This window comes from Pipistrellus kuhlii, unplaced genomic scaffold (genome assembly GCF_014108245.1).
Source record: "Pipistrellus kuhlii isolate mPipKuh1 unplaced genomic scaffold, mPipKuh1.p scaffold_m20_p_2, whole genome shotgun sequence".
NCBI lineage: Eukaryota > Metazoa > Chordata > Mammalia > Chiroptera > Vespertilionidae > Pipistrellus > Pipistrellus kuhlii.
The window spans coordinates 150,475,081-150,735,293 of NW_023425515.1; the positions used below are offsets into that span (position 1 = coordinate 150,475,081).

A 260,213-nucleotide genomic window follows, 5' to 3' on the forward strand; every position below is an offset into this window, starting at 1 on the left:
CCAGAACCAATAGAACTGAACATGATTTGGAAAACACTGGTATGTAGGTGGATGTAGTAGAAGTATCTTTTACTTATTTTCTTTTAGACATTTAGGAACACATAAAAATATATTTGCTTTTCACTGAAAACATCTTTTCTTTTAAGGTTACATAGACAATGTATCCAGAACAGGCAATGCATTACCCTAGGTCCTAGGGATAGAAGGAGGTGATCAGAAATACTAGAGATCAAAGGAAAATACCCTTGGAAGGTAAACCCATGGTGAATGTCAACAAGGAGGTGCTTTTCTCTTATAGAATACTCAATTAAGGTAGAAATCAGGCATTAAACATAAGGGTCAGTCAAGAGGTCTGTCCACAGGTACTAAATTTTGACATTCCTTCCAGAATTTTGGTTAGATTTCAATTAGATATTAAAAATGCAACTCTAGCCTACAGAAGACAGAACATCAAAGGAATGACAAAAGAGAGAAGCTGGTGGGCTTTTTGTTTTGTTTTTAATATTTGGAGACTTAAGACATTATATTCCTCTCTCATTCTTCCTCCATCTATTTCATGCACCAAAAGTAATGTAATGGTATCCATGTTCAATTCCTGAGAGACTGTCATCTAAATGTTATTTGCCAAATGGAAAAAAAAAAGGGAGCAGGAAAATACAATAAAGCTTCAAGAGAGAAAGGCACACAGTAAAAGAGGGTGGGGTGGGTCATAGGAAGTCTCTTTATTCAGTGTAACATGAATTGATTTGTTCATTCATATCAACAGTTTAATTTGACTTATCCAAGGAAACATGTTTACTTTTGTAATATTAACTTTTAAAGCAATATCTAGAAATCACCCTCATTTTGATATTAAAAAATTATGCTTCTGTTTTTTAAAAAATTGCTAATCAGAAAACCATGTACAAAATGAAAGCATTTGGACCGAATGTGATTTTGCTCAAATGCATAATTTTTTTTGGAAAAATGAAACTTAATAGAAACAAACCTATAACTCATTCCTTAGTCAATATCTGCATATTGAAAGTGCTGTCATTCAATTTTCCTTGATAGCCTATGATTATTTTAAAGGAAAATAAAAAGGATTGGTACAACTCTTTTGGAGGGATAGTCTATGTTTATAAAGCATCCAATTCAAAGGCCTAAGACAAATGAGTCAACTTCCGAGTTGTTAGATGTCTGAGTTTCCTTTGCAAGGAGGGGGACATTCATTCAGACTGTGTGTTAGATAAGAGGAACAACAGCTTTCAACCTCCCTACTGCTTCCTTCAAACTTTCAAGACTTTGAAGAAAAGTACAGAAACATGAAAATGAGAGAACGCATTTCAGGCCACTTGGAGGCTGAAATAACATAACAGGAAAGTGCTAAGGAAAAGAAGGATTTTCTTAGAAAAATCCACTTTCTCTTTCTCTTTTTTAACATTAGAGAAAATGAGATGAATGAAAAAAAAATTCACTAGAAAAAGTGGTGTTCAACTTATAATTTAATATTTAAAGTTCGGTATAATGTCAGAACTAAGAACCTAAGAGATCTATTAGGGCAGTGATCCTCAAATTTTGGGTGCTTGTCAAAACACATATTTCTTTTTAAAAATGTATTTTATTGATGTCAGAGAAGGGAGAGAAAGATAGAAGCATCAATGATGAGAAAGAATCACGGATTGGCTGCCACCTGCTGGGGACTGAGCCCACAACCCGGCATGTACCTTTGACCAGAATGGAACCCGGGACCCTTCAGTCAGCAGGCCAATGCTCTAGCTACTGAGCCAAACTGGCTAGGGCTTAAAAACACTTATTTTTAAACCCCATTTCTAGAGAGTTATTTAATATACATTTTTTTGGCACCTATTATCTCTTAGGCTCTGGGGATATAGTTGTGACTAAGCCAAAAGCATTGTCCCTTTAAAATAAATAATACAAGTGGTCCACATATCATATTTTGAGAAACACATTTTTCCTAACAAGTTTGCTACTGGAATTATCCTGATTTTGATACTAATTTTTTTACTTTGGCATTCAAATAGAGTATGTGTAACAAAATCAAACAGAGGAGTTTATGTTCCAGAATGAGCAAGGTCAGGGCTCCTTAGTCAAGATAGCTGGGCTACTTCCAGTTGCTGTGTCTCTTTGCACAAATTCATGAATCTGTCTAGGCCTCAATGTCAGCATTTGTAAAAGTAGGAATTCAAAAGAGTATCTACAATTTGGGGATTGATATAAGGATTAAATGAGCTAATAGGTATAGTGACTAGTACATGGTAAGTGCTTAAGTAAATATCAATTTTTATTGTATGTCGGTTAATTACTATAATTGTACAAGTGTCCTTGTAAAGTCCCCAAAGGTGGATCTACAATATTTGAGTCAAGTAGAATCATGGGATTTCAGAGGTGGAAGAAACTGCATAGATCATTGAGGTGTTATTATGCTGGGGGGCACAGGGCAGGGAAACTAGATTTAAACTGCTGGAGGAACTCCTGCATTGTCTTGAGCTGTTTTGCTTCACTGAATTCCATGCAAAATTCTAGTAGAAAAAGTCCTGCTGTTAAGAAAAGCTTGGAGTGGAATCCAAGATGACGGCATAAGGTAAACACCTAAATGTAGCCTACCACAATAATTTTAAAACTACAACTGGAGAACTGAGCAGACATCATCCAGAATCACTGGAAAGCTGGCTGAGTGGAAGATCTACAACTAGAAAAAAAGAAAAGGATGCTGAGCCTCAGGAGCTGTGGATATGTAGAGATCTGTGAATGTGGAAAGGGCAGGTGGCTGAAGACGTGGCTAGCTTTCTCATTCGGGAGGAAAACAAAACCTCCCGATTGCACCAAAATTCAGCTCCGATCAGGGAAAAATTGGACTGTCAGGCAAGAAACTCGAGAGCAGTCTTCTCTCAAAAGTGTGCTTGGTCAGCAGCCATTGCCATGGGACTCAGAGAACAGGGTCCTTTTAGGGTGGGGCTGACAGGAAACCAAAGCTTGTCTGTGCCACCCTGAGACTCCGCCCCATCCAAACTGAGCACAGAAGTCCTCCTAGCGGAGACACTGCTGATCCTCACAGCCAATTGGCTTGGAGATGAACTCTCCCTAGTGATACCAACAACAAGCAAGGCTTAACTACAATAAGACTGCACACACAGCCCACAAAGGGCTGCACCAAGAAGTTCCACCACAGGTAACTGGGGAGGCTGAGCTACTGGGTCTTGCTAGGACACCTAGCATGCAAAACCACTCCATCAACTCAGGGAAGCAGCTAAAATGCAGAGACAAAGAGGCAGGCCTCAATTGAAGGAAATGGGGGAAAGCAAAAGACTGGATATAGAGTGAAAAACCACAGTTATAAGGTTTTTCAAGAATTTCCTAGAAAAGGTCGATAAATTAAATGAGACCCTCAAAGATATGAAAAGGGATCAACTAGAAATTAAGCATACACTGACTTAAATAAAAAATATGATACAGACACCTAAAAGCAGACTAGAGGATTGCAAGAATCAAGTCAAATATTTGGAATACCAAGAAGCAAAAAACACTCCTCTGGAAAAGCAAAAAGCAAATAGAATACAAAAAGCTGAAGATAGTGTAAGAAGCCTCTGGGACAACTTCAAGCGTATCAACATAAGAATTATGGGGGTCCCAGAAGAAGAGAGAGAGCAAGATACTGAAAATCTATTTGAAGAAATAGTGACAGAAAACTTCCCCTACTTGGTGAAAGAAATAGACTTACAAGTCCAGGAAGCACACAGAACCCCAAACAAAAGGAATCCAAAGAGGACCACACCAAGATACATCATAATTAAAATGCCAAAAGCAAAAGACAGGGAATATTAAAAGCAGCAAGAGAAGAACAGTTAGTTACCTAAAAGGGAGCACCTATATGATTGTCAGCTGATTTCTCAACAGAAACTATGCAGGCCAGATGGGCATGGCAAGAAATATTCAAAGTGATGAATAGCAAGAACCTACAACCAAGATTACTCTACCCAGCAAAGCTATCATTCAGAATTGAAGGCCAGATAAAGAGCTTCACAAATAAAAAAAAGCTAAAGAAGTTCATCATCACCAAACCAGGATTACATGAAATAATGAAGGGTATGTATTTTTTAAGAAAAGAAGAAGAAAAAGGTAAAGGTAAAAACTATAAACAACAAATATGTAACTATCCACAAGTGAATCTAAAAACCAAGGGAATAAAAAAACTGATGAGCAGCATTAATTGGTGAATACAATAGAATCAGGGGCATAGAAAGGGAGTCGACTGACAATTCTCGGGGGAAAAGGGGAGTAAGGGATGCAGGAAGAGACTGAACAAAAATCATACACCTATGGATGACAGTGGGGAGGGGGTAAGGGCAGTGGGTGGGGTAGGAACCTGGTAGAGGGGAGTTATGGAGGGAAAAAAGAAGTACAATTGTAATAATCTGAACAATAAAGATTTATTAAGTTAAAAAAAGAAGAAAAAGAAAAGAGAAAAGCTTGGAAACCACTAGCAATCCAAATCCCTCACCGCAGAGGAGAAACTGGAAAGAGCAGTACTTGTCTAGGGTTGCACAGATGGTGTCAGTATAATGCAGTTACGTTTCTAGAATTGTGCAGGTTTCTTTGAAAAGAAGAAATTGAAATATGTTTAATTATGGTCTCAATCTCTCTGTAGATAAAGATGGAGTAAAAATACACAAAACATTTGGCATTCTGATCTGTTATCTATTCACTTGAAACAAGTGGAATGTGGACATTCTTCCTTTATAGGTTAAATAGATTCCCAAATATCATGCAGTGAATTCTCATTTTGGCTGTAGATGTAGAGAAGAATAGAGCTTTAAAAAGAATTAAAAATTTAATCTTTAGGAATTATAAATTCTAATTATGATAAAATTCTAATTATGATAAAATTCATAATGAGAATTTATTTTTTAAAAATATCATGAAAATATGGAATTTATTTGAAAAGAAAAACATACTTTCCATTTTTCCAAAATAAAGCAGTATCATTCATACTTTCTATCTTGTTAGAGCAGAACCTTTTTAACCATATTGCTGAGAACATGGTGTTCTGGCAAACAAAATCCTTTCTTTTCATTTTAACCCATAGTATTGAAAAATATTAATATGTACTAGCCATGTTGTTCTGCTTTAGGGATTGATAATGAACCTGGCTTAATGTTTCTTTTATAACAGAGACTCTTGCATTGTCTTGGATAATTTTTTCTAACATTAATTTTCATTGCACAGTACTATGGGTACAGGTGTAACAGGAGAATATAAACTATAAGAGTAAAAGAAAAACACCCAAATCTCCCTCATATGAGTTCGTTATTACTTAACTTATTTTATGAACTAGAAGGGATATATTCTCTATTGAGATTCTGATTATTCAAGGTTTAATAACTCTGAAATCACCGACTTTTTCCTTCTGTTTTACAAAGACTAATGAAGGGATCATAGAATATCTTCATTGTTTCAAATTTTAGTTCCTGGAAGCATTTGAATAATGTAGGGATTACTGTAATCTATGTTTTAAATTACATTTTAAAAATATCAACAAAATCATTCTTTTATTGACAAAAAGTCCTGTGTTTAACGACCAATTCACTCCAGAACACCAAATAAAATATAAAGAGCAAGACATGAGAACAGTAATATTTACACATTTAATATGTTTTGTGCTAATTTTCAATATGTTTTTTCACAAACTGATGACTTTAAACACATTTTTATATTTATATGATGGATAATTCTCAGTTTTCTTCAGTTTATTTTCCATTGGTTTTAGTGTTCGAAATTTTTCTACATTTCATAGGATTTAAAAATTTGCATTTTCTCTTTTGGTTTCAAAATCAAATAGAATATCTTTACATAACATGAGTATATTAGTTATTTGTTTACAAAACTTCAACATAAGACTTGAGAAGCCAATTGAGAATATCCTTCTAATGCAAGGCAGATCACTTTGAACATCCTCTGGGTAGCTAGCACTGACTGACTGAGAAGTACAAATACCAATTTAGAAAGTTCCACTGTAAACAACTGCCAGTCACAATCTCATTTTAAGAGTAAGATTCTAAAATTTAAAGGGGCTTTGTCTAATACGAGTAAATGTAAAGTAAAATTTAGCAACTAATGATAAATAAATCAACTTATAACCACAGTTATTTAACAGTATAACCTAGAACACGAAATTGCCCATGTTTAAAATAAGTTCTATGTCTTGAAGGAAGACTTGTGTTTTCAGATCGGAACGAAGGAAGGTTTTGTAACTGGGATCCCTGAAGAAGTGCTTCTCTATTCTGAATTCCCACATGGTGAGGCCCAACGGAGTGCTTGTTTATACCTTGCAACAATAAAATAATAATACATTTTTTATAACTCTTTTTGATTCCCCCCAGAATGGCAAAGATTTATAGTTTCATACAATGAATTTTATCTAAAAGCACTTTATTACACAGTTATGTGGAACCTCTTTGATAAAGCTTATTTTTTTTTCCTTCCCAAATATTACAAACAATCGTAATTAAAATTCTCCTTCTGAATTTAAATAGGGGTCAAACACTTTTTTTTTAAATGAGATTTTTGGTCTCAACATTTTGATTCCCATGGGTAAAGAGGAAGATATGTGGAACCGTTCTCCATGCTTGGTGGGAGAAACTCTGTTTAGAGTAACTGTGCAAAAGTTGCAAACCAGCTCAACTTTGGAGAGTCTTGAAGTTTTAAAATCACAACTTTGGTTTTAGTCTGACTGGATTATTCAACAATCTCTACATTTGTTAAGCTGCAGACAGAGGGGAAGTAGTTAAGATGTCAATATCTCCTTTACTCTTGATTATAATTTCATATACTTAAACTTTAAATATGAATTGCTTTCCCTTTTTACACAAGTTATAAAAATAAGAGGCCCTGTTTACACAGTTTGCATTTTTATGAAATTTGCAGTTTGAAAAAAAAGCTTTTTTAAAAAGTGTTAATTAATGCTTTTCTTTGAATATGCTGTAACCTTAGAATTTTTTTCTGAAATAGTTTCTGAATTTAACCCACTAAACATTTGAAGATAGAATTTTTTATTTAGCACTAGAATAAAACATACTAAGAACTGAAAGAAAAAAAGTTTTTTTTCTGGTTCCACTTGATTTCCCTTGTATGTGGCACCCCCTTTGTGATAGCTATCAATATTATATTTAAATTTTATATATTGACAAAATTCAACCTACCTCTGTAAGCACTGTGCCATTCAACAGTACTACTATTAAATTTACATACCACAGTTTAAATTACATCCATTTCAGGAGTGGTAAAATACTAAAACTCAAGTGTCTAACTGCTTTACTAGAATGAGTACAATTTACAAATACAATAATTACATTTTAAAACCATAACAATATTACACCTAGAAGTAAATACTGTAGGACTGGTCATCATGGTATTGTGTGAGGGAAATCACTGCTGAAAAGTCATGGGCATTTCCAGCAGATTTATCCCAAGTGAAGATTTTGATTTGTTTTCATCAAATCAAAATTGAAACCTGTTTCTCATAAACAGTTCTCCATTATAGGAATCTTCCAAATCCTTGCACAAGATTTATTAGTTGTCTGCCAAGTATTTTCCTGTAAAACAAAATACATACCAACAGGTTACCTACTATATAATAATCAATAATGTGATTATTAAATGGCTAACATTTCTATTCTTCCTACCTTAACCCTAGGAGCCAAATAATGCATACTTGATGGCTGTAATACTAATTATAAGACATAACACACTTTTTGGGCTCTTAATTTTCCAGACCAGCTAGTTGCCTTTTCACATTTCCATATATAAACATTTTTTCACAAATTTTGTTTTGCTCAGAATAGGTTGGGAGATTTGTTCCTGGATGTGAGAATCCATCTTATTGCAGAAAGAGTGGCCATATAATTACTTTCCAATCTGGGTCATTTCTGAGAGTGAAAGGAGTGTAATTAGTAATTATGTCATTATAGCAGGCACAAAACCCAGAATTTATCTCAACAAATCACTGACAGGTACAGTCACCCCAGTGCTGGGGAATCCCCTGCCAACAAATGACCTTGTGTGCCCAAAACCCATCTCATGGTCACATCAGCTCATGGGCAACAAGGTCGGATCTCTGAGGTAGATTCTTTAAGATTGCTGTTAAAGAGGGAAATAGAGCCACTAAAATCTCAGCTAAGCCTGGCTAGTCTAAAATCTATGAAGATTGGAGAAGAAAAGTTTTCAGGTAAGAAATACAAGGCAAATAACATTTACCTTGCTTGTTGTCAATGTAACAAAAGTAGGATTTACTTCATTAACCTCAGTGTGCACATCTATATAATGGGAATGATTAATTAGTTCCACCTCAGAAACAGAACCAGAGCCAGGGCCATAAGTATCCAGGGCTTTCCTAATTTCTAATTCCAGTCCACTGTCATAGTTTTTCTTCATTCAACAATTGGTTTGCTTTCTACTGAGATCGGAATTGGGAGTTGGGAGTGGGAAAGAGGAGTAGAGAAAAGATGAGGAAATCACAGACCTTTTCTTCGGAAGGAAGAGTTGCTGAGGCAACATTATTTTTGCAAACGAAACTCACAAGATACACACTTACCTGCAGCAAACCTTTTTTTGATGAGTGAGAATCGATAGCCTGCTCCAACAAGTTCAATGTCACAGCCAGAAAGGGTGCTTCCTTCACTTGTAAACTGCACAACCAATGGGGAAGGTTTGCTTGGGCCTTCAGATAACTGAAATCTTGCCAATAAAGAACCCACACCTATGAAAAGAGTATTATATAATTGCAAGACAACAGTCAACACCACATTCTGGATATGATTTTAGAAACTGTATTCAAAATTAAATACACAAAATCTAACTTGTTAGAAAATAGTATATGTTTCAGGGACAAAATGGTGATGAATAAGATTTATCATTACATATGATGACTGACTCCTACAGCATGCAGATTTAAGTGTAATTCAGCCAAACAGTATTAAAAAATTTGGAAGTTTGCTACTCGGAAGGCAACGTATTCTCCAACCTATGATTGATATCAGAGGAAAGTAAAACATATCTAAACTATCAGGGAGTGTGAGAGTTGATACAGAGTGGAAATATGCCTAATTAAAAGCTCTCTTTTTTGTGTGTGCTGAAAATATGGTCTGTTTGATGTGGGGTTTGGATCAAAAAAGGGGAAACAGAAGATTCATTGAAGAATTACTTGCTTTTATTGGTTGAAACACATATATACCAAAATGCAGTGACATATTTTGCTTGCTTCTAGAATAAAGTGTATTTTGGTTAAGTTACCTGATACCTGCAAGTTATTTCAGCCTCAGAAATTAAATAAAGTAAGCATGTGATGACATTACCTCCATTTTCTGACTTCTGAGAAATATCAGGAATTTTCCACAATATTCTTTGTTGTTCAGCATTCCTAAAAATAAAATTGGTAAAAGACTTTTGCATAAGCAAGGTTTTTTGTTTAATAGATGCCTTATTTTTTTTTCCAGATAGTGTTAAATTAAAAAAAAAAAAAGGATTTTGAAGATTCTAGCTATAATTTAAACATTATCTGTTTATCTCTCTATCCACATATAAATTCTCTCCTTTCCTGTTCCTTATTGTAACCGACCACAACACTATCGGATAGATATTTATAGGCCAATACAGTTAAGTTTTCAAAACACATCTACTGAAAAGATAGATGAGAAGGGCTAGTTCATCTGTTCAGGTCATTGACATTGGAGCTGTTATATGACTGACATTCATTTTTAAAAAATGTTCCATTTTCTGCCTTTGACAATCACATGGAAAACCCAGAACATTTTTTCTAGGAGCTGCCATTGCTACTCAGCGCCTATTCAGTCTCTGTTCCTGGAGGCTATAAAGCGAAACGCTCCACTGCTCAGACTCCCTTGTGTTTAGGGCCATGGGTGCAGGTTAGACTCCACCATCCACATGCACTGCCCGAGATCAGAACAGAAGGGAGAGAGGCCTTTCTCCCGCTGCTTTCTTGGCTGTTTTCTGCTGCCAGCCACCTGAGATGTGGGGATGTGACCACAGTGCCCCAGTCCAGCCTGCAGTTTGTGGGTGTTGAAAGGCAGTTAAGGTAGAGCTGGTAGGAGCTTCCTCGTCCTTCACCTGAGAGACAGTGGGGTTCTGAAATTCAGTGGCTGCCCTGGCAGGCTCCTGATGTTCCTTCTTGGTTATGGCTGAGGTGAGCTGCTTCTCTGGCCAGCGGATGCTATGTCTTCCAGGAAACATTCCTGGAGATCAGCCTAAAGCTTGTTTTTCTAGTACTTCCACCATGTATGTGTGGGCATCTAAATCCCTGTGCTAAGCCGTTTGTTTAAAATAGCTGCGGTGGTTTCTGTTTCTTTCCCTGAGCCTGACACTCAGGCCTGCTGTGGTCTGCAGGAGGAAACAGATGCTGAGGAGTCAGGGGCCCGTCTGTCCAGAGGAGCTCTTTGGGGAGGCAGAAGGGGGTTGGGCCTCCTTACCAGACTGCCGGGGGGAGCACGGCCTGGAGCTTGGTTACCCCTCCGTCGATGGGGACCAGGAACTGCACATTGTTGAGGGCCACTGCGGTTGTCATTGCATCCGTATTGTATTTGTAATCTATGCGCAGGTCGGTGCTGGTGGGCTCACACCGCCAGCTCACTGCCAGGTTCAGAGGTGTGGACTGAATGCCCTGGGCGGACACCTTGCCAAATGACAGGATAGAGAAGAGTTAAGCCTCCACCATTAATCGGAAACAAGCCAGAAGCTAGGATTATCTCCCATAGGAATGTTCTTAGATATGAAAACGTCATCATGCTGTTTGTGCTGCTCACAGATAGATGAGCGCTCAGTGAAAATTGCCATGAAGGGTGCCATGTGAGGGAGAGCTGGTGCTTTGGGGAAGTTGTTACAGATTAAAAAAATAAAACCAAGGACTAAACTCTCCAGCACTGTGGAGTTTAGAATACAATTTATGTCAGTTAAGGAAGTTAGGGGCTGAGGCCTAGGAGTTAGGCAGGCTAGGATGTGAGTTCTCATTGTCAGGTACAAGCTGAGTGATCTTGGACTAGTTACTAAACTTCTCTATGCCTCAGTTATATCCTCATCTGCCAAATGGGAATGATAACAACAATGACAATGACAATTACCCATAGATTTCCCGTGAAGATGTTCATGGGAAACACTCAGCAAAGGGCCTGGCACAGAGTCTGTGACCAGTGTTTTAATTAATGTTACCTATTAATATTCTTATCATATTTGCCCTTCACAACAAACCAGTGAATTAGACAAAGCAAACCTGTTACTCTTCGGATTTGTCAAAATAAAAACTTGGTCCTCTAACTGGAAGTGCAGCATTCAGTTGTCTATGTCAATTCTAGTTAGAATCAACTGTGAGTCTGACCAAGGGAAAACCAGGTTTGAAGAATCAACTAAAATATATTTTATCTAAAGCCAATAATATCAACTCGAGTTTTAAAGGTCCACAATGAAAAAAATCACAATGTTATTATTCCTTGATTGTTCAATGTGACAATGAATAGCTCTAGGAAATTGTCCTTTTCTAAGTACGCCACACTGCAGGAGCGAGTGGGTGGTGTCTATGCCCTTGCAGTTTGAGTGATGGAGTATGAGTTTTGCTGATTTTGAAAACTATAAACAGCTCATTATTGACTTTGCAATGTCTGCACATACGGACACCATGGTGAAGTGGCCTGAGGCAGAACCAAGCCCAGAAATGGGTCATTGCTGTTTTTTAAATAAAATGACTGGTATGGCTTTTGAAGACAATTTCAGTTAGATAATCATTATTATTTTTTAAACTTTAAATATTTTTAACAAGACAATCCTCTGCAAATGAACTTTTACTTAAAAATTTATCAGTTAAGATGGATCAAAAGCGGTGTTTCTGTACTCGGTCCTCAGCAGTTCCAGCTTCAGAGTGGTTCTGTTCAGCCAGGTGCTTGCGGCTAAGTGAGGGTGTGTTTTCATTGTCCTTATTATTGGGGGATGATACTGGTGACCAGAAACTAAACATGCTGCAATTTGAGGGCAATCCCACAAGAAACACTAGTTGTGCCTCCCACCCAATTCCTTGCATAATTGAAAACAACACAATTCAACAAGAGATTTTTCAGAGCACACTTTAACACAGAACAACAGGCCTAGGGCCACTTATCTTTTCCAAAGTACTTTGAAATACAATGAGCTCCTCATACAACCTATAAAATATCTAGGTAGGAATCATTATTATCTTTAATTACAGAGGAGGAAACTGAGGCCCAGGGAGATCAAGTGCCCAAGGTCAGTAGCCAGTAGGAAGGGGACTTAATTCCAGAATTCAGTTTCTTGCCAATGTTAATATTTACACTCTAAACTCATATTGCAATAGGTGATTCTATCTATTTTCTAAGTTCACTTAATGATAAATATGAAGAATGTGGCTGGCCTGCAAACCACCACAGGCCCCTACCCTAGCCCAGGCTGCCCCTTGCCCCAAGGGAACACCCACCCTGATCCGGACACCTTTCAGGGAAAACCAGCTGGCCCCCACCCATGCACCAGGCCTCTATCCTATCTAATAAAAGAGTAATATGCAGATTGACCATCACTCCAACACACAAGATGGCTGCCCCCATGTGATCAAAGATCCTGCCCCCATGTGGACACAACCTGGCCACCACAAGATGGCCAGCAGGGAGAGGAGTTGGAGGCACCAGGCCTGCAAGGGAGGGCAGTTGGGGGCGATCAAACTTGCAGGGAGGGCAGTTAAGAATGACCAGGCTGGCAGAGGAGGGACGTTGGGGGCAAACAGGCTGGCAAGGGAGCAGTTAGACATCAATCAGGCTGGCATGGGAGTGGTTAGGGGGTGGTCAGGCTGGCAGGCAAATGTGGTTAGGGACAATCAGGAAGACAGGCAGATGAGCAGTTGGGAGCCAGAAGTCCTGGATTGTGAGAGGGATGTCCAGCTGCCTGTTTAGGCCTGATCCCACTGGACATCCCTTGAGGGGTCCAAGATTGGAAAGGGTACAGGCTGGGCTGAGGGATACCCCTTCTCCCCCCCGTGCACAAATTTTATGTACTGGGCCTCTAGTCTATCTATATAAAAGCCAAGCAACCGGCCAACTGGCCGACCATTCAGCTGGCCAGTAGCTTTGATGAACACTGACCATCAAAGGGGGCAGATGCTCAACCCAGGAGCAAAAGCCACAGGTATGGAAACATGGAACAGGCCGATGAATCTCAGAGAGACGGGAGAAGGGGGAGGGCGGGAAGAGATTAAGCCAAAAGCTTGTACGCATGTTAGAGGCTTGGTGCATGGATTGGTGCACTAGTGGGGGTCCCTCGGCCTGGCCTGTGGGGATGGGGCCAAACCTGGCTCTTTGACATCCCCTGAGGGGTCCTGGACTGCAAGAGGGCACAGGCCAGGCCAAGGGACCCACCAGTGCACGAATCCATGCACTGGACCTCTAGTTGATAATAAGCTTAGACAATCCAATTCTTACAGAAAAAACAAATCCATTTGCGTTTTTGTAAAAATCATATATATATACTTCACTTTCAATGGTTTCCTTATGATATTATGAGTGCTTTTCAGTCCATAGGGTGTATTATAAATACTTGGAGAACTTGAGACAAATACAGATATATGAGTTATATCCTGAACCAATAAAGTCAAAATCTCCACAAGTTTCAGGGTCCAGTAGACGTCTATGTCTGTATCTGTGTCTGTGTCCACATCTCTTTATCTAGTTCACATGTGTCAAACACAAGGCCCGCGGGCCAAATCCGTCCCGCCAGGCCTTGCAATGTGGCCCGCACCGCGCTGTCATCACTGCACTCCGCTGCGTTTCCATCACAATGACAGTTTATGACTGTTCAGTAAACCATTCGGCCCGCAATTTAGGCTGGATTTTAGATTTTGGCCCCTTCTCTGATTGAGTTTGACACCCCTAATCTAATTCTATATTTACAAATAGGTTTTACTGTAGATATCTATGTATATTCTATATAATAAAAGCCTAATATAAGTGTCCAGTTATCTGGTTGTCCATTCAACCAACCCAAGTGAAATATGCTACTGATATGCTAAGACCGCTCAACCACTTGCTATGACATGTGCTGACCACCAGGGGGCAGATAGTCGACTGGTTGACCAGTTGCTATGACATGCACTGACCACCAGGGGGTAGATGCTCAACACCCCTGGTGGGTCATTGTGCTCCCACAGGGGGAGCACTGCTCAGCCAGAAGCCCTGAGCCAGCTCATGGCTGATGAGTGCAGCGGCAGTGCCAGGAGCCTCTCCCACCTCCACAGCAGTGCTAAGGATGTCCCAGACTGTGAAAGGGCTCAAGCTGGGCTGAGGGACTCCCCCGCTCCCCCCCCTCCCCCCCACCACCACTACCACACACACACACAACTTTCTTGCACTGGGCCTAAAGTCAATATATAATTAGCACAAGTTCAGAACCAGTATTCATTTACAAGCTCTCTGGTGATTATTGAGTTAGGTTTAAGTTGCACTAATTTCTAGTAAAATACAACTTTAAAAATAATGTTTTTTCCTTATCTTAAGAAAAATAATTTGAACATATTTAATAACAAAAATTGTAATACATTAAAGATAACCTAGGTGATAAAGTGACTGGGAATTGATAGGTACTCAGGCTATATAGAATCCTGGCTTGAAAGCTTATTTACTAAGCCAGTAATAATTTGGGAGGAGGGCAATCCTGGACACAAGAAGAAAATTATTTTATACTATATTGTATTGTACCAACCTGTCTTTTAACATCAAATTATTTCTTACCATGAATTTTAATAGAATTTATTTCACAGGACTACCACATTAGAAAAAAACACCAGAGTACTTACATTTAACAATTTAAAATAAGACATTTTAAAATAGTAATAGTCTTAACAAAATACAGTGAACAAGCTTATCAATACTTATAATCTTAACTGATGTAATTTCCTGCAACTTCATTTTGTGGCATGTTTTTCTAATATTTAAATAAAATGTTTTACTTGTAAGTTTAAAGTAAGAATATGTATTAATATTCTTGTCACTAAATCTGCAAGTAATCTTTTAAAATTTCTATTTTCTTATAATTTTAGCTTTTAAATAATATTAAAAGGAATGTTATTTTATTTACTTTTATTTAATGCTAGGTATGTTAGAATATACATTTTTAATGTAAAAACCACACCTTGGCCATATAAATAGGCTTACCTGATATTTAAGCATGTCCACATTATAATATGTAGCCTGGGGTTTTTGTTCAGACACTTTCTTTAGGTGAGTCATCAAATTTGGCATGTTTACCCAGAATTCCTTGCTATTGGCATCACTTTGGGTATTATCGCTATTCAATTGGGAAGAAAAAAATTATTATCATCCTGACACAAAGAATCATCTTAGCAAATTGCAGTCTGATTTCTACATCCATCTTCGACAATTTGTAGATTATATTATTAACAATAATATGGTTTCAAGTCAATAGTAATTCTGAATGGTATTAAGTTAATAGATTAATACCCACAGAAAGGCATTATTGCAGTTTTATAAATCTCAGTGAGTACCCGGTAGTATTAACCAATCATAATGATAATTGGTTGCTTTAAAGAGTGAATTATTTATTAATCCAAACTTAATAGCTCTTTCTACTTCACCAGTTTCCTCTGACTTAGTTAGTTAATGCAATCAAATAGCTGAATCCATTGATTTTTTTTTTTTTTGTATTGACTTGAACAGTAGTATCTCAGAAATTACTGAGTTAAATATTTGGTCATATGTCTTTGTTGCCAACTGTGGCAAAAAATGATGATAGTAAAATTACCAAGCTATCTTTTCAGCATTCACAATATATCACCTAAGAGCATCTAAGTCATAAAAAAGTCACTTTTCTTACAAGATGACCCTGTAATTTAAATGATAATTACCATGGTAGTTACACTAGACAAGCACAGTCTTGATGAACTGAGGAGTTTTGTATTCTTATGAGAAGCATTAGCTTTGCTCAGGTGCCTGCCCACAGGTGACCCACCTACAATAATATAGCAATATCTTGAAAATGCTCTTATCAATGACAAAAGTCACATAAGCATGTGAAAAGCATTCTCTCACTTCCCACATAATGAGGAAACTGAAAACCCAAGTGATTCAGAAACTGGACATACAACTCAAGTTTAATGACATTTCACTTTCAGGATATTCTCTGTCAAACAGTAGTTATCATTTTTTGAGCACCTATTATGTGCTAGGCACTCTGTTGGACACCTTAGAAACATTTCATTAAAATCTATCTGTAAAGGGAGAATTATCTTCCTTTTGAAGGATGAGCAAATGTTATAAAAAGAGAAAATTAGAGACTAGGAAAACAGAAGAGTGGCGGTGATAATGTTATAAAAGCAGGTCACAAGTAAGCTGTCGGAAGTCTAACAAATCAGAACAGCTCCACCAAAAAAAAAAAAAAAAATCAGAGCCTTGAAACTGCTACTGTTCTGTTCAGAGGGAGTAGTTTGGGTAGGGAGGGTAGCCAAGTCTCAGCACGATCTATGTGGTTCTGCGGGGCCCTGGTCTAGGCAGTTGAGGACACAATAAAGCTATGTAACTCAGGGCATGTAGGAAGAGAATCCTGGCCTCCGAGACTTTGCCTCTAATCAATCTGAGGTAAAAATGCTGATTCAGGCTGTTTAAAGTTTTATTATCTAAAAACACCCAAGCTACCCAGAGCTTCCAGAGCTGTAGCTACACAGCAAGGCAGCAGATAGTAATGGAGAGTCAGTGAAATGTAGTAATTTTGCTTAAACTGGAATAGCTAATAGGAATGGGAGTCAGGATTCCAGTCCAGGTCAGTGTTACTGTAGGTCATACTTTCACACTATACTAAACAGAGGCACTCATGTCAATGTAATTATGTTTCACAGAAAAGATTTTCATGTTCATGTGAAGAGTAACGCACAATTCAAATATCATTTGACTTTAAAGATTCTAATACAATAACATTTTATTCCTTTTATTGGATTCATTTTCCACTATCCTTATCCATTGTCTACTGATGATAAGTAAAACGGACAATAAATAAGTTGTCACTAATAGATATTTTATTGCTCTAAATCTCTTCCCAGCCACTTGAGATAATGGGCCATTAAAACGCATATGTGCACAGATGCACAGTCAATCACAAAACACTTGGGCAGCTGTAAAAGTTCTGAGTTTGAATCTACACACATATCTGAGCAGCAGTAATTGCTAAGGTTTATCCCTCCCGTATCTGAGAATGAAGTGCTAAGCTACACACATCTCTAAAAAATTGTGCAAAATATATTTACCAGCAGAGAAGTTGGGGATTTGGCAGGACGTGTTCTAACCTGCTGAAATTTATCACTCGGAAAGTCAGGGCAGCTGGTGATGGGTTGTTGGCAAAGTGTCTGGTGATGCCAGCAGGGAAGGACAACACCATTTCTCCAGTAATCTTCACAATACATCTGGCACATCAAAACACATGAGAGGAAAGAGAGGAAGCACAGATCAGTATGCTGTGAATTAAAACAGTTGTGAAAAAGAACTGACTTATGCAACAGATGAAAGGTAAGCTCTTGTAATTCCACTCTCAATATAAATCATTTTTAAGACTCAGTGGTTTGTTTTAAAATTATCCAAAAAAGTGAGTGGCTATTCCACTGAATGTCTTTTAAAACTGAAAGAAGAAAAGTGCAGCTTTTCTTTTGTAGAAGAATCTACATGTTCCCATTACAAATAGCATCATCTATTTTGATGGTTCGTTCTCTCTCTCTTTGATTTCTGAAGTTTTGACAGCATATTCAAAGATATTAAATTGCACAATGCTATCACATTATTCACTGGGTCTTATTTTAGTTCTCTGAGGGACATGATTGATGCATTGAGCATGTTCTTTCATGTACCCTTGAGGTAAACTTAAGCTTCTGACTTAACAAATCTGCATTCCATTAACTTATCTACTTGGTTGAAATTGTTATATCAGTTAACATATAAGTTCACATAGTAGGATGATAATTTTCAAGGAAGAATAATTCTTTTTTAAAGGCCTTTATTGAGATATAATTGACATATTATATATAAACTACTGGCCCAGTGCATGAAATTTGTACATGGGGGAGGGGGTGTTCTCTCAGCCTAGCTTGCACTCTCTCCAACTGGACATCCCTCTTATAATCAAGGAACCACTGGCTCCTAACTGCTCACCTGCCTGCCTGCTTGATTGCCCCTAACCTCTCTGCCTGTCTGCCTGTTAGCCCCTAACTGCCTCTGCCTGCCTGATTGCCCCTAACTGCCTCCCCTGCCAACCTGATCTCGCCCCCAACTACCCTCCCTGCTGGCCTGATCACCACTAACTGCTTCTGCCTCGGCCCCCACCACCATGACTTTGTCTGGAAGGAAGTCAGATGTTTGGAAGGTAATCAGTTGACCTGGTCTAATTAGCATATTACCCTTTTATTAGTATAGACTAGAGGCTCGGTGCACAAAATTTGTGCATGGGGGGGGGGGGGTCCTTCAACCCAGGGTGCACCCTCTCCAATATGGGACATCTTGAGGGATGTCCAACTTTTGGGATCGGGCCTAAATGGGCCGTCGGACATCCCTGTCACAATCTAGGACTGCAGGCTCCCAACTGCCCTCCTGCAGGCCTGGTCCCCCCCAAAATGCTCTTCCCTGCAGGCCTGGCTCCCCCAACTGCCCTCCCCTGCAGGCCTGATTCCTCCCCTTCTCCCCAACTTCCCTCCCCTGTATGCCTGGTCCCCTCCAACTGCCTTCCCTTTCAGTCCTGGTCTCGGCAAACTGCCCTCTCCTGCTGACCTGGCCTCCACCAACTGCCCTCCTCTGCTGGCCTGGTCACCCCTGCTTGCCTGATTGCCCACAACTGCCCTCCCCTACAGGCCCAATCAGCCCCAACTGTCCTCCCCTGCAGGCCTGGTCACCCCCAACTGCTCTTCCCTTCCAGCTATCTTGTGACAATGTGGTGGCAGCCATCTTGTGACATGAGGGTGTGAGGGTCAATTTGCATATTACCTCTTTATTATATATTTCAGTCAATTTTTGTATAATATGTGAGGTATGGATTCAGATTCACTGTTTGTTTTTTTAACACTTAAAATGTTTTATTGACTTTAGGTCAGCAGGAATAATTACCTGCATTTATACTTTTTAAGGTATTTCGCCTCATTGAAAACCAAGACAAATATTACATTATAGATGTGGGATTTTCATGTGTTTGCTGCTATGGATTGAGAAAATGTCCAGCTCTTTCCTACAATGTTTCAGGTTTATAACTCATCAACAAAAGGTGCATGCCCCAAATTTCCACTTGCTACCATTGACTTCTGGCCAGAAATAAACTTCTTTGTAGTATTTATAACGTGTCAGCTATTGAGTCAATCTGTTGAAGGACTATGAATGGTGGCACGTACAAGCCAGCAATGAGAGCCCGAGACCTGACTTCATCCAGGAAACCTTCAAAATACTCCACTGACATTAGGTACCCAGCTTTCAGCCTGTTCTGTGCAGCCTGGACATCTGTACTGGAAAGGTTTCCTTGAACAATTGCTTTGACTTGGTTGTAGGCGGCCTTGATAACATCTTCAGCAGCTGCAGCCTGCGAGATAGTATAAATCCCAAAGAGTCCAGAATCCAAGTAACTGGCATTAAAAGCAGAAATATCAAATGGCTGGTGTATCCCCTTGGCAACAGCTTGGCACAGAGGGCTGGTGGCATTGCTGCCTTGCATGACATGAGGACATGCTGGAGAACACTAAATGCATTTGCTTCTGGACTTCCTATGGCAGCAATTTCTACTACAAAGGCAGCATGAACAAGACTGTCTCCTTTCTGCTCTTGAATCTCACCTCCATGTATCTGTCCTTTGCGCCTGATAAACCAAGCCCACCCCTCATGCTCAGAAACCATTCAGCAATTTGCTTCAGAACAGATGACTCACACCAAGTCCAACCAAAGCCATTCTTGCACTTGTAAAATGGTTCTGAACATAGTGATGCAACTCATCTGGTGTCACCTTTCCAATCCTATAATCTAGACAACACAAGAAATTAGCCAAGGCATTTTGGTAAGCTGCAGCATGCAGATTTTCAATATAAGCCTGTGTGTTCTGAAGAGCCACAGCTTTGTCAATCCTCAGCTGAGACTGAAGGGCAGCTACCTCCCTTCAGTACAAAATTCAGGTGCTTTGGTGACATTGAGCAGGAACTCCATTAGAATTTCCATGTCATCCTGCAGGCATTCCACAGTTAGGCCATGTTTTCCCTTGTTAAAGTCACACTTCATTTACCACCAATTGTTTCAGTTCCAGGGGTTATCTGAAAAGATGATGCTCCTTTTGTAGTCAGACTGGACTACACGACGAAGCAAATGAGAAGTCCTCGTACCTACTGCCTGTTTAATGAACAAACCAATTCTTGATGCAGGAGCATAATTTTCCAGAGATGCAATCACTAAACCATTTGGTAATTTGGTAAAGTCGAGGTCCTGGGGATGTATAGGCCCTCATGCAGGGGCAGTTATGGCCTTTACTTTGGGAACAACTCTGAGGGAATAAAATCTCTTGAAGGACTTGGCTCTGCTTAGCAGTTTCATGGCCCCAAATTCCTCTGACCAACTGTCACTGCGGCTGAAAGGCGAGGAACATGGTGGCCGACCCAGGTTCACGTTTAGTATGTGGCTGTGGATATCTAGCTGTTCTAGCACCACCTGCTCAGAAAAGATAGTTCTTTCTTCACTCAATTTCTCCAGTTGGCAGTTTTGTTGACATTCAGTTGTGCCTATATGTGTAGACCTATTTCTGGATTCTCTGTTCTGTTCCATTGATCTATTTTGTTTGCCTTTATATCAATACTACACTGTCTTTATACTATGGTTTTATTATAGACATCAAGTAGTGTTAGTCCACCAAATTTATGCTTCTTTTTCAGAGTTTGTTTGGCTATTGTAGGTCCTTTGCATTTCCATATGAAATTTAGAATTACTGTGTCAACTTCCACATAAAATCAATGTAGCTCCAATTCACCTTTTACTGCTGATCTAAAAAAAAGTTATAATGGGCCCTTTATAAGTTTTTTCTCTGCCAACAGGCTTTGTCATTAGAGGGCGCTGGAAAGACATTGCAGGAAGATGGGATTTTCCTCCTGGTTCCAGCATGCTTGCTAGGCGGGCTCCTGCAGTATACAGGGCCTATCTAGTGCCAGGTGCCGGCAGTGAATGTGTTTCCCTCCAAGCATGGGTATCGCAGCCCATGTGGCTTTGCTAGTGCCTCATAGCACAGAAGCTTACTTAGCATCTGACCCTGTAGTGCATGTAGCTGGGCTGCCCCAGTGCCCAGGTCCTGCAATGCAGTGGGTCTTTCAGCTCCAGGCTCCTGCCATGTATGCCCCTTCTCCACAGCTAGCTCCTGCAGTGCACAGTGGCAATATCTACTGGCCATTAGCTTCTGCTGACACATGCTCAGTCAGCTCTGCAGTGGAGTGTGCCTCAGTGACACACTTCCCCGTGAACAGTGGGAATCAGCAGGGCTCTCCCCAGGCCGTGGCCTGGACACCCTAGAGAAGTAAGCTAGGCAATCACATGGCACCCCTACCTTCTCCAGGGTAATTGTCCTTGCAAATCAACGTTTCACATATTTTGTGTGCTTTCAAGGTATTTTGGAGGTATTTTCGAGTAGAAGGGTAAATCAGTTACCCACCTTGGCCAGAAGCACAAATCTCAAAAGAATTATTCTTCTTTGGGAAAGAGTCAATATTTACCGTATTTTTCGTACCATAAGACACACTTTTTCCCCCCCAGAAGTGGGGGGAAAAAGTCCCTGCGTCTTATGGTCCAAATATAGCCTACACATATCCTTTAAAAAAAAAGTTTTTTTACTTGCCCGGCTCGGTGTGGTCTCTGTGTGCTTGCCCGGCTCTAAAATGGTTCTAAATGCTGCTGTTTACTTTACAGGGTTGATTACATGTGTTTATGACTGTGATGTTGGGTTTTCATGCACATAAAATATTTTAGGACACTTTGTTTCAGAATCTCTTTTTCTTCATTTCCCTTCTCTAAAAACTGGTGCGTCTTATGGTCCGGAGCGTCTTATGGTCCGAAAAATATGGTAAAATGGGTGAACTTGCTGAAACCGGTTTGGCTCAGTGGATAGAGCATTGGCCTGCGGACTTAAAGGTCCCGGGTTTGATTCCGGTCAAGGGCATGTACCTTGGTTGCGGGCACATCCCTAGTAGAGGGTGTGCAAGAGGCAGCTGATCGATGACTCTCTCTCATTGATGTTTCTAACTCTCTATCCCTCTCTTTTCCTCTCTGTAAAAAATCAAAATATATTTAAAATAAATAAAATAAAATAAAATAAAATGAGTGAACTTTTTTATGACTTCCCCATACATCTGGACAACTGAACCTTGTAGCAGTTCTACAATTTTAAGTTCAGGAATATACTTTCTAGGAAAATTGAGGTTAACAAATGAAAATGTTGCTCACGTTTGAGTCTAGGAAACCTATTTGTCCCATAATCATCCTGTGTACTGTATAACTGTGCTTGAGGAGACACATGGAGCTCAGCTGGGACAGTCCTGGATCCACATTCAAAATAGCTTATGTGAAAAAGTGCTATAGGCTTGTATGCATAAGGCAGGTGAGCTCTCTTGGTTTCCATATGCTACCCTCTCCCCTCAGATACTGTCACATATCACTCTGCACTTCTCTGAATGAGAATTTTGTCCCTCCATCCATCTTTTCTGAAGAATATTGCTGAGCACAAGTTTGGGTGCCCACTCTGCTGCCTCCCCTCTCCATCTCTTAGATCCATTAGCTTTGCTTAATTTAATGGTTCTAAACTGGTGCTGAGCCTGCATTTCCTTTCAAGCTGTCTCCCCTTGATGTCTTACAATATGCAAACAGGCAGAATATCATTTGATAAATCTAGGAGAAAAGAATAATTAGAGCCAAAACTGGTTTGGCTCAGTGGATAGAGTGTCAGCCTGTGGACTGAAAGGTCTCAGGTTTGATCCCAGTCAAAGGCATGTGCCTTGGTTGGGGGCACATCCCCAGTAGGGGGTGTGCAGGAGGCAGCTGATCGATGTCTCTCTCTCATCTAAAAAAAAAAAAAATCAATAAAAATATATTTAAAAAAAAAAAGAATAATTAGAGCACTTGGTAAATTAGACTCCGATGCATACCATCACTCAGCATATTGTTGTTAGCAGTGGTGGTTCCAATGTTTTTTAATTGGTAGGAAAACTGCTCAGTTTCTTTTCCAGGTTGCTCAAAAGGAGATCTAAGTGGTGGCTTGGTGGGGGATAAAGTTGCTCTTGGAAACAAGTCAGCAAGAGAGGAGGTGGTGTTTTGTAAGTTAGTAAACATCTATTGATTCCTCACTGTGTAAGTTTATTTTTTTGAGTGGGGAGGCAATTAAAATGTGAGCAAAACAGCCTCTGCCTTCAAAGGGGCTTACAGTGTACAGTGAGCAATGACAGTCTTCAATACAAGGCGATATAAGGACACCAAATCTCCTCACTAACATTTCTGAATTGCATCTCAAGTGTCAGTCAGATTTTTGCTGACTTAATAATCTATCCAATGTCAAAGTTGATCTGAAAATTTCTATGTAAAAATTAATATTCTCAATATTCACCAAAAGAAAATCTTTAACTTGAATGATTATTCCTATCAGCATACAACGTGACTATATTTCATGTGAATGTGAATTATGGAAATCTATAATTATAGATTTCAGTCTATAGCATTCTGGTTTATCCCAGGTCCTTTCTTTTTCATCTTCAAAGCAGGAAGTTCATCTGTTACATCCTCATATCAATAGAAAATAGAAATTAAAAGCTACTTCATGCAGAGGTCTGAGTTTGAACTGTTGGAGCAAGGAAGTACCCTGAGTTTAAGTTTTATATATACTACATGGGATAAACCTGGGTGCTAACTGAATGTTTACATTCCCCTAGAATTATATTTCTATATGGAAATATTAGCAAACTTACTTTATGAATACACTTTGAAATCATGTGAGTCCTTATAAAGGAAACATTTGAGAAGAATGGCACAAGTTCAGTCTACTGGCCAAGTGACTTATAAACTAGGTCCTCCCATAGAAAGCACCGTGTTAGCTGGTCAACAGAAACACTGGCCAGTTTTGGCCAGTGAATGTGTGGATTTGATTTATGTGAGATCATCAGAAATGCTTCCTCATTAAATTTGCCTTCTTTGCACTGTCCCGATAACTAAGCCCATGGCCTTCTTTTCAAACGAACATAAGCAGTTTCTCTTCCTTATAATCCCCTTCCATTGGCTTAGGTACTAGGCCAGTGGTCGGCAAACTGTGGTTCGTGAGCCACATGTGGCTCTTTGGCCCCTTGAGTGTGGCTCTTCCACAAAATACCACGTGGGTGTGCGCACCTACAGTGTGAGCCCACGTACATGGGCTCACTTTGTGGCCCATGCGCAGAAGTTGGTTTTCGGCTCTCAAAAGAAATTTCAATTGTTGTACTGTTGATATTTGGCTCTGTTGACTAATGAGTTTGCTGACCACTGTACTAGGCCAACTCCTTTTCACATTTCAAGACTCAGTTCAAAAGCAGGCCCTTCTGAAGCCTTCCTTAATATCTTCTCCATTTAACCTTCCTTAAATTTCCCTTTCTCTAGTTTCCATGGACATATGTACATATTTTTTGGAAAATTTCGTTGTTTCTTGCACATACCTACTATTGTGAAGGCAAGTAGTATGTCTTAGGTTCTGGGAAGGCAAAGGTACATAACAAAGAACCTACCTAGTGCAACTATACACACGGTGCACATTCAACATCCCCACATAATGTAATGCACTAGAATGAACAGTAAAAAACAGAACAAATGTGGTCCTTTCCCCAGGCCTCCAGGTTAAACAGGGAGACAAACACTTGAATAAATAACTGAAGTATGATAAGGAATGGTCCGAATATAGCTGAGAAACCCGTTTTTGTTTTTTTCTAGGGGATTAGAGAATTAATCCCTAGTACCAGGCTTGTTCAAATAGGAGGTAATAATGGGATTTCATGTGGAAGTTGACACAGCCAAGCAGCAAAAATCAAGGAGTTCTGTGCCTATCAGCTATTGAGAAAGACACAGATGGCAGAATACCTGTCACATGTGTTCTGAATACGCAGGGAAAAATGTAACTATATTTGAATAGACTGTATATCATAATGGATTGTAAAAAATAAAGTAACAGATTTCTGTTTCCAATGTACAGTCTGAACACATGGAAAAGGCTCTGATTCAGGATGAGAGGGAACCACAGGCAAAAAGCAAATCCACATTTTTTTTCTGCATCATTCCCTATGTGGTGCTGTGTTTGGCTTTATCCTCCTCCTTCCTTCCTTACCCCATGATCAAAGTTTTGAACTTGAGTTGCTTCCTTGAAAGTGAATAACACAGGGAAAGCAATGAAAATGATTTACTACATGGAGAAGAAATTAAATTTAAAAGAACACTACTTCATGATCTGTTCATAAATTTTAGATCTCATAATTTTAATGAAATGATCCATATCTCCTATCTACCAATATATAGTATATTCTGCAACTATATATGGCAATATAATTAAAAACAGTTCAATTCGTGCAGTCATCCACAAGTCAATGGCTCAGTTCATATCAAAGGCATAGGAAAAGCACTAAATATTAATTTGGCTCGACTGCTTTTATGGGTTTCAATATATGAATTGGGGCATGGAGGCAGGGGAATGTAAACATTCAGTTAGCACCCAGGTTTATCCCATGCAGTATATATAAAACTTAAACTCAGGGTACTTCCTTGCTCCAACAGTTCAAACTCAGACCTCTGCATGAAGTAGCTTTTAATTTCTATTTTCTATTGATATGAGGATGTAACAGATGAACTTCCTGCTTTGAAGATGAAAAAGAAAGGACCTGGGATAAACCAGAGTGCTATAGACTGAAATCTAATCCCCAATGTGATGGCATTGGAGGTGGTCCTTTGGGAGGAAATTAGGACATGAGGGTAGAGCCCTCATAAATGAGGTTAGTGCCCTTATGAAAGAAAGAGAGCCCACAGAGCTCCCTTGTTCCTGCCACAATGTGAGGCTACATGGGAAAAGGTTGTCTATGAACCTGGAAGCCAGATCTCATTGGACACTCAAATCTGCCAGCTCCTTGACCTTTGACTTCCTCCCCTCCAGAACTGAGAAATAAACTACCTGCTCTATTGTATTCTGTTTTAGCAGCCAAATTGGACTAAGATACCACAGTGTTTGCTTCTCTACAATACTCTGGTCTTAGAATAAAACCTAGATATTTAAAAAGACTTGACACTTCAGAGTGGTTGATAGATCCCAGAGATTGGGTAGGACACCAAAAGGTGGAATTACTAATTATATTACTTTCCCAGTGTAATAGTCTTATACCTAGACTTATAAAAACCAGTGTTTCTGAAGTGTAAAGAGAATTCATGATTAGTCATACAGATTCCTACTTAAAATACATGTGGGAAGCAAAGTTCTAATTATTGTTAATTATCACTGTTTTCAAAAATTTAAAAAAATAGCCTATTGTTCTATATGCACATTGACTTTTTTCTCTCACTGTTATTTCCATAGATACCAAGGTTTTCTCAGCCCTTATCCTCACAAGTGGAAAATAAAAAGCAATATTGCCCTCACTTAGGTTTGCACTGTTTATCCATCAAATTCAGATCTGAATTATACTAGTGACATAGTATGAAATCTAGTTTGACTTAAGTATTTAGTTTTTAGTATAGAACAATAATCACTATTAACTCTGTGTATGTGTGTGTGTGTGTGTGTGTGTGTGTGTGTGGTTCATGAACCCCCTTGTGAAAGTAATTAATGTTGTAGACCCTCTTCTACGGACAAATGCATATATGCACACACGGAAGTTAAGTAATATATCAGGTCTAGTAATAATGTTGTTTTTAAACATTCGTTTAAAATCTTGCTTGGCGTTGACTTGTATTGACATAACCTTCAAACACGTGGTATCTACAGAAGTGTGAAGTACAATTAACAAGTTTTGCTTGAAAAAGTTTATGTTTGGTTTGGTTTTTGTTGCAAAACTAGGGCTAAGAAGATGGCGGATGAAGAGCATATTCGGCACTGCATGCTTTACGAGTTCCAATTAGGAAGAAAAGCAAGTGAGGCTGCAGAAAACATCTGTAGTGCTCTTGGTCAAGATGCAGTTAGCGCCAGAAAATGCCAGCGTTGGTTTGAGAAATTTCGCGAGGGAAATTTTTCGTTAGATGACAAGAGTGGTCGAGGCCGTGTGTCCAATTTTGATCAAGAAGCTCTTCAAGCTCTTTTGGTGCAAAATCCTCAAATGACCCAACAAGAGCTTGCGACAACTTTAAATTGTTCACAAAAAACAATTTCCAATCAATTGCGTGCACTTGGCAAAGTCCAAAAGTTTGGAAAATGGGTTCCTCATGAGTTGACCAACAACAACCGTAATCAAAGAGTCACAATTTGCAGTTCGCTCCTCTCTTGTCAAAACCGTTTGCCGTTTTTAGAGCAAATTGTTACCGGAGATGAAGAATGGGTGCTGTATGTTAATTTGAAAAGGCGGCCTTAATGGTTGGACAAAAATGAGGCTCTGCAGCCCACGCCAAAACCTGACTTGCATGCGAAAAAAGTGATGTTGTGTGTTTGGTGGAATTTTAAAGGAATTCTTCATTATGAACTTTTACTATCTAACCAAACCATTACAAGTGCAGTGTAGAGTGCCCAATTGGAAAGGTTAGCCCAAGCTTTAAGAGAAAAAGAACCCGCGCTGATTAATCGGAAGGGCATAATTCTTCACCACGATAACGCACGACCACATACTGCAAGAATCACTGCTGAAAAACTGTGCCAGTTGGAATGGGAAGTTCTCCCTCAACCTGCATATTCTCCTGATATTGCCCCTTCCGATTACCATTTGTTTCTTTCTTTGCAAAACTTTCTTCTTGGAAAAAAATTTAATAATGAAGAATGCCTCAAAAATGCATTGACCGAATTTTTTGCATCAAAATCACAAGAATTTTACAACAGAGGGATTAAAATGCTTCCTGATCGTTGGGCACAAGTAGTAGAAAACAACGGCAACTATATTGTTGATTAAATTTTGTTGTATTGTTTAAATAAATTCGATTTTAAAAAGTATTAGAAAACGACATTAATTATTACTAGACCTAATAATCTCAGGAAATCCACAGACTTCCTCAACTCTTCTTGTGAAACTCCTTATATAGAGACAAAACATTTAGTTATGTTACATATACATTCTGGTCAAGTCACTTATCAATTATGCACTGATATAAGTGAAATAAGGTTCTTGTAAATAGAGAGTAATATATTTTTCCCTAGAAGTTTTATTTTGCTGTGATTACAATTTATTCACTTATTTATTTCTGGCCAGTTTTTCCTTACTTAGAGTAAGAGTCACATATAACTTTCCCTCTTACATATCCAGGTGTTATGGGAAGTTTAACCGCCCCCCACCCACTGTCCCACCCCCACACGCACTTTCTCATTCCAATGCACCATTGTTTTAGTTTGTATGCAGGAGATTCCTGTCCAGGAAAGATGAAGGCAACAGAAGACATGATCTGGACATTTACATTTGTGACATAATAGATTTTTTCATTGCTGACAGAGTTGAGTTAGGGTACTCCATTACTTGCAATCAACACTAAGTCAGAGATTTCTGGATAGTAAGATATTAGATTGGATCTTTTAATACATTCTTTAAAAAAAATCAGTGAATTAATATCCCTAATTAAATCTTCTTTTCCATTGTTCATGTTTGCTGAACTTCTTTTGGTTCTAGGACAGGCATTAAGTAGGTGTATTTAAGATAGCCTCCACTGAATAAGGCAGAGTGTGGAGAATGCAGGGGACTAAGTCCCAGGCTTACTTGCTGGGATCTGCTCCTTTGAAGTAGGCGTTGACCGTTTCTGTAAATGCTGCTGCAACAGGGAGGGTGTCCTGGGCCCCCATGGTCAGGGGGCTGGGTCCCCTGGAGGAACCTGTATAAAATGAAAAGTTTTCATTAATATGGGCATAACAGACATTTTATATATGTGGAACTATATTAAAGGATTGAAGAATGTAATCTATTACTAAAAAAAGTAATGTGCTAAGAACCATAACTCTCTATATTCAACACAGAGCTCAAATATTTAAAAAGAGATATTTGGCTGGTTTACAGACAAACACACTTGAAATTAATTCAGTATGTATTTTACTACAGAAAAAAAATCCAAGCAGAAGAATAAAGTCCTAGGTGTTTCAATGTTTTGCATAAAGCACAAGGCAGTATTTGCATGACAGTTTGTACACCAGGTAGTTAATACAGAAAATTAATAGCTTCTTATTTGAGCATTCACCCTACATAATGGCCCATAACACTTTTAGCATTTATTCATGTTAAAGACACAAACAGTAACAGATTACAATGCTACACTTTGTCCTTTCCTGGATTCTTCCCATTTAAAAAAATCTGGGATTATTTCCCAATTATTCTCAGATCAACTAGGCTCAAGCTTACAAGTCCAAAAATTGGACAACCAAAATGTACACCTTGGCTTGGAACAAACGCATAAATGCATCAATTCATACTATCCTATATAATAAAAGGATAATATGCAAATTGCCCCCTCAACTCAGGAGTTCGACTGGGAGTTCAACCAGGGGGCAGGGCCAGCTGGCCAACTGCCCATAGCCCCTCTCTCTACCTCCCCCCCCCCCCCCCCCCCGCCTGGCCTGATCAGCCCCTATTGGGGCAGGTCTGCCAGATAGCCCCTCCCAATGCACGAATTCCAGATAGCCCCTCCCAATGCACGAATTCTTGCACCAGTCCTCTAGTTAAAAATAACAACAATACACATGTTATTGAACGCCTGTTACACACCAGGCACTGCACTGGATACCTCACAAGAATATCATGCAACCCCACATCAGCCCCGTGGGGCAAACATTAGAGTTCCTATTTTACAGAAGAGAAAACTGAAGCTCAAAGAGGTAAGCGACTTGCCCAAAACAATAAAGTTAGTTAAGTGGCAAAGCTAAAATTCAAACCTAGATTTGCCGCCCTATAAAGCTCATGCTTTTCTTATTATGTCATACAGTTTGTTTAAATGAGACATTTTCTTGTATGGTTTTGACATAATGTGAGGCTTCCAAAGGGAGCAAGGCTTGGGATTATTATCTTTGTTGTTAATATGTAGGTCTGGTGCTGAACAGTAAAGTGTTAGTAATTACAAAGTATTTAATTATTCCCCCACTAATGCTTCAAAGGAAGACATTTACTCTTCCCCGCCCCATCACAGACTGCATGTTATGCTTCTTTAATCTTCAGTAACTGAGTCACTTCTGTTTTGTTCTCTGGCAATGAAAAAAATATATCCTTTGAGTATCTCTGTCTCCAATAAAGTTTTTCTTAATAATTCTAGCTCATGCTAGTCTCTTTCTATTTCCCTTGGCTGTTAACATCTAGTAGTTGGCAACTGATTATACTAGTAAGAAACAGCTGCTTACTCTCTGCTATGTATCAGGTACTATGGTGCTGGGATTCAAATATAAATTAAAGAAAATCCTTGTCTTTAAGGAGTTGCAGTTCAATGTGCTAACGTCACTATCAGCATTACCACCACCAGGGGTCCTCAAACTTTTTAAAGTGGGGGCCAGATCACGGTCCCTCAGAGAGCTGGAGGGCCGGACTATATGAACTAATTCCTACTGTAACACCTCGGCTGCGCTCACTGCCCAAAAAACCTGGCGGGCCGGATCAGGCTCCTCTGCGGGCCGCATGTGGCCCGCGGGCCGTAGTTTGAAGATGCCTGAGTCCATTCACTACCATCACCATTACTTGCTGCATAGTTACCAGGTGTGGTACATATATCATCTTTGTAAAAATATGAAGGAAACATTACCTTCATTCTGTAGTTGATATAGCCAAGGCTCAGAATTTATACAACTTGGTCAGTCTTGCACTGCTGGTACACAGAATATTTAAGATTGGTACTCAGATATATTTAAGTGCAAAGTTTAGGCTCTGAGGGCTATATCATTTTACAGACTAAGTATTCCTACTTAGCATCATTTGAGGGCAAGTAAACTAGTAAAGTACCAATAGTGAGTCTTATACATGTCTAAGTCTTTGCTGCCCACAAGACTGTAAACATTTAGAGAGAAGTATGACATGAACTTCTTTTATGAGACCTCCATATTCCATTAAACAGAACCTGAATTATATTGACTTTTTAATAAATAAATTATCCATTGCTGGGTCCCAAAAAGGTAAAGTTTATGCACATCTATAAATAAAAAAGGCACATGTAAACCAAGTCCATTATTTTGTTACAGCGTTGCTCATTTTACTTGTTCACACATTAGTTCAGATATTTATTGAATGAATCCTAGGTTATTCTCCTGAAATAGCATGGTCTCCCTAGCTGTTGGTTAAAACTTGGCAAGGGGGCTGGATTCTCACTATTATATCAGAATCATAGCCGCCTTATGATTGTGAATTGGGGTTTTGTGAAGGGATAGATCTTCAATAAAATTACTAGAGCAATTTAATAAATGCTTTAAGAATGGTACGAGCAAAGCTCTATGAAAGCACTTCATGCGTGGCTAGGTCAGGGAAGGTTTCATTAAGGTGTTAAGATGGCTGAGGTTTGAGGATGACTGGAATCTCAGGATGGGGAGAAGGAAGATGGTCCAGCATGTACATAGGAGGACATATGTTTGCTCTGTTCACATGATTATTTTGAGAAGCCATGGGAAGTTTGACATTACTATTATTATGTGTATGTGTGTGTTTTTGTGCATGCATATATATGAATGTGGTGGTTATTGAAGGCTGAGACAAAGAAGGAGATGAGACTTAGGGATTTAGACATTAGGTCATGAAAAGGTTTATATAAATATTTAGGAAAATTTGTCTTTATTTTATATGTGATATATAGGCATTAAAATCATAGTTACTTTGTGATAATCTAATACAAATCTATGATGCTTTTCAGAGTATCAGAATTATAAAATTTGAAACAGAATTATAAAATTCTTAAAGTCCTTGGGAGTCCTGGAACTGAAGTTAAGAATACCCTCTATGGAAAATGAGAGTGCTTTGAAGTATTTGAAATAGGACAGTTAAAAGAGGGCTTGAGTTTAGATCACTCTAACTATAGTGTGGTGAAGAATTTAGTGAGGGAGACAATAATGCAGGCAAGGCGACCTCTTAGAAAGAAGATAAAATTGTTGATAAATGCTGATATTAGTAGATAAAGAGAATATCATGTATAATATTTTTCAGTTCTTCAAAGCCTTTAATAATCTCCCATGATATTCTTGTGAATAAAATAGTGAAACTGGGTGGATAATAGTTCTTATCAAGTGAACTGATAAGATGAATCACAATATTCAATGACAAGTATATATTATTCTACACATATTCTACAAATGTTGTGCCATTTCTAAGTAGCGATTATTCTAAATCCATTTTAAAGCAAATTCTTCTTCTTTTTCTTTTTAACTATTTCCTTAAGATAAAGTTTTATTTTATTTTTTTATTTTTATTTTTTAAAATATATGTTATTGATTTTTTACAGAGAGGAAGAGAGAGGGATAGAGAGCTAGAAACGTCGATGAGAGAGAAACATTGACCAGCTGCCTCTTGCACACCCCGCAACCAATGTACATGCCCTTGATCGGAATCGAACCTGGGACCTTCCAGTCCGCAGACTGGCGCTCTACCACTGATCCAAACCAGTTTCGGCAAGATATAGTTTTATTACTACAAAGTGAGATGACCAAACTATAAGGCAAATACATTTTTAACTAATAATAATGAAAGATTAGTTTATATAAAGATTATACTTAGTTAAAGTGCTATTAGTAATAAATGAATGCTTCTGTTCCCTTGCAGTATCTTAAGAGAGTCTGTTAATATTATCATTAAAAAATTGGTTTGAAATCAGAAGATTATCTAAGGTGGTGAAAAATTCAAACCTTATTGCCTAAGAGGACTAAGAGGAGCTTGTCAACTATTTTCAAATATGTGAAATAATATTACCAGACATTGACCCAAGGGACCACAGTTCATGGCCATGGAGGTGCAAGTTAATAGCTTCATGATCCTGGGCAATTCAATTAACTTTAGATTTTCTCAGCCATAGAACAAAGGCAACTGAATACACATACTGTGCTTTAGAATTCTATGATTTTTAAGTTGTTAACAGTACTTATAAAATTTGATCAGTAGGAACAACTTTCAAAGAGGGAAATAACCTGCTTTGAAAATAGTATCTCTTCAATGGAAGTTGAAGGGGGTGTTTGTCAAACATTTACTGAACCTCAACTGCGTGCAAAATAATGGTGGGGACACAAATATGTAAACTCTCAAGAAACAAGACATAAACATATGAAAAACATAATAATTAACATAAGCAAACAAAAGCTTAAGACAATAAAGTGATAGCACAAAGTTTTTTTCACCCAAGATTAATTGTCAAATAAGCTGGATGAGGGCGCTGTTCTGAGATTGAACAAAAGGAAGCTTGGGCTCTGGTCATACAGATTTAGCTCTGAATCCTGGCTCCTCCGTTTACAATCTGGATGACCAGGAGAAAGCTATTTAATGTCCATGATTCAGTTTCCTTACCTTTAAAATAGATCAGATAATAATAATATCTGTGCTAAAGGCTTGTGGTGAACATGAAATGGGTTATTTGTGAAGTCCTTAGCACAGTATGTACTCAAAAGACATAATTAGTGCCATTTGTGTTATGTCTTTGACAAACTGACAAAGCTGTTACTTTGTCAGGGCAAGCTTTAGTCAGGTTGTTGAAACAGTAGGTTCTTTGAAGTTAAGTAGGAAACAAAGGGAAATGATACCACAAATGGTATTTTTCATTGAGCATAAAGTAAATTAGAATTGTCAGGTTTCTTTCATCACTTAAATTCTATCATTGTAAGACCTTTGTTATCTGTGTGGTTATCATATCTGTTTAAGTTGCTTGATATAATGCTTGGACCAACAGAAGGTAAATGTTTGTTGAATGCATGTTTGTCTTTTGATTTATTAAAGTGTGAGTTCTTGCAATAATTAGATATTGTACTAGGTGCTGAAGGATACACAGAAAAATATAAGATATGCCCTAATTTTCATGGGGCTTAAGGTACGGAAAGGAACTATAATATTAGATAAAAATAAAAGGTAAAGCATTATGTAAAGTTGAAAAATAATTTGATATTATAACATATTACTATCAATAATCATTTTTAAAGAATTCAAGGTAGAAACAGTGTTTATTATGTAGGTCCTTCCATAAAATAAAAGAACAAACAAACACTACTATGGCTTTATGTTCTTTATACATTGAAGGGATAATCAATTTCAGTACAATTATCTCAATTTCACTAGCTCAAGGTTATTCTGCTAGTAAGTGATGGTGAAAATCAATCCTAAGTCTCCTGACTCTTAACAAAAACAATAGTAGCAATCACAAAACCTTCTGTAGTTTTCACTGTTTACCAAGAATTATTCTGGGAACTTTAGTTATATTAACTCTTAATCCTGGTAATTGCCTACAGGACTAAGTTATCTTTATTATCCTTGCTTTACAGATGAGCAAAAAGGTTTCACAATATACATAGCTTTGCCCCACAGCCACTCAGTTAGTGTATAGTTAAGGACAGAATTGGGATGAAAATTCTAAATAGGAATGCCTGACTCTGGATCCCACTCTCTAGCCTCCTCTGCTCTAGGAGCACAGAGTTAGAACAAAATTTTGTTAGGTATCTGAAAATACCGAACATTTGTAGTAGCCCAGAAGGATGAGTTGCTGCCATCAGGTTGTAGAATTCTGACAAAATAACAATTTCATGTACACTTAGGGGTTCTGAGAAATGGAAAATGACACAGAGTCTGAGGATATTTTCTGAAAGGCAGTTTTCTGTGACTCTCATCATCAAGCAAAATTATACACACACACACACACACACACACACACCTCACACACACCTTAAGGTAAAAAAAATTTAATAGTATGGAATATTTAAAAGATAAGATCCTTGATTCGTGGAATATAGAATATAGACTGTATATATCATACAACACTAAAGGAAAAAAGGGAACGGAGAGAAATTTTAAAAGAGAAAGATCTCCCCCCACAAAAGGAACCCCACTGGAGTAACTCAGTGGTTGAGTATTGACCCAGGAACCAAGAGGTGACTGGTTCAATTCCCAGTCAAGGCACATGACCAGGTTGCAAACTTGATCCCCAGTAGGGGGCATGCAGGAGGCAGCTAATCGATGATATTTTTCTTTCATTGATGTTTCCATCTCTCTCCCCCTTTCTCATACTTAAAAATAGAATGAATTTAAAAATATATATATTTTATTGATTTTTTTACAGATAGGAAGGGAAAGAAATAGAGTTAGAAACATCAATGAGAATCATCGATGGGGATGTGCCCACAACCACGGTACATGCCCTTGACAGGAATCGAACCGGGGACCCTTCAGTCCACACGATGACACTCTATCCACTGAGCCAAACCGGTTTCAGCTGAAAAAAAAAATTTCTTTTTAAATAAAAGGAGGAAAGGAAGCAAAATACTCCTTTTCTCCTTTTATTTAAAGGTACAGAAATTGGGTAAAAGTACAAGAAAGTTTACAAATAAGTGAAAGTTTGCATCCTGAGTTTAACAAAGATGCATCATCTCACAACCTTGCTGGTCACTGCATTAAAGTGAAGTATGTAGTCAAGGTGGGCAAATGGCCTTGACATCCAGAAATGAGGGTGACAGAGATGGAACAAACACATGTAAGCAACATAAAATCTCAGAATGCATAAAAGAAGAAAGAAGAAATTTCAGAAATTGTATGAAGCAGCAGAGAAAATTTGGGTTTTATTTTTTTTTTAAAGCAGTTCATATTAATAAAAAAATTATATTAAATTCTATAATTTATGGAGTACATTCTGTATAATTCAGTGATAGACAAAGAAATTACATTGAATTTAATTTGAATCCTAACTTTATCACTTATTGTGTGACCTTGAGCAAATTACTTAACTTCTCTGAAGTTTAGATTCATCATTTTGTAAACTATAGTATCTTCTACAGATGTTGTAAAGATTATATACAATATAGGATATTCTTGTTATCTAAGAATAGTTATTATAAAAAAGTTATCCCAAAATAAATGTATTTAAATAATTCCTATAATTTCAAAGTATCTACACTAATAATATATATATGAATAACATAATATATATATATGAAAATTAGGTCATGACACTGTAATGGGTCACGACCAAACAGGAGGTAGTTTTGTGTGCAGGTGAGGCCCGGAGTGAACACGGACAGGGATGGGGAAGGGGGCGGCCTCAGCCTCCACAGCCAAGTGCAAGCCTGGAGAGGAGACAGCAGGCCCACTTCCCGCGGAAGCAGCACAGCTCCCTCCCACCTCCCATGGAATTGGTGTAGGTCCCTCCATGCTTCTGCAGAAGCAGCATGGCTCCCAGCAGTGGCAGAAGCTGCAGGTGGCCTACTGTGTGCAATATTGCGCAATGGATTACTAGTAGAGTAATATGCAAATTGGTGGGATGCTGTCACAGTAATGACCAATCAGCAGTCTGAGTGCGCAGCAGGCACAGGTGGGAGAGGACTAGGATGGGGGTGGGGCCGCAGTGGAGAGGCCTCTCTGTGTGTCTGCGCTAGAGGTCCACAGGTGTGTGGACAAGCCTCTCTCTCTGCCAGGGCCCTGGGAAAGGGTTCATAGGAATGCAGAAGTCTGAAGACCTCCCCCAGCTCCAGCCTACCTCTTTGGGGCAATCCATCAAGAAGCCCCAAATGGGTGGGTGGGGCCTACCTCTTTGGGGCGATGGATCACGGGGCTCCCACACTGTGACAGGGCACAAGCCAGGCACGAATTTCATGCACTGGGCCACTGGTATAGTGACAAAAGGCTTGGTTGGGGCTCTAAATTATCACAAACTATATTTGTGTGAAAAATTTTTATTAACACATGAGCAAATAATTAATGGGTTCTTAGAATGAACAAAAATGATTTGTGTTGCTATTTTGAGGAAGGGTATATTTTCCTGATAAAAAATTGTATTATAGCTCTACACATCAATCTGGGTTCAAATTTGGCTTTGAATCATGATTAAGCAGGCTGTTATTGCAGAATTAATTGAGAGTTTTATAAATTTTCCTAAGGGCCTCTCAATTTTCTTTTGAAGTGGCTATGATGGAAGTGTCTTTTTTTTTTCTTTCTTATTCAGGTATTAATAGTTTTATTAATTGTCAATTGACAATGACTTTACACCATCACTTTCACAGACTTCATGGAGCTTGCTTTCTAAATATTTACAGATCAAGAAACAAGATCTGAAAGAAGATAGTTATTTGCCCACATTTTTACAGATAGTAAGTGGTGGAGTCAGGATTCAAATATAGGTCTATGCTCTTTCCATATAAGGAGCCACATAGTTTCATCTTGACCCACAATGGCATTGACTGAGTTATACCCGTTACATGTTTTTTTGGTGTGCAAGGCATTCACCTTCATAAGTTCCTGCTTACCTGTTCTGAATATATGTTTCATGTGCATATATTTCTTTTTTAAAAATATTCTTATTGATTTCAGAGAGGGAGGGAGAGAAACATCAATGATGAGAGAGAATCACTGATCATTGCCTCCTGCACACCCTCTACTGGGGATTGAGTGTGCAATCCCAGCATGTGTACCATGACTGGAAATTGAATCCTGGCCTCCTGGTTTATGGGTTGATGCTCAACTACTGATCCACACCAGCTGGGCTGCATATATTTCTTAATTTTCAAATTCTACTCTGTCTAGAAACATATGATCAGCTGACATTTTTGTCATATTTTACAGAAAATTTTCTTCAAACTGCACTAATTAGTTAACATTCTAAAATAATGTATGACTCAGAAAATAGAAAAGTTATACTTTGTTTTCTTCCTCAACATCACATCAAACATAATCAACACAACAACTATTGTTAAAAATAGACATAAGGGAGAATGCAAGCCATAATGAAATGTCTTCAGTATGAGAATTAACACAACTAAATCCTAGCCAGTTCCATACAGAATGTACTTGATCAGACATTTAAACCTGAGCCAGGTAGAACATGACTCAAAGAGTATAAATAATGATATCAACAGCTGATTTATGTAGAGCACTTATATGTAATGACCACTGTGTTAAATATTTTACATGTGTTATGTCTTCTATTCTCAAAACATATTTTTGAGGTACAAACTATTATTATGTATACTAGTATGTTACCAGTAAGGAAATTGAAACCTAGTGATTAAAGTTTGCCCAAGGTAACTTGCTCTACAGTGAGTGATGTGTTGGGAATGAAAACCAAATCTAACTTCAATTGCATTAGTAAACCCTACCCTGTATTATCAATGTTAGCCCATTCATGTTAGTACACTTTGTTCCAAGGTAAAGCTAGATGCACAGCAAGAATTCTCAGTGCAGCATATCACCCCAAAGGAGGTGAAAAGTGGTTGGGGGGAGGGGGGGAGGAGGGGAAAGGAGCACAGAAAAAAGAGAAAAAGTGGTTCTTGGGAAAATTAAAAGCAATCTTACTTTTTAACATACAAAGCATGCAGATATACAAACAATACCTAACCAGATGTACAGAACTCTACTGGGAAGCAATTGTGGAAAAACAAAGGTCTAAAAGGCTCCCTGAGTAAGGGAGAGGGGATAAAGAAAGAAAAGTTTGAGAAGCACTGGTCTGTAGTTTAAAAGAGCCATGGATGCTCATGACCTCGTACACCTCATCAACTCTTTTGGGAAAAAAGTCTAAGGCACTGAATTTACTGAAGAATAATTGTTTATTCTAAAAACTATTATTTATTCAAGTTTCCACTGAGTGAATAATATCTGTGGTGCCATAATTATGGGTGATATAATCAAGATATGGGGAGAATACCTAGTAAGGACCTTACACAGGAACAGAGTACAGGAAAGGGAGATGTGAGAGTTTGGCCAATCCAGAGCAGTTCTCCCATGGACGTGGGTAGTCCCTGCACTAGAGCAGGAAAGGGGAAAATCTAGTCAGGGAATATGATCAGAGAAGCTGGGTGAGCCTGGTTTAGGCTTTGAACCAAACAGGAGCAAGGCCAGAACACAATGGCCTATAGGGGACAGTGACATGAGCACCAAGAAAAAAAATCCAAGGAGTCTTTTTAAGGAATGGGCAGAATTAGAAGTTCTGAAATAGACATCCAAGCATGTTGGGTAGGAGGACTATACTTTTCTGTGAAAAGTCTGGTGTGTAGTTTCAGAAAGGTGGTGGCTACTTATAACCAAAGAAATGCAACAGGTACAAAGAATGTTTTACCTTTTCAGATTAGAAAATACCTGAAAAAAATACTTTATGCATGTGAGAATATAATGAAGTAGGCACGGTGATAGAATGATGGGAGTTAAAATTGGTATAATCTTCCTAGAAAACTGCTTTGGCAATGTGTAGCATTAACTTCTCAAAGTTTCATAATTTTAGCCCCAAATTCCCATTTTAAGAATCTATTCTAAGAACATATCTTAAGGCCAAAGAATTATGTGCAAGATGTTCATTGCATGTGTGGCAACTTGAAGCAATTTATATACCTAACAACTGCAGTGAAATAAATCATGGTTCATGACAGAATGAAAAGTGATGCAGATATTTAAAAGTTCACAGTAATTAAAAACGGAGCTAAAAATAATCATGTATCACATTTTCCCTATTAGATTGGAAAAGATGAAAAAAATAACCACCCTGAAAATAACTCCATGTTGATGAGGGCATAGAAAAATTGTTAATCATAATCCTGGTATGAACTTCGTGTAGGAACATTTGATAGAACATAGTAATATTCAAACTGTGCATCTCCTTTAACATAGCAACTCCATGTTACAGTATTTCTTTCAGACAAATTCAGACACAGATAGAGGATATGTACCTTTGACATAAGAGCAAAAAAATAAATAAATAAAAAATAAAATAAAAAAAAATAAAAACCCAAATATCCATTAATAAAAGAAAAGTACATTCATAAAATATAATACTATGGAATCATTAACATCCTATATAATAAAAGCCTAATATGCTAAGTGTCCAGTCATCCAGTCATCTGTTCAACCAATCAAAGCGTAATACACTCATGATAAGTTAAGGTGGCTCAATTGCTCACTATGATGTGCACTGACCACCAGGGGGGAGATGCTCTGACAAGCAGATGAGCTTACTGCTGGGGTCTGACCTATAAGGACTGAGTGAGATGGGCTGGACACACCCTAGAGCCCTCCCGCATTCCCTCCCTGGCTGGCCAACCTCCCTCATCCCTCCCTGTCTCCCATCATGCACCTTGGCATGGCATGTGCCCTCTCGCAATCTGGGACCCCTTGGAGGATGTCAGAGAATTGGTTTCGGCCCGATCCCACAGGCCAAGCCAAAGGACCCTACTGGTGCATGAATTCGTGCACGGGGCCTCTAATGGTTAAATAATGCATACCTGGTGTATATATGTACACATTACATAGATGCATATATATATATGCGCATATGTATATACACATGTAGTAAATTTAAATAGCTACTACTGACAGTTATGGAGCTGATTATACATTCTATTTACATAAAATTATACATAACCTATTTCCTGAATCATAAGAAACATACTTTTGAAAACATGAACATTTCTATAGACACTTATGCATACAATGGGTTGAGAAGCATCTTGTAATCAATGTCAAAAGAAAGCTGGCAGTTGCTAATAGAGCAGATTCCACTGTTGGCTCTGCCTGTACTCGTGGGAGTGTAACCATGGATAGCAAAATCAGCTCATCTCATGGTCTCCTCAGTTGAGTTGAAGTACTTGATAGCCTGTCATGTGATTGAATTTCAATTTGGACCGCTATTTTCCTTCAAAAGTGTTTAAGATTCCATCTGATGCAGTTATAGGGCATTATGTAAAAGTGAGTAAAGAAATTACTTGTACATAGAAGAAAAACTGTCACATGCAATATCAGGCAGAAAAAAAATGCCACATTGTTTGAAATCTAAACCACAGCATTTGGAAAGATGAGACAAGTAAGTTATGAATGCTCTATACTAGGGATGTCGAACTCAATCAGAGAAGGGGCCAAAATCTAAAATCCAGCCTAAATCATGGGCCGAATGGTTTACTGAACAGTCATAAACTGTCATTGTGATGGAAACGCAGTGGAGTGCAGTGATGACAGCGCGGTGGGGGCCACATTGCAAGGCCTGGCGGGACGCGGGCCTTGTGTTTGACACATGTGCTCTATACTAATAAAAGGGTAATATGCAAATTGGCCAGGACACCCTCATAGTAAGAACTAACAGCAGGCTGCGTGGGGTGACCAGGTCAGCCAGGAGGGTTAGTGAGGGACGACCAAACGATTGAATAGCAGGCTACATGGGTCGACCAGGCCAGCAGGGGGGTGAGCAGTTAGAAGCCAGCAGTCCTGGATTGTGAGGGGGATGTCAGACTGCCCGTTTAGGCCCAATCCCAGGGATGTCAGACTGTCCGTATAGTCTGACATCCCCTAAGTGGTCCTGGATTGGAGAGGGTGCATTATAAAAGAACTAGAGGCCTGATGCACAAAATTTGTGCAAGAGTAGGCCTTTCTTCCCTAGGCTACTGGCACGGGCTTCCCTCTGGCACCCGGGACCGGGACTTTCCTCTGGCTGCTGACAGGCACCCAGGACCCGGGCTTCCCTCACAGCCCTTGCTTCATCTGGAACATTGTCCAGAAGGACTTCTGGTCTAATTAGCATTTTATGCTTTTATTATTATAGATATGTAACTCAGGTACTAAAACTGTGTTGTCAAAAAACTTCTAAGTGACTTTCAAAATCAAACTATAAGCGTCAAAGAGAATAAAGAAGTCATGAACATGTGGAATATCACTAATATTAACTTAACTGCTGATGGCCAGAAGTAATTTAGATGTCTCTAAGTCTGAATATAATACAGGTTTAGACTCAATTTCTGATTGTTATACTGAAGATAGTGATATGCATTTTGTCTGCTATTTTTTATTAGAAAACAATGCTTTTCTACATTTAATCAAGTTTATTATGTACCTGAAAAGTTGTTATTAAACCAATGGGACATATTACAATGCATGAGTTCTTGGATTCAAATAAATGCAGTGTGTATGTGTGTTTCGCCAAACATTAAAAATGTTATCTCTATTAATGTCTCAACATTGTGCTTTCAGGATTGTATTTATTTATTTAAGTTCCAGAATCTCCCCCCCCCCAGCTTTATTGAGGTATAACTGAGAAATAAACTGTAAGATATTTAAAGTGTGTATGAATGATTATTTGATTTACATAAACATCGTGAAAGGGTTCCTCCTATTTAGTTAAGTAACACATCTAAAGCCTCTCATATTTTTTTGTGAGAACATTCAAGTTCTGTTCTCTTAGAAAATTTCAATTTTACAAGATAGTATTGCCAACTATAGTTACCATGTTTTACATTAGCTCCTCAGACCTTACTCATCTTACAGTTGAAAGTCTACCCTTTACCAACCTCTTTCTATTTCCCAACCTCCTTCAGCCGCTGGAAGCCACTTGTCTTCTCTCCATTTCTATGAGGTTGCTATTTTTTAATGACTCTAAATAAGGGATACCATGCAGTATCTGTCTTTTTCCTTCAGGCTAATGTTACTTAGCATAATGCCCTCAAGAGCCATCCATGTTTTTGCAGATGGCAGGATTTCCCTCTTTACCTGTGTTTATCTATACTTTCCCATACTGTTTGAATTTTCAAAAGTAATGTGCTTAAGTCAATGGCATAATTAGGACAAAGCAAACTAAGGGCTATTTTAAAATATGTCTTAATGGCATGGGGGACATTACTCTATGTTAAAAGGATACATAATTCTATACTGTATGAAAATATAACACAGTCACATACATATGAAAAATCTCAGACATGAAATACACTGTGGTTTTATGGTTAGTAGATGATAGATGATCTCATCTTCTTTAAACTTTTCTGTTTTTCCAATTTTAAAAATAATGAGCATGCATCCTTTGATATTGTAACAAAACTATTATAACTAGAGATTTCTTCTTTATTTCTTGAATGATTCACATTCTTACAGTTAAAAAGTGGATGCCACAATTTTGAACACTATTGCAAGTATTTCCCTCAGGGCTGAGACTTTGAATGGAGAGGCATAACAATGCTGCCTGTAACCATTGGACTGCTGAAAATTTGCTATTTGAGCCTTGACATCACCTGTTTGAATCATCGCTTCATTCATTATATCAGTTCTCCTCTCTGAAGGGAGAAGTCAGAGCCAAGAGTATAGTGGGGTGGGCAGCCTCAATCCCTGACAGCTTTTCTTAGAAGACACAATAAAAAGCTATTGCGTGATGATGGCTAACAACCACACAAAGGTAAAATAGTCCCCCCTGGTGATTCTTGGCTCACCGTTCTTTTCTCAGGAAGTTTGTCAAATCTGCTGAAATGCCGTAATTTATAAATCCTTTAATAAAACAACTGGTAACATTTTCTTCTACATTTCCCATCAGCATTAACACAGCATCACAACCCCCTTCCCCACTGCCACCACCCTTCCATCGCACCCAGGAGTGTATCACGTGGTAAATCTTTCATCTCAACAAGTCAGCTTTAATGACAGGCTCTGGAGGGGGGCAGTACAGCAGGGAGGAGGCATTCTGCTCCCAAATGATTCTCCTGAGCCATAAACAGCAAAGAAAATATTGCTCAGTGTCTCTGAAGGAGGCAGGGAGGCCGTGTAGCAACTCACAGATCAAGTTGTCAGATGTTTTATGTGGAAGACTAGAATGCTACAACCCAACCTTTTCCAAAGCTGGCAAGACCTAAATGAAACACAGCCATATTACAAGCAGGGGATGTGTGAAGCTGGCCCATAGGGGTCCTCGCTGGTCATAATTGGGCTCTTTGCATGCACTGACATCAGTACTTTTCCCCTTGACTACAACCCTGTGAAATAGGCGCTGCCACTATTCCAATTTGAGAGAAGGAAATTGACTATGATGGCTGCACAGCAAAATGTTAAGGTTCTCCATTAATTTCCATAAAGTGGTAAGGTTTTTACTAATTCCACAATTGATATATATATGATAAGAAAAACAATTAATAAATTCATAAAATAAGACCTTGATAATACTGCTGTGAGAACAGATATTGTTATGACTGTATTCATTTATTCAGCAAATGTTTATTAAGTGCCTACTATGTGAATGGTATTACGCAGGATATTTTGGTTACACGAGTGAAGAAGAAAGACATGTTCCTGTCTCCACGGAGCATGGAAGCCAGACATTAAACAAGCACTTATAATAATGTGTAGGGAATGTGATAATTCAGAAAACAGGGTGCTTTGGAGGCACCCAACAGGGAGACCTAACCTGTTGTAAAAATTAGGAATAGCTTCCAAAGAAAGAAATACAAGTGACATTTAAACCTATGCTTTGAAAATACTTAAAATGTTGCTATGTTAGAGTCCTAATATAAACACTTTCATAATGTTAAATGTTATCCTAAGTATATTGAGCATTATTCTAGATATTTGTACTAGAGAATCACCAACCGGTTTGCGCTAAATACACATACACATACATGCATATAGATAGAGAAAATAATATGGAATATATACGTACAGGAGGAATGAGGAAAAAGTGTGTGTGTGTGTGTGCGTGCGTGTGTGTGCGTGTGTGTGCGTGTGTGTGCGTGTGTGTATGTGTGTATGCACACATTGTCTCTGGAATTAGCTTTCTGCATCTGAATTACAGCCTCAGCATAATGTATCTGCAATCACAGCTCTGGAAAAGCTGTTATTTTTCTTCTAAGCTTGTTGTCTGCAATTTTCCTATCTGGTACAGAGGGTAAGAAGTCTAAGAGGCCCTGGGGCCAGACCTACAGAACGGAAGAACTTTCCGGGGAGAGTTTTGCAAGGAAGGGATGGTCCCCGGAAAGAGCAGGGATTCAGTAAGGAAACAGGTGGGCGATTTTGGCAGAAAGCCCTAGAATGCAGAGAAGGGTGCTGCGAAGAGGTGACATTCCCGAAGGCGTGATGAGAGTAAAAGCAGTAGAGAGAAGCACAGAGCAGCCAGGGATGAGTGTGGGGGAGGCTGGGTGTGCAGAGGATAGAGATGCTACTCAGAGACAAGGACACTTAAGAATATATGGTTGTAGGGTTGTTTGTTTTCATTACCAGATACAAGATGATTTTGTAGTGAAATAAGCTAACAGCACTCTTCTGAGAACATCTTGATGTTAAAATGCTCTAGAAAACTGCTCAGATATCTAACAGTCACATTTTCTACTTGTCACGGAAATATCTTTTCCTTCCTCCCATCTCACAAGAATACTTGACAGCTTCAATGTGATATACTCTTGGATGAATGAATTTAAAAAGTTATTTTTTTATTAACCCAATTTACATAGGTTAAATTTCAGTGAAGTTGTTTATAGAAGTGAAACTTCAGGAAAAGCTCTGACTTTTAGTTGTGAACTAGAACCACTGTCTAATACTCTCCTATCTCTAGTTAAATTAAATTTGAAAGTGTGAAGCATCTCACGTTATCTCCAAAGAAACTCACAAGGCAATGTTCACTAGATAGTTGGTCAGTCAGTGATTCAAACCCTTACTAAGTGACTAGGCTGCCTAAAGCATTAGAAGAACAAAGCAATGAGTAAGACAGGGTAAAGTTTTGAACACTATAAATAATATGCCAATAAATAATACTTTAAAATAATTTAGAAAAAGTGATTTTTTTTGAGCATGAGAATCTTTCTTCCTTTTTTATATTTCCTGAGTAGAAAATTAAAGATAATGATAATATTAATAATAAATGTGGGTAAAAGCAGAGTGCCCAAGAAGAATATGCTAGAAGTATATTCAATAAAATATGTTGAATGATAGGTTTTTTGGAGTACAAAAATTTGGGTAGGGGCACTATGCTTAAGGCAACTTAACATGTCACCATTTCTATGTCATTTTATTATCATAGCAGAAAAAATTTAAAAAACCTTTTAGGTTGCACTAGCTAAAAATATCTGAAACTAATGTATAAAAATGATAAGAAACCTTCTCTATTCTTTAAACATAGCTATCCTTGCCCGACTGGCATGGCTCAGTGGTTAAGCATGACCTATGAACCAGGAGGTTGTGGTTCGATTCCTAGTCAGGGCAGGCTCAATACCCAGCGTGGGGCTTGCAGGAGGCAGCCGATCAATGATTCTCTCTCTCTCTCTTGCTCTATAAAATCAATATTAAAAAAACTAAACAGTGTCCTTCAAAAACAAACAAATAAAAAACCCACATAGCTATCCCTGCCTGGCCAGTATAGCCCAGGTGAGGCATCATCCCATACACTGAAAGGTGTTCAATTCCCATCAGGGCACATACCTAGATTGCAGGTTCAATTCCAGTTGGGATGCGTAAGGGAGGTAACCAATAGATGTTTCTCTCTCTTCCTCTCTTTCTAAAATCAATAAAAATATATTCATCTTTCGTTTTTCTTTTTTTAAGTTTTCCCTTAAAGTTTATTTTAATGCACTTTATCTGCATAAGCATTTCTTGATAAGGAGGGATGCACCTTCATGATATGGGTGCTCCTCTAATCTCTTGGGAAGCTTTGTTTATATTTCCAAGACTTGAGCAAAGACACAGTACTAGCAGTTCCAAGTAATTTCTATTAAAACTTTCTTACGTGACTTCTCTTGGCCCAAATTGAGATGCTTATGGAATTTGGATCTTTAACAAGAATGGCAATGTTACCAAATTTAGATCTTCAAAAATCTATGAACAAATATATTTTCCTAAAATATAAAAAAGTGTGGTTCACATTATGTTAGTCCACATACTTATTAATACTTACATTTGATTGATAAAACAGACCAACCAAAAATTGTCTTTAGATCAGTATCTTTAAAGAGAGACTTTCTCTCTCTGTTAAAAGAAACCCCAAATAAAACACAAGCAAACAGTCAATGGATACTCCAAAGCCAAAGAAAACTGCAACATCAAAAAGCCTGCCAACTTACTGCTTTGGAACCTCAGACAGTTATTGAGGATCCCCAGGGTTGTGCTGTTTAATTTCCTGGTTAAAGCAGGGTACTCTACAGCCTCCACTGAGGCCAGGCTGAACCAGAGACAAGGCTTTTCCATATGCACCAACCTATTCAGCCGCAGCTTCTCTTTTTGGGATGTGCTGATCAGTCAGAAGACACCTGGGCACTTTTTAATTCTGTCTGATTCAAAGAGGAAGTGTAAAGGTCATAAGTTTGTAGACTCTGCATCTTGTTTATTAAAAAATCAATGACCTGAGACTATCAAGTTTTCGATGTGCTGTGGACTGCCTAGCCTCCTGTCCTCCACCTGAGCCAGGACAAGAAATCAGGTATTGGGAAAGTTTTAAATCAGACCCTATTTTCTGCTGCTAGACAAACTACTCCAAGCTAAGGACTTCCATCTCTAGCACCATCTTACAAGGAAAATTCACCGTGGAGAGAAAAAAGGCCACACCACAAGTACTACTTAAGAATCTATAAATCATTTCCTTGTTTAAAATTGCATTAAAACACATACTCAAGTTAGAAAAGTTTTTTTGTTGTCACAAAACATAAGTTAAATATTTAGATTCAATTCTAGAGTTGAATATTTTTTGGCTGACTTTCTTTTTTAATTTAAAAAAATATATATTTTATTGATTTTCCAGAGAGAGGAATGGAGAGGGATAGAGAGCTAGAAACATCAATTAGAGGGAAACATCGACCAGCTGTCTCCTGCACACCCCCTACTGGGGATGTGCCCACAACCAATGTATATGCCCTTGACCAGAATCGAACCTAGGACCTTTCAGTCTGCAGACCGACGCTCTATCCACTGAGCCAAACGGGTTTCGGCTTGGCTGACTTTTGATGTATGATACATTCAGCTATTTAAATGGTAGAAAACAGGGGATTAAGTGATAAATATTTACGTGTAAGATGACCTGCTAATTAAGTTAAATTACTTCTTTTTCCCTCCACCATTAGTTGAAATGGGCCATTTTATCAAATGCCTGGCCTGTGAAAATGATTGAGAACTTAAACATAAAACAGAAGAATGTTAATCCTTAATACAGAACATAAATTATTCAGGACTGAGGTTACACATCTGACATATTTATGTATATTTTCCTTCATCTTATAAAAAACGGCAAGTCCAATGATAGTTGCCCATTTTACTATGGTCATTCCAGTTGCAATTTTCGGAGACAACAGACCTTAACTGTTTATAGAAAATACCTCCCCCTTTTTCCTCTTCATTTTTCTGGTCTTCTGTGCAGCTTCCTTGTCATACGACATATATACATATTTACATTTTACAATAGTGGATGTTGTATCTGAAATATTAATTATCTAAAACAGAATGAAATGCCAATTTCAACAAAAAATGTCCTTATATTTGTTGCATCGCATTTGCAAGAGTTAGGAAGGAGCCCTGGTTGACAGAGTTAAGTTCCTTGGACAAGAAAGATGTTTTGTTTTGTTTTGTTTTCAATTTCACACGGTTAATTAAGTAACCAATATTAACTTCAAATTCATTTTAATTTTTTAATATAATAAATTGAAGTTCCCCTACACACCAAATTAATGTAGTATTTCTTTAGTAGTGAATATTTTCTAAGTAGCCATAGCATTTTATATAGAGAGTAAGAACAGGTCTTTTGAGGGGAACTGGGATTTGGAAATGCAGATGGGGAGAAAGGATGCGGGGAGTATAATTAGAATCTGGTATGCTATGTACTACTTACCTTCAAAAGTCAAATAAAACTTTCCTCTGTCAAACCAAACGAGGGAAGGCTGTTCATTCTCTGTATGGCCAGGAGTTGAAGCGGGATGGGAAAGGTTAAGGAGAGGGAGAGAGAAGGACACAGTATGAGTTACAGAGCAGGTCATTAATCTCACTATGGGGGAGGGCGGAGGCACTGCATGCCATTAGCGTGCAGGGAAAAGGGAAGGCTGGCAATCTATGGGTGTTTATTTATTTATTTTTCTTTTTAGTTCAGGAATCAGAAAGCAAAGCAAAGCTATGGAGGCCTAAAGGGATGGGCACGTGTAGTCGGTAGCTTGACATTCGGCGCTTGTACGCATGGAGCGGAAGTCTTCCTGGCCATGCAGGGGAGTCAGCATATTTTAACTGCACTAGTTTGGGCAAACTGTCTTTCAGCAATTGCTGTATCCATTTCATCTTCAATGTCATCCCCTTCTATGTTTTAAAAAAGATAAACTTGGAGTTATGGGTCATATAAACTTAGCTTAGGTTTTAAATGACAACAGCATTGCATATCAATTTAATGTTCCTGGAAGATGTCATATATCTTCCATCCCCTTCCCTGGAATCACCTTAGGCATCCAGACACAAAACACCCTTTACCTATGTACCAAAGAGAAAACAAGATTACTAACGGTGCGCTATAATTTTTTTTTTTTAATTAAAAAGCAGTCACTGGACATGTAATTCTGAGCAGTTAAATTATTCCTTCCTTTGTAAATTCACAAAGCAATAGCATCTCACCTTTTTCAGACCTGTTCGCTGAGAAACTGTCATGCAACCTGCTGCTTTGTAAAATATGTTCACTTAACAAATCCAATGGCATGAGTTCCACAATGAACAACAAACAGACAGGGTGCATCTGAGAGGCACTGGACACTCATGAGGTGAGTAGCATGTCCATGACGTTTATAGCATTCAGATGGCATAATGGCTTGGATTTTTAACGTCTAGATATCTAGACATCACTCGGCTAGCACCATACCTGCCGGGGTTTCACAGCGCCTTTCAAATGAGGGCAGTTTGTCATAAAAAACATCATCTTCTGACACTACAGACCAAAGAAATATAAAGGGATGGAAAACAAAAAACACAAATACAAATCCCAAATGAAATCAAGGTCATACATTACTAACTGAAACACAGGGATGATTTTAATGGAAAAAGAAAACAAAACCTAGGACACTGAGATTATGATTAAGATATAAAAAAGCGATGTGCTTATTTCATGATGATGCTATAAGAAGAAACTATAATTTTAAAAATGACAGGTTTTAGCATCTGAATTGGCTGAACTCAGCTCCATAGAAGAAATCACATCGCCACCTTTAGGGAGCTGTTAAAGGTAGTATCATTAATAATTGACTTGTGCAAGTGTATTTCACTCAGACACAATTCTCAAGTGGCCAGACATATGTCCATCAACAGAACCTTAGCTCAACAGAATTACCCAGCATGCACTCTCCTCATGGGGAAAGAGGAAGCTTTTAACAAGTCCATAAAAAAGCAACAGTATAAATCTGAGGTCACTGAATGACACATTCTATTTCACCTTCATCAATATTCAAATTCAATTTGCCTTGTACCTGTCTTCGGTAGTTATGGACTGTTCATTTTGAACAGCATTATTGTAATTCCATCTTTGTCTATAGTGTGCAATTATGACCAAATGTCTATAAATTTGTTTCAACAGTTGCTCTGGACTCCGAGTGTTCTAGATCTTTGCCCATAGTCCCCCTTCTCACCAACTAACAAATGCAGATCAATTAGAGTATTATTCTATCTGATGAAAAAATAAACAAATGCAAGCCAATTGGAATATTATTCTATCTGATTAAAAAATAAACAAATGCAGGTCAACTAGAGTATTATTCTATCTGATTTAAAAATAATACCCATAGATCCTAAGGGTATTATCACAACTTCAATGAAAAGTTGAATAAAACCAGTATAAAGACCAGTAAGGGAGAATCCTCCCGACATGTAGCGAAGGTAAGGAAATGAATGAGGGTAGTAACACTACTCCATAAACAAGGTTTCTGGGAAAATATCCTACTAGCTTGTCTCTTAGACTTAGGGAGTAAGGCAGGGAAACTTTCTTTGTCAATTCCTAAGGTTCTAGGATATCACCTGTTTATCAGTTTTTATTATACATGTGTCTTTCTTGGAGGCTAGAACAAGTTAATGCAACTCCTGTAAAGTCTCTAGAAGAGGAACAGGACAAATGGAACTGGCACTAAGGAACACACTCCATAGTCTCTAGAAAAAATAGGAAGCAAAACAGTTACATTGGCAGTAACTGAATATAACAACAGTGCCTTTTCATACCCAGTAGTGGGAAATGACAGAGGATATTACTTTCTTTTGAAGAACTAATTTCCTTTTTACAATCTTGTTAAAATGAGGAGCCTCCAATACTGCCATTTGTTTTTTGCGCTGAAGTTACAAAATAATATTTCATAAGGGTTGATTAGTGTGCTGATGCTTTTTTTTTTATGCTGGTTGTAGACATCGAAGGCTTAGAATAAAACATCCTAAAAAAATCAGAGAACTCAAAAAGGAGTCATTGAATAGCTCTGTGCTTGGTTTAAATAAGGGCAATACTCAAATTAAATACAGAAGAAAACATTTCCTTAAGGACAAACCATGGAGATAGCCTCAACTTCATTTAGGAGGCGGACGCCAGTATTGGAAACAAGCTTTTCCAAAAAAATAGAAGAAAAAAGAAGAAGGTTAAAATTAAAGGTGGGAATTTTTAATTGAAATCAAGAATATCCAACTCCAAATGCCTGTTTTTCTTTTTGTGCAGGATAATTGCGGTTAATACAAGTATTTTTAAAAGAAAGCTTATCCAATTCAGAATTGGCCTCCACCTTGGAGAGACAAAGGCTTGGAGGAAATGGTTTAAGTTTTAGGTGCTATAATTAACACCCAGCACTGAATACAAAGTTCTACATCTATACCTAAGGAAGCATCAACATGCTTCCTTTGTTTCCCATAAGTGATTACTTCTCATTCATTCCAGGTTCCTGGGATATTAAAGAGGCAGATAAAAATGCATAATTAACAGTGAAGGAATATAATGAACAGTATTTAACAATGAAGAAAAATTATATTTACTCTGTTTTTTTATTGCACTGGAGTCTGAAACGAAGATATTGTAAGTATCTAAAAACAGTGACTATCATCTACAGAAATAAAAATGGATATTTACAATTAGAGATAATTCCCTGTTTATTTCTACCTCAAATATCTAGGAGTTTCTTATAATAGAATAATAACTTTATATATTTTCTATATTTCCATTAGATTTCTCTCAAAATCATAGAGTGAAAGTCCTGTGAGATTTTTCTGAGTGCAAAGAGTCTACTATATTGTCAGGTGTGACATCAGATTTACTGATTTATAATATTAAATAGGGGCATATTCTTACATGAACTGTCATGTAGGAAGACTAAACCTGCTCCTAAAATTTTATTCCTTAAATTACATTAAACTTTGATTATTGGTTCTCACCACATTTGCCCCAGTTTTGGCTCAAGTGTGACAGGACATGTAAAAAAGGTATCGTGGTGGTGGGAGGGACTTTGCTGCTATAATATCTCCCCTGAGCCATTTTACTTCATTAGGTTGACATTCCAAGACAGTCAGGAATAGTCAGTCCTTTGGTTCTGAACAGCCAAAGCATATCCTTTCCAAAAAGAGAGAATCACCAAGACTCAACAAGTTGCTGGGTGGCCAGTCATTTGACCATGTATTTACTTCAGTGAGAAGAGGCTGTCAGATGACCCACAGCAGCAGGGAATAAAGAACAGGAGAGTGAGGAATGTAGTGAGAAGATGAAAATGAAATTTAAAACAATAAAACCAAGCGGATTAAATCAAATGCTCCTCAGCAATGTGACTATCTTCTTAGATAGCTTTTTTTATAACCCCCTATGTGGTTCATTTTGAAAGAGTGTATACTAGATGTGTTCAGAACTAAAGTCACTGGCCAGAATTTGAGATTTCAGCAGCAGGGAGTATAAAAACACATTGTAGAAAGCATAGACACAGTTCAAATTTCCTGAGTGTGCAATTGAAAGAATACAGTAGACAGTCATCTGAGGTCACTTGAGGTTTGCTTTCTGAGTGACAGCTTATTTTTATTTTCCTCTTTGATCAACCAAGAACATCACATGGAGTGGGAAGGACAAATGATCTTGAGAAAAACAAGCAAACAACAAAAAACTAGAGCAGGAGTGGGGAAAATGAGTGTAACAGTCAAGAGTACAACGAGAGTTCAAAAATAATGTTGGGCTGTTACAGAAAAAAACAAACAAACCAAAAGTTAGAAATAAATGAACTAATAGGCATATAAAAATAGGAAGCCCCAATGTGCCCCAATCAATGATGCAGATAAAGAATACAGTTGGCTATATATACCCATAATAGTAAATATCTGTCTTGTTACTGCACCAAATGAAATTGGACATCTGACTATATTTTCACCAAATTTGAAGGATTATTTTAGACTGGTCTATATAGAGTATGTGATATAGTTGGACTTCTCTTTGGGGCCCCTAAAAGGCACACCTTAACTTATTCCACTGGAAAAGTAGGGATTCCCCCCCTCCCCCCACCCCAAAAAAAGAGCTTCAGGCTTTGATCAAGCTACTACTCACACGGCCAACTCTGTAGGGGGCTCTTGGTAAGTAGCAGGGATTTATTGAGCTTTGGTTAATGATTCTCCCAAGCAATGCAGAGAATTGGAGCTGGCTTATAATATGGGAGACTCGGAGGGGAGTTCTGACAATAAAGGAAGACAATGGGAAAACATGGAATGGGAAAGCCCCAGGTAAGAGATACCATGCAAACAGAAGAGGCAGCAGGAGCCTACAGACAAACCGTGAAGACCTTGAGAGGGAGACCAGCCTTGGGAAAAGGGAAGACACTCCTGGCAATGTGAGGCATTTAAACCTGGGAAAACCATCCAGCTGAGCAGCCATTCTCAACTCTTCACTTTCACCACACCATAAGGAGAGGCTCAAAGGCATTTACTGAAAATGCCAGCAATGATTTATTTCTCAGGGAACATTGACCACATATCACTGAAAAGCACTAGAAAAACATGTCAGAAACTTTGCTCAAATTCCACAACGCCAATGTGTATAGCTTCTGTCAACATAAGAACAACCAAAACTGATGTAGAAATGAAAGCTCCAAGAAAATAAAAATTCTAAATTTTGTGGTTTCTGAGGTGGTGCACAGTTGGAATTTAAATGAACAATTCCCCCTCAAAGGAGATAATTTAGATAATAAGAAATAGTACCTAAATTACAGAACCTTATGTGAAGATTTCTTCCTTTCTTTTATGAATAGTTAGGTATGGAATAGCATAAGATAATTCCTGTAATACACAGGTGTTAATTTCCTTTTATGTATATGCCTAGTTGAAGCACTTTGCCTCCTTTGCTGGGAAGGTGCTTTTAAAAGAAGAGTCAGATGACAGTAGCAAAACACACAGCAAAACAATTCTGACCAGAAAAATAGGCCTCAGGATTTCCAGGTCATAAATATAGCCAGTCAAAACCACCAATGGATTAAAAGAGAGGAGATAACGTTTACCAACTGTGGGAGTGGTGGCTGCGCTCAGGGAATTGGTGGACGATATTGAAGAAGTGCTTTCAGCCCGCGCTAGGGGTGCTATTGGAGGAGGGCTGGAGGAATGGATGGGAGGGCTAAAAGGTCTGGGCTGCAGAGAGAAGAAAAGAGATGGAAAATTAGATACACAGGTCATAGTACTTTCATTCCATATTTTTCATGACTCCAAGTCCCAGCTATAACAACCCAGGTTCTTAAAAGTACAGGAGACACCATTTTTACACTGAAATTGATTATATCGACACCAGAGCTTGTAGAGGGAGCTAGAGGAACCATAAACCACAAAGTGCTCCACTCAATAGGTGAGGCCGAGAGGAGCTGAGACCTGTGATGAGGTCAGCGGTGTTTCAGGACTGTGAACTCACATGCTCTCAGGGACTACGCAGGTAATACAATCTGAGAGCTTAAACCCACGGAAAGACATCCGAATATAAAATGCTGTAGTGTGCTAGCTAAACCAAATATTATGAACATCACCAGTTTATGGCTCCTGTGCATAGATTCCAAAGCAATTTACCTCCACTAGAAGTCTCCTTATTGTTCACACAGAATCTGTTCCACCCCTTAGCCTGAAATAGGATGTAAGAAACTTCTAGAATAAACTCATTGGACCACCAACTGCTTTATAGCTACATAGGGTGCCTATCATCAATAACTTCTCTGCAGTATAGAGACAGAAATCAGGACTTGCCCTCTCTTGGGGTCTTTGAAAAGCAAACAGATATGGTGAAAAGAAACACCTCCCTTTCTAAAGATTTAGCATAATTGAGCATGACTGTCTTGATTTGCATCAAACCCACTCTAGCAAAACTGATGGCCTAGCGTTCCTTTTCCTCCCATTTTAGACCCTGCCTTGCAGATGGTAGTGTTTGAGGAAGCTTGAGATGTACAACCATACTGTAGCGACTGCCCTTCAGATGCCACCTGTCAGGGCCATTTGTACAAGTGACCTGAGGCTTGGACCGGAAGCGGAGATGGCCTGTGGGAAGGTTTTTCACTCCTATTTGTCACTCTCACCATGAGTTTCTGAGCAAGCAGGGCAGAAGGGAACATACCACATCTCCAACTCCAGGTTTTCCTGGGGGGAGCTTTGGCCGAGATGGAGGCCGGGGAGGCGGTGGAGGAGGGGTGGTGCTGCTGCAAGGAACCAAGGGAGTGGCTGGCCGAGCAGGGGACGATGCACCTGAAAAACAAGCTGGTGTTAAAAGGGGATGGAAATAGGTGGCCAAAGTGCTGTCATCACTGAATCTCTCCTTCCCCATCCCCACAGAGCAATGCCAGTCCCAGACACTTTGTTTTCACTTCAGCCATTACTATATTCAACACTATAGCAGGTGGTATTTTTTTTTTTTAATACAGAAAAAAAAATCACTCAGTTGAATTGTGGTTGATGGCAGAAGCTGAAGCTCATTGCCTTTTGTTGTCATGTGACACCCAGTGAAAGGTAAATCTTTTACTTAATGACAGCAAATACATATTTTAAAACTCGTTTGGATCGGTGGAGGGTAGCTTTCATTCTGACCACATACCCACCAAATATTCTTTTTGCTTTTTGCATATTTGGCATTTACTTATGTCCTAGATGCAAATGAAAGTTAGAACTTGAAGGAAAATGAATGATTTTTCCACATTATTTAAACATGTATAAGATAATTACCCTGTTAACTATGCTTCAAGATATGAGTGCTAACTTTAGAAATGTAAGCAAACACTTGTTGGTAAGCAAAGGAAAAATGTAGTAAGGTACATTAGCTGTTGTATGAGCATTTTGTGTTTAGAAGCTTGACAGAAACACATTGAATTGAAAGGATTTTCCGTTTTGAAGGAGGCTGCTTAGGAATCTGATCCACATAGACTTTGTCCAGAATGATTTTTGGGATGATTTTTAAAAGAGTCTCTTGGATTTACTTTTCTGGCTGTCAATGACAAACATGTGAAACACAGACGACACACAGAGGCGGGCATGCACACCAATCAGCACACCAGCAGGGTCTCAGACTCAGGGGCCTATCTCTCATCACATCTGTGTCCTGGATTCGTGGGTAAACTGCTTGGCTAAAACCCTTAAGTAAGTCAAACCAACATCCCAAAGAACTCTTGTTCAAAAACGTTGCAACTACTCCAGATGTCTTGTCACTTTGCTTAGTAGTACAGGTGTCAAATCATTTAAAGAAAATTCTAAGAAATCCTGCCCCAGGAAAATACCCACCTCCCTCCCCACCTCCTTCCAATAAGCCACAAAACTGCTCCCTGGAGAATCCCAGACCAGCAACTCCTTCTCCAGATTTTCAGATTCTCAAAGAAGTTGAACAAACTCATCATCTCAGCATCTGCTCTCATCTTAGGAGAGTCCCTGGGGGCCGACTTTGCTCCTCTTGTTTGGACAGCCTGAAATCTTGAGCATGTTGTGTTTCTCTGTGCTGTTTATTCTAAGTAGAATTTCCGTAGTGGGAAATCCAAAAATAATTTCAACATCCCCATCCCTGCACCCACCTCCTCTCTATCACTACCACCTTTTTACTATATTCTTTTATTTTATCGGGTCAGAATCTCTGTTAGCCATTATCTTATTTTTATCTCCGCAGTAAGCATTAGAGGAAGGTCTTGTTACTGTTTCAATGGAAAGTAAAGCTCAGAGATATTCAGTAACTTGCTGAAGCTCACACAGCTCAAATGATTGATTTAACTCCAAAACTCAAGCTCAAATGCAATGTCTTGTAGCATTGAGTTCAACACCTTGCATAAATTAGCCTAGTCCTATTTTTGCATGGGCAACTTGCACACATACATCTCTCAATATGAATATTATTAGTCTTTTTGCTAATCTTCTCTTGAACAACAACAAAAAGGGGGGGGGGTTATGTTTTGACAAGTCTCACTATAAGGATTTCTTTCAAGTTAATAAATTTACACCGAGGATGGTTGCAGAAAACAGAAGTGACAGCAAAGAGATGGGAAATAAGCTTTTAAACAGCCAGCTTTGTCAGGAAGTCCCCTGGGGCTTTTGGGGAGTTCTATTTTGCTGGAAAACCATGCACAGGAATGGCTCAAAATGTCTATTCATGGGTCTACTTCCAAAAAATAATGTTCTGAATCAGTCTCAGAAAAGGTCAGCTACTTGTCCTTTTCCTACATGTTCCAGAAGGGAAATTTTAAAGACTACTTTCAATAATGCTTGGGGAAGTGTAAAAGGATTATCATCAAGGCGTATAGAATACTGAAAAAACTGGATGAAAAGACAGATTATCCGAATTGGCCCTGCCTGCCTCTTATCAACCAGGGAATCTTAACCTCTCTGAATCTCAGCTTCCTGTTTTAAAAAATGAGACATCCTTCTCCCTTATAAGGTAGTTGCAACAATCAAAATGGAAAATGCTTATGAAACTATAAAATGCTATAAAAATGGAAGGCAATAGATGATGATGAGGGTAAAGATGTGTCTTTTGATAAAGATAATACTAAAGCAAGGAAAGAAGAGGCTATTAGCTGTTTTTCTTTATGGACACTTTATTTAACTCACTTCTTTTCCCTCATTGGATTGACTTAATTACTTTGTTATGAAGTTAGAGGACACTGAGGGAGTGTTTAAGAACCCAACCTTTTTTGACAGAACCCTTTGTGACTAGGGCCAAACCCTGAGGACCAAGAGAGGATATTCAGGCCTCAGGGGGTATTTCACAACTAAACTAAGGCTTCCCAGGCTTTTGTGAGGTTACATGATTATTTAGTATTATAAGAGCTAGAGATTATCATTTATATGTGTCTATCATTCTCAGTTCTTCAATTATACTTTCATTTCCCCTTCTAGCAGTGTTTATTCCCAAGAACCATGCTGGAAAATAATGAGACAACATCTCCAGTTAAGGCTTAACTTTAAAAAAAATCACATGTATATTATCTGAGTCTTGTGAGTTCAACAATGTTGGCAATCATTGACATATTCTCAACACATATGCTGTTCTTAACCTGAAGTTCCATCATAGTTTCTCTGGTAACTCTTGAAAACAATACAATTATAGCTTCAACTTTCATCTCTCTTTGTGTGTCTAAGTGGGTGGGTGAGAATGGCAGTGGGAGCACTGGGGGAAACATGGTAACTGGAATCCAAGAGTCCTGGGGTCAGATCCTGGCTCTGTTACTTATTAGCTTTGTGACTATGGCCAAGTTCCATCTTTGAGCTTCTGTTTCCTTTCTGTAAAATGAGGCGAATGCACCCCAATGCTGTGGGAAGAATCAAGTGAAATAAAATATATGCATTTTAAAATATGTAAGAATCTAAACAGCCTTTTTCAATTGTGTTTCTTAGAACACAATTCCATCATGCATTTGAAGCAAGTATTAAGTATGTGTGGGAATGGTTACAAACTATGTTTCTTTTTCAGTGTCCAGCACATTACAAGTCCTAAAACAGCCCTGTCCCATGGAGCTTTCTGCAGTGATGGAAACTGTTCTAGAATGAGTGCTGTCCAATTGGATAGACACTAGTCACATGTGCCCATTGAGCACTTGAATTGTGCCTACTGCATCTAAAAAACTATTTTTCATTTTAATTAATTATAATTAAGATTAAAGTAGCCACATGTGGCTAGTGGCTTCCATATGGAACATTGCTGCTCTAAAAAGACGTGTAATTAGGAAATATATTTGACTAATTCAAACCCAGGTACCCCAAACTCATTTGCTTATGGATGTGTGTGTGTGTGTATGTATCTGTGTCTAACATCTTTTAGTATTGCTTTAGTATCCCAAGTTGGAGAATGTTGCACAGAAGAACATTCCATCTTTACTAACATCTCTCTTTCCCTGGCCTCCATATTTGCTGCAGGCCAATAAGACTCTTTCTCCTCCCCATCCCCTGGCAGACAACCACACAGAAGAGAGAGCCTTTGCCAAAATCAGAGTTTGCATTCCAGAAAAGCCATGTTCAGGCCAAGCTAGGTATTTTTAATTTTTGCCACAAGGAAATTAAACATCTTCAAGTAAATTCTTAACTTCCAACTGTTTTTCAACAGCTTTTGATTGACAGCTGCCTTGTGAGAATTGCCTATAATTGGTTGGTGACAGTTACCTTGCTTTGAATGAGATTTTTTAAAGTGAGCATAATGGTATTCAATGAAACAAAGCAAGACCTAAGTGTTATAAAGAGCAGGGAGTTAAAAGCATTGCTACTTTTTAAAACATGAGGCCATATCCTATTGTTGTAATCCTAAATTCACATTTCTGCCAGTCTGTGTAGATTCCATCAGTAAAACCTTAAGCAGCAAATAAACTGGGATTTAATTGAAGAGATAATGGTGCAAAGTTTCATTTATTCATGAGCTTCACTGGCTCGGTCCAATCTGTCACTTAGAAATTCAATCCTTTAATACCAGCAAAGTATAGTGTTTTTTTTCCAGCTCAATTATTAAGAATCAACAGATTTTACTAGCAGCATGTTCAAGTAATTAAAATAAGGGTATGGAAGCTAAACATTAAAACAACAACAAAACTCCCAAAGGTTCCAGAAAGAAAGACAAAGCTCCTCTCTCCACTGATTACACCAGTGGTCTATTCACTTACAGACATCTTCCAGAGCTTGTGGAAGGCAGAGGAGGAAACAGATGAGAAACAAAGCTTCCCTGTCCTCTCCTCTCCCCACAAGAGCTTAGTGGCCTGCTACTGGAGAGAGGACATTATTTCTAGAAAAAACCCTTTCAGAAGACTGAGAGCCTGGCCCAGGAAAGAGCCCCACGAAAGACAACAGAAATGTGCCCTTCTTCCACAACAGACCATAGTCTCTGGATTTTGGTCTAAACTAACGGCTTTACCTAGGGATCCTTTACTATCTTTACAGAGAAGATGGGAGCTTATATCCCAGAAAAAGACTTAAAAAAAGCAACAGAGGATGACGGTGGATGCTTTAACCTTTTAGAATTATAGAGATGAGCACTGAGGGGTATGTTTTGAGAGAATATTGGTGATCTTATTGATACAGTGCAGGTGGGTGTCAATTATCAAATAAGTTTGGGGTACTTTGTAACTAAACCTTAGAAGAGTGCCTGTAGACAACAGTGGTTACAAATTCTAGTTATGGATTCTACAGACCTGAGTATGAACCCCAAGACTATCATCTCTAGCTGAGGAAATGTGGGAAAATTACTGGATACCTCTGAGCCTCAGTTTTCCCATCTGTAAAGTGGGGGAAATAAGAGTAACTTCCACATGGTGTTGTTGTGAGTATAAAATAATATGCCCTTAGCATGGTGCCAGGACAAGAAATTATAGCTGTTGCAATTACTGGCAAAATAAAGACTCTCAAAGGTCCTATGGTAAAAAAAATTAACAAAATCTAATTTTGTTTTAACACATGCTTTTCAGACTTTTTTGAGTATTGAATAGTTTTCATTTTTTATACTTACAGAGGAACTTGCACACACAGAGCAAGCACTGAAAGGTACTCCAATGGAAGAGGCAGAAATGAGGACTATTAGAATAGATACAAATGTCTTAACTAACTTAGACTTGGTGTCCTCTTTCAAAGCAAATAAAAAACAAATAGCACATGGCACCCCAGGAAGGTGCCTGAACCAAACCCTCAGGCATGGGAGGGTCTTGCCAGGCAAAGGTGTACACCAGTGGGATAAACAGCATGGAAGAAGATGCTGGTCTTTCTTTGGTATGCATGGCAGGTTTTCCCCATCTTTTCATAGTGATAGATCACAAGAATGAAGCTTCAAATAAGGAAAAAAACAAAAACTCAGATTCAGTGTCAACATATGTTTCGGATGGCCTTTCCCATCATCTGTCACCACACTTAGAGATGACAGGATAGGCTGATGAGCACATCAAAATGAAACCAGAGACCAATTTGTCTTTAGTGGCATCTTAATTAGGTTGGGGATATAGTGAGATATCTTCTTTTTGCTGTCCCCTATAAGCTCATTTTCTAACTTTGTTTTTCTGAAATAAATTAGAGAGGCTAACATGGTTCTCCTCTCACACAAAAAGAAAGAAAAAGAGAAAAAGAGAGAAAAAAACAAACAAAACCACACCCCACATTGGCTTACAAAAACTAGAACTCTTGAGAAAAAGAAATTAATTAACTTGATCTGGGGAATCCTTTTACAATATATATGTATAATATATCGAATCATCATGTGTATACTTTTAATAGTTTACAATTTTATTTGTCAATTATACCTCAATAAAGCTGAAAACAAAACAAATTAAAAATAAAACAAAATAAAACTAGGGTCATTGTGGAGACATCTGACGAAGAAATCAGACATTTTACATAAAACTTACCGACTATGAAATCTGTTTTTCTAGAACTTTCCTGAATTCCAAACAATGACTTCATAGCTTTGCTTAAAAACATACACTCCCTAACTGCAGGGTGGGAGGCTGGGCAGAACACATCCACAGACTTGCACTATGACTGCGAGCATTCAATGGACTAGGACATGCCATGGGGCCACAGGGCACCTGAACCACAGGAGGGATGACAGAAGCGCTATAGGCAACTGCCAGGAAGGAGGGTGTTGCTCAGACTACAGCAGCCATGGCCATTCCCAGTCACATGAAGCACACTCAAACAGTAAGACGTACCACTGGTGGTCCCCGTACCACTGCCAGAGCCAGGTCCGGGGGATGATACCACAGTTCTGTAGGTGGGTGGTGGTGGGGGAGGCGGAGTTGCTCTCTGGCCCAACCCAAAATCTTTAGGAGATGAGATTGTTTCTAAGTAATCATCTTTAATGAAGCTCTGCTCAGCGACTTTCTTCTGGACTTCTTCTAAATTGAGCGGCGATGGTACGTTTCGCAGAGGGCCAGGGGGCTCAGGAGGGCCTGGGGGGGCTGGAGGACTTGGGGAGCCCAGAACTGGGGAGTCATCTGGTTTATCTGATGCAGCTGGTGGGGATACCACCTTTTCCCTTGGAGTCAACTCTGGAGTAACATGTTCCGGGGATGTATCAGAAAAATGGACCCACTTTTCTTCAGCATTAACAGCAACAGACTTGGGGGACAACACTGGGCCAAAAATGCTGTCCAGGTCATTGATTGATGGTAGTTTTTCAACTTTGACCTCTGTGGCTGACTGGTCATTTCCTGTGGTTAAAGTAGTTGATTTTAAATTTTAATTGAGTTTAATATTATTTTTAAGGAAGGTGGAGTGGGAGGGGTGAGGCCAAGCTTGGTAAATACGTAGATGGCCTTCCTAGGTGCCTCACTGGGCATATTTCATGATGTAAAAGTATCTTGATTGGAGCTGAAGGGGAGAGGAGGATTCCCTGCCTCCAGAATGTGAGCATCATCTTTCTTTGTGATTATCTACCCTGCCACAGGGTGACCCCCGTTAGCTACTTTTACCATCATGGAAAGTGCTGAGAATGCTGTGCTCTCAGGGGCTGCTCCCAAGAGTGCAGAGTGTGATCATTCTGAGGATGCAGTGCTAGAGTCACTGAAAATAAGATTTGGGGACTACAAATGCCCAAAAGGCAGTCCCTTGTGAAAATCTGGCCCACTGGAATGCATGTAATACAGTAAAAAAAGGGTAGCTGAAAAATCACCCTCACATTTGATGATCTACTCTAGCATATTAAATAAAAATGTTTGGTGAAACTAATTATAATATCTGTTAGTTTAAAAGAATAGCACATAATTAGCTGTATATCTTCTGCCTTAAATATACTAGAAACACAGTACAAAGATTATTTAAAGGATAGCTCCACATTTATATTATACACATATATACACACACAACACATACATAGGTTATTGAGAAGACATTCACTGCTTATTAGAATTGTTACATACAGATATACCTGTTTCCCATGGAAGGAAATTATAAAAACATCTGTATAATTTCTTTTTTCATAAAATCTAACTGGTTAACATCAAAAGCATGACTGTGAGATAAAAAAGAATAGCTGATATTAATATTTATCAAAACATAATTTTCTGTCTTGGGACTTCAGATATATATTTATATATCCCGAGACAGAAAATTATGTTTTGATAAATATTAATATCAGCTATTATTTTTTATTCTTATCAGTCATATGAAAAAAACCCTCAAAACTACCTTCTAGACCTTGGTAGGAAAGATTTGATAACAACTGTAGTGTGAGGAAGTGTACTTTTTAAAAACTGAGGCTGTTCAAATTAAAAATTGTTACCTAAATAATTGCAAGGCCTGAGCAGAAGCAACCAGCTTAATGCTTCCATATTTCACATTTGAAAGGAGTTCACATTCAAGGTTCCAAGGCTATAGATAAATGAGGCAGCAGTTTCCATAGCCCACAATATCTATAATTTCAGGTAAATTTATTTATATGTAACATATTTATGGAGATAACAAGAGGCCAAAATGCTTTGAACTTGCAAACACCTTTCCTGATGACACTCTGGATTTGGATTTGAGTCAATATAAATTTCATAAATGACTGTGTTTTGCATTTGCTCTTGTTGATAAATATCCCACTCTGTACCTATCAAACTCACCAGGCTGCATAAATAGCAAAGGATGATGCATGGAGCTGCAATAGCATTCCAAAGGTGATAAAGAAACATTCTGAAGGCCCAGACACATAAAATAGCCATTACTGCTTTTGTCTTGCTAGCCAAAAAGACTAGGTAGATTATAAATTGGATATGTAGCATTGACTTTAATAGAAGAACAAGATGTGCCTTAGAAATTATCTAACGGCATGCAGCACTTGCTTATTATATGTCATCATCTTTGCACATCTTTTTGCCATGGGAAAATAGGTACTTTTATGATTACTAAGAAAAAAATTCCCCACCGTCTGAGCTTACCAGTATGCTGCACATCCTGGAAACTATTTCATGTCTTTATAGACTAAACAGTTTTTAATTCTGGCAAAAATGTTTTCCATTCTTGGAAAATTAACAGTTGTGTCTTGAGACTATTAATTTGCATATCATGAAAATGAGATTCAACGTAGTGACATGCCAATTAAACAATGACTTTCGACATTGAGATTTTTTTTCTTTCATTTTACAAGTAAATGTGACCCTCATTCAGCAATAATATACAGAGGAAAAATTAGTTGAGAGAGTGAATATTTTTGTGAAACTTGAGAGTGACTCTTTAAAATAAGCCTTCGTGATAGAGTGTAATAGAAAAGTAAACGCAAACATTTTCATGGTTAGTCTAGTCTATAGCTTACAACATATGATGGGTACATCAAGGCCCGGGGATACCGTTCTGATTGCACATCATCCTGGAGCAGAAAGGCTTACCTGGTCCAACTGTGAGAGGGGAGCCAGTTCGGGGTGGGGTGGCTGGTACATTTTTTGGAGGCAGTGGAGGAGGTGCTGCAAAGAGATGAGAAGCCAAGCATTATTGATTACTTTCTCCCTGAGTTACACAATATTCTGTAGAGAAGCAGGACTTAAGTTTTCATTTGTATTCTTGCTCTCAGAAACGGAACAGCCATTAATGGTCTAAATATTTTTTTAAATTCAAAGCTAAGGGACTGATGCAGGACCCACTCAGATTCTTCCACTTTATGATAATAAAAATTTGCCAAAAGAATGTCAGATAGTAACCATAGTATTATCATTTTAATAGTTCATTACTATATGACAAACCTCTTATATCCTGTACTCGGAACTAGGTACATAGGGTTGAATAAAAGGAGCCTCTGCCCTCAAGGAATTTCTAACTTAATTAGGTATTTTGTTAACACAATACCTAATTGAGTTCTCATTTCAATAAAGGTATCATAGCAGATGTGCATGGGGAAAGCACTCCTTAAAAATCCTATGGGAGAAAGACTATTTGGGGATGGTGGGGGTTGCCGAGGGTATTTTAGCATCCAGGGTGTGACTAAGGAAAAGAGAACAGCTTGGCTGGGGACTCAGGTGAGAATTCTTAAATTATCATAGTTGGGATATTATATCCAGTCTTTGGAAATACTAGATCACATGGCTTTATATGGATTGAGTCTAGAAAGATTTCTCTAAGTTATATGTCTTAAATTTTAGTATATTTTTGAAAGTCTGAAGCAAAATGATTTGAATCAAAGAAGAATGAACATTTTACCTTGGTAAAACTTACAACAAAAAATACTCCTGAAGATAAAAAGGTATTGTGTTATGGCCCTAATCCTTCTGAACTAGACTTGTCATTTTGTAGGCAAAATTAGGAATTACTACTTCAACAGTACTTTTGTTTTTATCCTTTCTTTAAAATAATGTTTTCTTGTTACTGGTCATATTTGTTATATCCAAAATGTTCATCCCACTGCGGTTCTAATCCTTTGGAAATACATCTTTGAAAGTTCAAGATTAAAAAGTGTTGATTTTTTTCCTGCTTTATAAAGGAAATATTCTCAGAAGGAATGGATCACATGGCTTTACAGCAACATTTCCAACAAACAGCCTCTTGGGCTGTTGATTAGGAATCCCTTGGTTAATCCCAATGATTATTTTTAGGCATCAAAAAGCAGAGCCCTGGGGATGCTGACTGGAAAAAGTATTAATTGGTCTCTATGCGAACCTCACAGAGTAAAAATACCCTCGGCATCCCCCCACCATCCCCAAACACCTTTCTCTAAGATCCAGTCTTCCTCCCATAGGATTTTTAAGGAATGTTTCCCCTTGCATATCTGCTATGATACCTCTACTGAAATGAGAACTCAATAAATCCACCTGACAGGTGGTTTGACCTAATGAGCAATCCATTCAGCCCCCAAAGCCTAATTCATTGCAGGCGAAGGGCTCTAAAGATATTCAGGATCTGGAATGGGGAGGGGCATGCTGGAATAAGGTGGGCTGATGGCCCAGCGTTGAGATAAATTTGTACAGATCTCTGTCTCGGCTTCTCTCTACCATATAGCATCATTTCTCTTGCTCTCCATTCATCACTCTCTCCTCTCAATGTGGTCTTTCTATGCTATGCAGCCTCAGTTGTTCTGTAGGACTAACAGAAACCACACCTGACCTGGTGCTATGTGGTACCTCTGTGTTATGTTATAGCCCATGCCTGGAGCATGGTAGGTTTTTTTGCTCACTTTCTTTACACTCTTACATAATAAGCACACTGAATGCATGACTAAATGAACGAATGAATAAGTGAGTCTATGGAATATCAGAAGAGACTATGATCCAAAGTTACTGATTTTACTTTATTTATGTTATTCCTGCCTTGACAACCTGCCTTGGCCCCTTTAACTCTAAAGCCTGTTAGAACAACATCTTTTCTGAATACTATACAGTCCAAATGCTGCTTACGTAGACTTTCTAAAAGTTGCCTAATTTCACTATGCAGACAGACAGTAAAATGAGTCACTTATTTTTCCAGACAGAACAGGCACATAACTTACTTCCAGTGGGAAAAGGCCTTGTTAACTTTGGCGACTCCATGCTTGGAATAACTGGTTGGCCTGAACCCCATATCTCTGGCTGATCTAAAAGAACTGGAAACATTAAAAAAAAAAAAAAATTCCAGACTGAGTTTACAAAAGAAATACCCCTATATTTTAGAACTTAACATTTCAATTTAAAGTTGAACTTCCCAAAATTACTTCCCTCCTGCCTCAGAATTAGCAAATTAATCTAGGAACATGCTGCTCCTCATCCTTTACAAGCAGAAAATGGAAATAGGAGTGGGGTGTGTGTTTTTGTATGCGTACAGGAGAGTGTGTGTTTACATACAGCTAAATAAAAACTGCATTTTCTTTCTGGTTGATCACTCAAGCACATTCTGAATACACTAACACAGCTTCTGGTACCTATTTGAAAATCCAGCCACTTATCCCATGGAAAGTTGCTTTAAGTTGGTTTAAAATTTGCTAGGAATATGTTTCAAAAATTAAAATGCCTGGCCGAAACCGGTTTGGCTCAATGGATAGAGCGTTAGTCTGTGGACTGAAAGGTCCCAGGTTTGATTCCGGTGAAGGGCATGTACATTGGTTGTGGGCACATCCCCAGTGGGGAGTGTGCATGAGGCAGCTGGTCGATGTTTCTCTCTCATCAATGTTTCTAGCTCTCTATCTCTCTCCTTTCTTCTCTGTAAAAAATCAATAAAATATATTTAAAAAAAAATTAAAATGCCTGGGTTCTTTCTATATAATGGCTTGTATCTTTAAAGGATCTTCTAGGGTCTTTAAATAAACCTTTCATAGCATCAGAGAAAGAAATTAAATGATCAAAAATTGTTTGGTAAATACTTAAAAAAAAACAGAAAAATAAACAAGTGCTTAGACACTTAAGTAAATCAGAGCAATTAGATATTGAACCTAAGGACATTGAATTTAAGATTTCTTCTACTTGTTTTATCTTCTCCTTTTGATTTTTTTTATTGCTATGGTAACAATGAAAATAACCAGCTCTTTCCAGCACGTATCATGTATCAGGGGCAATATAAGTACTGGTTGTAATTCATTATGTTGTGAAACACAAGCTGGAAAGTTAGTTGAATGTGGATTTGAATGCAGCCTCCATACTTATTATATACCCTGGGCAAGTCATTTAACCTCTGAGCTTCCCTTCCTTTAGTGTAGACATAAAAGCAATCTCAAAGATTTACTAAATTATTTGAAAAGTATAAGTATAATGTATACAAAATGTATGTAAATCACTTACCAAAAGGCCCATAGCTATTACTATATATATTTAATTCTCAAAATCTCACCATGTGAAAAAAAATACCAGCATGTGGTTGGTATTAGTACCATTTTCAGCAGAAGAAACCAAAGATTAGAGTGATTAAATAACTTGCCTAAGAACATACATGGTGAACACAAAGGAGCTAAGATCTGATCCCAGGCATGCATTCCTGACTCCAAAATACATGTACTTTCCCAGGCTTTTAAAACTAGTGATAGAAAAATCAATAAAAAAAAGTGAGAGTGTGTAGATATGACAGGTAAATGTGGGTATTGGAAGAGCAAATGTGCTTGGTGCAAATGTTGGAAATTCACTGAATTTCTGGGGCCAAAACTTACTAAAGAGCAATCAAGCCAGGCTCACTGACAAGTCCAGGGGTGTATCTCCCCTCCATCATAAACCTCATAAATGGTTTTAGCTCTGTTTTCTTCTAACATAAAAGTAAACATTGTTTAAGGATGTAAAGCAGCAATTTCTTTGTATGAATTCAATGTTGAATACCACCTTGGATTTTAAGAACTGTTTTCTATTTTGTATATCAGGTTTCCATATAGTTATGAAATTCCTTTAATAGGTAAGATTCAAATAATACAAATCCAATCCCACTTTCAGTTACTACGTGATTATGTCCTTAAGAATAGATGATCACAGATAGAGACCTAAGTTGTGGACAAATCACTGAAGGAATATTTAGGGATGCTTATGATACATTTTCCTAACCAAATCATTGAAAACTGTTCAGATGTGGCTGACTGCAAGCTGCCTTCCAGCATTCTCACCATTTCTTCATAGTTAAAGAGTTTTAGCTGGCACTGTGGCATAGGATCTGTTATGGGCTCTGGTTGAAAGTGATGTATGTCTCTTCCAGATTTTGCTCTTACAAGAATTGGCAGTGAGGTCCTTTGGCCTTCCCAACCTTACTCCCCCTTCTTCTTATTGGGAGATGATGGGAGCTGAAGCAGCCCCCTCAGACCCAGAGATGAATAGCAGAGCCAACCTACAGTCCTAAATTGTTTACTTTGAGACTGTTAACATGAAAGGGAAATAAAATTATATCTTGTTGAAGTCACTATATTTTGGCACCTCTTTGTTACAGTAGCTTAGCTTATTTATTATGGTTTTTAAGTCTTGACCTTAACACTTAAATTTAATTTCCCTCACTAATGGATCCTAGAAAAATAATACTTTTTAATATATGTGCCATAGTGTTCTTAAATTATTTTTATAAGAGCATTTTATATTACCAAACACAGCTACTGGAGATCTGATGATACATTAAAAATATGCTTCAAAACATATATATTTACTTTAAGTTAATGAAAAGAAAAAAAATACAGATATATACATTTTTCCTACCTTCTGTCTTCTGTTCATCAAAAGCTGATTCTAATGGTGGGCCAAAGAGGGGAGCTAAGGCCATAGTGTCATCTGGAGGTTTTTTGCTAAATCATACACATTAAAGCAAAACATAAAGAGAATATTAATGGTGAAAAACACATACATGTTTTCACAATAAGGCAGATGTACGTGTGCACTTGTGTATGTATGTATGTATGATAGCATGCATGTATTTAAATTCCCATAGGTCTAGAAAATATATGTAAGGATGTCAAATGTATTATGGACAAGAGAGTTGGTAGGAGATGAGATCCCTCAATGGGAGACCAAGGTGTTTTTTCAGTAACTTGAAGGAGTGAACCTCTACCTAGAAGAGATACGTTTATTGCAAAGGACCTTACTCTCTCTCAAGATCCCCAAAACTACCCCAGCTGGTTTGGCTCAGTGGATAGAGTCTCGGCTGGCAGACAGAAGCGCCCCGGATTCGATTCCAGTCAAGGGCACATGCCCGGGTTGTGGGTTTGATCCCCAGTATGGGGTGTGCAGGAGGCAGCCAATCAATGATTCTCTCTCATCATTGATGTTTCCTATCTCTCTCTCCCTCTCCTTTCCTCTTTGAAATCAATAAAAATATATTAAAAAACAAAACAATTAAATGTTCCCAAAACACACAGCTCTAAATGTAGAATATAGGACTCTTCTAATTTAAAAAAGAACAAAAAATCTCCACCCACTGATATTTGTCTTCACCACACCCCTGTGTATAGTTAATGCAGTTTATAATTAGTGAGAGATAGGTCAGGGAGGCTAAGTGATAAGCCACCCAGGAAGTTTGTATTAAAAGAAACTGGGTCTACCAGCTTCTAATTGCATGTATCCCTGCCTCCTACCCAATAGACTAGTTATGATCTCTTAATACCGTAAGATAGCACATCTCGGAAAGAGAAAAAGAGTACTGAGAAATCAGGGAGGAAAAGAGGGTAATAAGTTAAACTCTTTCCCTTTTCCCAATGATTATTTAAACTCATTATTAATGAGAAGTTGCATAATCTTCACCATTTCTTCCCCAGATTAATCCTAATTAGTTCTCTGTGTGGGTGGTGGGAGGTAAGAGGTGAAGGGGAGAAGGGAAGGGTTGGAGAAGCAGAGAAACCAAAAAAGATTCATCTTTTAAATAGGAGTCTTTTTGGGAAACAATGTCCATTTTGTATATTTGCTTAATCCAATAAATACACAGTATAAAATACAATGTTTTGCCCCAAACAAAAACAAAACAGAAGATTCCTTTGATGTGTGGCAGGTAGAATGTATCATGAAATTGTATCCAACTAAACAGGCTACTCTTTGTAGGAAAATATAAACATATTTCAGCTTGGCATCCAGACCCCAAAGGACCTCTTCATACAGATTTTCAGTCTTGCCATTAGCGAGGGTCTGCTCATTCTGATATTATAGTTACTGAGGGTGACTACAGAGTCCTTTCCTAAAGGTGTCTCTCAGGCTGCACTTATGAGAAACGATAACATAAATGAATCACACTATGAACTTACACACAATGGCAGGTCCTGTTGTAAGAGGAGCTGTATTTAGTCCAAATGAGAGGCTGAATTGTTAACAGTGGTGATGCCTTATCTGAAACACAGCCAGAGTCTCTCACACTCACCTTACGAGTTCTGGTGTCGGTGTGGAACGCCTGGGTCTGGCCACTTCCTCACCTGATACACAGGACAAAGGAATTTTTAGGCATATTTTTCTTGCCATTCCTTACTTATCTGTCTTATGAGCTATGTTTGGAAACACTTAGAGAGTTAGGTCCCATCAATAAGAAACTCAACATGAAAGCTTTGCAAAACAAACCCAGAAAACAAACCTTCTCCCCTGTCAAGGCAACATGTAGTAGCATTTCCTCTGGCATTTGTAAAGCCTAATTAACCAAGGAATTACCACGATAAGCCATCAAATAGAAGATTTGTATACTGCAGAGCTGGTGGAGTAGCATAACATTCTTCGAATGTCTGATGCCTCCTTGATCAGGTCTGCTTCCCAATTACCAGAAGAGAACAGTAAGCCAGGCCGTATGTACATAGGACATGAATCGAGCATTCTCTGCTGGTTCTTTTCTTGAAATGCCAAGAAAATGTTATACCTTGAACCAGGAACCATGAATTTAGAATTCCCTAGAATGTGTTGTATGCAGCAAAGGAAGATCATGCCCTATGTATATTATAACCTATTCCATGTCACCTTAGGTGACTAAAATTTTTATACCAAATAACACAAGAATAGGTAAATTGTATTTATCTTCAGTTCCTTCTGCCCCCTCTTCCCACCCCCCATCATCAAGCACACACTTGATGAACTTCATTTTTAAAGTCAAATGACACAAGAGTTGAAAAATACAGGAAGAAAATAAGCAAAGTTTCCCCCCAAACATTAATTTAATTTCAGAATTTAAACATTAATCATCAGAACCCACTAAACCCCTTTATCCTTATATTTCTTTGCTACAAAAGGCATTTGTAAGTCTTAAAAATCAAGCCCAAAAGTATATAAGTCAAATGTATATATGCTTCAAGATTCAAGGAACTTATTCCTTCTTTTAAATTGTACTCTATTTTTGGTAGCTAAGATATACTTACTGGATAAGTTCCTTTTAATTGCACCCTAGAATTAGAAATAGACACTATAAGGTTTAAGACCACATATATGTTATGTACAATATGTATATTTCTGTTATTGCAATTAAACTGAACTCAAAGAAATCGATGTGGAAAATGAAAATTTTCTCAGAATCACATTCAAGTTGGAAATTGTAGACACATTCATATAAATCAGTTTTCATTTTACTTAGGATTATAGAGGGAAAGGAAGGGTAAATTATAAGTCTCCCAAACTAGAAAAATCCCTTTCCTGGGTAGATCTGGTAAATTTTAAAGTAAATATAAAATAAAGTAAAAATTAAAGTAAATTATTAAACAGCCTATTAAAAAACAACCCTGAAGTCTAGTAGACAAGAAAGTAAGTCCAAGTTTAAGTTACATTTGATGTTTGAAAATCATAGACTATATTAGGAGTACTGCCTGCTCTTATCATAAACTAGTAGAAACAGTTATTAGCTTATTAATGCATATAACTGGATATAAGTGGCAAATGCTGTAGAGAAGGAAACCTTTGAAGCATTGCCACTGAATGGGCTGTTTTACGCAGGGAGCCAGGGAATTCCATCCTTCCCACCAGATTGCCCCACCCCAATTTCTTCTACTTGCCTGCTAGCTGGCCCACCAATCTACCATTGGGGGTTATTCCTTTAGTTCAAGGCATGGGATACTACTGAAATACAAACAGGCCTGACAAGAAGACTAGTAATAGGCCCTAGCAGGAACTTACTTTGATAACAGAAGGACTGATTAGATACAAAGATTTGATTCAAAACCACTAGGAAAGGGTCTTAGCATGAGGTGCTTCCAGAAAAACAGACCACTGAAAGGGTGGCATTGTGGGTGGGGTGTGGCTTGGCAGGTCTGCCTGAGGAGAATGATGGGGCAGACAGAGCTGCATAAGAAAAGTGGAAGTATAGGAAAGTATTTCAAAAGGTGTGACCATTAATTTGGTGGATGGTCAACAAACAGTTTTTCTATTTCCCTACATTGGTGAAGTGTCAATCTAGTAGTAATATATAATTTCTGGTCTCAAATGATAACATCAATAAATAAGGACGAGATATAGCACTATACAAAGCTTCTTCCTCTATTTTGTAAAGATTTTTCAGAATTGGGGTTTGTCTCATTTTCAACTCATTTATTATAGAAGAGCAGTTTCCATCTGAACAGGATCCATTAGATGTTTTGTACTGGGTGGCCCAATCTCTCAAACTAGTTTCTGTCTTGTTCTGACTAATAACATAATCTGTGTGTGTATGCCATGTAGAGAATTATTATTTTGGTAGTTAAGAACTTTAAAAATAAATATTTTATGTTTAAAATATTAATTTGTTTAAATAAATCTAATTATATACAATTACTTATTTTAATAAATGAATATATTTTATTAAATTAACATATTTATTAAAATTCATAAATAAACATTTAAATACATGTGAAAGTTTAAATCAGCAATAGTTTGGATACAAATTGGCTTTTAAAAAATAAGACTGTATAGACAAAAATAACAAGAGAACAAATTGTTTAAATCAAAATGTTTTCCTAGGTTATGAAACCTCAGCTGGTCATATTTTTATTAATAAGGTCTGAAGGAAGAGACCCATAGGCTCTAGGTTCTAAGGAATAAGACCCCTATAGTATTGTGAGACCTGAAATCCAGCAATTAGGGGGCCCTGAGGCTATACTGAAAACCTTTCAGTTTACCTTACCCTTTTAACAAAAAATGTAATACTTATGAAAACAAGAAAGGTTCCGTGCCTCTTTTGTATTCATCGATTCCTGGTGTATCAATTCATTCAACAGATAGTTACTGTTGGAAGACCCTGAATGAGAAGCCCCTGCAATGTTTTTATTAAATACTCCACACGAATAAACAATTGTCCACTAAATGCAGGCAAGGCATGGCAGAAATATGCAAGAAAATGCTTGTTTAGAAATTAGAAAAGATAAAGTAAGATCAACTTAGAAAGGAACAGATACTTGAGCTGCAAGTGAACAGCAACAGAAAAGGAAGTCCCATTGTCAGCTGGATGTGGCATACAGATTTTTATGACCTTGGTGTTGCAGAATGATAAATCCAGAGCTGGGTTATAGTGATGTTGACTACACAAACCACATTCAGGAAGAAATCCCTTTGAATTAAAAAAAAACCTCACCAAATGACCACATTTTCAATGATTGCCCTTATATGTAGGTTGTGATAGAATTTCCTTCATTTTGAATTAGTTAGTTCACTTTTTTTTCTTTAAAGAAAAAGAGTAACTTGTCATAATCTGAGATGTCACTTAAGATCATCCATACTTGCAGGTGTTGCTTTCTTTGATACTCAGCCAAGTGGCTTTACCAGCAAACCACCAGTTTCTCAGCTGGGGCACAGTATTTGCCTTAAATAATAATTGATTAATTGAATTGGCACAGACCTAGGGATACTTCAGATGGCATTGTTTTCAATTCCATTTCCTGTCTCAAGGGACTGGCCAGACAGAAGAGGGTATTTAAAACATAACAAAGACCCATTTTTGTTGTTTTGAATACATCACTCTTCAATTTGAGGAAAATGATTGAGATTTTACTTTGAACAATGTAAACGAAATTGATTTTGTCTTCAGTGATGGCATATAGAATTATGTGATAGCCTAGGCATATCGACTTGAAAGCATGTCTTCTCCTCTAAGATGGAAACTGTGATTATGCATTATGATGTATCAATGTACACTGAACAGTGTAATTTATTACAAATTCAGTCTTAAAAAAACCATGTGGCTTAAAAATGGTTTCCTTATTGTCCTTACAGTTTTCTTTTTCTTCAAACTTATAAACTTCTGTGATGCTTTCTGGCCAATCTCCAGGTCTTACTTGCATGAGCATGCACGTGGACACACACACACACACACACACACACACACACACACACCACATTAGGAGTTGGGATACCTATGTATTAATTTAGTTTAATGTATTAATGGAAAAGTGTTCTTATAATCCTAAAATATGTATTAACACTTACAGGACGAGATACTTCCAACCAGTAAACTGAATTCATCTGCCTCATTCGATAAATTTGATGAGAAGCCAACCTGGCCACCTGGCCTTGGCAGCAATTTTCTCTATGCAGGTTTAAGATAAAAATGTTAAAAGTTCTTACCGGGCTGCGCCTCTGTGATCAGCAAAAAGGAAGAGAGAACAGACACCTAGTCAGAGAATGATGGATCAGTCAACAGGCTTGGGTAATAGAAGGTTTCATAAATAGCTAACGAAACATGCACTCCAAATAATCAGGTCAAAGGAATATAGACAGTCATGGTGCTTGGGGCTCATTTAAAACATAAGGAAGTTTGGGAGAACTCTAAAGAGAATCCATCGATTGAATAATATAGCTTTGCTCCTGGGGATGTAATACTTTCAAGTTACTGGTACACAGAACAAGGTGGAAACATACAAGAAATTGTGTTAAATTGGCATAGGGAGTTTTTCTCCAGATTATTTGGGGAGAGGGGTTTTAGAGAACAGGCAATTCAGGGAAAGATGATTCCCCACACAATAGGGTGTTAACAAGCATTATAAGCAATGCATTTCCTACATAATTAGGGCATGAATTGGAGACTCCAAAAATCAGAGACCAGGATTAGAGATACTGCTTCTTAACCTGGTTCTTTTCTTAGTGTTCTGTGGGATGTATGCCAATTAGGACCTTATTTTGCAAGTAGCAATTTTTGGCTTAGTGGTTTGGGCAGCCTCTATCAATGAGTAAGAATGTGGTGGGAAAGATGAGGTACCCCTGCCAAGCGCCAATGGAAAAATGAAATTGTTTAGCCCCACCCAATAGAATACTAGTAGACCAGATGATGTCCAGAAAACACAAGCAGGCATACTATTCCTTTCTTTCATTCCTCAAACTTTCACTAATGCTATCAATCTACCCCAACAATCTCTGATAGTGTCCACTCTTTAAAATCTTTCTGTAGTAACGAAGATGACTGTGATGTGTGTGAGGGAAGAGATGATGCTCAGAGTTTCACTTTCAGGATATGAGAACCTATGAATTTACCAGAGGCCACCTGGGACCCCCTATTGGCCAAATCTCCAAATGTGGGCCAGGAGTACAAATATAAAAATAACTAAGAAGGTTGTTCAAATGAACAGGATGGTTCTACTCTCCAGAACACATAAGGGAAATAAAACCTATAATCTTTTAAATGTGGGAGGCTTCTCTGGCTATCTAGTTCAGCTGCCTTTATGCTATAAAGGAGAAAGTGAGGCTGAGACTCACAGCTAGCAAATAAGTAGAATCAGAGACAGAATTTCAGCTTATAAACTCTCATCTTGCTCTTTCTAGGATACCAAGTGTGACATTGTTGGAGAACTCCTAAAAAGCAAAGAGGCCTTGTGGCTAATGTCTAGGAATAGTTACTTCTCAGATGAATTTTTTAAATAGCCAGGAATTTAGATATATTTACTCTAGTCAGTTTCATTTGTAAGAGTTTAGACTTTATTTTTTGCCTTACTTTACAGGTACTAATCCAAATTGATTCCATCTCTCTTATAAATCTGTCTATGGGCACGGATGAAATTTAAATAAAATTAGAAAAAAGGACGCTGATGAATATGCATTTCTGGGCTTAAATTCTTTTACTAATTCATACTATGTTTTGAGAAAAGTTCAAATACTCTTCTATATAAAGATTTAGCATGTATGATTCTTTTTTAAAAAAATGTATTTTTTATTGATTTTAGAGAGGGAGAGGGAGAAATATAGAAACATTAATGATGAGAGAGAATCATTGATCAGATGCCTCCTACACACCCCCCACAGGGGATCAAGCCCACAATCAAGCCCTTGACCATAACTCACCAGTCCATAGGCTGACATTCTATCCACTGAGCTAAACTGGCTAGGGCGAGCTTTATAATTCTTTAACAACCAAACTAACAATCTCCTTGAAAGAAAGACATGTGGGAATTTATGATTTCAGCTTCAATTTCATGGCAAAAAAATCATTCTTTTGTTTTATTAATACTCATCCGAGGATATTATTTTTCCATTGACTTTTAGAGAGAGTGGAAGGGAGGGAGGGGAGAAAGAGAAGGAGAGAGAGGAAAAGAAAGAGAGGGGAGAGAGAAAGAGAGAAAGACAGACAGACAGACAGACACTGATGTGAGAGAAACATATCAATTGGTTGCCTCTCATATGTACTCTATCAGGGCAGGGATCAAACCTGCAGCCCAGGTATATGTCCTTGACTGGGAATTGAACCCAAGACCCTTCAATATATAGACCAGTGGTTGGCAAATTGCGGCTCATGAGCCACATGCAGCTCTTTGGCCCCTTGAATGTGGCTCTTCCATAAAATACATTTTGGCGCACACGTACAGTGTGATTGAAACTTCATGGCCCATGCGCAGAAGTCAGTTTTCAGCTCTCAAAAGAAATTTCAATTGTTGTATTGTTGATACTTGGCTCTGTTGACTAATGAGTTTGCCAACATAGGCCGATGCTCTAAACACTTAGTCACACCAGCCAGGACAACAATTCATTCTTAAAAGTAATATAAAATACAGCAATGGGGGAATTAAAAATGACACAAGTTCCCCCAAAATAAAATTATGAGAAAAATGCAAAATAAAATGCAAATTTTAGACACCCAGAAGGAGAAACTTAAATTCAAGAATTTTTAGTGATATAAGATTACAAAGAACAGTACTTTACTAAATAATTTCAGCATGTTAATCCACCCAAAGTAAATCATATTTTAATTTCCAATGAGTTAAAAACCTAAATTTTAATCAATTGTTCTTGCATTTTTTTCTAGTAAAAGACACCTCATAAGATAGCATTTTGGAAAAATATTTGCAGAATGCCTTCATCAAGGAACAGCTGTTCAAATTCATATAGTCACAAGTTCATTAACCAGAATCCAGAAGACCCTGTAGAAGCTGTGGAAAGGTCAGACCCAGAAAGCCTCAGGTTCATAATTAAGAGCTATCTGAAACCTTAAAACACACACACATACACACACACACACACACACAAAACTCCAGAATTAAAATTGAAGGGCTTTATATATGTTAATTATCACCGTTAAGGAACTATAGGCATTGCTGAAGGACATGGTCAAATCATTATCAGCCAAGAGGGGAGGGGTTTGCCTATTAAAAGTTTTATTTTACTGTTTCTTCTGATATTTCCCATGGCCTTTAAGCCGTTAGCATTCTTTGTGCTACCAATAGATTTGTTTCAGTGGTGGAAAGAAACTCATTCTGTATCTGGGCTTATATTCTACTAGAGGCCCAGAGCATGAAATTCGTGTGTGGGAGGGGTGACCCTCGGCCTGCCCTGCATCCCCTCGTAATCTGGGACTGCTGGCTCCTAACTTCTGGCCTGCCTTCCTGACTGATCACCCCTAACCACTCGCCTGCTTGTCTGGTTGCCCCTAACCACCTCTGCCTGATCACCCCTAACCACTCACTTGCCTGCCTGCCTGATCACCCCTAACCACTCGCCTGCTTGCCTGATTGCCCCTAACTGCCTCGGCCCCTGCAAATGCGACTTCGTTTAAAAGGACATCCGGAATGACATTTGGAAGATCATTCAGCTGTCTGGTCTAATTAGCATATTATGCTTTTATTATTATAGATGAGCTGAACACTCTAATTATATTGTTGAAAACTCAAATGTGTACAGGGCAAAGAGCTGGGTGTAAGGGCACGTGTGTAAGGGCACGTGTGTTTCACAAAGTTTTGGTTAACTGCCCACACTTAGGTATACTAGTGCCTGCTGTTCCGGAATGTGGGCCTAATACTGCCAGATCTTCAGAGTTGTTGAATGGAAATGCACAATTTAAATTATTTTTAAAAATTCAAATGTTCTAATTTTTAAATGCAGACTAAAATTGTTTTTAACTACACTATATAACACTAATCCAATGCTCAGAAGCTGCAGGTGGCCAATTGTCTGATTGTATGCATCTGTATCACAGAAAATAAGCCCTCAGTAAATTTCATCTGCTGTTTTTATTATTTCACCTGATTACTCAAACAGGGACTCTGCAATGGCCTATTTATTTTTCTGAACAAATTTCTTGCATTCCTAATTAAACATTAATTGTTCAATTCCGAGATTTATCTAGATCTGTTGATAAATTTTGGAGGTTTTGAAAAACATTTTATTTTCCCCTCTACTTTTATTTTGGTGTTCACTTCAGAGATAGATAACTCCGTATTTTGAGGCTGTTTTCAAAGTGGGTAAATACTACTAACTTATGATTTGATTTCTAGAATAAGGCTATTTATTTGTATTTGTACATGCTATATTTGTAAAATGTATATAATGTGAAACGTATATTTTCCCCTATAGAATATACTTGAGAATATGTCCTTGCAGTCCCCACAGTGTCCTTACTCCACATAAGGTTGTTGTTTTTTCTTTTGCACAAAATAACATAAATTATGTTAACTGCGATCACTTAGTCTTAGCCAAAGTAGGTTAGTGTTTTAAGATATTTATATAAAAAAGCAACCAAACATAATGTCTTGCTCATCCAAAGCACTAAATAACTAGCCTCAGGTTTTGAAGCTTTATGACATTTTATAACATCCTCATGTGCTAAATTCAGTGTCATGGGGAAACAGAAAAATGAGTGAAAAGCTATAAAGCACCAAATGAATATTATTTTTATATAATCTAGTCATAGCAAATTCAGTAATCCATGTTAGAGAATTTCCTAGGAAAAAAATTGGTATATATGATTATTATGTTTATTGTTTTAATTCTACCCAGTATTACTAATTGTTTTTAAAGCTTTAGGATGAAGACAAACTATCTGGCAATGCAGTATGAGTACTCACCACCTTAAGTCAAGTCTCTTCCAGCCACCATTTATCCCCTCTTTGCCCTCTTCTATTTCTCTCATCCCCTTTCCCACTGGCAATCATCATATGGAGATATTTTTCAGATTAACTGAAAAAGAAAGTAACTTCCCTTTTCTAGGCCAGCTTCACAAACATTCATTCAGGATGGATATTAACATGTTGTATATTTTAAAAAATTAACTTAAAAATATTTGGCTAGTCATAGTATGTACATGTAACTTGACTAATTCAAGTGGAAGTTGCAATAAACAAAATTCAATACCTAAAATATTTGGTCATATGCCTGTGATTGAGGCAGATGTGAATCTTTGCAAAATTACCCTGTAGCCCTTTATAACTGGTAAAATTACTCTGTGGCCCTTTATAGCTGGTAAAATCACTTAGCAACCAACTTCCTCTTCCCCCCGCCCCCTATTCAAAATCTTGTTTAGGTGTAAAACACAATCCATCATTCAATATACAGATGGTAAGCAAATGGAAAAAAAAGTTTGGCCAAAATGTAGAAATAAATTGTTATGTCTTACCGGACTTTTCCTCTAAAAGCGTAAGCATGGGAAGGAAAAAGGAGAACATAAAAGAGGTGAAATGCATTTTCAAGAAGCAGTAGTTCAAGGCTCAGAATAACCATGCTTAAAGCAGTTCTCCAAGGTATTGCTCTAATAATTCCTATGAGTGTCTGTTACGGTCATTCCTAGGCTGCAGGCTTAAATTGCAGGGCAGCAGCATAGACCACCCCAAAACATGCCATTTTGGCATATTGGTTATTTTGAGCTGTAGGCACTTGAAAACAACAAATGCCTAAAAAAAAATACTCTCAAGGAAACTCAATTGTCATTAATCCCCCTCCTTCTGGGAATTTCATCAACCAGAGAGCATTAACTCATCACAAGAGAGAAAACCAGAAGGCAACACCATACTCAGACAAACTGTCACAAACCATGATACCTCCCATCTATTCTTCTAAAGGTCCATTCATCTTTCCTGAAAATTATTTTCTTTCCCCTAAGAGGGGTATATCCCCTGCCCTTTCCCTATAAAAATGATATTTAATTCTAAATGTCATTTATTTTATTTACTTATTTTTCCTGGGTGTCTTTCATGCATACATGAAGTTTGCAAACTAATAAATTTCTGTGTGGGTTTTCTCTTGTTAGTTTTTCTTTTTGTTAGAGGTCCAGCTAAACACCTAAATAAGATGGGTAAGAGGTAAAGTGTTCAAGCTATAGAGGGCATAGAAATGAGCTTCATTGAAAACATTCTAAGCTCACTTTTGAACTGTTTATTTTTATCAAATAGATTTGTACCTTGGAAGTAGAAAAGCATGCTTTGTAATACTAAAAGGAGCTGAAAAATGTCATTTATGTTTTAAAGCCAGGCATGATTATGAGCATGAGGTTTTCCAGAAATTGCAGTCTTGTCAGGGAACCCAGTACCTGTCATCTCCCAAGATACCTTAGCTACAACCATCATTCGGTCATTCCATCTTTTAGTTTTCCCCACTCCCCATGGACAATTAAAATTAGTTTCCTGGCGAGTAGTCTCTGATTCCTTGGAATGCTCTTTTATTTCCTCATCAGCTGTCCAAAGTGAAGCCTTCATTTCTTGACATACTCCATGAACTTTCTTTCTTTTTTTCTTTTTTTTTTTTTATAAATCTTTATTGTTTATATTATTACAAAAGTTCATTTTTCCCCCTCCACCAGGTTCCCACCCCACCCTCTGCCCTTTCCCCACCCCCCCATTGTCCTCATCCATAGGTGCACAGTTTATGTTCAGTCTCTTCCTATACCCCCTTCTCCCCCTTTCCCTAAGAATCGTCAGTCCACTCCCCTTCTATACCTCTGATTCTATTATATTCACCAGTTAATATTGTTCATAAGATTTTTTTTTAATTCCCTTGGTTTTTAGATTCACGTGTTGATAGTTACATATTTGTTGTTCATGGTTTTTATCTTTATTTACTTTCTCTTCTAAAAGATCCCCCTTCAGCAATTCATATAATTCTGGTTTGGTGGTGATGAACTCCTTTAGCTTTTTTTTTTATTAGTGAAGCTCTTTATCTGGCCTTCGATTCTGAGTGATAGCTTTGCTGGGTAGATTATTTTTGGCTGTAGGTTCTTGCTATTCATTAACTTGAATATTTCTTGCCATTCTCGTCTGGCCTGCATGGTTTCTGTTGAGAAATCAGCTGACAATCGTATGGGTGCTCCTTTATAGGTAACTACCTGCTTTGCTCTTGCTGCTTTTAATATTCTCTCTTTGTCTTTTGCTCTTGGAATTTTAATTATGATGTGTCTTGGTGTGGTCTTCTTTGGATTCCTTTTGTTTGGAGTTCTGTGCACTTCCTGGACTTGTAAGTCTAATTCTTTCACCAGGTGGGGGAAGTTTTCTGTCACTATTTCTTTCAGTATGTTTTCGATATCTTGCTCTCTCTCATCTTCTGGGACCCTCATGTTGGTTCGCTTGAAGTTATCCCAGGGGTTTCTTAAATCATCTTCAACTTTCTGGATTCTCTTGACTTCTTGCTTCTGTGGAGGAGTATCTTCTGGCTCTTTATGTTCCAAATCTTTGACTTGATTCTTGCGATCTTCCATTTTGTTTTTAGGACTCTGTATAATATTTTTTAATTCAGAAAATGTATTCTTTATTTCTTGTTGATCCCTTATTAGTTCTTGTTGATCCCTTATTAGTTCTTGTTGATCCCTTTTCATCTCCTCATAGGTCTTATCGACCTTTTCTAGGAAATTCTTAAAAAACCTTATAAGCATGGTTTTGAACTCTATATCCAGTATCTTCTTTTCCTCCATTTCTTTTGTTTGTGATCTAATTCCTTGTCTTGGCATTTTCACAGCTTCTCTGAGTTGGTAGGGTGGCTTTGTGTGCTAAGGTGTCCTATATGGTTCAGTGAGTCAGCCTCCCAGTTACCTGAGGTGGACAGTCTTGGTGTAGCCCTTTGTGGGATGGGTGGGCAGTCTTGTTGTTAAGCCTTGCTTGTTGTTGGTATCACTGGGAAGCGTTGATCTCCAAGCCAATTGGCTATGAGGATCAGAAGTGTCTCAGCTAGGAGGGTTTCTGTATTCTGTTTGGATGGGTGGAGTCTCGGGGTGGCACAGACAAGCTTTGTTGAATCCCGCACAATGCACAATTGGTTGTAGGTGAGCACACCTCTTTGGTATAGGCGCAGACCAGCTTTAGATTCCTGTATGCCCCTCCCTAGGAGAGTCCTATTGGCAGGGAACGAGGAAGCTAGTCACTGGAAGGGCCTCTATGCTCTGTTTGGATGGGGTGTAGTCTCGGGTGGTGCAGACAAGCTTTATTCAGCCCCTCCCTATGAGGGCCTGGTTTCTGAGTCCCGCAGTAATGGCCGCTGGCTTCACACACCTCCGAGAGATCTCTGCCCCCTGCCTGACAGACTGGCCTCTGTCAGCGCAATAGGGTGGTTTTGTTTTCCTCCAGAACAAGAAAGCCAGCCACGCATTAGCTGTCCGCCCTCTCTGCGCGCAGGGAGTAAGCTGGTAGCGAACTCGGCCCGCCCTCTCCACGCTCTGCAAGCCAGCCGGCAGCGAACTCTGTGGCCGCTTTTTCGCACGCACAGTTTTCTGTACCTTCACAGTTCCTGAGGTTCAGCGCGCCTTCTCTCTCCTTCCCAGATGGTAGAGCCCCCCTTCAGCCAGCCGTCCGGCGCTTCAGGGTGATGTTTCCCCCGTTTTTCAGTTCTAAATTCAAACTTGTTGTGGTAGGCTGCATTCGGGTGTCTGCCCTATGCCGCCATTTTGGTTGTCTCTCTCCATGAACTTTCTATGTGTGGTTCTTAGGCTATGGACTCTAGTCCAGTTTCATTTCCTAAATCCATCCTTTTACACTATCCTCAGAATTATTTCCAAAAATAGTGAGGTGAATATATTACTCCATTCTTCATAAAACTCTCTATTATTCAGAAAATAGAATGTAAGCTTCATTCTGTCATTTACTGCCTTCACGATAGGCTCCAGCTCACCTTCATGCCCCAGTCTTCTATTGTGTTTTGTATGAACCTACACTTAGCTGCAGACTCGGCTGAATCTCCTCACGGCGCAGTGCCTCTACTCTTCCTCTGCTCAGGCTGCTGCTTCAGCTTTCCATGCATTCTCCTGTCTCCTTCAGTTACAGCTTACTCATCTTTCAAGGAGTAACACTCTTTCCTACGGCCTTCCCTCAAAGTATCCAGGTCAGAATAAATTGTTTCCATCTCTTATTAGATAACACATTCCTTTTGTTCAAAATAATAAGGCCATATTTAAAGCCTTTTTATTTGCCTGGCATTTAATTGCCTCAAGGGAAAAAAAGGTACATGTTGCAAGTACAATATATAATTTGCAGTTCATATTTTGTTCTGAATTATTTAGGTATTTCCACTCAATAATTCACAGTAATTGTTATGAATGGACTCTCTCTAGCCCCAAACGTTGTGCTAGATACATTTTCAAATTACCTTAGCCTCCCATTTTTTAAATGCCTTGAAAAAGTTCTACTATGCCTCAATTTCATAATTTGTAAAGCAGTGATGACTGCTACTTTGAATTGTAGGATTAAAAGAGAGGGTGATATTGACAACTAACATTTATTGAGGCCTTATTATTATTGTTTTACTATGATAGGTGGTTGGTGTCATTACTATCACTAACTTACCAGTGAGGAAAAGGAGGCAAAGATATGTTCCTAAATCACATGGTTACAATGGAGTAGAGCTGGGACTCAATCCAGGTTGTCTAATTCTAGAGAGCCTGGTCAAGGGTGGGTTCCTGGCACAACTCAAGTTCCCTAAACAGATTAAACTTACTTTCAGGGACTTTTCAGCATTGGGATCTAAAAACTCACAGATCAGAGAGCTTGGAAAATAATCTTGGATCTTTCCAATGGAAAGAGTTAGGTCATGCCTGTCTATCATAGCAGGTCTCAAAGAATGAGCTTTTCAGAGAGTGAGGGCTTTTCAGATTGTGTTTCTCAGCCTGCTTTCAGATATTCAAATTAAACTCTGATTTTAAGGTAAATTTCTCAGCCTTTTTTCTAGAATTAAATGTATGTTCTTTAATTAGAATCAGAGCTATAAGCTTGAATACCCAAATGATATGGCACTTCTCTTTCCTCCTCACACCTTTCCATTCTAGGCTATGTGATGATTAAATGATCTTTATTTAAAATGTTGTTTTGCTTTAATTGTTAACAGCTACCAATCTTGGCTTAAGGGTTTCTTCAGAATGTTAAACAAACAAAAAGACATGGCAAGATAATTTTCCTTTTTAAAATGAGCTTATTGCATCAGAATTGATTTTTAATTATGGGAAAGATAATAATAGCACTGGAAAAAGATGTATACCCCCACATGCACTAGTACTTAGAAATAGAGTAAGTGAATTTTTGGATTGAACAAACATATACCTAAAATATAACCATTCAATCTTCTCTAAGTGCAAGGATTTCCCCATTCCATGGTCTGAGAAAATATAAATTCTCTAATTTGCAAACCTTGTTGAAAGGCAGCTCATCCTTATGATCAATAGCTTTCCAAGGAGCCCACAGACCCCTGCTTTCTGCAGCTGGAGAATCTCTCTGGCTGCATTTGCCCAAATCCCTTTCTACTGCAACTAGTCATTCTAGTTAGGTCTTGCTGAAGGCTACATTTCTGTATGAGGGGTTAGAAATTGGCAACATTTAAAACTGAATTTTGTTTATTCATTTATTAAACCATTAACAGATAATTTGAGTATTTAATAAAGAACAGAAACTATTCTAGGCATGTTAGTGAACAAAACATAGGAACAATAGATAATAAACACACACACACACACACACACACACACACACAACCAACCAAACAAAAAAAATCCACCCACCCCCCAATTTTGGGAGTAGGAGGAGACAGATAATAAATAAAATAAATATGGAAAGTATTTAGTATTTGAGATAATAAATGCAATTTTTAAAAGCAGAGCAAGTAAAGAGGTTTGGGTATGCCAAGACAGAGAGTTTTGTCATTTTAAATACAGTGATCAGAGTAGGCCTCACTGAGAAAGTGACTGGAGCGAACTCCTGAAGCTGAGAGGGAAGCCACAGTGCAGCTCTGAGAGGAAGAGGGCACAAACAGGGGGCCCGGGAGGAGTAGAATGAGAGGGAAGAGTGGCAGGTATGAGTCTTGGGGTAGGGGTCTCCCCACCATGAGGGCCTTGGAGGCCACTGTAAAGACTTTGGCTCCACTCAGTTCCAATGCAGCTATGGCTGTTATTTATTAGTTCTCAACTGTGAATTCTCAGCACTGAGAAAAGGCATCGATGAAACAGATAAAACAGCAGACAATGCCTGGATATAACATATGCTATCATTTGTCATTACTCTCTGGCAGCATATTTTGAATCCCTATGAACCATGTCAACAAAATAAAATAAAACAAGCTTCAAATAAGTTAGGAGGTGGAAAGGAAACTTCAATTTGGCAAAACAGAATGAGATCAGCCCATCTTGCCTTCCCTGTCTGTTGGCCACTTTAGGACAAGAGGCTCAGACTGGTATGCTAGGCTCATATAATTATAAACTGCTTAGCATAAAAATAAATATATTAGTATAAGAAAGAGAATAAAGTACTATCCTTTACCCTCAGGGTCAAGTGACTGAAATATGAAACTTTAGATGAAAAAAACAGACTTCTCACTGGGAAGAGAATTATGACAGAAAACTATTACCCATAGAAAAAAACACATTAATAAACTTTAAAAATTACCCTGTAAAGTGTAAGAGAAGAAATGGAGCCATTGTTCACATTTTTTTATCAATCCAAAAATGGAGAAAAGCTTGACTGAATTGCAGGGGAAAAGATCAAATAAGTGCAGAGCCATACATTTGCTCTCTCTATAAAATAATGCGAGGGATATAAGCTGCATTATATCACAGTGAAACACCAAATTCCATATAATTTCTCACAGCAAAGTACATCCATTTGCCCAACCAACCAACAGGTATTTCCTAAGGACCTACTACAAGCCACTCAATGTTGTAGGCTCTCGAGCAAAGCCTCCATTAAGGAAGAAGTAAGAACCCACAACTTCTAGGTACAGGATTAGTTATCATAAATTCGAATTTCCTTAATTGCTCATAAATGATGCTTCTGTTACAAACTTATTTTCCCGATTGATTGCTTCTCTACAGAGCCTATTCTACCCTGAATATGGCCATTAGCTAATAAAAGTTTTAAATTCTAAACTCTGCGCCAGTAGGACTAAGCCAAGGAGAAGACCATAAAGATATAAAAAAGAAAAATTAGTCTTTCTGATTGTAATTGGCATTGTAATTAAAAGCATATAATTCTTGAATTTGGTACGTCTGGTTGAGGATAGTCTAACACGTTATGTTTCAATACTGTGGATGCATAGTCTCATTCAAGTGGATTTTAAATTGGTAACAGAAATTAAGAGTTTACAGTCTCTAATCCTAGTAATCATGTTTCTGGAAACCCCTAACCATGGCAGGTTGTCTGAACATGATTAAAGTATTTGGGCTTATGCAAGGAAATTCTCTTACACATCACAAAGGGAAACAAAATACCATATACTCAGAGGATACAGCTAATATCAATTAGAGAAATAATGGAAAAGGCAATCAGATTAAATTCATATTCTGCCATTTTCAAGGAGATGAAAACACAACAACTCAGCGATTTCTTCTTAATAGAGAAGGGTGGGCGTAGAGGGTTTGGGGGGGGGGGGAAGAAGGGATGAAAGCAGCAGAGAATCAGAATGCTCGCCATCTTCAGCCTCCCCTTGCACTGTACAGCACTTCTACCAGGAACAACTGCCAGTGTGTAGGAGGCTGGAGCTCTCCTCCCCCACAAAGACTTCTAGTTTTCACTGAACTCGATGGGGTGCTGAACCTTCTGCCAGAGTGAGGACAGGAAAGGGAGTGGTGTTACCAAGCAGCAGCAGATTCTGGGGTTTACTCTCCCGCAGGCTAATTTGGGGGTGGGAGGGTGGGTGGGCCACCTGGAATAGGCAAGAAGCACCAGAATATCTGCCTTTCAAAGCTGTCTCCCCCTGCCCCATATTTTTTCATTAAATAACTCCATTATGGATTGCAAATCTCCAGGAATAAGATCAAACTAATTGCTCTTTCATAACTCCATGTCAAATTCATTCCTTGTATCACTGAATTTTACAGGGGATAGGAGGAAGCACTAGCATATATGCTAGGAGAGATTGACACCTTACCCTCATATCATTTCTATCAGCCCCTTTCTCTTTGACTTTGCACAAGACCTCTCTCCCTATTTTTATCTTTCTGCCTCCCACAAGTCTCTTAAGGACAAGGAAAGCAGAGCTGAAAAGGGAAATACTTATAGGGCCTGAACTGGGCATTTTGCAACATACACTCATGTCATTTTACATCCATCCTGAGAAGGTAGAAATTTTTATTCTCATACAGATTTAGGATCTGAGGCTCTAAGTTAAGAAATGTTGGATAATTGACATACAGATAAGATACAGACTCAAAAGCTGTGTTTTTCCTGTTACACAATGTGCTTCAAGGAAATGTTATCTTCTTTGGTCCCCTTGCTGTATCCCCAACCTGTCCATAAACCAGAGAGCCTCCCACGGAGACTCTTAGGCTAGAAAACACAGCACAGTATTAAAGCTCAGAGAGATCTTACAGGTAAATGAATCGGATCCTTACTTTGGTGATGAGAAAACACATTGTTTTTAATTGGCAGAAAGGAGGCTGATGCTGGAGGCCTGGCCCTTGAACCTTCAGCAGCCTCTTGATCTTTCTGAGTTAGTTTCTTCTTTAAAATGGGTGATCCCCATCTCTCTGCCTGTTTAATAGTGTGAATGCTCATTCCATCTTTCTGATCATGATGGCATTTACAAAATGTAAACCATTATTAAAATGAATCATTGATATAAAAATGCTTGCTGATCGACCAGGGGAACTGAAATATATGAGCCATATAAAGACAAGGTGTTATTCCTTAACACTTTAAGGTTCATGGAGTCTTACTATAAAACAAAAGCATTTTCATAAACTAGACATCATATGTGACACAGGAGCAATTAGTCCTGGCTGACTGGTCAGCTCAGCCTTGCTGTCGTCACATGGAACAACAGATGACATACCACAGAAAGTCGTGTCTGTGGACTGACTTGGAAGAAAGCTTGGGAGGTGGGCTCTGAGATGGGATCATGGGCCCTTTAGGCACCATTGGAGCGACAACCTACAAAGGATTGTGAATAGTCAGAAATTATGTGTAAGATGTTTTAGATGAACTAATGAGATGTTTACTTTCCCTCTGGGAAAAGAGCCAATAGCTTTTATCAAAAGTAGTGTTACATAATGGTTAAGATTTCTGAGTTAGAAACTGGACCTTCTGAGTTTAAATCTCTCAGCAACTTCACTAACTAGCTATGACACCTTGGGTGAGCTAATTCATCCTATGCCTCAATTTTCTCAACTGTAAAATGAGGATAACATATAGTCCCTATCTCACAGGGTTGTGGTGAAGATAAATGAGTTACTGTATGTGAAGCATCAGACATTCAGTCAGCACACTAATTTTCACAGCTGCTTATAGTTATGGACAACTTACTTTTTTTTAATGGGCATTTTTATTTTATCTTATTTATGGACGACTTCGTAAGGTGAGTGAGCAGTGATTCTTGGCTCACCGAATAACAAAAGTAATTCAATCAATGGCAGCACATGAGAAAAGGATCTTGCAACAAGAATTAAGCCATAGCATTTATCTTCTCATATCCACAAAAGCTACTGGAGCCACAGGTTTTAATGGACTTGATAAGCAAAACATATGGCCAAAGATGTGGCAGAGATAGGACTCCCTGGGGTTCTAGGAGAAATGGAGATGTCCATATTGGACAGCCAGGGAGGCCTGAGAAAGCCAGGAGACTGAAATGGAAGCCAGAGGTGAAGCTGACCACAGAAACCACATTTTCAGTCAGGAAATTGAAGTGAAGGCAGGCAGGGGTTTGGACCGCCAGGGGGATGTCAGTTTCTCTGTGTTGCAAGCAACATTGTTATGTTGTTTTCTGATAAATTTCTACAGAATTTAACAAGAAGGTTGGATAAAGTCTATCTAATTTCTGATGTTAGTTCTCAGTGCTTGCCACATGGAAGGTGCTTCGGAAATATTTGGTGAATTGATTTGAAGGAAGGAGGTTGAGAAATGATGTCAATTCTCCATGAAATAAATTTAGGGGGATGGGGGGGGGGGGAGAGACACAATAGAGGATCCGATTGTGAATGTTAGCCTTCAATAGAGTCTCCATGTTTGTTTAGGAGATTTTGATTTTACTCAAACAATTTAGGAGCAATTCTGGAATTACCTCCCAGTCCAGTTCCAAGGCATTACAAAAAAAGTTCTTTTATTATTTTCCCAGTTTCATGCTCAGAGTAATTACTTGGCTCTAAATGACTTTTGGCTATTTGGTTTTCCTGACTTATTAATGATATTCTTTCAAATGTGCCCTTAGGCTTTGCAGATAATTCTAACAACAATAAAATAATCTGTTATGAGATCTATATATATTCATTCAATCTTTACAATAGCCCTATGAAGTAGGTATGACAATTATCTGATTTATAAACAAAAAAACAAAGGCATCGGTTTTATAAGGTGCCCAAGGCAAACCATTTAAGCGGCAGAGCCTAGTTGTTTGAGTAATTGTGTCATTATTGAAATAAGTGTCTATTTCCATCTCCTTCATATTACCTTAAATGGAATTGCATTCAATTCTATGTTGAATTCTCATTTTGTTTTTATAAGGGCATATTTCTTATAGTTCAATCTTATGTGATTATATTATTTAGTCCCTTTCAGAAACCACTTTTACTTTTTAAGAACAAAGCCATTCTTGACAAGTGTAACAGAGATCTGCTTCTACCCCGAATGTAGGGAGAGTGGTACAAAGAGAAGCAGAAAGCATTACTCATCTCATAGCTGTTTCTATTTCCTTCTTTAGGGGGAATGAATGTCCTTTACGTTGCACTCATAAAAAGACTTGGACATCCCCACAACCATCTTGTAGGGCAGGTAGGTGTTTATTACTCCCAGTTTATTTTTAAATATATTTTATTGATTTTTTACAGAGAGGAAGAGTAAAGGATAGAGAGTTAGAAACATCGATGAGAGAGAATCATTGACCAGCTGCCTCTTGCACACCCCCTACTGGGGATGTACCGGCAACCAAAGTATATGCCCTTGACTGGAATCGAACCCGGGACCCTTCAGTCCACAGGCCGATGCTCTATCCACTGAGCCAAACCGGTTTCGGCAATAATTCCCAGTTTAGACATGAAGATTCTGAGACTCAAATAGGTTTAAGAAACGTTTCTAAGCAGTACTGTTGGCAAGAAGCCGAGTTCAGGTCTATCAGATTCCAGCATCTTTCCCACGGTATGCCAGTTTTTCAGCAGATAAATACAAAGCTTCTATTTGTGTTTAAAGAAATATCAATCCCAAATGTCCAGTGTGCAAAACAAATAAAACCAAACCAAAAAAGCTGGCATAAATGTAATTCATCAAAAGGTCAATCAGATTTGGCTCAGACAAGTCCAAGATGGGCAGGAGAGCCAAATGTCTTTAACTGTATTCAAGCTTTGACATGAGTATTATAATCCAGATAGGAAACCAGACTTTTAGGACAGGAGATGGGAAATGTGGAAGCAAAGCTGTAACTATCAATAAAGGCAAAAGTTAAATAAAATAAATATGTATATATGTATACACACACACACACATATATATTAGTGTGATGGTTAATGTTATTTGTAAACTTGACTAACCATGAGGTACTCAGACTGAACATCATTTCTGTGTGCCTCTCTGAGCCTATTTTCTAATGAGATTAGCATTTGAATTAGTATACACCCAATATGGGTGAGCATTATCCAATCTATTGAGGGCCTGAATACTAGTAGAACAAAGGGCAGAGAGAAAGGAGGGATTCACCTCATTTCCTATCTCACTATCTGAGATGGGCCATCTCATCTTCTATCCTCAGACTGGGATTTACACCACTAGTCCCCTGGTTCTCAGGCTTTTTGACTCAGATTGAATTACACCACCAGCCTTCCTGGGTCTCTTGTTTACAGACAGCATATTGTGGTACTGCTCAGCCTCCATATCTTTGTGGGCCAATTTCCGACAACAAATCTCTCGATATACGTACACATAAATGCATAGATGCAGTTTGTTCTGTTTCTCTGAAAAACCATAACCTAACCAGTAATGACGAAATGAACAATTTCAAAGCACCAATTATGGATAAGTACTGTTGCTAGGATTTGCTGTTTGCTCTGCTCATTCAGCCATTTACTCAGTAACTATCTGAATGCCTAGTGTATGCCATGAAGTGTGCTAAGCTAAGCTCGGGGACAAAAAGTCAATAAGATCTGACCCTGCCAGAGACTGAAAGTAATCTGCACAAAAATTCCATAAGGATTGTTATTGCTCTCACTTCCTGGAAAAGGAATAGAGGCTCAGAGCAATTCTGGGGCTTATCTAAGGTTACACAGATAGAACATGGCAAACCCGGATCTGAATCTATGTGTCATGCTCTTTCTTTACTATACTGCTGCTTTCTATTAACCCCAAATTCTAGAACAAATTATTTTAGCAGATGGCCATATCACACTTTTAAAAGAAGGTGGTAATCTTAGGTGCCAGTGCAAAGAAGTAGTCAAACAAAATGGCAAAGCTAAACCCATCACTCTCTCTTCTGGTCTGGCAAAGCTGTAGAAATTCTATGTATCTGAGTTTTGTTCATCACTGGTCTGAACAAAATGGGAATATGTGGCCAGGATGAGGGCACAGTTGGGTGAAACATCGTATGGTGAATAAGAGAGGCTGGAGTGTGTTATCAATAGATAGCTATAAAACTAGATGGTAGTAACATGTCACAGTGCTCTGTCTTTGGCCTGGTCCCATTCATATATTTGTTCACTCATTCACACACACACACACACACACACACACACACACACACACACACGCATTTATTGAATGGTGATAAAATATAAAGGCTCTATGCCAGATACAGGGAGTTTGTGGGGGAACCCAAAATGTGCCATGTAGATTTTTCTTCAGAAGGGCTTCTCATACTAGCTGTTGAGAGTGCTACTGTATGACAGCTTTCAACTGTTCACACTTCAGGCTCTGCCTCAGCTGCAGAGAGCGACCTGGCTCAAGGCTACGCCCCTTTCTACCCTTCCCATATCAAAGTACTGATGGATGTGAGAGTATGAAGGTTATTCATCTCAGCCAACTCAGGTCTTACCTGAAGGGTCATTCCACCTCTGGAGCTAATCATGTGCTCAGCTCAGCTTAACTTCTCCTTACGCCCATAAGTCTTATAAACAAGTTCACTCCTTAATAAACATCCTGCACATTAAATTTAAACTTGGGAGTTGGAATCAGTATGTTTCATGGAAAGCCCATTGATAAAATAAGGTGCTTTGTACTTTGCTTATCCTCTAACGAGCACAACCACAACCAAAGACAAAAAGTTACATGGAGACAGCATTTTGGACTTAATAATTGTTAGTTTTTAAAACATAATTTTCTCTCAAGAGTGAAACAGCCGAAACTGGTTTGGCTCAGTGGTAGAGCATCGGTCTGCGGACTGAAAGGTCCCTGGTTCGATTCTGGTCAAGGGCATTTACCCTGATTGCGGGCACATCCCCAGTAGGGGGTGTGCAAGAGGCAACTGGTCGATGTTTCTCTCTATCTCTCTCCCTTCCTCTCTGTAAAAAATCAATAAGCCTGCCTCAAAAAAACACTAAACTCTGGAGGACAGAGGGAATACTATTACTCTTGGAAGAGTCTATATCAACCAAAACATTGGTATTTTAATTAAATTTGTTTTTGTTCATCCTGCTGCTGGCTATCATATAGCGCCCAGCACTGGTATTTAAATATTAGTGATTAGAAATTTATAAAAGAAAACTTCCTAGATTCTGGGAATAATATGAAGGTAAATAGGAAAGTAATTCCATTTCCTCAAGAATTTCAAAAGCAATATGAAGTTATTTAACACATAATGGCAGAAACTGTCATTGTCTACACCAGTATCCAATATCTAAAAGCTCACTTGTCTTTTAAAAATTTGTCAATTTTAGCTTGTTACATGGCTATCTAGCCAAAGACTACATTTCCCAGACTCCCTTCCAGCTAATGTGGCCATGTGACTAAAATATGTACAATGAGATCTAAGTGGTTGTGATGGGTGCAACTTCTGGTTGAAGGCTTAAAGGAAACCACTTGCCTTTTATTTTCTATTTCCTCCATCCCAAGGTTGGAACATGGAGGTGACTGATGGTGGTAAGGCAGCTGCACCCTAGAAAAGTGGAGCAATAATACAAAAAGTCCCTGGGTTCTTGAATGATTCCTGGAGTAGGACTTTATTACCTATCTGGACTATCTGCCAACTTTGATTTTTATATGGGAGAGAAATAAATCAAATATGTTGTTTAAGTTATTACCATTTTGGTCTCTGTTAAAACAATTCTACCAATATTCTAACTTATACAGAAGCCAAATCAACAACTAAAACCTGGGTGATGTTCAGTCTTTGCCCTAGCAGCATGCTATTTTACCAGGAAACTGCAACACAAGAATAGAAATTAACTTTCTTTATCTATGAGTTTATCTTAAAATTCCTCAAAAGAAATAGAAATCAGAAATCCAACATAAGCCATTGTTATGAATAGCTTACCATTAGAAAATTCTTCTATTTCTAATAGTGTAATGATGGATGCTTTTATAGCAAAAGAACCATAGACTAAATTAAATATTCTGATGAATCATTAACTAGGATAGGTTTTCTTTTTATCATTAACTGGTATAGGTTCTCTTTTTACACCAGAATTAAGTGTAGATATATAAATATTCTGATTGTTTTGGTGGAAACATTTCAAATTGTACAAATTAATTGCCATTTTTATCATGGTACTAAGTGAATTACAGAAGGTTACCTAACTGTTTTTGGAGATAATGTACTGGCCATGTGAAATATAGGTACATATGGATTATCTAGATGTGAATAAGGATTCTAAAGCCAAGAAAATGTTTCAGTTACAATGTCCCTTTATACTTACGTATATCCAGAAACATCTTTAACTTTTCCTAAGGCAGCAATAACAGCCCACTCTCCTATACTAAATATACAGATATTTGCAAATCATAGTAGAGGCAGAGCCAGGTTCTCACATTAGAGGGAACCTGCTGGGGGTGCAGGGATGGTGGTGGTAGGGGGACCTGGTAAAGGTCTTTTGACTTGTGATGTTGCTGCTATGCAGAATCAGTCTACCTCTGTGATTACTTTTTTTCAGTGTCTCCATTTATTTTCACACTGTTTTTCCTAACATCTTTTCATCAGAGTCCTAACCACATCCTGCCAATATATCACCTTTAAAATAGTGTTGGGAGAACTCAGAGGAAGCAGCCCCTCTTCTTGCTGAATCCTCAACAGCATTTCTGGTTGGAGAAATAACCAGCAGATGACTGGGGAATACATATTCTTCCTGGTAAAGGGCATTTCTTCTTTCATAGATTCAACTAGCTTTCAGCAAATATCTACCATGTGTCTGGCTATGCTAATAAGTTTTCTTTCATGTAAATTTGTTCACTTAATCCTGTGAACTTATCTTTTGCACTTATCTCAGGAAGCCTCCAAATACCCAGTAAGTTTATTACAACCCACAGAGAAGAGGAAATAAACAGGTTTCAGGAAATAAATTTTTATAACTAATAAAAAAAAAGAGATTCAGTAAGAAATGATTTGAAAGATGTCAACTGAAAAGTGAAAACATGTGCATTAAAAATGCTCCCATTACTAGAAATCACTAGTATTACAGACCAATATGTAAGTTAAAATCTGCATCTTCCATGCAAAAGGGAGAAAAAGCTAATATATTGTACTTCATGCCTCCTTTTTTTAACATATGAGTATATGATTAAAAATGATCTGAAACATCATTTGCTGTGGTTGATTACTATTAGTCATCATTTTAGCTGTCACTAACAGTAGTGAAAATGTACATTATAAGCACTAAGCACTGAAGAAGGTGTCATTAGAGATTTTATTCATCCCATGCAGGCATCTATCAAATGACAACTCCTTTGAAAAGGTTAGCTGAGATAACTTCCAGAAGCATCTCAAAAGTTGTTCAACATTTATTCATGGTCAGGGGAAATGCTGTAGGGAGATTACATCTTGCTGAAGAAGATGCCAAGAACATATTAGCTGCTAGTTTGAGAGCCTTCAGAGGCTCTTCACAGCTATTTTTAGAAAACAATTGTATCACTTACCAAACACCACAGAGAAAATACTGTAAATGTTGGAACTTAAGAATTCAACAACTAAAGATATTTAATAGATGGGAACTGGAGGAAGTATAAATTGTAGGGAAAAAATACCAATTAGAACAATACAAATAAGACATACTTGTATTTGATGTGTCTAAAAGATATGAGTACTGAAGACAATTTGTAATAAAGATTTTGAGATTTAAAATAATTTTAGACAGTATTAGACTAATATATTTTTGGAGCATAACAATAAGATGTTTTTAAAGAAAATTAATTTTCTTGGTTTCCTTCCCAGGGGTTTCAATGTGCTCTATCATAAAAATAGATAGTAAGATATGTTTTGAATAAATATCATTATTAGTAAGTATGTAAAATGTATATAGTTTTCAATTGCTGCAGAAGTAAGTTTGGATAATGTTTTTTTTTTCTCTTCTTTTGAAAAATGCTGCAAGAACATATTTAAAATGGAAATGTGGCCCTGTGCATTTTTACTATCTTGAAAAGCACAAGAAATGCAATATAAAATGAGCACAACTTTCAAAAGCCAGAATGAGCTGTTTAAGGTTTCAGAGTTCATAAAATGGTGACCATAGGCATTAAGAAGTTTCTGCTCTACTCAATGCTCATGGGCAGAACACAGCTCTCTGTCCAACCTCACCCAAGTTTGACATAAAAACCACTCACCACTGGTGATGGGGAAAGTGCAATGTTGCCTATTGATGCCTTCAGTTCATCTACGGTTGCAGCATTCTTAAGAATGTCTTTAGATTGCAATGGCTTAATCTTAATATTAAATTTCTTATGTGATTCTTCTTCCTCTTCTGATTCACTTGAAGAATAAAAGTGCTTTCCTTTGGTAGGTAGGACACAGTTAAAGATACATAACTCTTTACTGGGAGGCAATGATGAGTATAAGACAAGAGTGACTGCACATAATGGTGGCAAAAGTATCCTTAAGATGATAGAACATCGAAGCAAAACAATCAAATAAAAGAATAAATCAGGCTCTGGCTGGTTTTGCTCAGTGGATAGAGTGTCTCCCTAAAAACTGAAGGGTCCCGGGTTTGAAGGGTTGCGTGCTCCTGATTATCACTGAGGGCGCATGTAGGAGGCAACCAATCGATGTCTCTCTCACATTGATGTTTCTCTCTCTCTCTCTCTCTCCCTCCTTTCCACTCTTTCTGAAAATCAATGGAAAAATGTCCTCATATGAGGATTAACAAAAATAAATAAATAAAAATAAAAAGAGTAAATCAGGAAAGCGTTAGAATCTATTCATCTTTCCTTGGAACAAGATTAAAAATGATGAAATTTCAAAGAGCAATAGTTATAATGTTCTATATTTTTGCTGCAGTTGGCCATTTGGTGTGCCACTCTCAGTACACACACTGCTGAACCTTCAACGGAGAGAGGAAATCATTTTAATGGACAATTTGTGATGTTTTAAGTGTTTCAGAGTGTGACCTGTTCTGACCAGAGGTGATTTGTGGGAAAAGCACAAGTAACAGATATTTGCCAGTCATGATAAATGACATTGTCAAAACATTGTCAGCAGACAACCCAGTATCCATAATGTGCACAACTGTTTCTCAGCACATTTCTCTCTTCCTCCTGTCTCTCTTCTATGAATAGACTGAGGCAAAATGCCTACTTGTTAGTGATCAGGATGTTCTCTGTGCTGTTTATTCATCTCTAATATTGTGGACAACAGGGCTTGGGAAGCTGGTGTTATTTCAACACCTTTTCAAAACCTGAATTTATAATACTGCTTTATGAGACAAAAAAAATAAATAAATAAAATAAAAAATAAAGGATATAGCCAGGTTCCTCGGGTCTGATGCTGTAGCCTTCTTCATCCAGCTCGGGTGAGTTCTATAAAATACAAGTGAACATGATGCAATTACTATCCTGACAATAATCAAGAAATTATTCATTTTCCTTCTAAAGCATTCTATTTAAGGATATAAACATGTCTCTTATTTTTGGAGGTCAGGATTTTAACTTTTGAAAGTGAATGCTGGGTAATATATATATAGATAGATATTTACTCAAGGAAAAGTGGGGAGTCTTTCTATTGGGAAAACAAACTAGGAGTCAACAACTGTCAATTGAAAAGAAACATTCAGAAAGGATTTACCATGAATTGTCTGTAAGCCAAGGACTTTGTTAAGCAACATGAAGGGATATAAAATGAAAATTATTTGTTCTTTGGAAAATTGAAATGTATTTGGTAGGCAGAAAATAAAAATAAATATACAAAATACAAAACATAAGACATCAGTGATAGGAGTTTGAAAGAAGAGGAAATTAGTGAGGTTTGAAGGAAGAGGAAATTAGTGAGAAAAGATAATTTGCATGTGCCTTTTGGGATAGAAGGGATCTGCATGTGCCTTTTGGGATAAAAGGGGGTATAGAAGGAACTCACTGGTGAGGAAGAGTCTGTATTGAGACCTCCAAGGCAGAAATAGACAACCTTATTCAGATGACATGACTGGAAAGGAAGCTGTACAGTGAGAGGCAATAGGAAATAGGACCATGAGTGGCCAACATGCTGCGGGAAGAGTTCATATTTGAAATAGTTTCTGTAGCTTCTCATTTAGGGGAGGGCATGCTGGAAACAGCATCTTAAGGTATTTCGGAAGCACAGTTCAGGATAGACTTGGCACAGAAGGAAATTGAGGGGGGGAAAACACACTAATTCAAAATACTTGCATCATGCCCATAAGTTGTGTGGATAATATAGACAAAGTTGGGGTGGTGGGAAGGGATGAATCAAGGACATTTGGAAGGACAAACTGCTAGTCTTACTAACAGATTTATCAGAGGAGAAAAAGGAGAGGGGAGGTTCAGGAAAACTCCAGGATTTTTATCCTGGTAATCCTGGCTGAACTAATTGTAACAGCAGACAACTATTATTTTTAGGAAAAAGACAGGAAAGATAAAAGACAGTCTGCATAATTAGAATTAGTTATCATATTTTAGTTCCTATTATAAGGTAAGTATTATGACCTACACTTTATTTCATTGAACCTTCATAACAATCATATGTGGAATTATTCTATTTACCACGAAGGAAACTAAGAGAAATCAGATGCCATTACTCAAGGAACCCACACAGCAAATGGCAGAACCACTCCTTGATCCCAGGTATTTGAGACTATATCCTACGCTGTAGAGAGGAAGAAGGTAAAGAAAAGTTCAATAATGACCCTTTTGAAGTTGAGGTAATAGGCCTGGAAGTCAGGGAGATTTTGGAGTCACTGAAACAATTTACTAAGCTTACTTTCCTTTTTTTATTTCTTTTTAAATAAAAGAATATTAAGATCACTTACCTGCTAAAAATGTGTCTGTGGCTTCTCACTGCATTCAGAATAAAAGCCCATGTCCAGCTGTTGTGACTCAGTGGTTGAGCATTGACCCATGAACCAAGAAGTTACCAGCTCAATTCCCAGTCAGGCACATACCCAAGTTATGGACTCAATCTCCAGTAGGGGACTTGCAGGAGGCAGCCGATCAATGTTTATGCTTCTCTCTCATCATTGATGTTTCTATCTCTCTCCCTCTCCCTTCCTCTCTCTCTAATATCAATACAAGCATACATACATTTTTAAAAAGCACATTGCCTTGTAGCCCAAAAGCCCCAGCAGGACCTGGCTCGGAATCTTCTCTCTAGCCTCAGGTTTGAGATTCTTTTCTGATCCCCCTCAGCCACAAAGCCTTCCTCCTATTATATGGTAAGTACCATGATTCATTATTAACTTATGATTTGAATGCTGCAAGTTTTTTCCCCCCTTCATTTCAGGGACCTTATAAATTATCTGCCTGAAATTATCTTTTAAAAAAATATATTTTTATTGACTTCAAAAAGGAAGGGAGAGGGAGAGAGAAATAGAAACATAAATCATGAGAGGGAATCATTGATCGGCTGCCTCCTGCATGCCCCACACTGAGGATCAAGCCCAAAACCCAGGAACCATGACCTCCTGGTTCATAGGTCCATGCTCAACCACTGAGCCATGATGGCCAGGTTGCCTGGAATTATCTTTCCTCAAATGTTCATCCAGTTAGCCTCAATTTATACGTCAGTGTAGGAGTAGGACTTTTTTTCTGCCAAGGGCCATTGGTTATTTATTACATCATTTGAGGGCTATACAAAATTATCAACTTAAAAATTAGCCTGCTATATTTGGTCAAACATTTAATTAACTCACCCCTAATGCCTTGGCAGGGCCAGACCAAATCATTTGGTGGGCCTTAGAGGGCCTGCAGGCTGCATGTTCCCATCCCTGCTTGAGGGCTTCCCTTTATTAAAGGTCAAATCCTCCCTAAGGCTCTCTCTGCTCTTAACCTCTCCTTGCCAAAAGCAAGATGATATAATGTATTAAAAATAAAACCCTTCTCATTACTTAGAGAAAGTTGTATCTAATGTGTAATTATAATAGCAATTCCTGTGTGGTCTTATTAGTTTTTATGACTAACAACATTTGAAGCAAATTATGCTTCAATTAAGCACTTGCATATTGACCAGGGACAACACTGGAGATTAGGGTTTATGTGCTGGATGTGAGGGGATAGTGCTTGATGAGTAATTTGGTATTTTAATTATCATACTTGTTTATTTAGAGCACGTGTCAAACACAAGGCCCGCGGGCCAAATCCGTCCTGCCAGGCCTTGCAATGTGGCCCGCACCGCGCTGTCATCACTGCACTCCACTGCGTTTCCATCACAATGACAGTTTATGACTGTTCAGTAAACCATTCGGCCCTCGATTTAGGCTGGATTTTAGATTTTGGCCCCTTCTCTGATTGAGTTTGACACTCCTAATTTAGAGCATCACATTCATGCATATTTAAGAATCCTAGAAAATATACTAAGTCTTTCTAGGTAAAAAGAATTTTTCAAAATCACCCTTTCTTAATATCTCACATCTTCCCTTAAAACACTATTTTGAGCAAATAGTTTATTGAATCTTTGCAATAATGTTGTAAAGTAGATACTGACTTCATTTTTGCTGGACAGCAAATTGCTATCCCACAGCCACACACAGCTGACTCGTGGAGAGGCTAGTTAGGTCTTGAACCCATTATCTAAGCCTTTCCTGCTCTTAGCCTGTCTACCATGTTAATCGTGCTAGGTACTTTCTGATGAGGTGGCATGCTTCACTTATTTCTCTGTCATATTTTAAATACAAGAATGCCTCAACTCCTTTTCAGGTTCTGAAATACTTAGTAAAGAAAAAAACATTTTCTGATACTCACGTATCTTTCCCAATCAATTTCTGCATAAAATCCATTTGGCGCCCCATTGCTTTTCTTCTGTAATAAATGAGAAAATAAACTTAGAAGAGAAACATTTGAATGAAACAAAAAAAGGAATAAAGAATACTTACTCTCATCTTTATTTAACAAGAGCTATCAATACCCAGGACTGGAAAGACAAATCAGAGCAGCCTATGAAGCAGCCACATTAGCATAACCAAATGGTAAACTGAGTTGCCGTGACACTGCCTAATAGAGCTTCCATACTTATTGTACAAGACTGTAGAATACCTAACCATAGAATATTCACTACTAACTGTTCAAATTTTATTCAATTACTAAAAAATTAGAATCATCTACATTATAATTTAATTCTCTATAACTTCAGGGGATAAAAACAGATATATGTATTTAAATGGAAACATTTTGACTTCCATGTTTCTTTCATATACAATCAGTTCCAATCATATCCAAAGAGTATTCCTCCAAGTCGTTAACTAATTTTTTAGCTTTTCTAATACTAACTTATTTTTTTCCTAACCATCCCCTTGATAGACTATAAAGGAAATCAACTTCAAATTAGTTAATTCAGCTCTTATGTATTAAAAATGGTGTTGATATTCTTTACAAGTGGCTTTTTAAAAAAATATTAAAATGGAATAATAGGATTCATCATGGATTTTTCTGTCATCCATGTGTCCTATGCCTCCAGGAACACACATCATTGCAAGATGAATGGAGATCAGTGTTACTCTCTCTAGATTATTTGTAAGTTCTATTTTGACTGTTAGTACAACCATGATATATGGCTACCAGCACTTGAGCAAGGATGTGGCCTTATCCAAAGAGAAATTACTAGGATTCCCTACTTTTTATGAGAAGACAAAAACACAAATCAAACTGGGGAAGGAGGGTTCAATTCAACAGCACTCAGGTATTTAGCACATAGAGCAATGGTCTATCACTGGGCACAAGCAGATCTCAGAACAACACAAATTAAACGGTGACATGTGAGGCTTGAAGACAGAACCTCTAATTTTGCAATCACAAATGAAGGCGAGTTGGACCACAATATGAACAGTTAACCCTCAATTTGACAAACAGGCGGGAGAAGTAAGCTTTTCATGTTTGCATGTTTGCATGTAGGACCACTAGAAAACCAAATTAGAGGTAACCATCATTATTGATTAATACTTACTGAATGTTGCCTGGGCACTCTAAGAACCCACAATAGCTTAGTAAGGGTGAACATGAGTAAGGAATAGATAATATGTCCAAGTCCTCTCTCTTCCTTAGGTACTGCACTGCACTAGAATTTACAAATGCAAGAACTATGCCAATGTTTTCACTGACCAGAACCCAAGAACATAGGCCCTGTGCCCCTCTTCCTTTTTTCTGCTCCTAAAAAATATATTCTTGACTACATCATTTCAACTTTTTCACAAAACTGCCTTCATTGAATAAGTGATATCCTTTCTACTTTGAGCAAAAGTTGTTGTAAAAACCTGTCACATCAACTCTGCACCTGTATAAGCTATAAAACTATTGTTGATGACATGGTTCATTAAATTATGTGCCAGCTAATAATAAAAAAAATCTCTTCCATGGGGAAATGGGCACTGTTCTTCTTTTCTTTTTGTCATGTTTTCTTTCTTTTTTAATTCGTTCTTTACCAATCTGTTTGCATATGCCTTCTTTGCAAAATTCTCCAAATCCTTCTTAGAAAGCACATATAATAAATTTAATATACAAATTTAACTTTTGTGATAATGGTAATAAAATGATCAAAGTTGACCCAAAAAAACTAAACTGATGAATTTTATAATCAGCATAATACTACCATTGATAGACCTTTTAGTCATTAAACAATTCTTCAATTCATAGGATTGTTACCTAAAAATTGATGAGATTAGTTAAATTACTGAGTTCAAAATTTTCAGTTCTATAGTTTGCCTCTATGATAATTTCATTTCTATTACCAATGCTTTTCTATCACCAATCCCAGTTTCTATGGAAACCAATGGAAGATTGAGATGAAAAGAAAGCAAAACCTATAAAATGTTTTTCTTTTAAAATAGGAACATTTTAATCACAAATACTATACATAAACAAAAAATCATAACAATACATTCTTTTGGGAAGATGTTCAAACACACACACACACACACACACACACACACACACACACACACAGAGCTTTATTAGAGGAATTTGGCCTCATTCATGCTAGTGAATTCTTACAAATATATTTGGTTTCACAAATGGAAATTATCAAGTTACTGGTAAAGATTCTTCTGGTAAACCCCAAGAAAGAAACAATTCTCATGGTTTAACCACTTGAGCAAGTGCAGCTCATAGTGGTTATAAATGAAGGTAATGGCTCTATTGATTTTCAATTGGAAAACGTTGTAGAAGCAAGGAAGAAGATAAGTGGGGAAATATCATTTAAAAACTGTTTTTAATACAAGCAACAATGGCTATTCAGCAATATATAAAGTCATTTTTTCCTTCGAGTTAAAGTTATACATTATTTACTTTTTTCTTTTGTGTATTTTCCAAACTTCTACACTTTGCATAAGTAACTTTTATACTTGAGTATATAACTATTATTTAAAGATAATTGAGGCTCGTAGCAATGTTACTCTTATCTTAATAGGCATTTTACTTTGGTCAGGCTTATTATCTGTTCTCAGGTAATATGATGGACTAAATAAATAAATGTGGCAACAATTGTGTTTAATTATATCGATACATTCATCAAAGTTCTCAGTATCCACCAAGAGTGCTCTTGTTTTCCTAGGTCGGCTCATGACCACATAGTAGTCCTCAGGTGACAAATATTAAAGACACAGTTTGTGCTGCCTACTAGGTGTACTGGTTAATAATGCGGATATTTTCAATATATGGAGTTATACATATGTTGACATATGTGCGATTTGATATGTATGCTATTTTGTTGTATTGCTCCTTCAGATTACTACTTGTTTCAATCGATGGCACATGCACTTTCTGAGCAGCACTTCAAAACGTACAAAGTGGAAAATTGCGTCTCTGAATGGTCTGCCTCAAAACAAGAAAAGTTCTATTGGGATGGTATCCACAAATTACCTGAAAGATGGAAGAAATGTGTAGCTAGAGATGGACATTACTTTGAATAAAGCACTTTTGATGTTTCTCTTGAAATTATTGTGTTTTTTCTTTGATTACAAAATCCGCATTATTACGGTTAATAATGCAGATTAATTATTAACCAGTTTATAATACAGATTATATGTGTAACTCCATATATATCTGTAACTCCATCAACATATGTGTAACTCCATCTATTGAAAAAATCTGCATTATTAACCAGTACACCTAGTAAATATTATCTTTTTACCACTGAGATGGACTTGACTCATTTTTCAAATAATTCCGTAGGACAGCACTGTCCAATAGAACTGTCTGCGAAGATGGAAAGGTTCTAGATGTGTGCTGTCCAATATCGTAGCCACCAGCCACAAGTGGCTCTGGAATACTGGAGATGTGGCAATGTGATTGAGAAACTGGAATTGTAAATAGGCTACCATATTGAACAACACTGCTGTAGTTGTTCCCTCACCTGGGCCAAGATCAGCGTCCCTGACTCAACAACATCCTTTGCTCAAGGACAGTGTTCGGACAAGCCAAAGTCCTGCCAAATTCCTAATGTTACTGAGATAATGCTTTTCCTAAAAAAGTATTACTAGATTTGTATGTCATGCTTATACTGGAGCCAAAGATTTTTTATAAATAATTTTTTTAAAAAATCTGAATATCTTTCCTTTGTCTCAGATAAAGGAAACACATTTTTTTTGCCTTGTCACTCTTAAAAAAATATGCTTTTATTGATTTTTAGAGAGAGAGGGGGGAGAAGATAGAGAAACATGGATCAGCTGCCTCTCGTGTGCATCCCCACAGGGGATCAAGTCCGCATGTTCCCTGACCAGAAATGGAACTGGCAACCTTTTGGTGCACAGGACCATGCTCGACTGACAAACTGAGCCACACCAGCCAGGGCAGCCTGTTCACTCTTTAAAAGTATGTCCAGACATCAGCATATAGAGTCTATGTGGTTGATTTAAACATTGGCCCCACATTTTCAAAAAAATAATTTGGAAATAACTAAAAAAACTCTTCTTAATTGGAGTAGTAAATAAATACTACTCCTTTTTTTCAAGTTTCAGACTGGGATTTTTACTTACTGTTTCTACAACCCCTTGGAAATTTTAAACTAAAATCTGTTTCCTTACCGAAACTTTTTTTCCTCCTTCACGCGCGCACTCTGCTTTGTTATTGTAGGGTGGTTCATGTGGGCTGGGCTGCTGGAATTGATTGTTTTCATGTAGAAAAAGTTGTTAAAGGATCTGTTTGTTCTTTAAGACACATATAAAGAATCACATGGAGTCAGCAAACATACCATAGAAGAAACAATTTCTAGGCCAAATTGTAGGGCCTGCCAATCTTGGCAGGGTTCCTTAAACAACGAGAGGACTTTGGGGCCCATAATGAGGCTCTATTCAGCAGGCCAGTGTAGTTAGGTCAGGAGAAGCGAGGAGAGGAAGAAAGATCTCAGGCAGGAGAGACTGTGTGGATCTAATCCTCATTCAGCCAGTAAGTACTTCATTTACAGGTAGAGAACAGACACCAGGACACACTAACACTGAACAGAAATGGATGTATATCTACTTAAAGAATGAAAATCTAGCTGCATTATACTTTACCCTGGGCCTAAGCCTTCCTGAGGGTCATCAATACACATAGCACACACAGCTGACAGCTCCAAATCTGGGCCTTTCCTGTACACTTGCTCGGGATGAGCAGAGATGATGCCCTCAGGCCCTGTGTAGGTGGAAATCTGAACTGTTTAGGAAAAAGTTGAAGTGCAGCTTGCATGGTTAGAGTTTGTCTCTGCGTTAGAATGCATTGTAACACACAGATGCCGGAAATCTCAGACACCGGGACAGACAGTTCTGCAAGGGACAGGTACATCTGGCCACATGGAGAGCAAGACAAGCCCACCTTCCTACATGAAACCTTGCCACGAAGCCTATGAATATTAGACTGCAAAAGCACTGTCACTAGAGATGGGCTTTACTGGATTTTTGAGGAACTGAAATAAGCTCAAATACATTAAGCCTATTGTGTAACCCTGTGTTGACAAGCCATTTATAAGCAGGCACCATCACCTATAGTTTATAGAACTACACCAGTAAAACCATAAATTTCCACTTCAGATGCCCAAAGACAATAATTTGGAAGCTAATTTAGCCATGTAAAAGTGGACTGGGTCCACAGATGAAAGGTCTTACCGTATTTTTCGGACCATAAGACGCACTTTTTTCCCCCCAGAAGTGGGGGGGAAAAGTCCCTGCGACTTATGGTCCAAATATAGCCTACACATATACTTTTTAAAAAAAGTTTTTTTACTTGCCCGGCTCTGTGTGGTCTCTGTGTGCTTGCCCGGCTCTAAAATGGTTCTAAATGCTGCTGTTTACTTTACAGGGTTGATTACATGTGTTTATGACTGTGATGTTGGGTTTTAATGCACATAAAATATTTTAGGACACTATTTGTTTCAGAATCTTTTTTTCTTCATTTCCCTTCTCTAAAAACGGGTGCGTCTTATGGTCCGGAGCGTCTTATGGTCCGAAAAATACGGTAATCAATCTGGCTTTGAAAGAAAATCAAGTTGAGGCCTCTAAGGACCAGAAGCAAACAGAAACTTGGATCCCTAAGGTCCTGGTATGATAAGGAGTTTTCAAATTCGGTGACCACAGTTAGTGGGGAAACTTGGGTAATGTTTCCTTCATAGGTTGTACAACTAGCAGCTTGTACAACCTATGAAGCTCCGCATCCTGTTTCAGAGAACATGTATTTATTTAGAATGTAGCCTTTTTTTTCAAGTGGGTCTGCATTATTTCCGGAGAAATCAAAATTAAGTAATTTCCCTTTCCTAATAATCATGACGACTTAGGGTATTTCCAGTGAAGAAACAAAGAGGGTACAGGCACTAATAAGTAACTTTATATGACTTGGAATGGTGGTGGTACAGGAGGACTCGGAATTCCACTACAAAGCTCTGAGCTGGAGTGGACAAGTTCACAGAATCACGGCCAGGCTCGTTAACGCAGCCTGACTCATAGTTGCCCATGCCATGCCAATGCCAGGCACCTGGGTGCATATTCCACCAGAGATTTAAACTGGTGGTCCCTGGGAGAGCGGAGAACACTGAGGTAGCCATGGGGCCTCACAGACAATGAGCGGGTGGGTGGTAGGGACTTTAGAAAAAGGAAAAAGGACAAGACTGAGGGTGGCAGAGGGAAAAAAGCAAGAAACAGCAATCCAGCCTGGGAGCAGGAGGGAGAGAAAGCAGAGAACAGCTAACAGAGCTTTGCAGGGGCCAGAATGGAGAGGAGGGGACAAGAGAACCCAGGGAGAGGACTCAGACAGCAGCAAAGAGAAGACACAGTAGCAGAGAGAGAGAGTACCTGAGAGAAAGTTAACGAGAGGGCTCTGAGCCAGAAGCAAGAGGTGAGGAGAAGCTGAGTCTTCTGGGTCTTTTTTTTCCCCTGCTGAATAGAGCCTTGATTATAGTGTTACCCAATGTCTGGTAAATTTCAGCCTATTCCCTTAACATTTCATGGCAAGAACTACATGAATGCAAAAGGCACCCCAAAGCTAAGAACCTTGAGTCAAATGTGGGCGAAAAACTCCTGCTATAGCTGCAATTAACATCCTAATGTAGGTATATTATAAAGGGTGATTTTTAAAAAAAATTATTTTTAACCACCAGGTTTATTTTTGTTCCCACTCCAGCCCAATGAGCCTAATGTGAGTCAATTCGCCCCTCCCCCCAGTAACAGCTGTTCTTTTGTACATTATGAATAGGCATCTGATTTAGATTTGAAAGAAATCATTTTAGAAGTGGGTGCAGACTCCCATAAGCACAACTCAGATAAATCCAAGCCAAGGCACCAGAGATTTCTTTAAAAATCAAGAAATCTGGTGACCAGCATGGAGTCAGAGTTTCTGTTAAATCTAAACCCAGTGGATGCATTTTCCTCCTTCAGGCTGTAAATTCAGGCATAAGCGGGGTTTTTTTCCCCCCCTACTTGTGAAATTAATATAGAAAATGTATCTGCAGCCGAACTACAAAAGGGGAAGTTTCTTTCAATTTTATTGGATCTCAGCTCCATTATGATTTTGTGGCCTCTGTTAGAGAAAAACATTCTCACATAATGAGCTTTTATATCATTAAGTTGGAAATGAGTAACAGTTGATGGTAGCAGCCCCTGCAGGAACTGTCTGGTTTGTGACCCACCATATTGATGACTAGTTTGCTGGCCTAATCTGGGGCAGGGTTTAAGGTGAATACAATAAATAAGTTAACTTGACTAAGTCTGCATGGCTGTCCCATGCAATTCCTATAGAATATTATAACAGTGAGAAGACATTTAAGCTACTTTTTTCCTATAGAAAAAAAAAGAAAAGAAAAGAAATGGGGCTTTAAGAAATTTAAACATAGCATATATTGAAGTGCAAACCTACTAAAAAATTATCATTTAAATACTTACAATTCCATCTCTATCAGGTGAACCTCTGTAACAAAAAGAAATTTGTAGCTATTAGGAAGAATTAATCATTCTTGTTACATAGACTATAACAAGAAACATTAACCACCTCTCCCCCCTCTCCCCAGTTCTCACCCCAGTAAATCCGTATAATGCAAACTATATCATAGCAAGTCAGTCCAGTGGTATTTGAGTGTGGGGAGTGTGTATGCCCATGTGGGAGCGAGATTCTCATTAAAAGCAGAAGTCCAAAAGACACCAAGTTGCGGCAGCAGTTTTGGTCCCCTTTGAAGAGGAGAGTTCATTAAGTGTCTGTCCCAGTCTGTGGCTCCATTTAACACTAGCACAGGGAATGTAAGCCAACTGGCTCTCTCTCATCTTCTCTCTGGGAATGGTCTTCAATTCTCCCTATAAGAAGAAACTACTATGGTATTGTTCAACCTATTTTGAGAATCTGTATTTTCTTCCATATTTCTCTATTTACTGCTCCAGTGATTATAGGAAAGCAGGAAAGGGAGGGCCATGTTTCCTCAGGGCTCACTCTGATAACTCAGGGGAGTTCACCATGGTGGCACTGTGTGTGCCACCGTGCTCAGGAGTAAGGGCTGTAGAATAGGATGACTCTGAGTGCCCAGACTCCACCACTTGTTAGTTCTGTAACTTCTGTAAGCTAGCTTAGATCAAATAATGTATACAAAGAATTTATAACAGTCCCTGATACATAGCAAGTATTCAAAACTGTGGGCTATATTTTTTTCCTCTTACATAATGCCTCTTTACTAGGAACACAAGACTGTCCACAGAAGCCACATTAGACTTTGTAGCGATAGAGGAAGTGCAAATGGTTGTGCAAAATCATATTGTTATTTTGAAAAACTAAACTCGAGAAGCCAGAGGAAGAAGCAAAAGGGTGGTCACTGCATCTCTTCCTCTTTTAATTCACTCTGCAAGGAACTGAATTATGCTTAGAGGGGGACCTGCATTATTTGGAAGAAAACCTTAGATACTTGAGGTGGACTGTGAAACCTTGAGGAGTGTGGTGTGGTTGGAACTGTTCTTTAGGAGGTGGGACAAGGTAATGAAATTATTTATTGCTTCGTAGGGTAGGGCAGAGAGAGAAATGCAAAGAGTTGGTGGGACATCTCCTGAGCTCCAAGATGAGACTCCCCTTCTCCACCAACACTTCCTTTTAAATAGCAGAATATTTTTACTTGGATTGCAAAACACTTGGTAGAGGTTCATCGTTTTTCATAACCAGTTCTGTGCCCATGTGGATATAAGGGCTAGAAGCAGAGAGGATGCTGATATTGTAAGACTATGGGAGTTGACAGAAATCTTAGGGTCCTTGGATATTCCTTGGCTATGGGAATTAGTTGGTTTAAAGAAATTTCTTCTAAATTAGAAGGACAGAAAGAGTCTTAGCTCATTAAACTCATAATTCATTGAACCAATAGTGAGTGCTTACAATCGGCCAGACACTAGGCTAGGATCTGGAGATAAAAACATGAAGCCATGCTCATCACAGGAAGAATGAGACAGGCAAGTAAACCCAATGAGATATCATGGCCATAATCAGCTCAGGCGCACAAGAAAGTACAGAGAAAAACTACCAACTTATACTCATCAAAACCAGGTTTTCTTTTTAGAACAATATAATGCAAAAAATAAAAATGAAAAGAGCATTTCTTAATATAATTTTAGCTTCTGCTAAAGGAATTGAGAAAGAGGTGATTGTATCAACTCTTCCACAGGATATATCCACAGGCACTGATCCTTGTGTGGATGTCTCTAGGGCAGGAAGTAATAGATATAAAGAAAACAATCTCTGGAGATAGATCTGTAGTGCTGCCCATGATTGGTATAGATACATGGCATCCTATAAAGCATCTTACAAGAGGCCACTTGACGATCTGCTTATTGCAGCTATGTACTTTATGGAGTAATTGTATATATGTATGCAGTAATTGTATACAGCAGCATTGGTGTCCTCTTCTGATCCTTTGGTCTTATCCAGTGATGGAAATGGGGCTGGTGCTTCTTAGGGAGGACACAGTAAGCATGGTGGTTAAGAGCACTGGCTGTAGAGCCAGACTGCTTGGGTTTAATCAATCTATATTTCCTGCGTAATCCTCGGGAAGTCACTTCATCCCTTTGTGTCTCAGTTTTCATCTACAAAATGGCCATGATAATAGCATATACATATACCCCACAGGATAATTAGAGGATTCCATAAGTTTATAGAAGTGAAGAGCCCAAAATAGTGTTCAAAACATAGTAAATACTCATTAAATGTCATCTAGAATACATTTACTATATAATATGTCCTCAGACGGGAGCAGAGAGATTAACAGCCTCAGACTCTTAAAGTTCTCAGTTTGCTTCCTAACCCTTCTTATGAAATTTAATAATTTAGTTTAAGTGATTTAAAAAAAATTTAATAGCAGACCCATTATATTTACTGAGTTCTACTTTAAAACTAATCATTTACCATAGACCAATTGCCTCTGGTTTAAAAAGTGCCAGTTACCACTGCCTTTTTTCTGTTATCCTTCTATTGATCTTGATTATAATTTTGCCCATCTATTCTTTTTTTTCTGGGTGATAAAAACCCAGGTGCTTGATTCTGGATAAGAATACTAGTTTCAAGTCTTATTTTCTGGGTAACCTGCAACTTAGTTCCTTTTGGCATTGACTTCTCATTACTAAAATTGAGATATGATTTCTAACCTTACTGAATTACTGTGAGGATTAAAAGGGATATCAATGCATACAATAGACCCTGCACAGGGCCAGCCACTTAGCACAGGCTCGTTCCTTTCCTCTCTCTACCAGGCACTGTAATGATGATTAAATCAGGAAGCTCTGGTCCTAACCCCACTCTATAACTAACGAGGTTCAATCAACTGAAGTTGGGGCTGGTGGTACACCCTGAGGGAACTGCAACAGTTGTGATGACAGCTGGCATCAACGAAGTTTCAATGATGGCAGATTAACATAAGCATTACCTATAGCTGAAGGGACAGCAAGTTCCCAAAGCATTTGGCCAACCTTATGAGCTGATTAGAGACAAGGGCTCATGAAGAGCAAAGGCTGACACTGAAGTGTTGGTCTTTTGACCAACACTGCCACTGGGACCAATTTATGGCTAATTTGCTATCACATAAGTATTATTTTAACTCCAGTGATAAGTTAAAGAGACATGCTTGGGATTCTATAAGCACAAGTCTCATCAAAGTATCTCAGATAGATATTGAGCAACTATCAAAGCCATGAGGAAAAATTCCTTACTTTCATACCTTTAGAAATGGTGATGAAGAGCAGAGCATGCAAATTAGTTCTGCCTGCTCTGGGAAGGCTATTTGATCTCTTTTCCCTTTTGAGGGAAATTTTTCCTTTTTAATTTTCTTCACAAACCCAGAGATTATGTGCAGTCAGTTGCAGACACTGTCTTCAAAGAAAAACGGATTTGATTTCTGCTAATTATGTTCTCCTGATACCTGTGTGTCTAATGATGCCCCATGGCACATTATAGATGACAAGAGATGTTGCTGACAGGCTGACTGGTACAGTGTCTGGCTCTTTTGGGAACTTAAGATTCCACCTATTGTAAACTGAGGCCAAGGAAAGAAAAAGCATATTCCTGAGGCTGTGGGAATGCTGGTAACACTGGAAGCAGAGCCCAGGTCTGTAGGCTCCAGTGACAGAACCATCATGTTTTGGAGGTTGTTTGGAAAAGGGCAGTTTCTTAAGAAACAAGAGTAATTATGTGGTCCTCAAAAAATATTCCTGGGGAGAGATCAACCAAAGGACTTGAATGCATGCATATAAGCATAACCAAAGGACACAGGCACCAGGGGGTGAGAACCAGGGGGTGAGGGCATGTGCTGGGGGGGGGGGGCGCTAAGGGGGGATAAGGACACATATATAAGGACACATATGTAATACCTTAATCAATAGAAAAACATATTTCTAATTCAATCATTTTGAACAGGGGTGAGGAATGTCTGGTGCTCGGACCGCGTAAGGCCCACAAAATCATTTAGTCTGGCCCTGCCAAGGCAACTGTAGGCAGGACTAAAAATTCAATAAACCTGGGAGCTTTTTTCATAGCAACATAAATTTATATTAAGTGAATTATACTAAGCAAATGATGTTTCGATATACATATCCACATGACCCCTGGCAGAGAAAAGTCTCCCTACCCCTAATATAGAACAAGACTAGAGTAAAGGTAATTTTTCCATGAAATAATTATTTACCAAAAGAAAAAGCATTAAGAAAATGTAAGAACGGGTGACTTCATATTTGCTATCTATATTAAAAAATAGCTTTTATTTCCCCCTAATCCTTTATACTCTCTGGCTTAAAAACATGCAAGGCTTCAAGGTTACCCACTGCTTACAAAAGGAAGCCCAGGCTCCATAGGCTGTCACTTCCTATCTGGTCTTGATGTCCTTTCTAGTCTTGCCTCCAGTGATCAAGTAGGTAGGCCAGGTAGGCCAACTGCCTTATTTGTCTTGTCCTGCATACCAACTGACTTTTCCACCTTGCTGCTTTGGCTGCTGTTCCTTTAGCATGAAATGCCTGTCTTCAACTTGAAGGTCAAACTCAAAGTTCCTCCCTCCATGAAGCTTCAGTGATCATCTGTCCAAACATGAGCTTTTCTGCCCTCAAATTCCCATGAATTCCATTTATTTGCTCACAAGGAACTTACCACATATTAATTTGTATTAGTAATAATGAGTAATGTTGCTGCCATTTACTGAGCATTTTACTAAGTACTAGGTCCCAAACTAGTCATTTCAAATGTTATTTCATTTTGTTATGTGAAAGCTATTTCAGTTTGTGTGCTAGATTTTTTTTTATCCCATTTATAATAATAAAAGGGTAATATGCTAATCAGACCGTACATCCTTCTGGGCGTCATTCAGACGTCCTTCCAGATGAAGCCGGGGCTGAAGGGAAGCAGCCCAGGTCCCGGGTGCCTGCCAGTGGCTGGAGGAGAGAAGCCCGAGACCCAGGTGCTAGAGGGAAGCCAGTGTCAGCAGCCAGGGTAAGGAAAGTCTATTATTACACAAATTTTCATGCATCGGGCCTCTAGTGAATTATAAAATCTTGGAGGACAAGGACACAGGCAATGCTCAGCAGCCTGTGATAAAATGTATGCACGATAAAAGTATAAAGGAAGAAAAGCTAAAGATGATAAATAAGTGTAACCTTCTCCATTTTTACCTGTGCCCAAATAACTATCGATTTTCACATTTTCTAACTTTCTTTCATGGATTCCAGACAAATGAAGGGTTTAATGGGCTCATTATTCTGATTTAAGCGGACCACACAAGGTCTTCAGTTTTACATGGCCACAACCAGCTGTAGGGTGTAATGGTGCAGTCCTTACATTGGGCTTCGCTGGAATGCCGAGTTCCCGGCCATCTTATATTCCATGCGTAAGTTATCTGCCTGGCTTTTAGAGACACCTGAGATTTTTGTGTCCCAGCTAAATACTCTGCAGGGCTATTTAAGATGGTCAAATAAATGCAACAGAATTGTTACATCATTGGACATATTCAAGATGGGTTTATTAGAGTCTGTGGGCAATTGATTATCTTGGTTGTGATCATTTAAACATGTAAAAGTATTCACAGGATTGTTTCTGGCACTGGTTTCTTATTTAAAGCCAAATAGCCTATCCTGTGAGTTCTGTTGGTTGATTTACAGTTTTGCTTGTACAAAATCTTGGCATCAAGCAAAAGCTTTGGAATGTTATCAGAAAAATGTTATCTGGCTAGGCCTAATCTACCTAAACAGGTGTTTTTGCTTCTTCATTTCACTCAGGGCAAACCTAGAGGTAGTAATAAATACTCTCAGTCCCCACAGAAGCAACAGTAATACTTCCTGCCTCCCATATTTCTGGGAAGCGTGGTTATCAAGTTGTAAAATAACATGTGATGAAAAATTGAACACATGATCTAAAGTCTTTATCTCTGTAGCATAAACCTAAGAACCATTTATATACCTAACTGTTACAATTTAATCAGAAACAGAATAGTGCACAATATCCAAGAAAACTCCATATCCTCTAAACGACAATGACAACAGCATCTCTTTGAGGAGGCAAACTTTTAAAGGACTTACGTAGAATCAGTGTCCTTTTCTTTCTTCCGTATTCCAAAGGCCTTTCTTGTACGTTTTTTCAATCCTGTGGGAAAACAACAAAGGGTCAAAGCAATCTATTTTTCATTTGAATGTTCCTGGCAACATTCATATAAACATTTTTTAAAGTTGCAACATATCTCTTAAATTCGAATGTTCAAACAGCAGGGAAAGTTTCATCAATTGGGTGGATATATATAAGTGTTTATGTGCATATAATTCACTATTTTACATATATATATATTTAAAATATACTTTGATTGATTTTAGAGAGGAAGGGAGAGGGAGAGAGAGATAGAAACATCAATGATGAGAGAGAGTCATTGATCAGCTGCCTCCTGCACACCGCACACTGGGGATGAAGCCCACAATCCAGCCCACAATCCAGGCCACAATCCAGGCATGTGTCCTGACAGGGAATCAGACTGTGACCTCCTGGTTCATAGGTTGACGGTCAACCACTGAGCTATGCCAGCAGGACCACTATTATATTTCCAATAGATGTCTTGCAAAGATTCAGCATTGCAAGTTCTTAATATCATAAGAAACATAAGAATGTAAAAGAATGAAAAGGAGAGATTAGGGCATGGTATTGCACAAGCTTTTCTTAGATTATTGTTATTCATACTCAAATTGGCCTTGCCAAGAAACCAAGATACAGATTTAGAAGAATAGCAATTTCCAGGTTAGCCATATTCTTGAGGCTTGGATAATTCCAAGACACAGAATATAAAAAAAACATGCCAGGAGAGCTACACTGGCCTGATACATCTTTATATCCCATATTCCCACCTCACCTTTTTCCATTTCTTCAATTCTGTGGCTAACTGGATTGTTAGCCATTCTTTGAATATACCCTAACATTTGTAGTCAGTATCTGTTTCTTCCTTATGTGGTCCTTACCTCTGGTTAAAATACCTTTCCTATTTTGTTGATATTTAGAATGTTAATTCATCCTTTACATCCTAGCCAAATGTCAGTCCCAATGGTGTAAGAAACTGACTATCCTGTGCTTCCCTCCAAATGTTGCTCTTATATCAACCTGTTTCACTTAATATTTCCTGTGTCTGTTTCCCTGCTAAGCTGTCAGTCTTTCTATGACAGAGGCCAAGGTCCCTACATTTGTATGTTCCTTATACCAAGTGCAGTCTTCCTGTCTCCATTCTTACCCTGCCAAGCTTTTCTTGAGATTCACATTTCCTATATGTTCCACAGTTACATGTGTGACTTGTGTTTCTTAGGTTAGTTTTATTCAAACATGCTAAATCCCTACATATTCAAAACCTTAGGTATTTTCCTGGTGGTTTGGAAAGTCTTCTTGACAAATTGGAGTGGAAAAGTCACTGACTTCAGAGTTTGTTTGGCACTACCAGGTGGAACAAAGGGAAAATCATGACAGAATCAGTGATTTGATGACACCTTCTTCCAAAACATGTGAGTCAGCCCAAATTTCTCACATTATCTGAGTCACTCATTATTTGGCTTTTAGGGTACTACTCAAGTCTAATCTCCAAAGAGCATCTGTTCAGTATAATTTTGCATTTTCATAGTCATTTCATATAAACCATTTAGGCCTTTAAAATGTCAATGTTTGTTTTAAAAAATATGTGCCACATAAATGTATTCTTCCTTTCTCTTCACAGGAGAAATTTTAGGAAAACAGTTATTGACATTTAAAAAGCTAGTCACCTACAACATTTAAGAACACTTTGGCTCCATTCATTTTTAATTTTGTTAAAAACTTTCTTCCTTCTCACCTCTGCTTTACCTACTTACAGAGACAAAATATCAATTACCATCATCATTTCCTCCTTTAATTTTCCTTGGGCTTCTGAGTCTCTTAATTGGTTCCTCCATGCTTCTAATTTAGCTTTGGATAAAAAATGAATATATTCATTTTATATATATAAACCAATCACTAGTGGTTTTTATAGGACCATAAAACAAATGTTATTATTATATTATGTTTTATTTTCTACAACTTTAACATGATTAAGAAATAACATGCTCTTCCAAATAGATCAGAAAATACATACAAATTCCAGTAATTCTTGTATTAAATTAGTAACAGAGCAGGCAATAGTAGTTTTCCACAGACTGTCCTGTTTTTTTGACCACCAATTTGGACAACAGCCAATATGAACTAGGTTATGAATGTCACGAGTTGTCCATTTTTCAGTGAAAAGTACACTGGATCAGTATTCAGAAGACACAGAGTCCATTCCTAGGATCATTTTTAATTGTGGAGTTGAATACAAGTTACATTCCTTTTAGATTTTGATCTCTCAAGCCTATAACAAATCAGCCAATAATATTAAACAATAAAAGAATTTGCACATATTCACAAAATGCTATGTAAATTTGTAGCTTTAGTTTCATTGAAAGTCACATTTCCCATATGTAGGATACAACTATATATAGAATGTATGCAGGGGTCCTCAAACTTTTTAAAGTGGGGGCCAGATCACGGTCCCTCAGAGAGCTGGAGGGCTGGACTATATGAACTACTAATTCCTACTGTAACACCTCGGCTGCGCTCACTGCCCAAAAAACCTGGTGGGCCGGATCAGACTCCTCTGCGGGCCGCATGTGGCCCGAGGGCCGTAGTTTGAAGACGCCTGATAGGAATGCATCAAAGATGTGACATTCCAGGAAATCAAAACAAATCCAACTGGTGAACTAACTAACTAACTAAATAAATAATCATTAAAAACTTTTCTCCCCTTAAAAAGTGGAAAAGATTTAGGAATTTTAGGAAAGTATGAAGAAAACTCTGAACAAAGTTATAAAATGTTAAAGTCATTCATATCTTAGCAGCTCTTTGAGGAGATTCAGGAAAAAACAATTGCACAGTGTTAAAAGTTAGTAGACCAGAGGGAAGGGGGATGGGCAAAGACGAGCAGGGGGGTAAGGGAGAAGGGATAGAGACAGCTGCAAAAGTATAAACAATAAAAAAAAAAAGTGAGTGGAGAGGTGTGGGTATGTTTTTTAGAGTTTATTTTAAAATTTCAAAAAAATTCCTTGAAAAAATGATGGTCAAGGACCTTACAGGGATAACAAAAATGCTAATTAGACTGGACAGCCAAATGACCTTCCAGATGTCCTTCCGGACATCCTTCTGGGCGACCTCTGGGACATCCTTCTGGACGAAGCTGGGGCTGCGAGGGCCGAGCCCCTTGCACAAATTCGTGCATCGGGCCACCAGCATATGATAATCTGATAAACTTAACAAAACACTAAGTCTAATGATTCTTCATTTATGACCCTAGAACTCCATGAACATTTAAAAGTAATTTTCTACAGTGTAGTTTTTTCTGGGCTGGGACATGAATTTTTTGGTCAACTATTCTTTACCAAAATGGGAGGAAAAAATAATGTTTTTGAGAAATGAAGTGAGTTTTCTCTTGCCAATATCAAAACAGCTCTAAAGGGGGGGGGGAAATGTTATTCTAATGATCAGGGACTAGAAGGGTTTTCTCTCTCCCAAGCTGTGGAACTGAGAACATCTTCCAGTGTGTATCCAGAACTGCCTTCTTAGATCAGCCACACAGGAAGTTTGGCCTCTAGATTCTCTCTACCCAATTTAGATTCTTTTAGCTTCCTTTGGGATTATGGGAGAAGCTAGTCAAGTCTGGAAACAACACCACAATTAAAAATAAACTAATTTTTAAGAGGTCAGGAACACTTATTTCAAAATAGGTAGTTCTGGATATGACATTATAATGGAATAAAAGCAACAAATGTAGCAACTGACAACAGAGATGCGACACATGCACAGTACAAAGAAATTCCATTATTGTAACACTGCTAGCTGCCCTTACTGAGGTCCTAACTATTGGCCAGGAACCAGTTGCTTTTCATATACTGTCCTATTTAATTCTCTTACAAACCCTATTAAAAAAATAGAAGGTGTTTTCATCTCAAGTGATGGCCCTAACAGTTTGACTAATTTGATCGTATCATCATCTCCAGGGAGGAAACTGAAGGCTCCTCTTATACCACTGCTCCCCCAAATGTTGAAGTTCTTTCAGACTTAGTCCTAGCTTCCTCTGTACCCTCTCCCTGAGACAAGTCTTTCCACTCACAAGGTTTCATTTGCCATCTGTATGTAGATGAATTGTGAATCTGTAGGTGAGCTTCTGAATATGCAGTATTTTTTCTTAGAGTCAGGCTTTTATAAAACGACATTAGATTTCTTCAAATGCCTCAAGGCTCCATTTACTATACATATAATTAAACCTATGAAGATATGCTCAATCATTTAGTTTAAAATTATTTTCTAAATATAATTCCCCTGGAAAGAAAATTATTCTCTGTCAACTGATGGGTGAATAAACAAATGTCCAATACCCACACCATGGAATACCATTCATTCATAAAAAGGCAATGAAGAATTGATACATGTGATGACATGAATGAACCTTGCACACATTATGCTAAGTGAAAGAAGCCAGATATAAAAAAAGTTATATCTAGTATGATTTTATTTATATAAAATATCCAAAGTGGGATGTTTCATTAATACAGAAAGCAGATTAGAGGTTGCCAGGGGCAGATAGAGGGGGACCCAGGGATTGATACAAAGTTCCAGAATGAGATTATGGTGATGGTTGCACAACATTGAGAATAGATTAAATACCAGTGAATCGCATAATTTAAAATGCCAAAATGGGAAATTTTATAGTATCTGTATTTTAACACACACACACACACACACACACAGAGAGAGAGAGAGAGAGAGAGAGAGAGAGAGAGAGAGAGAGAGAGAGAGAGAGAGAGAATGAGAATAGTTTAGGAGGAAAAGATGGAAGATGGAAGGGAGTAGGGAAGGAAAAGAAGAAATACTATCAGATGACACAACCTGGAAGGGAGCAGAATCCAGGCCTTCTTTGTAATCTAAACATATGGGATCAAGTCCCAATTTGTCCTTTTGCTGGTTGTCATTAGGAGCACAATGTATAGAGAATCCAAGAGGTACTGTGTTACTTTCTATATAAAATTTAGGTCCTCACAGGGTATGAGGTTTGGAGGAACAGCCTCAGTTTCTCTCTGTGTAATTACTAAGAGTAAGAAGTCAGTGATTGTTCCCTGAGTACCTTATATGTGCCAGGCACTATGCTAAGCATTTTACACTTGTTCTTTCAACAAGTGTGGAAGGTATTATGAACCCCTATTTTGTGGATTAAGAAACAGACCCAAAGTGATTAAGTTCCTCTTCCAAGGTCACTAAACAAACAAGTGATAAGAGCAAGATTTGGAGGCAAGCTCAGCTACTTCTTACATGTGTTCTTGAAGGTTCTCGTAGTCCCCCCAGGGCAATGCCTGGTACACAGTGAGCATACCATCAGTGTTTATTTAACACATTTTTAAAAAGCCACGCAAAGTTTGTATAATAATTAAAACAAAAATGAACGACTTTTCCTAATGTTTGCAATCTACATTCCATTGATGTTCAGTTTTTTTATTTTTATATTCAGTGTGTATACAGAATTATTAAAGAAGGAAAAGGATCCCAACTGCACAGGATGGACCTACCTGAATGCCCAGACACTAGGCTAGGGACCCAGGGAGAGGAATGAGCTATGACCCCACCATATTTTTAGGTAAAGAATGTGCACAATGGCACATTGAAAAGCTCAATTTAGCCCAAAACATATATTATAAATATAAATGAATAGATGTCAATTTGTTAAGAACTACTTACAATGTTTTAAAAGTATCTCAGGAACTTCCTTATCTTAGCCCTACACAATCTTATAAGGTGAGAGCTATTATTGTATTGATTATATACCTACCATGGAGCATGAGGAGTAAGTGGTGCCCATCACACAGGAAGTAACTGGTAAGCCACATTTCAAAGTCCTTCTGCCTAACTCCAGAATCCATGCCCTTCATGTCTTTGTCATATCTTTTTGTTAGTCATCACAGTTCATTTGCCCTCTTGTTAGAAAGCAACCAACAAACATACATGCAAAACAACAATAACAAACCTTGATTTTTATTGAAAAGGCTACTTTTAGCTCAGCAGTTGTGGCTCAGTGATTTGAGTGTCCACCCATGAACCAGTAGGTCACAGTTCCATTCCCAGTCAGGGTGCATGCCCTGGTTGTAGGCTTGATTCCCAGTGGAGGGTGTGCAAGAGACAGTCAATCAATGATTCTCTCTCATCATTGATGTTTCTCTCTCTCTCTCTCTCCCTCTCCTTTCCTCTCTGAAATCAATAAAAAAATATTTTTTAAAAAGAAAAAAACATTTTTAGGAAAATTGGGCTGCATGTTTCTTAAAAACAAAGAATGAATTTTGCGTATTTAAATCATTTTATGCTGCCCAGCAAACATAAAGGAGACCCAATAAATGTTTGCTAAAAACATCATTTCTGTATTAAATATAAATTTTTTAGTTTGAATCTTCATCAGTTTGGAGGGTCACTCAAAGGTGAATCACATGTAATAGAATTACTTATTTTCTGCAAGAACCCAAGCCAAACATTTGGCCTCAGTAATAAAAAAACAGGCTAATTTAATTGTGCTGGGCATAATGCACATACTGATAGCAGCTCTAGACTGACAATATCCATTCATTATGATGTTCAATGCATTTCTGTCAGGAAAGATTATGATGCTCTGCATATCAGCTCTTCTTCTAAGTTTTAAATATAGGCATGGTAATCCAACTCAGATTCCTTATTTTACAGAAAGAGGTAAGACCAGTTAAGATGAAGGCCAGGCCCTCCCATGATTTTGAAATGATATGATTTCCAGTGCCTAGACTTCTGCCTAAGTAAGACATGGAAGGTACTTAATAAAGGTGAGTCCCAGGAAATATGAAAAGTTGAGTTCAGTGTCTAGCTGAACGGGTTGTCATTCAACAAATGTTTGTTGGTTTCTCTACATATTTGCAATTCTAACCAAAATTGTTTAAAATTGGTGGGTGTGAAAAAAAATGGTGGTTGTGTGCTACTTGGTTTGAATACTTTACTTCACTTTTATGTGACTCAGGATATCTCAGGGATCATCGTACTTAGCAAGAACAAGGCCTCTTTACAAGATAGTACTCCAACATTCTGAGCTAAGCCTATTGGAAGAAATGTGCATCTTCGTAATACATTAGAAGTTCAACATTTATTATATAGAAGTTCATGTTAGTGCACTAAAATGGAGATGGTTAGAAGGCAATTATGACCTTTAAAGCCTAAAAATAGTAGTGACTTAAAAAAAAAATTTAACCTCTAGTGACATGGAAGAAAATGATTCTGGGACAGGTTCAAATCTCATCTTCACCACCTCCTAGGCCAAATTACTTAACTCTCAAAATCTGTTTTCTCAGTTATGTATCATGAAAGGTTTTAAAACTTTAAATCACACCTAAAAATACCTAGAATATATTACACATTACTTTATACCAATTTCTTTTGCTTTTCTTGCAGGTTTGATGTATAAAGCAACTGGAAATCAACTATTTTAACTAATTGCATAAGGGTAACTAAATGTCTGGTTTCAGCACTGATAGTATCACTATATATCTATTATTTTAGAAATACAACATCAAAATTAAAAAATAATCACATTTTCAAAATCCCAAGCTTTACTGGTTACAGCTATAGCAATAACAAAACCAAACTTGGTCTCGATAAATGTAATTTACTAACTTCTATTCTACAAGATAAGTGGGGATTAAAAGATTTAATAAGTAATACAACTATCTCTAGGACAGAAGATGTACAAGTTTATTACAAATTTTAATCAGCTGGTCTTTCCCACATGATCTGAAAGTAAATCAATATTACTTCTACTTAGGTTAGTGATGTATAGAATTTGGAGCTTCCAGGTCCCACTCTGGTGGGAAGACACATCACCTTACTTGGAAAACAACACTCCCAAAACCAGTGAAATTAATTTGATCTGATCTATGAGGACACTGCTATGTAGAGTGGTTTCTCTCTTATTCTTTCTTTCTCTGTCATTTCTCTTCCCACATTGATTCTCTTCTCTCCTTCCATCTCCAGAACCTCCTCAGCCTGACAGTGACATATAGACAGAAACAAAGCTAATGGTCCTGCTTAGATGGACTCTGGTTTTCAGACATAAACAGAAATATTCAATTGAATCTTAATTCATCAAATCTCATTTTCAAAACATTCAATTTCAACTAGAAACTAAATCTAAAAGAAAGCAAACTGGAGTATAACACAAGTACCTTTCACATGCCCTTGCCTTTTCCTGTATTATCCAGAGAGAAAGGAGCAAGTCCATTGGTAAAATCTCTAAATTGTCACTATGTGTACCCTTTAGAGCTGTCAGTTAAATTCTTCAAAGATGAATTAAACAGAAAAGCTGGGACATGTTCTATATAGAATTGTTTTCGTTTAATTCTGACTGACTACATGGAAGGAGAGAAGTGGACAGAGGAAAGGAGATTGGTACAGCACTGCTGATCCAACATACCACAGGCTATTAGCCAACTTCATTTAGTAAGAATCCATGAAATCTTTTTCTAAAATGAAATGGTAATAAAGTTAAAAATATATAGGCATGGAGTTATAGTTTTAAAAAAATCAGCTTTCAGATAAACATACACAAAATAAAGATCTAAAAGGAAACTAAATACAGAATTTAGCTCTTAGTTCTTTTGAGAGGCCATAAAGGTCTCTGGGATGCATGTGGGTTGATTCTGTTTGCAAAATTTATAGTAATAATAATGACCATGCATCTATTTACTCACTTGCCCTCTATCCATCTATTGTTCCATTTGTCCACTTACTCATCCATCCACCTACCCATCTATCCTTTGGCTATAAGTTTCAATAGGCAACAACGTTGATTGTCATGAAATTACTCTGGGTAGATCATATAAATCAATCAAGTTGCAATGAAAATCTGCTCTTCTTTAACCTATTCTCATTGGAGAAAGAAAATATCAAGTCAACCCTCTTGGAAAAAATCATTGGTAGGCTTGTAGATTTATTAAGCTATCCCCTCAAGCATCTTCTTAGGCTAAATGGTCATATTATTATTCCCTTTATTTACAGATCTTATATTTTAAACATTTAAATTTATGTTTGTTCCTCTACTAATGATTCTCTAATTCCAAGTCCTCATGTTTTTCTAGCAAGCTCAAATGGCAACATTTTCCCATCAGTGGTCAGTATTCTCTTCATCAGCCTCCCAGTATTGGATAGGGATATAATTCCAGCCTTTCGTGCAGTGTGTAGAGTCACGAAAGTTCCTGAGTATTTGGGATCACTGTTAGAAGATCTTATCATCTTCTCATTCAGTGGTTGAAAAAATAGGAACCTGTTGAATAGCTATTATGTACCAGGGACTCTTCTGGGATAGAGATATAGTATCTAATATGACCCCTGAATTATGTGAGATGAGTTATGAAAATCCTAAAATACTTCCCTTCAATTAAGTAGCTGTCTCCCACTTTATCTTTTTCTTATCTACTTATGAATGGGTCATATATGCATAACTGTGTGATATCTGAGATGATGAGTGACATGAGAACATCAGGGGCCAGTTCTTGAAGATCAATTAAAGGACTTTAGATTTTAAGTGCACCGAAAAGTCACTGAAAATAATGTATCAGAAAAGGAACATTATCTAAATACTTTCCCCCCACCAGCAGGTTTATTACCTAGTACTAGAAAGCTCTAATAGTAATTAATTTGTGTAATGGTTACTATGATGTGCTAAATAAATAACTTGCCTTTCTAAATAATCAAAAGATAAATTAATATTGGATAATATAGGCCCAATGCACATATTTGTTCATGGGTAGAGTTCCTCCACCTGGCTGGAGATTGAGGCCTATGGGGGGGAGGGGGGCAGCTGGGGTTGATGGGGGAGGCCAAACATCATGGGGAGGGGCCACGAGAGGTTGGCTGTTGACACCTGGGGGCAGCTCCTGCAGTAAGCATCTTCCCCCTGGTGGTCAGTATGCATCATAGCAACTGGTCGACCAGTCCTTTCCATCTTTCAGTTGTAATAGTCGCTTAGATTTTTATATATATAGATTGTTTTAATGTTATAAGTATTATGTTGTAGTAATTATTTGAAAACTACCATTGACTTAGGTTCTATATAGAAAGTCTCTCTAACTAAAATATTTAATTTACTAAAACAGCTGAATACTGGTCTTTCTTACCACTTAAGAATGTACCATTTGTGATAGTATGTAAATACATCAATTTTGAGAATCTTTGAGATTCAAATTAAACTCCCATAACTCTTGAACTCAAACTCCTCACAGAATTCTTTATATATACAGTTTTTTTTATTAAGGTATTATATGTATACATATCTTTCCATTGCCTCTCCCCCACGCCATCCATGCCCTCCCCCTCCCAGAGTTTTTCGTCCATTGGTTTTGCTTATATGCATGCATACAAGTCCTTCGGTTGACCTCTTATCTCCCCCATATCTCCTTATCCTCTCCGCTGTAATTTGACAATCTGTTTGTTGCTTTACTGTCTTTGTATCTATCTTTTTGTTCATCAGTTTATAATGTTTATTAACAGCCTAGGTGCCCGTCAGCAGATGATTGGATAAAAAAATATGGTACATCTACACAATGCAATACTATGCAGCCATAAAAAGAAGGAATTCTTATTATTTGCAGCAATCTGGATGGAACTGGAGAACATCATGCTGAGTGAAATAAGCCAGTCAATGAAAGAGAGATGCCACATGACCTCCTCATAGAATTCCATTACATTTGCCATCAGCCCCAAATCTATATTCTAACCAACTGCATGATGTTGAAAACAATCAGTTACTCTCTCAAAATTTCAGCTTTCTCAACTGTAAAATACCTGCTTCACATAATGATTATACGTTTTAAACGAGAAAATAAATTTGGATATGTAAATGAAATGCTATCCAAGCAAAGAGTAATATTACTTATTTGTATGATTATTACTGTCATTTTAATTGAGGGTTGAAAAACAGTAAGTTGTAGCAGTATAATAGAAAAACAAAGTATCCAACCCAGAACAAATAGTAAGATTCATTTCTTCCCTGATTAATATGAAAAAGGGAGAAAAACCCATTTTCCTTTGTAAACTATCTAAGAGTATATTTCTCAATATCTTCTGTTGGATAATATTACTTATAAAATTTGATGAAATCTTGTTTAATTTTCAATAATCTGTAAAGATAATGAAAGAGTTCAGTTGAGGAATGGATAATCTGAAACTGAACTTGCTCCTAAGCCAGTTCCTTTGCCAAAGATTCCACCTCCATGTAAAATAGTGCCATCATCACCCAAAATGCTCCATCTAAGAACCTAAAAAGCACCTTTGACTCCTCCTTTTCCTCTGTCTCCACAGCCAATCCTCAAGGAGTGGTGTTAGAAGTCTTTCTGGCCACTCCCATCTCAAGAAGGCTGTCAATTTCAAGATATGGCCTTGAAGATTGCCATAGAGGGGCAAAAAAAGCACAAGGAAGTGACCTTGAATACTTTACCACCTCAGTTAGGAAGAAACAAGTTTTATATACTATTAACCAGAAGGAATTTGACTTATATAGCATGTGGCCTTACCTAGATCTAAGAGATGCTGGAAAATAAAGTCCCCGGCTGTGAAGTCATTTCCCAGCAATAGCTCTGCACCATGGAAAGAGAACTTGGCTTTGGGGAAGTCAACTAGCTATAGCTTCCAATCCTACATGGAGAAGCCATATTTCTCATTATCATTTCCCTGTAGCCAGGAACTCTAACTTGTCTGCCACTTGCTGCTTGTGCTACTATGGATAAATTTATATTTCTCTCAGCCTCAGTATTCTCTTCCATCAAATGGATTGCTATGAAAACTAAAGAAATTATGTGTGAAATGTGCTTAGCAAAATTGTGACAATCAGTATTTTCTATAAATTAAATTGGAATATAGTGTTCACCCAGGATAAATTCTTAAAATTGTTGAATTAGAAAAAATCTATACTGGCCCTGGCTGGGTGGCCCAGTTGGTTGGAGCACTGTCCCATACACCAAAAGGTTGTGGGTTCGATTCCCGGTCAGGGCACATATTAGATTGCGGGTTCGATCGCAGGTTGAGGTGCGTATGGAGGCAGCAGATCAATGTTTCTCTCACATCAATGTTCTCTTTCCCTCTCTCCTCTCTCTAAAAATCAGTAAAAGAATATCCTTGGTGAGAATTTAAAAAAGAATCTATACTATGGTTTACTGAATTACCTTTTTCTTCTAAAGTTTAAAGATGACTTGGGAAATTTTTGGTTTCTTCTTCCTCCTAAAATCACAGTTTAAGCAAAAAATTATTGTCCTTAAAAGAAGGTTTTATAGAAGCATGGAACAGACAGTAGAATCTCAGAGGGAAGGAGGGGGTGGGTGGAGAGAGATTACTGGGAGCTTTATGCATATATGCATAGCCCCTGGACACAGACAATAGTGTGGTGAAGGCCTAGGAAGGGTGGCTGTGGGGTGGAGAGGGTCAATGGGAAAAAAAGAAAAAGGGGCTATTTTCAAGAATAAAGATAAATTTAAAAAAATAATGATTCATCATCTGAGCCTGGCTTCACTGTCTCAGCCCAGGCAGTGTTCTACTTCCCAGGGCTATTGTCTGGCCTGGCAAAGGATAAAAATTTGAATTCTGAGAGCAGACAAAAATAAATAAATAAATAAATAAATAAATAAATAAATAAACGATTCATAGTAAATTAGTATAATAAAAAGGGGGATTAATCAGCCTCCATTACAAACTAAAAAGAAGAAATGACATGGCACAACTGATAGGGAGCTAAATCACAGAATATAGTGTAGAGATCAGCATCAGGATTGGTAACAGATGAGCAAAACTGAAGTGCAGGGAGATTAAAGTAATAGGCTCACAGCCACACAGAAAATTATAGAGGAGGCTGGACTCAAACTTTCATTCCTTTACTTCAATCCAGTATACTGTACCTACTGCTTCATTAAATACAAGTGGTCTCTCATAAACTACATACCTATGTCTGGAATACCAAGTAGCTTTATGATTGAGTATGGTTTTTGGTTCTACTTCTTAGCCGAATATATCTCATGACTTTCTAAATGTCTAGAACAGTGTCATGAACCCCTATTTAGCTGAACAGCATTACCTCAACAATCTGAATCACATTTCCAACAACCTTAATATGTTTTAAAGTTAAATTTGGCTCAGCATTTGATTAAATTTTCTAAATACTCTAAAAATATTTTCAATTTATGAAACTATAACCTCAAAAGCAGAATAAAAGTAAAAGGTGACTTTAATAATGATAAAAAATAAAACAAAGCAGAGAAAAAGTAATTTGAAATGGGGTCTGTGAATCACCAAGATCTAAATTAAGCTAATTGTATGGTACTTTCCACAAATGTATTTTATTCTTCCTGGGAAGTCACATTTACATGAAAAATTGGATGCTTAATTCAATAGTCTGCTAGCATCCTAGCCTGGCGGCCCCAGATATTTCTTCTCTAAAACTCCTTTGAAAACTAGCGCTAGTTCCTCCTTTTTTAGAGCCATCTGAATACAGACACATACCTTGATCACCTTTGTCATTTGGTTTAAGTAGAGGCCCTCTTAGTGATTTCAACAGAATTCAATCTGCTTTGGTGTTGCCAGAAAACAGAACTCCTTAGTTAGCATGACATAGGACCTGATCTATCATATTTCTCTAATTTTATCTGTCACTGTTACTCTTTGAACATTCTGCTTTGCAACTAAAACAAAAATTCTCCTCATTCCCTAAACAAGCATGCATGTTTGTGGTCTACGTATTAGCTTCTTGACATAGCTTATCAAATTTTGCCTCCTATTACAATTTACAGTGTCTTGTTTCTTGTAGCTTTTAAGCTGCTTGAGGACAGGAACCACTTATTCATCTTGTGTCCCATCAATGAGTCTCAGTGCCCAAAATTAAACATAGGTGGTAACCACAGATAATCAGTTAACATTCACTGAATTGAGAAAAAGGTTGTAAGTCAAGCAGAGGTGCAAGTGTCAAAAATGGCATTCTCCATCCTTGTTTGGTATAAATGACCAAACAGGAAGCTTTCAAGTTAAGACTTCTTCCATCACTGAGAAAAGAACCTCCATTAAATACTTGCTAATCTTCACTTCTACAAGAATATGAATCTTACATTCAGCCAAGACCTTAAAAAGATAGCAAAGTAAATGAAGAAGTGAAAGAAAAGGTATCACTTGCATAAAGGTGTGTACACACAGTAAGGTGTACTAACATTGTGTATGCAACACAGAAGAGATCTCACACTCCCTCAGTGTCTGTTCCCTCTTGTCTTAGGGGCAGAGATAAAAACTTATTAACCTCCTTTCCCGACCAAAAGGGCAGGAACCAATTAGAACAGGTCAAAGAGGCAAAGTTAAACATAGGTGGTAATCACAGCTGCCAGAGAGGAAATGACACATCACTCTCTTCAGAAAATAAGGGCTTTTATCTTGCAGCTACCAGGCCAATGCTTAATAACAGCGCCTGATAGCTTTATTGAGTTACAGCATAAGGCAATAACTGGTATTCTAAACAATAATAAATATAAAAAGCCCTTTTGAATTTGTTTTACATAGTTAAAAAAATATTACTTTCCTGCTGAAACCCGTTTGGCTCAGTGGTAGAGCATCAGTCTGCGGACTGAAAGGTCCCAGGTTCGATTCTGGTCAGGGGCATTTACGTTGGTTGTGGGCACATCCCCGGTGGGGGGTATGCAGGAGGCGGCTGTCAGTGTTTCTCTCTCATCGACGTTTCTAGCTCTCTATCTCTCTCCCTTCCTCTCTGTAAAAAATCAATAAAAATATATTTAAAATATATATATATATTACTTTCCCTATAAAAATGGGTTAAATTACGATTGATGTTCTTTGCTTAAGAATGTAAGAGTATTGATATATCAGAATATATATTACATGTATTAAATGTATGTAGTGAATATATGTTGATATGTTACTATAATATATAAACATTATATATTAAAACCTTACTTTTTACATTTTTAAAATCTAATATTACAGTTTATGTACATTTATATGTTAAAACTATAACTTTTTCTCAGAAAATTAAATTCTGCAGAAGAAGACAAGCAGCTTTAAGCTAGCATTTATTCAATGCCTGCCATGGGCTTTCCCTGCATTATCTCATTAATACTCACAGCACCACTCTGTGAGGTAGGTACAATCATCTCTGCTTCATAGATGAGGAAGGCCTCTCAGTGAAGGTCCATAATTTGACAGCACAGAGCGGAGAGTGAGTGATGAGCCAGGGGTCATATTCACATTTGCCTATGCTCTTGACCCATTGTGTGTTTGGTGGTTGGCTGGGGGGTGGGATATGGGTGTGCACACAGCACCCTGACCAGGTACTTGCTGACTCCCTCATGAGAACTCCAGTCAATTCTGCTCAGGGTTCCTTAGTCTCCTCTCCCAGCACTTCTGGGATTATCTCTTATACGTGGCCTACTCGATTATCTTGCTAGCATTATTATAGAAAAAAAGGAAGTTTAAACTTAGGAAAATAGAAAGCAAAAGCAAGAACTAAGATAGTGGCTGGTGTGGAGGAACAGAGTATTTTTCTTTGCCACTAAATCCTAATCTGTTGAGTATATTTCACCTCTGAAGGAACTGAAGAGATTGATCAGGCATCTTGTGATAGGGTGCCCCCTAGGAGAGGGGGTGCATTCCTCTAGGCCTTTCAGGACTCCCCTATTCTACAGCAGATTCAGCCACACAATCAGAAGCCAAGGGAAAAAGATACCATTTCTATCTCTGAATACCAGTTTTAATTTTAGCAATTGTGGTGGTATTCACTTTCTTTATTTTAAATACTCTCAGCCATTATTTGCCAGCAAAACCCACCCCACAATTATGGTACACCCTAAACCACTCAGCTATAGCCAATGGTGGGCCTTCTTGAAACAGTCAGCTTGCTGTTCCACATCTGCGTAAAAGTATTCTCTAGCACTGAGCAGGTTTTCTTTATAAGTAATACATATCAAGGATGCTAGGCCACCTGGCCCCTGTGTGTGATAAAACGCCAAGACTTGGAGCATCATTCTAAAGAAATTTGTCATTTGAGATAGGCAGATAGTATTTTATTTATGAAATCTAAGAGAGTGATGGGGAAAGTTCATGGTTAGAAAAGTATTATAAATTTAAGCATGTTTTACAAACAAAATAAAACTTGGAATATCTGTTTGAATTCTATTGTAGTAAAAACCCCATTACAAGATAATACAGTTAACAGAAACAATACATGGCTCCAATCCTGTTTTCATCAGGATGTATATTTTAGAAATCCAGGGGAAAAAGCTCATGAAAATGGTGTCTCTGGCTGTAACAAATAAGGTCTTTTATTAGGTAGCACTGGCTTTTCCTTTTGGTCACAGCCTCCATTAAAATCTAATAAAGCTATGGATCCTCTCCCCATGACATTTACATCTATACTAATAAAAGCCTAGGTGGCCCTCACACCCTCTTGCAATGCCCTCACATCATCACAAGATGGCCACCATAAGATGGCCAGCACAAGACGGCCAGCAGGGGAGGGCAGTTGTGAGCAATCAGGCCTGCAGGGGACGGCAGTTGGGGGCAATGGGGGAGGGTAGTTGGAGACAACCGGGCTGGCAGGGGAGGGCAGTTGAGGGCCATCAGGCTGGTATGGGAGGGCAGTTGGGGGCAATCAGGCCGGCAGGGGAGTAGTTAGGAGTCAATTAGGCTGGCAGGGGAGTGGTTAGGGGGTGATTAGGCTGGCAGGCAGAAGTGGTTAAGGGCAATCAGGCAGGTAGACAGGTGAGTGGTTAGGAGCCAGCAGTCTCGGATTGTGAGAGGGATGTCCCAGATTGGAGAGGGTGCAGGTTGGGCTGAGGGACCCCCCCCCCCGCCCCAGTGCATGAATTTCTTGCACTGAGCCTCTAGTCCACATGTGTCAAACACAAGGCCCGCGGGCCAAATCCGTCCCGCCAGGCCTTGCAATGTGGCCCGCACCGCGCTGTCATCACTGCACTCCGCTGCGTTTCCATCACAATGACAGTTTATGACTGTTCAGTAAACCATTCGGCCCGCGATTTAGGCTGGATTTTAGATTTTGGCCCCTTCTCTGATTGAGTTCGACACCCCTACTCTAGTCCTATATAATAAAAGGATAATAGGCAAATTAATCATCACTCCATCACAAAGTTGGTGGCATCCATAGCCACAAGATGGTGGCACCCAGTCCTCTTAGCCCCGCCAGAGTCCCCCAGTCCTGGTGGGGAGTGGGAGGGTGGCCACTGAGAGCAGGCAGCATGAGCGGCCTGGCAGAATGCTAGCTTCATCACCGTGGCAACAAGGCAAGCCTTCTGTGCCTGGCTGCAGAGGGCCTCTGGGACATGGAGAGCCTCTGGGCAGTGTGCATGGAGCAGCCAGGCCCCACAGAGAGCTACTGGCACAGAGATTCATGCACAGAGCTACTAGTATATCTATAAGCCTGTATGTATTATTCCTAGGAGTTTATACATTGCTTAAATCTATCATAGACCCCAAGGTCTCTGTAGGAACTCATTTTTTTATTTTTTGGGGGGCATTATTAGGTAACAATATTGTATAACAAATGATCTTGGCAGAGACAACACAGCTATGCCAAACATTATGGCGAATCTTCACCAGAAAAATAGAGCTCCTTAAAACCTCAGAAGGAATCAGGCTTTGAATTCACAGTATCTGTTCCTGGACCCATGATGATGGATGTTCCTCATTACAGTCAATCAGCTGAGTCCTCTGTCTTGTCTTGCTCATGGAGCCTCCCTATTTTTCTTCTGACTGGTCTAGTCATCCATCTGTTTCAATTACAAACAGCTCCAGTGTTTTGCTAGAAATGTAGCTTTTAAAACTGAGTTGAAGGAAGTGGGGGAGGGAGGAAACCTAGTTATTTCAAAAGCAATAACAGAAACTAAAAATCTTGGTCAGAGCAATGATAATGCAAGGCAAAATAAACATAATTCCCACATGTGTTCATTATATTCTTAGGCCCTCTTACATATCTGATCTCACTTAATCCATAATCAACCTTGCTGGGTAACTATCATCCACCCACATTTTATATTAGGGTAGTTAGAGGCTCTAAATATTAGTTAATAAGTTGCATTAATATTTAAATACTAGAGGTCCGGTGCATGAAATTCATGCATGGGTGAGGGGGAAGGGCCTCTGGGCCACAGAGAGCCTCTGGATAGGAGTCCCTTCAGTCCAGCCTACACCCTCTCCAATCTGGGGCCCCTCAGGGGATGTCCAACTGCCAATTTAAGCCTAATCGCTGGGATCAGGCCTAAACCGGAAGTTGGACATCCCTCTCACAATCCGGGACCACTGGCTCCTAACTGCTCACCTGCCTGCCTGCCTAATCGCCCCAAATGCCCCTCCTGCTGGCCTGGTTGCCCCATGCAGCCTGATGTCCAGTCGTTTGGTCGTCCCTCACTAACCCTCCTGCCAGCCTTGTCACCCCACACAGCAAGTGTTCAGTGACAGCCCCTGGCTTTTTATATATATTAGAATATTTGTGACTCTAAGTCCAGTATTTTCCTATTATATAATGCTTTTTAATATACTTTTCTAAAAAAAAGTAAATCTGAGATCAAACTCCATGCTTCCAATATATTGCAATTATCTAGGTCTGAGAGATCTCAACGTTTTCTCAGATAAAAAGATACGCATGGAGAAAAAAGGTGACCTGTATCTCTAGAATACTCAGGTGAATTCCAACTCTAAGGTCACATGGTTTTGGCTGAGTGAGAAAGCAACTGAAACCTCCATCCAAGAACATTCAGACTCAAACATCAGTACCCCTTTACCCACCCCTAATGGATGCCTGAAACTACAAATAGTACTGAATCCTATATATGCTGTTTTTTCCTGTATATACATACCTATGATAAAGTTCATTTTATAAATTAAGCAAAGTAAGAGATTAACAACTATAATACTAAAATGAAACAATTATAATATACTGTAGTAAAAATTATGCAAATGTGGTCTATCTCTAATAACCAATCTGATAACTTAGAACACTAAAAATAGACTAGTGGGCAGGTAGGGGGTAGCATATACAGTGTGGATATGCTGGACAAAGGGAGGGAGGGAGCCAGATGGTGCAAAATTTCATCACACTACTCAGAGTGGTACAAAATTTAAAATTTATAAATTATTTCTGGAATTTTCCATTTAATATTTTTGGACCACAGTTGACTGGAGGTAACTTGAAACTATAGAAAGTGAAACTGAAGTCAAGGGAGATCACTGTCTTTTCTCTAAAGATATGGCTAACTAAACTGCAGAGACAATCAGTAGTATTAGGCAGTAATGATGAAATGTCATGTCCTCTTACCATTCATTCTCAGACACCAAATTAGTCTTCACCTGTATTTCCTTCTAGATCAAAAGTAAAGGCCTTTATGAACTGTCATGGCAGGAATATAAGCTTATCTGGGGCTATGATGGGGTCATGAGTCATCATTTTGCTACATTTCTTAAGAGCTGTGGACACACAAGGTAACACAGTAGCTTTGTGAAAACCTACACTGAGGGCCTTCTCCCACATCCCATTAAAACATAGTCTGGTATAATGACCATGGCACCAGTCTTAAATTCTTAAAAGTACATTCTTAAAAGAGTCTCCAGGTTGAAATTCCACGTTACAGTTCTTTAGAAGTGTTACATCTCTTTAGCCTTCTTTGACAGCTTCCATTTCTCCATCTCTTTTCATTTCTTTACCTTTTAGACAATGCAACTGAGATGAGGTAAACAGCCAACCTGGAGCCTTTGTGTCCAGAGAACCCCACCATGGAGCTCCACCTGGGGAACTACTGTCGTAGAGAAATTGTGCAGTCAGATAAGAGAGCTTTTAATATCTGCCCAGATGATGTCTTCCAAAGTCATGCTTTGGTTTCTCCCTTGGTAACTGCCTCCTGTAAACTCTGGCAAATGCTGAACATTATTCTAGGTAGTGGACTACAGAGAAAAATAAGGTAGAGCTTCTGTCTTTGAGGAGCACTGCTGAGCTGGGAAGAGAGATTTATAAATGTAAATTTAAAATAGAGCATGCTATTAGTGTATACTTATATGAAGTAGTTAGAGTCTATGAGCAGAGAGGAAAGGCACCCACCCCAACCTAGGGACTCAGGGAAGAGTCCCATCTGACATGCATAATATGAGTCCCAATGGATGAGTAAAAGTTAGTCTGATGGGAACAGAAATGTGGGCTGAGCATTCTAGACAGAGAAAACCACACAAACATAGGCACAGAAGGATGAAATAGATGACATGCATGAACAACTATTTGTAACTAAAACTAAGGAGGCAGTGACAGGAGATGGGGCTAAAAAGGTTGGAAGTCATGCCTTAAAAGTGACTAAAACTTCCTTCCTTAGGTTATTATGTGTATGCAGCAGGGAAGATGGATTGAGAAGTGAGGGATAGAAGCACAGAGACCAGTTTAGAGACCACTGCAACAATCTTGTCCAGAGATATGATGTGGGCCTGAAACTGGGCAGTGTTACAGGAATGAAAACAAAAAGAATGGAATAAGGGAATAGTTAGGAGATAACACGAGAAAAATTTATGAGGTGGGAAGACACAAGATGACTCAGAGACAGAAATAAGAGGCTAAAGGTTGTTTCAAAGTCTCAGACTATTCATCTAGCTAATTATGGCTGGTTGAACACAATAATTCAAACCTAGTCACATAGTAGTGATCATTTATGAATTAGATATTCATCACAATCACATATTTTGATCCTCCCAATAGTCCTATGGGGGGCTGGAGGGGTAAAAACATTATTTTGTCACAGAGGGGGAAATGGGCTCAGGGAAAATTAAATGGACTTGGTCAAGATCATATAACCAAGCAGTGGTAAAGATTCTGGTTCAGCTTTACACCAGAAACAGAAAATTGTCTTTCTTTTTAAGTTGCATTATATAAAATTGTTCACATTTGACCATTTTGGCTATTCTGTTAATTTCATATAGTTTGAACTAACACTATGTTACATTCTTCAATGGTTGAATTTCATTGTCTGAGATTTCAATGACAGAAATGGAGACCTTCATTCAACGTGTCAGAATCTTTCTGTTTCTGTATTCTAGTAGTTTTCTTGGACAGACTATTCTGCTATGTTGTAAGATGAAATTCAGAATACGGCGAATAAAGCCAAGGAGTAAGTTAGAGTCTCAATAACTTCTTTGATTATAGAAAAAGCAGCTTCTTTCGCAGCAACTTGCCTTTCTTATACATCTCACCTTGTTTAGCTCACCTTTGAGATGGTTTTCCAGCAACAGATTCTAGCTATCTCACCAGGTTCTCATGAAGGTTAGGTAAGATACTTAATACATGTGAAGGGGGTTTACAAAGTATTGCCCAAAAACACAGTACTGTATTACTCTCTAGTCAGTCATTGAGTAAAAGAGAGGAAAAGAAACTTGAGTCAATATCCTTTAGACTCCTTTCTGATTCTGAGTGTACATTCTCCACATCAGCATTCCAATGTTCATCTGAGGTTGAAGCAGCGAGGTGTGAATTATATCTAACTGTAGAAAAAATTTTAAATAGTCCTTAGCCATTTCTCTTACAAAGATACTAGAGGCCTGGTGCACGAATCTGTGTACTAGTGGGGTCCCTAGCCTTCTTGCAATCCAGAACTCCTCGGGGGATGTCAGATAGCCAGTTTCATCCCAATCTCCGCAGGCTCAATCCAGATAGGAGGGATCCCGATCCCGAAAGGTGTGGGCCATCATGATAGAGGAGAGCCAATCCTGAAATGAGCACCTCTTAGTCTACCTCAACCATATGAGATAGGCCATATTACTCTTATTCAAAATAAAAATACTGAGGCCCAAAGAGGTTAAATAATTTGCCCAAGTTTTCCCACTTAGTGGCAGAGGAGCGACAGAGAGTCATACCAATCTCCAATCTAAGTCTAACTGCCAATCTTTAACTCTTCACTATGCTATGATGCTTCTTGAAAAGAAAGTTAGGGAAAGATCTGAACCCTCAGGGCCCTTTATATTTGAAAGGTGGACATAGGAGGAAAAGCTATTTGCTCTGTCACATTAAAAGACTGTCCATGCTTCTGAAGCCTCATAAAGGAGAATGCTGCAAAGAGAATGTTGCAAATGTGGTAATAGCCATCTGGATTTTGTAATATAACAGGCATTATCCTCTATAGAAGATTAAATAATCTCAGATAATCCTCACCACTCTATAAAATATGGTTAGTTATTATTTGCCTTTTATGGACAAGAATACCAAACCTTAGGAGAGTTACAAAGCTGACTGGAAATAAAAAAAAGACAAAGGTAGTTGGTGTTCCAGCTCATGACTGTGAGACTCTTATGACCATGCACTTTCCGTAGCTGTGTTCTTCCAGGTGAGGCATTAGTGAAGGCACTAGATCCAGTCATGTAGAGTGGTCATCAAGTCTAAATGAGACAAAGCCTTCAGCAAGTTCAAACTGGTGAAGTTGGTCTATAATACTATTTAAAAAACAGTAGTACTTTTAATATTTAAATTCTTCTCACAGATTTATCCTAAATTTCCAGTAAAGCCGGAGTATAAATCTAGCCCAGTTATTTGTGTCTTTTTCAGTGACAAGTGGTAATAATAGGTATCCCCATGAGAGGCAGCAAGACCTTGGAGTAGGTCTTCCTGGTTTGGATTTCTTACCTATTCCAAGCTATTCTCTATACCACTGGCAGAGTGGTTTATTCAAATCTGCAAATCTGATCCTGCCATGCCCCTGACCAAAATCCATACCCTTGACTGGTGTACAAAACCATTCATCATGACAATCATCTACTCACAGACTTTATCTCCTGCTGCCTTCCCTGTGCCACTCCACAGCCCAAGAATACTCAACTACTAGCATCCTCCCCAATAGCCCAACATTTCAGCCTCTAGTTTCTGAGCATACTCTTCTTTCTGCTTTGAATTCTTCCTCTTCTCAACATGTCCACCCAGAAAAACTCCTACTTGAGCTTCAGGATAAAAACATAATCACAGCCTCCTTTGTAAGGGTTGCATCATCCACATAGAACTGGTTCCTCTTTCAACCATTAGAATTTATGAATGACATTATTATTATTATTACTAGGGGCCTGGTGCATGAAATTCGTGCACTGGGGGTGGAGGGTTCCTCAACACAACCTGCCCCCTCTCACATACTGGGAGCCCTCAGTGGGTATCCTACTGTCGGCTTAGGCCCGTGCCCTATGGGGAGTGGGCTTAAGCCGCAGTCTGGCATCCCTTTGTGGGAGGCAACCTGGCTGATCAGGGGAAGGCACCAGCCCCATCACCCCACTGCTGCAACCACTGCCAGTCACCACAGCCACTAAGGTGTTTTCATTAACACGGAACCCAGTCCCTTCATCAAGAAAAAATGACAACTTTCTTTAGGCATTTTCAAGATGTATCTTTCATAGGATATGCACTTCTTTCTTTCTTTCTTTCTTTCTTTCTTTCTTTCTTTCTTTCTTTCTTTCTTTCTTTCTTTCTTTCTTTCTTTTTCTCTCCCTCCCTCCCTCTCTCTCTCTCTCTCTCTCTCTCTCTCTCTCTCTCTCTCTCTCTCTCTCTCTCTCTAATTCTCACCTGAGGATATGTTTCCATTGACTTTTAGAGAATGTGGAAGAGAGAGGGAAAGACACAGAGAAACATCAAAGTGAAAGGAACAATTTGATTGGTTGCCTCCTGCATGAACCCAGACTTGGGCCGGGGCCAGGGAGGAGCCTGCAACCTAGGTCCACGCCCTTGATCAGAATAGAACCCAGACCCTGCGGTGGGCAGGCCAAGGCATTATCCACTAAGCCCAACCAGCTAGGGCAGGATATGACATTTCTTAGTCCTACAACAGCAGACCTTTGTTTTTTTCTCCAGAAGTGTGGTGGAAAAACCCTAGCTCTTATTACCCAAGTTAGTAAGACTATTACCAGTGGTATACAGGAAACTTAGCCAATATGCAGTCAGAAAAGGTGTTTCCTCTATAGTTCAAACCAATCCCAGGCTGGGCTCTGCCCAGGCCTAAAGCATCTGGCCAAAGCTTTAGGCCTAAGCAGGGGCCCTCCAGTTCCCCTCTGGTCACTGGCTCTGCCCCTGCCCAGGCTGAAAGCCTCTTGGGCAGGAGCAGAGCCCCAGCTCCCTGCAATCGATCACTGGGGGTCCGCTCCTGCTCCTGCAGAGGCTTTCGGCCTTGAGCAGAAGCGGAGCCCAAGCTCCCTGCCACTGATTGCAGGGGGTCCGCTCCTGCTCCCTGCGATTGATCGCTGGGGATTCGCTCCCGCTCAAGGACGAAAGCCGCTGGCGGAGGTCCAGGAGAAGCAGGAGAATAGGGTTCACTCCTGCTCCCTGTGATTGATCACAGGGGGTCCACTCCTGCCCAGGCCTTACCTCACAATGACCTAGGTGCCTATATTCCTGGGACACATGCAATGGGCACCTATGTATGCAAATTAACCACCATCTTGTTTATTTGCATAGTCACTCTGAATGGCTATAGGTATAGCGAAGGTATGGTCAATTTACATGTTTGTCTATTAGTAGGTAAGACTAGGCACCTGTTGCAGGAATAATCCTGCAAGACTTCCGGTGGGCTTCCCTCCCACCACTCTCACCTTGCCTGCCTGTCCCACGGCACCCATGGCTACCTCCGCCACCATCTCCATGGCAGCGTGCCCTGCCCTGCCCCACCACCCGACCCACTGTGCCTGCTGCCCCCACTGCCTCTCAATACTGCCACCTCTGTGGTCACATGCATGGCCCCACATGGGCTGCCAGTGCTTTCCCCTCAGTAGCCTCAGCCACCTTCCTTTCCACTTTCCCTCCCTCCTCCTTCTATGCTGTCTTCAGTTTTCACTCCTCCCTCTGTATATGCAAATTAATCACAATCTTTAGGGAGGGCTAATTTGCATACTTGGCTGGTGGGCGTGGCTGATGGGTGTGGCTTGTGTAGCAGAGTGATGGTTAATTTGCATATTACTCTATTATTAGGTTAGACTGCCTTATAATTAATGCCTCCTTATTACAACTACTTCATGTGTATAACTTTTCACTTTTATGACTTCCATTTAGGAGAGGGCCTCTCTGCTTACTCCCCATTTGCATCTCCAGTATCTAACACACATGTGTCAAACACAAGGCCCGCGGGCCAAATCCATCCCGCCAGGCCTTGCAATGTGGCCCGCACCGCGCTGTCATCACTGCACTCCACTGCGTTTCCATCACAATGACAGTTTATGACTGTTCAGTAAACCATTCGGTCCGTGATTTAGGCTGGATTTTAGATTTTGGCCCCTTCTGATTGAGTTCGACACCCCTAATCTAACAGAATGTTTGGTAAATGATATATGTTTAATAAATATCTGAACAAGTGAAAGCTATTAAAATCAAAGAAAGATTAAATCTTTGAAACTAGTTTTTGTCTAGATGTGAATCATAATCACACAGCTTTGTAATGAATCTTTTATAAAAAATTAAATTTCTCTATATTGAAATGAATCCAAAGAACAAAGACTGACTGACTGTCTGGCATGCTGTTCATTAGACCGCATGTTAAATGCCACTGAACAAAGGCAAAGCAAAAACTCACTAAAGCTCTGGGAAAGCTGTGTTTTAAATACCCATTACAATAGAGGCCAATATGTCAAATCTTGTAAAAATTCTATCAGCATTCATTGGACTTGGATTTAAATATCGCCTGCCCCTCTGGGCTAAAAAGAAGGTTTCTGGGATCATCCCTCTGAGGGCTGATGGGGAAAATCCAGATTCTCTTCAGTGTTAAACTGGAGCTCACCAGGTTGAAAATAGATCCCGTGTCCAATTCCCTGAAAGACAGGATCAGCCATTTAACTACAGGAAACTCGAGGAGAGGCAATGTCCTCTGAAAGACCTCAGGGTCTCCTTGGTTACAGAAGCTGAGAGTTTTCATATTGCGTCAGTGTTTATTAAGAGTGAACACAAATCATCACACCATAATTTTGTGTACATTTTCCTCACATACTCAAAATCAAGAGGGGCATCAATTAAATCAGGACAAATATTCTTGTAGTTAAATAAGATATGAAGAATGGAAGTTCATCTATTTATATTGTAAATTTGAACTTGGAAGAAGACAAATGAGGATTTGGAGAGAAGCGTGGCTTTGTAAAAGGCATCCTGTAGAGGCATCAAGATGCCAGGGTTTTGTTTCAGTTCTGCCTCTGATTTGCTATGAATTTTTAGGCAATTGACTTAACCTCTAAAGCTTCAGTCAAGTAGATTTTGACAAATCACTAAAATGCTGAGAGTCCCAATTTCTTCAGGTTTATAATTAGGCTGATCATACCTACTTTATGAGATTTCATAAAATATATATTGAAAATAACATGAAGTATATTCCCCAATGATCTAGGACAGAAGTTCTCAAACCCATTTGTTATCCAAGTAATATTTTCATAAAATAGAAATACTTTACAGTTCCATTTGTTAAGTAGTCATGTTCAAATAATTTGAGTATTCTTTTGTCATTACCAACTTAGTAAGTGCATGAAAAATGACACACTTAAATTGGGAGGAAAAATGAATAATTTCATTGTATTTGTAAATAAGCACAATTACTAATGCAATGTGTGTGCTTGTTGGGCCCTACACAGAACACTGCTTCCTTCATTTCCTGTCCCACAGTGATTTTCATGCTATACTTAATTTTCATCAGAGTAACCATCTAAAACCCAGCTTTGCAAATATATGAATCATCTGAAGAAACATAGCATGGTGTAAGATTAAAAGTGTGAAGTAGTTGAGCTCATTTGGTATCTGAGATATTAATGTTTCCCTTGAAAACTGAAAGTATTCCATAGTATCCGTGGTAGCCTGGGGTGCCGTGGCACACAGTTTAGGAATCATGGCCCTAGAACATAGTAGGTTTTCATGAGAGAAATGAACTATTGGAATGATCTTTTTCAAGTAAATAATTCTATAATTTGTTAGTTTTTATTGCTTTTCTTATAGTAGTCTGGATAGAGTTCATATAAAGAAAATAAATTTAAATCACCCATTTCCCCTTTCTTTTTGGATTAAAAGGCACCTTTATCATAAAAACAAGTCATTGGTGTTAGCATCTATTACTAATAATCTTTTATACTGAAGGTTGCTGGTATGTATTGATTATTGCAAAAGGAGGAAATATTTTTTAAAATATATACATGTCTAAGAGAACTTGCTTTTCCCTACAAGTGGGACCTCTTTCGGTTTGAACTATAAAAGAATTAAAATCTGTTCACAATTTACCAGTTGCATCTGGCACTACTTTTTAAGGAATGTTGTATTTAAATGCAAAAATACTCAATTGGGAGAATTTTTATTTATGAAAGATAAAAGCATTTCGGCAAGCATATGAATCATACTTGCATGAGGTGAAGTTTGGGCAGGAAGCAAAATGTTAATGTATAAAATCCTTTTTATTTGCCATGAACAGGGTATAGAGGACCCTGAGAACCCTAAATGCTGACTCTGGGGCTCCATCTTGTGTCAATGGCAATTTACTGTTAATGGTTATCTGAAGTAGTATGTTGAGAAGAATTCTGAGGAAAATTTAGGATCTCTAAAAACTTAAGTGTAATAATTGTCATGAACTTTGGAACAGAGGCTAGTAGCACACTTGCCACATGTTTGCCATATATATTAATGTATTAATATTCAGAACCCTTAAACACTCTCTTCCACTTTTAAGGGGGAAAAAGCCAAATCTCATTTTACCTAGTTAGTTTACTGTTTTATATCAGAAATCCATGTTATTTCTATTTTTGGAAGTTGTTTCAGTGTCTAGAAATTCTGACTAAAACAAGAGGGGAACATTTAAAATAAAAAAAAATTTTTAATTAGAAAAATAGGAAATACTATAAAGCAACTCTCTCAAGTTTTAAACAGTTTTCAGTCTAATAGAATGTTGGATTAACGGCTTTCTGTTATAGTATAGTTGACTCTGTTATAGTATAGTATAGTATAGTATAGTATAGTATAGTATAGTATAAAATGAGGGAGCAAATACATCTTTGGGAACAGTCCTCAAAGTAAAACTGTTAGGTAATATTATGAACATAGCCAAGATAGGTTTGAAAACATCATTTTCTCTTACTATTCTGAAGGAATAATTTCCTTATTGGACACTTAATTGCTATAAGATGTAATTGCAATCCCAAATGCTCATTGTAGATCTTTAAAAAAAATTTTTTGGAGATAATTGTACATTCACAAACATTTGTGAGAAATAGAGACACTGTATATATAGCCTTCAGTCAAGTTTCCTATTTCAATGGTAAATCTTTCATGACTACGGTACAATATCACAAGGAAATTGGCACTGACACAGTCCACCCAACTACTCAGATTTTACCAATTTTATTATATTCACACATGTACATATTTTTTTAATAGTTTTATAACGTCGTCTTTTGTGACAGCCACCACTGTCAAGCTACAACACAGTTCTATTACAAGGATCCTTTCAGTAGCGCTTTAATAGCTATAACCACCTTCCTCCTCTCGTCTTCCTAACCTCTGGAAACCACTAATCTCTTTTCCATCCCTATAATTTTGTCATTTTAAGAATATCATACAAATGGGATCATTTATTATGTAACCTTTTGAGACTAGCTTTTCAACACAGCATAGTTCCCCTGAGACACATTCAGTTTGTGTGTATCTTGGGCAGCCCATTTTTTTTTGTCACTGGGTAGTATTCTAGAATATGCTAAAGAATGGTTTAACTATTTTCCCTTATTGTAAATTTCATAGGGAGGTTAGGAAAGCAGCAAGTGGAAATGTCAAAAGTGCAAACTCTTCTATTTAAAACCTGACTGTGGAACTCAGATGATCAGCAATATAAAGTTTATCTTTATCCTCACATATTTTGCATAGTTGGGAGAAGTTACTTGCAGAGGGAGATATCCTCAGATCCCTTAGCAGCATGAAAATCTGATGAATGAAAGCAGCACACAGTGATGAGAAATAATGTGTTGAAAAATAAGTGCAGGGACTGCTGACTTCCTTGAGGCCTACTTCCAGAACTGCAAATACACTTCACTTCCAGTAAAAATTATGAGCTATTGGTAGTGACTGCCTGGAGGGCAGTGATGAGAAGTCATAGGCTGAGCCCAGGCTCAGCAGGAGCAGAACCTAGCTGCTCAAGATCACTACCTTGTCACATCTGTGCCAGTTGTTTGTCACCAGTTGTTAAAGCTGAAGAAGGCCCACATCACCAGAAAGGTCAATGACCAACAAAAGTATTATATATAAAAACAATGGTTAGAAAAAGGAATCAGATAAGGGTGGAGCTCCAGGCAAGCAGGGTGTCATTGGAAAATTTATCTTTATAATGGGAAAAGATAGTTCAAGCCAACAGCACCTTCATTACTATCTCTTAATTCCTTTTTATCCCAACCCTGACCAAAACAAGAGGAGAGCATTTAAAATTTAAAAAAAAATTAAATAAATAAAAACAAAATAAAATAGCTGTAAAGTAACTCTCAATTTTCTCGGTCATTTTGAGAGAGAAAGGCCAAAGGAGCTAAATTGTTTTCCTTTCCTTAATATTTGAGTGTTTAGTAAGTGATAAGCAGGGTGCTAATGTATTTAATATAAATTAATTTCATTAATTCTCACACAATCCTGGGAATTTTGATCCTATTATTATTCTCATTTACAGATGAGGGTTGAGATTTAGAGAAGTTTGGTAACCCACCCAAACTAGGAAAAAAGGCTTTCATGTATGTCTCCACTGCCTTTCTTTCCCCAGACCTCACCCTTCCCATCTTATTACAAGTTAACAAATTGGAATTATGCTTAACAGACCAAATCTATGGTGAGTCTGGTCTACGTGAAGTTCCCACATTCCTGGAGCCTGCTTACCTCTGGGTATTGACAAAATCAAAGTGCTTGGATCCCCTGTAGGTGCATGGTATTAAAATATCTCTATTGTCTTAAAAAGATTTCAGCAAATTTGACAATGCTTCATAATGTAGAAGCATTAGTGAGAGTGGAGTTTTGGGTCGGAACAATTTAAAAAGGAAGGCAGTGGGCTGTTACCATCTGGACTTCAGAAATAGAATGTCTTCATTATTTTTTAAAAATAAGACCTACAGAACACATTTAAAATCAATAATTCAGATGAAAATTACTTTCTAATGTGTCCTCCAATTTTTCAGAGATTTATGAAAGGACTCTTAAACTAGACAAACGTTGATGGAATCCAATTATTTTTAGGACTACACAAGGAAGTTAATGTTTATTTTTTAATCTTCAGATTAGAATTACCCAAAAAGCCATCTATGCATTTTCTTAGGGCACTAAAAAATGGGAACATTTTTTTTTTTTAAAAAAAGAATGCCATTTCCCAAAACAACTATAAATTTTTTTGAAATTTGCTGTTTTCTTATCCTTTTTTGACTGAATAACATCATTTTTATTTCAATTTAGATGTGGTGTTAGAGAGAATGGCAAAAAATTTTTTGTACCTAGGGTCTCTTGAGGTCCTAATCTATTTTCTGTCTCTAAGGAATTTTAAAACTTGATGGGGAGGTAAAAAATACACAGAACAAAAAGAGATTACACAGCATTCTATCATCACGTGGCAAACTGTGTGCCTCTGTCTATAAACACAATAGGAATTTTATGAAACATTGGACAATAGTGTTATGGAAGAGATGAGACTAAGTGAGGCCAGAAAGACTGAGCAGGACCTTCTATTCAGAAGGAGATGTGGAATTTTTATACAGCTATGGAGAGTTTAAATAGCCAGCTATTCCCCTGACTTCTGAAGATGAGTCCTATAAAGTCTTTACTTAGAGATAGTGTTTTAAGAGTTTGCTGTCAAACACTCTGAATTGCTGAGTCTTCATGGCTTACGATCATAAGACTAGGAATTATAATATCAGAAGAGTGTTTTTCATGGGCATTTGGGTTTTCACCAGAGGCATCCTTTGGAACCTGGATGATGAGGAGACATAAAGTCCCATCACAAGCTCAAGAGCTCCTGGGAAAACCCATCTTCAGGGAATTCATGGCCTGGAAAGACAGTTTGGATTTGCTTTAAGGACTTTTGACCTTCTAGTTTAGGGAATTTGTTTTATTTTTGTTTTAAGAAAGAAAAAAAAATTTGGGTTAATGACAAGAGAAAATTTGCCCAAAAGCCTTATGAAAACAAAGTCTAAAATAGGCAGTTCTTAGCCTCTTCAGCAAACATTAAATTAATTCATTCTATTTCCTTCCAGTCATGAGAAATCCCTGAACCCTTCCCCTCTCTTTACCCTCACTCCTATTAAAAAAAAAAAAAAAAAAAAAAAAAAAAAGTTACCATGTATGAATTAGGAATCTAAGTGAAGAAAAGTAATAATGACATTTAGATGCTAAACAGAACATAAGATGTTATTTCAAATGGTTTAAAACAGGCCTTTGTTTTCTTGCTGCGGGTAAAATTAAGATGGTAAAAGAGTTCTGCTTCTGTTTCTTGTGTTAGGCAGAAGATCTTTTTTCTTATCACATTTCTACCAAATTTTACTCTTTTTCTTATCACATTTCTACCAAATTTTACTCTTTTTCTTATCACATTTCTACCAAATTTTACTCTTTAGGCAGAAGATTTTTTTTTCTTATCACATTTCTACCAAATTTTACTCTTTTAAGTGCCTGACCAAAGAAGCAGTATATGCCCCTTATTTTAAACCATAAAGGACACTTAATAAGGATAGTGTTTTGGTTACTTCTAAGAAAATGTTCAACAGGGAGAGGCCAGACTGTCAGGCAGCGGGCAGAGATCTCTTGGAGGTGTGTGAAGCCAGAGGCCATTACTGCGGGACTTGGGGAGGAGCCGAAGGGAAAACAAAGTTTGTCTGCACCAACCTGAGACTCCGCCTCATCTCTGGCTGAGTACAGAAGCTCTCCCAGAGGCTGGCTTTCTCTAAGGAGGGACTTGCAGGAATCCAAAGCTTGTCTGCGCCTTTACCAAAGAGGTGCGGGTGCGCCTGCAACCAATCTTCCAAAACTCTCCAGGAACAGGACTTTTCTAAGAGGAGACTGACAGGGAACCAAAGATTGTCTGCGTCACCCCGAGACCCCGCCCTATCCAAGCGGAGTACAGAAGCCCTCCTAACTGAGACACTGCTGATCCTCACAGCCAATTGGATCAACGCTTCTTGGTGATACCAACAATAAACAAGGCTTAACAACAAGACTGCACACACAGCCCACAAAGGGCTACACCAAGACTGTCCACCGCAGGTAACTGGGAAGGCTGTGCTACTGGGCTCTACCAGAACACCTAGCACACAAAGCTATTCCATCAAATCAGGGAAACAACTAAAATGCAGACAAGAAGAAGGACACAAAGGAAGGAGATGGAGGAAAAGAAAAGATTGGACATTGAGTTCAAAACTACAGTTATAAGGTTATTATGAAAGGGTATTCAGGCTCAGAGGATTGTGTTTATACTAGAGGCCCTGTGCATGAAATTCATACATGGGGGGTGGGAGAGTTTGCTCAGTCCAGGCTGCACCCTCTCCAATCTGAAACCCCTCAAGGGATGTCTGAAAACCAGCAGTCGGACATCCCTCTCACAATCCGGGACTGCTGGCTCCTAACAGCTCACCTGCCTACCGGCCTGATCTCCCTAACTGCTCTTCCCTGCTGGCCTGACCACACCTAACCACCTCTGCCTTGGCCCATGACCACAGCTTTGTCCCGCAGGATGTCTGGAAGGTTATCCAGAAGATGTTCAGTCTAATTAGCATATTACCCTTTTATTAGTATAGATTGGTATAAATGTATTTAATCACAAACTGAGGAACTTAGGTTTTCACTTATTAAAATACAAATGAGGATCACTGATTTCCACAAAGGTGAAACCAAGCCTCTAAGCGAAGAGTCAGTCCCAGTCGTTGCCATATTTTAGGGTACATAAGAACAAACTAAGAAACTCATTCAATGCAGTTATTAGAGCCCATTCCCTGCAATTCAGTAGAATAGTGTTAATATGAATTTATAATAAGCACTTTAGGGCAGTGGTCACCAACCTTTCGGATCTCACAGTCCACAGTGGTCCACGGACCACCGGTTAGCGATTGCTGCTCCAAAGGTTTCCTTAAACCAGTGGTCACCAACCTTTCAAATCTCATGAACCATCAGTGGTCTACAGATCACCTGTTGGCAACTGCTGCTTTAGGGGATTCCACTGCAAGTAGTTCATGAACCACACTTTGAGAATATACTCCTAACTTTCCTACAACTTACTAGAGCTGATGACTCATCTTACACAAATCCATCTTCAGGTCAAAACTGTTCAGACATTTTGGCATGCCATTATACCTGGGTATTTTATTTGAGAAACCATATATAATTTGGGGTACTTACGGCATATCTGTCTCATCTCCAAATATTGAAATAACTTTTAGACAGCAAGTATAAGCCATGTATAATTCAGATATTTATGAATTTATAATTATGTCAAACACATTAGACACAATGTATTGAAGAATTTAATGACTATATGTAAAATGAGATTGCTCCCTAATATATTTTTTCATAAATCTGAATTTAAATTGGATTTGCTTTAAAGTAACATGTACCTAGCTATATATATAAAAGCCTAAGTAACTGTTCAACTCTTTGACTGGTAGCTATGACCACAAGGGGGCAGAAGCTCAATGCACAGGAATGGGAACATGAAACAGACTGATGAATCTCAGTAGGAAAGGGGAGAGGGGAGGTCGGGAAGAGGCTAACCAAAATTCTTATATGCATACTAGAGACTCAGTGCATAGATTCGTGCACCAGTGGGGTCCCTCTGCCTGGCCTGTGGGGATCAGGCCAAAACTGGCAGTCTGACATCCCCTGAGGGGTCCCAGATTGCGAGAGAGTGCAGGCCAGGCCCAAAGATCCCACTGGTGCATGAATCCATGTATGTTAATAATCTTTTTCTAGCATAGTGCAACTGGTTATCACTCTGTTCAAGTAAACAAAGGCCTGAAGATTTAAAGAATGAAATATGGGACTACTTTAAGATAATCTTGTATTATTTAAGGCAGATAATCTTTTCAGCTAATTTTATACAACTCTATTTACTTTCTAAGTTTTTGGAAAGAGATAAAGCTCTTCCACTGGCATAAACTGGCAAAACATGTTCAGTCTATGAAGTGTGTTTTCTTCTCATTTAATCCAAAACTTAAAAGTAAATGCCTTTCCCCAGGTCTCCAAGAGAACAAAGACTCTCCATTCAGATCAGTAGGCCTGGGACCTGACTCATTTTGTACAAAGTATTATTGGAAGGGATGCTGAACAGTAAAGTCCTTCTGTCTTCACTTGCCAGTTCATCTGGCCATTTCCCCTGAGAAAAAATGCCTCAGAGTAAAGCCATTCATTTTCAAAGCCAACATTTCACAATAAACAATGATTTATATTATCTATCCCATCATATTCTAGTCCATTTATTCTCATTCCGAATTTATGAGCCCTTTTAAAATCAAGATGACCTCTTCCCAGAAGTCTAAATAACCTACCACCTCCTTTACCAGCATGGCACTGTAGAAGGAGGCACTGGAAGACACAGATTTCAATTCTGTAGTCACTACTAACTAGGCAGTCCCTTCTTCTGTGAGGTGAGAGATTTAGGATCCATCTATGACCTATGGTTCAATATTTATCCCTTTTTTTCTGTATAATTCTCCCGATGCCAAAGTAGCATCTAATAAGATGCCAATTAGTGGAAATGCTGTAGCTCCTCAAGGTACGTATTGGTCACCAGGTCCACGTCATCTGTGACAAGGACTCCACATGCAGAATGAGAACTCAGTTGCTCAGCTGGTGTGTGAGCAACTGATGCTTTATGAGGCAGATTAGTTCACAATACAAAAGGATTAACCCAATTATACTCTACTTACTTGTGTCTAATTAATGTCCTATGTCATTACTTGCTAAAGTATAATTTGATAAAAAGTATCTGGCCTTACCTTTTTAATAATAAAGTGTTAACAATGTTAGGGACAAACTTACATTTGATGTTATGTATTACTAAGACAACCATTCTTCAGTTTCCAGCAGGGAACACAAAATAAAGCTTCAATAATTTAGAGTTTTCTAATGAATGTGTATATAATAACTTAGCTTGGGCAAAGTATTTTAAATTTAAGAGAATATATGAACCTTAATAGGTTTCTATTTTCAGAATAATTTTAGAATACATTTTATAAAATGTATGTTAAATCATAAATAGTTTTTGATTTATGTTTTGAGTCAAGACTGACAGGACCTACTAGGAAATACCTAGTTGAATTCAATGTGAAATTAAAAGTAATAAAATTATATTCTATAATAACAATAACAGTAGCTAAAATTAAGCTTTTACTATTTACATGGCACTACTTTAATTAAATGTGCAGTAGTTGGCAAACTCATTAGTTAAAAGAGTTTATGAATATAAATATCAACAGTACAATGATTAAAATTTCTTTTGAAAGCCAAATTTTTTAAACTTAAATTTCTTCTAACACCACTTCTTCAAAATAGACTCGCCCTGGGTGTGGTATTTTGTGGAAGAGCCACACTCAAGGGGCCAAAGAGCCGCATGTGGCTTGCGAGCTGCAGTTTGCCAACCACGAAATTACCCTGCTTCCCCGAAAATAAGACAGTGTCTTATATTAATTTTTTCTCCCAAAGTTGTGCTAGGTCTTATTTTCAGGGGATGTCTTATCTTGCCATGCGCTAGGTCTTATTTTCGGAGGATGTCTTATTTTCGGGGAAACACTGTAGTGCAAAGAGCAAAGATAGTAAGAACTTTTCCAAGATCACACAACCAATAACTGTTAAAGGTAGACTTTTAAAACACACCTTCTGATTCCAGAGCCTTGATTCTTAAATCACTATAGTATATTGCCTGAAATGAATAAATTGGCAATTTAAGCAGATCAGGCTTTATTATTTTACAGCAGTGAGGCTTCATCATTTATTTTATGTTTCAGTACAGTGAGAAGGTATTGAGTTTTCGCTCACTACTAAAACAAGTAATCATGCATGAAAAAAGTTACAGAATAAAAGTTATTCAATTTTTTCCATAGTTAACAAAAAACCAAAACCTTATGGTATGTATATGGCTTTTCTGCAGGTCAGAGCTGGTAGATCACAAGAAATGTACCAAGTTCTATAATGAATATTGAAAACACAGTATCAAAATTCTTGCTGTATATGAGCAGATAGACAATGAACAAAAAATAGTATGTCCTGTGTCAGGTGGAGAGAATTCTATGGATAGGAAAAGTCATTCAGGTGGTGGGGAGTTTTGAGGTAGTGCTTGCTATAATATTTTATGTGGTATGCTCAAGAAAGGCTTCTCTGAAAAGGTGATTCACGCAAAGACCTAAAAAAAATAAGGAAATATATCATATAGTGACCATGAGAAGTGGATGCTAGGGAGGCTAAAGAGCAAGTGCAAAGATCCTGATGCAGAAACAGTCTTGAAGAAAAAGGAAACATCAGGGAAACTAATGTGGCAGAGAAAGGTAGAAGGAGACAAAAAGATAGTATGACTTCAGGTTACAAAAGGGCCTATTAGGCAATTTTAAAGAGTTTGGCTCTTTTTTTCCAGGTGAGATGGAAAACGATTCAAGTGTATTAAAGAGCTGTGACATGATCTACCTTACATTTTTTTTTTTTTTTACATTCATGGAAAATCTTTTTTTTTTAATTGATTATGGTCTCACATAATTGTCCTTATTCCCCCATTCTCATCCCAAACCCGTCCCTAGATATGCCACCCCCCAACCCCCGTTGTCCATGGCCGCTGGCTAGACCCATATGTGTGCACACAAGTCCTTTGGTTGATCTCTTCCCCTTACCCCCATCCTCCCTTACTTTCCCTCTGAGGTTTGAGAGTCTGATCACTGGTTCTCCTTCTCTGGGTCTGTTTATGTTGTTCATTATTTCCTCTAGATGTGTGAGATCATGTGATCCAAGAAATACCCTTGTAAGAACCTAAACTGCAACAAGCCATAATGGTTATGCTGAGAGGCAAATGAATCAGTCTGTAGTGAGTTCCTTTCTGGGCCAACAGTTCTTCTGAGTCCCAATTTCAATGCCAGATAGTTCCTTATGTGTACATGCCAGCCATGATATTTCAGATCTGGTTGGTGGACAAATGGTGGTAATGCAGGTCCGCCTGTCTCTGGTTTGGTCCTGGGCATCCTTCAGCAAACCACAGCTGCTGTCTCAAGGAGACAGAACTAAACCTAACATAACCCTGCCTGGCCCCGGAGGATGGCTGGTTAGCCAAAGATGGGTAAGATTCCTCAAGGAAGGAACAACCTCAGATTGTGCAAAGAGCAAAGATATTAAGAACTTTCCCAAGATGACACAACTAATAACTGTTAAAGGTAGACTTTTAAAATACATCTTCTGACTCCAGAGCCTTGTTTCTTAAACCACTAAGTATACTGCTTGAAATGAACTAATTGGCAATTTAAGCAGATTAGACTTTATTATTCACAAACCTGGCTAATCCTACCTATAAATATATACATGATTTTAGGAATCCCAAAATTAACAGCAGTGAAACCACTCTCTGTGTGTACTTACAAAGGAAGAGAGAAAAGTCCTCTTCCTTTTTTCCATCATTAGATTGTCATCCAGATAGCCTGGAAAACACATGGTTATAGATGTCTCTGGATCAGCACTGTCATTTGTCTTGTAAATGTACCCACAACTCTCTCTATTCGTTGTTCTAGATATCCATTTCACCATGAACAAATTCCCAGTGAGTCAGTTTGTTAAGTAAAGAGCATGGGATTTGCAGTATTTGTATCTGGGCTCCATCAGGACTTTTGGTTTCTAGGTCTTTGCTTCAATTCCCATAAAACAAATAAATAATAAAAACAGCTTGCTTTAGCTATCTCACAGGAGGAATGAAGTACATGAAAGTATTTTATAAAATGCTTCAAAAATGATAAAGCACTTTAAACATGTAAATTACATATTTAATAATATGATTAAAGTTTGTGCATTTTTTCTTACTTCTAATCTTCCTGAGCAATTTATAAATTCCTAATGCAGTGGTCAGCAAACTCATTAGTCAACAGAACCAAATATCCTAAAACCTCCACATCCCTCCACCCCAAGCTCTCTTCAGTGATGACAAATACTTATCTGAAACAAGCAAATAGTTTTATTTTTGGCACAAAAAACAACAAAACAGAATGTACAGTATTATGGAAAGCAAATGTTAAAAAATGAAGCCCCTTTGTGGACACACAGGTCAACTGTGCCCATGACCCAGGTCACACGTGACACAAAAGGGCTCAGGGTCCAATGCAAAGGGCTTGCCCAGGTGGTCCGACTCCAACCCCCGACTCCAGTTTCCCAGGACAGAGAGCATCCTGCACCACAGAATAGAATGGCCAACACCAGCCCCAAGTCCCGCAGCCTAAAGCAAGGCGATGCTTGTGGTGCTTCCAGAGAAAGAAATACTCCTGAGATGCTGGGACAGGGCGTCAGCATCCAGATCACTGTCTCTAACTCCCACCTGGAGTCTGTGGTGCTCCCAGCTCTACCCCTCCCTTCCTCTCCCACGATGGTCCTTCCTATCCTTCGCCCTCCTCAGTCCGAATGGCAGGTAGGGAGGGTGGGGGGTCACGCAGGGAATCTGAGGGACTCAAGGAAATGCTGCTTGAAGAGCCAGAGACAGTATCTGTCCACCTGCATCCCTGGCTGAACTGATTAACACAGAAGTCTCATGAATGCATTTTTAGAACTAGTCCCCCTCCCCCAACCTCCACTCAGCCACTATATAACTTGGCTATTTTGGGCAAGTCGACCTCTGAAATGTTAATTCTCTCCTTTAAAATGAGAAGAAGAGCCTGGTGGGTGTGGCTCAGTGGTTTAATGTCAACCTGTGACTCAGGAGGTCAAAGTTTGACTCCCTTTGGGGGTACATGCCCAGGTTGTGGTCTTGATCCCCAGTGTAGGGTGTGCAGGAGGCAGCTGATGCATGATTCTCTCTCATCATTGATATTTCTATTTCTCTCTCCTTCTCCCTTCCTCTCTGAAATCAATAGAAGATATCCTATATAATAAAAGCCTAATATGCAAATTGTCCCTTTGACTGGGAGTTTGATCACTTGCTATGATGTGTACTGACCACCAGGGGGCAGCATGGAACTTGGCGGGGTTGTCGACAAGGTGCTGGCAGTGGGTGGCAGTGGAGGTGCTGCCAGCCCCAATGGGCTTTTGGGTGAGCTGGACCGTAGTGGCTGGGACTGCGGGGGCCAGTAGGGCTCCCCTTGGGTTCAATCAGGAATCGGGCTGCGAGGCCAGCCAGGAGAGAGCACGCTGTCTGCCCAGCTTCCATGCAGCGCCACTGGGAGGAGCAGAGGCCCACACTGCACCCTGGCCTATGGCATCTAGCTGCATTCACTGCATCTCCACGTGGGGACTCAAATGCTGTGACTCGGGCGGAGGAGGGCCTGTGGGTGGCCAGGGGGCCCAGGTGCTGCCCAGGGCCCAGAGGTCAGCTGGGACCTGCCCTTCCACGTCAGACGCTCACGCTTCCATCTCCAGCCAGGCCTAGGGACCGCACCCATGCATGAATTTCATGCACCAGGACTCTAGTATTTAATAATGGAGAAAAATTAAGATATGAATGTATCTGCAAGTCACATTAATTTATAAAGACAATGTAATATTTTAGAGACCAGTCTTAAAGCTAAAGCTGATCATCTGGTCTTCAAACTGACTTCATATAGTAAATAAAATTGCAAAAGAATAAAGAAAAATTAAAAAACTAACCTAGGATTTGAGGATTGTGCCTGTTGCCACTGTGTCCTTCTTAGTTCCTTCTTTTATACCTCTGAATATGCAACACACACACACATACACATACACACACACACACATGAACACGTACCCGTATGCACACCCGCACATTTGGATTAGTATCACTTTTCTATATTGCTAAGTAAATCAGCTCACAGATTCAAGTTATTAATCATCTGAGCACCTGACATGTTTAAGGTCCCATTTTATGTGGAAAAAAAGTCCCTAGAATCTTGTTTACAAGAGAGAAATAAGACAAGGACACATGTCACTTTAATACAAATGAATAAAGTTAACACCCACCAGTTAAAATAGCCCCCTGCTCTCTCTCCTTTATGTACTTCCCTTTTGACCAGCCTCCCGTGTGGTCAAAATCAGAAGCCAGGAAGATAAAATTAGTTAATTTAAAAATCAGGATTAAAGTGAATAAAGGTTAAAGAATGGTTAGCACAAGATACAAATAGATGAAAAGAAACTGTTCAGGGTTAGTCTATGAATGACAAACATTCTTTAAGAAGTTCTTCTAATTGCTGGAATACAGCAGCAATTAATCAAGGAAATTTAATGATACAAGTCTCTGCCATAGCATAGGCTATGAACTAAAAGAGTAAGGCTGTCTGTCCAGAAGAAAGACCAAGAAAGGACTTGGAGGAATTGATATTTGCAGTGGACTCTGAAGAATGGGAAAAACATTTAGGCAGAGATGGGAGGAGGGCAGTCCAGTGGCAGCTTGAGCTTCATCTGGGAGAAAACATACCCTGCTAGTCTATAGCGGTTCGGCAATTAAGACAGTGGTCACTAACCTTTCGGACCTCACGGACCACCAGTGGTCCTTGAACTGACGGTTGGTGACGGCTGCTTTAAGATACTTGAGTGTGCCCCAATCCACCGTCAGTGCTCTTCTCAAAGATAAAACGGGGCTTTCTCAGCTCTGGCTGCTGCAGCTGCACTCAGAGCACCAGGCGTGACCCCACTGATACTGCAGCTCTGCCTGGGGAGGAGGCAGGAGGGGAACTAAGACAATCAGTCTCCTTGTTCAGTTTGTAATCACTGAAGGGTAATTTCCAGACCCTAAACTTCAGATCCCAAACACATGGCTAATGTGAAGGTATCCTTTTTCAAGAAGAGTTTGGCATGAGGCCACTACCCATTCCAACTGACTCTGAGAAGAGATGAGAGGGGGGAAAAAGGAGAGGAAGAGGAGAAAAAGAAGAAACAAAACAAATCCACAAATAGTTTCAGAAAACTTAAATAGATGTATTTTTGAGCACAAAATAGTAAAAGGGGCTGCAGTGTCCAGGAGGTCTTGGATTAGTGTTAACAGTTATCAGTTCATTGAGTGCTTACCATAAGCATTGGGTTCAATTCACATCTCTTTAAATCCTTTCCATGTCCCTAAACTCCTATCATTTTACAGATGAGGCTTTTGAGAATAAAAAACTTATAAGTTTTTAAGTGGCTGAGCCAGACTAAACCCAGGTTATGGAACATACATTCCTTACTCCACATTATAACTGGATAAACCATGAGGTTCACTGATTGGCCGCTACTTGGTTACATATACTTGAGGTCAGGTAACGAAGACATGCCTTCTCATTCTTCCTCATCTTCAGTGATTCAGAATATATATATATATATATATATATATATATATATATATATATATATACATATTGATATATATATATGTATGTATATGTGTATATATATATATATATATATGCACCTCCTTTTCATTGTGAATGCTAGCACAATACCTCCTTCCCTAACAACAATTCTCTTCCCTTTCTCCCTCCCTCCTCACCTGAGAATATTTTTTCCTTTGATTTTTAGAGAGAGTGGGAGAGGGAAAGGTAGAGAGAAATATTGATGTGAAAGAAACACATCAATTGGTTGTTTCCTGCACAAGCCTTGACCAGCAGGCCCAAGATGGGGAGGAGCATGCAACCGAGGTACGTGCCCTTGACCAGAATAGAACTCAAGGACCCTTCAGTCCACAGGCCAGTGATCTATCCACTGAGCAAAACCGGCTAGGGCAGTGGTCAACAAACTCATTAGTCAACAGAGCCAAATATCAACAGTACAATTGAAATTTCTTTTGAGAGCCAAATTTTTTAAACTTAAACTTCTTCTAATGCTATTTCTTCAAAAGAGACTCGCCCAGGCCACGGTATATTGTGGAAGAGTCACACTGAAGGGGCCAAAGAGCTGCATGTGGCTCGAGAGCCGCAGTTTGCCAACCACGGGGCTAGGGCAACAACAACATTTATTTTTATGACTCCAGAAAGACCCAACTCATATCCCATCTCCATGTTGTTACTGTAAACTCTCATTTTTTACCTCTTGCTGCAGTATATAAACAAATATTGGTCCACTTTGGATCTCTGCACCTTCATTCCCAGCTCCAGCGCCCACACGTCCTTAGGAAGAAAAGTCCTGGACACTAAAGAAGTTGCACATTGCTCCTGGTATAATAATAAAATTGCCACAGCAGGGAAGCTTGGATCTGTTTGGGGCATGAGTAATTGATGACAAAGGCAAATTCTGTCTCCAGTTATCTTTCCAAGACACCCAGGTGGTTTCTATTTAAGCTTTCAACACACAACACATATTTTATTTACCTTGAAATTTGTCAGACTCTAACCACGGGCAGAAAATAAAGCCATTGATTTGATTTTTACCATATTTTTACCACAAAGTACATATGCATCAGGCACAAATAATTCCGTTTACACAGTGTTAAAAATGAGGAGACAGCCGGGACCGGTTTGGCTCAATGGATAGAGCGTCGGCTTGGGGACTGAAGGGTCCCGGGTTCCATTCCAGTCAAGGGCACGTACCTTGGTTGGGGCATATCCCTGGTAGGGGGTGTGCAAGAGGCAGCTGATCGATGACTCTCTCTCATCAATGTTTTTAACTCTCTATCTCTCTCCCTTCCTCTCTGTACAAAATCAATAAAATAAAATAATTTTTTAAAAAATAAGGAGACATTAACGTGCACTCTTTCATTTTTTACTGATGAAAACTGAGCCCAAAGGGCTGGCATGACTTGCATCAGGACCCATGTTGAGCCGTGTGCAGGAGGTCAACATACAAGGGTTTGACACATGAAACGTTAACTTCATTTGCCCTATGGCTACTTTTGAGGTTTGGGGCTGCTATTTTTAAGTGGCTCATTTCTAAAACAATAGGAAGTAGAGAAAATTTTGGGGTGTGTCTGCAAGTACATGTAAGACCAACTTGAATCTAAGAATGAGAAAGCTGCCCAAATGAAATGGGTGTTTCAAATGCACATTTATAGGCCTGAAGGGGTTCAGACCATGCTGCCCTCAAATATGCTGCTGTGGCACATCGATGATTTTGACTGAAGGCACAGCAGATGCAGAAAAGGGCTTCTGACTTTCCCCTTTCTACTTAAAGTAGGTCATAAATTTCCTAGGAGAAACATGCTCTCCCTGTACTGAGAAGAACATTCTTATCATCAGAGACTGGGAATTGACACCAAAATGGACCTGTATAACAAAGCTACTAAAATAATGACCCTGATCTTCCACTAGTTTCTCCCATGTATTTTCTAGTCATCATCCCACAGTTTACTGCCCCAAATTGCTTTGTCTTGTCACATCCCCACAATTTATTATTCTTTGTGTAAAAAAGCATATAAGCTTTTGGGCCTATTGTCTGCTTTGGTCATTTTCCTTCTGAAGACTACCGTGCATACATAAAGATATTAAATATAATCAGATGCTTTTCTCTATTTCCTGTCTCATCTCAATTTAATTTTTAGGCCACCCACAGAATGTTAGAGGGTAGAATAAAGTTTTTCCTCATCTACAGACTATAGTTAAGACCCCGGGCTGCTCTTCCATCACTAACAATCTCACAGGAAAATGATACATGACCCAGTTCTCTCATCCTCTTCACAATACTCCCTAAATTCCTGGGAGATCCTTCACTCTTACCCCCATCAAACATATATAGACACAAGCCTTCTGAGCAGAAGGACAAAACTATACATCATGTGATCAGAACGAGGGAATGGTATTCCAAGTGTTCCGGGAGTGGCAACTCTTTAAACTTTTCCCTCAAAAGATATATTCTTTAAAAGTTCTATGGCTCTCAAAACCTACATTTTGACAAAGTAAAAGGTTAAGTCTATTCTATAATAAAAGAACTTTTAAAAATAATCAACTAATACCATGGCTTCATAAAAGAAAATATTATTTTAATACTTCCCAAAATCAGAAGGATATGATCTCCAAATAAATTTCTTGAGCAAGGACAGTTGGAAATCTTAAATCACACACACACACACAAACTACATTCTTAATTTTGATCACTTCACTATGGACAAGTACCAGTCTAATGACTGGCACTTGAAAAACATAGCTATAAGCAACGGAAGCCACTATATGTTCTAAGAAAATAATTAATAAGAATATATTTGTTGCCGGGACCGGTTTGGCTCAATGGATAGAGCGTCGGCTTGGGGACTGAAGGGACCCGGGTTCGATTCCGGTCAAGGGCATGTACCTTGGTTGCGGGCGCATCCCCGGTAGGGGGTGTGCAAGAGGCAGCTGATCGATGACTCTCTCTCATCGATGTTTCTAACTCTCTATCTCTCTCCCTTCCTCTCTGTACAAAATCAATAAAATATATTTAAAAAAAAAAAGAATAGATTTGTTAAAGAAATACATGTCTAATGACAAAGACAATGGACCAAGGAGTGAAAGAACAGTTTGATCACTACTCCCTGTGCTTCAGATAAAGCAAACTATATTCTGTCCCTTAGAATTAAAAACAATGTAATTTTCCTCATAGATGCATACTCTATGTACCTAATTAAAAACGGAGAATAGATATTCTACAGAATTATATTAGGTGGTAAATAAAACATGGCAAAACAACTAGTGATAAGCACAGATCAGTTGGGGAGATGGGAGAAGGGCAAAAGGATGGAAAGAACTGGAAAATGTAGGAACATTACTACAGTGACTAGAGAGCCATTTGCTAAACCAGTTTCCTCTTCTTCCTGGATATGCATCTAAGTTACATATCCAGAATCTCTTGCAATTAGTTGTGTTATGGGATACAACAGAACTCAAAGAGAAGCAATAGTGAGTACTTCTGGCTGCAAGGGCAGGGAAATGGATGTGCTTCTTTCCATTTCCTCATCTGCTAGCTGAATGCAGGTCCTAGAGATGGGCAGAGATATAAGAAAGAAAATACCTGAGTCTCTGAATGAATGCATGGGAGACACCTGCCTACCAGGGATACCTATTACATATATGAGAAAACAAATATAATATTTAAAGCAATTATAATGTTTATGTTTGCCAGCATTACTCTAAAAATAATGTATCCAATTCTCACGCTTAAGTTTTAAAAACAAATAACAGTGTTATTGAGATGTAATTTATATAAGCTTGAAATTCAATGGTTTTTAGTTTGTTGAAAGAGTTATGCTAATTCCAGAACATTTTAATCAATTCACAATGAAACACTATACCCATTAGCAGTCTCTCCCCATTTTCCTTCAATTCTTCCAGCCCTAGACAATCACTCATCTTTCTGACTTGCCTATTCTGGACATGTTCTTATAAATAGAATATTACTATTGTATATACTGTCTTTTTTGATCAGCTGATTTTACTTAGCACAGTATTTTCAAGGTTTATCTATGTAGCATGTATCAGTATTTCATTTCTTTCTATCGCCAAATAACATTCCATTGTATGGACAGACAATATTGTACTTATGCATTCATTAGTTGATGATTCATGGTCAAACATTTCCTATTTTTGCTGTAGGTTCTTTAAAATCTCCTATCATCATACCAAAGAAAAATTCATTTATCTTGAGGATGCACACACTCATTCAAAATCCTGTGGGTTAAAACCATAAAAAATTTTACCAAAAAATAGTTTATTTGACTGAAAACCACTCACCAGACTCAAAACTCCTATTAGAGTAATAACATAAAAAGTCCTCAAGAGTGGAATAAAACCAACAAACAAGAGGAAAGCACATAGTTTCATACCTTTTAATTCAAGAATTATCAAGAAAAAATAATACCAGTCTGGCTCAGCCTCCACAAGGATGTACTTTGAGGAGGAACCCAAGAAAGTAAACCTAATATCAACACAAAGCAATTAAGTAGAAATTAGATATTGCTGGGTCAGGAGAAAAAGTTCATTAAAGGAATCAAGTCTCAGTGTTTTTCTAAAGATAAATCCCATCTAGTCTAAAAATCATTAAATCTTAATGACAGAGCCAATTTGTTGGTAGTGTTTACAAATGAAATATTAACATATTTCTGTAGCCTGGAAGTTTAGAATTGAGATTTCCTTACATGTTAAGAGAAATTGAATTTCTGAGATTTACAAGATAGGGGGAAAATGCTAAAAGACAGAAAAATGCCGCTTCTGTCTTCACTCTCTTTAGGTCATCAGGAGGACAGTCACTGAGAAAGTACTGACTCTGCATGCATTACATTCATCAAGCACCCCTTGTTTCCCAGACACTATGGTGGTTTCAGGAATATCCTACCTAATAAAGAGGGAATATGCTAATTGACACTCACGCTGTCACAAAGATGGCAGCACCCACAGCCAATAAGGAGGGAATATGCTAATTGACTGCTCTGCCCTCAAAGGTGGCAGCACCCACAGCCAATAAGGAGGGAATATGCTAATTAACTGGCACACCCTCAAAGATGACGGCACCCACAGCCACAAGATAGTGGTGCCCAGAACTCTCAGCCCCACCAGGGCAGCAGGCACGGTAAGGCCGCTGCCTCTGGAGTCTCCCAGTCTCCTCAGCCCCTTAGCCTCCCAGGGCTGGCCCAAGGCACAGGCAAGCCTTGGATAGAGGTTGCTCACCCGCTTAGGGCTGGCCTGAGGTGCAGGCAAGCCTTGGATTGTGGCTGCCCAGCTGCCCAGGACCACCCAAGACTCAGATAACCAGGGCTGGCCAAGGCTTGTGCTGCCAGCATGGCAGCAGCAGAGGTGTGATGGGACTGTGGGAGGGGGCAAGCCGGGCTCAGGGACCCCGTTCCTGTGCATGAATTTTTATGCACTGGGACTCTAGTCTATATATATAAAGCTTAAGCAACTGTCCAACCTTTTGAGTAGTAGCTATGACACGCAATGACCACCAGGGGGCAGACGTTCAATGCACAGATATGGAAACATGGAACAGACTGATGAATCTCAGAGGGAAGTGGGGGAGGGCAGGAAGAGATTAACCAAAAATCTTATATGCATACTAGAGGCCTGGTCCCTCCGCCTAGTCTGCAGGGATTGGGCTGAAACTGGCTCTTCAACATCCCCTGAGGGGTCCTGGATTGTGGGAGGTAAGGCTGAGGGACTCTATAGGTGCAAAAATTCGTGCACTGGGCCTCTAGTAGAGATATAAACACAGAAATTACTAAGAACTTCAAGAGATTCATGAGTAAAGGGGAAACTTGGAGAGAATAACTAATTCTGACTGAGCTCCTTGTCTAAATGGAAAATGTACTGAGTCTATATGGATGAGTGCATTTGCTATGTGAGAAGGAGAACAAGGAAATTTTGGGTAGTAAGAGTGGGAAACACAAAGATTTTGAGCCATGAAAAACCAGGCAGGATTAGGAAAAATGGTTATGTAAGGTAAAACTACAGTGAATGCAGAAGTAGGCTGAACACTAATTTGGGTTCAATCTATGAAAGGACTTGTATGGCAAACTTATGAGTTTAGATATCATTCTTTAGCTAGCACAGAATTAGCAATTTTTTTTGAAAAGCAGTTACATGGTTGGATTATTTTTAAAATTTTACTACGAAACCATACACACACAAAAAAATAAAAATATAAACATCAACCACTTAGTAATTAAGATTTTTCTAATACTTTTGCTTTATTTTATTTAAATACTAGAAGTGGTGCATGAATTTGTGCATGGGCAGGGTCCCTTGGCCTGGCCTGCTATTGAGGCCTATCAGGGCCAGCTGGCTAGGGAAAGGGATCATGAGCGATTGGTCAGCTGGTTGGGGGGACCACAGGAGGTTGGCCGGCTTGGGGGAGGTCCCATGGGAGGTTGGCTGGCAGGGTGGGAGAGGGGTCAGGGGAGGTTGGCTGTGGGAGTGCACCAACCACAAGGGGGCAGCTCCTGCATTGAGCATCTGCCCCCTGGTGGTCAGTGTATGTCACAGCAACTGGTATACCAGACATTTCAGTTGTATAGTCATAGCGATCAATTAGGCTTTTATATATACATAATATAAATATATATATATATAATATAGATATATAACATGTGTTTATATAATATATATTTTATACATATATGTGATATATACATAAAATATATTATATATATATTTTATATATATAAAAGATTTTAAAGCATACCTTCCACCTGATTTCATTTCACCCCTATATATGTATATGTTCGTATCTAACCACAACCTATTTCACATCTAACTGAATTGATAATATTAGCTTCATTTAACCATTTTTGAACTGAAATTTCCTAAGTTATCTCATAATTATCTGTATTATAGTAGGTTGTTCAGTTGAGGACCTCAATTAATTTCCCATGTTGCAATAATTAGAAATGATTCTGAAATATCTTAATTTAGAGCACTTCCTCTTTGTCCCACCCTCTCATAAAAATCCCCATGCCATTAATTTACTGAAGAAAACTGGCATAATGCCCTAGAGTCTGTCCCACATATTTCACTTATCTGTTTGCTTCCTTATTGGTATAATTTAACTTTTTTCTTGTATTTTTCCTGTTTACTATTACTGGTAGTTTACTCTCAAAGACCCAATTATATTTAGATTTTTTTAAAGGCAAGAATGCTTTATAAGTGGTATTATATAATTTATATTGCACCCCATTGAGAGGCACCTTAATATCTGGCGCCTGCTCAAAGTGACGCTAAGATTGGTGAACAGATTTTCTTAGAAGAAGATGACTTTACTAGTACTGTGGAGGAGATGGACCATGGTGAGGCCACTTTGGTAGCAGGGAGATGAGGCATTAGAGTATTACCAAAGAAATGAAGTGGATGTGACCCTAAGGCAGGAATCTATAATAATAAAAGCGTAATATGCTAATTGGACCAGATGGTCTTCCAGACAACCTTCTGGACAAAGTCGGGGCTCCGAGGGAAGCCCGGATCCTAGGTGCCTACTGGTGACCGGAGGGAAACCTGGATCCTGGGTACCTGCCAGCAGCCAGAGAGAAGCCCAGGTCCTGGGTGCCAGCCAGCAGCTGGAGGAAAACCCAGTTGGCAGCCAGAGGGAAGCCCAGGTCCCTGGTACCAGAGGGAAGCCAGTGACAGCAGCTGAAGGAAGGCAGGCCTACTCTTATACAAATTTCATGCATTGGGCCTCTTGTCTATATATATAAAAGCCTAAGCGACCAAATGACTGGTCTCTATGACACACACTGACCACCATGGGGCAGATGTTCAAAGCAGGAGCTCCCCCTTGGTAGTCAGTGAGCTCCCATAGTGGGAGTGCCGCTCAACTGACTGACCCATCCTGGTGGCCCACCAGCCCAGCAGCAGCCACTCACTCCTTCAGTAGTCCTGCAGGTCCAATCTCCGGAGAATGGGCCAGGCACCAACGGACCTGCCTCGCCAGCAAGATCCCAGCAGACAGCTGTCCTCCTGAAAGTTGGCCTTAGGCACCATGGCCGCTTCCCCTCCCTAGAGGCTCCACAAGGAAGAAATGACATAAAAGCAGCCACCAGGCAGCTCCCGACAACCGGCATGAACATCAGCAGGAAAGATCCAGATCTTGGTCTGGCAAGGGCATCCCACCACCCACCCAGAGGGTATATCGCATCCTGGCCTCCTCCATCCCCCTCGGAAAGGCGCCAGATACAGGTCTCATGGCTGGCCTCTCCCAATCAGAACTGCATGGGCATGAGCTGGGATGAGCGGCACTGGACTCCTGGTTTCAGCCCAATTCCCACAGGCCACACTGAGGGACCCTATTCCTGCATGAATTTGTGTACCGAGCCTCTAGTAATAGATAAGCACGGAGAATGCTGTACTCAAAAAAAGTACTAGAGTAGAATTATTAAAAGATTGGAAATTTACTACAAGTTTGAATAGGGAATGGGAATTGGGGTAGGTGAGCAAGTGGTGAGGACAAGGGAATAAAAGCCCATGACAGTGGAGAGCTATGTGTTTGTTACTCAATAATGAACCCTTAATTGTTAGCAGTATGCTTACCATGCAATAAGTATTCAATAAATATTTGTTAAATGCATCTATGATCATGTGTATGGTTGGATAGATGAATAGATGGGGCTGAAACATCTAAAATAGAAAACTAGTTGGATGTTCACAATTAAAAGAGCTGGGGAGAGAACGTGAAACATCCTTCAAATTTGACTTGCTTTCAGGATATTTGTCTATGAATTATTAATACATCAGAAAAATGTTTAACATTGTAAAGTACATTCAAATAGTACAGCCCATGTGAATCTAAATTATTCCTTGGAATGCACATCTGCATTATAGAAATGTGGGAATAAAATCTGTATCTTTTTTTGCCTCCAATCACACAGAAGTTTCAGAAGTCTCTAAAATGATAATATGTGAGAATTTATACATGTCTAACTAAGTGTCATTTCATATGGTAATGTCAAAAACATTAAAAATAATAACAGATCAAGGAAATCAAAATCTGGTTGCTGGAAAAGATAAAAATCAATATACCAATAGCCAGGTTTCTATTAACTAATAGAAAAATGTTATTTGAAGAAAGTAAAGAGGAAAACACCACTTTGATTGGAGACCAAAGTCTCTGCCTTATAAGTCCTTTAAGTTTTGTTTTTGTAAGCATCATTTTCATTATCTATTGTTTTTAATCAACTTTCTATCTCATAGATCACTTATCTCTTCTGTTCTGAATGTTTTTAAAAATCTGGTGGCATTCTTGTTAGTAAGGTCAGAATGTTTGTATCATTATATTTCTTCCTTACCACCAAACTAACAGCATTAATTGCCATTACTAAAAGTGAAAGAAAGGTTTATACGTTTTACCAATGCTTTTTTTTTTTTTCCCTCTCTCCATTTTTCCTAATTACAAAATCTGATTCAAACTGATTGTTGAAAATTGGGTATTTATCAGTTGACATAAGTGAAAATTCAGGAATAAGTTTATCCTTTTAATACCCCCTACAACCTAACACAGATCTCAAATACTTAAGTATGAATTTCCACTTGATTCTGATAACCTGGACAGTTTTCATAAAGACTAAAGAGAAATACAGGATGATGTTTAAATAAAAAATGAATAAATAAAAGCCAGGCCACAAAAAATAAGATTCCATGTAAACAGAAGGAAGGTATACATTCATTCACCCTATATAATAAAAGCCTAATATGCTAAGTTTTCGGTTGTCCAGTCGACCATTCAACCAATCAAAGTGTAATATGCTAATGATATGCTAAGGCCGCTCATCTGCTTGCTATGACATGCACTGACCACCATGGGGCAGACCAATAGGTTAGCTTGCTTCTTGAGTCCAGACTATCAGGATTGAGCAAGACGGGCTGGACATGCCCTCCCCCCCCCCCCCCCCCCCCGCGGTCCTTCCCCAGCTGGACAACCTCCCACATCCATTCCTGGCCCAGTTATGCACCAGTGGGGTCCCTCGGCCTGGCCTTATACTCTCACAACTTGGGACCTCTTGAGGGATATTGTAGAGTCCCTTTTGGCCTGATCCTGCTCAATGCAGTAGCTGCCTCCTGGTGATTAGTGCGCTCCCACAGAGGGAACGCTACTCCACCAGAAGCCAGGCTCATAGCTGGTAAGTGCAGCGGTGGTGACAGGAGCCTCTCTGGCCTCCACAGCAGCACTAAGGATGTCTGACTGATGGCTTGTTAGTAAAGTCAGAATGTTTGTCTTATATCAGTTGGACATCCTTCAAAGGCTCCTGGACTGCAACAGGGTGCAGGTCAGGTTGAGGGACCCCCCACAACTGCACAAATTTCGTGCACTGGGCCTCTAGTAATTAGATAATTACACTTGGGGAATAAATTGGTTCCAAATTTTCTAGCACAGAAACAAAAAGGAAGACACTCAAAGTACATATTGGAAGACTATGCATTGGCAGAAACATTGTTACCCCTGAAATTAAACCAAAGTAGAAATTTGCCAGGGGTCATTGTAGTAGAATGCAAATGAGCATTGGAATCAGGTGGCCCTGATTTTATATCCCATTTTTTCCCCCACCTCTTTCCTAATTATGTGACTTTGGGCAAGACATTTAAACACTCCAGATCTCAGTGTCTTCATTTGTAAAATAAGGACTTTGATAACTATAGACGCCTAAAGTTTATAGTAAGCAGTGTTACTATTAAGCTCCTTAAATCATCACCATCATCATCACCATCACCACCACCATCATCATCATCATTATCATCATCAATATTGCATGCATGCTTACTATAATTGTGCTGAGGGCTCTATGCATAATAGCTCATTTCCCTCTCATTCCCTCCTTAAAGGGAGGCAACTGAAGAAGTGGGATGAAGTAACTGGCCTTAGGATGAAGCAAGCTGAACAACTGTGTGACTGACAGGGGGCACTGAATTAAAATTAATTCCCTTTTCCTTATGTGGCCTGGTGACTATCATCCATGTTTACAAAAAGAATAACTAGTGCAGCGTGATTTCATACATGCATCATTTCCTCAGGTCTACAGGGTATCCTTGGGCCATATTTGTAGTATAAAAGAGGAAATGGCAGATGACACAGAAATCTCTCAAGAATTACAAAAAATATTTTCTGTGTGTCTTCTTTGCATGCTTGTATGCATTAGTTTAGATCAGTCAGGTAAAACCACAGCTTTCTCTGACTTACCCACACCGATTTTTCCCTTGTTACTGAACACAGTAACATATTGCTGCCAGCCTCACTCCATCACTCTCTGCCTCCAAAGAGATCTTAGTTCCAAGTAAGGGAGAGGTCAAAAGAGCATTTACCTCTTAGTGAACTATAGGAGAGTCAATGGATCAAGATTGAAAAGATGTCAGTTCAAGTTCAGACATGCCACTCTTTAGGTATAGGACCTTGGAAAGGTCATTCTAAAATGACTGTCACTATTGATAGATAGAATAAGCTAGGCAAGCCTAGTAATTATCTGATTGCTTCTTTAGGGGCCTATCTCAGGGACTGCTACTCAAGGGTAAGAAGATTAAGATGTCCTCAAACTCTAGCTTAATCCTTGGCAGCTATTTATTGATTTTTTTTAATTTACTGAGTGTTGACTTTGGTTTAAAAAGGGCCTCTGACCCACTGAACTAGATGACTGATAATAGTTCTGGTTTAAAAATCTGAGTGCACACCCACTGCGGGGCCATACTGACTGCCCTACGTGGGAACTCTGTGCTACATTTGCCACTAGTAATAGGTGTAGCAGGTTTACTAAAGAAGAGGTAAGGAAGAGATTTTCTTCCTTTTCTTTGCTAACTTCTGAGAATAAATCAAATATTTCATTTTTTTTTCCTCTGAAACTAGCAAAGAGATGGCCAAAGCAAGACAGAGTTACAAGTGAGACCAGGTAAACTGGGAAATCATTTGCTGCTTCCAACAAATTTGGGGGGCGGGGGGGGCAGGGAGGGAGAACTCTTTCTCCCTGTAAGCACTGTGGGTAGGAAGTAAACAAAACATTCCATCCGATGTGATTCAGAATTTCCCAGATGCTAAGCCAATCAGCTGCTGGAGAGCTCTAAATTGCTAGGACTTTCCCAAAGCCTCCAACAGGGCACAGAATCAATCATCCCTTGTGAAAGGCAGGGGCAGAGTAGGCCATCTGGTCATGTTCTTTCCCCTGCCTTTCCTTATTTGGAATTGGGCAAGTCACTTTCTGCTCTGGTTTGGTTACCAAATCTGTTAAAGGAAGATTCTGGACTAGGTGTGTGTTACCAAAGTCCCTTCTTGCTACAACATAGTGTGTCCCTCCAAAGAATCTACAAGTCAGCCAAGTGGATAGCCCCAACTCCTCTGGCTTACATTATACTTCTCAATATTGAAGTAGAAATGCCTCAAGCACCAACTCTGTAGACCAGCGATTTTCAACTGGTGTGTCATGGCCAGTGTGCCACAAAGTTTTAAAAGATGTAAAACCTAACTATTTAGTCAGAGGTACTGACCCCTTTTCTGTTAGACTGTCAAATTAAAAAGTGACAACCTGCCCAGCTGGTGTGGCTCAGTGGTTGAGCAATGACCTATGAACCAGGAGGTCACAATTCAATTCCCAGCCAGGGCACATACCTAGGTTGTGGGCTCCATCTCCACTGGGGGATGTGCAGCAAATTGATGATTCATATTCTCTCTCTCTCTCTCTCTCTCTCTCTCTCTCTCTCTCTCTCCCTCCCTCCCTCCCTCCCTCCCTCCCTCCCTCCCTCCCTTCTTCTCTGAAATCAATAAAAACATTAATTAAAACAATGACAATAGCCAACACAACAATAGCTGGCCAGTATGAATGCCCTGTCTCGAACCATAAATATACAGGTCACATAACTGAGTCACATTTTATTGCTCACATCGCATAAAAAGGTTGGATCTGATTGGTTCTTTGTACCAGAAATCCTATATACAGGTATAGGCACCTGATTTTTTTAAAAGTCACTTTTGAACAAAAAGGGTAGGTAATTACTCTTATTATTATTATTATAAGTCAATCAAAATTATACCTATTGTTTGGTGTGTCATAGAATTTTAGTAATTATGTGTGCCATTACATGAAAAAGGTTGAAAATTATTGCTATAGACTATGATACACTCACTCTCCACTCAATGACTCCAAGGTTTACTGGGTGGGTTATATTCCTCTTAGGCATACCTTGTTCAGATGACCTACACTAAATTCTTGATATTGTGTTTTTTCTTTCATAGCTGATTTTTATTTTTCTCTGCACTTTATGCTAATATTTCAGGCCATGCTTTCTTTTTTCTCCCCAACTTCCCTTAAATATCACACATTAAAGAGCAGTGGATAATAAATGTTAACAATAACAACAAATAGGGAATAACAATTCTTTGCTATAAAGAATTACGTTATAACAAAGCAGGTTACTTAAGATCAAATTGTAAATATTGCTATTCTTAAAAACTGCAGGTTATTATTATCACAGAGATCTGCCAATTTTTTTATTGCCTCTCAGCCCTCAACTCTGCTACAGATTCTTGCTCACTTCCCTCCTTTCTAAGCCTGGGAAATTCCTGGATACTTAAAATGATTCTAACTTCACTTTATAGAGTACTTCAGTTCTCTTTTCCTTTTCATAATTTATATTCCTTCACCATGCCCTGAGATTAGCTTTTGACAACTAAAAAGGCTAAAGTATTTTTTCTAATGATCTCTCTGTTCTTTAGTTTATCTGAAATGGGGAAACCATATTTCTGTGGGTTATTATGAGGTTTCAATGAGATGATCCTGTTTTGTACCCAAATAGTGCTTGATATATAGTCATAGTAGGTGCTCAGTTTAATGTTAGCTATTATTTGCTAGTGGTATTTGCAATATCAGATACTCTTTTAGGAGTGTTTTGAGGATTACAGACAAAGTGTGTAATACAGGGCCTGCCATGGAGAAGGCAAATAAAAATATGTAAACGTGTTAATATTTACAGAGGTTTTACTCAATATCAAGCACTGTTCTCTTTATCCACGCATAATATTTACAACAGCTGAGAAAAATAAGTACTATTCTTATCCTCATTTGACAGATGAGGAAACCGAAACAAAACCAAGTTAAGTAACTTGCCTAAGGTGACACAGCTAGTCAATGACATAACTCAGATTTTAACTCAGGCACTGGACTTCAGTGTGTGAATGAATGTACTGACCAAGTGACCAGATGACCAGATGATTAGCCGGTAGCTATGATGCACATTGACCACCAGGGGCCAGACACTCAATGCAGGAGCTGCCTCCTGGTGGTCAGTGTGCTCCCAAGGTGGGAGTGCCGCTCAGCCAACAGACACTGCTGGCCAGGAGAGCTGTGGCAGCTTGAAGCTTTCCCGCGGACACTCCCCCTGCGCACCTGAGTGGCGGCAGCGGCAGGCACAGTGGGCCAGGATGAATGGGAGTGGCGTGGTGCCCAGCCCAGGCTTGGGCTTCTCCCCAGCCACCTACTGCTTCCTGCCCTACTTTGTGCTGTACGGAATCAATGTGGACAGCAGGCTGGAGCCTGACGAGCTGGTGGGTAAAGCCGAGCTGTGGAGGCGCAGAGATCCACTGATTGCCGCAGGCCAGGCCAAGGCACCCCATTGGTGCACAAATCCATGCACTGGGCCTCTAGTTCATAAATAAATGAAAACAGAAGTTTCATTCAGTGCATATTCTAGCTATACAACTTTTACCAAGAACAAATTTTCTTAACATACTTTTAAAAGTATTTTTGGAAGTTCCCTAGGTCTTCCAGGAATGTTATCAAGAAGTCTGGTTTTTAAAAAGTTGTTTACTGTAAAATTCATCTAGTGTCTAAACAGAACCAGGCTGCAAATGCTAAATCATGGGATTTCAACAACAGGACCAGGAAAGTGTTGGATTTAAGTTCCCTCTATTTGTCTAGATGCATTTGCTATGAAGATGACATTACTAATGGAACTCAAACCATCAAGTAAAGCCAACAGCAAAACCAATCTGGTATTTATTTTGCAGTCACACAACTGTTTTTGTCCGGCAGTGTAATTAAGTATCCATGATCAGCTGCCCAGGAAAAAGTTGTAATTAATTTTTCTAAAATAAAGCCAAACATTTTAGAGGTCATTTTCAAGGATGATTAATGTAGTGAAGAAAAAAAAGAGGAGTTGGATCTCCAGGGTCCCTGCTGCAAATCTGGATGCAGTGGTGTATTGCCCCTCCTGAAAGGAAGGCCCTTTGTTGGGGAGTGTGTGTGAGCAGACACTGGGTCCGTTGCCAAGCCAGTACCCTTTCCTTCTCTCCCCAATCATAACACATTTCCTCTTTCCAACATAACCTGGACTTTTTTTCAGATATCCACTCCTCCTCACATCCATGTGTTTCAAGGAATGCTAAGCTTCTTCTCCCTGCCTCCAGCAAGTGGAACCTGATTATCCTGGCTAAGACATCAGTCACCTTGTTCCCCTGGGTAAATTTATGAGTTAGAAATGGACGCCTGAATGGAAATGTGAGACGTTTGATTGGGGCTCCTGGAGAACATATCTGGGTTCGAAACAGAAACATCCAGAGAAAGCTCCTTTCTGCATCTGGACGCTGTTGTATGTGAAGGAAATGCCTGTAACAGTCATAGCCACTTTGCAATGCCGAGGACTGCAGAATAGAGAGGAAAAAGCCTGGATCTTTGATGAAACTATGAAGTCATGTGCACTTCTGCGCCTAGAGCCTGCTTTCGGCAATCTCTGCTTTTCAATTGTGTAAGATAATATATCTCATTGTTCAAGGCATTTTGAGACAGACTTTTATTTGAAACTCATCACATTCTAAGTCATAGCATGCATGCATGCATGCACTTGTGCTGGCTTCTGCCAGCATGTGTATTAGAAAGAAAGGGTAAACCAGACTGCTTTTAGGGAAAGAAGGTAGCTCGAACATAAGCCAGGATGAAAAGAGAAATTTAGGATCTGCCCAAACCTAAAACATGGCAATTCTGTCAGCTTGCTACCTAAAGTATGGTCTGTGGATCAGCAGCTTCTCAGAAATGCAGAAATCTCAACCCCACCTCCTACCTACTGCATCAGAACATGCATTTTAACAAGATTGGTAGATGTTTCCTGTACACATTAAAATCAGAAAAGCATTTACCTATCATAGGATACTTGAGTCCTAGGAAAGAAGCAGGAGAAAGGGGTCCAAAACATGGTTCCCCAGAGATCTCTTGAGGAGCTTTTGGGGCTCAGATTCCTTCTCCTTTCTCCTGTCCTCAGCTGGAGGAAAGGGCCTGGAAGTCATTTATATTTGGTAGCCCCTCCCCAGGTCCCTATCTCTAAAGATTCTGCTCACTGACACTTTATAACCAAATTACAATGCCTGCATGGTAAGGTTCGGGACTAGTCGTCTGAACCCTAGGTGACAAGGGATGCCTCTCCCTGATATGATGGCTGCTGTGGAGTGCTCTTATTAAACCAATCACACACCCAGCCATTACTTATGAATTCAACTTGGGACAAGAAAAGCCAAATTGGAAGGGCAGGCTAATCCACAGCTGCCAGGCTAGCACACCATGTATACAACAGGCGCTCAAGCAGGACCTGGTGCATAATTTGTGGAGCGAGGTGTAAAATAAAAATGCTGGCCCCCTTGTTCAAAAATTATTAAGAATTCTAAGAAAGCAACAGAGCACTAAAACCAAATGCAGGGCCCTTCTAAGCCTTACCCTACTGCACAGGTTGCACACCCAGGAAGCCAGCCTTGCTCTCAGGATAAAATGAGCAGGAAAGAAAGGAATGCAGCTGTCCCTGCTTTCAGAAAACTTTTCGCAATGAAGAGAAACTGTCATTGGAACAGGTCTATGATTGGTTCATGGTATATGAGAGACTGTGATAAAATTGTTCCTACTAAATATACAGATTTTTATTTCTTCATTCAAACTTACCACATGCAAAGTAAACGGCTAGTTTCTTGGGTACAAATAATTTTATAAAGCCATTCTCCCATACTCAGGGGACTCACACTCCAGTGGGCAAATTAAGATTAAAAATAGACCTATAATCTGAGACAGATTATTATAATGGAAAAATCCAAAAAATATTAAGAATTTGAAAATGAATCACAAATGCTCCAAATCTTACTGTCCTCCATAAGTTAGTAATGTTCCTTTCCTAACAAAAGTTCATGGGCAAACTTTTTATGATTTATTTTTTATGTAAGTATAGCTGGTATAAAACTTACTACCGTATATTAGTTTCAGTTACACAATGTAATGATTCAGCATTTTTATATCTTTTCCAGTGTGATCACCCCACCAATTCTAATAATCACCTGTCACCATGTAAACCTACAACATTACTGACTATATTCACCTTCTGTTTCTTACCCATCTCCCCCCTCTCTCCTTTCTGGCAACCATACCTTTGGTCTCTGTTTCAATTAGTCTACTTTGTTGTTGTTGTTCGCTTGCTTTGTTTTTAGATTCCACATATAAGTGAAACTATAGGGTATGTGTCTTTCTCTGTCTGACTGACTTCTCTTATTTATTTTAGCATAATACCATGTTGTCCCAAAACATCTATCCCAATCCCACTGCCAGAGGTGGGCAGACCAGATGAAGTGACCTATTTTCCTGATGTGTTTGGAGAACGCTTGGCAAAGGCTATGATACCCAAACACGTGTAGGAGAGAACGGAGAAATCTGCATTGGCTGTCACGCTCAAATAAGAGGAAGAAAAAAAAAAGACGCAGTTTATTTTAGACCTTCTAAAACCCAGAAATAGTTTTTACATTTTCAAACACAAAATCCAATTAGCCTTTTGTGAAGAGTCGGATGCAGGCTGCATTCGGGCAGCTGAATGATTAGCCACGATGTCCATCGGTGTGGAGTGGGAAATTCACGCTTTATGTACAAAAAATCTAGAGCTATTTCACTGAATCAGATGGAGACTTTACTCTTGACATGTGGACAAAAAAACAACAACACCCTGCATCACTACTGCTCCAGAGAACAGCAGAGCATGTTATGATGTGGTTGCTGGACACTCCGGGCACTCCGCTAGGTGTGCTCTATACTTGACCCCTCGGAAACCCCTGCCTCCCTAAGCGGGCAGCTCATTCTCCCGCCAAAGGACACACCACACACACACACACACACACACACACACACACACACACACACACGTTCCTCCCTGCGCGCCCACCACGTGCTTTATAAACACCAGGAACCTGACTGTTAAACTTGTTTCACGTCAAGATACGGTCACTGCCACAAATCTAGCGCGGACTCCGAAACATAACGTAACCAAGCTGACGTTTGCTTAAACCGCTGTAACACGCACACGATCGAGGCCGAGGCTTTTCGGAGGAACAGCTTTTCCGGAACCAATATGAAGCTTGAAAAGCCCAGGGGAAGCTAGCGTATGGCACCTGGCGTCACAGATCGGGTTTTTTTTGTTTTGTTTTGTTTTGTTTTGTTTTGTTTTAGCCGCAACAGATGCACTCACCCTTTAAAAAACCACTCTCTGGGGAGAAGACTTGCGCGGCCAGAAGTCGTTGGGGCCGGAAGTCGAGAAGAGAACTCGCCGTTCCCGGCATTCCTCGTGGGCGGGGCTTCCCTTTGACCCCGCGCTGACGTGCGGCACATCCGGGCCTCTGTTACTAAGGCGGGGAAGATGGAGGCGGCGGCGGCAGCGGCGGCGTTGGTCCGGGCAGAGTGGCTAAAGAACTGGGAGAAATCAGGGAAGGGCGACTTTTTGGACTTGTGTTGGCTTCTCAGTGAAAACAGAAGCCCCGGCAGTCCGACTTACAGAGATTTCCAGCGAGCTCTCTATGAGTTATCGCACCATGTCATTAGAGGAAATCTGAAGCCCGAACAAGCGTCCAATGTTTTAAATGACATCAGCGAATTTCGTGAGGATATGCCCTCCGTTCTTGCTGATGTCTTTTGCATTTTAGATATTGAGACAACCTGCTTAGAAGAGAAGAGCAAGAGAGACTGTTTTACGCAATTGGTATTAGCGTGTTTGTATTTCGTTTCAGACACGATTCTAAAGGAACGCCTGGATCCAGAAACATTGGAATCATTAGGACTTATCAAACAATCACAGCAATTCAATCAAAGGTCAGTTAAAATCAAGACAAAACTCTTTTATAAGCAGCAAAAGTTCAATTTGTTAAGAGAAGAGAATGAAGGGTATGCTAAGCTGATTGCTGAGTTGGGGCAAGATTTATCGGGAAATATTACTAGTGATTTAATCTTAGAAAATATCAAATCTTTAATAGGATGCTTTAATCTAGATCCCAGTAGAGTTTTGGATGTCATTTTAGAAGTGTTTGAATGCAGACCAGAACATAATGACTTCTTTATATCCTTATTAGAATCTTACATGAGTATGTGTGAACCGCAAATACTTTGTCATATGCTTGGGTTCAAATTCAAGTTTTACCAGGAGCCAAATGGAGAGACTCCTTCATCTTTATACAGAGTGGCAGCAGTGCTCCTACAAGTGAATCTTATTGATTTAAATGACCTTTATGTACATCTTCTTCCAGCTGATAATTGCATTATGGATGAATATAAACGAGAAATGGTGGAAGCTAAGGAAATTGTTAGAAAGCTCACGATGGTTGTGTTGTCTTCTGAAAAAATTGATAAGCCAGAGAAGGAAAAGGAAAAAGAGGAGGAGAAAGTAGAAAAGCCACCTGACAACCAAAAACTTGGTTTGTTAGAAGCCTTATTAAAGATTGGCGATTGGCAGCATGCACAGAACATAATGGATCAGATGCCTCCATACTATGCTGCTTCACATAAGCTAATAGCTCTTGCTATTTGCAAGCTTATTCACATAACTATTGAGCCACTCTACCGAAGAGTTGGTATTCCTAAAGGTGCTAAAGGCTCACCTGTTAATGCTTTGCAAAATAAGAGAGCACCAAAACAAGCAGAGAGCTTTGAGGATTTGAGGACAGATGTCTTCAATATGTTCTGTTACCTTGGTCCCCACCTTTCTCGTGATCCCATTTTATTTGCAAAAGTGGTGCGCATAGGCAAATCATTTATGAAGGAGTTTCAGTCTGATGGAAGCAAACAAGAAAATAAAGAGAAAATGGAAGTTATTCTTAGCTGTTTACTTAGCATTACTGACCAGGTACTACTTCCATCTCTTTCTCTGATGGACTGCAATGCTTGTATGTCTGAGGAACTATGGGGAATGTTTAAAACATTTCCATATCAGCATAGATATCGTCTGTATGGCCAGTGGAAGAATGAAACTTATAATAGTCATCCACTTCTGGTAAAAGTTAAGGCTCAAACAATAGACAAAGTTAAATATATCATGAAACGTCTAACCAAGGAAAATGTGAAGCCTTCTGGAAGACAAATTGGGAAATTGAGCCACAGCAATCCAACTATTTTGTTTGATTATATCTTGTCACAAATACAGAAGTATGATAACTTAATAACACCTGTAGTAGATTCATTGAAATACCTCACTTCATTGAATTATGATATCTTGGCCTATTGTATCATTGAAGCTTTAGCTAATCCAGAAAAAGAAAGAATGAAACATGATGACACAACCATTTCAGGCTGGCTTCAGAGTCTTGCTAGTTTCTGTGGTGCAGTTTTTCGTAAATATCCAATTGATCTTGCTGGTCTTCTGCAATATGTGGCTAATCAGCTAAAAGCGGGCAGAAGTTTTGACCTGCTTATATTGAAAGAAGTGGTACAAAAAATGGCAGGAATAGAAATTACTGAGGAAATGACAATGGAGCAACTAGAGGCCATGACTGGTGGAGAACAACTAAAAGCTGAAGGAGGTTATTTTGGCCAGATCAGAAACACTAAAAAATCCTCCCAGAGATTAAAGGATGCTCTATTGGACTATGATCTTGCTCTTCCCCTTTGTTTGATTATAGCTCAGCAGAGGAATGGGGTGATCTTTCAGGAAGGTGGAGAGAAACATTTGAAACTTGTGGGAAAGCTCTATGATCAGTGTCATGATACCCTTGTACAGTTTGGTGGGTTTTTAGCATCTAATCTAAGCACAGAAGATTATATAAAAAGAGTACCTTCAATTGATGTGCTCTGTAACGAATTTCATATACCCCATGATGCAGCATTTTTCTTGTCTAGACCAATGTATGCACACCATATTTCTTCCAAATATGAGGAACTTAAAAAATCAGACAAAGGAAGTAAACAGCAGCATAAAGTCCACAAGTACATTACATCATGTGAAATGGTGATGGCCCCTGTCCATGAAGCAGTAGTCTCATTACACATTTCCAAAGTCTGGGATGACATCAGTCCTCGATTCTACGCCACATTCTGGTCATTGACAATGTATGACCTTGCAGTTCCACACATCAGCTATGAACGGGAAGTCAATAAACTTAAAGTCCAGATGAAAGCAGTTGATGACAATCAAGAAATGCCACCAAATAAAAAGAAAAAAGAGAAGGAACGCTGTAGTGCTCTTCAGGACAAGCTTCTTGAAGAAGAAAAGAAACAGATGGAACATGTACAGCGAGTTCTACAAAGACTGAAACTGGAAAAGGACAACTGGCTTTTAGCAAAATCTACCAAAAATGAGACCATCACAAAATTTTTACAGCTGTGTATATTCCCTCGGTGTATTTTTTCCGCAATTGATGCTGTTTACTGTGCTCGTTTTGTTGAATTGGTACATCAACAGAAAACTCCAAATTTTTCCACACTTCTTTGCTATGATCGAGTTTTCTCTGACATAATTTTCACAGTTGCAAGCTGTACTGAAAATGAAGCCAGTCGATATGGGAGATTTCTATGCTGCATGTTAGAGACTGTGACCAGGTGGCACAGTGATAGAGCCACATATGAAAAGGAATGTGGAAATTATCCAGGATTTCTTACTATATTACGGGCAACTGGATTCGATGGTGGAAATAAAGCTGATCAACTAGACTACGAAAATTTTCGACATGTTGTACATAAGTGGCATTACAAACTAACTAAAGCATCAGTACATTGCCTTGAAACAGGTGAATATATTCACATTAGGAATATCTTGATTGTGCTAACAAAAATACTTCCTTGTTACCCAAAAATTTTAAATCTGGGTCAGGCTTTGGAGAGAAGAGTACATAAAATCTGCCAAGAAGAAAAAGAGAAAAGGCCTGATCTATATGCATTAGCTATGGGCTACTCTGGGCAGTTGAAATGTAGGAAGTCCTACATGATACCTGAAAATGAGTTTCATCACAAAGACCCCACTCCGAGGAATGCAGTTGCCAGTGTACAAAATGGGCCCAGTGGTGGGTCTTCTTCATCTTCCATAGGAAATACATCTAAATCTCATGAAAGTAGTGCTGAAGAAAATGATAAATCAAGGGAGAGATCTCAGTGTAGCATGAAACCTATAAGTAAAGCTTCTAGTGCCACACTGAAAGTCAATTCAAGCAACGGCAATAGTGGCTTTAATAGCAGCAAAAACAGTAAAGAAAATGACAAAGAGAAAGGGAAAGAAAAAGAAAAAAGAGAAAAGACACCAGCTACTACTCCAGAGGCCAGGGTACTTGGTAAAGATGTTAAAGAAAAACCAAAGGAAGAACGGCCAAATAAAGATGAAAAAACAAGAGAGACGAAAGAAAGAACACCTAAGACTAACAAAGAGAAAGAAAAATTCAAGAAGGAAGAAAAAGCTAAAGATGAGAAATTCAAGACCACTGTCCCCAACATAGATTCAAAATTGACTCAAGAAAAGGAAATAGAGAAGGAGTCATTTAGAGAAAGAGATATAGCAAAGGAAATAAAATCAAAAGAAAATGTTAGAGGAGGAGAAAAAAGACCGATTTCTGGGCCCTTGAAGTCACCTGTTTCCCGATCAGATATCATTGAGCCTGAAAGGGAACAAAAACGTCGTAAAATTGATATACATCCTTCTCCATCACATACCTCAACAATAAAGGACAATCTCATCGAACTCAAGGAGTCTTCAGCAAAGCTCTACCTTAATCATACTCCTTCACCACTAATCAAGAATAAGGAGAGAGAAACAGACAAAAAAGATTTGGACAAGTCAAGGGAACGATCCAGAGAAAGAGAGAAAAAAGATGAAAAGGACAGAAAAGAACGGAAAAGGCATCACTCAAACAATGACCGGGAAGTGCTACCGGACTTAACCAAGAGGCGAAAAGAAGAAAACGGAACAATGGTTTCAAAACACAAAAGTGAAAGTCCATGTGATTCTTCCTATCCTAATGAGAAAGACAAGGAAAAAAATAAGTCAAAATCTTCAGGCAAAGAAAAAGGCAGCGATTCATTTAAATCTGAAAAGATGGATAAAATCTCCTCCAGTGGCAAAAAGGGTATATACAGACCCCTCAGTTGAAGGTCTAGAGGAGGATTCCAAAGCTCTATGCATCACTCTCAGAACAGTATCTCCCATAATTAAGAGCTCCTGGTGTTGTCCATTTAAGAGGAAATCTGCTTTAAGTCAGAAGATGAATATAACCTACCTTCCTCTAGACAAAACATTCCCAAGTCGCCAGTTGTCAGGACATTATTTTCACCTCTAGACAGTTCCTTGCAGCAAGGTTCCTGTGTATACAATTTTTATTTGAAATTCGCCATCCAGAAGCAGCATCTGATGAAAATTTCATCCTTCTCAGAAAAGAGGGGAAATCACCTCCAGGGACTAGTTCCTTAATGATGTAAATAGACTGCATTTATGTGCAAACTCCTATACGTTTGACAATATTGAAATGATTGATTGTATTACTTGAGGATTTGGGCTTCTTGTAAAAAATTTAACTTTAGTTCCTGGGAAAGATCATTTTTACATGTTGTAACAGCAGTAGCAGTTTTATCCTTTCAATGCCCTTAAATATGTCACCAAATTTTCCCTTGCTCGGTCATTCTCCTGTTGTGACATCTTCATGATTGAGAACCCATTTCTTATTTTAGTTATGGCCATACTGACTATGATACTCTTGATTGGAACATTGACTTTGCCATTTAAAAAATTGAGATAAAATTTACAAAACACAAAACTTGCCATTTTAAAATGTTTTAGTATATTCAGTATGTTGTAGAACCATCACCACTGATTCCAGAACAGTCCCATCACCCCAAAGAACCCCCCACACCTGTTAGCAATCATCCCTAATTCTTCCCTTTCCTCAGTCCCTGGAAACAATTAATGTACTTTCTATTTCTATAGATTTATCTGTTTTGAACATTTTATAAACATGGAATCATGCAATATGTTACCTTTTGTGTCTGGCTTCTTTCATATAATATTGTGTTTTCAAGGTTCACCCATGGTATAGCATGTATCAGAACTTCATTTCTTTTTAAAACTGAATAATATTCCATTGCATAAATGTGTACCATATTTTATTTATCCATTCATCCATTATGGACAGAAACAATGATTTTTTTTAAGTATTAAAATTTTAAGTTAAACAGAGTATCTGCAATTATGATATCAAGATTATACATGGTATGAACAGAATGCTGTATAGGAATAATATGTAAATTATTTGTCAGCATTTCATTCAAGTGTGGTTATTTTCCAAGACTCTTCTAGCTTTTATTTTATGAAATATATGAATATTATTAGTATTTTCATCTATAAAGTTTAATGCCTTAAGCATTATTTTTAAAATGAATGAGAAAAATGGTAGGCAGAGAAGAAGTTTTTTTTGTCAAATGTTGTAATCATCATATTTTTAATTTATTTCAGTATGCAGTATTTGAAAAATGTCAATACATAAAGGAAAATGAGTATGATGAAATCAATATATTTTTAAGCAATTTTTATAATTTAGGAGACATTGCATCTTACTATAAGTCACTATTAAAATAATACCCTTGTGAAAAAATAATAATAAACACTTTCTGATCTGCATGCTCATTTGAACAAGGTCCAGTTGGCAGATGAAGTAGGGCATCTTGCACAAATCATCCTGTGACTGGTGGGGGAGGGGAAATTCTGGAGCCTTGGCTTTAAAGGGTACCACTAACACATATCCAATGCATGCTTTACAAGGAAGCTGGGCACAAAGTCTGCCTTCCTCCATCTCCATTGCAAACCTGGAAGCAAGCCTGTCTGTGTTTTTGTGAATCTGAACCTACATCAGGTTGAGCCAACTCAATCAATGGGGAAATACAAATGCCCACTTCATTTTTATTCAGCTGCTCAGGGGCTTGCAGTACCGAGTTTCCTAGGACAGCATGCCAGAGAAGCTCCAGGAAGTAGAGCTTCCTTAAAGAAGGCACAGTCTGCCCTTAGCCATGTGGCCTTTCAGAGGGCTAGCAAAGAAAACAACAGCTCCAACTATGGCAAAGTTGTTATAATTTAAAGCCAAAACAAAGAGTACAGCTAGGAGAGCATCCTTCTGGGGGTTATAAACAAACAAGAGTTGAGTCTAAAGGACTGTCTTTTCTAATAAGAATCTATTATGTTCCACTGACTGTGTATGGTCTGACTTAGGAGTTTTTTGTTTTGTTTTCATTCTGGGGTTAGTTTGGTGATATATTAAATATTTTCCTGTTTTACAGTGGTGTGAGAGGTAGCATAATATAATGCTGATGACTGCACATTCCATAACCAGAATGTCTGGGTCCTGATTTAACCATGTTATGTATAACCTTTTTTATCTTGGGCAAGTTACTTAAACTTTCTTAATCTCAGTTTTTATATCAGTAAAATGAGGATAATATAGCAGCTACTTCACAATGTTATTGTACTGTAATGAGTAAGTATTGATAGAGCGCTCAGTACAGAGCCTGACATACAGGAAGAGCTTTCTCCTCCTCCTGTCTATAAGAGAATAGGGCTTTGATTTGGACAATTTAAAACTCTTCTTTGAATTCAGTGGTCTTACTCTTCCTTAAGTGTATAAAAATAAAACAACTCACTGAAACTATAAATTGCTGTCACTGGGGTTTAAAGAATATCTGCATGTATGATGAAGTAGTCAAAAATACATTTGTTGGAGTTAGTAAAATTCAACAAATTTTTACTAAGTGCTCCTATGTGTTTGGCATTTTGCTCATGTTCAACATATTTGCTTCTTGATGAAAAAAAAAAAAGGGACAAGGCTCCTTTTTGTGCATGGAATGGACCTTGAAGGACTTGGAAGAGTCTTATGAAGAGAGTTGAAAAAAACAACCTTAGCAAAGGTTAAGAGATAAGATAAAGGTGTGGACAGAGGAGAACAGAAAGTTTAATTTAGGGATTTCTATCGTGGAAGCCTGAAGAATGATACCACAAGCATTAGAGAAAAAAATAATTGAGGTTTTGGACAAGAGCAAGAAGTGAGAAAATTACATAGTACTAGAGGCCTGGTGCACAAAATTCATACAAGAATAGGCCTGCCTTCTCCCAGCTGCTGGCACCGGCTTCCTCTGGCACACAGGACCAGGCTTCCGTCACAGCCCGGCGTTGTCTGGAAGGAGGTCTGATCTAATTAGTATATTATACTTATTATGATAGACTAGAGGCCTGGTACATGGACTTATGCACTGGGGAGTCCCTCGGCCTGGCCTGAGCCCTCTCACAATCCAGGACCCCTCGGGGGATATCAGACTGCTGGTTTCAGCCCGATCCCGGCAGGCCAGGCCAAGGGACCCCACTGGTACACAAATTCGTGCACCAGGCCTCTTGTATGCATATAAGATTTTTGGTTAACCTCTTCCCGACCTCCACACTCCCCCTTTCCTACTGAGATTCATCAGTCTGTTCCATGTTTCCATGCCTGTGCGTTGAGCATCTGCCCCCTAGTGGTCACTGCAGATCATAGCTATCAGTCAAACAGTCGCTTAGGCTTTTATATATATTCAGGCGTCTTCAAACTACGGCCCGCGGGCCACATGCGGCCCGCAGAGGAGTCTGATCCGGCCCGCCAGGTTTTTTGGGCAGTGAGCGCAGCCGAGGTGTTACAGTAGGAATTAGTAGTTCATATAGTCCGGCCCTCCAGCTCTCTGAGGGACTGTGATCTGGCCCCCACTTTAAAAAGTTTGAGGACGCCTGATGTAGATAATACTGAGAGGCAAATTGGGTAGATCCTAGCAGTATGGACAGTTTGCAGTTTATTTCAAGATTACAGGATTGAAATAAGATAAATGGTGGATGACAAAAAGAAGATCTGACTCCAAAACTTATGTTGTAAATCATGCAGTAATATTGTCTCTCCATTTTCACCTTTGAGAAATTATATATATTTTTTTATGTATGACTTTTTGTGAGACAAGTGAACAGAAAGCCATTGTACCCCCAGCTTTCTATCCAGTCCCCTAGGACCACAAGACTCAGATCAACTATAACCCAAACATGAAGCTATTGCCAACTCTCTCTTGCAGGATGGCAGGGATTTGGTGAGACAGGAATAGCAAGAGTTAAGAGAAAAACAAAACTTGGCTGATGTTTTGCTCTCTGAGGTCCCAGTGGCAGTCAGCCAACATGCTTTGTAGTGGCCAGGGGGAACTAAAGGAATAGGAAGCACCTTAAAGGGAGAGCTTGTTTTGTTTTCTTCCTGGGGAAGGGTTTTCCTTGTAGTGTTTGAAGTAATTTCTGTCTCCATCAAATAGTGGGATTTTCTGATGTAAATTACCTGCCATCAGGCAAATGTAAGAACAAAATTGATTAAGTGAGCAATTACTCTGTGCCAGGCACTAAGCTAAGCACTTTCATGTGGGTTAGCTCATTTATTCCTCATAATAATTCTATGATATAGGAATTAGTATAGTAACATTGATTTTAGAGCTGAGAAGCAGATTTTTAAAACAGAAAACAGCGGCACCGAGACGAGAAGTACCGTATTTTTCGGACCATAAGACGCTCCGGACCATAAGACGCACCAGTTTTTAGAGAAGGGAAATGAAAAAAAGATTCTGAAACAAATAGTGTCCTAAAATATTTTATGTGCATTAAAACCCAACATCACAGTCATAAACACATGTAATCAACCCTGTAAAGTAAACAGCAGCATTTAGAACCATTTTAGAGCCGGGCAAGCACACACAGACCACACAGAGCCGGGCAAGTAAAAAAACTTTTTTTTTAAAGTATATGTGTAGGCTATATTTGGACCATAAGACGCAGGGACTTTCCCCCCCCACTTCTGGGGGGAAAAAAGTGCGTCTTATGGTCCGAAAAATACGGTAAATTAGTTAAGATTGTACAGCTAGTAAGTGAAGGGGTCAGGATTTGATCCAAGTGGCCTAGCTCCTTACTCCTTTTGGTGAAGCTGCTTTACAGCCATCTACACCTGACTGCACAGGGATGGCAGGAAGGGCAGAGACTGAACAAGAACACAGGAAACACCTGCACAATGCAAACCAGGTAAGTGAACATGAGAAGAAACGAAGAGAGAGAAAGGAGCAGTGTAACAGTGGAAAACATTACACAGTGCTTCAAAGAAGGAAGTGGAGGAACCATCCCTAGGACAACCTGGAAGTTGTGCTGTCAAATGAAAGTCAGTAAAGACTCTTTAAAATGCATAGTCAGTAAAACAACCATAGTCAAAAGAGCTCAGTCGGGGTGATGAGTGGGGATAAAGAGGTCCAATATGAACTCTTTGACTGTTCTTGACAATGGACAAGAGCCTCACCATCCTAGCTTCCTCAGACAAGCCCACAAGGGTGGTTGGCAGTCATTAAACACAGTGATTCAGAGAGCACAGATTTAGGGACTCAGTAGTCCCTTCCTGTTCTGCCACTTCCTAGCTGTGCATGAGATCTTGGGCCTTTTCCCCATTTATATAGTCCCTCACAGCCTAGAACACTGATAAATTCTATACAATAGAATGATGGCAATAATTACTACAAACCTTGGGTGACTGTGGCCCAGCTTTCAATGAATCAATTACACGTTCAGAGAATGTACAGAGTCTTGGACTTTTGCACATTTTGGGGGCATGTGCCTTCTATGCAGAGGTCATCTTATATTGCTATTTTCCTTGTTCTGAATAAAGAACTTGCGTTGAGAAAAAGAAATAGGTTAAAAAAAAAAGCAAAAAAAAAAAAGCAATACCTAAGGGCTGTATTTTTTTTTACTGCAAAGTAAATAACATAAATGTTCTATCTTGGGTTTATAAATAAACTTGGAGAGGAGCTGCATATTTTTACACATTTCTAAAATACACATTTTTATTATAGTTATTAAGGTCTGCGCATTTGGTAAAGATATTAAAATTAAAAACAGTGTTAAGCCGTACCTATAATGAAGCTATTAATATGGAATTGGGAACTATAACCCTTGCTAGACCAGACAGAATAACTTTATTTTTCACATTAAACAAAAGTCAACTGATGATTGAATTATCTCTGAAATGCTATAAAATAAAATTTCTATTATTACTGAAACTAGGAGATGTGTTCAATATATTGTTGAGTAAAAGTGGGAAATACATTTCTCAATCTACCATAAAAGACATTGCAAATTTCTCAGAGAGGGAGGCACTCTTTTGTTCTTTTAGGAAATTTCCTTGAAACATCCAAGATAGTTTATTAAACATCCAAGATAGTTTCAACATAGAGTGCCCATAGAAACCTCTAAAGTAAAATGCTAATTAAAAACAATCAAACAAAGACATCCTGGAGAATAGTTTTGTTAACCTCTACTCATTTTGTTACATCTACTCATTTTTCTATGTGAGGTATTATAGATATTTCATGGACAGGAATCATCTCAAATTTAATTTTTATCTGGTAAGAATAGGCAAGCATGCTATAAAAATATTATCAAATGTTGTGGTACAAATGATATCACTGTGTTTGCCCTTATGTGGGAATATATTAAATATAATTTCTCAAAGGTGAAAATGGAGAGACAATATTACTGCATGATTTACAACATAAGTTTTGGAGTCAGATCAAGTTCAAGTTTAAATATCTGGGCAAGTCATAAACTCTGTGACCTCAGTTTTCTTATCTCTAAAAGGGTGATAATTATAGTGTCAACCTCATAGACTTGTTGTGTATGTTAAATGAGATAAAAGCTCATAGAAAATTTAAGAATAGTTTCTGGCACAAAGCAGGGACTCAGGTAGCTATTTGTATGTTAATAAATCTAAACTCTACTTCCTTTCTCCTCTTGATGGGGAGGGGGAGAGATGGTTATAGCTGCACCTACTGATTAAAAGAAAATATGGAGCATTTCAACGATAATGCTATTCTTAGACTTTCTTATGCAATATCTTGAGATCTAGGATTGATCTGGGGCAGCTTTCTTTTAGTAAGTTATGGGGCAGCTATCTTTTAGTAAGGTTTAACGAGAGAATAGGAAGAAAAAGGAAGGAAGAGCTAAAGTGAGTTATGAGCAGCTTTAAGTACTGACTTAAAGAAGAGATGACTCAGAGGTACTGGCCATAAAGCAGTGTCCCTTTTACAAATCAGCTGCATAGATGTATGAACCACACATGTACTTACAGTACCATATTTAAAAATCATATCTTCACAGGCTTTGATATACAGAAATGGAAAAGTCTGAGGATTAGATTTATGGTCTCGGCTTAGGTCAGTGGTGAATAAGAAAAACTTTCTGGTAAACAATGGATAGAAATATCCCTCAGGTTTGTAACACAGATGCTTACAGTGCAGAGTCACAGAGTAGGTGCAGCAATAGGCTCTTCAAAAGGGCTTAAATAGAGAAGAGGCATTCTTTTGTTCTTTCAGAAAATTTCCTAAAAGATTCCTCCTTCCTTCTTGAGCAGCATAGCAACAAGGCAGTTATCATGTTGAGGTTTGGTTAGCATTCATTTAGGAGGTAGAGCAACAAGATCAGAAGCCTCCCAAGGCATCTGCGAGAGTAAAGGCATGGATAGAACCCAAAATATGAGTGGCTGGCCTTGGAAACTGCTCAGATACTAGGTCAGAAACTAGGTAAGCTGGCAGCAGTCGGGGAACACAGATGCAGAGCAGCTCTAGGCAAATAACCAAGAACACAGTAGACATTTGTGTCCTGGAAAGCTCACTGAAGCAAGGCTACATACAGGCATGAGGTGTGTGTAATATTAACAATGACAACAGCAAGATAATAACAATGACGATAGCTATAATCAATTGAATGCGATGAACACAGGAAATTATGTTAAAAGCAGTGTCCTGTAATACTTGGAACAATTTTGATTCACACCTACCTTATTAGATTAGATCCCATATTTTCAAAAAGCTCTTTGAGAATCTCATTCAGTGCTTCCTTCGCAGCACTTTGTTCACTTATAGTCTTTTAGTTATCTGTATTAATTTAATGTCTTTGTCATTTTACTGCAAGCTCCACAAGGCCTGTGCTCACGATGTTTGCTCATCATATACACCTAGTACCTGGTACAATGTTTGCAACCTCAATACATACTTGCTGATAATTTGTGAATTTGTGATGGGTTAAAAAGCTAAGAAAACACACACATACAAACAAACAAATCATAAAACCTTGAAGCTCAGGCCTGCCCAAAGGCACACAGCCAGTAAGTTGCAGAGGCAGGATTTGAACTATGTTTGTTTTGACTTTCAAGCGTGAGCACTTACCTTCTATATCAAAAAAGCAATTAGAAAAAAAAAAACACACAAAAACCAGAGCTCTTAGTATAAAGAAGACTGGAACAGGAACAAGTCCCACCTCCAGAAGGCCTATATATTTTTCTACTCTGCTACTCTGCACTATAAGCATCTGTGTTGCCTGAGTTACGAACCTGAGGGATATTTCTTTCCAATGAACAAATACATTTTGGAGCAGAGTTTCAGCACCTGCAGGTAGGAAAATAGCTACATAGTTGGAGAATTGACTACATAGGTAAATCTTGTTGAAGGAGACAGTAGGGATCTCTGTCAATGAAATTCAGGCATAACACGAGGGTTTAATGGAAACATTTGGGGAGAAAAACAGAACATAGAGAGGTCGACCTCTGTCAACAGCAAGATCTCTTAAGTGCTTCTATCTTTCTGATGAGGACTAGAGAGAAAGAGCCTCAGTGATAAGAGCCAACCTAATGAACGGATTCAGTATCAAAATGAACATCAAAGAATTGAAGTGCTTTAAAGCCACATAAAAACAAGTACATAAAAAACATAATATACTTGGATTTCTAACATTTTCATTTTTTTCACCTGTCAACATGCATGGGAAGAAATCTAATGCCTGGACCATTTTGGTTAGGGGAAGAATTTATTCAAGAGCTGAAGTAAACCTTTACTTTGAGCTCTCAGACCTCATCAGTGATGAGTGGCTTAGGGAAGGGCACCATAATCCTTTTCAACCTCTCTTAGCTTTATACAATAGAAAATAAACATAAACTTTAAATAAAATCAGAGTATTTATACTTGTACACGCACGCACGCACACACACAAACAGAATGACAACTATAGATATAGTCCATGTCCATCCAACATCCAAAGTAACTGAAGATCATAGGAAAGCATGACCTGCTCTTTGAGTCCCACCCAATGGCTTTCAATTGCCTCTGAATACATTCCAGACTCATCTCTATTGCTCACAAGGTCCTACCTGATCCAATTCTTGCCTTCCTTCTCTCCTGTCACCTTCCCCCTTCCTCATTAGTCTGTAGCCACACTGGCTTTCCTTCTGTTCCTTGAGCTTACTAGTTTCAGACCCTTTTGCTTCTCTATTTTTCACTTCTTTACATGTCACAGTATGAAGAAGTCTCAGCTTAAGTGCCTTCCCTTACAACCTCAAGTACCTTTCACAACCATGTCCCATCCTCTTCCACATGGTTTTTATTTTGTGTTGTTGTTTTTCATTGATTTTACCACCATCTGAAACTACTGGTTTATTAATTTGGTTTGTTAGTTTTGTCTCTTCTTAATAGAATGCAAACTCCATGAAGGCAAGGCCCCATGTGTTTTGTAAACTTGTATTCCATATCTAGAACCTGGACTAATTCACAGCATTCCATTGCCACTATAAATTTCCTCTGTGTTTTAGTAAAAATTATCAAAAGAACAACAAACTCTATTCTTCAATGTGCCAACTTGAAGTATATTACCATAATGATAGACAATAGCAAAGAAGAAAAATCAAGAGAAGAAATTCAGATTAAATAATTTGATCTGATAATTAGATTGAGTGAATCAGAGTTTGCCAAAATTATATGAAGAACTGTATTTGGTTTTATAATTAGGCCAAAATATATTTCACACTTTAAATTGTCCCACTATGTATTCATTATTGAAACAATATTGCTACACAGTTTAACAAAATTATATATATAATTCCCCATCCAAACAAATAATTAATCAAATTAAAAAGGGTGTTTTTTCTCCTCTTGTATTTGAAATGAAGAAAAACAGTTGCATGCGTGAAAGGTGGAAAGTATGGAGAGAGGGGCTAACTGTAGTGGGGATATGTCCTGAAACCCTAGTACTAGAGCACAAAATCTTAAAATTAGTTAGCAACTACAAAATTATCTAACCTAACCTTTACTTGAAAATATAGTTTCTAAGATACTAAATATAATAATAGCCCTAATACTACATTATATTTACTTAAAGATTTATAGCCTTCAAAATACTTTCTCATATATTTTGTGCTTTGATACCAAATGAGAAAGGCCAGAAAGCTCATATCATTTACCATTTTACAGATGGAAAAACAAAGACATGGTGACTTGCCCAACATACACAGCCAGGACCTTCAAAGAAGGTCAAAAAAAAAAAAAAAAATCAATTCCTACTCACCTGGCAAATTCTCGGCCTTATTATCATAGCTAATAACGAATGGTGCCAGAAGGTATTAGAATATTTTGAATTAAAATTAATTTCTCTTTCTACTACTTTGCATATATCTTGCCCAAGTCACTCAGCTCACTGGGACAGTGCCAGGACTAGAACCCAATATAGAACTTTTACCACCTCTCCAAGCTATCTTATTACATGAGAATCAAGGATTTATACCATACCATATGACTTATTAATATGAGCCAATCTGACTCAGTATACATGTAAATCTCCAGCTAGCAGTCTAAATGTCTAATAGAGAATTGTAAAATAAATGATCATGGAATGAAATACTATACAACCAGTAAAAACAATGCTTTTAGAGACTGTTTCATGACAATGGTAATGATAGCTAACATTTCTTGATTGAGCATTTACTCTGTACCAACTATTTATCTTTCTGTATATTGTATATGTCACATATATAGAACATATTTTAATAAAATAATAACTACATGTATAACATATTAAACCACATGTGTCAAACACAAGGCCCGTGGGCCAAATCCGTCCCGCCAGGCCTTGCAATGTGGCCCGCACCGCGCTGTCATCACTGCACTCCGCTGCGTTTCCATCACAATGACAGTTTATGACTGTTCAGTAAACCATTCGGCCCGAGATTTAGACTGGATTTTAGATTTTGGCCCCTTCTCTGATTGAGTTCGACACCCCTATATTAAACCAATGTAATCCCTATAATAAACTCATTTAATCCTTATAATAATTTTAGATTAGTTCATCTCATACAAAAGAAGAAACTGAGCCATTGAGGGGTTATATAACTTACCTAAATTCACATATTGGCAAGGATAGAGAGATGAGGACTTAAATTTAAGAAGTTTGTCTCCTAATCCCATGTTTTTAACAAATATATATGCTGCCTAGGATAATGGTTACAATCCTATATAATAAAAAACTAGGTGGCATCACACAATGTCATCACAAGACTTGGGATTGATAGGGCTGGCAGGGGAGCAGTTAGGCGTCAATCAGGCAGGCAGGCAAGCAGGCAAGCAGTTAGGAGTGTCAGCAGTCCCGGATTGTGAGAGAAATGTCTGATTGCCAGTTTAGTAAAAATTTTAACTCGAAGGATGAAATTATATCAGTAAAAGACTTTCAAATATAAAAATAGTTTACATGAAAATATTCTGTGACAAAGGTGGAATGGAAATACTAGTTTAAGGAGAAAGAACACTAACATTTCTGAGTGTTGAAGATCAGCTTGATGATGGATGCTATTGGGTATCAGTAGCTTTGTTATTTTCTTTAGATACATTATTCAATTAAACCAGCAGTTGGACATCCCTCAAGTGGTCCCAGATTGGAGATGGTGCACCGGGCCTTTAGTTTAATGTAAAGTAAAATGTCATATATATCTGTGTACACACACATATCAGGTATCCCAAAAATGTATATACACAATTTGAATATTTATAAAGAGAGTGTTTATTAAAATATTTTCAAAACTGAGCTATCAGTTTTAAAGTATGTATATATATTTTGGAACACCCTGTATATGTATACATGTGTGCATATTATGTGATGATAAAGTTGGGTTTTTTGACACAGATATACAGTTTGACCATAAAGCTATTAAGAGCTAGCCGGGACCGGTTTGGCTCGCAGGCGTCTTCAAACTACGGCCCGCGGGCCACATGCGGCCCGCAGAGGAGTCTGATCCGGCCCGCCAGGTTTTTTGGGCAGTGAGCGCAGCCGAGGTGTTACAGTAGGAATTAGTAGTTCATATAGTCCGGCCCTCCAGCTCTCTGAGGGACCGTGATCTGGCCCCAACTTTAAAAAGTTTGAGGACCCCTGGATAGAGCATCAGCTTGGGGACTGAAGGGTCCTGGGTTCGATTCCGGTCAAGGGCATGTACCTTGGTTGCGGGCATATCCCCAGGAGGGGGTGTGCAGGAGGCAGCTGATCGATGACTCTCTCTCATCGATGTTTCTAACTCTCTATCTCTCTCCCTTCCTCTCTGTACAAAATCAATAAAATATATTTAAAAAAAAAAAAGAGCTAGCACTCACTGAGTGCTTACATAAAATATCAGGTAGTGCTGAGTGTATCCATACATTATCTTATTTCATTTCCCCACAATCTTATGTGGTAGTTTTTATTTCACCCACTTTACTGATGATATTGCTCAGTCTTTAAGGTCTTCAGATAATCTATCCCCAAAGTCCATGTCCTACAAAACAAATTGTAGCAGTTGTTGGTTATTTCATAACTAGAGGCCCAGTGCATGAAATTCATGCATGTGAGGGGGGCCCTCACCCCAGCCTGCATTCTCTTGCAGTCCGGGAACCCTCAGGGGATGTCCGACTACCTGGGATGTAGCAGGAGAGGCTCCCACCACCGCTGCTGCACTCACTAGCTGTGAGCCCGGCTCATGGTTTCTGGCTGAGCTGCGCTCCCCATGGGAGCAAACTGACCACTAGGAGGCAGCTCCTGCATTGAGCGTCTGCCCCCTGGTGGTCAGTACCCATTTGGTAGATTTGCCTTTTATTATATAGGATGAGATTATTAGTGATTTCCATAGCTTCTTTGTGTCTTCCTATTTTCCACATTTTCTACAATGAAATCTGGTTTTTCTTAAAATGAGAGCCAAACAATGGAAGGACTCAGATAGAATGTATGTGATACTAGATTTACTGCCTGCACCTGGAAAAAGAGTATGGCTCTCAGCCAGTGCGATGCTGCACAACAGATGGGTATTTTGGGGCGAGCACAATCCTGGGTACTACCTGGCATCCAGGAACTCTGCTGGAGCCTTCAATGTGCCCAGCAAAGTGACATTTAATAAGCTTTACTTTGGACCAAATACTCTTCTAAATGTTTGGCATATATTAACTAATTTAATTATCATGACATATGCTTCGTGGCTTGACTATCTCCCTCCCTCCTCCCCAAAAAAGTCTATGATCCCTCAACAGGTTTATTTAATCACTGGACATTTATTGAGCACTTACACAAGCCACACATTGAGAATACAAAAATAAGTAAGACATGATCTCTACTCCCTCAGAGTCCCTGGTCCTTGGAAGAGGGATGAACAAAATAGCTATTGAATATATCTATTGAGAGGGTAACACTTTGTCTCAAGACTATAGCATCAACCCCTACCTTATAATCAAGTCACCTCTTTCTCTCTCTCTCTCTCTCTCTCTCCTTTATCTCTGGAGAATTCTGAATGCAAATCCTTCCAACCTTACACGATTATCCATGAAAAAGAGACTTTTTATCACTCCCGTTTTGAAGAGGAAAAGTTCACTAGCTTTTCAAGGTCACAGTGATAGGTCAGCCTGACTCCAAAGCTAGTGCTCTTGAACCTTCTGCTTCATGCCCTTTGGAGGCTGAGAATTAAAAGCTGAATGAGTGCCTTATTCTCAACCTGGGGGAATAATGTGAGCCACATTTGTTGAAGAGAGATACTTTTGTTTGACCTTGAATGATCAGAACAGACTGTTACCATATGCAAGGGAAAGAGAAGGGCAAGGAACTCCTATCTAGCCTGTATATGAAAGTGTTGCATGCATATTGAGGCATTCAGACTTCATCTTAAAAGGATGGGGAACAATCATAGGTAAATGACAAAAGCAATCTCTTTGTCGGCTGTGAGGAGGATGGGCTGGGAAGGTGGAAGCAGCGAAGTCTGACCAGGTATGGTAGTGGGGTATGAAAAAGAGAGAACAGAATCAAGAAGACCTACTGATGTGAAGCAGGATAGAATGAGGTATCAGAAATAAATACAAACACTAACCTGGTTTGGCTGTCTGATAGACACAGTTCTTTGAATTTGGAGCACAAGTGGGCTAAGAGACACTTTTTTTTTTTTAAACACTTTCTTTTATTTTTTTTAATATATTTTATTGATTTTTTTACAGAGAGGAAGGGAGAGAGAGAGAGAGAGCTAGAAATGTCGATGACCAGCCTCTTGCACACCCCCTACTGGGGATATGTCCACAACCAATGTACATGCCCTTGACCGGAATCGAACCCGGAACCCTTCAGTCCACAGACTGATGCTCTACCATTGAGCCAAACCGGTTTCGGCAGAGACACTTGGTGGTTAAAATCAATAGCTCAGGAGTGGGGTCTTACCTGCTACAGGGCTTACAGACTATCTCCTTGCATTACTATCATAACCAGTACTGTGGGCAGTTTTCCACAGATCATTCTTCAGTGATTCATTAAGGGCATTTATAAAGGCTGGGTACACAACTAGACCACCTATATTCCAGTTTTATTCACTGTGTTTTCAATCTTAGGAAACTGCCTGTGGTAGAAAAAGCAAACTGGCAGAGGTAGCCTGGAATGCAAAACTGAGACGATGCTGAGGCCAGAGAGAAAGACAGCTGTGATTGATTAGTGATGCCTTCCGTGGTCAAGAAAGGGGTAGTATAGCACCTGGATACTGAGAATAGAGAAATGATAGAATATGCTAGAAATTAACAGTATGGTGAAAAGAAGAGGAGTATCTATAAGTCCTCGCTGCAGAAGAGATGCAGCAACAATGGACTTGAAAAGCAAAATAGCAAGCAATAATTTGTAGCCACTAAATGCTAAGAAACCCACAAGCAGCAACTAAGCTGAGAGAGAGCCATCTGAGAAAATAACGCATCTGTGCCACACTTTTACAGATGCTTCAAAATACTTATTGTCTCATCTGACTAGAGCCAGTGTTATTCCTACCACCATGCAAATGGGGAAGCTGAGGCCAAAGTAGTTCTAGAAGGCACTCAAGGTCATATAGCTAGCCAGGAAGTACAGCCCCTTCAGATCCTGGTCCTTCCTTCCACACAGCACTGACTCACTGACAGCAGACCCTCAAGCTGTGGAAGTCAGGAGAGCTATAAATGGCCACATTGTATGTGTAATCCGCAGAGCAATGACCCTGGGGACACATTCATTTGTACATCTTTGGGCAGGCACCCAGCCAGCCTTAGCATCTTTGAATGTGAAAGATACCACAGGTTCTAAGTCTTTGTCTATTCACGTTTTTTGAATCACTACTAAAATAAACTTGACTTGTTCTTTTACACAGAGAGAACAAAAATCCTTGGGTAAGTTAGTTCATTTCACTTTGGTTTCCTCAACTGTAAAATGAGGTTGGACTAGATGGATGGTTCATCTTCATGGTATCCCACACCCTTCACGTTTCCATGATAACAGCCAAAGCTTTCACGGAATGTGAGTGAACACCTCGCTGTCCTTCTCAGGGAGAAAGGGCTTTTGTTCATCATGGGAGCCAGGCTTTCTGATAAAATGCTTTGTAGAAGGTAATCTGTGAAGGTGTAGAGTTCACTGGCCTAGTGATATCACATGTCCCTTCTCATCGTGAGATTCTCGGAAATGGGGGGTTGTCAACTGGAAGGAACCCACCGGAATAAAACACTTCAGCTGGTCTGAAGGATTGTGACCCGGTAATGAAATTAGCCTGTTTTGAAGAAGGCTTCTGAAATACCATATCAAATTTAGATTATCTGTGCTGTTTGCTTGTCAACCAGAAACATGGACCAACATGAGCAGGATCTTCAAGTTACACTATTGTGCAAATAAAGAGCACTTGACTAAGAGGGAAGTTTGTCTAATTCAGGCTGCTTCTGCCACGTGCTAAGGGGGTCATCCTGAACAAGTCACTTCACATCATTAGGCCCTAGATGCCTGGTATTTGAAATATGGATGGTAATACCTATCCTTCTTGTCACAGAGAGGAAGTGAGAAGAAAATAGTGTACAGGAATATGTGATAACATACACTAGACTCGAAGCTTCTGAGGATGAAGAACACAGCTGCCATTTAAAAAAATATATATATACTTTATTGATTTTTTACAGAAAGGAAGAGAGAGGGATAGAGAGTTCAAAACATCAATGAGAGAGAAACATCGATCAGCTGCCTTTTGCACACCCCCCGCTGGGGATATGCCTGCAACCAAGGTACATGCCCCTGACTGGAATCGAACCTGGGACCTTTCAGTCTGCAGGCTGATGCTCTATCCACTGAGCCAAACCAGTTTTGGCTGCCATTTTTTTTTCTTTTTTCCACTCTCTCTCTCTCTCTCTCTCTCTCTCTCTCTCTCTCTCTCTCTCTCTCTCTCTCTCTCTCTCTCTTTTCTGGTATATTCACAGTGCCTAAAACAGCACCTGAGACTAACGGGAAAGCTGAAGATGTGCCTGTTGAATGAAGTATTTTGGAAAATTCAAAGTGTGTGCAATGTCACATACTATTTTCCATATTATACTGTTGGTTAAAGATATGCAACATGAGTCAGTCTGTGTAGTCTTTTAAAAATCCTAAAATGCTAGTCCTGATGCATAATAGAAGTTGATATGAACACAAGATAAAAATAAAGTTCTTTGGTATGTAGTCAAAAATAATTGTGAGTTGATATGGAATTCTGATTCTGAAGTCATCCTTACCATGGGGCTGTACCTCTTATGTGGAAATTCTCAAGCCTAGAGTTGTAGCTGAACTCAGATCTAAGGCAGGAACATGATATTAATTCATTTACTAAAACATGTGGTCAGAAGGGGTGCCAAGAGGCACCAGCATAAGACAGAACCAGTATGAGAATGCCAGGCTTCTGAATGCCCACCTGTTTCTTGACACCAGGATAACACACGCTCATGCTGACTGACTTCTGCAAAAGGAAACAAGCTTTCCTTCCACTGAAAGGGACCCATAGGAGTCAATTTGAATATTACCTCTCTTCATTCCCTCTCAAACATTCCCCTCTCCTTTGCTCCAGATGCGTGGCCTCCTTCCTGGTCCACCCACATTCCGAGTCTTCGCATTTGCTCTTTTCCCTGACTCTTCAGACTCTTCCTTCAAACATGGCTCTTCATTTCCTCTGCTCTCTCAAGTCTTTGTTCAAATGTCTTTTCAGCAAGTTTTCCATCAGCGCCCTATTTACAATTGTATCCCCATATACTCTATGGCATAGAGTCTATGCCTTCCACTCGGTTCTTCTCCAAAGTCCTTACTCCTGTATAGTGTACTTTCCATTTTACTTTATTTTATCATCCCTCTTCTGCACCAAATAGGAAGCTCAATATAGGCTGGACTTTTAACCTATTTCGTTCACTAAAGAGCCTCTAACACCTAGAACTGTGCCTAACACCTAGTACCCATTCAATATATGGTTTTTGATGAACACATAAATAGTTCTGTGCTAGCAGCTGTAGAGGAGGATTGCAGAAATCTGCTATTGTCTCCCCATACAGCAAAGATGCAAAACTAACTTGTGGCATCCATGCAAGAGAAAGATTAAGCTAATTGTTGGCAGGTGGCAATACATTTGAATTATCTTTGTGTCATGGACAAGTTATTTCGTGGTGGGAGGAAGAGGAGTAAATCACTCAGATTCAAACATCGGAGGGAGTAAATATGAGGAATCCAAATTATTCAGCAAATACAGGAGACTCTCAGAGCTGGGAGTTTAGAGGTATGACAGATCAATTCTCTCATTTTATTTGCAAGGAAACTGAACTCCAGGAAGCTAAAGTAACCTTCTCAAGGCACACAGCCAAGAAGTCACATCACTTACACTCAAGACTGACTTCTGGATCCATGCTTTTCCTACCAAAAAAAAAAAATAAAAAAAAAAATAAAAAATCAAAACTGCACAAGTTCAGCAAACGTATTGGGCTTCTAAGATCAACAATTTCTCCAATTAGGAACAATCTGGTGTCTAAACAATTTCATATACCACCACATTGTCATTGTATGCACAAATACATCATACAACATTATACTAATTTATTTATTTAAAAATACTTTCCCAAATTCCAAATAAAACTTTCTAGCTCTATAAGCCACCACTTTCAGATTTGGTCAGAATCAGAGACAAGCAAAGATATCCTAGAAAGAAAAAGATGGGAAGGAAGAATGAGAAATGTGGAGAAAGAAATACAAGGAGAGCAGAAGCAGAAAGGAGAAAGGAAAAAAATATATACAGGATATTGACACACTGTCTCTGGAATTTCTGGAAATTTCTTTGGGTAATTGTGCTATATCTTGTCTCTTTCCATTTCCTTGGAGTTAATCCCAAAATAAATCAAGCTCAAGAACATATTTTCAAATGGACTGTTTCTTTACTTTTGCTTCTCAAAATGTATTATCTGTCTTTCACAATTTAGCACTCTGCTCTATAATATCTTTCCCTAATTGTTTCAGGTTTATAGTTCTTGTTCCTCCAGTGAAAATATAAATATGAGCATTTATTTTTTTACATCCACCATAATGCCCAACGTAATACCTTACAGTATAAAGTCATCAGAGTCATTTACATCTGGTTTATTCACTTATTCAATAAGTAAACATGCTAAGTGTCCACTGTGTGTCAAGAGCTAAGGATACAGAGGTGACTATGATAGATCAGATTCCTGCCCTCATGGAGCTTCCTTCTGAGTAAGAGCTTCAGCCTGTACACCATTAAATAACCATGTATCACAAATTCAGCTCTGAGGAGAGAGAGGATTAAAGTGGACTCAGTGGCCCAGGGCGTACGCTTGGGAGTTTGGGATGACAAGAATAATAGACAAGGCCTCCTGAGGAGGTGACAGTTTTGCTGGAATCAGTCACTCCATGAGTTGCCAAAAGCATGTTCTAGGCAGAGCAAAATTCTGGAGGCAGGCAAGTATTTGTTCTAAACACTCTGAGACAGGTAGCAAGGCAGTCAGGAATTTAATGTATAATAAGTGAGACATTCAACAGGCTTAAAGCAGAGAGGCACAGCAGGCCAGAGTGTGCAGGCTCTTTTATGCTATGGTTTTAAAGAGAAATGGAAGATATAGAAGTTTTTTATACAAAATGATAAGATATAGGGAATTTAAATACTATACTAGTAAATGCAGTTAAATGGCATACTTTTTCCAAGATGGAGACTCAGCCTTCTCTAAGTCTAAACCTCCTTCCCCCTATTTAATGGTAAGCAAGCCATCCTATGCCCATAGAAATATTTGGCAGTCAGCATATAAAACAGACCTACCTAATATCTCTGTCCACACCCCGCTTTCTCCTCAAGAGATTATGCTCTTACCATACTCCCCATTCCCTTCTATCTATGACCATTTCCTCACTCAGTTAGTTTTTCCTCAGGTACTTTTTCAGACATGAACCCTAATTCATTATAATGCCTTCACCTCTCTTTTCACCTTCCAACTACTTTACAGTCATCTCAGTAAATTCTCTTTACCTTTCTTAGTTCCACTGTGAGTTTACATAATGAAAACAATCACAATTTAATAGCAGTGGATATGAGAAAATTGAAATTGATAAAATGTAAAACACAAGTATGGTAATAAAATGGAACATAATTGAAAAATCCAGTGGCATGAGTCTCTAAAATTTCTGAAAATATACCTAAAAATTCCCTTCACATTTTCTCTTCATCTTCGCAGAGTCCTTTAATTAAGCCTTCTTTCCCTCAGAGCAACATTCAAATTTGAAACCAATTTAATGCCATTGTGTTCTTCTTGCTAATTACTATAGTAACTGTATTATTCTTTACACACTTCATAGCAAACATTTAGCATTTTAACTAGATAATGGGTTTAATAGTCTTTAACGGACAAATATGAGAATCTATCATTTATATTACTATTTCTATGGGAAAACTTATTTCAAGAGGAAAATTCATAAATAAACTTTCAGGAATATGAAAACTGTGATTGGTGACTTCCTGCAACTTGTTTATTTAAAACATGGATAGTGTATGTGCCAAATTCAGCAGGAAGAATTTTCCAGAATCTTCTAGAATGGTTTATACAAGTTAATTTTTTAAAAAGACTGCATGTTCTTTTGAGAGATTTAGAGTTGACCCCTGAAATTGGATGGAAACATACATATAACAGGCTCTTTCTGACACAGAACCTTGAAAAAGGAGAGGAATTATATAAATGATAGAACATATATTAGAATCTTGTATGCATACTTAAGATTTTCCAGAATAACTTCACTATTTCTAGGAAGGGAATCAGTAGGAAAGTTAGAAGCATTTTTAAAAATATATATTTTTATTGATTTCAGAGAGAAAGGAGAGGAAGAGAAAGATAGAAACATCAATGACGAGAGAGAATCAGTGATCTGCTGTCTCCTGAAAGCCCCTCATTGAGGATGGAGCCCACAACTCGGACATATGCCCAAACTGGGAATCGAACCATGACCTCCAGGTGCATAGGTCGATACTCAACCATGAAGGCTGGGCAGAAGCATTTCTTTTAAAACTTCTTAGCTAACTAGAAAATGAACAATTCCAAACTCAAAATGCATTCATTATTCAATTATGATCACATCAAAGAATTTTCCAAATAAATACAACTCCATTTCCAGACAGGAAAAAAAGCCTTTACTATTGTAAGGTTCATTGCAACCACAGGTCAGTCAATCTAGAGGTATTCAAAAATTTTTAAAGAATTATTTTGGAGATAAGAGCTCTTAACAAGGAATTGATACCTTGTGTCAGTACTCATATTTAAAAGACAGGGAGAGTCAGAATATGCCACCAAAGAAATTACTAAGTCCAATTTCCAATTAGGTTAACATGACCAAGACCACCTGATGCAAAGTAAAAAGAAAATGTTCCTATTTAAAATATTACAATGGGCCAAAACCGGTTTGGCTCAGTGGATAGAGTGTTGGCCTGCGGACTGAAAGGTCCCAGGTTCAATTCCGGTCAAGAGCATGTACCTTGGTTGTGGGCATATCCCCAGTAGGAGGTGTGCAAGAGGCAGCTGATCGATGATTCTCTCTCATCGATGTTTCTAACTCTTTATCTCTCTCTCTTCCTCTCTATAAAAAAAAATCAATAAAAATATATAAAAAAATATTACGATGGTTCCAAAATATGAGCATTGCTGTTTAATGGTCTTGGGTTCAAATTCCACCATATTTCTGCCTCAATGTATTATTTTTTATTTTGCAATTTAAAAAAGTACTGCAAAAGTACTATATGTAGAATATACTTATATGCGGGTTATTGTGAATAATAAATATAACAAAATTTATTAAATCGCCTTGCATATCCTAATTAAACCTTTAAAATATGCTTGTTAATTTAAAAATATGTTATATAAGATGAAATCATTGGCACCAAAAAACATATCTTTCCAGTACCATACCTAAGAGTCTGAGTATGGAACTAAGAACACAAGCACTTTCAGTGCAGTTCTGCACAGACAAGAGAAAACTTTCCAGACTGTCTTACAGATGTCCTAAGAAACCCCGACTTAGTTCTTTTCACTTACCTTAGAAGAGACAGCTAAAATGTCACTTTCAAATTTTAATAATAAAACATAAAATTCAATAAAACCTTTGAACAGTTTTCCTAATCACATAGACTGTTGTATGCTTAGACAACACATACACCATTTGGCAAATAATTCCCTTTGGTCACCTTCTTTCCCTTCACATTCATTTCCACATCATGTGGCATTCTTAGGAAATATAAAACTCAACACCAACCATTGCAAAAAATGAAGAGTATGGGAATCATCAAATCAAGTCTTTTAAAAATACTTTTTAAGAGAAATATTTGGAGCCACAAACTTCTGGTAAGCTGCTGGAGGTCCCTGCAGAATTACTTTACTGCCTTCCATGATATTAGAATCACTGAGGAGGGAGCACTGTTTTTCATCTATGACAAGAATTTCTAATAAGCATTAAATGAATGGAACCTATATCCTGTTCCATCAAAACAAGTACTCTTGACTAGCCTATAAGCCATTCAGATGAATATTTGTTTACTCTTGTTTTATACAGAGTAGAGAAGTAGCTTTGAAAAGTTGCTATGGCCATGCTTTTCCTGAGCAGCAGACTCAAACACTTAACTGAATATAGAGATATATATACAAACACAAGTGCAAATGTAGGCTTTTTTCCCTTTTTAGAACAGTGCATATGTATAGATGACTGTGTGTGTATGTGTGTGTGTGTGAGAGAGAGAGAGAGAGAGAGAGAGAGAGAGAGAGAGAGAGAGAGAGAGAGAGAGAGAGACAGAGGTGCTAGTTGAGAAGATAATCATTTAAACTATCTGGATGTTTAGAGACACACTCTCAGCCCACTAGGGATGAGGTTAATATAAAAAATACCTGTTATCCCATGCCTTTAGAATAAGAGCAATTCATAAGTGAAATTCTGGGATAAAATATCAGAAACGTATGTGTGTATATATACTGACCCAAAGACCGGAGACCTATGTGGAAGGTCATTGATAGGTAAATTGATTTCTAGTGTAGATTCCCACCTGCCTTTCTAAGATCCCTGAACCATTAGGATGATAAGTCTTGAAAAGCATTTAAGTGGGAATTACGTGTAGCTAAAAAAGTTATTGGTTTCATTTAAATTTTTAAGTCAATGGTAACACCTTTCCAATTTCTTTTGCAAAAATCTGACAGAAGGTAGCGAGCGAAATCCATGGGGTCACCTATAAGTCATAAAGGTGCCGAGATAACGACCTTCATTAGGTAAAGTTGGCAAACCCAGACCAATAGTGTTGATTCAGCTCCAACACAAGTCTTTGTTACAGTTCTCATTTCAGTTTGGGCAGCTCAGATAAGCTTCTCACAGGGCTCTGAGCTGGTATTCTGGCATGGCACAATAGACAATTTTACTGGAAGAATCATTAATGAACACCAATAAATGTTACTTCCTTCAAAGACACTTTAGCTCCATAGTTTGCAAGACAAGAAGTAAAATGAAAGATGTTCCACTCCCTGGTGTAAGATTAAATTGAATCAGAGTATGTGCAGATTTATTTTTAAGAAATGCTACCTAAAATTTAGCAAAGAACCATAGTATCTCTATTGACATGATTTCTTTAGTTTTTTTTGTTTATTTTTTTTCTGAAAATGGCAATCTACATGAGCTTTTAATTGAAAAGCACAACAGTAATACTCTTTCTGTTTGTCTTGTGTTGTTGTTCATAGATTAAATCCATTTTTAATTAGGAAAATGATTTAATCTGAGAGCATTGGTAATATCCGTTTATTTTGGCCTATATTTAAAGAACTGCTTGAGAGCCCTTTGCAAACAAGACAAGGCTTCATGTAAAAATGATATCCAACCTCTTTTTTTTTTTTAAGGCTATTTTCTAAAATCTATGGGCCATGACTATAAAATTCCTCCCTCAACCAGATCACATTAATAATGTTTGACATGATAGAGAGAGCAAAAGAATTATTTTCTGCCAAATATGTACAGGCTACACTGCTGTTGTTTTGAAACCATTCTCCTCATTCTATTTTGGTAAATTTCCAGAGAATGTTTAAAGTCTTTAGGACAGACCTTAGTTTAAGAGGTGGCCTCTCTGCCATTTTCATGGCTGATTTGAGACCCATTATGCACTGGATTCTGCATCGTGAAATCCAGGCTGGGGACAAATTTCTGCCTGTCATCTTAGGAAAGGCCAGGAGTTTTGCACCATCCTGTAGTAGGAAAACAGAAAATCAAAGCCAGGGTCAGACTGCCTGTTTCTTCTTTAATCAGCTTGCTGCCTTTTTTTAGGCAATCTCAGCTGTCCCTATTTTAGGATTGCAAGGGTAATTTAGTAGAATAAAATATAGTTTAAACAATATCTCAGGAAAACTTCCTCCTCACACTTAATATTGAATGTAAAAGGTAATCAGTAAGGAATTGTTTGATGCTTGGCTAAGAAACATTGTACAGGGAACACATTTAGGAAGCACCAGTGTTTAAAAACCACACACACACACAAAACCTGATAAGACCCTGAATCAGTAGCCAAGAGGCCTGGATATTTTCCTCATATTGCTCATTCCGTTGCTATAATGTCCCCATAAAATTATATCTTATGGACTAAATTTGCTGCATCTGTCACCCCAACAGTCAAATACAAATTGCAGAGATAAACATATCCTACAAGAACTTAAATTTTCTAAACAGTTCAGTAAAAATGTGCAGCATGGATAACTCTGTCAATGACCTCTCCTGTCTAATGTCAATTTCAGAAAACAAGTTTCCATTGTAAATGTTTAATCAGTGTCGTCCTAGGAACCCAGAGCAGACAACCTTATCTTCTCTCCCAACTTATTTGCTCTGCGAGCTCCTTAACTAGCTCTATCTCATCGCCCTGCAAGCACTTTAGGTTTTTTTTTTCCTTTTTTAAAAGAGCTGGGCGCTCTGTAGGTTCTGAGCTAACGCGAAGCCCCGTGGTTTGATTCCATGAGTCGAACTGAGCCCTGGTCCACTGCAAGCAAACTGCAGCACTTCTGCTTTGCAAATCCTGGCAACCAGGTTCTAGACCAGCCACAAATGCAGGCTGCACACCTCCTCCCACGCCGGGCTTCTGCCCATCACCTTGCCTGAAGCCTGTCAAACCACAGCAGAAAAGCATCCTACCTTCCATCATGGTGGCAGAATTGCATTCCTTAATTTCCAAGGAGTCTGAAAAGATACTGGAGGATACGATGCCAGGTCCCAGCTAAATCCTCCCCCACACCGCCGCGGCCGCTGCTGCTGCTGCTGCCGCCAGGCGATCGTCCGGATCCGTGGCTGCTGAAGCCAAAGACAAGTGTTAACCCCAGCGACAGGCCATGGATGCGGCTGGTGCTGCTTCACCTAAGGCTCCCGGGAAGATGCTGCGAGAGAAAGGGAGAGGAACGGGGAGCCGACGAGCTGCACCGCCTGCGCCGCCTCGGCCAATCCCTTCAGCGCTGGACCGCGTCACATGGTAGCCAGCCCGCATCTCCTGACACAATACCCGGGGAGAGCGCCCAGAACCTATTTCCCGGCCCCATTCCCCTTCCCCTCCGCCCCGGCCCCCCGCCGGCCGCCAGCGCGCAGCCCCTTCCCCACCTGGTGACGCACTTCCCCGCCCCCTCCGCCCCTGAACCTGCTGGTCCCCGGGGTTCAGGCTCTGACGCCGCCACCTGCACGGGGGGCGCCGGCACGGAAGGAGCACCTGAAGCCGCTTGCTGCCGAGGGGGTTTTAAAGAAATAATAATAATAAACTTAATTCCGTGCAGCCTGGACTCTTGGCTGCACGCTTTCAGGCTGCTATTCTCTTCTCCTTCTGCCCTGAAGGAATGTCAGTGTCCCTGGCCTCCCCATCCATCTGTGACTCCTCTCTCTCTCTCTCTCTCTCTCTCTCTCTCTCTCTCTCTCTCTCTCTCTCTCTCTCTCTCTCTCTCTCTCTCTCTCTCTCTCTCTCTCTCTCTCTCTCTCTCTCTCTCCAAAAAAAAAAAAAAAAAAGCAATCAGGCTGACGTCATAAACAATTATCCCCGAAAAGGATGATGCAGAAGAAATCTCACCCCAGCTGCCTCCAGGAGATCCAGGAAATTAACCAGGCATGGCAGGCCGGTGCTGGGAACTGTCATTAAAGACAAAGAAACAAAAGGGCCCTCCCCGGGCGAGCGGGCCCCGGAATCAAACCGGCAGCATCGCCGGAGATAATTTCTGGGGCGGGGGACGGGGGCGGGACACAGGAGGAGAGGGAGGCTTTAGCCGACGCCAGGCAGCTGTGCGCGTCGCTTCTCTTCGCAGCCGCAACCGGGACGCGCGGGCGGCCACAGACAGACCCCGCGGGGCGCCTGTCAGCTCCGCGTTCGAGTCCCGCAGTCCAGCCGCCGGCAGTCCTAAGTGGAGCGTGGCTGCTGCTGCCAACTGCAGTCCTGATAGAAAAGCAACTTTCTTCTTTTTTTTCTTCATTTTTTTTTAAATTAAGGTATTATATGTGTACATATCTTACCATTGCCCCCCACCCCCACTCCCATACATGCCCTTCCTCCCCAGAGTTTTTCGTCCATTGGTTTTGCTTATATGCATGCATACAAGTCCTTAGGTTGATCTCTTATCTCCCCCAGATCTCCCTCCCCTCCCCGCTGTAATTTGACAGTCTGTTTGGAAAAGCAGCATTCTTCTAAGGGATACCCTTTTCATGCCACTCCACTGGCATCTGTAAGCGCCATCAAGCCCATTAGTTCCCCCATTAGTTAACTCAGTGGAAATCCGGAGGGAAGCAATTGTGCTGGGTCCTGGCCACAGGATGGACTAATCTCCGGGTTTCTCAGCTGGGATGGGATGGGATGGGATGGGATGGGATGGGATGGGATGGGATGGGATGGGATGGGATGGGATGGGATGGGATGGGATGGGATGGGATGGGATGGGAGGGCAGGGGAGGGCAGGGGAGGGGGAGATGGGATGGGATGGGATGGGATGGGATGGGATGGGATGGGATGGGATGGGATCTGGGTGCCCTCCTGCTGCCTAACTGGGAAAAAGGCTGTGTAGATTGAGAATCTGTCACCTGACTGGTCCGCAGTGACCCCGGGAGCCTTTCAGAGAGCCCCAGGCCCAGGTCCCTTCAGGCAGGCTCTGGCCCTGGCCGCTCTGGAAGAAGATGGCAGGTGGCATAGGAGGGAAAGGAAGAGAGGAGGGGAGATGGGAAGGAAGGCAAAGGCCTCTGTAGAGCCCTAGGAGACAGCATCAACAGGAGGCATTTCTCCCTCAATAATCTACCTCGTTTCCCCCAAAATAAGACAGTGTCTTATATTAATTTTTTCTCCCAAAGTTGCGCTAGGTCTTATTTTCAGGGGATGTCTTATCTTTCCATGCGCTAGGTCTTATTTTCGGAGGATGTCTTATTTTCGGGGAAACACGCGTAGCAACATGATTAGGAGAAAAGCCATATCACAGAGCAATTGTGAGCACCAACGGAAATCACATTAAGAAGCAAGATGAATTACATGATCATCATGGAGCCTCTCATACAATTAATCATTTATATTATAAATGTACCCATGAACTCTTCATATTGCTCAGCCCTTGACATAGTCTTGTTCTTTCCACCAGCACAAATAAGAGGTACCAATGGTTGGATCCACTAGAGAAAATATAACTAAAGAAGCTGATTTGAATAGTGTATTAACAGTTAAAAAACAAAAACTCAGTTTCTTAGCAACTTAGAAGTAAAAAAACAACACCACCAAAAACATCCTCATTCTTCTCTCTAAGGACACCTATATCAATGGCCTCTAAATATTTTAATATTAAAATGAAATTCTCCAGAAAGATACAAATACTTATACCTTTCTCCTTACTTCTATGAGGCAGTTGAATTTTAAAAGAGGAAAAAATTTCTGAGCAAAAACCTGTCTTGAGTACAAGTTAAACTACTTTGAAAACAGCAAGGGTATTATTGGGGGGGGGGGGGAAAGACTGGTATTTGTGTGTGTGTGTGCGTGCATGTGTGTGTGTGTGTGTGTGTGTGTGTGTGTAGCCAAAAATGATGTACTGGTTAAGAACATGAATAGATAATAATGCCAAACAGACTGGGACCAAGTTCTGTCTCTGCCACTTAATGAACTCCATGGCTTTGTACTAGTTATTGTATATAACACTTTGTGCCTCACAGTTTCCTTGTCTGGGAAAAAAAGATAATAATACTGACTTCATAGGGCTATAAATAGTATTAATAACAAACCTTTAATACTGGCTTACTATGCGCTAAGCAGACTCTTAAATACCTCGCAGTAAATTACTTAGCATTGTGTCTGGAGCATAAAGAACCCTCCATGTTAGCTTTGTAATATACCACCAAAGGGCTGCTGCAGGCATCAAAGAAGTTTGCAGCCAAGCTAGAGTTATATGACGTGCACAGAGAACTACTCAGTGAAAGACCAGGTGACATATTCAGAAATGTAACACGTTGCAGAGTTCTGAGATGCTGTTAAGTAGAAGAAGATTCAGACCAAATGAGATAAGTTAGGGATGTTTCTCTTACAGAGATGAATTTAGAGTTCAGAGAAAAGTGGAATGTGCTTAGAGTGGCCATTCTCAATAAGAATGAGAGTTCTAAAAAAAAAATAAAAAAAAATGGCTTAAGTAAAATCTGGAAGTAAGTGCAAGTACTGAGATGCTGGGATAGTAGTCCTGTCAGCGATGTAAGGGGTGAGAGAGCCAGAGAAGCCCTGGCTGCCTGCCTCCCCTCACCCCATGAAGTTTTTTTTATTTTATTTTTTATTTATTTTATTTTTTTTTTTTTACAGTTTTTACAGTTTTACAGTTATTTAGAGCAAACCTTTCAGATCGATTCAATAGGGCATGTATCAGTTTTGTTTTAGACTGCAGCAAAGCAACTAGCTTGGGACAGAGAGAGAGTTCAAAGATTATTTTAATCAGTGGGTATTTATAAGAAAAATAAAGTGTCTAGATTGTGAGAGAAGGACCAAGAAAGGGATGTGCAGTTAAAAGTGTTAAAGCTAGTCCCATGGATGGATGAACTTTGTGTAACTTTATTGAGAAGGCACTATCACCAATTGTAAGAATATCTGCACACTTCTCCACCCAGAGTTGAACCTGCCACCTTTGGTGTATAGAGGATGCTCCAACCAAGTGAACTCAGCCAGTGCCTTCTTATAGTTTTTCTGGGGGGTGGGAGTGGAGGGGGAGGCTAGCTCAGGAACAAGATATTTTTAGGTTGTGCCCCAAATTTCATCAGTTCCCAGTATAGTTTTTGTTTAACAACAAGTGCAAAGGAGAATATATAGCTGCTAATATAATGGAATATTTTTAAGACACATTTATTCTCATTTAATATACTTTTTTTTTTCAATTACAGTTTACAGTCAATATTATTTTGTGTGAGTTTCAGGTGTATAGCGTAGTGGTTAGACAGTTGTATACATTGCAAAGTACTCCTTCTGATATTCCCAGTACCCACCTGGCACCATACATAATTGTTACAATATTATTGACTATATTTCCTATGCTGTAATTAGTGGAATATTTTTTAGAAGTCTAACAGAAGTCAAAAGATCTGTGGAAAATATTGGGTAAATTATTAACCTGCACCAAAGTTTCCAAACTGTCCAGGAGTTTCATCCAGAATGATGAGTGTGTACCCAGATCACACCAAGTGCTCACACACTGCCTGCAACTAATACAAGGCCATAAACTGAATTGCTAAAGTCACTAGACATTTAAAACTGTTTCTGAAATAACATTTAAAAATATATATATATATATATTAAATATATATATATATTTAAATATATATATATTTTATTGATTTTTAACAGAGAGGAAGGGAGAGAGATAGAGAGCTAGAAACGTCGATGAGAGAAACATCGGCCAGCTGCCTCTTGCACACCCCCTACCGGGGATGTGCCTGCAACCAATGTACATGCCCTTGACCGGAATCGAACCTGGGACCTTTCAGTCCGCAGACCGACGCTCTACCACTGAGCCAAACCGGCTTCAGCTTAAAAAATATAAATTTTATTGATTTTTTTTTTTTTTTTTTTTTTTTACAGAGAGGAAGGGAGAGAGATAGAGTTAGAAACACCGATGAGAGAGAAACATTGATCAGCTGCTTCCTGCACACCCCCCACTGGTGATGTGCCCACAACCAAGTTACATACCCTTGACCGGAATCGAACCTGGGACCCTTCAGTCCACAGGCCGACGCTCTACCCACTGAGTAAACCGATTTCAGCTAAAATAACATTTTTACAGTGGTGATACTCTGTTACACATTGTTTTTGGAATAAAATCCTATTATATTCTAACTATATATTAATAGTTTATTTCTTCACTCAATTTTAATGTTTGAGGGGGAAAATCAGTTCATATTTCAGAAAGTGAAAGAAATTAATGAGAATGGAATCACAAAGGAAGGAGGAAAAAAATTAACATAGAAGAAAAGTTTAAATAATATATCCAATATCCTTTTTACTATTCCGCTGAGGCAATTCAAATAAATGTAGGAGGGAAAATATTGTTCAGACCCTATGGAAATTAATAAAATATCTCATGTGAAGGGTTAGATTTCTATGGAATGAAATAGTTGAAAGAGCAACATACTAGTACATATACACGCATACTCTATATATTCTTAGTTAAAATGGAGAATTATAACTAGATCTGACATGGGCAAAATAGGGATTTATTTGGGTAGCTTGCAGAGTTATATGACGGACAGCACAGCTGAGGGAAAGCAAGAACCAGGGTGTTTCAGGAAACTTGGATACCAGAGCCAAGTACTCACAACTGTTTCTTCTCGTACAGTGGTCAGTAAACTCATTAGTCAATAGAGCCAAATATCAATAGTTGAAATTGCTTTTGTGAACCAAATTTTTAAAACTTAAACTTCTTCTAATGTCACTTCTTCAAAATAGACTTACCCAGGCTGAAAACCGACTTCTGCACATGGGCCACGAAATTTCAGTCGCACTGTATATGGGTGCCGGCATGTGGTATTTTGTGGAAGAGCCACACTCAAGGGGCCAAAGAGTCGCATGTGGCTCATGAGCCACAGTTTGCCGACCATTGTTCTAGTACATCAGCTTCTTTCCTCATATTAGTTTTTCTCCATGTGATCAGGAGCTGGTCAATTAAATCATTTAATCTTATATTTCCACAGCTAGCCTATGCCAGACCTATTAAAAAATATTCCTAGGAAGGGCTCTGTTTGACCTGGCTTGGATTATTGTTCACCCTTTGGGCTAATCAATGGGGCCAAATTTGATGATGTCTCATGGATGAACTCATTTAAACCAAAACTTACATTGTATTTAGTCACATGACCACTATTGTGATTGAACACAAGGAGGGAGATAGGCAAGTTTCTATAAGAAACAACCCTTGAGAGTACTTACCCTTTGATTGGAGGGTAGAAAAGGCATTGTCAAAGGAAGAAAAAGAACTATTACCAGAATAATTGTGGAGATATAAACTATAAAACAAAAACTTTCACCATATCATTACCCAATGCATTTAAGGTAAAACTTACAAAAGAAATCACAATCTCAGAGGGACTCAGAATGCCACACTACCTCATTCAGCATAGTTGAGAAGTTATTTATATACTAGAGGCCCAATGCATGAATTTGTGCATCAATGGTGTCCCTCTGGCCTGGCCTGCAGGATTGGGCTGAAACTGACTCTCTGACATCCCCCAAGGGGTTCTGGATCGTGAGAGGGTGCAGGCCAGGCTGAGAGCCCCTACTGGTGCATGATTGGGGCTGGGAGGGACCTGAGAGGGGTCCAGGGCATGTCCGGCCCATCATACTCAGTCCTGATCAGCCAGACCCCAGAAGCAAGCTAACCTACTGGTTGGAGTGTCTGCCCCCTGGTGGTCAGTGCACATCATAGCAAGCAATTGAGCACCCTTAGCATATCATTAACATATTACGCTTTGATTGGTTGAATGGCTGACTGGTTAACCAGACATTTAGCATATTAGGCTTTTAGTTTTTATTTTTTTTAAATATACTTTCTTGCTTTTGTACAGAGAGGAAGGAGAGAGATACAGAGTTAGAAACATCGATGAGAGAGAGTCATCGATCAGCTGCCTCTTGCACACCCCCTACTGGGGATATGCCTGCAACCAAGGTACATGCCCTTGACCAGAATCGAACCTGGGACCCTTCAGTCCCCAAGCTGACGCTCTATCCATTGAGCCAAACCGGTTTCGGCCATATTAGGCTTTTATTATATAGGATTCTCACTCACTACATCCAAAGAGAAACTTGTAGACCTTGTAATCATCCTCCTCCTCACTGTGGAGAGAGAAGAGGAAAGGGGGAGAAAACCCTACTTGTTGGTCCACTTAATACCTAAGACAAGACATACTCTCATATGCTTGCCACCCAATGATCCATCCCTACCCAAAGAGCCATGTGTCCAAACCTACACAGTGAGGAAGGAACATGTATCAGTCCAGAAGTACTGCTTAATCCAGATTTAGGTTGACAAAGATAAGCAATAAAGGCTGCATATATATGAGAAGAATCAGCAGTTCCAAAAGAAAAAGTAAACATTTACAGCTCACTGAAGTAGAGGAAACATCCTCACTGAAAGCAGAGGAAATGTAGAAAATTGGAGTGTCATTAAAAAAAAAGTCTATGTTTTATGTTTGGTTTAATTTCAAGGCTACAGCAGCAGTAAATGAGAGCAGACTGCTATGATAAAAGAGCATACTGAGAGCCAGAAAGAGTAGATGAAAGTAGTGAAACCATTCTTATTAAAATTTTAAGTGTTATAGCTGTGATCAAGGATATAATGAATATGGCTGAGAAGGATCATTGATAGACCTAGTGGCAATATGCTTAAAGCATAAGCTAGACATAATAAATGGCTCAAACAAAATGGAATTCTTTTCTCTTTGAAGAATCAGTTTACTCTGATGCAGTTTTAACAGTTTAAGAAACTAGAGAAAGAGTAAAAGCTCCAAAATTCACTTCATAAATTATAAAACCTTGCAAAAAATAATGAAAATAAAAAGTCTATAGCTCAATCTCATTTATGAATGTTGATACAAAATTTTAAATAAAATCACAGCAAACAGTCCAACTTTTCAAAAATATGATATATTTTAATAAATTAAACTTTATTTTAGGAGTAAGAAAAATAGTTTAACATTTAAAAATCTACAAATATAATTCAAAATATTAAGCTATTTAAAAGAAAATTATATTATCTTCTTAGTTGCTGGAAAGATAGCTGATAAATTTCAACTGATATCACTCATTAAATAAACAAAAGTTTTATTAGCAAGGAAAGACATAACAAATTCCTTAGGATGACAAAATACACAAACCTCTTTTTCAAATATATTATCTTGTTAAATGGAGACACAGCAAAAAAGTCTTTGTTAAAATTAGGAATGTCTTAAATATCCTTTGAAATGCATCTAGTCCAAATTGAGGTGTGATGTAAATGTACACCAGATTTCAAAGAGAGTACAAAACAAAGAAAATCTAAAATATTTCATTTTAACATATTGAAATTTATTTTTACATATTTGGTTAAATAAATGTGTGTATTCTTGAAAGTTTTCAATCACACATATGGATCACATTTGTGACTTATACCATATTTCCATTGGATAGCACTGTTCTATATACTGACAGAAAATGAACTCAACAAACATTGTGGATAAGGGGGATGCACTATATTTAAAAGGTTATGTGCTTAACAGTCTGTATCATCACCATGCTCATGTTCATTCATTTTTTTAATCCAGGGAAGATATGATAAAAATTGTCTATGCCTAGGAATTATGTCAGATTTTGGGATACAGGGAATAAAAAAGGCATACACCTTTCAAGATGCTTATAATATAGAGGAGGAGGCAGTTGAGCAAACCAAGAATTACAATATGTATTTATAAATATTCAGAGCTAAGACAGCATAAAGAAGGGAAACCTAGGGCAAAGGGTGGCAAAGGAAACCATCAATAAAATGAAAAGACAACCCACCAAATGGGAGAACATATTCACCAATGATACATCTGATAAGGGGTTAGTATCCAAAATTTATAAAGAACTTATACAATTCCACACTAAAAAAACCAACAATCAAATTAAAATATGGGCAAAGGACCTCTATAGACACATCTCCAAAGAAGACATACAGATGGCAAATAAACATATAAAAAGATGCTCAACATCACTAATCATTGGAGAAATGCAAATTAGAACCACAATGAAATATCACCTCACCCCTATCAGAATGGCTATCATCAATAAATCAACAAACAAGTGTTGGGAAGGATATGGAGAAATGAACCCTCATTCACTGTTGGTGGAAACAAAGATTGGTGCTGCCACTGTGGAAAGTAATATGGAGATTCCTTTGAAAAGTTAAAAATGGCCCTAGCTGTTTTGGCTCAGTGGATAGAGCATCGACCTGCTGACTGAAGGGTCTATTTGAAACTTGCCCAGGTTGCGGGCTCGATTCCCAGTAGGGGGCATGCAGGAGGCAGCCAATCAATGATTCTCTCTCTTGTCATTGATGTTTCTCTCTCTCTCTTCTTCTTTGAAATCAATAAAAATATTAAAAAATAAATAAAAAGTTAAAAATGGAACTGCTTTATGACCCAGTGATTTCACTTCTGGGAATATACCAGAAGAAATCTGAAATACTAATTTGAAAAAATATACCTATGCACCCTTATGATTATTGCAGCATTATTTACAATAGCCAAGTTACGGAAGTAACCCAAGTGCTCACCTGTAGATGAGTGGATAAAAAAGCTGTTGTACATTTACACAATGGAATACTACTCAGATGTAAAAATGAAGGACATCTTATCCTTTTGCAATAGCATAGATGGACCTGATGGACATTATGCTAAGTGAAATAAACCAGTCAGAGAAAGACAAGTGCCATATGATTTCACATACATAGAATCTAATGAACAAAATAAACTAACAAAATATAAACAGACACATAAATACAGAGAACAGACTGGCAGCTGTCAGAGGAGAGGGGGAGGGGAGCCTGGTGAAAACGATGAAGGGATTAAGCAATAAAGCCTCATGATCACTAAAAGGAAAGGGGGTTGGGATGCTAGAAGAGGATAAAGGGGAGGGATAAATCGTGATGCAAATAGATTTGACATGCAGTGGTAAGCACACAATACATATACAGATGACATAGAATTATGCATCTGAAATCTACATAATTTTATTAATCAATGTCACCCCAATAAATTCAGTTTAAAAATCCATTAGGAAGTGAGAGATAGTGGAGGTGAAGTTATCTAAGACAATTTACTCTGAAAGAGCTTTGTGGGACCTGAAAGTGTTTTCATTTTAAAAGTCACTAGTCAACCAAAACCAGTTTGGCTCAGCAGTAGAGCGTGGGTCGGACTGAAGGGTCCCAGGTTTGATTCCAGTCAAGGGCATGTACATTGGTTGCCTGCACATCCCCAGGAGCGGGTGTGCAAGAGGCAGCTGGTTGATGTATCTCTCTCATCGACCTTTCTAGCTCTCTATCTCTCCCCCTTCCTCTCTGTAAAAAAATCAATAAAAATATATTTTAAAAAAAAAGTCACTAGCCAAAATATGAGTCAGGAATTCTTAGTTCAAAGACATGAATGGAATAAGAGCAATAATCAGAATTTTATAAGATAAAAATCATCCTTTTTAAGAATCAAGTCCAAATAAAGCCACCCCCATCTTAAAATTATGTTTTTCACTGGTATTAACTACTTCCTTTTTAATGACCATTATAAACTAGGTAAAAGAAATAAATCATAGGCTAGACCTAAAGAAGGAATTAAAAAGGAACTAAAACACATTTAAATATATTAGCCAAGAAGCTAGAATTATTTGCTCCCAGAAGAAAAAGAGCCCTGGCTCTTGGTAGACTTAATGCCACCAGGATGATGTGTTGTGGCTTACATTAAGTAAGAATCAATCTTTGACAATGGACCAGAAAGGCACACCAGCACTAATTACGTGGCTGTAAAAGAGAAGCTTTCTCACTCTGCATTTTCATTTTAAAATATAATTGTGTGAGCTTAATGTTCTAACTGGGATTAACTGGCAACCAGTGTCAAGCAGCAGGCTCTAAAATGTAAATAATTTATTGGTTCACCTTATAATTTCCATAGCTAATAAGGACTTGAGCACCCTGACCTCTGGAAGAGGGGTGAGATTGGGAGACTGAAGCTTTACTTAGCAAATCCTTTTCATTCAAAGCCCATAAGCTCCTTGTCCCTGTCAGCAAGTGTCCAGAAGGTGCCCTGTCAACAGATCCCATTGGAGGGAAGGGCTGCTGAGAGCTAACAGAAGTGAGAGGAGCCTTGGGAACTTCTGCTACAAGCAGGCCTGTCATGTGAATTGAAAACTGCTTTGATTGTTCTGCTGGAAGTATATTACATTTGTTTGACTCACTTTCTGTTTTATGATGTGTATGCACTACGTGTGGTGCGTACATGTATATGCACACATACAACTGTGCTTATCAATGAAGTTGGGCACAATCCAATAAAAATTGTTGGATCTCCAATTGTTTTTTGTGGGTTTTGTGATTGTTGTCCAGAATAAGAACAGTATCCAAAGCGACTAACGGAAGAATCTACCACCAGTACAGTAAAGTAGTATAATCAAAAAATTTTCAGTGACACTAATTTACATGGATCGATGTGTGCCCCAGCTATAATATTAATCATTCAACTTTTTCACCTTAGGCTTAGCATTTATATACACACACAAATCAGAGATATTTATGCAATATTTTTTTTCTCTTTAAGAAAATGATTTTGCCCCTATTTAGTCACTTCACTAGAAATATGCCATGGTGAAATGTTTCTATCATAAAAAAGACAAATTACTAAGTTCTCTAAATCTTACCATTTTTACAGTTGACAATTAAATCGAATTATTATACCCATAAAATGGGATAAGAGAAGGGCCTTGCTGAATAAATCATTTCAATTTCAGGGTTGCTTGATAAATAGTGATAGGAATATAAATTATATTAAGTGAGAAACTCTACACTCTAAATTGGATACACACGGTGGACCTGAGAAATGAATTTGAGATAAGAAATTTATTTGCTTTGTGAACCAAAGTAATGTAGTTGTTGCTAATGTCATTAAGGCATTAACGGATTTTAATTCACTGTGTTAATTTAATATTAAGAGTGATAAGCTTTGCCCTAGTTCTAGTTCTGGTCTATAATAAAGCTGGGGTATTTTCATTTTCACATCATGTCTTTTTCAATCCCTTTGAAGCTGCACTGTTGATATCTTTCATCTGTAGCTTTAACCACACTCCTTGTGAACCTCCTCTGACAAAAGCCTGAAAAAATGTTAGTAATTGCATTCACTCCTAACAGCAGGTGAAGCCTAGAGTCATTTGTGTTTGCAGTGTGCAGTCGGTGTGCTGCGGGTAAACTCTGGACACCTCAGCACCTCCACCATTTTATCCTGGTCCATGTAGCTGGCCTTTCTTTTGTTTCCCTCCTGACTTCTTCATGGGACCTGCTTATCAGGGGTTAGGGCACCATTTTTCTTTTTACCAATTTTCCTAGTATTCATTTCTACTTGCAGTTTTACATTACTGGACATAACTGCTAGAGAATACTGAATATAAAACAGCAGTAGAGGATCAATCTCTGTATTAGCCTGTGTTTGTCAGGCAATCAAGACAATGCAAGGATTAATAAATATAATTGATGTTTAATAATAAAAACAGGGCTTACACAAATGTGGAAAGATCTGGGGGAGTATCAATCTGTTTACAAATGCTGGACTGAAGCAAAGGAATACGGAAAGGAAGGCACCTCTTATGGGTAAGTTTTCAAATCTCTGTGACTGGTAAGTGAGAGCTCATGAAGTCTGGAAGCCCACCCTATGGGATTGCAATGCCTTCCAAAAACTTCTTTGCTTTACTTTCACCTTCCAATCTAAAGACAGTTGTTCTCATTGAAAAACTCTAATCCAGAATCACATAGGAAAGAAGAGTTTTAGGAAACATATTTTCCAGAGTCAAAAGGAGATTGTCAGGATGCTACTGAATTGACAAGAAACAACCTAGAGGTTGACCCCTTTGGAAATTTGACATCTGTGCCCCATTCCTTTTAACCACATTTAACTCCTCAGTTAAGAATATAACAACAACATCATGCTTTTAATTAGTACAATTCACCATCCTCTAACAACCAAAGACCAAGAAACCCTCATCCCAAAGAGGAGATTCAAGTCCCATATGTCATTTACTAGTAAACTAGCTCTAGGTGATGTCTAACCCTCTTCAGCTGAATTACTCCTATCCCCCTTGAAATCCTGTATTATAAATAATGAATAGACAGGTAATCATTATTAAAATACCTAATGTTAAATAATATGACCATGATGAGAGAAAAAAAAAGGGTAATTCATTAATGTTTCTATAATAATAAAAGCACAATATGCTAATTAGACCAGACATCCTTCCAGATATCCTTCTGGATGACCTTCTGGATGAAGCTGGGACTATGAGAGAAGCCTGGGTCCCAGGTGCCTGCTGGTAGGGCTAGCAGCCAGGGGAAGGAAGGCCTACTCTTGCATGAATTTCATGCACCAGGCCTCTAGTATACGTAAATATAAATAAATCAAAGCAGTAAGTAAAATGAGTGTAATTTCTAAATTACACTCATTTTACTTACTGCTTTGATTTATTTACAGTTATTATTTATTTACAGTTATTATTTCTACAGGTGATGATCTGGCCACAATTGGTATTTGTATCTTTCTTATTCTAATAAATTTTCCTTAGACTTTGTCTTCAGAAAGTGGTTCACTTGACTGTGTTTCTTTCCCAGTGGAGCTACCCAAATCCTTCTGAAGGATCTCTGGCATTAGTAAGTCCGACTGTATTGGGTGTTTAAGTTGCCTATTATCTTTTGCCATAGGACGTAGGAGTACTAAGAAGCATCCCATAGAATATTCTGGGTTCTAGTCATAGCCCATTCACTTGCATTTTGTAGTAGCAACCTCATTTCCCCATTATAGTGACACCTATTTCACTCTTGGTTCAGTGGCATGAGGTGCCCATAGTGGCCAGAGGACAGTTGCAGTTTCTAGTTTATCACAACAGTTATATATTCCCTGGTGCTAGGAATTAAGATCTTAGAAGGAGCTAGCCCAAGTTATAATAATGGGAATAGAAAATTTTGCTCCTGGATTGTTAAAGGTAATCATGAGAGGAGCCAATTCCATTTTCATCCTTTGGTTTATAAATTCATGTATCCTGTCTATGAGTAAAATAACATCATATGCTGGTTGCTGATTCAGAGCCTACACGGAATCATGAGGACATTTGCCCAGTACTGTAAAGTTTGTTGAGCAGCTAAAGCCCCACATCTTTAAAAGGCTATGCCATTTCAGGGTGGTGGGGGACATGGCAAGACAAGTGAATTCTGCAGGCGTAAGCCAAATGCCACATTACATTTGCTGTAACATTATTTTCTTGGCTAAAAGCAATGTCTGTGTGGGATAAGCTGGCAGTGAATGAAGTATTCTGTAAGTTCATAGATAGTGATTTTGGTAGGAGCATTGCAGACAGGGGAAGCACATCTATATCCATAATAAATGTTTGTTTCAGTAAAAACAAATCACTGCCATCAGGCAGCTGGCTGGCCCTCCTAGTCAATGCTCCATTTGGGGGAAATCAGTATTGATCTTTGCTTTTTGGCAGGTTGGTCACTCAGTACAGGCTTTAGCCCAGAGCGTTAATGAGTGCACAGTCTTCATCCCTGTGGTTATGGCTGTTATGATCATAAGCACATTGGTCACGAAAAGGTATGCCTGGAGAAAGAGGCTGACTGACATCCACACATTGAGTCATACTGTCCCTCTGATGGCTGAATGTCATCTCTGCTGTGGTAGCCTTTAGATAAGCATTTACATAGGATACAAATATCCTCCTATTTTGTGCCAATTTGGAGAGTTCTATGTATTTATCTCTTCTCCAGACTTCCTGTAAACAGTTTTCCAACGTTGTACCTCCATTTCATTACCATCCAGTTAAACTGTTAGCCATTGCCCATAAAACACTGTAGATACACATCTGTCTATATTTCCCTCCAAAAAAGAAGGAGAAGGAAAAAAGAAGAAGGAGAAGGAAAAGGAGAAGGAGAAGGAGAAGGAGACGGAGAAGAAGGAGGAGAAGAAGAAGAAGGAGGAGAAGAAGGTGCATTTCTCAAAGATCTTTCCACTGGGTGTATTTTACTTCATACCATTCTTTAGGGTCACCCCTGAGGGATGCTATCCATTTTCAATTGTTACTAGAATATAATGCAGAATCATCTGTAAATAAGCTTTGTTTTTGTCCACGGTTGGTCACATGACAGTCACCATGATGCTATAGGTGCTGACTGAGGGAAAAAAAGGTCTGGCAATAGAAGTAGGAGCCATAGGCATCTGAATAATTTTCCTGTGCACAATTCTTGTGCCTTTAAGACCTGCTTCATTGCATATATGCCACTTCTTCTTGATGGGAAGGTGCTGCTGCACACCTCCAAATTTATAACTATGAGCCAGACAACATACTTTTTAGGATGAGAAGCCCAGGTCAGAAGGTAACATGGTGGCCCGTTATAGAACACCGAATCTTTTCTAGGAAACAAGAGCAAGCCAGAAGCTGTTTCTCAACAGAAGAATAATTAGAAGACAATAAAGCTTTACTCCACAATTCAAAAGGTACACACCGTTCTTTATCTACAGGGACCCATCGAAGACTCTATATGTTTGTCACAGACACTTTACCACCATTTGAAATGCAGACTTCTATGACTCAAGTGGCAGAGCAGCTTGAACAGAAAGCAGCCTGGGCTTACCTGTTGCAGAGCATTCTTTAGCTAGGTTCCCCACTCAAAATTGGCAGTCTCAACATCTTACTCAAATTTCTAATTAAGTACATATAGAATGCCTGAAAAAAAAAAGGTACACTTAGGTTTTATACCTTCTTTTTTTCTTATTGACTAAAGCCATTTGTCCTTCAATGTGTAGGAAATATCTCAATATATTGCAGACTACAGAATTCCTGGAAATTTCACTGAGTCTGCAAGCCCTGAATTTTGTGGCCCTACTACCTGGAACTCATGGGTTTAGTAAGGTATACAGGATAGGAACTACTTCCTGCTCACCAGTTCCAATTAGCCTGACATCATCAATGCAGTGGACCAGGATAATGTCCTGTGGAATTGCTAGACAATCAAGGTCCTTGAGGACTGGGTTATTATAGAGGGCTGATGTAAAGTAACCTAGTGAAGGTGTATTGCTACGCCCTCTATTTGAAAGAAAACTTCTTTTGATTGTGTTTACTAACAAGTATAGGAAAAAAAGAAACCACTAGATCAGCTGTCAGGAGTTGTATTGATTTGCTCGACCAAAAATTCACATCTTCAATTGAAGTCACCATCTTATTAATTTTATGGTAATTCCTTGTCATTTCCAAGATCCATCTTTTCTCTGCACTGGCCAGGCAGGTAGGTGAAATGGGTAAAGGAATAATGGACCAATATTCCTCCATAGTTCAAGTCTCTGATGTACACTATTTTTGGTTTACTATTTTAATAGGGAGAGGCCTGTCCTATCAATAATAGCTGCCATGTCATAGATCAAGGAACTAATATAGGAAGTCTTACTATGGCTATTCAAACTATGTTTTCCAGAACTAGGGAACGAGCCAAAGACTTGGAGATCAAATGGACTTGCAGTGAAACAGACATGAAACAAACCTGACCTCCATAAATCCTTGTTTTGATTATTGAACCACAGTGGCATGTGGATCTCCAAGAATGGGTATAGTTCAGAGGCAGTTTCTATTAATTCCTGAAAAGTTTGGCTAGTTCCCTTTCTTCAGTACATACTCACTCTGGCAAAAGGACACAGTCCCTTTGGGAAAGGTTGAGAGGGAAATTAAAATACAACTTTTACAAGTGTAGGAGATCCTTTACTTAGAGCAGATGGAGAACGTCTGCTCTGCAGGCTGTATAAGGCCCGAGAAATCATTTGGTCTGGCCCTGCCAAGGCAACCACAGGCGGGACTTGAAATTCAATAAATCTAGGAGCTATGTTAGTAGCAACGTAAATTTATATTAAGTGAATTATATTAAGTGAGTGATGTTATTTTTTTTAAATATATTTTATTGATTTTTTACAGAGAGGAAGGGAGAGGGAAAGAGAGTTTGGAACATTGATCAGCTGCCTTCTGCACCCACTCCTTCTCCTTCTCCTCTTTCCCGACCCCCCCCCCCCCCCTTGAGGATATGCCTGCAACTAAGGCACATGCCTTTGACCAGAATCTAACCTGGGATCCTTCAGTCTGCAGGCTGATGTTCTATCCACTGAGCCAAACAGGTTAGGGCAGTGAGTGATGTTATAAATATACAAATGGCCCTTGGCAGAATAAAGGTTCCCCACTCCTGATTTAGAATAACCTACTAGTGTATTAGTTTTCCATGGCTGCTGTAATAAATTACCACAAATGCAGTGGCTTTAAAAAAAACTACAAGTACAAATTTATTATCTTACATGTTTGGAGTTCTGAAGTCCTCTATGGGTCTTGCTGGCCTGAAATGAATGTGTCTGTAGGGCTATGTTTCTTTCTGGAGGCCTTAGGGGGCCATTTTATTTTCTTGAATTTTCTTACTTATATTGCTCATTGCTTCCTAATATCTTCAAAACATGCAGTGACCAATGTAATCTTGCTCACAATGCCATCCATGTGTTTGGTTCTGACTCTTCTGCTTCCCTCTTTCATCTTTAAGCATGCTTATGATTACATTGGGCCCACCAATATAATTCAGGATAATCTCCTTATTTTAAGGTCAGTTTATTAGAAACCTTAATTCTATCTGCATCCTTAGTTTCCCCTTTGCTATGTGACATGAAATATGCATAGGTTCTGGAGATTAGGATGTTGACATATTTGGTAGGGCCATTATATTTTTCCTATCATTCCTAATCTTCGCTTTAAAAAAGGGCTATAGTTTTCTGATTTGGTTTAAGTCTGGGAATTTGTTGGGGGACATGACTATCAATTGGATGGATTTATGTAAAATCTCTGTCACTAGATCAAGTTTTTGTTTGTTTGTTTGTTTGTTGATTTTACTTATACAAATGAAGTAAAGCTTTAGTAGATGTTTTGTCATTGTCCTAGGCACCCCACAATACATTATCCACCACTATAGATTTCTACATGCCAAATCAGTTTGATTACTTCTGGGATCTTGTTACTTGGGAGAGTCTGTCTCATCACCCACTAAATTTAGAGAACTCATTTCCAATGCCTTTATAGAGATTTTGAGGATGTTGATACTGCCTTCACCAACTCACTACTCAAAGTCTTGATGAAGAGTATATACTCTGGATTCTCCCATATAACATACTAGAAGCAGGTCATTCATAATAAATCTGCTCAACATTCATATCTCTATCAGGCTTAGGATATCTTCCTTTATAGAAATGGTTCTTAACTGTGGCCAATTTTGCTCCTTCAGGAGACATTTGACAATGTGTAGAGACATTTTTGGTTGTCATAAATTGAGGGAGGTGCTACTGGTAGGTAGTAATAATGGCTAGGAATACTGCTAAACATTCCACAATCTACAGTCTTCCCTAGCACCAAACAAAGAATTATCTGATTCTAAATGTCAGTAGTGTCAATATTGAAAAACCCTGCTCGAGAGTATATCAAGGACATTCTGATATCTTAGTTTTACTAAATATAGATCACCATTGGGCATAGATTTCAGTCAACCAATCTCAAATTTGTTAGCATCTTCCCTAGGTGAATTAGGAAATTGAATTTATAATCAATAGCTAATAAATTCCACATTAATAAATTCAGTCTAGTCCAATATTATATTTATCCCACCCTAGTCTAACACCCTTAATATCTCTTCTTATTCATAATCCCAAGTTTCTGCTGACAGAAATTGGTAAAAATTTACACTCAATACCTGTTCATCTGGGTTATACTGGATATTGAATCATATTACAAGTCTAGAATCAATAGATATGGTAGGTGTTGGTCGTAAGGACCAGCATTCATCTACATGGGAACTATCTCTGGAGTGGTCATTACAGGTTCTGAAGGCAGGAGTCTAGCCTTCTCACACAGGGAAGGAAAGGGTGCTTCTACTGGCAGGGAGAGCTTAGGGGTATTTGGAAGTTTCAGGTTCTTAGTTTAATTATAATCTGGCCAGACATCCTCATCTCAATTTTTAGGGTTCTACTCTTCCCTAGCCAATGTACTAAATTTAACTTGAGAGTATAAAACTTTGGATTTGGTTCTCAGAAATTTTAACTCTTAGGCTATAGAGATAGGATTTCTTTCTGGGCAGTCATAGAAGTTTTCTCATAATTTACCTACCCTTGAACTTGAATTATAGAGCTCTAAGTGCATTTTTCCTCAACCAATCCATCCAAAAGTTCTCAAACACACTATTTCCATTATAATGTTCTATTGTAGCTTAGAGCCTTGGCTTCTATAGGTACTGTGTCTAGGTGACTACAGTAATAATTTAAGCAACTGTTTTTCCACTGCCTGATATAAACTACCAATGATTCATTGGGACTGAAAGGAAGGTTATGAATACCTTTAATTTTAATCATGTTAGAGAACAAGTACAAGACACCCATTCACAAGTTTCTATGACCCTAACACTACTTTCAATATCCAAAGTTGCATCAGTTTGGATTTGGTCAGGAAAAGAAGTGGTCACAAGTAGTATTATGAAAATAAATACTTTAACATAGAAATTAGAGCTTAAAATTTGAAAAATCTGGGGGATCTGGTATATTTGGTTGCTAAGGCTAAGGGATTGGAGAAACTTCCACTGTGACATCAACAAAAGCCTGGGAACAGAGAAAGACAACTGCTATCTGTGGAAAAGTTTGCAAACCATTGCTGTTAAAAAGTAGGAACTTCAGAATAAATTTGGAAGACTGTCACATATGACTGTCAGGATACTTCACATATATAGCTTCTTCACTGGAAAATCCTAACCAAGAGGTTTATAGAGAAGGAAATATAGTGTTTAGCCTTAAGAGGGACTGGTGGTGATGGCACCAATAAATTCAGCACACTTGTCAATATTACAATTACTCATGAATATCCATTGTCTTATTGTATCACCTGCAACCACCATGCTCTTTCCATCCTTGCCTATTTGACTTCAATCTGTTTTTGACTATTCTTCCTAGCATTAGTAAAACTTCCAAAAGTAACTTCTCAGGATATGTTTTAACTTTGCTTTTCAGGACATTATACTATCTTGGAGGGCCATGTATATTGACTGAACCAGTTGATTTATGTTCTTGAACTTGATTTTGTTAATCCTTTGGACATTTACTGAAGGACTTGTATCCATGCATATAAGCATAACCAATGGATGCAAGACACTGGGGAGTGAGGACATGTATGGGAGTGAGGTGGGGGCGTGGGCAATGGGAAGATATGTACGCATGTAATACCTTAATTTTAAAAAATGGAGAAAAAGGACACTTAAAAATCAAATCTCCATGGTAGATGCAGGTAAAAGCATTTCCTTTGCTCTGTGATCCCATCACTCAGATTTTAGTTCAATCATCACATCCATGGAGATTAGCCTGACCTCTCACAAATCTAATCTATACTGTCAGATCAGATTGACTACATTCTCATACAGCACTTTGTACTTCTTTATAGCACTTAACATAATATGCACTGATATATTTGTGCAACTATTTGATAAATAACTCTAATTCCCACTAAAGTGTAAGACTCAGGAGGACAGAGACTATGACTGTTCTGCTTACCATGACATCACAGTGCCTGATACATAATAGGTGCTCAGTAAATATTTGATGAATGCATCATTTGATAGCACCATCTCATTCCTTGTAAAGGTGACAGCCTGATATAAAGAAAGGAGTGCTAATAGACCATCAGGTAAACTACATTCTAGTTTCACCTCACTTGCTACCTTGTTTGCTAACCTTGGGCAGGTGGCTTGAACTTCCTGAATTTCAGTTTATTCATTTGAGGAAAGAAGCAGTTGAACTGGAGGCAAGGTCCATCACTGTTCTGCTGGATGACTGAATCTTGTACATAGAATTTTCTTAAAATGAGATGTATCATCATATATCTACATTAAATATGGGGGATGTGGGAGATGAGGCGTATTCAGATAACTCCCAAATGGTTGAGTTGGGTAACTGGTGTTTTTCATATAAACAATAGCCATAAAAGTCTGTAGCATGAGGCAGGGATCTTTCTTTGGATCCAAGATTAATAGCATTTCCTTACTTTTACTCATTTTTTATTCATTTTGGTCAACACTCTACCATTTTTTTAGAAGGCAGTAGCAGATTTTGTAGTCAATGCATGGGCTTGAGAATCCTACAGATCCAGTTTTAGTCCTGATTCTTCATTTACTAGTTATCTGATCTTAAAATAAACTTGCCTCTGTGAGCCCAAGATTTCTCTTCTATAAAATGAGAATAAGAAGGACTATCTCATAGAATTATTTTGAAGATGAAATTAGGTGACCTTTGTGAATACCCCAAGCCCAGTTGCTGAAAATAGAAGATGCTCAAAAATTGAATTGATTTAACAAGTGAAGAAATTGAGGCAACTAGAAAATTTTGTGTGCTTGTGTGTTGCCTAAGCCCATGCAACAGGCACACCTCTTTGTTAAATCTGCCTGGATCTCAGATCTGTCTGGCAACCGTGTGAAAAAGAAAGGCAATAAAGGATGAAATAGAATCTTTCAGAAAAGAAGCCATGTGAATAGAAACAATAGACATAGACATATAAATGGCACAAACAGTTCTCAGTATCTAAAAAGACATTGAGCACTTTGTTTTTTATTCATTTAATTGCCTGAATTGAGCATAGCTAATAACATTGTAAGATATTCAAAAGTTGTTTCAAAATAAAATACAATTTAAAATGTTCGAAATTAAATTTATTGGGGGTGATAATAGTTAATAAGATTATATGGGTTTTAAGGATACTATTCTATCTATGACACATCATCTGTATATTACCTTGTGCGCCCACCACCCAAAGTTAAAATTTCCTTTTATTACCATACTAGAGGCCCAGTGCATGGATTCGTGCACTGGTGGAGGGCATGGCCTGCGGGGATTGGCAAGCTGTAGGAGTGCCACTCATCCTGGTCAGCTGAGCGGCACTCCCACTGTGGGAGCACACTGACCAGGGGGCAGCTCCTGCATTGAGTGTCTGACTCCTGGTGGTCAGTGCATGTCAAAGTGATCGGTTGACCAATTGTTCTGGTTGTTGTGCTGTTCAGTTGCTGTGCTTTTATATATGTAGACTAGAGGCCAAGTGCACAAAATTTGTGCATTCAGAGGGAGGAAAGTGTACCTCAGCCTGGCCTGCATCCTCTCGCAGTCCAGGAGCTCTCAGGGTAAGTCCCATTGATGGCTTAGGCCTGCTCCTTGCACAGGGAGTGGGCTTAAGCTGTCAGTCAGACATTCCTAGCACTGCCATGGAGGCGGGAGAGGCTCCTGCCACCAGCACTGCACTTGCCAGCCATGAGCCCAGCTTCTGGCTGAGCGGTGCTCCCCCTAGAGAGTGCTCTGACTACCAGGAGGCAGCTCCTGCATGGAACGTTTGCCCCTTGGTGGTCAGTGCACATCATAGCAACTGGTCATTCGCTGTGGGGCTGAAACTGGCTCTCTGACATCCCCTGTGGGGGTCCCAGATTGTGAGAGGGCACAGGCCAGACTGAGGAGGAACATAGGAAGTTGGCCAGCCAGGAAAGCACTGCAGGAAGGCTCCATGGGATGTCCAGCCCATCTCGCTCAGTCCTGATTGGCTGGATCCCAGCAGCAAACTAACCTACTGGTAGGAGCGTCTGCCCCATGGTGGTCAGTGCACATCATGGTGACTAGTTGACTGGTTGCCTATATTCCCCCTGGTGGTCAATGCACATCATAGCCAGCAGTTGAGTGGCCTTTGTATATCATTAGCATATTATGCTTTGGTTGGTTGAACGGCTGACTGGACAACTGGACACTTAGCATATTAGGCTTTTATTATATAGGATCCTTTTTACCTTTTGCTGTCCCCCCTTCCCTCTCGGATACCACCATACTGTTTTTATTTTTTTTTAATATGTTTTATTGATTTTTTTACAGAGAGGAAGAGAGAGGGATAGAGAGTTAGAAATACCAATCAGCTGTCTCATGCACACACACCCCCCTTCCCCTGCCACTGAGGATGTGCCAGCAACTAACGTACATGCCCTCGACTTGAATTGAACTTGGGGCCCTTCAGTCTGCAGGCCGACGGTCTGTCCACTGAGCCAAACCAGTCTCGGCTGGATACCACTATACTGTTGTGTCTATGCATTTTTGTTTGTTTTCCTTGTTTGTTTGTTGCTTTCAGTCTTCTCCCCCTCCCCCACATACATTTTTAAATTAACCAAAATGCTCAAAGTTGAGCAGGATTTTGGATAACTGAGAGACCTCTAACATTTGTTTTCTTTCACCCTTAAACATGAAAACCTTTCAAGCAAAAGATTTTAAAACTTCCTTACCATAGTCTACAAAATATGTACACTCTTGGAAATTTTTTTCATGTCTAAAGATTTAATGATGTCCGTATTATCATTGATTATCAATGACTCATTCAAAATGCATATTTTGATTGCCTACTTTAATAGAAATTGTTAGATTCTAGGAACATAAAGACAAAAGATATAATTTCTTTTCTCTAAAGATATGCACAGTTTAGTGTTATAAATAGTAGACTTGTAAGAAATAATCCAAAAGTGATTGTTATCATCATTGTTGCTGTTATTTAATTATATAATCTTATATTTTTAGAATATAAAACAGGTTAGGTTCCAAAGATTATTTCTGAGTTCATTTGATATAACTTGAAAATGTTGGAAGGATTTTCACATGTATTTTCTTGATGCAGTTCCAATCAAATTGAAATGTAATTTGTCCCTTCACAGTTTTAGAGCCAGGTTCAATTTTTTCCAGATTCAAATTGATGGATGCTCTTTCAGGTAACCTTTTCCAAGAAAGATCAGTTCCATCTACATTCTAAATTAGCAGAGGTGTTCTGTCAGAGTGGCTTAGTGGTTGAGTGTCAACCCATGAACCAGGAGGTCACCTTTTAATTCCTGGTCAGGGCACATGCCTGGGTTGTAGGCTCGATCCCCAGTGAGGTGAGAGGAGGCATGCAGGAGGCAGCTGATCTCTCTCATCATTGACTTTTCTGTCTCTCCATCCCTCTCCCTTTCTCTTTCTGAAATCAATAAAAATACATTTAAAAATACATTAGCAGAGGTTGTTGATCACCATCCCTGTAACACACACACACACACACACACACACACACACACACACACTCAGATACTCTCTTCAAGGCAGTTACAGAAGGCCCCAGTTTTTATTTGCCTCACCATCACTGCTTTGATGCTTGCAGAGTCCAGTAGGACTTGAACCATTGCATGTTCAAGGGCTGCATTAGAACTTTTATCAATAACATTTTCACCAGGCTTAATCTTTACTCATTTAACAAATTTTGAATCTTTAGACTGATTCTTTAGCTATGCACTTCAAAGGTTATTCATTTTGCTTATAACCTTTCTTCATGTCTTACTGAAACACTGTACTCATTATCTGTGGCATGATTTAATCTTGATCTTTTAGAATCATTCCTTCCCCCCATACTGAAAATTCATCCATTTGTAACATTTATAATTTTCTCTACCACACTTTAATTTTAAACATCAACCTCATCTTTTGTTCCAGTGTACACCTCTTACTACTAACATTTACCACACACTGGACTTTCCTGCTAACTAAGGAAATATAGGACTATCATCTGGAAATATTAAAGACCCATTTGAGCATCTCAGTCAACAATTTAAGATGATTTTATCAGCATAATTGAACATTTTCCTGTAGGTACTTCAAACTGAGCTGCAGATATGGAATAGTGAAGAATTAGAGTCAACCAGGGTTGTGGTTTTGCCTGCAGGTTAGATAAAGAAAGAGATGGTCAAGGACTTGGGACATGTATACATGCTTAAAACATTGACCTTGGAATTTTATAGTCTAGATGCAAAGCAAGAGAAGATATTGAAGCCTTGAGGATTAGTGAAAAAATAGAATGATCAATTGTCTAGAAATACCTTGAAGAGTCAAAAGCTTGTTGGAATCAGCAATCAGGGTAAAGAGAATAAACTGGAAAGATGAAAGGTGGTGATTAGCCGAAACCGGTTTGGCTCAGTGGTAGAGCATTGGTCTGTGGACTGAAAGGTCCCAGGTTCGATTCCGGTCAAGGGCATGTACATTGGTTGAGGGCACATCCCTGGTAAGGGGTGTGCAAAAGGCAGCTGGTAGATGTTTCTCTCTCATTGATGTTTCTAGCTCTCTATCTCTCTCCCTTCCTCCTCTCTATAAAATATAAATAAAATATATTTTAAAAAAGGTGGTGATTAGAGTAAGATGGGATTGTGGTGGGTTTCAGGTAACAATCTTGACAAGGTCTATAGTATGACTTGGGAAGTGAAGGGGCTGAGGTAGGGGAGATAGTTAGATCATTGAGGGAGAGGAAATAAGAATACAAACAGCCAGTCTGTGAAAGCATAGTATATGTATATATTGATATCATCAAGAATTAAGATATAAATATTATGGAGAGTATGAGAGTGAGCCAGAAGCTGAAATTTAAAAAAATTTGGGGTGGGGTGATAACTAGGGGTCAGTAGATAACAGCCACAATTCCATTAGACACAATAGCAATACTACTAAAACCCCCAAAACTGAGCATAAAGGACAATAAACATACGTTAGTTCAGAAATCTTAGGTAGATAAAGCACTAGTACCATAAACTAGTCCTTTGATATTTTTATTTGACAGATGCTAATACCCCTTTAAATAATAATTGGATTAAGTTGCCAACAAATAAAAACCAAAGAAAGAACTCACAAAAGTTCAGGTTTTTATCTTTGCTTGAAAATGGAAATTGTTAAGATGGGGCTTAAACTGACACATGGATATAATAAGCTGGAGTTGGGTGCTGACTCCTAATTGGAGAAGACAACAATATCTCTACACACTTGGCTTCTTTTCCCTAGTTACTTACATGTCCCACATATAGGCATTTGAGGTTTCAATCCTGTATTAAATTAGTAGACAATACTCTGGCAGCCAATCAATGATTCTCTACCATCAGTGATGATATCTCTCTCTTTCTCTCCATTCCTCTCTGAAATCAATAAAAAATATTTAAAAAATAATTAAAAAGTATTTTTAAAAAGATGTGTGAACCTTTAATGCTAAAAGAAGAATGCAAATCAAGTCAATTTACAGACAAACTCACCCTATGAAAAGAAAGGGAACTGTCCCAATGTACCTCTTAATAAGGTACGAATTGAAGCTTAGTTTTACTGATTCAAGATCATATGTAAAGACTCATTGGTTTCAATAACAAGAACCAAATCTTATTTGTCCAAGAGAGAACAATAACACGAGATGCTTCTAGGGAGGGCCCCAGTTTATGGACATGCAAGTTGTGCGATCACATGGAGTCCCCTAGCTCCAAGGGTCTCATGCTTGATTGGATGCTCTGCTATTGCTATCTTGAAATTATGGATAATTTTTGAAAAAGGAGCCCCACATTTTTATTTTTTCACTAGGCCCTGCTAATTATGTACATAGTTCTGGTCCCAGGTCCAGAGATAGCAAAACTGAACCTTCCATCACCAACTTTCTCTCCCTAAAGGGGCAAGTACCTTAGGGACTCATGAGCTGACAATGGCTGCCAGATTCACTTTGTCCTCAGGAGGGTGCTGTTCCACTTTAATATTCAGCCATAATCTTTGCAGACTTCTTGCCTTCATTCCCCAATGTACAACAAAGTATAAAACTGGGAATATTTAAAGGTTGAATTACTTCAAAGGGGAAATGGACATGGAAAGAGATAAAAATTACAGCCATTTTAGCTTTTCTGTATACACACTTCAATTTTATTTATATCTATCACCTGGCCTCCATTTCTCATTGCTATATAAAAAGGAAAAGTAGTTAGAATTATTTATCACACCCTTTATGGCTCATTTCATTAACAATTTGTTTACATACCACCTATTGTGACTTCATGTAAATCTTTGATTGGGACAATTATTCACAATTTCAGGTCTTAAATGAATGCCTTTTGTGGTAGAGAACTTGATGGGGTATCATTTCTTATTCCCTACAGAATTATAATTGGATAACTCTATTTATAACTGTCCTTTGTTTTATTACTCCCTGAGTCCCAATTTACCTTTTGATTACTTTTTAGTATATTTATTTTCCCCTAAAATCCACAGTTATCATTTTACATAGTAGTAAGAGAAGCATGTTTCTCTGGTCTTTTATTTGTCTCCTTAACATGACTCATAAAACTAGCCATGGAAGAAAAGTGCATTTTCTCAGAGGACTGAAAATCTAATTGGTGGTCTCTTCCTGCCTCTACAATGCCGAGAAGAGCTACATATTAACATGCCTACTTTGGAAATGCCAACTTAGTTACCAGGAGAGGCAGCCTGGAGGCTGCCTGAACTGCACTCAGTGTCATATCTTTGCCACTAGTAATTGGCCACCATTCTTTCCATGTTGATGTTCCCATAGACTGGGTATTAATGGGTATTAATGGCTTTGGCCATGGGTGCTAAAGGGCCTTGGAGTGCCCATACAGAGCAGAGAGGTTTTAGCAATGAAACAATTCAAGCAGTTGTCAAAGAATTTTGAACACAGGGAACAAATGTCATAGGAACCTCAAACTCAATGGGCTCAGAGTGTTCCTACATATGGTTGACAGTACATCTAGGCAGATCAAAGGGGTCTTGCTAGACCTTGTGGACTGGGACCCAATAGCTAAAAGATGCCCATAGCTAACAGAAATATTTTCCAAACCGAAAATCAGCAACTCGGTCTGACAGTGTAAGGAGGATTAAGGTGCTTAGCATGGATGAGGATGACAAAGATAATTAATACTTTGGGTCACTGTTCCTTACATCCATCACTTATGTAATACTCACAGTGATCCTGGATGGTATTCTATATAATAAAAGCCCAATATGCAAATCAAACAAATGGCAGAATGAACAGGCAGAACTACCAGTGGCTATGATGTGCACTTACCACCAGGGGGCAGATGCTCAATGTGGGAGCTGCCCCCAGCCCACAGGCCCCAGGCGGGCCAAGGCAGTGCTAGCAGGGGGGAGGGGGCGGTTGCCCTGCAGGGGTAGGCCACCAAGTGCAGTGGCAAAGGGTGGAGTTGGAGAGTGGGCAGCACCAGGCCGGCCAAGGTGGGTGTCAGCAGGGGTTCCTCCCCCATTACCCTGCCAGTCACCCCACAGATTGGCCCTGATCACTGCCCAGGCCTAGGGACCCTCACTGTGCACGAATTTTGTGCATCAGGCCTCTAGTATATGCAAGCAATCAATTAATGAAATTAGTCATAAGAAATAGAATTTTATTTATTTATTTATTTTTTGCATCAAGAAAAACACTGCTTCTTTCTTGCATTCCCTTTATACAGAGCAAGGGGCATTGGAGGTGAGTGAGGAATGTTCCTATATTATAGATGAGAAAGCTGAATTACAGAGAAATCAAATTACCTGTCTAAAGTTATACTGAATATTTAATAATGGAGTTTAAATTCGGGGACATTATTGTTATTGGAGGCATTAACTGGATATAATAACGTAATAATAGTCATCATTTATATACATTATCTCTAATACTCATAATAATCCCTCCAGGTTAATATACTGTTGCCAGCCCTGGCTAGTTTGGCTCAGTAGATAGAGCGCCTGGGCATGGACTGAAAGGTCCCGGGTTCAATTCCCAGTCAGGGCACATGCCTGGGTTGCAGACTGGATCCCCAGTAGGGGCGTGCAGGAGGCAGCTGATCAATGTTTCTCTCTCATCGATGTTTCTAATTCTCTATCTCTCTCCCTTCTTCCCTGTAAAAAAAAAAATCAATAAAATACATTAAAATATATATACTGTTGCCATTTTACAATGAGAGAACTGAGGCTTAGTTTTAGTGAGTTTGTCATGATCACAGAGCAAGAACTTGGTGGCTCTATGAGAGATGCTCAGGTTACTCTGACCAAAAGTCCCAGCTGTTTTGTTAGATCTTACAGCCAATTACCTACTTCTTGGAATTGGTCCCAGACCTTCTTCCTTATTACTTCTTCTCCTTATAACAAGCCCAAAGGTAGTCAGGAATATAATTTTTAAAAAAAATGAGAAAATTTGGATTTAAAGTAGACTGGCAAATATTAGATTAAAGAGTATGAGCATTTTTTAACTTTTGACCTTTTTTGACAAATTTTATTTATTTATTTTTTTTGTTAATCCTCACCCGAGGATTTTTTTCTATTGATTTTTGGGGAGAGTGGAAGAGAGAGGGAAAGACAGAGAGAAATATTGATGTGAGAGAAACACATCGATTGGTTGCCTTTGACCAGAGCTAGAGCCAGAGAAGCCTGCAATCAAGGAATGTGCCCTTGACTGAGATCGAACCTGGGACCCTTTGCTCCACAGACCGACGCTCTATCCACTGACCCAAACTGGCTAGGGCTTGACAAATTTTAATTAAAAAAATGTTGAAACAGTTCTATGATTAGTTTATAAGGTGCTCATTTTACTACACTTTCATCAGCATTAAGAATCATGACAAATTGATATTTAAAGAATGACATTTAAGTTTACTTTATCTGAATCATATTAATTATTAATGTTGAATTTTTACGTCTATTGAATGATTGAATGATTATACTAACTTCTAACACTTTTTCCTTTTGATACATTTTATTGATTTGTATTTTCCTGCAGTAAGGAAATTAAAATGTTTCTGTTGTGCATGCTGCCTATATTTTTTTCCTATTGTTGTACCTTTCAGTTTTAGAGTTCAAGTTTTCTGACTCATATATTTTAAAAACTCCCCTTTTATCTGAGGCAGTTTCAGTGAAGATTCTGTCACTTGAAATCAGATCACTGCTGGACACCACAGTGTGCTTTATGGCTATGGATTAGAACAGGAGCCATTATGTACTGAATGTTTACTATATGCGAGGCACTGTGTAACCACTTTATATGCATACTTTATTTAATACACTCACTGCTATGAGACAAGCATGCTGATCACTGAGGCCTGTTTCGGCATTCACCTCTTACCCCCACCTGACTCCATACACACATGCACATGCCCATACACTGAGTTCCCACAGGCACTTAAGCCTTTTCCCTTTCTCCAATAGCAAGCCAGTGGACAGATTTCATACCTGTTATCAAGGAATTGGTTTATTACTAATACCAGAGAAGAAAGGGTTTTTGCATGTCTGCTAGAATGAAGTGCTTCTGTTATGTGAGTGATGTTGCAAAAAATGTAGAACAAACCTCATAAATACTCTCTGTGTTCCCTCCACTGGACCTACGATAAGGGGCAGTGGGCTTTCAATAGACTATCTTTGCTTTTCAGGAACTTATTTTTAACACCAAGCCTTGCAAAGGAACTTTTGAGTCTCCCAGACCAGGGAAGAGGCCTTGATCTCATCTAGCATGTTAAAGGCCCAAATCTTTTATCTGGATACCTTCCTAGAGGAAGGCAGTAACAAGGATCCAGGAATGACTATAGAACTGGTCCAGCATAAAGTCATTGACTGGGCACACTACGCTCTGCCTCGATTCTTTTTTTTTTTTTTTTTTTCTGCCTCGATTCTTGATTCTGACAAGCATTCTCACTGTGTTATATTCTTACTATCCAATCCAGTATAGCTTTTTAAAGAGAAGGCATGTGATTTATCCATACTGTCCAAAGATAATTGCCTACCAGGGACCAATAACCATTTGAAGAAAGAGAAAGTCAATAGATTTCATTTTACACCTGAGACAATAGCTGAGGCATAGTAAAGTTGATTAACTTACCTGAGACAGGACAGCTTAGAAGTTAAAGATCTAAGCTTTGAAGTTATATGGCTCAAAGATCATGGTTTTAACGATTATACCTCACTGTCTTATCTCCTTCAGAATGTGATCAATACATGACTTCTTTTATTGCTTCTCTACTTTTCATTTCTGCCCTCAATTTAAAGGGCACTGCCTTGCACTGACCAGAAATCCCAAAAATGAGTAAATTTCTTTAACAAAAACAAAACAAAACAAAACAAAAAAACATAAATAAACAAAAAAATCACCCTGTATGAATTTAATTTTCTTTTTATTTGCTCCATGGAGACCTCCTCCAAGGGCTTTGAGGAAGGTCCAAGGGTTTGCTAGGCAGTCACATCTCTGAAGCTTTTGCCCCTGCCTCATTGAGAGCAGTTCTTTTTTCTGTGTTGAATAGTATATTAACTGTTTCCCATAAGTCTTGTCTGAGAATATGGTTTCTACTACCAAAACCACTTTGAAAATTTTCTTACAGAGTAGATGAGTTACCTGAAGTAGTTTCACATGTTTTTCTTTTCTTTTTGTTTTTTTTGTTTTTTGTTTTGTGTTTTGTGGTTTTTTTTTTTTTTTTTTTTTTTTTTGTGTGTGTGTGTGTGTGTGTGTGTGTGTGTGTGTGTGTGTGTGTTTAATCTAACTCATAGGAAGGAGACACATTTCAGTGGTACTTAAACAGCCAAAAACTGGTTTGGCTCAGTGGATAGAGTGCCGATCTGAGGACTGAAAAGGTCCCCGGTTTGATTCCAGTCAAGGGCATGTACCTTGGTTGCAGGCACATCCCCAGTGGGGGGTGTGCAGGATGCAGCTGATTGATGTTTCTCTCTCATTGATGTTTCTAACTCTCTGTAAATATTCAATAAAAAATATATATTTTTTAAAATATTACTTAGCCGAAGCTGGTTTGGCTCAGTGGTAGAGCGTCTGTCTGCGGACTGAAACGTCCCAGGTTCGATTCCAGTCAAGGGCATGTGCATTGGTTGCGGGCACATCCCCAGTAGGGGGTGTGCAAGAGGCAGTTGGTCGATGTTTCTCTCTCATCGACGTTTCTAGCTCTCTATCTCTCTCCCTTCCTCTCTGTAAAAAATCAAAAAATCAAAAAATATATATTTAAAATAAAATAAAAATGGTACTTAAACAGCTGAGCTGCTACATTTTTAGGGGCAGTAGAAGGAGGTAAAAATTGGGTTGTCACCAAGGAGGAAAATACATGGCAAATAGGAGTTATGCCCTTGCTGCACATCCTCAGAGAAAACCTGCGCCATGTCCCTGGGCCTCACTGTGGCTCTGCTGTCTCTACTGAAGCTTCTGTGATCGCCCGGACAGGGTTCATGGAATCTCTTAAAGGACTCAGCAGGCTTGGGCTCTGTTAGATTCATTTCCTCCCTCCTTTTGTTCTGGCCTCTGTCACTTGTCCCCACTTGTCCCACCCCTGATGTGCAATCTAAGGCAACATTTCTTCCCATTTGTCTACCAGGCCTTCCTCTGCTGTATTAAAAAAAAATCCACTAAAAAAATTCCTTTGATCTCTACCTGAATTATACTGTGTTTCTTATTTGTCTACTTTCTGTCTCCCTGCATTAGACTATAAGGTATGTGAGGGCAGGCATTTTGCCTCTTGTATTCACTGCTATTTCCTAGTGCCATAAACATGCAATTCCATTTATGGTTAAATCAATGAATAAATTAATTGGATCTTGGATCTCTCTAAGGAAGAGCTAAACCTTTGGCTCTATGTGTTTCAGAAAGGGTTTGGACCAGACTTCTGGCTTGTGAGGTTTTTCCTTCTTTGTTAAATTTAGTTAAAAATACAGTGGTGCCTCGCATAAAGAACGCCTCGCACAGCGAACGCTGCACACAACGAACTTCATTTCATGATTCATACAACGAACTTCGTTTCACACAACGAAGTCGCCCAAGCTTCCACGACTGCTTCGCCCGAGCTTCCACGATCGCTGCCGATGTATTGCATCCTTCCGCGCAGGCACTGCAGGCAGTCATTAGTCACTGCGCTTAATTTAAGCACGTATCGCGGCAATCATTCTTCATTACGAATTAAATCACGCACGTATCACGGCAGTCGTCCTTTTAAGTTAAACTCAATATTTTTTTTATATCATGATGTATCTAAATAAAAATAATAACAAAAAATTTATCTTTTTTATGTTATCTTAGCATATTTTATGCTACAGAACGAATTATTTTTTTTAACATGTATTGTTATGGGAAAACGCGTTTCACATAACGAACTTTTCGCATAACAAACTTGCTCCTGGAACGAATTAAGTTCATTGTGTGAGGCACCACTGTAACTTTTTCTATCAAGATTATCAAATTTACTTAATAAATCATGCCATGTTCACAACTAACGAGGAGTTAAAAATTCTTAGTAACTGTAAAGTTCATTTTGACTTACATTTGAAAAACCAGTAAGGAAACCCCCTGATATTCTTGGATACAGTCTCATTTATTCAGCTCCCATAGTTTTGTAATGATATGGGCAGACATTGGTCTGAAGTATATCCTATATAATAAAGACCTAATATGCAAATGGTCATCATGTCACGCTGTAATAGCTCAGACACATAACACTGGGGATAGAGAAATGGGGACCAGCCAGGTACAAATGATCTCATGAGAGAGGAATGGGGACCAGCCAGGCTGTGACCTGGGAGAGGGACAAGTTGCCCATCCTGTGGTCCTAGGTGACTGCAGCTGCAGCTACAGCCTGGGCCAAGCCCCTCCCCCACGATCCCCTGCAGTTGCAGCCAACCTGGGCGTAGTTGGCCTGTGTCCTGAGTGTCTATGGCTGGTCAGAAGGAGGAAAGCCCAGATGCCTGTGACTGGCTGCAAGAGAAAATCCTGGGTCCTGGGTGTGGGATGAGGCAGAGGTGGTTGGGTGGGGATCAGGCTGGTAGGGGAGCAGTTAGTGTGATCAGGCAGACAGGCAAGTGAGTGGTTAGGAGCCAGCAGTCCTGGATTGTGAGAGGCAGTCGGACATCCCCTTAGGGGTCTGGGATTGGAGAGGGTGCAGGCTGGGCTGAGGGAAGCCCCCCCCCACCCCTCCATGCACAAATTTCATGCACCAGGCCTCTAGTCTATAATAATAAAAGTGTAATATGCTAATTAGACTGGGTATCCTTCTGGACATCCTTCCTGACGAAGCCGGGGCTGCATCTGCAAGATTGAGGAAGCTGCTGTGGCTTTGAGGGAAGGATCCAGTCTGCTGCAGTGGCTGGGAAGGCCTGCCTACTCTTTCCAAATTTTGTGCATCGGACCTCTAATATTCTATATTTGAAGTAAGGTTTTATCATGTCACTTGGTAATCTCAATAAGATTATGAGGGGATTCTTTAACTATTTAAAAAAATGAATTATTAGCCAAGTTTTTAAAAAGTATCCAGCAATACTGGTATACCAGTGTTTCATTGGTCTAAATGGCCCATCTCTGTTGATGGGAGCTGACCCAACAGAACTTTAAATTGAAATGTTAACTTTGGACCTTGTTTGAACTTTAAAATCAATAAAACTTTGCAGAAGGTGGGGCAAGAAAAATTCTGTACTTCATTTTGGGCAACAAATTTTATGAAGGTATTAAAAAAATAGATGACTTCAAAAAAGGGACCCTTGATGGTTAAGACCCAGGTTACACCTCTAACTTCAGCCATATCCTTGGCTTGCTCATCTAGAACTTATGCCACCATTGTCAAGCTAATTTTATCTAGATTCTAAGTCAATCTTGACTAGGGCCAGAGGCATATTAGCATGTTGGTACCATCAGAAAAAGTAATTAAAATAATAATAATATCAACCATTTTCTGAACACTTATTATAGGCCACAATGAACTATGAACAAAACAGTATTTTCTTTAATCTTCTTGATATAGCCCATGAGTTAGGCATTATTTCATTTTACAAATGGGAAAGCTGAGTTAAGATGAATTTAGTAAGATGTTAATTAATTTATGTCCCAAAGTTTCATGGCTTGTAAGAAACAAATCCAGGATTTAGAAACAATGTTTTTATATCCCAAGTCACTATTTTACCCCATGCACCAAAGGTAGGTGGTCTTTGGTCCATGGACTCAGCCTGAGTAAACCCTGTGTGCCCTAGTACCTGCAATGTCTTTTCCCTCTAATATTCCTGTGTCTGTTTCAGTCCATAGGATTGAAGCTCTGCCTTGATTTCTCTGTGTAGCCCTCTAATTATTCCCAATAACAGCCTATTAGCTAGGCCCAATATATAACCAAAATTTGGCATGTCCCCCTTTCCTATGGCAACTCCTGATGAGAAAACTCTTTGATCCTCATGCCTGGCAGAATTACATCTGAGCTTGCTCCATTTTTTATTCTTATACATTACAGTATTTTCCAGGCTCTGTAGACAACTTATTTTTCCTTAGTCCTGCCCTAATAACCAGGCCTGTCATTTTTTTCTACCAAGGTTCCATCATATATGTGGTCTAATCCCTTAAGAAAATATAGCATCCTCATAAAGTTTTAACATAACTTCTAGCCTTATTCCTTACAAAATCTATATATAAAAGCCCAATCACCAGAACGGCAGAACAACCAGAACAACCTGAATGACTGATAGCTATGATCTGCACTGCGACAGCCAACCAGTGTGATCCAGGCCCTATCAGTCCTCCTCACTGCTTACCCAGCCTCCGATCTGCCCCCACCACCCCTATCAGGGCGGGCCAGCCAGACTCCACCTGTTCATGAATTCATGCACTAGGCCTCTAGTAATATTATAAGGCCCATTATATTAGCTTTTAAATCTGACCAGATGGACCTGACCTAAAAGATTCTTTTTGATCATAACACCTTTCACAGATAGAATAAAATTGAATGTATGGAGGAACTCTGTTCACCCAACTTATCCAACTAAATTTTGAAGAAACATAAAATACGAAAATATGACTTTGTCTACAGGTATACGTCATAGGCATTATTAAGAAACAATGGCAACAAACATCTAAAGACTATCTCATTGAAAGAGGATTTAATGACCCCAACAGAAAACACTCAGACCTCAAGATTCAAGCCAATGTCAACCATTGGTAGGTTTGATCCTATTGGTTCATTTAGTTATTTATGCAGATGTACACAATATTATCTACTGTGTACACAATATAATAGTAAAGTCAGAAATGTTCTTACAATCTAGCTTACCCTTTTATTTATCACAAACATATAGGTACTCAGTGTTTATTAGTTATGACAGTTAAAAATATATTTTTGTTCTTATAACATGTTGCTTCTACATGAACAATGTAAGATATCTATTATTCAATATCAGTTGAAAATTTCCTGACTACCCCTTATTTTTCTTGATTATGGAGGACATAGAGGAACGTGATTCTCTAGGTTAGTGCTGACTCTCCTTTGTGTGGGGGAGAAGGGCCCAAAGGGTGCCCTGGGAACCCATTAAAATAAAAGCATATTCTTGGAAAGTATAGTTAGAAGAATAAACTAAACTTCTTAACATTCCCAGTCTGGAATTTTCCCTTTTACTCTTGGTTTCACTAACTGGAATGTTCATAGCAATAGCATCAGATGAAGGCCAATACATATGTCAGCTGGCAAAAGTCTCATCAAGTAAAACTTGGCTCTATAACTAGTTCAACAAAAGTAACACAGGGCTGAGCAGCTTGCAATTTCCTGTAGAAGTCTTTAATGTTGGAATTTGAGATCCAATTCAACTGCGTTTAACTGCATCTTAATAGTGTTCCCTCTTAATGGGATAAATCGTAAGTGTTGTTGGCTTAGTTTGTGAGAGCATGTTGAGTGTTCTTAAGCTTTACAGAATGGTGCTCAGAAAATCTGTCTTTAGTGTGCTGGGTGCTTGATGAAAAAGCTAATGAACTTAGACTGCATTTACTGAAATTTATTATCAAGTTGAAAATAGATTACAAATGAAGTATTCTTTTCTGGGTCTGTACATCAACAGAAACAACTGACAATAATAAAATACAAGGTGCAGGAAGTGTCACTTAGGAAGGAGCTTAGGAGGAAAGTTTTATAAATAATAGTTGAGATGAGGACTCAGGGTTGGGGAAGATGTCAGGAATTAGAGAGAAGTGGAATTATAAATAATTTGCTTATTTAGGTTTGCTCCAAAAAGCTGCATGAATACTCAGTGGAAGTTTCTGGCAGGCAAATGTGGGGGTCTAAAATTAGGAAGGAAAACCAGAGCTATTCAAATATAGAAAGAGATGCCTCTCAAAACAGAATCCATCTCAGACTGTGATATTTCAGATGAGGCTGGGGACAGCACTCCCTATAATCTGTAGAGGAGAATCCTGTGATTGGAGGAAGTACATTTGATACAGGCACAAAGGGTTACGTTCTTGGAGTTGGGCACACCTGAGTAGACCAGCTTTTAGAGTTCTGGGCCAGTGGTTGGCAAACTCATTAGTTAACAGAGCCAAATATCAATAGTACAATGACTGAAATTTCTTTTGAGAGCCAAATTTTTTAAACTTAAACTTCTTCTAACACTACTTCTTCAAAACAGATTCGCTCAGGCTGTGATATTTTGTGTAAGAGCCACACTCTACGGGCTAAAGAGCCACATGCGACTAGGGAGCCACAGTTTGCCAACCACGGTTCGGGGCTATAAAAGTGAGTAAGGCATTTATCTTATATGAACCCAAGTTTTGTCATTTTATTTTATACATTTTTTTCAAAATATGTTTTTATTGATTTGAGAGGGAGAGAAACATCAATGTGAGAATCATTGATCTGCTGCTTTCCACATGCCCCCTACCAGGGGTTGAGTTCACAACCCAGGCATGTGCCCTGACCAGGAATCAAACCAGCAACTCTCTGGTGCATGGGACGGTGCTCAACCAACTGAATCACACTGGCCAGGACAAATTTTGTCATTTTAAAAATATAGGAAACATTTTTCTCAACATGTTCTTTTTATACTGAATAAATAATACTGTGCATGTCTCCGGCTTGACACATAGAAGGCACTCCTGTAACTTGTAGGATCCCTTTCAGTTTTTTTTTAATTCTTTATTGTTGAAAGTATTACATTTATCTCCTTTGCCCCACATTGACATCTCCCAGTCTGTGCCCATCCCCTAGCATAGACCCTTGGCCCCCTATTGTCTGCGTCCATTGGTTATGCTTATTCTTATGCATAAAAGTCCTTTAGTTGATCTCTTACCCTCCCATTCCTCTCTCCCCTGCCTTCCCTCTGAGGTTTGAAGATCTGTTCGATGCTTCTATGTCTCTAAATCTATTTTTGTTCATAAGTTTATATTGTTCATTATATTCCACAAATGAGTGAGATCATGTGATATTTATTTTTCTCTGACTGGCTTATTTCACTTAGCATAATGCTCCCCAGGTTCATTCATGCTGTTGCAAATGATAAGAATTCCTTCTTTTTTATAGCAGCATAATATTCCGTTGTGTAGATGTACCACCATTTTTTTAAAACATATTTTATTGATTTTTTACAGAGAGGAAGGGAGAGGGATAGAGAGCTAGAAACGTTGATGAGAGAGAAACATCAACCAGCTGCCTCTTGCATACCTCCTGCCAGGGATGTGCCCGCAACCAACTTACATGCCCCTGAACCAGAATTGAACCTGGGACCTTTCAGTCCGCAGACGGACGCTCTACCACTGAGCCAAACTGGTTTTGGCATGTACCACCATTTTTTAATCCACTCATCTGCTGATGGGCACTTAGGCTGTTTCCAAATCTTAGCTATTGTAAATTGTGCTGATATGAATATAGGGGTGCATATATTCTTTCTGACTGATGTTTCTGATTTCTTGGGATATATTACTAAAAATGAATTACTGGGTCAAATGGGAGTTCAATCCAGTTTTAAGAATATCAAATTCTGAGAATAGTACAACTATATAATAGTTTTTGCTAGGTATCTTGTTCCATGCTAATTCTATATGCTCTTATATATGTTACAGTTTTGCTTAAATACTTTCTTTTTTGTCTGGGAATACCTACATTGAAAGCTGTAACCAGAGGTTATGAAATCAATGTGACTTCCCAGGTGGTGTTTAGTTTTGTCATCATAAGCAATTTTCCCGGAGATCCCCTGGGTTAGGAGGAAGCTAATAACCAGCCGCTCCTCCTACACACGTGATATGAAGGAAACAGCGTCTCTTTTTGAACTTTGCACTTTCCAAAAGGTACACCACCTTTCCCCCTTCTTGGTTCTTCTTGTAATGACTAGAGGTTTGGGTGCCTCTCACAGGCCCTTCAGGTAAACTTCTGGAAGCCCATTGCTCTTAAAATGTGGCATACTTTGTAGTGTTGTTTGTCTTAAACTTTAAGTGGGTCTTAACTGCCCGTTTGACTTTTTATATTGTTTTGAAAATGTAATGGTGCCTAGAACTATGCTTTGCCTTTTAGACATGGAAGTTTAGAAAATCAGAGGAAAAAATTAGAGTCTTCCTATCCAACCCCGTAATTATGCAATGCGAGAGTTGAGGTCCAAAGATATGAAAAGGTCTGACCAAGATCACATATTTGTTATTTGACACAAAACTATATCAGTGAAGATGCCCTTAAGTGCAAGAAACCATTACTCTAAATGGTGTTAAACTATAGCAGAATGTACTGTCTTATATAAAAGGAAGTCCGGAGGTGGAGCATTCTAAAAACAAGGCACAGTCAAGAGCTCTGATTCTACTTTTCTGCCCTCTTCTCTCTGCTCTGTCCTTTTACAGAAGTCAGCTTTGGGTTGGGTTTGCATGCCTTATGCTCTCAATAGGCTTGCAGACTGTAACTGTGGCAAAAATAATTCCTTCTTCTTATCTAACTGGTGAAAGAGATTCTTGTTTCCATTTCCAATGGGATGGATTTTTTTAAAAAATATATAATCTAATTGAGCCAAATTGGTCATGTTAAATCTGGGCTTTGACCAATTACTAGCTAGGGGATAGAATTACTGTATTGGTTTAATTTTTAGTATTCATTTCTGGAATACAGATGAGTTCATCTATTCCTGAGTCAGAAATATGACTATTACAGGTTGTGAAGGGTGGTTACTTAAACAAGATTAGGAAGGAGGAAGGAGAGAATAGATATCGTGTCAGCAATAAAGTGTCAACTACAGGGACTCAGGGACCCCTTCAGCCTAGTCCTGTGTTGACTGACTAACATGAAGGAAGAAAGATCTACTCTGGAGAAATCTAGTAAATGAAAAGGTACCATATTCAAATTAGACATTTTATAATCCTTCCTATAAGTAATGAGGCTAAGATAGTCCAAATACTATAGCCTACAAGAAAGTCACCATTTTTATTCTGCTGCCAAGATGATGTCATCTGCTATGACATCAAAAGTGGATGCAGTAGCACATTTTATCATGTAAAATTGCCAAAGCAACATAGTCCGATCATAACAGTAGGGTAAGGTGGCAGCATAGAGACCGATTTTTTAAAGATTTTTTTTTCTGTGAAAACAGTTTAGACTAAAACAAAATTATTGTTGAAGAATATTCTGGCTTCTCAGTGGTAGATTAGCCAGACAAAAGATAATTAATTATTGTAGATCTATGTATTTTTTTAACATTTCTTTTGGTGGGTTAAAGTAATCAATAAATCCTGATGGGTTGGAACCTTCCATGGTGGGTCTCAGATGCTTTGTTTAACTTTTTAAATCTAATTCTTTTTGCATTTCTTCTCAATACGACACATGTCTGTGCAGATGTGGCTTTTTTTTTTTTTTTACTTTATTTTAAGAGATTTTTTTTCTCTCTATCGAATTCTGCCCAACTCTTACAGATATTTGATGAGGCTATTCCACTGCTGTTTCTTACCTGCACTCCACAGTGTTGGCAAATGGAAGCTAGACAAATGGAAGATATTTAATTATACTTGTTGGTGAATTTTTCTTCCTTATTTTATTTTCTATTCCACTACCAATTTTCCAAATTAATTTCCTTTATTTGCTTCTTTTCATTAAGGATTTGCCCTAAATTAATAATGGGTGAAAACGCAACTTACAACACAGAATGGATCTTATTAAAGAAGCCTAACTTATACTGCTTTTACCAGACTGAAATGTAATTTGGTACACCTCATTTATCTTTTCAGTTAATGATTGAAATTTCCATATTTGCTATGAGCAACAGAAAGTCAAGTGTTTCCATAAGGCATCAATATTAATTGTGCAAAAAACATGCAGCTTTCTCATTCATTTATTTATTCCTATAAAAATTATTATGGAGTGACCGTTATCTGTCAGAGCACTGTTGCAGGTGCTGAAGATACAACAGAGGAAGAATTCTACTTTTAGATACAAAGCACTAGGAAATCTATGTCTACAAGCACTGATGCTTCTTAGATCATTTCCCTATAGTTCACTGCTGAACACTTATTTTATACCACTAGGTTGAAACCTGTTTGCCATGACATGATACCTTTTCATGTCCAGATTTTGAATCAGTGTTGCTTTAGCACCTTACCTTGAGGTTCAGAGTTATAATACCTTAGTTCAAATTCATAGCCATTTCCTCCAAGCTTATAATTGAACCAGAAAAAGTAAATCTAGAATGAGTTTTATTTGTGCAAAATGACTTCCAGTTAACTTCCCTCCTTTTTAAAAGTATCTGTCACCATGGCTTAAATTTCTTTATAGTGAACACACAGTAAATTTGTAAACACACAAACAAAAGAACAATAAAAAATAATACATACAGAGACTTCTAGTTTGCATCTAAGATGTAGGAAGCAGAAAAAAAATGTTGCTTCTACCTCCCATCAGAAGATTTCAGAAAATCAAAAAAATCTTAACTTTTCTTGAGAGTCTAGACAGAGAAGAAGCCACACCTTTGGGAGAAGCACAGATCCTACCCAGATCCTTCTACCCTAAGGAATAAATACTTAAACTGTCAGTAAAAGGGCAGCAAACCCTTTTGCTGTCCGTTCCCCCCCGCCCCACCCCCCAGCCCAGGGTATAAGTGAAGGCTCTTTTTAGCTGGGGGAAGGGAAAAATAATAAAACTGTGATTAGGTGAGGGGTAGGAAACTATACTGGGCCCAGATCATTTAAAGTCTTCTACTCTGGGGGAAGGACAAGATCACCAAGAAAGCCCAAACTCTAAGACTCTTGCACACAGGGCCTATCTAAGAATGGGGCAAGCCCAGCTGGTGTGGCTCAGTGGTTGAGCGTAGACCTATGAACCAGGAGGTCACAGTTGTATTCCTAGTCAGGGCACATGCCTAGGTTGTGGGCTTAATCCCCAGTAGTGGGTGCGCAGGAGGCAGCTCATTAATGATTCTCTCTCATCATTGATGTGTTTCTCTCTCCCTCTCCCTTCTTCTCTGAAATCAATAAAATATATTTTTTTTAAAGGGAAAAGAAAGAATGTGTTAAAAACAGAGCAACAGAGAACTTCCTTCATACCCCACTACCACTACTTGCTAGCAACCCACAAATAAGCAATAGCAGTCTACTTCTGTGTGAAAGGCAAAAATATTGAAGAGAGAAGTTCTCTATATTCAGGTATACAGAGAAGATCTAAAGCTGAGAATAGAGCAGGAACATTGACAAGACCATCTGGAAAACCACAAGGTAATACCAGAGGAATGAAACTAGTGAGGAACTGAAGCAACAAGAACATTGAAACTACCTAATTTTTTTTTTTTTTTTTTTTTTTTTTTTTTTTTTTTTTTTTTTTTTTACCACATTGACTCAAACCCTGGCAGAAGAGGATGTATTCTTCTTTGTAGGCATAAATAGTCTTTACCTCATTCTCTACTATTTTATGTACTACTAGGGGCCCAGTGCATGAATTTGCACACCTAGTCAGAAACTGTGGGCTGTGAGGCTGTGGTGGGCACAGGAGCAGGTCTCGGCCCATCCTCTGTGCCTCCTACCTGGCCATTCCCCATGCAGCCCCTGATTCCCTGTCTCCTAGGGCCGGGGAGGAGCTTGAAACCAAGGTACGTGGCTCTAGACTGGAATCAAATCTGGGACCCTTTGGTCTGCCAGCAGATGTTCTATCCACTGAGCCAAATGGGCTAGGGTGTGTCATTCTCTTTTGAGTGGCCTCTTGTATCCAACCCACTGATAACAAGGCAAATGTTTAAATAACCTTCATCTTGTGGTCAGACCCAACCAGTCTTGTCCTTCCAAATTATTCATTCTAGAAGTATGACACTTTCTTTTATGGGTGGAATTGGTGTCCAACCAAAATTCGTATGTTTAAGTCCTAACTTGTGGTTTCTCAATATGACTTATTTGAAGATAGACTATTTTAAAGAACTAATTAAGTTAAAATGATCTCTTTCTGGTGTTTCCTAATCCAATATGACTAATATTCTTTTAGGAAAAATTGAGACACATACTACAGAGGGATGACCATATGAAGACAGCCATCTACAGGTCATTTAAAACCATGGAGAGAACTCTCAGAAGAAACCAATTCTGCTGCCACCTCTAGCCCCCAGTATTGTAAGAAAATAAATCTGTGTCTTTTAAGCACTCAATCTGTGGTGTTACAACAGCCTTAGAAACTTAGTATTTGCTAAGTTTTTGAGGGAAAACTCCATTTGCTAACACACTAAAGCAAAAGAACTTCTTGGATAAAAACTATGGTATTTCTCCCCAAAGGTTAAGCTTATTTCTACCTACATAATTTGCCTTTCAGATAAAAACACAACATATTGTATGCCCTAATATTTTACTTTTTTTTTTTTTTAGTAAAAGACTGTGTGAGCTCCTACTCCTGGGGACATACTTTGTCCCTTATGCTCTTCTGTCAGTCTTCCAGCAGACACTGCCATTTTTAGACATCACTAAAATGCTACAGCTTCCATTACTAAATATAAGCTTGTTCTTTAATTTCTTTTTAATTTTTAAAAATTTGTTACAGTTTAGCTGAAAATGAATTAGCTTAATTTTGGTCATCAGTTCAAAAGAGAGCCCTCAAGAGCTTACAGTCAATTGTTCCAAAGCAAAATTTATGGTGAAATTCTGAAAAACAAATAGAGTTACATCTTCATGTCTTAGGCCAAAAACAATCTAAATTATTGTACAGGATTATTTTAAAACATTTTTATGTAAATAAATATTCTATGTGTTTTATGTATAATAACCAATTTAATGCTTACAATATCACAGAGGTTCTTAATATCCCAGTCAGCTTGTTATTGATCACAGCCTAAAGCTAAAGCATGAGAGAACTAGGTTTGTGAGTTATGGCAGTGAGATTCCAGGGTCCACCCTCTTTGAGGCCTCCTCCCACTTTTGCACCAGTTTTTACTTCTGTGACTCCAGTTAGTTGTGTTAGAAGTTGCTTTCCATGACCTATGTCAATCGACTTATTTATATATAGATGCCATCTCTCTGGGCTGCATTATATTATAGTAATTCCTTCAAATTACATTTTCCAGTTTGTTGTCTCTTCAGGCCTGTTTAATTTTCTGTGTCATGCAGCCATTGAAATATATGTGTGTATTTTAAAATCTGTAAGTTTTATTTAGTTATTTCTAAAATCGGCCTTATCATTTTTCATATTCTATTTTTCTCTTTCTTTATGTCTTTTAACGTTTTATAAATGTTTATTTTATGTTTTCCTTAGCTCATGCCAATATGAAGTCTTTGGGCATTTTAATTCCTTTACTCATTGTCTCTGTTATCTCTTTTGTGTGATTTGTAGGTGTGATTTTTTTTTAATTGTAGACCATATTTTATTAAATATTATCTGTGAAAATCCCAAGAGCCAGTGCTGGGCATGTTGCAATGATGTGTGCATTTATTTCCAGGCAGTCCCCTCTTTTAGTTCTCTCCTCTGCTTGCTTACTTCTGCTCCCCAGTCAGCTTTCAGTGCACTATTACCATTGCTATTAATTTAATTCTTAGGCCCTCTGGGATTTCCTCTCTAATAAATGCAACAATGTATTAAATTATGTTTATTGCATTTGTGTAATTCATCATTAACTATATTTTATCCAGAAGGCCCTTTAGAGTAACTAGTTGGCCATCTTGGTGGAAATTGAAATCTGAGCCTTTCTTGGATAAGTTAAAATGTTCAGGTCAATCTTAGAGTTTGGGTTGTCTAAAACTCTAAAAAATTTGCATTCATTCCCTAGGAGGATAGCATACCATCTGATTATCCATGTCTAATTATTCCAGATTTTCTATTTTTCTAGTTAGAGCAATTAAAATTAGAGGGATGGAATAAATGTCCAAATTACTTCTGCAAGTGAACAACAATAGAAAAATGATTAGCACTTACCACTAGGAACCAAGAAACTTAGCAGGTTTATCTAAGTTGTATGTGAATTGGACTCAGAAAAAAAAAATCCAAAGACAGTGGTGAAGTAAGAGATCTCCTAGCATCAGACTGCTTGGCCTGTAGAAGTGATCTGGGATGTCCAGCAAAGACCACTTCCCCACCCATTTGGAGTAAAAGCCACATTTCCCCCAACTTGAGCCTGATCGACACTCATACGGTAGAGTCACCATAACTTATAAGAAAGGAAAATTTACCAGTTGATCAGATATTTTCGAGTCCTGGATACATTATATAGTACCTCTTTTTGAGAATATATGTGAATAACCCAAATCTAGATGCCTTACTCTTCAAGACTCAAGAAAGCATATACATTTTGCACTCTTAGACAGATAAAAACTGGGTGGTAGTATTCCTAAGGAGATTTTGCAAAAGTCTTGCTTCACCAGAAATGCTCACTTCAAGGGCTTGGGGTCTAAGAGGATTTTGTTTTCAGGGCTCTGAGCAGACAGAGGTCACATTGGATTATAGATTAAGATTAGGGAATAAGGGAGATCTGTTTTAGAGACATATCTTCTTAGATCTGTCTCACCTTTTGGTAATGAAGATAGCAAATTAAGGATGCTTAAAAGAGTAATATAGACAGATCTTTTTGAAATCAGAATATAGGTTGTGTAAATAATACTTGCTGTGCTCCCAGTGGCTGGTGTAAGGCTTGACATTTCAAAGGCTCTCAAATAATTATTGATTAAATTTTTTAGTAAGACTGAATCTTTTCTGAGCTTTAGTGACACTGTTGCTTTCTGCCACAGGATGGTGCTATAAAACCACTCACAGACACACGAATGGCAATTGGATGCTTCCTGCCCTTCCAAGCAGAAGCTAGCTCTCTCACTGTCTCAGCCTTTCAAACCATCTCAATATGAACATCATACAGCTGTTTGTTTCTGAGAAAAGATGAAACATTTCTGATTCATTCCTTTATATAATGACTTTATTTTATTTATTTATTTATTACAGTGTAAAATTTTTATATTTACAATTAGGCAGCTGGACTCAGTTTAGATGATTCCAATTTTGTTGGCAACATCCAAAACATCATAGTCAGGAGCCAGTCGCACGTCAGGCCTGAACAGGGTGTTGACCATGGCCACCCACATCAACGCCATAGAGCTTCTTCACTGCCTGTTCGATCTAGTGCTTGCTGGCTTTGACATCCACAATGAACACAAGTATATTTGTTGTCTTCTGTCTTCTTTATGGCTGACTCCACCGTCAGGGGGAACTCAATGATGGCCTAGTGGTCAAGCTTGTTTCTCTTGGGTGCGCTCTTCCGAAGATATTTAGGCAGCCTCCAGAGCTGCAGTGTCTTTGGCCGTCGGAAGGTGGGTGACGTGCAGATCTTCTTTTTGTGTGTGTGTGTGGCTATGGACGCTTTTCAACACTGCGTTCTTTGCCTTCAAAGCCTTAGCTTTGGCTTCGGCTGTGGGAGGGGCAGGGGCTTCCTTCTTAGCTTTCGGTGCCATCTTCATAAAAAGCATGACTTTTTTTTTTTTTTTTTTTTTTTAGAGCAGTTTTAAGTGCACAGAGGAAGATACAGAGATTTACCATATATGCCCATACATGCAAAGCCTCCCCCATTATCAACATCATCCACCAGAGTGGTACATTGGTTACAAATGATGAACCTACACTGACATGTTATTATCACCCAAAGTTCATAGTTTACATTAAGATTCATTCTTAGTATTGTATATTCTTTGGGTTTGGACAAAGGTATTCATTATGATAGTATCCCACAGAATATTCTACCCTGAAAATACTCTGTGCTTTGCCTACTCATTCCTCCCTTTAATAATTCTTGAAAACAGTGATTGTGACAGAAACACTTTTCCTAAAATCTAATCTACTCTGAGAAGATTTCTACAGCTCTTACTCTGAGGAGACAGACACATCTGTGGAATGTTTTTGTTGGGAGTGGCAGTGTAGAATAGTTAATTTAAAAAAGGAAACCAGGAATTCTGAAATTTGGGTTCAAGACTCACCATCTCCATATGATTTTCCTCAAAGCAGAAATGTTAAATTTGACCAGTAATTTCAAAGTATGCTTTTGTTTCTCAATGGCTTAAGGAGTCTTCAGAGATGTATCCAGCTGTCAAGGTTTTGCATGTGTCTGCCTACAAGTGCTTAAACCCGTGTTTGGTGCTTGGAGGATGTGCAAAAGGAGAATGAGAGAAAGAGTCAGAATAACTTCATGTCAGGAATAGGGGTAGAAATATGTTTAGTCCTGTTTTGTTTTTAAGAATGTTACCTTTGTTCTGGCTGGTGTGGCTCAGTTGGTTAGAGCATCATCCTGTACACACAAAGGTGATGGTGTATATGGGAGGCAATTAATCAATGTTTCTCTCCCACATCAATGTTCCCTCTCTCCCCTCTACTTTCTCTCTTTAAATAAAAGACATACCTTTGGGTGATGATTAAAAAGTAAAAAGAATATTGCCTTCTTTAGAAGAAACATGTTTGCAAATTACTGGCACAATTATCTTAAGTGCCCTCTCCTGCCTAACATTCTGTGGTTTTAGCTTCTTTATTTTTTTTTTTTTAGTTTTTTTTTTTTTTTTTTTTGTGTGTGTGTGTGTGTGTGTGTGTGTGTGTGTGTGTGTCTGTTTTACTTTGGTCTACCTATATGCAGACTAAAAAGATGTGGGACTCTAAAAGCAACACCATGCTCACTTTCTCTATCACCCTGAGCTCTGGCTGACTGGCTCAAACAAACCTCCACTCAGGAGGAGCTATTTGTGGAGGATTGGAGACACAGAGCTTTCATGGTAATACAATTACTTGAAGACCCACTTTTTATAGTGATCATGAGGAAGTACGCAGGCAGAAACTGACTGCCAAGGCCCTCAAACCAGAAGGTATCAACCAGGCAGCCTGGGCACAGAAGCAGAAACAAGAGTGCACAGAGAAGAGGGTCACGGGGTGGGCAGGTGAGAAGACAATGTAAACCAGTTCAACTAGCATGTCTGAGTATCCATCGGGTGCTGGACTCTAAGGATACGGATAATAATGCCAGGAGATTGGAAGCAGGCACATAAATGGAGAGCTTCAGGCCACGTTTAAGTTCTTTGAAAGTAGAAGGAGCAGCGTACTTAGATAACTTAGAAAAAAGGCACCTAACCTGGGGGGTGGGTTGGGAAACTTCCTAGTTTGAGCTGATGCCCAAAACGAATCTTTGTTGCCCAGAGATCACCGTTGCAAGTCATTCTTGATTAAAAAGTTTTCATCGGCTTTATATGAAAATTTTTTTTCAATCAGACTTCCTTGATGGTATATATTTGATGGTTGCTTATAATTATGCAGAATTGATAGCTATACTTCATTAAGTTCTAAGCATAGTGCTAAGCATTTTCTGTGTAATTCCACATTTAATCATCACAAGAACCCCATGAGATAGGCAAGTATTAAAATCTTTAGGTTGAAAATGTTTATGAAAAAATTCAAGCCCAGACAAAACTTTTCTTACAATTAGCTCTATTGTACCCATCACCCAGTATGAACAGTTACCAACCCATGTGAATGGTATTTAATCTATACCCTACACATTTTTTTCTGACATCAGGAGTACATTGAAGCAAATTTCAGACATTGTGTCATTTTTTTACTTAGCTCAGTGTGATAATCTAAAAGATAAGGATTCTTCAAAAAACAAAAACAGAACCACAAGGCTGCTTTCAGCCAAGATGAAAAACAAGGACTGGATTTACCCTCCTGCCTGACATAACCTCCCACAAGGAAAAAAATATGTCAAGTGATGATTTTCAAGATATTGGACACCAGGCAATGAAAGACCGTGATACCTGAGATATGAAAAACAGATGAATTGCGCCCTCCCCTTGACCCAGCTTATTACTTTGAGAGAGTCCAGGTGTGGCACAGAGAGAAGGGATACGGAAAAGCCAGATGGACTCCCTGAGCAGGCTTTTTGTAGAAGTGATCATTTGATTATAAAGTTCAAGTAGAAATGAAAATGATTATAATAAATGAAACAACTTTGAAAAAGAAGAGCTCATCAGCATTAACCATTAGGGAACTACAAAATAAAACCATAGTGTAAGACCAGTGCAAACATATTATAATGGCTAAAAGAGAAGATGGATAGAACCAAGTGCTGTGGAGGATATTGACCTTTAACTGGCATAAAACCTTGAGGCCAATCTCTAAACACATTTCTAATTGCTTTGATTTGCCAATACTACAGAGTGTTTAGGATAAACATTCACATACCATATTTGAGAACCAATGTCTGAGATAAATGTAATAAAATGACACCTGAAAATGTGGGCATCTGCCCATTGAGTCAAGAACATTGAATAATTAGGGATTGTAAGAAATTACAGAGGTTGGAGAGTTTTAATGCACATTTGAGTCCAGTGGACTCCAAAATGAATCAAGATCTAGAGGGTTTCTAACTGAACCACAGCTGAGGCTTCTCTATGGAAGAAGGTAGAACGGCCTCTGACCTGGGATATACATCAGCAGGACACATTTTCTTCACTGGACTGTCAGTCTCCATAGTTCAAATACCCATCAGGGATTAAAGTCTGATATTGTGACTCAACTAACTACTGAGAATAGGAGGCAACTAATTGGTGGAAGGATATTTATTGTATTGCAGCAAAACATTAGATGTTGTGCATCTGGTGAGGATGACCTAGTAGTGTGAGGAAAAACTCAAGTAATATTTCTGAACAAGTAGGACAACAAATAAAGTATTACAAAAGATACCATTAACTTAAGTTCTTGTTCCTGATCAATAAAAACTATAAATTAACAAGGCAGTAAATATGATTATCATTATTAACTTGACTTTCTAGCAAGAGAAGTACACATTCATGATTCAAATCATGGAACTGAGAATTGGGAATTTTTCATTGTTCTGGATGCATCTCCTCATGCCCTGCTGCCCTTCCCCTTCCTTCCTCCTTGGCCAAATTGTGGTGTTGTCTCAAATAGTCCCTTCAGTCACCTAGTTCCTTGATTTTTCTCATTTACAAAACAGAGACAAATATTACTGTACTCAAAGAGCATAATCTGGGCCTAATATATTTAGGTGAATTATGGATTGCTTTCTCCAACACTTAAGTACTATCACAGGTCACATCAGTGACCATGATCTTTCAGTGACTCTAAAGTCTACAGAAATTTTAATCTATTTCCTGACTCCAACTGTAAAAACGAACTTCCTCATTTCAGAAGAAATTACACCGTTAGCAATGATTCCATACCATAAAGCGTTCAGTTCCTATTACTTAGTTTCAAAATTTCTGTGCCTTTAGTATTTTTTTAAAGTTGGGAAGAATCTCAGCAGCCTTTACCTATTATTTCACTTTTACATAGGAACAGAGAGAAGGGCTGGGTCACGGAAAGACTTGCTCATGTTGACATAGCAGAGTCCTAGACCTATTGATCTTTCTTTTTTTTCAAGAGAAACTATTAATAGAATTGTCCATCCTCAATTAAATCCCAGGATAAATAAAAGTATCTAATGCTCTATTACATCTGCTTTTGGTTCCAGGTGGCAGATGTGAATCTGTTGAAAAATTGACTAAGGAGGTGGTAGCAGGCATAAAGTTGTATGGCAGTCTAGAGTGGTTTAATTCTCTATCACTTGAATCATTCTGAAGTGCTAAAGCATCAGTGGGGAGGGCATATCAAAGAGGGAGGAGGTGGCAGGTTTGTTTAGTCCTGAGGGTTGGGTATTAATGCCAAAACACAGGATGGCTTCAACTTGGAAGCAGTTGAGAAGGTGGAGTGAAAAACTGTTCACTCTGCCTATGGGAAGACCCATCTCAGTCAGGCTAGATCTGGTGAGACCTGGCATGGGGATGGGGGAGTTACTGAATAATAAGATGGATAATAATTCAAATGCACAAAAAACTATTTCCAGAATCAAAAAATGTAAAGCAAGTAAAAAGAAATAAGAGGAAGATGCTCATATGAGAATATTAAGGTTATATCCAGAAAAGGTACACATTTGCTACTTTGAAATGCTCACTATCTCAAGCTACTAACCATAACTTGATGTCTAGCAAGCATATAGGAAGCTCTGCCCATTGTTTTACCTGCCCACTGGGTCTGCTATTAGATGCAGCTAGGAAATTAGAGTTGGCCCTTCCTAACAACATCCATTATTGGCAATCGTACTGTCCTCTAAACTATAAAAAAAAATGGTAATTTAGAATCATTGAACTTTAGAGTGAGAGGAATCCTTGATTCTATTGACATTTTGGACCTAATAATTATTTTTCTGGGGATTGTTATTTTGTTGAATATTTAGCATCATCCTGGTTATCCTCATTAGATGTCAGTAAGAAGTTCTCCTCAAATTTCTCCAGACATTGTCACATGTCCCTGGGGGAGCAAAATCTCCTCCAGTTGAAAACCATTACCCTAGAACACTGTACCTGACCATTTTCACATCTTATATACATAGAAAGTGAAAATGTTTGTATAGGACAAGGAGTGAACTAGAGGTGATCTGGAAATAGCTGTATGAAGCTCAGTAAAAAATCATTATACTTAATATTTTTATTCTCAGAGAAAAAAATATAGAAAAATATTAAGTATTTAAATTCATTTAAATACATTTTAAATTAAATCATTTTAAATGTGCATTAAAATTCTCCAAAATTTTAAATGAGAAATTTGAATTTACCTTCATGGACATATTATCTTTTACCAACAGATATTATGTTTCAAATGGCTATATGTCATGCTGATCAAGACATTTTAATGATGATTACTTAAAATTCTTACTGGTCTCTATCAGAAGGAAGCTTAATTTGCACAAAAAGGTGATATAATATTTATTTTCTATTTTATACTGTTTAGAGGGAGAAGACGGGAGAGAAACATTTATGTGAGGAAGAAATATCTATCTGTTATCTCCCATAATCACCCAATCGGGGATTTAACCCTCCACATAGGAATGTTTCTGACTGGTAATCAAACCCACACAACCTTTTAGTATATGGAACAATGCTCCAACTAACTGAGGCATCTGGTCAGAGTGATAAAAAATTTAAAACCATTGTTTACAATCATTTGAATATTTGTAATTTTTTATATTAAAGAACCAAATGGACTATCCTTTTCTTTTTTTAAAGTAGATTTTATTGATTTTAGAGAGGAAGAGAGAGGGAGAGAGACAGAAACATCAATGATGAGAGATAATCATTGATTAGCTGCCTCCTGCATGCCCCCCACTGGTGTTTGAGCCAGAAACCCAAGCATGTGCCCTTGGCCTGAATGGAACCTGGGACCCTTCAGTCCGCAGGCCAACACTCTGTCTATTGAGCCAAACCAGCTAGAGCCTCTCCTTTTCTTATATTGACAAATCAGTGATTACATTTCTTATGACAAACCAAAAAGTACTTCAAATCTGTACATTTACATATCTTGTGTTTCTGAATAAGGAAGGTCTAATTTCTACACTGCAGATACCTTGTAAGAGTGGTTGACCTGCAGCCAGCATGGAAACAATTAATTAAATGGGCAAATGGCAGGAGAACCTGATTATGTAAAGACAGAGATTCTGGGCTAACACGTGTTGTAAAGTAGACCAGAAAACCCCACCATGTTTCTGCATCCATCTATCTCTGACTAGATGCATCTTGGGTTGAGTTCCAAGCTCTGGGCATCTGAAAACAAACTCCATCCTGGTCCTCAGACTTTATCTAGGAATGTTAGTGGTGTGGTCTGAAGCTGACTGCTGATATGCCCAGGAGCTAGAGCACCTTCTAGGCTGCACTCAGGGCGTCATGATGGAGCAATGCATGGCAAATGTAGCTCATCATACTCGCTGTTTTCTTAGGTTACTATGAGGAGGTCTCTGTCTCCTGCACTGCTCAGACCACTCTTCAAGGAACCTGTGATGAGACTCCACTCAGAGGCACCCAATTTCAGAGCCTCAGCTACTCCAAGCTACTTTGAGTGTTAAGAGACTCAATAATTCATACAACACCTGGAACCTATTTGAGGCACGCCACTGTGACTTGGCACATAGGTTGGGAAGCTCTGCTTTAGAGAATTCTACTTATCTCTAGGTAGAATCTTTGTTTTTTTGCCCCCCTATATTCTTCTTGTCATTGACTCATTTCATCATGAATTCCTCATGTGCCTAGACTACAAGTCAGAGACAACTACCACAAGGAGAGCAGTGTTTCTTAAGCTTTGGTGTGTATAAAAATAGAATTTTAGACTACTAGTAGTTGTATTTCATTGCTATATCTCTGGGAAGAAAGTTGAAGCAGGAAAAGAGAGAGTGAAGATTTACAGTAGTGAGCATGGGGCAGTATTTTTATCATACTCCATCTACTTTCTTTGGCTGAGTCCTATGTTGAACATTAGATCTGGCTGACCTGAAGGAGACATAATGACCCAAAGGCTACAAATATGTAAGAGTTCAAAATAGCAGATCATTTTATCTGATGAAAAATTGAAATGATTTTAAATGCTTGAAGGGATATGTGATGATTTCCAAATTCGGAATCGGCTGGTTTGAACTGAAACCCACACATGGATTTGCATTTTAACAAGTACCATGGGATTATCTGATTGCAAAATACTGGGATAGGAGTAAGATCTTATAACTTGATTGTGCTCTATTATGGGACATTGCAAAAAGCCAAGAGGAAAATGAATTTTTAAATTAAATTGGAATTTCTCTAGGGTAATTTCTATTTAAAATATTCATGTTGTAAATTATTTCCTAAAGAGAAAACATCTCTCTTCACTTCCTCTCTGTTTTTTCTCTTTACTTCAATGTATTTAAAACTAGAAGATATGTTTGGTGTTTGTCCTCAAATGAATACAAGCCTCTTTTTCTTTTTTTAATTTTTTTATTAAGGTATTATATGTGTACATATCTTACCATTGCCCCCCCCCACTCCCATACACACCCTCATCCCCCAGTGTTTTGCGTCCATTGTTTATGCTTACATGCATGCATACAAGTCCTTCGGTTGATCTCTTATATCCCCCACCTCTCCCTAACCTTCCTTTTGTAATTTGACAGTCTATTCGATGCTTTACTGTCTCTGTATCTATCTTTTTGTTCATCAGTTTATAATGTTATCTATTATCCATAAGCCAGTCAATGAAAGAAAAATACCACATGATCTCACTCATTTACAAGTCACTTTTAACAATTTTTAAAATTATAGTTGTCATAAATATTATAGGATAATGGATAAAAAAGATGTGGTACATATATACAATGGATTATTACTCAGCCATAAAAAGAATATAAGCTTATTGTTTGTGACAACATGAATGGACCTAGAGGGTATTATGCTAAGTGAAATAAGTCAGATAAAGGCAAGCCATTTTTTAGGAGAAACCCATCACAAATAGAAAAGCCAACTCATAAGCTTCTCTAGTTTTCTGAGTCTTTGGTCCTTTGCTCTGCCCCCAAAGTCCAGATGCCTGCTAAGGCCCCCTCTGTTTTGGGCAACCTGATTAGATACATTTTGGCTAGACTGGCATTATCTGTTCCCCAGAAAAGTTGAGGCAGATAATGGAAGAAGTGGGTAGAGATGATGTGTTAGTGATAGCCTTTCTGAGTGTAGGGTGTAGGAAGGCTTGGAGCACATTTGACCAGGCATGGCGCCAGGAAACCACATGGTGGAATCCTTACTGTAGGCCCAGAAATAGATTCATAAATATTCTTACCTTGAGTTAATATTTTCTGCTCAAGGTTCTTTTAAATAAATCTTATGTGTTCATGTGTTATATTATGTTGTTATACTTGTATTGTGTGTGTGTGTGTGAATTATTACTATAATTTTACTAAGGGAAAAAGAGAAAATTGGGAGGCCCTGACATCCACATCAAGAAATGTGATGTATATTCATATATATTTTCTCATTTGGACCTCATAGAGCTTTGTGAGTAAGGTAGAGTTTATTTAATTTTTCTCATTTTGAGGAAATGGAGATTTAGAAAGTGAACATGTTTTATAACTTTAAACAAGTTATCCTACTCTTCTGGGATTCTGGTGTTTTGTTTTATTTATTTTTTATTTATAAAATAGGGGAATTGTCATAGCCAACCTCATGATAACAATGTATCATAATTAACTTGGCCCAAAACACAATCTACTGTAATA

At 38.7% G+C, this 260,213-nt stretch overlaps 2 protein-coding genes, 1 non-coding gene and 1 pseudogene across 21 annotated transcripts; 2 read left to right on the plus strand and 2 right to left on the minus strand.

The window, feature by feature from the left end:
* Window positions 1-6,390: 6,390 nt before the first annotated feature.
* SGIP1 (SH3GL interacting endocytic adaptor 1) lies at window positions 6,391-205,361 on the minus strand. 19 transcript variants are annotated; one of them, XM_036444904.2, is made up of 25 exons: window positions 204,954-205,361; window positions 115,376-115,439; window positions 109,244-109,268; window positions 105,920-105,991; window positions 101,649-101,705; window positions 98,207-98,261; window positions 97,074-97,249; window positions 80,570-80,581; window positions 75,322-75,333; window positions 72,156-72,180; window positions 71,180-71,231; window positions 69,535-69,620; window positions 66,894-66,986; window positions 64,807-64,881; window positions 62,149-62,649; window positions 55,617-55,744; window positions 54,526-54,652; window positions 49,905-49,970; window positions 28,937-29,048; window positions 17,315-17,470; window positions 15,213-15,345; window positions 10,482-10,684; window positions 9,351-9,415; window positions 8,591-8,755; window positions 6,391-7,592 (listed from the first exon to the last, which is right to left on the minus strand). In XM_036444904.2, the coding sequence occupies exons 1-25, from the start codon at window positions 204,961-204,963 to the stop codon at window positions 7,570-7,572; spliced, it is 2,493 nt and encodes an 830-aa protein (XP_036300797.1). In that variant the 5' UTR covers window positions 204,964-205,361; the 3' UTR covers window positions 6,391-7,569. The 19 variants fall into 19 exon arrangements, with proteins under 19 accessions (XP_036300797.1, XP_036300799.1, XP_036300798.1 ...); XM_036444906.2 differs by lacking the exon at window positions 105,920-105,991 and adding an exon at window positions 48,900-48,959 and having other exon boundaries at window positions 204,954-205,360; XM_036444905.2 differs by lacking the exon at window positions 49,905-49,970 and adding an exon at window positions 48,900-48,959 and having other exon boundaries at window positions 204,954-205,360.
* LOC118722855 lies at window positions 19,102-20,855 on the minus strand (annotated as a pseudogene).
* On the plus strand, window positions 127,907-128,002 carry LOC118725194. Its single transcript, XR_004989920.1, has one exon. It is a non-coding gene; the product is annotated as a small nucleolar RNA SNORD10 (small nucleolar RNA).
* Window positions 175,418-180,649, plus strand: LOC123652709 (THO complex subunit 2-like). Its single transcript, XM_045584492.1, has one exon. The coding sequence runs from the start codon at window positions 175,539-175,541 to the stop codon at window positions 180,237-180,239; it is 4,701 nt and encodes a 1,566-aa protein (XP_045440448.1). The 5' UTR covers window positions 175,418-175,538; the 3' UTR covers window positions 180,240-180,649.
* Window positions 205,362-260,213: the final 54,852 nt, after the last annotated feature.

What these genes read in the sequence shown, in the direction of transcription:
- LOC123652709 (XM_045584492.1), top strand. Translation starts at nt 175,539, where the DNA reads ATGGAGGCGGCGGCGGCAGCGGCGGCGTTGGTCCGGGCAGAGTGGCTA.
- SGIP1 (XM_036444904.2), bottom strand. An exon ending in CAGACCCGAGGAACCTGGCT is followed by an intron (nt 97,250 to 98,206) that starts ATATCCTTTATT and finishes ACTGTGTCCTAC; the next exon opens with CTACCAAAGGAAAGCACTTT. An exon ending in TGATGAACAGAAGACAGAAG is followed by an intron (nt 66,987 to 69,534) that starts GTAGGAAAAATG and finishes TAATGTTTCCAG; the next exon opens with TTCTTTTAGATCAGCCAGAG.